The sequence below is a fragment of the Gopherus evgoodei genome, chromosome 22 (assembly GCF_007399415.2).
Source record: "Gopherus evgoodei ecotype Sinaloan lineage chromosome 22, rGopEvg1_v1.p, whole genome shotgun sequence".
Classification (NCBI taxonomy): Eukaryota; Metazoa; Chordata; order Testudines; family Testudinidae; genus Gopherus; species Gopherus evgoodei.
Window position 1 is genome coordinate 16,211,257 of NC_044343.1, and position 247,563 is coordinate 16,458,819.

The 247,563-nt window shown below is 50.9% G+C and overlaps 3 protein-coding genes across 9 annotated transcripts; 1 reads left to right on the top strand and 2 right to left on the bottom strand.

Moving 5' to 3' along the window:
- Positions 1-45,529: 45,529 nt before the first annotated feature.
- On the top strand, positions 45,530-49,333 carry RPL36 (ribosomal protein L36). Its single transcript, XM_030540734.1, has 4 exons — positions 45,530-45,627; positions 45,963-46,057; positions 47,851-47,985; positions 49,198-49,333. Exons 2-4 carry the CDS (start codon positions 45,965-45,967, stop codon positions 49,285-49,287), a joined length of 318 nt encoding a protein of 105 aa, XP_030396594.1. The 5' UTR covers positions 45,530-45,627; positions 45,963-45,964; the 3' UTR covers positions 49,288-49,333.
- A 1,150-nt stretch (positions 49,334-50,483) lies between these two features.
- LONP1 (lon peptidase 1, mitochondrial) lies at positions 50,484-95,996 on the bottom strand. Of its 2 annotated transcripts, none has more exons than XM_030540733.1 (18): positions 95,811-95,996; positions 87,978-88,066; positions 79,616-79,735; positions 78,302-78,536; positions 76,900-76,961; positions 75,934-76,063; positions 74,989-75,072; positions 73,821-74,041; positions 68,001-68,139; positions 65,520-65,698; positions 61,525-61,612; positions 60,399-60,521; positions 59,588-59,704; positions 59,137-59,277; positions 57,917-58,082; positions 56,959-57,167; positions 52,338-52,502; positions 50,484-50,866 (listed from the first exon to the last, which is right to left on the bottom strand). In XM_030540733.1, the coding sequence occupies exons 1-18, from the start codon at positions 95,913-95,915 to the stop codon at positions 50,702-50,704; spliced, it is 2,538 nt and encodes an 845-aa protein (XP_030396593.1). In that variant the 5' UTR covers positions 95,916-95,996; the 3' UTR covers positions 50,484-50,701. The 2 variants fall into 2 exon arrangements, with proteins under 2 accessions (XP_030396593.1, XP_030396592.1); XM_030540732.1 differs by lacking the exon at positions 95,811-95,996 and adding an exon at positions 86,638-87,307.
- Positions 95,997-120,087: 24,091 nt separating this feature from the next.
- Positions 120,088-237,161, bottom strand: LOC115638725 (excitatory amino acid transporter 1-like). Of its 6 annotated transcripts, none has more exons than XM_030540667.1 (12): positions 237,114-237,161; positions 204,996-205,167; positions 176,498-176,607; positions 167,852-168,112; positions 165,421-165,558; positions 162,738-162,942; positions 154,038-154,080; positions 152,308-152,651; positions 131,223-131,456; positions 128,622-128,816; positions 124,963-125,097; positions 120,088-121,593 (listed from the first exon to the last, which is right to left on the bottom strand). In XM_030540667.1, exons 4-12 carry the CDS (start codon positions 168,066-168,068, stop codon positions 121,398-121,400), a joined length of 1,707 nt encoding a protein of 568 aa, XP_030396527.1. In that variant the 5' UTR covers positions 168,069-168,112; positions 176,498-176,607; positions 204,996-205,167; positions 237,114-237,161; the 3' UTR covers positions 120,088-121,397. The 6 variants fall into 6 exon arrangements, with proteins under 6 accessions (XP_030396527.1, XP_030396528.1, XP_030396529.1 ...); XM_030540668.1 differs by lacking the exon at positions 237,114-237,161 and adding an exon at positions 220,979-221,251; XM_030540669.1 differs by lacking the exon at positions 237,114-237,161 and adding an exon at positions 210,576-210,754.
- Positions 237,162-247,563: the final 10,402 nt, after the last annotated feature.

The following is a 247,563-nucleotide window of genomic DNA, read 5'->3' on the forward strand; positions in this document are numbered from 1 at the left end:
AATTACAGGCCTTAAAACTGGAAGTCAAATTGGGCAAACTGCCTGTTACCCCAAGAAATCCAAGCCATGTGCTTTCACCCCAAATTATACATTGTTTTCCTTGTAAATCAAGTATACTGGGGTAATCTGTCTTTCACCCCAAAGTAGAAGTTGCATATTCTTTTGCCTTATGAGTCAGATCTACATCTTTACCTGTGTGGGTAACATCTCTTGTAAGTCCTAAATAATGTGAAATGCTGATGTACACTCAAAGAATGTGCCTTGTTGTAACCACTTGGTCATGGAACCTTATGCACAGCAGGGGTACAGGACATGGTGCTTACAAGGGGACCAGCAGCTGGGCCACCACTATTACGGAGGAGCCTGGAGCTGGACTGATATTAGATCAGTGGGACTCCTTAAAAAAAAGTTTTCTTAAGGCAGACGTACGTGTGTGTGTGTGTATGTGTGCATGTGTATGTACGTGTGTGTGAACCCGTGTGTGTGGGTAGGTATGGTTGTAGTTATTCATTCCATCACCCTAGTGTTGTGCTGGCAAATTGTGACGAAGTGGAGGGTTTTTTGAGGGAGGGGAACTCAGTATCCCTGGGTGTTACTGGTTTAACGAGGTGAGGGGAAAGGGAGTTTGTTGTTACAGAGGACTGGAGAGGGAACTCGGGACCCCGGTCGATGGCCTGGAGGATGGAGACCCCAGCTACTTGTGACCTGGTGACCCAGAGACCCAGCTCAGGAGACACAACCGGTTCTGGCCAGCGGAAGGACAATGGGCTGCGAAGAGAGGACCCCGGTGACCTGACCAGCCGGTTCCAGCCAGAGGAGGGCTGAGAGGAGAGGAGACCCAGGTCACCCTGTTTATGACCCTGTTTACCTGGAAAGGAGACAATGGACAGAGGCAGGGCTTGGGGGCCAGGGATATTGGAGGCCCAGTTGGGAAGCAGGGGGGGTCTGGGCTGGAGAGGGGGAGCAGGCAGAGCCCACCTGGCTGCAGGGAGACTGAGATATGCTGTGCTGAGGGAGGCCAGCCTGAGGCCCTGAGAGTTTCCTGTGCTGTGTTCAACTCTCAATAAACCCTCCTGTTTTATGCTGGCTGAGAGTCACTCCGGTCTAGAGAACAGGGTTGCCCACGGCGAGAAACAGGCGTGCTAAGGCTCAGAGAGGTGCGGCTCCAGGAGGTGGAGGGGCCTGACTCCAAGAGAGAGTGGACCCCCGAGAAGGGCTGTCACACTGAAAGGGGACCCCCCACAGACCACATGGGGCCACGAGTGAGCACGATCTGTGAGTCCGTGACACAAATACACAGCTCTGATCTACTTTATGTTGGCAGCTGCTGGGAGCACGGGGTGTGTGTCCAGGGCTCTTGTAGAGGATGTACTGGCTATGTGTGTACTTTGGATGCTCGGAGACAGACTTGTGGGGGAGATCTCTCAGAGGCTGTTTGGGAGGGGGGTGTCTCTGAGGTGTGTGTGGGATTTCTGAGGAGAGGGCATTCAGGGGGTCCTTCAGAAGGGGGATGGGGTCTGTGAGAGGAGCATGTGCGTGTGCTGGAGGATCTCTGAGGACTGGAGGTATAGCATCCATACAGGGCCGACGCTTCCATTTAGGTGACCTAGATGGTTGCCTAGGGCGCCAGGATTTGGGAGGGCGGCATTTTGTGGCCCTCGGCGGTGGCAGGGGGTCCTTCCGAGCTCCGGGTCTTCAGCGGCAATTCTGTGGCGGGTCCTTCACTCACTCCGGGACCCACCACTGAAGTGCCCCGAAGACCAGGAACGCAGAAGGACCCCCACCACCACCGAATTGCCGTCAACTGGGAGCATGGAAGGACTCTCGCCTAGGGCGCCAAAAACCCTGGCGCCACTCCTGCATCCATAATTCGGGTTACCATATTTCACGTTCCCAAAAAGAGGACACTGCTGGGAGCTGGAGTACAGTTGGGGGTGCAGGAGGGAATACTCATTGGAGATGGGGGCCACTGTCGCTCTCTGCTATGGTGGCAGGGCGGCTGGTGTAAGCTCAGGACCCAGCGATAGCTGTTAGCGCCTCCCTGTGGGACTTCCTCCTAGGGCTGGGAGTCAAGGCCTAGGTAGGCAGGATCTGCCAGCTGTGACTGCAGGGGAATGGACCAGTCAGCTGTGGATGCAGGAGAGGGACCAATCAGGAAGTGGACAAGTCAGGGCTCTTTCTGAGCTACAGCATCTGCTCTGCAATAACCCAGGACATTTCCTGTTTGAAAAATCTGCCAGGACAGAAGCTCAAAAAAGAGGTGATGTCCTGGAAAACCAGGATGTGTGGTAACCTGACAGAAGGCCAGATTTGTACTTATTGGTGCCCTGTCCCTTTAAGGATTGCAACTCTGCTGAAGAAATCAAAGCGGACACAGCTGGTAAGCAGGAGAGTTTGGGGTGCTTTGGAGAGACTCTGAAGGAGGGCTTGTGCAAGCAATACATGTGTTTATGGGGATACTATGTTTAATATGGCCCCAATTTTAAAACCTGCCCCGGTCCAGGAGTCAAGAGGCAGATCCAGAACTGAATCTCCATCTCTGCTGACCTGCCTCCCTCTAACCTGTGAGTGCAAAGCTTTAATGACCTCAGGCCCTACTTAGTTGTGAATTGATCACACTGTTTGTGCCTTCAAACCGCTAGTAAGACAAAGACAGCATATTATGTTTCAATAATATTCATTTTTTTTATACTGGCAGGGTCCATTGAAAGTAAACGAGGGCAGTGCTAATGAAAGGCTCAAGGCAACCTGGCTCTCTTTTCTGTTTGATTACACAGGGCAGGCAATAGTGCTCACTGTCCCTGAGTAGCAGTGGTGTAGTGGTAAAGAAAAGAAGTGGGTACACTAACCTAAACTAAACTCCATATTCCCCACACAAGACATGGGTAAACTCCATTTACCTGTGTTTACTGTCAACTGCACCACTTCTGAGTAGCCACAAAGCTGTGCCCCTCCCCTGTTCAATAACACCACCCCCTCTCCCATCTCACTCTGCACTTGGTCTCCTGACCCCGCGTCTGTGTTTCCTTTATGTTGTGTAGCAGTAGGGGGTATCCTGTTGTGGAATTCCTCCATAGCCCTTGTGGAGTTGCCCTGCCCTGATGGCCCCACATTGCAGCCCTTGGGATGCTCTTGGGAACCATCAGTGGATCACTATGGACTTTGAGTCCCTGCCAATGTGGAGAATGAAAGACCAGGACAAGGACTCCAACTGAGGGCAGGCATTTGGTCCATAGGCGGAAGGTTATATGGGCTCGAGGTACCCGGGCTCCAGGAATATTCAGGGTTGGGGGCCCTGCTCCAGCAATATTTGGAGCTGGGTCTCTTCCCCGGCCCTGCCTGGATCGGGTCCCAGCCCCGGCCCCTGCGGGTCTCCCCCCACCGCCCTGCCCCGCCACGTCCCTGCCTGGAGCGGGTCCCGGCCTCCGCATTCCACTCCTCCCCCTGCGTCCCCCCTTCACTGCTGCCTGCTCTTGCTGCCAGAGAAAGGCTCCGGGCAGAACTGCTGTCTCCTGCCCCAGGGTCCTAGCGCCGGCCGTACAAGAATGGCAAGGCAGGATGCCCTTACCCTGCCCTTCTGCCCTAGACCTGAGCCTCTTCAACTCCCCAAATCATCATCCTCAGCCCCAGCCAGAGCCCTCATCCCTCTGCACCCTGATCGTCATCCCCAGCCAGAGCCCTCATCCCCCTGCACCATGATCCTCATCCCCAACCAGAGCCCTCATCCCCCTGCACCATGATCCTCTGACCGAGCCAGAGCCCTGATCCTGCTGCACCCTGATCCTCATCCACAGCCAGAGACCTCATCCCCCTGCACCCTAATCCTCATCCCCAGCCACAGCCCTCATCCCTCTGAACCCTGATCCTTATCCCAGCCAGAATTCTCATCCCCCTGCACCCTGATCCTAATCCCCAGGAAGAGCCCTCATACCCCTGGCACCCTAATCATCTGCCCCAGCCAGAGCCCTCATCCCCCTGCACCCATTTCCTCTTCCCCAGCCAGAGCCATCATCCCCCTGCTCTCTAATCCTCATCCCCAGCCAGAGCCCTCATCCCCCTGCACCCTAATCCTTTGCCATAGCCAGAGCCCTCATCCCCTGCACCCTGATCCTCATCCCAGCCAGAGCCCTCATCCCCCTGCACCCTAAACCTCAGCCCCAGCCAGAACCCTCATCCCCCCGCACCCTAATCCTCATCCCAGCCAGAGCCCTCATCCCCCTGCACCCTGATCCTCATCCCCAGCCAGAGCCCTCATCCCCCTGCACCCTGATCCTCATCCCAAGCCAGAGCCCTCATCCCCCTGAACCCTGATCCTCATCCCCAGCCAGAGCCCTCATCCCCCTGCACCATGATCCTCATCCCCAACCAGAGCCCTCATCCCCCTGCACCATGATCCTCTGACCGAGCCAGAGCCCTCATCCCGCTGCACCCTGATCCTCATCCACAGCCAGAGACCTCATCCCCCTGCAGCCTAATCCTCATCCCCAGCCACAGCCCTCATCCCTCTGAACCCTGATCCTTATCCCAGCCAGAATTCTCATCCCCCTGCACCCTGATCCTCATCCCCAGGAAGAGCCCTCATACCCCTGGCACCCTAATCCTCTGCCCCAGCCAGAGCCCTCATCCCCCTGCACCCATTTCCTCTTCCCCAGCCAGAGCCATCATCCCCCTGCTCTCTAATCCTCATCCCCAGCCAGAGCCATCATCCCCCTGCACCCTAATCCTTTGCCATAGCCAGAGCCCTCATCCCCCTGCACCCTGATCCTCATCCCAGCCAGAGCCCTCATCCCTCTGCAACCTAATCCTAATCCCCAGCCAGAGCCCTCACCCCCCTGCACACTGATCCTCAGCCCCAGCCAGAGCCCTCATCCCCCCGCACCCCAATCCCCATCCCAGCCAGAGCCCTCATCCCTCTGCACCCTAATCCTCATCCCCAGACAGAGCACTCATCCCCTGGCACCCTGATCCTCATCCCCAGCAAGAGCCATCATCTCCCCGTACCCTGATCCTCAACCCCAGCCAGAGCCCTCATCCCTCTGCACCCTAATCCTCATCCCCAGCCAGAGCCCTCATCCCCCCGCACCTTGATCTTAATCCCCAGCCAGAACCCTCATCCCCCTGAACCCTGATCCACATCCCCAGCCAGGGCCCTCATGCCCCCGCACCCAGATCCTCATCCCCAGCCAGAGCCCTCATCCCCCTGCACCCTGATCCTCATGCCCAGCCAGAGCCCTCATCCCCCTGCACCCTGATACTCATCCCCAGCCAGAGCCCTCATACTCCTGCACCCTGATCCTCATCCCCAGCCACAGCCCTCATCCCCCCGCACCCTGGTCCTCATTCCCAGCCAGAACCCTCATCCCCCTGCACCCTGAGCCTCAGCCCCAACCATAGCCCCCACCCCCTGCACTCTAATCCTCATTACCAGCCAGAGCCCTTATCCCCCCGCACCCTAATCTTTATCCCCAGCCAGAGCCCTCATCCCCCTGTACCTGATGCTCATCCCCAGCCAGAGCCCTCATCCCCCGGCACCCCCATCCTCAACCAGAACCCTCATCCCCCAGCACCCTGATTCTCATCCCCAGCCGGACCCCTCATCCCCCTGCGCCCTGATCCTCATCTACAGCCAGAGCCCTCATCCCCCTGCACCCTAATCCTCATTCCAGCCGGAGCCCTCATCCTTCTGCACCCAGATCCTCTGCCCCAGCCGGAGCCCTCATCCCTCTGCACACTGATCCTCATCCCCAGCCAGAGCCCTCATCCCCCTGCACCCTAATCTTCATTCAAGCCAGAGCCCTCATCCCCAGCCAGAGCCCTCATCCCCCTGCACCCTAATTCTCATTCCAGCCGGAGCCCTCATCCTTCTGCACCCTGATCCTCTGCCCCAGCGGGAGCCCTCATCCCTCTGCACCCTGATCCTCATCCCCAGCCAGAGTCCTCATCCCTCTGCACCCTAATCCTCATCCCCAGGCAGAGCCCTCATCCCCCTGCACTCTGATCTGCTGCCCCAGCCAGAGCCCTCATCCCCCGGCACCCTGATCCTCATCCCCAGACAGAGCCCTCATCCCCCCGCACCATGATCCACTGCCCCAGCCAGAGCCCTCATCGCCCCGCACCCTGATCCTCAGCCCCAGCCAGAGCCCTCATCCCCCCGCACCCTGATCCTCAGCCCCAGCCAGAGCCCTCATCCCCCTACACCCTGATCCTCATCCCCAGCCAAAGCCCTCATCCCAATGCACCCTGATTCTCATCCCAGGCAGAACCCTCATCCCCCTGCACCCTGATCCTCATCCCCAACCAGAGCCCTCATCCCCCTGCACCCTAATACTCATTCCAGCTGGAGCCATCATCCCTCTGCACCCTGATCCTCATCCCCAGCCAGAGTCCTCATCCCTCATCTCCAGCCAGAGCCCTCATCCCCCCGCACCCTGATCCTCATCCCCAGCCAGAGCCCTCATCCTCCCGCACCCTGATCCTCTGCCCCAGCCAGAGCCCTCATCCCCCTGCACCCTGATCCTCATCACAGCCAGAGCCCTCATCTCCCTACACCTTGATCCTTTGCCCCAGCCAGAGCCCTCAACCCCTGCACCCTGATCCTCATCCCAGCCAGACCCTTCATCCCCCTGCACCCTGATCCTCAGCCCCAGCCAGTGCCCTCATCCCCCTGCACCCTGATCCTCAGCCCCAACCAGAGCCCCCACCCCCTGCACCCTAATCCTCATCCCCAGCCAGAGCCCTCATCCCCCCGCACCCTAATCTTTATCCCCAGCCATAGACCTCATGCCCATGTACCTGATACTCATCCCGAGCCAGAGCCCTCATCCCCCGGCACCCCCATCCTCAACCAGAACCCTCATCCCCCAGCACCCTGATCCTCATCCCCAGCCGTACCCCTCATCCCCCTGCACCCTGATCCTCATCTACAGCCAGAGCCCTCATCCCCCTGCACCCTAATCCTCATTCAAGCCAGAGCCTTCATCCCCCTGCACCCTGATCCTCATCCCCAGCCAGAGCCCTCATCCCCCTGCACCCTAATCCTCATTCCAGCCGGAGCCCTCATCCTTCTGCACCCTGATCCTCTGCCCCAGCTGGAGCCCTCATCCCTCTGCACCCTGATCCTCTGCCCCAGCCAGAGACCTCATCCCCCCGCACCCTGATCCTCATCCCCAGCTAGAGCCGTCATCCCCCCACACCCTGATCCTTATCCACAGCCAGAGCCCTCATCCCCCTGTACCCTGATCCTCATCCTCAGCCAGCGCCCTCATCCCCCAACACCCTGATCCTCATCCCCAGCCGGACCCCTCATCCCCCTGCGCCCTGATCCTCATCCACAGCCAGAGCCCTCATCCCCCCACACCCTGATCCTCATCCCAGTCAGAGCGCTCATTCCCCCACACCCTGATCCTCATCCCCGGCCAGAGCCTTCATCTCCCCGCACCCTGATCCTCATCCCTAGCCAGAGCCCTCATCCCCCCACACCCTGATCCTTATCCACAGCCAGAGCCCTCCTCCCCCCGCACCCTGATCCTCATCCCCAGCCACAGCCCTCATCCCCCCGCACCCTGATCCTCATCCCTAGCCAGAGCCCTCCTCCGCCCGCACCCTGATCCTCATTCCCAGCCTGAGCCCTCATCCCTCTGCACCCTGATCCTCATCCCCAACCAGAGCCCCCACCCCTGCTCCCTAATCCTCATCCCCAGCCAGAGCCCTCATCCCCCCGCACCCTAATTTTTATCCCCAGCCAGAGCTCTCATCCCCCTGTACCCTGATCCTCATCCCCAGCCAGGGCCCTCATCCCTCGGCACCCCCATACTCATCCCCAACCAGAGCCCTGACCCCCAGCACCCTGATCCTCATCCCCAGCCGGACCCCTCATCCCCCCGCACCCTGATCCTCTGCCCCAGCCAGAGCCCTCATCCCCCTGCACCCTGATCCTCATCACAGCCAGAGCCCTCATCTCCCTACACCTTGATCCTTTGCCCCAGCCAGAGCCCTCAACCCCCTGCACCCTGATCCTCATCCCCAGCCAGACCCTTCATCCCCCTGCACCCTGATCCTCAGCCCCAGCCAGTGCCCTCATCCCCCTGCACCCTGATCCTCAGCCCCAACAAGAGCCCCCACCCCCTGCACCCTAATCCTCATCCCCAGCCAGAGCCCTCATCCCCCCGCACCCTAATCTTTATCCCCAGCCATAGACCTCATCCCCATGTACCTGATACTCATCCCCAGCCAGAGCCCTCATCCCCGGACACCCCCATCCTCAACCAGAACCCTTATCCCCCAGCACCCTGATCCTCATCCCCAGCCGGACCCCTCATCCCCCTGCGCCCTGATCCTCATCTACAGCCAGAGCCCTCATCCCCCTGCACCCTAATCCTCATTCAAGCCAGAGCCTTCATCCCCCTGCACCCTGATCCTCATCCCCAGCCAGAGCCCTCATCCCCCTGCACCCTAATCCTCATTCCAGCCGGAGCCCTCATCCTTCTGCACCCTGATCCTCTGCCCCAGCCGGAGCCCTCATCCCTCTGCACCCTGATCCTCTGCCCCAGCCAGAGACCTCATCCCCCTGCACCCTGATCCTCATCCCCAGCCATAGTCCTCATCCCTCTGCACCCTAATCCTCATCCCCAGCCAGAGTCCTCATCCCCCCGCACCCTGAACCTCTGCCCCAGCCAGAGCCCTCATCCCCCTGCACCCTGATCCACATCACAGCCAGAGCCCTCATCTCACTACAACTTGATCCTTTGCCCCAGCCAGAGCCCTCAACCCCCTGTACCCTGATCCTCATCCTCAGCCAGAGCCCTCATCCCCCTGCACCCTGATCCTCATCCCCAGCCAGAGCCCTCATCCCCCGGCACCCTGATCCTCATCCCCAGCCAGAGCCCTCATCCCCCCTGCACCATGATCCTCATCCCGAGCCAGAGCCCTCATCCCCCTGCACCCTCATCCTCATCCCAGTCAGAGCCCTCATCCCCCTGCACCCTGATCCTCATCCCCAGCCTGAGCCCTCATCCGCCCGCACCATAAGCCTCATCCCAGCCAGAGCCCTCATCCACCTGCACCCTAATCCTCATCACCAGCCAGAGCCCTCATACCCCTTCACCATGATCCTTATCCCCAGCCAGAGCCCTCTCCCCCCCGCACCCTGATCCTCATTCTCAGCCAGAGCCCTCATCCCCCCGCACACTAATCCTCATCCCAGCCAGAGCCATCATCCCCCCACACCCTGATCCTCTTCCCCAGCGAAGCCCTCATCCCCCAGCACCCTGATCCTCATCCCCAGCCAGAGCCCTCATCCCCCCGCACCCGGATCTTCTGCCCCAGCCAGAGCCCTCAACCCCCTGAACCTGATCCTCATCCCCAGCCAGAGCCCTCATCCCACTGCACCGTAATCCTCATCCCAGCCAGAGCCCTCATCCCCCTACAACCTGATCCTTTGCCCAAGCCAGAGCCCTCAACCCCCTGAACCTGATCCTTATCCCCAGCCAGAGCCCTCATCCCCCCGCACTCTTATCCTCATCCCCAGCCAGAGCCCTCACCCCCCGCACCCTGATCCTCATCCCAAGCCAGAGCCCTCATCCCCCTGCACCCTGATCCTCATCAAAAGCCAGAGCCCTCATCCTCCCGCACCCTAATCTTCAGCCCCAGCCAGGGCCCTCATCCCCCTGAACCCTGATCCTCTGCCCCAGCCAGAGCCCTCATCCCCCTGCACCCTGATCCTCATCCCCAGCCAGAGCCCTCATCCCCCTGCACACTAATCCTCAGCCCCAGCCAGAGCCCTCTTCCCCTGGCACCCTGATCCTCATCCCCAGCAAGAGCCCTCATCTCCCAGCACCCTGATCCTCATCCCCAGCCAGAGCCCTCTCCCCCCCGCACCCTGATCCTCATTCTCAGCCAGAGCCCTCATCCCCCCGCACACTAATCCTCATCCCAGCCAGAGCCCTCATCCCCCCACACCCTGATCCTCTTCCCCAGCCAAGCCCTCATCCCCCTGCACCCTGATCCTCATCCCCAGCCAGAGCCCTCATCCCCCCGCACACTAATCCTCAGCCCCAGCCAGAGCCCTCTTCCCCTGGCACCCTGATCCTCATCCCCAGCAAGAGCCCTCATCTCCCAGCACCCTGATCCTCAACCCCACCCAGAGCCCTCATCCCTCTGCACCCTAATCCTCATCCCCAGCCAGAGCTCTCATCCCCTTGCATCCTAATCCTCATCCCAGCCGGAGCCCTCATCCCCCCGCACCTTGATCCTCAACCCCAGCCAGAGCCCTCATCCCCCCGAACCCTGATCCACATCCCCAGCCAGAGCCCTCATCCCCCCGCACCCTGATCCTCATCCCTAGCCAGAGCCATCACCCCCTGAACCCTGATCCTCATCCCCAGCCAGAGCCCTCATCCCCCCGCACCCTGATCCTCATCCCCAGCCAGAGCCGTCATCCCCCCACACCCTGATCCTTATCCACAGCCAGAGCCCTCATCCCCCTGTACCCTGATCCTCATCCTCAGCCAGGGCCCTCATCCCCCAGCACCCTGATCCTCATCCCCAGCCGGACCCCTCATCCCCCTGCGCCCTGATCCTCATCCACAGCCAGAGCCCTCATCCCCCCACACCCTGATCCTCATCCCAGTCAGAGCGCTCATCCCCCCGCACCCTGATCCTCATCCCTGGCCAGAGCCTTCATCTCCCCGCACCCTGATCCTCATCCCTAGCCAGAGCCCTCATCCCCCCACACCCTGATCCTTATCCACAGCCAGAGCCCTCATCCCCCTGAACCCTGATCCTCATCCCCAGCCACAGCCCTCATCCCCCCGCACCCTGATCCTCATCCCCAGACACAGCCCTCATCCCCCCGTACCCTGATCCTCATTCCCAGCCTGAGCCCTCATCCCTCTGCACCCTGATCTTCAGCCCCAGCCAGTGCCCTCATCCCCCTGAACCCTGATCCTCATCCCCAACCAGAGCCCCCACCCCCTGCTCCCTAATTCTCATCCCCAGCCAGAGCCCTCATCGCCCCGCACCCTAATTTTTATCCCCACCCAGAGCCCTCATCCCCCTGTACCCTGATCCTCATCCCCAGCCAGGGCCCTCATCCCTTGGCACCCCCATCCTCATCCCCAACCAGAGCCCTCATCCCCCAGCACCCTGATCCTCATCCCCAGCCGGACCCCTCATCCCCCTGCGCCCTGATCCTCATCCACAGCCAGAGCCCTCATCCCCCCACACCCTGATCCTCATCCCAGTCAGAGCCCTCATCCCCCCGTACCCTGATCCTCATCCCCGGCCAGAGCCTTCATCTCCCCGCACCCTGATCCTCATCCCTAGCCAGAGTCCTTTTCCCCCCGCACCCTGATTCTCAACCCCAGCCAGAGCCCTCATCCCCCTGCACCCTGATCCTCTGCCCCAGCCAGAGCCCTCATCCCCCTGCACCCGAATCCTTATCTCCAGCCAGAGCCCTTATCCCCCTGCACCCTAATCCTCTGCCCCAGCCCTGAGCCCTCATCCCCCTGCACCCTAATCCACATCCCCAGCCAGAGCCCTCATCCCCCCGCACCCTGATCCTCATCCCCAGCCAGAGCCCTCATCCCCCTGCACCCTGATCCTCATCCCCAGCCAGAGCCCTCATCCCCCCGCACCTTGATCCTCATCCCCTGCCAAAGCTCTCATCCCTCTGCACCCTAATCCTCATCCCCAGCCGTAGCCCTAATCCCCCTGCACCCTGATCCTCATCCCTAGCCAGAGCTCTCATCCCCCTGCACCCTGATCCTCATCCCAGTCAGAGCCCTCATCCCCCCGCAACCTAATCCTCACCCCCAGCCAGAGCCCTCATCCCCCCGCACCCTTACCCCCATCCCCAGCCACAGCCCTCATCCCTCTGCACCCTGACCCTTTGCCCCAGCCAGAGCCCTGATCCCTCTACACCATGATCCTCATCCCCAGTCAGAGCCCTCATCCCCCCACACCCTGATCCTCTGCCCCAGCCAGAACCCTCATCACCCCACACCCTGATCCTCATCCCCCGCCAGAGCCCTCATCCCCCCACACCCTGATCCTCTTACCTAGCCAGAGCCCTCATCCCCCCACACCCTGATCCTCTTACCTAGCCAGAGCCCTCATCCCCCCACACCCTGATCCTCATCCCCAGCCAGAGCCCTCATCCCTCCGTACCCTGATCCTCATCCCCCAGAACCCTCATCACTCTGCACCCTAAACCTCTGCTGCAGCCAAAGCCTTCATCCCCCCGCACCATAATCCTCATCCCCAGCCAGAGCCCTCATCCCCCCACACCCTGATCCTCATCCCCAGCCAGAGCCCTAATCCCCCCACACCCTGATCCTCTTCCCTAGCCAGAGCCCTCATCCCCCCGTACCCTGATTCTCACCCACATGCAGAGCCTTCATCCCCCCGCACCCTGATCCTCATCCCAGTCAGAGCCCTCATCCACCTGAACCCTGATCCTCATCCCCAGCCAGAGCCCCCATCCCCCCGCACCCTTATCCTCATCCCCAGCCAGAGCCCTCATTCCCCTGCACCCTGATCCTCATCCCCAGCCAGAGCCCTCATCCCCCCGTACCCTGATCCTCTTCCCTAGCCAGAGCCCTCATCCCCCCGCACCCTAACCCCCATCCCCAGCCACAGCCCTCATCCCTCTGCACCCTGACCCTTTGCCCCAGCCCTGAGCCCTCATCCCCCCACACCCTGATCCTCATCCCCAGCCAGAGCCCTCATCCCCCCGCACCCTGATCCTCTTCCCTAGCTAGAGCCCTCATCCCCAGCCAGAACCCTAATCACTCTGCACCCTAAGCCTCTGCTGCAGCCAAAGCCTTCATCCCCCCGCACCCTAATCCTCATCCCCAGCCAGAGCCCTCATCCCCCTGTACCCTGATTCTCACCCCCATGCAGAGCCTTCATCCCCCCGCACCCTGATCCTCCTACCAGTCAGAGCCCCCTGTGATGCAGTTGGGACTGTCTGTGTGGGGAGTGGGAGAGCAGGGGAGGACTTTAGGGGATGGACGATGCCAGGGCCTGTAACCTGAGCTAGGTAAGGGAGGGGAAAGGTCAACACCTTTGCCCGGGAAGGGGAACAAAGGAAGGGAGCAGCAGGAGGGAAGCAGATTGAGTTTGGGCTTGGGGCTGTGTGGGTGGAATTCAGGGTATCCTAGCTAGGATCCAAGCACCCTGAAAGCCCAGAAGGACTCGGTGGAGGGGTCCTGACTGTGCCTGCAAGCTCTGCTGTAACCTGTGTTCCTGTTGTCCAATAAACCTTCTGTTTTACTAGCTGGCTAAGAGTCACTGTGGGTCCCAGGAAGAGGGGTGCAGGGCCGGACTGCCCACACTCCGTGACACCCCCATCCCCCCGCACCCTTATCCTCATCCCCAGCCAGAGCCCTCATCCCCCCGAACCCTGATCCTCTTCCCTAGCCATAACCCTCATCCCCCCGCACCCTGATCCTCATCCCCAGCCAGAGCCCTCATCCCCCCGCACCCTGATCCTGATCCCCAGCCAGATCCCTCATCCCTCTGCACCCTAATCCTCTGCCCCAGCCAGAGCCCTCATCCCCCTACACCCTGATCATCATCCCTAGCCAGAGCCCTCATCCCCCTGCACCCTGATCCTCATCCCTAGGCAGAGACCTCATCCCCCTGCTCCCTGATCCTCATCCCCAGCCAGAGACCTCATCCCCCCTCACCCTGATCCTCTTCCCTAGCCATAGCCCTCATCCCCCCGCACCCTGATCCTCATCCCCAGCCAGAGCCCTCATCCCCCCGCACCCTGATCCTCATCCCAAGCCAGAGCCCTCATTCCCCTGCACCCTGATCCTCTGCCCCAGCGAGAGCCCTCTTTCCCGTACACCCTGATCCCTTGCCCCAGCGAGAGCCCTCATTCCCCTGCACCCTGATCCTAAACCCCAGCCAGAGCTCTCATCCCCCCGCACCCTGATCCTCATCCCCAGCCAGAGCCCTCATCCCCCCGCACCCTGATCCTCAACCCCAGCCAGAGCCCTCATCCCCCCACACCCTGATCCTCATCCCCAGCCAGAGCCCTCATCCCCCCACACCCTGATCCTCAGCCCCAGCCAGAGCCCTCATCCCCCCTCACCCTGATCCTCATCCCACTCTAACCCCTCATCCCCCTGCACCCTCATCCTCATCCCCAGCCAGAGCCCTCATCTCCCTGCACCGTGATCCTCAGCCCTAGCCAGAGCCCTCATCCCCCCGCACTGTGATCCCCATCCCTAGCCAGAGCCCTCATTCCTAGCCAGAGCCCTCATCCCCACACACCCTAATCCTCATCCCAGTCAGAGCCCTTATCCCCCCGCACCCTAATCCTCATCCCCAGCCAGGGCCCTCATCCCCCGCACCCTGATCCTCAACCCCAGCCAGAGCCCTCCTTCCCCTGCACCCTGATCCTCTGCCCCAACTAGAGCCCTCCTTCCCCTGCACCCTGATCCTCAACCCCAGCCAGAGCCCTCCTTCCCCCGCACCCTGATCCTCATCCCTAGCCAGAATCCTCATCCGCCTGCACCCTGATCCTCATCCCCAGCCAGAGCCCTCATCCCCCCTCATCCTGATCCTCATCCCTAGCCAGAGCCCTCATCCCCCTGCACCCTGATCCTCTGCCCCAGCCAGAGCCCTCATTCCCCTGCACCCTGATCCTCATCCCCAGCCAGAGCTCTCATCCCTCTGCACCCTAATCCTCATCCCCAGCCAGAGCTCTCATCCCTCTGCACCCTAATCCTCATCCCCAGCCGTAGCCCTCATCCCCCTGCACCCTGATCCTTATCCCTAGCCAGAGCCCTCATCCCCCTGCACCCTGATCCTCAATCTCAACCAGAGCCCTCATCCCCCCGCACCCTTATCCTCATCCCCAGCCAGAGTCCTCATCCCCCTGCACCGTGATCCTCATCCCTAGCCAGATCCCTCATCACCCCACACCGTGATCCTCATCCCTATCCAGAGCCCTCATCCCCCCACACCCTAATCCTCATCCCAGTCAGAGCCCTCATCCCCCCGCACCCTGATCCTCATCCCCAGCCAGAGCCCCCAACCCTCCGCACTCTAATCCTCATCCCCATCCAGAGCCCTCATCCCCCGCCCCCTGATCCTCATCCCCAGCCAGAGCCCTCCTTCCCCTGCACCCTAATCCTCAACCCCAGCCAGAGCCCTTATCCCCCTGCACCCTGATCCTCATCTCTAGCCAGAGCCCTCATCCCCCCGCAAGCTGATCCTCATCCCTAGCCAGAATCCTCATCCCCCTGCACCATGATCCTCTGCCCCAGCCAAAACCCTCACACCCTAATCCTCTTCCCCAGCCAGAGCCCTCATCCCCCCACACCCTGATCCTCATCCCCAGCCAGAGCAATCATCCCCCTGCACCCTGATCCTCTGCCCCAGCCAGAGCTCTCATCCCTCTAAACCCTAATCCTCATACCCAGCCATAGCCCTCACCCCCTGCACCCTGATCCTTATTCCTAGCCAGAGCCTTCATCCCCCCGCACCCTAATCCTCACCCCCAGCCAGAGCCCTCATCCCTCTGCACCCTAATCCTCTGCCCTAGCCTGAGGCCTGATCCCCCTGGCACCCTAATCCTCATCTCCAGTCAGAGCCCTCATCCCCCTGCACTCTGATCCTTATCGCAGGCAGAGCCCTCATCCCCCTGCACTCTGATCCTCATCCCCAGCCAGAGCCTTCATCCCCCCACACCCTGATCCTCATCCCCAGCCAGAGCCCTCATCCCCCGCCCACCCTAATCCTCATCCCAGTCAGAGCCCTCATCCCCCTGCACCCTGATCCTCATCCCAGCCAGAGCCCTCATCCCCCTGCACCCTGATCCTCTGCCCCAGCCAGAGCCCTCATTCCCCCGAACCCTAACCCTCATCCCCAGCCAGAGCCCTCATCCCTCTGCACCCTAACCCTCTGCCCCAGACAGAGCCCTCATCCCCCTTCCCCACTGATCCTCATCCCCAGCCAGAGCCCTAATCCCCCCACACCCTTATCCTCTGCCCCAGCCAGAGCCCTCTTCTCCCCGCACCCTGATCCTCATCCCTAGCCAGAGCCCTCATCCTCCCACACCCTGATCCTCTGCCCCAGCCAGAGCCCTCATCCCTTGTGACGAACTGGGAAAGTTCTTAATGTTTTCTCTGAATACTGTGTTGGTGCCTCAGTGTACCCTAGGCAGTTCTTAAGTATCTGGCAGAGCAAAGGGCCAGTGCCCCTAAATGCCTGACACTCTGTCTCCTAGCAACTGATGGCCTGGGCCCCTCCTCTGCAAAGGTGCCAGCTGAAGGTGTTGGAGACAAAGGGATCAGGTGACCTCCTGGCCCGGGAAAGGAGCTGAGCAGAGAGGAGGGGCTGGGAGGGGTTGTTAGTCTGGAGCTGGCTGGGGTCAAGTGTGGAGGGCAGACCTGGGGGTCTGGCTCACTGCCCCCCAGAATGGACCCAGACGAGGGGTCCGGTTCGCTGTACCTACAAGCTCTGTTTTAGACCTGTTCCTGTCATCGAATAAACCTCTGTTTTACTGGCTGGCTGAGAGTCACGTCTGACTGCAAAGTGGGGGTGCAGGACCCTCTGGCTTCCCCAGGACCCTATCTGGGTGGACTCACTGTGGGAAGCGCACGGAGGGGCAGAGGATGCTGAATGCTCCAAGGAGAGACCCAGGAGGTGAAGCTGTGTGAGCTTCTTGCCCTGAACAAGTCTGCTCCAAGGGTGAGGAGGCTCCCCAAAGTCCTGTCTGGCTTGGTGGGGAGCAGTTCCAGAGCATCGCCCGGGGACTCCATGACAACTGGTGGCAGCGGCGGGACGTACTGCACCCCGTGAATGGCACTGCTTGCAGTAAGTGACTGGGGAGCAGTAAAACAAAGGAGGGATAATGAGGGCCAGGCGTGCTGAAGGCTCAGAGTGGGACGGTTTCAGGGGGCAGTTAACCTCTGGGAGTGTGTGACCAGCGAGAAGGACTGTTGGAGTAACGGGGTCCCCCTGAGGACTGCAGCGAGCAGTCTCAGGGGCGGAGGAGCTTGCCGCTCGACCCTGGGAGAGAGAAGGATTTTTGCAGTAGCAGGGTTCCCCGGGGGATTGCAGGAGCAGTCCCAGGGGCGGAGGAGTCTGCAGCTCGACCCTGGCAAAGAGGTGGTGATCACGAGAAGGGCTGGCACACCAGGGGTTCTTCCTGGAAACCATGGGGGAGCCAAGAGCACACAGGCCTGTGAGTCCAGAGCCACTTGGGAACGGTGAAGTGATGGCCTATCACCATCTCCTTGAGAAGGACATTGTGATCCTGTGCACAAAGAGAGGGTTACGCATGGGGAAATTCACCAAGGCACAGTTAATCGTGCAGTTGAAGGAGAATTACGGCTCTGAGGAGCAGATTCCTTGCCCAGATGGGGCTGCAAGAGGCTCTGAGAGCAGCTGGAGCATCAGCCAGGCATTCCCGGGAGTCTGGTCCCCAATCAGACGAGGGTCTTCACGATTGGGTTCCCCATCAGGAGATTGGAGACGGATGGGATGGGAGCAGAGCCCAAGAGAGCGAGAGGACCGTGAGAGAGAGCAAGAGCCCAAGGAAAAGCTGCAGGAGAAGCAGCAGCAGCGTGGATTGGTGATGGTGGAGCAGAGAAACATAGGGGGCTGCCCAGGGGTCAGTGGGGAAACACGCCTGCAGGGGCGAGACCCTGGGACAGAGAGAACTGTGGTGGTGCAGCCCCAGATGCTGAGGGACTGTGGAACCTGGGTGAAGTTCCCTGGGGTGAAGCCCCTCGCCCTGCCTATGGCCCAGATCCCTGTGCAGACCCAGAAGGGGTCGGGCTGGCTGGTAGTTGGGGTTCTCCAGGATATCGGCTGGGAGGCCCTGCTGGGGGGTGACTGTCTCCACATGGGACTAGATCCAGGCCCCGCTCCTGTAACGGCCGAGGGTTTGAATTCAAATCCAGGGAACCAATTGGCTAGGATGGAAATGGTCAGTGAAAATGCAAATGACCTGGCTGGCAGGGGAGAGGGGCTGCTGGGCTCAGGATACCTGCCTACCTGTAACCAGCCCCCTGGGGCTGAGTGGGAGGGAGAGATGCTCCCCGCGTCCCTGCACACCGGAGACGGGGCTCACGCTGGCTCTGATACTGTGACCAGAGCAGGGAGCTCGCAGCCTGCCCCCACTGGGACAGCAAGGGCAGAGCTGAGCACAGGGGGAGCTGAGACCCCAGCTGAGTGCAGGGACACCCAGGCAGGGCAGGTCAGCTGCCAGCCAGGTTTGCCTGGTCCAGACGTGCTGCTGGGAAGTGATTACACAGCAGGAAGGGAGCTACCAGGGACCGGGCTCAGGGGGGCTGTGACCCCAGGTCCAGCCAGCGAGAGGGAGCAGGTCCCACTCCCTTCCCCAGCCGCTGAATCCCAGACTGAGCTGCAGAGGGATCCCTCCTTGGAGAAGCTGAGGGAACTTGCTGGCCACAGCACTGCAAACCCCCTTGGGGAAGGCTGCAGGGACAGAGTCCTGCAGGAGGAGGGATTCCTGTACCGGGAATGGGCTCCCCAAGGGGAAGTAGAACTGGGAGGAATCGGGAGGCAGCTGGTGGTGCCCCAGGAATCCACAGGGTTCTTCCCGTTCGAGCTGCTGGATGGGAGGAGAGTGAGGGGACCCCTGGACCTGAAGAGGGAGGATTGGATGGAGAAGGGGGAAGACCCCCTGGGGGATTTCTTCCCTGAGGTGGGAGACAATCTCCCCATCAGGTGTTCCCCCTTCAGAGTCACTGGGAAAGCAGCCCAGAACCTGGAGAGAGAGGTCAGGGACATGCTGGCTTTAGATGGGATCCAGCCATTTTACAGCCCATGGGCCTCACCCGTGGGGCTGATCCCCAAGCGAGACAGGATGATCTGGTTTTATGGGGGCTATCAGAAGCTTAAAGCCATCACAGTGTCCGATACCGACCCCATGCCTAGGCCTGGGGAGATTCTAGACAAGATGAGAGGGATGGAGAACTTGGCCCTGGCAGACACTGATAACATGTGCATCTTTAGCCAGACCTGGGAGGAACAGGTGTCCCTGGTGAAGAGGGGGCTGCGCTGCCTCAAGGAGGTGGGACTGACGGTAAAAGCTGGAAAGTGCAAGGGGGGACGGCAGAGGTGTTGTGTCTGGGCCACAAAGTGGGAAGCGGGTGCCCAAGCCCAGAGCTGGCAAAGGCCAAGATGGGGGCTCTTAACTAAGGGAGCCCGAATCACAGACCGGAGGGCTGGGAAAAGACCCAATCCCAGCTTGAAGCCCAGGGGTACTGGGGTGGCAAAGGGTGTGGGCTGCATAAACCTTCCCACATGCGGTCTGCAAGTGCCATCAAGCACACCCGACCTAAGGGAGGGCGTGAGACTGGACTGTCCTGGTGTAACTCACACCAAGAGATGGGAGAGATGCTGGGGCATCCATGGGAACCTTGGTGGGTTCGAACTTCCCCAGATCACTGGCTGGAGTGACCTCGCTCAGTTCGGTCTCGAAGGGGGGAGAGATGTGACGAACTGGGAAAGTTCTTAATGTTTTCTCTGAGTACTGTGTTGGTGCCTCAGTGTCCCCATGGCAGTTCTTAAGTATCTGGCAGAGCAAAGGGCCAGTGCACCTAAATGCCTGACCCTCTGTCTCCTAGCAACTGATGGCCTGGGCCCCTCCTCTGCAAAGGTGCCAGCTGAAGGTGTTGGAGACAAAGGGATCAGGTGACCTCCTGGCCCGGGAAAGGGGCTGAGCAGAGAGGAGGGGCTGGCAGGGGTTGTTAGTCTGGAGCTGGCTGGGGTCAAGGGTGGAGGGCAGACCTGGGGGTCTGGCTCACTGCCCCCCAGAATGGACCCAGCCGAGGGGTCCAGTTCGCTGTATCTACAAGCTCTGTTTTAGACCCTGTTCCTGTCATTGAATAAACCTCTGTTTTACTGGCTGGCTGAGAGTCACTCTGACTGCAAAGTGGGGGTGCAGAACCCGGTGGCTTCCCCAGGACCCCGTTGGGGGGACTCGCTGTGGGAAGCGCATGGAGGGGCAGAGGATGCTGAATGCTCCAAGGAGAGACCCAGGAGGTGAAGCTGTGTGAGCTTCTTGTCCCGAACAAGTCTGCTCCAAGGGAGAGGAGGCTCCCCAAAGTCCTGACTGGCTTGGTGGGGAGCAGTTCCAGAGCATCGCCCGGTGACTCTGTGACACCCCCATCGCTCCGCACCCTAATCCTTATCCCCACCCAGAGCCCTCATCCCCCGCACCCTGATCCTCATCCCCAGCCAGAGCCCTCATTCCCCTGCACCCTGAAACTCTGCCCCAACCAGAGCCCTCCTTCCCCTGCACCCTGATCCTCAACCCCAGCCAGAGCCCTCATCCCCCTGCACCATGATCCTCATCCCTAGCCAGAGCCCTCATCCCCCCGCACCCTGATCCTCTGACCCAGCCAAAGCCCTCATCTTCCTGCACCCTGATCCTCATCCCTAGCCAGAATCCTCATCCACCTGCACCCTGATCCTCTGACCCAGCCAAAGCCCTCATCTTCCTGCACTCTGATCCTCATCCCCAGACAGAGCCCTCATCCCCCTGCACCCTGATCCTCATCCCAGCCAGAGCCCTCATTCCCCTGAACCCTGATCCTCATCCCCAGCCAGAGCCCTCATTCCCCTACACCCCGATCCTCTGCCCCAGCCAGAGCCCTCATCCCCCCGCACCCTAACCCTCATCCCCAGCCACAGCCCTCATCCCTCTGCACCCTAACCCTCTACCCCAGCCAGAGCCCTCATCCCCCTGCACCCTGATCCTCATCCCCAGCCAGAGCCCTCATCCCCCCACACCCTGATCCTCATCCCCAGCCAGAGCCCTCATCCCCCCTCACCCTGATCCTCTGCCCCAGCCAGAGCCCTCATCCCCCCGCACCCTGATTCTCATCCCCAGCCAGAGCCCTCATCCCCCCGCACCCTGATCCTCATCCCAAGCCAGAGCCCTCATTCCCCTACACCCCGATCCTCTGCCCCAGCCAGAGCCCTCATCCCCCCGCACCCTAACCCTCATCCCCAGCCACAGCCCTCATCCCCCCGCACCCTGATCCTCATCCCCAGCCAGAGCCCTCATCCCCCTCACCCTAATCCTCATCCCAGTCAGAGCCCTCGTCCCCCCACACCCTGATCATCATCCCCAGCCAGAGCCCTCATCCCCCTGCACCCTGATCCTCATCCCAGTCAGAGCCCTCATCCCCCCGCACCCTAATCCTCACCTGCAGCCAGAGCCCTCATCCCTCTGCACCCTAATCCTCTGCCCCAGCCAGAGGCCTGATCCCCCTGGCACCCTAATCCTCATCTCCAGCCAGAGCCCTCATCCCCCTGCACCCTGATCCTCATCCCAGTCAGAGCCCTCATCCTCCCCCACCCTGATCCTCATCCCCAGCCAGAGCCTTCATCCCCCCGCACCCTGATCCTCATCCCCAGCCAGAGCCCTCATCCCCCTCACCCTGATCCTCATCCCAGTCAGAGCCTTCGTCCCCCCGCACCCTGATCCTCATCCCCAGCCAGAGCCCTCATCCCCCCACACCCTGATCCTCATCCCCAGCCAGAGCCCTCATCCCCCCACACCCTGATCCTCATCCCCAGCCAGAGCCCTCATCCCCCCGCACCCTGATCCTCTGCCCCAGCCAGAGCCTTCATTTCCCTGCACCCTGATCCTCATCCCCAGCCAGAGCTCTCATCCCTGTGCACCCTAATCCTCATCCCCAGCCGTAGCCCTCATCCCCCTGCACCCTGATCCTTATCCCTAGCCAGAGCCCTCATCCCCCTGCACCCTGATCCTCATCCCAGTCAGAGCCCTCATCCCCCCGCACCCTAATCCTCACCCCCAGCCAGAGTCCTCATCCCTCTGCACCCTAATCCTCTGCCCCAGCCAGAGGCCTGATCCCCCTGGCACCCTAATCCTCATCTTCAGCCAGAGCTCTCATCCCCCTGCACCCTGATCCTCATCCCAGTCAGAGCCCGCATCCCCCCCCACCCTGATCCTCATCCCCAGCCAGAGCCTTCATCCCCCCGCACCCTGATCCTCATCCCCAGCCAGAGCCCTCATCCCCCCCACCCTAATCCTCATCCCAGTCAGAGCCCTCATCCCCCTGCACCCTGATCCTCATCCCCAGCCAGAGCCCTCATCCCACCGCACCGTGATCCTCATCCCCAGCCAGAGCCTTCATCCCCCCACACCCTCATCCTCATGCCAGCCAGAGCCCTCATCCCCCCGCACCCTGATCCTCATCCCCAGCCAGAGCCCTCATCCCCCCACACCCTGATCCTCATCCCCAGCAGAGCCCTCATCCCCCTGCACCCTGATCCTCTGCCCCAGCCAGAGCCCTCATTCCCCTGCACCCTGATCCTCATCCCCAGCCAGAGCTCTCATCCCTCTGCACCCTAATCCTCATCCCCAGCCGTAGCCCTCATCCTCCTGCACCCTGATCCTTATCCCTAGCCAGAGCCCTCATCCCCCTGCACCCTGATCCTCATCCCAGTCAGAGCCCTCATCCCCCCGCACCCTAATACTCACCCCCAGCCAGAGCCCTTATCCCTCTGCACCCTAATCCTCTGCCCCAGCAGAGGCCTGATCCCCCTGGCACCCTAATCCTCATCTCCAGTCAGAGCCCTCATCCCCCTGCACTCTGATCCTCATCCCAGTCAGAGCCCTCATCCCCGCCCCACCCTGATCCTCATCCCCAGCCAGAGCCCTCATCCCCCTGCACCCTGATCCTCATCCCCAGCCAGAGCCCTCATCCCCCCGCACCGTGATCCTCATCCCCAGCCAGAGCCTTCATCCCCCCGCACCCTGATCCTCATCCCCATCCAGAGCCCTCATCCCCCCCCACCCTAATCCTCATCCCAGTCAGAGCCCTCATCCCCCTGCACCCTGATCCTCATCCCCAGCCAGAGCCCTCATCCCCCCGCACCGTGATCCTCATCCCCAGCCAGAGCCTTCATCCCCCCACACCATCATCCTCATGCCAGCCAGAGCCCTCATCCCCCCGCACCCTGACCCTCATCCCCAGCCAGAGCCCTCATCCCCCCACACCCTGATCCTCATCCCCAGCCAGAGCCCTCATCCCCCCACACCCTGATCCTCATCCCCAGCCAGAGCCCCCATCCCCCCGCACTCGAATCCTCTTCCCCAGCCAGAGCCCTCATCCCCCTGCACCCTGATCCTCTGCCCCAGCCAGAGCCCCCATTTCCCTGCACCCTGATCCTCATCCCCAGCCAGAGCTCTCATCCCTCTGCACCCTAATCCTCATCACCAGCCGTAGCCTCATCCCCCTGCACCCTGATCCTTATCCCTAGCCAGAGCACTCATCCCCCTGCACCCTGATCCTCATCCCAGTCAGAGCCCTCATCCCCCCGCACCCTAATCCTCACCCCCAGCCAGAGCCCTCATCCCTCTGCACCCTAATCCTCTGCCCTAGCCAGAGGTCTGATCCCCCTGGCACCCTAATCCTCATCTCCAGCCAGAGCCCTCATCCCCCTGCACCCTGATCCTCATCCCAGTCAGAGCCCTCATCCCCCCCCACCCTGATCCTCATCCCCAGCCAGAGCCTTCATCCCCCCGCACCCTGATCCTCATCCCCAGCCAGAGCCCTCATCCCCCCGCACCGTGATTTTCATCCCCAGCCAGAGCCTTCATCCCCCCACACCCTCATCCTCATGCCAGCCAGAGCCCTCATCCCCCCGCACCCTGATCCTCATCCCCAGCCACAACCCTCATCCCCCCACACCCTGATCCTCATCCCCAGCCAGAGCCCTCATCCCCCCACACCCTGATCCTCATTCCCAGCCAGAGCCCCCATCCCCCCGCACCCTGATCCTCATCCCCAGCCCGAGCTCTCATCCCCCTGCACCCTGATCCTCATCCCCAGCCAGAGCCCTCATCCCCCTGCACCCTGATCCTCTGACCCAGCCAGAACCCTCATTCCCCTGCACCCTGATTCTCTGCCCCAGCCAGAGCCCTCATCCCCCCGCACCCTAATCCTCATCCTCAGCCAGAGCCCTCATCCCCCGTGACAAATTGGGAAATTTCTTAATGTTTTCTCTGAATACTGTGTTGGTGCCTCAGTGTACCCTAGGTAGTTCTTAAGTATCTGGCAGAGCAAAGGGCCAATGCCCCTAAATGCCTGGCACTCTGTCTCCTAGCAACTGATGGCCTGGGCCCCTCCTCTGCAAAGGTGCCAGCTGAAGGTGTTGGAGACAAAGGGATCAGGTGACCTCCTGGCCCGGGAAAGGAGCTGAGCAGAGAGGAGGGGCTGGGAGCTGGCTGGGGCAGAGGATCAGGGTGGAGCTGGCTTGGGTCAAGGGTGGAGGGCAGACCTGGGGGTCTGGCTCACTGCCCCCCAGAATGGACCCAGACGAGGGGTCCGGTTCGCTGTACCTACAAGATCTGTTTTAGACCCTGTTCCTGTCATCGAATAAACCTCTGTTTTACTGGCTGGCTGAGAGTCACGTCTGACTGCAAAGTGGGGGTGCAGAACCCGGTGGCTTCCCCAGGACCCCGCTGGGGTAGACTCGCTGTGGGAAGCGCACGGAGGGGCAGAGGATGCTGAATGCTCCAAGGAGAGACCCAGGAGGTGAAGCTGTGTGAGCTTCTTGCCCTGAACAAGTCTGCTCCAAGGGAGAGGAGGCTCCCCAAAGTCCTGTCTGGCTTGGTGGGGAGCAGTTCCAGAGCATCGCCCGGTGACTCCATGACATCCCCGCACCCTGATCCTCATCCCCAGCCGGAGCCCTCCTTCCCCCGCACCCTGATCCTCATCCCTAGCCAGAGCCCTCATCCCCCCTCACCCTGATCCTCATCCCTAGCCAGAGCCCTCATCCCCCTGCACCCTGGTCCTCATCCCCAGCCAGAGCCCTCATCCCCCTGCACCCTGGTCCTCATCCCCAGCCAGAGCCCTCATCCCCCTGCACCCTGATCTTCATCCCCAGCCAGACCCTTCATCCCCCCGCACCCTGATCCTCATCCCAGTCAGAGCCCTCATCCCCCCGTACCCTGATCCTCATCCCCAGCCAGAGCCCTCATCCCCCCGCACCCTGATCCTCATCCCCAGCCAGAGCCCTCATTCCCCTGCACCTTGATCCTCTGCCCCAGCCAGATCCCTCATTCCCTTACACCCTGATCCTCAACCCCAGCCAGAGCCCTCATCCCCCTGCACCCTGATCCTCATCCCTAGTCAGAGCCCTCATCCCCCTGCACCCTGATCCTCATCCCTAGCCCCTCATTCCCCTACACCCTGGTCCTCATCCCCAGTCACAGCCCTCATCCCCCCACACCCTGGTCCTCATCTCAGTCAGAGCCCTCATCCCCCCGCACCCTGATCCTCATCCCCAGCCAGAGCCCTCATTCCCCTGCACCTTGATCCTCTGCCCCAGCCAGATCCCTCATTCCCTTACACCCTGATCCTCAACCCCAGCCAGAGCCCTCATCCCCCTGCACCCTGATCCTCATCCCTAGTCAGAGCCCTCATCCCCCTGCACCCTGATCCTCATCCCTAGCCCCTCATTCCCCTACACCCTGGTCCTCATCCCCAGTCACAGCCCTCATCCCCCCACACCCTGGTCCTCATCTCAGTCAGAGCCCTCATCCACCCACACCCTGATCCTTTGCCCCAGCCAGAGCCCTCATCTCCCTGCACCCTAATCCTCGTCCCCAGCCAGAGCCCTCATACCCCCGCACCCTGATCCTCATCCCCAGCCAGAGCCCTCATCCCCCTGCACCCTAATCCTCATCCTTAGCCAGAGCCCTTATCCCCCCGCACCCTGATCCTCATCCCCAGCCAGAGCCCTCATCCCCCTGCACCCTAATCCTCTGCCCCAGCCAGAGCACTTATCCCCACGCACCCGAATCCTCATCCCCAGCCAGAGCCCTCATCCCCCTGCACCCTAATCCTTTGCCCCAGCCCTGAGCCCTCATCTTCCTGCACCCTGATCCTCATCCCCAGCCAGAGCACTCATCCCCCCACACCCTGATCCTCATCCCCAGCCAGAGCCCTCATCCCCCTGTACTCTGATCCTCATCCCCAGCCAGAGCCCTCATCCCCCTGCACCCTGATCCTCATCCCAGCCAGAGCCCTCATTCCCCCGCAGCCTAATCCTCATCCCCAGCCAGAGCCCTCATCCACCCGCACCCTGATCCTCATCCCCAGCCAGAGCTCTCATCCCTCTGCACCCTAATCCTCATCCCCAGCCGTAGCCCTCATCCCCCTGCACCCTGATCCTTATCCCTAGCCAGAGCCCTCATCCCCCTGCACCATGATCCTCATCCCAGTCAGAGCCCTCATCCTCCCGCACCCTAATCCTCACCCCCAGCCAGAGGCCTGATCCCCCTGGCACCCTAATCCTCATCTCCAGCCAGAGCCCTCATCCCCCCCCACCCTAATCCTCATCCCAATCAGAGCCCTCATCCCCCTGCACCCTGATCCTCATCCCCAGCCAGAGCCTTCATCCCCCCACACCCTCATCCTCATGCCAGCCAGAGCCCTCATCCCCCCGCACTCTGATTCTCATCCCCAGCCAGAGCCCTCATCCCCCCACACCCTGATCCTCATCTCCAGCCAGAGCCCTCATCCCCCCACACCCTAATCTTCATCCCAGTCAGAGCCCTCATCCCCCTGCACTCTGATCCTCATCCCCAGCCAGAGCCCCCATCCCCTTGCACCCTAATCCTCTTCCCCAGCCAGAGCCCTCATCCCCCCGCACCCTTATCCTCATCCCCAGGCAGAGCCCTCATCCCCCTGCACCCTGATCCTCATCCCCAGCCAGAGCCCTCATCCCGCTGCACCCTGATCCTCATCCCCAGCCAAAGCCCTCATCCCCCTGCACTCTGATCCTCTGCCCCAGCCAGAGCCCTCATCCCCCTGCACCCTAATCCTCATCCCCAGCCAGAGCCCTCATCCCCCTGTACCCTGATTCTCATCCCCAGCCAGAGCCCTCATTCCCCTGCACCCTGATCCTCTGCCCCAACCAGAGCCCTCATCCCCTTGCACCCTGATCCTCATCCCCAGCCCGAGCTCTCATCCCCCTGCACCCTGATCCTCATCCCCAGCCAGAGCCCTCATCCCCCTGCACCCTGATCCTCTGCCCCAGCCAGAGCCCTCATTCCCCTGCACCCTGATCCTCTGCCCCAGCCAGAGCCCTCTTTCCCCTGCACCCTGATCCTCTTCCCCAGCCAGAGCCCTCATTCCCCTGCACCCTGATCCTCTGCCCCAGCCAGAGCCCTCATCCCCCTGCATCTGAATCCTCAGCCCCAGCCAGAGCCCTCATCCCCTTGCACCCTAATCCTCTGCCCCCGCCCTGAGCCCCCACCGCAGCACGAGCCCCTCATCCTCAGCGCCAACCCTCATTCCCCTGCAGCCTGATCCTCTGCCCCAGCGTGCACCACCTCCCCCTTCCTACACCCCTACCCCCAGCCGAACCTGCACCCAAACTCCGTCCCAAAGCCTGCACCCCTCACCCCCTCCGGCACACCCACCCCCTGCCCCAGGCCAGAGCCTGCACCCAGCACCCAAACTCCCTCCCTGAGCCTGCGCCCCTCCCTACACCTCCACCACCAGCCCAGAGCCTGCACCCAAACTCCGTCCCAAAGCCTGCATCCTTCACCCCCTCCTGTACACCCACTCCCTGCCCCAGCCCAGAGCCTGCACCCAGCACCCAAACTCCTTCCCAAAACCTGCACCCCTCCTGCACTCTAATCCCCAGCCCAGGACCTGCACCCCAGACCTCCCCCCTGAAACCCTGCCCAGAGCCTTAGGCAGGTGGAGGTGGAATTTGAGGGGGCAGAGTTGGCGGGGCGGGTTCTGGGCACCACCAAAATTTCTACAAACTTGCCTCCCATGATTTGGTCCTATGGGTCAGCACTACCTCTGTGCTAAGGGAAGTGTGGGAGACTTGCCCCATCACAGGGAGGGCTAAATGTGCTAATATGCCACTGGAAAAGCCAGGTCAGAGCAGGTGGATGTCACCCCTTTTCGGTGTGACGCAAGAAGCCATGTGATAAGCAGTGAGCCTTGTCCGGCAGGGTAATTCCAGGAAAACTGTTCTGCCCAGTTCAGCGGCCAAACATGGCTCCCAGCACTGTGGTAAGGCTGTTTAAATCATTCCCCTCCTTAGGGCTGCCCTGTAAGTGCCCTGCACCATGTGTCATCGTTTGCACAGATACTTGAGAATGCCCTTTCTGGGGCGTAGGACGAGCAATTCGTTCCTGTTTATGTTGTGAGGCTCAGCGACGACTACAACGCTGAATGTCGCAGACGTGCCCCTGAGGACATGAATTGTTCCATGCTGAATGCAGGCTTTGGGTGACAGCAGTAAATAAGTCAGGGGCCACACACTGAATGATGAGGACAAAGATGAATATTGAACAGCTGCTTCCTTTCCTGAGCACCGGCCATCCTTGTGCACTGTGGAAAATAGTCTGTGATTGTAAAATTAAAGAGTATATTAAAGTGGAGCCAAATTAAGGTAACACAGGCACCCGCAGGCTGGGCATTGCTCACTGTGGCTGCAATCTTTCTAACATTTCCTTCAACTTCTGTCTTCTGTATGGGATACTCCTCCTGATTGCCCTTCTGCAACAGAACTATTTACACTGAAATCCTGCCCTCTAGTGGAGAACAGGAGCATATGCGCTTGGCTGCTCGGCCATCAAAGGCCAGACATTGCAGGGCTGCCAGAATACAAAGAACCCAGACTACCTCCTTAGGGCACACAGGCCACCTCTGGATCCCAGGAGAGTGCTCCCGGGTGTTCACTTCCTAGTGCACAGTGCAGCTGGAAATGTACACAAACCCTCTGGCCCAACTGACAATTTTTAAAATTGTCACCCTGGGGAAGGTGTAAACTTCAGGATCTGGACAGGTATGGTCAGTGGCATGAGTGGTCAGTGAGGGCCCTGGGGATGGGTGTTCAGTTGAGGCCCAGGGGTGCATGGTCAATGAGGGCTCTGGAGCATGTGAGGGGAACAACCATGTAAAAATAGGGGGAGCCAAATACTAACAAACGACTGAGGAGGGAGGGATCCTTCCTCTGGAAACCCTTGAGATTACCGCTGCAGGTCCAGGCTTGAGGCACTTCAGAAGAAAGGCCAGTCTGCTCCACCTGGGGAGCTGAACGTTAGGCTCCTAGGGGGAGATTTTCAAAGACACAAATGGCAGATGAGGCCTAACTCCCTGTGCAAGTGAACTGGGCCTAGCTGCCATTTGTGCCATAGAAAATCTACCCTCAGGTCCATATTTAGCCACCTAACTGATTTGCGGTAGTGCTGAGCTCCCACAGTGTCACGGGAGGTCAGTGGCCGGAAGAGCTGAGGGTACATCACTCCCCTGAAAATGAAGCTTCTTATCTGGGTGCCTACTGGCTGTAGGTGGTGACTTGAGGTTCCTGAGTGTGAACACGCTGGCCAGAGATGTAGGCCTGGTTTCTAGATGTACCAAGCACTCTTGACTGTTGCTCCGTTCAGTGATGCTGTGGAAATCGGATGCATCACGTGCTGGAAGTCAGCATTTTCCTATGGGAGTCTCTGCTGGAAGAACTTGCCCAAAACAGGTTACAAGCTATTTGAACACCCAAACACCCCTCCTCCCACAGCTTCCTAAATCCGGGCCTTAAGAGTATCTCCCGTCAGCAACAAGGAGGAAGGATGGGCAAGGAAACGGAGGGGGCTGCCAGCTGAGTCACTGACAGAGGGGCAGAAGGAACAGGATAGGAAGTGAGAGTCCAAACACAGGCCAGGCAGAGGGAGTTGATTCACTAGCCAGAGGAGCCAGGGGAGGGAAGTGCTGTCATCTCAGGCCAAGGAGATAGCACAGACCTGCCAAGTGTCAGACCTCTTGCATGGCACTGATGCATCTGGGGCCTATCACACATCCCTGCACAACTTGTGAGGTGTCAGGACTTGGGAGAGAGACCAAGAGCTTCCCTCCCCTTGAACAATGTGTCACCTGAGGGGAAGGTGCACTGAGGGCGGTTGCTTAAGTGGGGGAGGTGTTTGGCATGGCCCTGCTAGGGAGGCCTCAATCAGCTCCTGCCACCCCAGCCCCAGTCAGAGAAAATGGATTGGGGCTGGGTAAATAGGCTAGGTTTGCCTAATGACTGACTGCAACTGCCAGCCTCATTAGGCAGGAGCTATTAGGCTGGGAGGAAGGGAGTGAAAAGAGGGGTGGAGACCAGGAGGGAAGGGAGGCCGAGGGACAGGTAGGAGCCTGCTACTCTGTTGCTGACAAGGCCTGTGTTAGGCCAAGCCATTGTAAATAGCCTGTATTTAGTAGGAAGCAGGCAGTGGGAAACAGACACAAATAAAGAGCAAAGGAGTTACATCTGCTTGAAGTGTCCCTGAGTCTGTGAGAAGCAGGGAATAGGGGCTGGATATTCACGGGTGCAATGGGCACCCTGTTACAGAGAGGCAACCTAGTGACAGATGATGTGGAAAAAGCTGAAGTACTCAATGCTTTTTTTGCCTCTGTCTTCACAAACAAGGTCAGCTCCTAGACTGCTGCATTTGGCAGCACAGTATAGGGAGGAGATGAGCAGCCCTCAGTGGTGAAAGAACAGGTTAAGGACTATTTAGAAAAGCTGGACATGCACAAATCCATGGGGCCGGTTGCACTGCATGCAAGGGTGCTGAGGGAGTTGGCTGATGTGACTGCAGAGCCCTTGGCCATTATCTTTGAAAACTCCTGGCAATCAGGGGAGGTCCGGGATGATTGGAAAAAGGCTAATGTAGTGCCCATCTTTAAAAGAGGGAAGAAGGAGAATCCAGGGAACTACAGACCGGTCAGCCTCACCTCAGTCCCTGGAAAAATCATGGAGCAGGTCCTCAAGGAATCAATTTTGAAGCACTTGGAGGAGGGGAAGGTGATCAGGAACAGTCAGCATGGATTCACCCAGGGGAAGTCATGCCTCATTGTAACAGAGCCCTTCTGACTCCTCCACAAAACTCAGTCGGAGACTACTCAAAGTGTATGCACGAGTGCTTTTTTATTTTTGTGTATATTTTGTATATATTTTCGGTCGCCCACCTAGCTGCTCACCATTTTTGTCCGGCAGGGGAGCCGGTGGGTCTGTGCCTTGCCCGGCTGCCTGGGGCCTCAGGTGTAGTTACCCGGCCCAGGGCGGTCTGACTGTCCCTGCCTGGAGGTTCCCCCTCCAGGCATTCCCTGGGCCCCTCCCACATCTCGTCCTCGGGTCTCTTTCCTTGGGGTTCTACAATGGGACGCTCCCTTGGTCCCTCACCCTCTCCTGCTTTCCCCTCTTCACTCTGGCTTTGTTGTCTAGAGATTTTCTCTGTTGTCCCCTGGGGACTTAGGTCCTTCCCCTCACTGGGGTTGGGGGGCGTAGGGGCTTCCCTTCCTTTCAGGGGGATCTCTGTCCTTTTTCTGCTGGTGCATCCCCTGCTATGGCCGATTTTCCCCTTTAGGAAGAGGCCCCAATCTGTTCCTAGTATCACCCCTACCCATTGCCAAGCAAACTGGCCCCCAGCCTCCAGGGGCACCTGAGCCACCAGGCAGGGCCTCCAATCCCCATGGATGCACTTAAGCATCATTCTTCCTCTGGGGATCAACCACTGAGGCTTCACCACCCTCCTTTGAATGAGGGAGTGGGCCGTGGCCGTGTCCACTAAGCCCTCTGGGGCTTCCTCCCAACCCGCACAGGGATGATGGCCAGTCCTTGCCCCTGCTTCCTCCCTCCACCATTCGTCCAGCCACAGAATTTGGCTAGCCCACACTCCATTTCTGCGCAATCTAGGCTTTTGTGTCCTGGCTGCCCACGTCACCAGCAGACCAATTGGCCCAAGCAACCAGGGGCTCCCTTAGCCTCCTCCTTCTTTTTCTCTAGGTTCCTTTCAGGGTGGGGGGGTCTCAGAATTTCTTCCCCGAGTCCAGGTCCCGGCCTGTCCACCCATCCCTTCGAGGAAAGTCCGCCCCGGCGTATTCGTCGGTCAGTTTAATCAAGGCCTCCACTGTACTCGGCTGGTGCTGCCGGACTCAGACTCACATGTTTTCCGGGAAGCCTTGCACAAATTGCTCCAGAATCTCCTGGTCCCTAATCTCTCCTATCGTCTGAGTGTCTGACCTTAACCACCGCGTGGCCCGGTCTGTAAATTTTTGGGCAAAAAGCTCGGGGCGAAACTTTTGCCTGTTCTTCTCCACAGACAGTCCTATCCAGTCAAGGACAGCTGCCTTCACCACCTTGTAATCTTCGGCCTGTTCATTACTCAGGGCCATGTAGGCTGCCTATGCCTCTCTGTCCGGATAGGGGACCAGTCTTAGGGCCCAGGTTGCCTTGTCTCATCTGGTGCCCATGGCTACCCATTCAAAAGTGCACAAGAAGGCATCGGGGTCGTCGTCGGGGCCCACTTTACAGAGTCCCAGCCCTGGCACGCGACTGCCAACACCTCCCGGGGGACTCACCCATCGGTGCAGGAGCTGCTGCTGTACACTGACCTGCTCCCGGATGAATTCCTGGAAGGTCTGTCTCTCCACCTGGTGGGACTGCTGGAAGGCCTGCAGGGTCTTCTGCAGCTCCTCCTACTGCTTAGCAAGCCACTGCACGGTGCCCTCCATTCTTGGGTTGCCACTCCCTGATGGTGGCTTCAGAACCTGGATGAGCTCCCACCAACAATCCACACAAAGATGGACTAAAAGCCATCAGGAACAGTATCCCCGATAATGTCACGGCACATCCGGTGGCTGAGCTTTGTGTCTTTGTCCTCGCCAACAACTATTTCAGATTTGGGGACAATTTATACCTTCAAGTCAATGGCACTGCTATGGGTACCCGCATGGCCCCATAGTATGCCAACATTTTTATGGCTGACTTAGAACAACACTTCTAAGGGGGGAGGAATAGCTCAGTGGTTTGAGCATTGGCCTGCTAAACCCAGGGTTGTGAGTTCAATCCTTGAGGGGGCCATTTAGGGAACTGGGGTAAAAATCTGTCTGGGGATTGGTCCTGCTTTAAGCAGCGGGTTGGACTAGATGATCTTCTGAGGTCCTTTCCAACCATAATCTTCTATGATTCCTCAGCTTTCATCCTCTAGCACCCCTACTCTACTTGCGCTACACTGATGACATCTTCATCATCTGGACTGATGGGAAGGAGGTTCTTGAGGAACTCTACCAGGATTTCAACAATTTCCACCCCACCATCAACCTCAGCCTGGACCAGTCCACATAAGAGATCCACTTCTTGGACACTACAGTACAAATAAGCGATGGTCATATAAACACCACCCTATATCAGAAACCTACTGACTGTTATACTTACCTACATGCTTCCAGCTTTCATCCAGGATACATCATATAATCCACTGACTACAGCCAAGCCTTAAGATACAACCGCATTTGCTCCAATCCCTCAGACAGAGACAAACACCTGCAGGATCTCTATCAAGCATTCTAAAACTACAATACTCTGTCCACATATCTAGTTAAGGGATACCATCATAGGCTCTAATCACATCAGCCACACCATCAGGGGCTCACTCACCTGCACATCTACCAATGAGATATGTGCCAGCAATGCCCTTCTCCCATGTATAGTGGCCAAACCAGACAGTATCTATGCAAAAGAATAAATGGACACAAATCAGAGCACTTCAGTCTCCCTGGACACTCAATAACAGACTTAAAAGTGGCCATTCTTCAACAAAAAAATCTTCAAAAACAGACTTAAATGAGAAACTGCAGAACTTTGCAAACTTGACACCATAAAATTAAGCCTGAATAAAGACTGGGAGTGGCTGGGTCACTACAAAAAATAGTATCAGAGGGGTAGCCGTGTTAGTGGATCCGACGAAGTGGGTATTCACCCACGAAAGCTCATGCTCCAATCGTCTGTTAGTCTATAAGGGGTGCCACAGGACACTGCTGATTTTACAAAAAATAGTTTTCCCTCTGTTGATACTCACACCTTCTTGTCAACTGTTGAGAATGGGCCACATCCACCCTAATTGAACTGGCCTCGTTAGCACCGAACTCCCCCTCCCTCCCCCACTTGCAGACATCGGCCTGGGCTGTCTCCAGTCAGACTCTGGGACAGGAACACAGGGAATTTCCCTTAACAAGCAGTGTTCCTTTCCCAGTTACATTGTGTAAGATTCTCCCAGCTACTCCAGTGAGTAGGACCAGCCTGCTCAGTTAGGGCTCAATCCTGTGAGACGCTAAGGTCGTCCAAACCGATTGTGAACAAAGAAAGTAGAGGAAATCGGCACCTTCCAGGATAAGGTCCATAGGAGCATTTGAACCTGTCAGGGCCTGGTCCTCTGCTCCAGCTCCTTGGGACACAAATGCCTAGGCTGGCTGCTGCCGTGTCTGCTTATTTTGGGATCTGGTTAGATGAAAGTTGACACACTCCTCCCTGATGGTCCCAACAGTTCTACTCCTTTCCCCACTGCCCCAGCAGTCTCATGGGGGAGGGGGGGCATCAGCAAGGAAGGCAGTGATCCCACTTGTCTGGTGCTCCCGGGGCTGGATATTCTCTGCGGCCTTGCAACAGTCAGGCTCCAGATGGCTCAAACTCCAGTGTTGCCAACAATGTTAAAAACACCAGGTTCTAGCTCCTCATTTCTCCCGAGCCAAGCATCTTTTGAGCCCAACTGAATGTTTGGCCTCTAGATGAAGTGACTGCAGTGGGAGAACTAGCAGGAATGTGTGTGTCCCACTCTGCCCAGCTGCCCAGGGTTCAGCTCCCTGTCTGTGGCTGGCCTTCAGGCAGGGAACTGAAAGCCATTCTAACATAAAAGCCTAGGGAACGTTCGAGTCCCAGTATTTCCTGTAGGTGTCGGCTCCTTGAGGGTATCCCCATAACTGAGGTCAATTCGGGCCCAGACCATCTGGCACAGATCATTGCAAGCCAGCCTCTTCCTAGCCACCTCAGCAGTGGTCAGACACCATCCCAGGGGAAAGCGGTGGAGGCAGGTCGAATGAGCGAAGCAGTTCAGCCATCTCAGCCTCATGAAGACTGTCTTAATGCCAGGTGTTCCCTGAGGTTCCCATGGGATATTGCAGGATGTGGGCACCCCAGGCCCATCATTGAGGCTGACCGGCCCTTGGGCGACGCCGGAAGTGCTTGTTGAAGCTGGCCAAGAAGCTCCCATGCTGGGATTGGAGGGACACAGTTTGGCTTTCCACACGGCTTTTCTCTGGGCACACAAGGGGCTGCTGCTGGCCCTGAGGCTAAGTTGGCATGAAGGAGGCTTTTCATCCTGATCCAGGCAATGAAAGGTTGCAGACTGGCTCCCTCAGATGGGGCAGGTCTTCATGAGCTGTGCCACCTAGTCACCCCAAAAGATCAGCTGTTGGTGCTGCTGCCCAGCTTCCCAGAGAGATTCTTGCTCTTGCACAGGGCCATCCTGTAGCGTTCCAGCTAACCGAGTGACTGATGCTGCCGACATAGCAGATAATGTGCTTTGTCTGCTTGTGCAGCTCCATGCCCATGAAGGACTTTCTCAGCCACCTCGAAAACACTGGACATGGGCCTGCTAGCTCCCACAGCTGGCCCTGAATCCTGAGGGGCATGCCTGCTAGGCCCATGTTGCCGGGTGTAGAGGGCAGGCTGTAGGGCTCAGGCTGTGGGTCTTGCAGGCCTGTGAAGCAGGGCGGGCCAGGGTGCTTCTGCTGCAAGCACTGCCATGCCCTGGGGCACAGGGGCTGCCACCGGCCCTGCTGCCAGTAGGCCACCTCCTCCCTGCAGGGCACCCACTGCTGTGTGGTCCCTGGGCTTCCTGCGGGCTGGCACAGGGACCCAGCCTCCCTGTTGGGCCTCTCCACAGCGGTTCCTGTAAGGCAGGAGTGGGCAGGGGCAACTTGGGGGAGGGGGGGCCTGCTGCCCAGGGGGCACAGGGAGATGCGGTCTGGCATGAAGCCAGCCATGGGCAGGGGACACCACTCACAAACTGGGCCTGGCCTCCTCTGGAGCCTGTTCTGCAGCTGCTCTGCCTCTTGAGGGCTCCACTCTTGGCTGCTCAATGCTGGTGGTCAGTAAGCTGGGCAGAATGCTGTGCTAGCTCTGCATGCTGTGTGGACACCGCAGGGTCCTGGACATGCCCCTGTGCTACATGGGGAGACCTTGTGTCCAGGCCAGGCAGCCCTTGGCAGCCCCAGGGGAGGGCAGGGCGAAGCTCACTCTGGGCCTGAGATGCACAGAGGAGCCTCCTGGCCCAGGATGAACAACTTGCTTTCCCAGGCTTCAGAGCCTGAGCACCCGCCCCAGCCCAGCATCAAACTCGCTAGCCAGCAGTTTGCACCAACTCCAGCAGAGAGTATGCCAGGGCTGCCACAGGCTGTGGTACCTCAGGCTGCTTCCCATGACTTCTGGCAATGAAGCAGGGCCTACCAAGGGCTTAGATCCCTAGGGAGTCTTGGCTTGCCAGAGCAGAGCGCTGCATGGGAGGTGCTGCAGCACCGGGAGTGGACAGGTGGAGCTCCCTCCAGCTCGGGGAGCAATCCTTCCCCTCTTCCCCTTCAGCCTTCCTCCTGCAGCAGGCTCTGGTGCCTCTCCTAGGTTGAAGCCCCCCAGCAGAGTCCTATTCCACCTGCTCCACCATAAACCTTTGGCTAAGTTGCATTAACCTAGGTGATGTTTCTTGTATCCATGAAGCACCCACAGTGCACAAGGCACAGGCCATGCTGGAAGACTCAGACCTGCCCTGAAGAGCTGAAGTGCACGCACTGATCCCAGTGCTAGTGTAGTAATGGCTTTGACTGTCCGCTGTTTGGAGCGGGGACTGGCTTTTATTACGTATATGTACAGCACCTCGTACAATGGGACCTCAACTGGAGGTGCTAGGTCCTACCGCAGTTCACGTCATAAATACATTTTCAACCCCAGGTGCTATGCTAATACAAATCCCAGTCTGACAGGCACACGCCTAACCTGAGAGACTGGGGGTCTTAGCTGAACCTATGTTCCTCTTCTTTCTCCAGTCTTTTTCTGCTCTTCATTACCTGCACCCATGATGCTATATCTAGACTGACGCCCTAAGAGGGCAATCAGAGCCATGTGAGACAGGGCCGGTGCAACCATTTAGGCGAACTAGGCGGTTGCCTAGGGCACCGAGATTTGGGGGCGCCAAATGGTTGACCGGCCGCTGCTGCTCGGACAGAGAGGGAGCCTGAGATGCCGGCGGCAGCCCGCAGCCCAGGGGGTCCCCCGGGTCAGTGCGCCATCGCGGCAGCCGGCAGCCCAGGGGATCCCCTGGCCCAGGGAAACCCCGGGCTGCTGGCTGCCACGGAGGCACACTGACCCTGGGTCAGTGCGCACCGCCGCGGCAGCCGGCAGGCCAGGGGCCCCTGGGTCAGGGTGCTGCCACGGCAGCTGGCAGCCCAGGGAGTCCTGCTGTTACTGCCCAGAGGTTCAGGCTGCCGTCGGCGCACTGACCCAGGGGAATCCCTGGGCTGCTAGCAGAGGCTCAGAAATCAGAATCCCCCTCCCTCCCAGAGCAGGGGCTCCAGCCTATGCAATTTTTCTCATGGGGGGGGCGGCGGCGGCGGGTAGAGCTGCGCAGCTCTGCTTAGAGCACGTGGCAGGAGCCCTGCGAGGGCAGCACGACACCAGGGCTTCTAGAGGAAAGCGGGGGCTGCCCCCTGGCTCAGCCTCCACATCAGCCCCAGCGAGGGGCAGGAGAAGAAAAGAGCCTCAGCGGTGGTCTGGTGGAGTGGAGGAAGAAAGAAGACCCTGACGCTCATGTGCTGGACAAGGTAAGCAAGTGCTTCCCCACAGCTCGGCCTCAGGCACCTGTGGTCCTGCCCCCTTGGTCCTTGGCTGGTCCCTGCTCCTGCTCCCCTTGTATGTGGGTGGCTCGAAAGAACAGCAGCCTGCAGAGCTGAGCTGCCCCAGTGCCCCCAGGCACCCCCCTGACCCCATCCCCCCCCACAGCCCTGACCCCCAGCTCCGAGTCCAGCCCCTTTGAGCTGGACACCACCCTGACCCCATCTCTCCACATCCCTGAGCCCAACCCCTGTGAACTGGGCACCCCTGAACCCAGAGCCCAGCTCCCCACCCAGCCCTGGGCAACAACAGCACCACCCCCAGACAGCGACAGCCCATTGGTACCAACCATCACAATCACCCATCATCTGCCCATTATGTAATTGCAAATGTATACAGACCATTGCAGCTTTGAATGTTTTTAAATAATGTATTTAGTGTATTTTCAAATTATTACAAGTTAATTTTTGATTGTATTTCACTAGTTATTTTTTACATTTCCTAATACATGTTACTATAGTATTGCAAATGTTTTATGGACGGGGCCCCCAATTTTGCTTTGCCCAAGGCCCCCGAATCCTCTGGACAGCCCTGTCTGAGTTTTAAGCCCTGCTGCTGTGTTTTGCCTGCAACAGGCAGGCCTAAGCCTGTGAGTGACCCCCATAGCAGCTGCCTGAAGAAGTGCTTGGGGGAATCATGCAGAAGGAGCGTGATATTTATTTGAGTTCTCTCCTCATGGAGGCTGTGCTCCACTTGGTGCAGGACAGCAGTCTCAGCAGGACTCTAGGCCCAGCACCTTGCCTCAGTTTGTGGACTTGTACTGCACCCATCACCGGGCTCAGTCTGGCACCGTTACCCCTCACCAGTGCCCAAGAAGCAGTCAAAAAAGTTGGATGGACTGGTTAGGTTAGTTGTCGTGCTGTTGCTTGGCCAGTGTAGAGATCACTGAATGCATAATATTCCTCTGTGATGTTCTGTCCTGAGCACAATTGGCATGTTATGAGGGAGTGCCTGTGAGGGACAGGTGTCTGTTTATGTCATCCAGCCATCATGTCTTAGGTCTTCTGGCGGGGGGAGCTTTTCCATCCTGCTTTCATTGGATCAAAGTCAAAGATTATTTTCACAGGGAAGTTAGTAGGCATTTAGAGCAGATGAACATACCACCACAGAGAGCACTTGGCAACCATTTGAGTGTGTGTGACCTATTTAGTTAGAAAATGGAATTTTTCATTCAAATTGAGTTTGTACCATTTGATGTTTTTAATCATTTGGAGGTGCATGGCTAGTTAGGCAGAATGGGTTCTGCAGCACTCCCAGTCAGATTTTGGTATGAAGGAAGGACGTATACGTGACTAAAAAACGTGTATTTCTGATTACAATCAACATTGCTTAATTTTAAGGGAAAGTCATCTTGATCTCTTAATCAATATTTACGTCAAACAGTTGATGAAATTCAAATAGTTAATTACAGTAAGTGACATGCATTCTCTATCCTTTACTTTTAATAGTGAACAAGAAAAAGGACTGATAGGAATAAAATTTCATTTTTTTCATTTACAGTTGATGCAGCCTCATGGCAGATAAAAAAAAAAAGGTCTGGGGCACAATTTCGTGACCGTGTATTGTGTATAATGTATGTGATTTTTTGGGGGCGGGGGCGCAAGACGGAAGTTTCGCCTAGGGCGCAAAATATCCTTGCACCGGCCCTGATGTGAGAAGATCCTGGGCCCAGGTCCATCTAACGCCCAAATTTAGGCTTTGCTGTGACCAGACTCCTGCTCAGCTGTCCCGCCCCCCCTCGTAAGCACTGAAACATTCAGGGTCAAGCACCCCCCGGGGACTCAGGAATTCAGTGCCTCTGCTCTCCTCACTTTGATGCAAGGGAAGACTGGGATAATGTGGCCCCCCCCAGGTGTGAGGGCTCCCTGCTGTTTGGTGTCTGTTTCAGTTGGGCCCCCCCCAGACATAAAAGGATATTTGAAAGGCTAAGTCTCTCCTAGAAAGCACCAACCTGCAGGGCTCTTTTGTGATTTCTTATTTTTTATAGCCTGTCTTCTACTGTCACCTAAAGGGGTGATGACCTCTGTCATGTTCCTGTACCATACATGAATGGGCTGCAGAACTTTCTCATACGCACCCGCTGCATTCATCATCAGCAAGGCTACAATTGTGTCACGGAGGTCACGGTGTCCCTAGCCTCTGTTTGTTAGAGAGTGGAGATGGATGGCAGGAGAGAGATCACTTGATCATTACCTGTTAGGTTCACTCCCTCTGGGGCACCTGGCACTGGCCACTGGCGGTAGACAGGATACTGGGCTGGATGGACCTTTGGTCTGACCTGGTATGGCCATTCTTATGTTCTTGTTCTTAATCCGTGACTTCCAGAGACCTCTGTGACATTTTCTGCCACAGGGCTGGGGCTCCCAGCCAGCTCCCGCACAGCGCCCAGCCCGACCCTGATGGAGGAACTCTGCAGCTCCCAGCTGCAGCAGGTGGCAGGGGACTCCCCTGCAACTGCCCAGCTACAGCAGGCAGTGGGTCCCTGCAGCTTTGAGATGCTACATTGGGTGAGGGGACCCTGTAGCAGCCGAGCTGCGACAGATGGCAGGGAACTTCCCAGAGCTGCTCAGCCACTGCACGGGGAGTTGGGGGCCAGCGCTCCCACTCACTGCAGCAGTGGGGGACCCTGGGGCCCTGGCAGCGCTGAACCCACCTCCCCATTTTGTCAGGGATATTTTTAGTGAAAGTCTGGGACAGGTGGGAGGAACTTCTGTGAATTTTTGTTTATTGCCTGTAACCTGTCCATGTTTTTACTAAAATTATCCATGACAAAAATCTTACCCCTAATCATCAGCTCCTTTAATGCTCTGACAGGTATAGCTGAGATTAGCTTAACTAAGGTACGTATCAAGTATCAGGGGGTAGCCGTGTTAGTCTGTAGCCACAAAAACAACAAGGAGTCCGGTGGCACCTTAAAGACTAACAGATTTATTTGGGCATAAGCTTTCGTGGGTAAAAAACACACTTCTTCAGATATGTATGTTACACACAGTGCCACCTACTGGCTGAACAGTACAATAAATTTAGCACTGCATTACGTCACCTATAAATCCTACGTTCCTACCACTTACAATATTTACACTATCACTATCTTTGAAATTCAATATGTAACAGTCTGTTGACTGTCTCTGAATCATACTGGTTTCTAATTACATGACCTGAACATGTAACAACTTGTTCATTTGGCTGTCTGTTAATTGCAACGACTGGCTGTAGCTGGTTTGGAATCCCTGAGTCATCTTCTTGTTCTGCACCTACTCTCTGTAGAGTTTGCTCTCTTGATTATTCTTTCTGAGGAAAACACTGTAAATGTCAATGGTTTCTGTTGAACTCTCCACTGTCAGCCTGTTACATATGATTTGGGTGCTGAATTCTTAGTCTTTAGGAGTTTATCCATTCTTTTTTACCATCCAATTTGACATGAACATGGTTTCCAAGTTCTAGACCTGGCAGTCGTCTGAGTCATGTCTGTTGTAAAAATGTTCATAAAATCTTTTTCCCTTTGTATCTGATTTAGCTACTCTCTTCATGTCTGGCCACCTTGGAGATAGATTTTTTTTCCAAAGTTGGAACAGTAGTTTTGCGTTGTCTCCCCAACAGGAGTTGTGCTGGACTGTATCTAGTCACTGCTACTGGTGTTGATCTGTAGCTCAGAAGAGCAAGGAATGGATCTTGCTGCTGTAGGGTTTTTTTGGCTGTCTGTACAGCTCTTTCAGCCTCTCTATCACTAGCGGATAATGGTGGCTCCTAGTGTCCCTCCCTGTAAGCAGAGTCAGGATGAGCTCTACCCTGACATCTGGTGGTGAATAATGGGAAGTGTGGAAAGAATTTCAGAAAGTGTGGAATCTCTGGTATTTGCATGGGCACGCCCAGCATAGCCAAGGCAGCCTGGGATGGTTATTTTGACAGCTCTGGGATCCCCAATTTCTTTGTTATTGGGGCAGGATAAATAAAGTGTTGCCGCCTGATTATGTGAATGAGGAACTACAAGACTGCTTTATGACAGGGATGTCTCAATATAAATTAAGTGACACTTGCTAGACAAGGGACATGGGTTCCAAAACCCAATGCAGGGAGAGAGGTTGGAGACTGGTATGTGTACCTGATTGTATAGGCCCCTTTTGAGGGCCTGCAACACCAATTGCACATTCTCCTCTCTCCACTGTTGAAGAGCAGAGCTAATTTTGATTCCATTAGGAGTCCATCAAAAGGCTGCTGAACTGAATTCATGTTGAACCAATGGTGCACCAGCCCCAGGGCTCCCCTACTATGAGCTGAACTTGTTAAGAGTTGAAATCACTAAAGAGCTGGAATTACTGAGCTGAGATCACGGAGTGCTGGCTAACTAGCGGGGGAGCCTGAAGACCTATCACTAAGCGGCTGGCTGAGTGGAGCAGTTTGCAGCATGTTGGAGCAGCCCATAGAACAGTGAGCGGAGCGGAGCAGTTTGCGGGGACGGCTGGAGTGGCTCACAGGTCTGCTGGAGGAGCGGCACAGCTGCTGAGGTGGAGCTGGTCATGGTGAAGGCTGCAGCAGAACTCCACGGAGAGGCGGAGCAGTTGGCCTTGGCCCACATAAGGTGCCCCTTAGCACCCTTGGTTGGCCCCCCCCATTTCCATCCAGGCTGGGAGGGGGGTAAAACTCTGTAGATAAGCTTTTGAACTCTGGGGTGGCACTGACCAGAGACTTTTGGGTTGTTGGACTTTGGGGTGATTGGACTTAAGACCCTAAGGGGGAAAGGACATTGCCAAACATACTTGGAGGTGAGTTTTTTGCTTATGGTTTGTGTTATAAACCTGTTTGTGGTGTTTCTCCAATGTGATGCTGCATTGTTTCCCTCCTTTATTAAAAGGATTTTGCTACACTCAGGGCTTGTCTACATCAGAAAGTTGCAGCGCTGGTGAGGGAGTTACAGCGCTGCAACTTTGAAGGTGTACACATCTGCAGGGCATCACCAGCGCTGCAACTCCCTGTTTGCAGCGCTGGCCGTACTCCCGTTTTGTCTCGGGTGTAGAGGATCCAGCGCTGGTGATCCAGCGCTGGTAATCCAATGTAGACACTTACCAGCGCTTTTCTTGACCTCCGTGGAAGGAGGAAGCCTCTGGTAATCAAGCTGGTCTCCTTTCCTGGTTTGCTCTCTCGTTCCCCGAACCGCCGAACAAGCAGGTCTCCTTCCCTGCGGTTTGCAGGGTGGCTCCGGGAACGCGAGAGCAAACCGCGGCGAAGCTGGTGTCCTTTCCCGGTTTGCTCTCTCGTTCCCCGAACCGCCGAGCAAGCGGTTCTCCTTCCCTGCGGTTTGCAGGGTGGCTCCGGGAACGGGAGAGCAAACCGCGGCGAAGCTGGTCTCCTTCCCCGGCTTGCTCTCTCGTTCCCGGAACCCCGAGCAAGCAGGTCCCCTTCCCTGCGGTTTGCAGGGTGGCTCCGGGAACGCGAGAGCAAACCGCGGCGAAGCTGGTCTCCTTTCCCGGTTTGCTCTCTCGTTCCCCGAACCGCCGAACAAGCAGGTCTCCTTCCCTGCGGTTTGCAGGGTGGCTCCGGGAACGCGAGAGCAAACCGCGGCGAAGCTGGTCTCCTTTCCCGGTTTGCTCTCTCGTTCCCCGAACCGCCGAGCAAGCGGTTCTCCTTCCCTGCGGTTTGCAGGGTGGCTCCGGGAAAGCGAGAGCAAACCGCGGCGAAGCTGGTGTCCTTTCCCGGTTTGCTCTCGCGTTCCCGGAACCCCCCTTGAAGCCGCCCAACAGCGCTGCAGTGTGGCCACATCTAACACCACTTGCAGCGCTGGTTGCTGTAAGTGTGGCCACTCTGCAGCGCTGGCCCTATACAGCTGTACTAATACAGCTGTAACAACCAGCGCTGCAAAATTTTAGATGTAGACATGGCCTACTCCGTGCTTGCGAGAGGGGAAGTATTACCTCCTAGAGGCGCCCAGGGGGGTGGTATGTAAGTGTCCCAGGTCACTGGGTGGGGGCTTGAGCCGGTTATGCATTATGTTATTGAAATGAAACCCCTGGATACTGAACCTGGCCCTTGTTGCTGCCAACTAAGAGGGGCAGAAGGGTTACATCCCTACGCCTCTGACTGTCAGATGCTGGGACTGGACAACAGGGAATGGATCACTTGATAATTGCCCTGTTCTGTTCATTCCCCCTGAACCATCTGGTACTAGTGCCTGTTGGAAGACAGGATATTGGACTTGGACCACCTAATATGGCCTGGTCTGACCTAATATGACCATTCTTATGTAATATGATCAAATCATATTTTGTTCAGAATGACTTAAATTCTCCTGCAGTGAATTGTGGTCTGTTGTCCCTCACTAATTATTCTGGAATAGAGAAGTGAGCAAAAGGGCATTCCAATTTACTCATAACATTGTGACATGTTATGTCTTTCAAGTATATTATTTCTGTGTGCCTGGAAAAATAGCTCACGATGACCAGGTAATGATGTCTTCTGAATCTGCATAAATCTGCAGCTAGTCTCTTCCAAGGTCGCTCTGGTAGGGGTGTTGGTAAACTGAATGGTTCAGCACTGTTCATCTTGAACACTGCATGCAGTTCTGGTTGGCCCATCTCAGAAAAGATGTATTAGAATTGGAAAAGGTAAAGGCAAAGAAAATGATTAGGGATATAGAACAGCTTCCTTATGAGGAGAGATTAAAAAGACCAGGTGTTGAGTTTAGAAAAGTGATGACTAAGGAGGGATATGAGAGAGGAGGGGGTGCTGTAGTTTTATGCAGAAGAATGCACTCACTGCAGGGGCAGCAGAAGCTTCCTAAAAGTGTGGGGGGGGCCTGCCCCCTGAGGCCCTGCCCCCACACCACCCCTTCCTTCGAGGCCTTGCCCCCGCATCACTGTTCTCCCCGAGGCCCCACCCCTACACTGTCCCTTCTCCCCGAGGCCCCACCCTCATGCTGCCCCTTCCCTGAGGCTCTGCTCCTGGACCATCTCTTCCCCATGAAACCCTACCCCCCCACTTGCTCTTCTTGGCCTCTCACCCGCTCACGGCTGACCTCCCCATTCTGGTGCCCCTAGCTCACTGGAGTGCTTGTTTGTACCCATAAATTGTTATTTAGAAAGACACGGATTTTCTTGAGGTTCAGTTCAGCTTCCTCCTTGCTAGAAGGCAGTTGTCTGTAGTTTTCCTGTTCCTGGTTAACACAAAGTAAAGGAGTTCATGGCTGCCACTGTCTAGGAGTGATTACACGTGTTCCGCACCACACAAATACAACTGCTGTGGAGAAGGGGACTAGGGAAGTGTTATTTACCCATTCACACAACACAAAAGCAAGTCCCCAGCTGACAGGCCTAGGCAGCCCAGCCTGGCTTCGTGCGGCAGGATCCCTGCTGGCGTGTTCCGAACTCAGGCCCTTCCCGGAGCTCCGCTCCATCCACGGCTCTTCGCCAAGGGCTGGGGGTCCCTGACCCGTGACTGCCCGACGCTGGCAGCGGCGCAGAGGAAGGGGAGGCTGTGGGCAGCCGGGCCATGGGTCAGCCCCGCGTGCTCCGGGGGGGGGGGCAAGGCCACCCCCCGGCCCTGGGCTGCAGGGCCGCTCCCGGGCTGACGGGGGGCGCAGGAACCTCTGCAAGGCAAAGACCCGAAATCGGGACATCTGCCCCCGCCCCCCCCGCCGGCCCCGTGAGCGCTGCGGCTGCGCGGACACAACCCGCCGCGCTGCCACCCGGGCGGCGCCTCCGGGCCGCTCGCAGCTCGACTCTATGGTCACCCAGCGAGGTAGAGAGCCCACTGGCAGCCCCGCCCCCCACGCTGTCTCCCTCTCCTCAGCACAGGAGGACCGGAAGGAGCGGTCGCTATCCCAGAGTTCCGCGCGGCCTCACTCCTTCTCCTTCCGGTGTGGCGCCGCTCGGCTCCGGGCAGGTGAAGTTGGTGCTGGGCGGCCGGGAGAATCCGCGTCCATCCTGTGCGGGGAGGCGCTGCGGGGTCCCTGGGTGGGAGGGTCGAGGGGTGGGGAGCTGGGGGTGCTGGCTGGGGCCGCGGAAAGGGGGGCGGCTCGGGGAGGGCTGGCGGGGAGGGGAGCTGGAGGGGGCTCGGGGGGGAGCTGGAGGGGGCGGCTCGGGGGAGGGGGGGCTCGGAGGGGGAAGTTGGAGGCAGGGCGGCGCTGGGGAAGTTGGGCCGGGGATCCGGAGATTGGCTGGGGGCGGGGAGCTGTGCCGGGTACGGCCAGGGCTGACTCTATGCCCCTCTCCCCGCAGACATGGCGATCCGCTACCCCATGGCCGTGGGGCTCAGTAAGGGCCACAAGGTGACGAAGAACGTGTCGAAGCCCCGGCAGTGCCGCCGCAGAGGGGTGAGTGAGTGGCGGGCGGGCGGCTTGGAGCCTGTGGCCTGACCTAGCACTACTGCGGCCGCGGACTGTCTGAGCTGCCTGGGATGCTGTGCCCACAGCTAGCCACATGCCTGACTGCTAGAGCTGAGCTGGGCAGTACTGAACCCTTTGGAGGTAGCTGGGCCAGGCTTCCAGGGGAGCAGTGGCTGGCTGGGACCATGGCCCGTGCGTGGGAAGTACAGGCTGGCCTTAGACTTTCTGCAGGCTGATGTTTGGTGGGGAGCTATGCCAGGGCCAGGAAACCCTAGACAGTGGCTTGAAGCTGTTGAGACAGGCAGGAACTTACTATTTGCTTTGAGCAGTTGCTGCACAGACCCATGCAGGTTTAATACATGAAAGGCCTGACTCAGTTGGCAATGCAGAGCTCTACTGGCTAAGTCCTGGTAAGTTCTGCTGATTACTGTCCTCGTAGCAGAGCCCCTACTGGTGCACGGCTTTAGAATGGGAGGGTTTCTGTGAATTCTGAAATGTATGGCGTGAAATGAGCATTTTAACAAGTCAGTGCACATTCTTTGCCATTCCATCGTGGGTTATTTGTCTGGTGTCTTTAAGGTATGCTAAGCACATGACAAAACAAATCGAGGCAAGATATCTGCCCTGCTCTTTTCCATAAAACAGTAGATGGGAGGAGAGCATAGTGAGATAGGATGTAATATAGAATCGTAGGACTGGAACGGTCTATAAAATCATGACTGGTGTGGAGAAAGTAAATAAGGAAGTGTTATTCCAGAAAGAACTAGATAAGTTCATGGAGGATAGGTCCATCAATGGCTATTAGCCAGGATGGGCAGGGATAGTGTCCCCAGCCTCTGTCTGCCAGAAGCTGGGTGGGCGACAGGATGGATCACTTGATGATTACCTGTTCTGTTCATTCCCTCTGAAGGATCTGGCACTGGCCACTGTCAGAAGACAGGATATTGGGCTAGATGTACCATTGGTCTGACTCAGTGTGGCCCTTTTTATGTTCTCGTGGGGCCTTAGCAGCCACCTCTGTCCTGCTTTTCTTAGCCAGGGGAAGGGGACATACACAATTTACACTTAAATCCAGAGTTTGTTAATCTGGGTTAACCTGTGATTTATTTTTTTTATTCTTGTCGCACGTACAATGCATGAGGCACTGTCCATGCAGGACTGCCTAGTTACACAGACCTTTGCTTACGTACATGACATCCTTCTCAAACCTTATGTTTTACTCTTGATTTGTTCCTACATCTGGCTCTGTTCTAGTTTGCCAGATGTATCTGAAATGTCATCTTGTTGCAGCTGTAACAAATGGGAAATGAACAATTTTCCAAGGAGATCCTGTTTTCCTTTAGAAGCTGGAGTATCCTAGCTTGAATGTGCAGTATCTGTGGAGGGAGGACTAGCCAGCTGGCTCTGTGTGCGGCAGATGACTGACATTCAAGTGGCAGTTTCTTGGGTTGGTAAAGTTCAGGTATTTACCATGTCAGGCAAGAATACACAGTGTAGAGCCCAGGGGCTTACAAGTGACATGGAAATTACAGAGTAAAACCTGGGCAGTCTCCTGGGGTCAGTTAAGTCCTTCTTTCCAAACTGAGTGCAAGTCTTGCTGGGTGTGTAAAGGATGCTTCAGGTGTGTCACCAATACCAGAATCACTGCAATTCTGGCTCTTCAACAGATTCCAGTTGCATGCAACATATGGCCCAACCACTAACTTAGCAAGGCTTTAGGCAAATAACATTTTCCCTAGCCTTTTACACACTGCTCATACTGAATCATTGTTTCTCTGCAGCGCCTGACCAAACACACTAAGTTTGTGCGAGACATGATCAGAGAGGTCTGTGGCTTTGCCCCCTATGAGAAACGTGCTATGGAATTGCTGAAAGTTTCCAAGGACAAACGTGCTCTGAAGTTCATAAAGAAAAGGGTAAGTGAATTTAACATCTTTGGGTGTCTACACTTAAGAGTTTTTGCGCTGTCAGTTTCACTGGTGAAAGTAAAGCACTGATCTGTGTACTCATTCAGTTCCTCAGGTGTCTGTGTTTACACTACCAGCACTTCACCCCTGAGAGTTGCGGTGTAGTGCAGCTCCCTTGATAGGTCTTGTGGGAGGGTGGGGTGAGCGGAAGGCATTCTGGGTCCCTGCACAGTGCCTCGTGCTGCCCTGCTTCATGTCTCAGGAGCCCCATTACTTCCTTTTTTCTTTTCTGGCATTTTTTTAAAACCCTCCTGTTGTCTGGCTGCTTTCCCTGCCACATCTACAAGCAAAGGGAGCTTCAAACTTCCTGGGGCTTACGGGGGAGGGGCGGATGTTCCTTTACTGGGTGTCAGAGCAGCGGAGATGCTGGCCAGAGTGGTTGCTTTTGGAAATGGGATATTCTACGGAGGCCAAAAGGTGTTTACGCTGGTAGAAAGTGTCTTCACTTTCAAAACAGCGCAAAAACAACAGTGCTAAGAGCTGTATGCCTCTTGTGAAGGTGGTTTTCTTTTTGCAGTGAAGCTGAGTTTCATTGCAAAAAGTCATTAACAAGTGTAGACGCTCCTGTGATTTTAATGAAAAAAGGGATCTTTGGGGCTTTAAGTGGTAAGTGTAGACATAGCCTTACTTCAGAGGGAGTCCAGCTTTGCTAGTTCCTCTCCCCCCTCCCCAGGTCAGAGGATCTCACCCTATAGCAGAGTTGGCTCTGCCCGTATTCAGTGCTTTGAGCAATCAGGAGCCTGGGAGGCATGGTATAGGAGAGCAGTAACAGCCATGCCTCCCCTAAGTTTAGCTCAGTGGTGGAGAGACCGTAGAGGCTCTCCCTTGAAGCAGAGGCCCTGAAGGGTGATCCAGAACTTGCTTTGCAAAGCTGATGGGAGTGAGACTGAGCTGGATTCATCCAGCTAATCCAGTGACTTGGACCAGCAGGAAGTAAAACTCAAAATTGCTCTGAGCATGCAACAGCTACTGGCATTTGGGTGGGGAGAGGAGCCGGCTGGGGTTGTTCCATCAAACAGAAGGAGCCCCTGTTCTTCAAGCTGTGAACATGCATTTGCTTTGTCTCCCAAAACAGCCTGGCCCATCTTAGGCAGAATAAGAGAGAGAGCATTTCATGCTGATGCTGTAACAGCTCACTGTGCTGTTTTCTTTCATACACAGGTTGGTACTCACATTCGGGCCAAGCGAAAACGTGAAGAGCTCAGCAATGTTCTGGCAGCCATGAGGAAGGCTGCTGCCAAGAAGGATTAAGCTGCAAAAACTCTTGTAACTCATTAAAGTGTGTTCAGAGAATCCAGCAGTGTGGTGGTGTTACTAGCAACTTGACAACTGGAGACCACTTACTGGGGGGAATGGACAATGCCAAAATACCTTCAGGAGTAACAAGGGGTTAAACTTGGCCTGTCTCTTGCTTTGGATTAATGTTAATTTTACATTTGAGAGACAAGGTGGGTGAGGTAACATCTTTTATTAGACTAATTTTTTGGATCTAGACCTGAAGAAGAGGTGTGAAGGCTTGTCTCTCACCGAGAGAAGTCGGTCCAATAAAATATTACCTCACACACCTTTTCTCTCTGCTGGGACCAACATGGCTAGAACAACAGTGTAAACTGTTACATTTGTCTGGTTGAAGAACCAGTGTCATTATCCTAAACAGGTGAGTGGGGTGCTAGAGTGAGGAAGGGGTAGTGAGGTTGTATGTTCAATGCTTCTCAACTTTGTAGGATTTAATGCTCCTTAATTAAAGGGGCAAGCTTGTCAAACTGACTTTAGGGGGAGGGCTGAATTACTCCTAACCCCCATGGCTCCCCTTGAAATATTAAGAGTTGTACTAGCAAGAGTCAGCTGTGAGTCCCATCCATCTGCTGCAGAACTCTTGAAGAAGTAGATGGATGTGAGCCACTTAACCAGGCTTGGAAAACAGCCCCAGAGACAGGAGTGCAGTGGCCTGTCCTCCTTCAAGACAAGGAAATCCTGCTGCATCCCAGCTGCCTTTGTGGAGGGCAAGCTGGGACCTATGTTCCCCAGCCCTTTAATTAAGAATGACAGCTGTAAGTCTCAGTAGGTTTTGGGGAGGGCTCTGCCCGTAGAAAGCAGGAGCTAAGGTTGGCTGCATTAAAGAATCACTTCGGCTCTAGGGCACAGGTGGTTAGCGTAAAGGACTCATCTGCATCAAGCTAAAAAAAGGGCTGCAGCTACCACCTAGAATGAAGTGAAAAGCCAAGCCAGGATCTAGCCCTGTTACTCTTTACAGAGCTTTCTTAAGCTGCCATAACCCCTTGACTATGTACATGCCTATTTCAGTGGGGAATAAACTGCTACCATTATTCCTAGCTTCACAGGGAAACTTGGGATTCAGACTGATGTATAAGTGATTAAAAACCATCTTCAGTAGATGAGGCAGGACAGGTTAGCTCCATGGCTAGTGCAATGAAAGTCCCAGACCCACATCTTACTAGAAATATTTTAATCAGGTCATAATTCAAATCTGTTTGTAAACATAAGTGGGAAATGCCTCACACTAACCAAGGCAGTACTAAATTAAGCCATAATTCATTTCAGTGGCTGCGCAGCAGCAATATTTATGCTCCAGACCATCTTGCTTTTGGGGTAACGTAGAGCAGTCAGGGACAGACCCCTTTTCAGTACAAACGGTTCACGTCAGTCATCCTCCTGGGGTATCAAGTTCTGGAAACACTATGTCAAATATTTTGTTGTAGTGCTCAACAAAATGCACTTCTAGTCCCTCTGTAATGAAGTCAGCAAGGTCATAGTAATCCTTCTTGTTCTCTGATGGGAGAATTATACAGGTAACACCAGCTCGCTTGGCCTAGGAAGGAAAGAACACAGTTATAGGAAGTGTATTTAGCAAAGGAAAATCTGTGTAACGTCTTTGGCTAGAAGAAGTCCCCTTAATTTCGCATAGTCCTGGATTTTACAGATTAAGTCCTCTATCTTAATCTTTGTCACTATCCAAAAATTTTCCTCCACATTGAGATGCCAGGGACAATTGAAATGGACAGTATCTAAGGCTGCCGTGTTTGGTCTTAGCCAGGAAACTCTTTAGCAGACCTGAAGTAAAAAAAAAAAAATTTTTTTTTTTTTTTGCTTGGGTAGTTTAAACAAGGTCTACCTAGTCTGCAGGATTTTAAAACCTTGCTCTAAACAAGGTCAGGTTGTACAGTTTAGAAACAATGCACTGGTTGGCAAAGGCTAAGCAGGCTACACTTTGCCCACTATCAGCAGAAGTTACCAATGCTTCCTTCAGAGATGCAAACCTACAATAGGCCCCTCAATCTTCCAGAAGCCATTCAAGCTAGATAATCTTCCATTACCAGCCTCCCTCTACCTTCCTATTCCTGGGCAAAACCCAAATGCTGCCACCATGCAAGATTGGGTGGGCAAACTACGGCCCATCGGATCACCACCCCCCACGGTGCCATGGGCCCCACGTCCCTTGTGGGTGGGAGCCGAGGGCTCTGTACTGCCCTTGCCTGCAGGCACCACCCCCCCCAACTCCCATTGGCTGGGAACGGAACCGCAGCCAATGCAAGCTTCGGGGAAGGTACCCACAGGCAAGGGAAGTGCACAGAGCCTTCTGCCCCTGTTCCCCAGGGGCACGGGGCCAGGGCAGGCAGAGAGCCTGCCGCATGCTGTTGCCATGTAAGCAGCTCTGGGCCAGAGCCTGCACCCTGAACCCCTGCCACACCCCCTCCTGCACCTCAACCTCCTGGCCATAGCCCCATCACACCCCCTTTCCTGAACCCGTTCCTGCACACCACACCCCCTCCCGCACCCTGCACTCTCTCCTGCACCCCAACCCTACATTCATGGCCCTGCACACAATTTCCCCACCCAGATGTGGCCATTGGGCCAAAATGTTTGCCCACCTCTGTGCTAGATAACAGCACAGGGACAGTGTTGGTGCCAATAAAAGCTGACCTTGTGGCCACAGGCAAGATCTCCGTGCTCACACTGCCTGTTTGCAGTGTTGTTGGAGCCATGATAGTCGCAGCCTATTAGAGAGACAAGGTGGGTGAGGGAATATCATTTACTGGGCCAACTTCTTTTGAGGAAAGAGACAGCCCTGAAGAAGAGCTCAGTGTAGCTCGAAAGCTTGTCTCTTTCCCCGACAGAAGTTAGTCCCATAAAAGGTTTTCCCTCCCCCACCTTGTCTCCACTGTTAACACCCAGGAGTAAGTGGTCCAGCACTACAGTTCCACCAATCATAGCAAGCACTCTCGGGCCATCCGCATTGTCATGCACCAGCAGATGATCATACACGAGGGGAAAGTGCTTACAGCAATAGTCTTCTCCTTGATTCCACCAACAGGAAGAATCTTTCCAGTTAATGACACCTCACCAGTCATGGCCATGTTTTGCCTCACTGGACGATTCATGGCCAATGACAGTAAGGCCGTTACTATGGTACATCCTGCACTTGGTCCATCCTTTGGAGTTGCTCCCTGGAGAGAGAAAAAGCCACATTGTGACAGTCATTCAAACCAAATCAGAGCTTGTGTGAAATACTGACTACCATCATGATGCTACACAGATCTGCAGCAGAGCCCACTCCCACACCTGTCATCGCCAGCTTAGTATGGCCAGGGGAATAGAAGCCCAGTTCCAGACTTCAGCAGGTCTCCAAATTTGCTGTCTGATGTTGCAACATTTGATTTATTGAAAGGATGTTTGGCTGAAATGTCACTGCTCGAATCTTGGATGCAGCCCTGCTCAAACATCACAACTGTCGACACAACTCTAATATCAGCTTCAGTTCTCTCAGCCTGTGCTTTTCTACCTGTGGTCAATGGACCCGAGGGGACATCTTAGATTTCCAAAGGGATCCCCAACCTCCATTTGAAATTTAGAGGTCCACAAATTAAAAAAGGTTGAAAACTTCTGTGCTAAACCATAGGACACTAGGATTAAAGATACCACAGATTCTGGGTGCACTTACAGGTGAAGAGTAATCTAGAAACTCAAAGAGATGTAGGATACAAGAAAGTGTTTCAGGAGGTGCTTACATGACATGCCTAAACACCTGTTTTCCCACTCACCCTGCTCAGGAGGTGGGGATAGGCCAGGTCAGGGGCTTTACAACCTGTGTGACTACTTACCAGAGAGGGAATAAAGATGAGCCTTGAGATTGCAAGGCTAGTCCTCAAGAACATTTAGCAGAGGTACAGTGCCAGGAGAGAGAAAGTTACTGTAACTCTGGTTCTTCCAAATGTGTATTCCAAGTAGGTGTGTGTGTGTATGCCAGTGACTTTTGCCTAGCAGTACCTGTAGAGGGGCAGCACTCGCACCTCATGTCTAGTCCCTCCTTTATGGAGTTGCCCCGACCCCCACATTCCTTCACACCAGGGAAGACTCCAGTGCAGAAGGGATGGAGGGTGGATTATGGAATACACATCTGCAACATCTCTCAAAGAACCACAGTTACAGTAAGTAACCGTTGCTGCTTTGAGGAAATGCAGACACATATTCCAAGTAGGTGAATCACGAGAAGTTCCCTTGTAGAGGTGGGGCTCGGTGTCTATCAGAGTAACGATCGCAGGACCACACTTCCACAGTAGCATCCTCTCTGGAAGATGCAGTGATAGCATACTGGTCCGTAAAACATACCTATGGATGACCATGTGGCTGCCCTGTAAATGTATATGGAAATATCATTAAGGAAGGCTACTGACGTTGCCTGTGCTCTCGTCGAATGGGCCCGTATCTGCTGAGGAGACGTTTCCAATGCTATCTCATACGCAGTCCTGATACAAGATGTTATCCCTCTAGAGAGATGGTCTGTGCAGAGAACACATATCCCTTCATGTGGTCTGCATAGGATATGCACAGGTGAGGTGAAGCATGAAACAGTTCAGTCCTGTTCAGATAAAAGGCTAGACACCATCTAACATATGGAGGCACAGCTCCGCTGTCGAGGAATGTGGCTTAGGGAAGAAAACAGGCAAATATACAGCCTCGTTCAGATGAAACTAGGAGACCACTTTGGGTGCGGCCAAAGCATCACCTTACCTCTGGAGAACTGTGTGTAAGGAGGCCACACCATAAGGGCCTGGCAAGGGTGGGCTATCAAGAATGTAGTTTTCTGAGATGAGAGTCAGGAGGCTCAAATGGAGACCCCATCAGAGCTGTTAAAATCATGTCCAGGCCCCACAAGGGGACAGGCTCTCGGACAAGAGGATGCAGGTGAAGAAATCCTTTCAGAAATTTCATTACCATAGCGTTGGAGAACACTGATTTCCCTTGGATAGGGGGATGAAACGCTGATATTGCTGCCAAGTTCCAACCCTGATTTCTGAAGGTGCAGCAGATACTTTAAGATGTCCTGGATGGAAGTCCCTATCGGACAGATTCTGCATCACACCAAAAACCTCTTCCACGTCACTAAATAGGCCGTCCTTGTGAAAGACTTCCTGCTGTTAAGTAGGACCTGTTGGATAGCCTCTGAACTATGCTCTTCCTCCTCGTTCAGCCACACCAGAAGGTGAATGGAGCTGATCACCAGATGTACCTGTGGTCTGTGTGAGGTCATCAGGATGGAGAGGAAGTGGGCAAGGAGATCTGAGAACCAGCACTGTCTCAGTCATGCCGGGACAACTGGGATGAGTCTGGCTTGATCTGCCTTAAGCTTGGCGATGACCTGGGGAATGTCTGGAACAGGAATACAGCATTCTACTGTCAACTACAGTGGAAGATGTTGGAGAGGGAGTCTGGGCTGAGTCCCAGCCCAAGAGCAGAACAGGCAACACTTCCAGTTTTCCCTTGCCGCAAATAGGTCTATTGTGGGGATGCCTCGCGCTGTGAAAATAATCGGAAGGATACAAACCTTCAGGGGTGATTTGTGGTTCAGGGAGAAGATCCTTCTGAGATGGTTCTGCACCCCTGGTAAGTGGACATCTATTGGGGTGATGTCCTCTTCAATGCAGAACTGCCACAGGTTGATTGCCTCTAGGCAGAGTGACCGGGAGTGGGCTCCCCTTGTTCACATAGTACACCATGGTGGTATTGTCAATGAGTATCTGAACCACTGAATGCCTGATATGGTCCTGGAAGGCACAACATATGCTGTGGATGGCCTGGAGCTCTAACACATTGATATGGAGTGAAGCTTCCTTTACCAGACACAGGCCCTGCACCCTGAACAAGTCCAAATGTGCCGCCAAACCCAGAAAGGAAGAGTTGGTAACCTCCAACTTGACTGGCACACTTGATTGGGACTCCTTGGCACACACTGGGTGGGTGGGGACTCCCACCAACGCAAGGACTCCAGAACTGGTGGAGGAAGGCGAATCTACCTTTACAGAGAATGCGGGGCAGAGGGGTAAACTGTTCTGAGTCACATCTGAAGAAGGAGAAAGGGCAAACTGGACCACCTGGGTGCAAGTGGACATGTGATCCAACAGGCTCAGACACACGTGGACTGTCATATGGAGGGCTGAGACTGCAGACTGAGGTACGCCTGTTGAATTGCCTGCAAGTGGTCAGTCGGCAGGTTGGGGATAGGGGGTGGGGCTGGGTTGCTTCAAGGCTAGAAGAAGGGGTTCGGGAAAGATTTCTCTCACGATGCAGTCCCCATCAAGTATGGGCTGTAACTGATGATATTCTGTATGGGTTCCAGTGGGAGTGGCAAGTGGTGTGCAGTCAGTGGGGTTTTTCCTGTACTGAAGCAAGTTCTCTTAGGTATTTGAGTGTCCTTGTGTGACACTCTCCTCCGAATAACCAGACCCATGAGCCACCGTGTTCTCTCTCTGACTTAGCAAGACAGCTTTACTGGAGCCTCGACCGTGAGACAGCTCCCAGCCACACCAGTCTGTCTGCCTCACCAGCCAGCTCCTCAAGACTGCCAGCACAAATCTTGCCTTGCACTCAGTGAACCGCAGTCCCCGAGTTCCCCAGACCCATCTCTCTGCAGTGTCTAGTCCCTCTCACTGGACACTCACAGGTGTTAAGTTCACTGCCTCCAAAGAGACAGTGCACACCTTGTCCCTGGGTTAAATCTGGCAGTTTGCAAGCAGAACTCAGGGTCTGAGGATAGCACAAGTATCTTCTCTCTCAAGCATGGTCCATTACCATAGTATCTGTGCGCCTCAGGCTATCTTCACAGCCTGCCTTGGAGGTAGAAAGTGCTCTTATCCCCACTGTGCAGACTGGGAGCGAGACACAGGGTAACACTAAGGGCACACTTACACAGCCTGTGGCCTGGGTCACCAGTCTCTGCCCAGGACGGCTTGTGCAAACACACTAAAACCAGCTGAGTAGAAGGCACTCTGAGGTTCTAGGTCAGGCTGGAGCTGGGGCTCTGCAGCCGATCCCCTTGTCTGCACTCTGGTCTGTGCTGCAACGTCTACACAGACAGTTCCAGGCCAGCTAGCATGAGTCCCGCAAGACTGAGTCCGTCACCCAGGCAGGGAGGCTCACTGCTACGGGAAGTGTACACATACCTGGTGTGAGGTAGAGGCCTGTGAAGATGGAAGTTTTACCAATGTGACCTTTCCCAGCTCACTTTCCCAGGGACTCTGATGGAGCAGGGAACTGAACCCAGGTCTTCTAGTTTTCAGGCTACCGCTTATTCAAAGGGCAAGTCATTTCACCTCTGTGCCTGGCTTTCCCCCATCTACCCAACGGGGCAATACTGCCCCCAAAAGTGATCCGGGCTAAAGAGCAGTGTGAATAGTATCACCTCACCATGTGCTTGCTGAGGAAAGGAGCTGACAGCAAAGCTCATGTGAATATCTTCAGGAGTTGCCAGGGAAAATGCCATCTTTTAATTTACTCAGGTATTGCTGCTGAAAGCAGGTTTTCTACACAGTGCATGCAACTGGGCTAAAAGAGGCTCTACCTCTACATGCCAGCTCTAGCTGTCTAGGTCCTTATACAGCCCCCATGGACCCAGGGTCTCCTTACCTCTGGCACGTGCAAATGGATGTGGGAGGTCACCAGAAAGTCAATGGTGGGTTCCTTCTGCATCAGGAAAGCTCGTGCAAATGTGTAAGCTATTTTGGCACTCTCTTTCATCACATCTCCCAGTTGTCCTGTTATTTCAAGGGACCCATCCTTGTTTTCCTTGTCTTTGGGTCGCCGCAGGGATGTTTCAATAAATAGAGTGGAACCTCCTATGAAAAATGAATACAGGAATCTTTAGAAGATCCAACAAGAACCAGACTAGAAGCAGCTTGTGCCAATCACTCCATATTAATTTTGGTGAATATTTTCCCCTGCACATAACCAAGCGCTCTGGGTTATCAGGAGCCCCCTCTGACAGAACACTGGTGTACAGCAGCAGTCTTTAGATGAGGCAAGAGGGCCACCCCATGCTTCTTGCACTCAAATAAGGAAGCAAGGTCTCTGGTGAGACACAGTCCATACGCCATAGTGCACAATGTTTGTGTACCTAGGTAGCACATCGTGCTGCTGGAAGATAACGGGTTCATGCATGCATGCTACAAAAATCTTTACATTCAGAATTAGTCCCTCCCACAATATGAAGCCTTGGAGAAGCAGCACACTGGCTTGAAGCCAAGAGGGGTCGGATATGAGGGAAGAAATGAGTATCAGCTTTCAGCAGAGAACAAGTCAGGAGCTAAAGTAGCCATAGGAGGAAGTTTCTGTAATGCTAATAAGGCTTCCCCACTGGACCAAGGGGGGACATATTACTTCCTCTCCTGCACAGCTGCTTTCAGAAAAAAGGCATGGAAACTTCAGAAGAGCAGTAATTCAGCTCCCCAGCTGCTGCTCACCATTCAGCACCAGTAACTCTGCCTGACTGGCAAAAAGGAAGTGAGTTTCTCCTGGAAGCATGACCACCCATGACAAATGCCCACCTTGCTAATCCCCCATTGACTCTGCTGCAGCTGCATCTTACCCATAGCTGTCCAGGCCAGGCCCATCACCACTCCAGGAGGAGTGAGGTCATACATCCGATCCACAGTGAAGATGGGCTTGCCAACAAAGTCCTGCAAGTTTTCAGGGGTTACCTCAACCGTTTCCGCTTCTCCACTGACAATCTTATAGGCAGATTTCCTTAATACCTGTTGTCATAAACAGATAAGTAAGAGTTAATAGAACAGAAGTACTTCATATCTCTTTTGCCTGTAAAGGGTTACCAAGATTAGTGAGTCGGGCTGTCACCTGACCAGAGGACCAATCAGGGGACAGGATACTTTCAAATCTTGAGGGAGGGAAGTTTGTGTGTGTGCTGTTAATGTTTGGTGGTTGTTCACTCTGGGGGCTCAGAGGGACCAGATGTGCAACCAGGTTTCTCTCCAATCTCTCTGATACAGGCTCTTATAAGTTCAAAAATAGTAAGTACTAGGTGATAAGGTGAGTTAGGCTTATGTTTGTTTTCTTTATTTGCAAATGTGTATTTGGCTGGAAGGATTTTAATTTGTACTTGTATACTTAGGCTGGGAGGGTATTCCCAGTGTCTATAGCTGAAAGACCCTGTAACATATTCCATCTTAAATTTACAAAGATAGTTTTTACTGTTTTTCTTCCTTTAATTAAAAGCTTTTCTTGTTTAAGAACCTGATTGTTTTTTTATTCTGGTGAGACCCCAGGGGACTGGGTCTGGATCCACCAGGGAATTGGTGGGGAGAAAGGAGGGAAGGGGGAGAGAAAGGTTAATTTTCTCTCTGTGTTAGGATTACTTTCTCTCTCAGGGAGAGGCTGGGAGGGGGGAAGGTGGATTTTCCTCTCTGTCTTAAGATTCAAGGAGTTTGAATCACAGTGATCTTCCAGGGTAACCCAGGGACGGGAAGCCTGGGAGAGGCAACGGTGAGGGAAAGGGTTTACTTTCCTTGTGTTAAGATCCAGAGGGTCTGGGTCTTGGGGGTCCCCGGGCAAGGTTTGGGGGAACCAAAGAGGGTACCAGGCACTGGAATTCCTGGTTGGTGGCAGCGCTACAAGTTCTAAGCTGGTAATTGAGCTTAGAGGAATTCATGCTGGTACCCCATCTGTTGGACGCTAAGGTTCAGAGTGGGGAATTATACCATGACACCTGTGCAAGAGAGTGATTAGTTACTGCAGAAAGCTGCCAAGGCAGAAAGCACACAGAGGACAACTTGACATTCACAGCACCCTCACCTTCTCCACCTGCTTCTGCAGGTTCCTCACTCCACTCTCCCTGCAGTACTGCTTGATGAGAACAGTCAGCACATCTGATGAGATCTTGGTCTTGTTTTCATCCAAACCACTCAGGACACGTGCTTGAGGGACCAAGTACCTCTGAAAGAAATCAACCACCACGTGTTCCTGTTAGTCCCCACAACTGAATGCTTGGTCATCCCATTTCACCCAACTTCATTCTGCTCAATGAATACTTTCTAGACATGCCTAAGACTTGTCTTGATTGGAAATCCAGTATTCTCCAGTTGGGAGTACAGGTCTGTTTTGGACCTGTTCTACATGGCAGTGTTCCCTTGAACACTGTACCCGAGGTGACTGGTTGTGCAGAGCAGACGCTCAGGTTTTTTGTCATTTGATGCAGTCTGTGCAGAGCAGCACCTAATGGTTCATTAATGAGATAGCTTCTCACCTCTGCAATTGCAAGTTTCTCTTGTGCGACATATCCTGACACATTGATCATTTCCATTCTGTCCCGCAGCGGCTCTGGGATGGTGTCTGTCACATTGGCAGTACAAATAAAGAGCACCTGGATATGACAAGATAAGCCTGGTTAGGTGTTTCTCATGGGCACGCTGCTTCACTTCACTCTATCCTTGAGTTCTAGCCCCCTACTGTTGGGAAGCCAGATTCCAGAGCAAGCTGTTCTCTGCCCCCAAGTCAATTAATCACACAGCATGCAGTGGGAAGTCAGAATGCTCTGACGAGAGCATGGGCAGGTGGCATTTGCCACTGTAACGAGAGAACAGGGACTCCGGCAGCAGCATGTGGAAGAAACCGAGATGAACATCCACTCTGAAAGTCTCCCTTGCAGCAGTTCGGAAAGCAATTATACAGGCAGGGCACTGGCATCCTGTCCCTGACAGCAAGCCCCGCTTTGGCCAGTTAGAAGTGGAAGAGGAGGCCCCGTGCTCACTAGCTGGCAGATGATGCTGTGACAGCAGTGTACAGCTGGCTCCCAGTCCAAGGCTCAGGCACCCACAGGACTGGGAGGTACCTAGTTAGATGGAACATTTTCAGTACAGTGTGTACAGGTTTGAACCCACAATCAACTCCAGTCAAAAAGACTTATGTGGAACCCCTGTGTCTCAATTACATCTCCCTTGGCCCAGAGAGTGTATTCTATCCTACCACCTTGTTCACTGAATCCTCAGCAGTTTTAATGGCTGGGGCATCTCAATATATGTGTAAACTTCCATTTTAAACATTCAATTGAATGATACCTTTGATAAATCTACAGGAACATCAAGGTAATGATCCAAGAAGTTAGAGTTCTGTTCTGGGTCCAGCAGCTCTAGAAGGGCTGAGGATGGGTCACCTTGAAAGCCTCGCCCAATTTTATCCACCTACAAGTGACAGAAGAACTTAAGAAAATGTAGTAGCATGAAAAGCTTCATACCATGATTCATTTTTACTGCAAAGATTTGAGTGCATTTGTTCATGACAAGCAGCTGTTCCAAACCCTTGCTCCACCAGACTGTGCTTCTTCACAAAGACCACCTTACTCAGGTGCACCCAGGTGGCAGCACCCTGTCCCCATGGCCTCTAGGAACTAGCATGCTTGGCAAGAAATGGGATGGTTGTTAGTACTCACAGGAAAAAAGTTGTACAGAAGTGACCCACGGGGACTTCTAAAATGTCAGGGGGAACAAAAGTGTGGTAGCAGCACATCAAGAGTGGCCACTTACAGTAGTCCCAATTCTTTCTTTGAAAGTGGTGTCTGCTCTGATGGACTAATGCAACATCACACTGCCAAATGCAAGACTTGTCATCAACTCCATTTGAAACTGCGTTAGGGTCTGTGATGGGTTTATCTTGACTTTATTATACTGCAACTTTATACACGGTTTGCCTTCTTGAAATATTTTCTCATGCTAGTGGAAAGTGTTCGCTTGACAACCAGGAGACCTATAACTGCCTGTGAATCAGGATCAGCACAGATGCTGACAAGGTAGGCTTCTTACCCCTCATGCCACTGCTTTAAATCCAACCTAGAAGAATTTCCTCCCCACCCCATAGGGCCAGAAGAAAAATTGGGGTTTTGTGCCCATTCACCCCCTTCACCACCTATGCTGAGTCTGCCATTGAGAGTGTGTGTATGTGGGTGCTGGCTGATTACACTGGGTGTTCAAGGGCTCAGAGAGCAGTAGCAAGCCAGACTTTGATCTGAGAGGCCTTAACACAGCAATCTTAATTGACATGTGTATGATAGGAGACTAAACATTTGGGTTAACTGTTTCAGTGCCTTAGGAGCCCAAACCCCACTGAAAGTCAATGGGACTTTGGAGATTTGGAAAAAAGTTACCCTGTAGCCTGGGGAAGAGCTAGGAGAAAGATCAGATACATCACCTCATCTATCAGGATCAGGGGGTTTTCTGTCTTGGTCTTTTTTAGGCACTGGATTATTTTCCCTGGCATTGCTCCAACATACGTCCTCCTGTTTTATGAGAGACCATATTCAGGGAAGAGAGATAGGGTCATGCACATATCAGACAACATATCATACAGTTGAGGGAATAATGTGCTTAAGAGGTAGCGCTTCATTTTTTTACCCCGTCAAGAATATTCTCAATGACTGCTCAATAGCATCCCCATCAAAAACCCATCTTGCCTAGTTCCAAAAGTGGTCACGGCTAGATACATGTTTGGAGAAATTGCCTGGACTGCAGTTTTACTTCTTCAGTTTGTTTTGTATTTTGGGACAACTGGTTTTCATTCCATTGTATTTTGTGGAGAATCTCAAGGCATTTTTTATACCTGGGGCAGAGAGGGCAGAGCAGTGGATTTCTTTATACCATGAGTTGGGGGATCAACCTACACCCCACACAGTGAGCTGGCCCTTTATGAGTGTTTGGGCTCAGTCTCACATGGCTCTAGTTTGCCTCCCAGAGAGCATGTGACCGAGAGACAGACTTGCTGGGCCTGTTCTCACTATGAACACTACTGTCTTGGGATGCTCTCCAGGGACCATGCTCTGGGGAAGGCAGGATCAGTGGAGGCTTCCTGGCTGCATGTATACACAGACAGGGAAGAAGAACACCATAAAAAGTGGCCCTGGGAAGCAGTGGACCAGAATGGTTTTGAGTTTGAGGATGGTGGCCCATGGTTGAGGTTAAGATTCTGTCACAGTTATTTTTAGTAAAAGTCAGGGACAGGTTGCAGGCAGTAAACACAAATTCACAGAAGCCCATGACCTGCTCCTGACTCTTACGAAAAATACCCGGGGGTGGAGGACGGGACGGGACACACTAACATCAGTGTGCTGCTAAGGGCTAACTGCCACTAGCTGCTCCAGCCTTGCTGCCACTTCTGTGGCAAGGGCTTACTGCCACTGTTCTAAACCCAGGGGGGCTGACCCAACCCCGACCACTCCTTCACCCTGGGGCCACTGCTTTGGTGGCCCTGGGGCTGACAGCAACTCCAGCCCTTCCACTGCCAAACAAGTCCCAGAAAATCCCAGAATCCATGACTTCTGTGACAGAATCATACCCTTACCCATGGTTGAGGGTCCAAAGCCAGAGGGCTCACAGTGGAGAGGGGGTTCCACTGAGAGAAGTGGGGCAGAAACCCCTGCAACAAAGGGAAGAAGAACTATTTAGAGCTAAGCAGTGCGCTCAGGTCCAGATGCAGCTAGAGTGCTCAGGAGGGGGCAAGAGATCATTTTGTTTAGCTGGGACTTTTGTTTTAATCCTCAAAGGACTGGATGTCTCAATCGGATTACAGGGCTAATTCACATTAGAATAACTGGCACTCTCAGCAAGACGGAGCTAGTATCCATGAAGAAGCAGAGGCTTCAAATGAGGGGTAACTGAGGCATCAGTGCTGGATGGAAGAAACCACTCATGCACAGCAGGATTAAGAACCTTTGAAATATGTTTACTTCTTTCTCCCTCTGTATCTTGTGGCAGGGAGTTTCACAAGTAAATTTTACTCTGCAGGAGTTGCCCTTTGTTTTGCTATTTTAAAAATGTTGCCCCCAGTTCCGTATTACAGGAGAAGGGGAACACATGCCAGGCTGGTGCACTCACTTATTGGGTTATTTGGAATCTTCTTGTTCTTGTCCTCCCCAAGCTGACTCGTCCTCATCTTAAAATCATTCCTTAGACAGGAGCCCTGAGCATACCAACACCAACACATCCGAATGGCATCACTCACCTCACCATCATTCAGTGGTGTCAGCAGTTAGGTTGGGGAGCTTTCTAGCTCCACTGCAAATAGGGCTGAGGTCTCTGAGGTTTCATTTTAGATGCATTTCTAAATAGGTTAGCATGTTTAAAAATTTAAATTCCTGGATTTGGATACACTTATGAAATGGAGATGGCTTTGTGTGGTATGTTCAAATATCACTTACTAATAAATAGTACTGAAGACACGTGCGTACGTTATTAATACTATATGGCTAGTGTCTAAGCACTGTTAGCCAATACACACGTTACGCACAGGTATTACTATATATTTTATATATTATAGGTTTTGGGGAGTTACATTATCTGAATGTTCCCACAATCCTGTTCACCCATGGCAAGTATCCCGTAACACTTTGCAAAGCTCAAGTCAGCTTTGGCATTGGAAGATAGGAAGCCTGTCAAAGCCAAGGTACATGGATGCTGCATCCTAGCACTGGTTGCACTGTATCTCTATACCCAACTGGATTGGAGTGTAGAGTCCAAAACCCAGATAAGAAAAGTACAGAACAAAACAATAAGTTAAGGAATTATTCGGAACTGGTGAGTTGGATGTTAGTGGCTGGTATAAATACTGCTAATTGAAATGTGTATCTATGAAGCAGGGTGGGGGAGGAAATATCTTACTGGTCCAACCTCTATTGGTGAGAGATACAAGGTTTCAGAAGTTGGTCCAATAAAAGATATTACCTCACCCGTAGATCCTTGAAGCACACCTTCTGTGGAAAAGTGAACACACTGCAAGAATTTGCTTCCCAAGAGAGGGTCTACGTGTCTCCATTTTGAATTGTTCTGCTTTGTCTTTACGCAATACATTTGGCTATGTTTCGTTACTTGGTCTTGAACATTTTTAAGAATGAACTGCAAAATGTAGTCAAACAATCGGCTACATCCTTTAATCAACAGCACCTTACATAGAGTAACTGGAAAAGTATTTGGGGCAAAGTTACAGAACAGCCAGAGAGGAGCAGACAGCATGTACTTTTTTAAAAGAAAAATCTTTTTTCATTGATGTTTGTTTATTTTAAAATCCTACCGAGGTCATCACTTTAATCACTTTCCAAAGACAAATCATCTGCTATATCCATAGGATCCCTCTCTTGACTATGGGCAGGGGTGGTGAGTTGTATGGGCCCGTGGTGTCTGTGCTCCAGCAATATTCAGGGCCCAGGGTCCTGGCTCCACGAATGTTCGGGGCCAGATCTCTCCCCTGGCCCCGCCGGCCACCCCTGCATGCCTCCCCCGAGCGTCCCTGCCTGTGCCCTGGGCAGTGGGCAGCTGCCCCCTGCAGCGTTCTGCTCTGCTGGCTCCCAGCATCAACTGCAGCCACAGGGTCCTAGCACTCTCCAACCATTAGTGCCAGGTCAGGCTGACCCTGACCCTGCCCTTCTGCCTTGGACAGATGGACCCTTCCCTCTTCTGGCGGTAACCTCCACCAACACAGGTCCCCCACCCACAGTCACTGTTCCTGCCCCATGCTGGGCAAGGGGCAGCTCCATCCCCCACCCCCAGTGAGGGGCAGCAGCAGGGGAGGAGGCGCACATATGATGGCAACCCTCCCGGCACCCACCACAAGGGAGGCGAAGGGGCTTCCTGGAGCTGAGAGGGGTCCTAGGAGCATGTACAGTGACAGTGGTGCGAGGTGAGTGTGCTGCTGGGGGAGAGAGGGGGGCCCCTTCCCTGGAGCTTGCTGCTGCCAGTGTGGGGAGGGCTGGAGGGAGTCCTCCTCTCTGGCCCCAGCCGGGGGCAGCCTGCACCTCAAACTCCTCATCCTTGGCCCCGCCCCATCCCAGAGCCTGCACCCCCAGCCAGTCCTCACCCCCCCGCACCCCAACCCTCTGCCCCAGCCCTGAGCCCACTCTTCCACCGTGAACCCTCATCGCCAGCCACACCCCCACAGCCTATCTCTCTGCCTGAGCCCCTCCTACACCCCACCCCAGAGCCCTCACATTTTTACGTTATTTTAAAAATAAATATTGGCTTACAAGGCAGGTGTGGGGAGGAGGGACTTGGACCCATTCTTGGCACCACCAAAAATTATACAAACCTGTTGCCCCTGACTATGGGAATTTAAATTACATGCACATTTCATCATCAACTAGGTCACTGTAAAGGTTGATAAAAACTCACTGGGGTGAGAAATTCTTGAGTTAAACTGACCTGTGCCCTTTGATTTCTGCCACATCAGTCATTCCTCCAACACTGAAGCGGAAATACTCTCGGTTTAAGGCTCTAGCGATGGAGCGGGCAATGCTGGTCTTGCCAACCCCTGGAGGGCCATAAAAACAAAGAATCTTCCCTTGGGTTGATCCTCGCAGTTGGCTGACTGCTATGAATTCCTGATGAACAGAAAATGCATTACAGGCAAGTACTGGGCAGCCCCACATTCAACCAGGACAAAAAGAACATCACAGTTACCGTTAGGAAGTTCTTCAGTAATGCGGGGCTGGAGGACTTTACCTGACACCATTTATGCCCAAGGAGATAGATAAGAAATAGCTCCTCAGATTAACCTTGAAGGAGAGGGCTGGTAAAGATCCTATGGCACATCCTCTCCTGGCTGGGGGCAAGGAGCTGACAGCTATATATGGAGCCCCGTCATTCCACTGTCTGCTGGGATGGAGCCGCTTATCCCCTACGACTTAGGGAGTGGGATTCTATGCCTCCCTCCTACCCTCACTGGTTCTTACCTGCCTCTCCCAGTCAGTTTGCACTCCGCTCCTACTGTTCAGTGTTCCTGAACTACTCCCCATTGTTAGAGAGAGAGAGAGAGAGAAAAATGTCTTGCCTCTGCTACAAAATGAAACTGGACCAATACTTGCACGTTTCACTCTGCAGTACATAGCTCTTTTCAGTTTCACTCAGTTGCAGAAGCATGGTTCTCTGGTTCTAGCAAGTTGCTGTAACAGATGGCGGCTGCACAGAGCGTGGGCCTGTGTGTCCACAACACACTGGAGCAGCATGCCTCCAAGTGGTTTGAGGTCGTCTGAGCATAGGGTACCCCAGATAGTTAAGGTATATACCATCCTTGCCCTACAATCTGAACTCTGTCCTCTGAATGAAACCTCAACTGCCCTGGCAGACATGGTAACATGAGGAGGAGCACTGTGAGGATGCAGTACAAGAAATGGTCAGACTGTGTCCTCACAAAGGCAAAAGTCTCATTTAGGGCAGGCTTAGAGAACACCAGCTGGCTGCTCCCTGCTTATGCCCAGCCACTTCAACCGGCTCTGCACAGCCCACCCCACAGTTACCCTTTGTCCCAGAGGGAGTCCTTAAGAAAAGTGTTCACCCGTACCCTTCAGTGCTGTGTCATGCATGTTACCAGTGTGCTACCATGGCAAATATAGCCACTGTGTTCCTCTGCTTGCACAACCCCAGAAACAATGTGTCTGCTGTGTCTGGGTGTGGATGCACCTATCCTCATATCACAGTGTGAGCTGTGGCTACCTGATGCAAGTGGCCCCTGTGCCAATCAATACAGCCACCCTAACACTGTGCAGTGCAGTTGGAGTGCATGCAGACGAATGACAATGCCATTCTGTGGGACACAGCACAACACAAAAAATTGTACGTTTACATAGTTTTCTCTCATGTCTGCTTATTATAGGGCAGCCTTGCAGCAACCTACTTGCAATATATCCACAGTAGCTTTTTCCAGCTACAGGAGGTAGCTAAGGTGGAAGGGCAGCCTGGTGTGCACCTTAAGCTCTGTTTCTCCTGGATTTTAGAGGGTTAAATATAGATGCACTCTACATTCTGGAGAGGTATGAGGCACGGCTGGTAAACCTGACCTCTGCATTAATGATGTTTCTGGGCAGTGAATAAATGTTAATCAGGAAACTATTTCCCTACAGTGTTTTCTCATTTGCTCAGCCCCACCCAGTGGCAAAATGGTACACAGCGGTTTGAAATCAGAACAACAATCTTTTAGGTCAGTGGTTCTCAATCTTTTCCAGTTGCCACCACCGCCGTTCCCCACCCCCCTTACCAGTAACGGAATCTGTCCACGCCCCCTTTCCATTACTGCACAGCCAAGGCTTCCTTAGCAGCGGAGCCTGGGCTGAAGGCTGAGCTGGGGATGTGGGAGGAGCTGGTCTGCGTGTGGAGAGAAGATGAGGGCAGAGCCGGAGTGAAGCTGCGACTGGGGTCGGAGCTGGTTTGGGGACGGAGACGAAGTGAGGGTGGAGTTGGGCCTGGAGATGGAGTAGGACTAGGGCCTGAATGAGGTTGGAAGCAGAGCTTGTCTGGGGGCACAGCAGGGCTGGAAGTGTGGCACTCCTTTCCCACTCCCTACGAGGACTGGCTCCGGCCTGGCCACATGCCCCCCTGAATATTCCTCTGCGCCCCTCCCCCCAAGGGAATGTGCCCCACACATTGAGAACCACTGTTTTAGATGTCAATGACAATTCAACAGAGGGGGAACAAAAATCTTGGGCTCTAGTTTGAGATCACTGAACAGTAATAAGCAAACTACCCTTGCTACCCTTATACAGACAGAGCCACTAAAATATGCCGCTACCCACCCTACACCAGCAAGGCTCATGCATCTCCCCCATTAGACACATGAGGAAACAAACTGTACAGAGAGCCATGAGCCAAGCTGCACAATGCCACCTAGAATGGCATACGCTGCCTTACCAGAATGCGCTTCTTGACGTCATCCATTCCATAGTGATCCTCCTCCAGAACTGCCTGAGCTCTGGTTAGCTCCAGGTTCTCCTCGCTGCATTTACCCCATGGGATGGACGTCAGCCAATCCAAGTAGTTCCGGGTAACACTGGCAGCAGCACACAATCAAAACAGTCAATATTGCAAAAACCCAACACACCAGTGAAAGAGAGAGTTTCATTAAGATGAGTGGGATATAAACTGTACTCATGGGGGGGCGTATAGGAAGTGTCTTCTCTTTGTCACTGGAAATTCTCTTCTGTTCAGTTTGGCTGAAACAAACTGTTAAAAACTGCCCCTCTCTTCTGTCTGCATCGTGCAGGGAGATTTTGGCAGCCTCCCCCAATAACGATGGCACATGAACATTCTGAGGTTGGGCCACTGGAGCAGCAGCAGATGGCACTGTACCAGCTGCCAAGGCAGATTCAGAGGGAATGGGGAAAAGTTTCCAGGCTGGGCTTCTCCTGACCAAGCACCCTTAGTTACTGGGGAGCAGAGAGAAAGTCACAGCACCTCCCCCCATTGCTCCCCTCACCCTGGCTCCTGTCTCCCATGGCCCACCTCACTCCCTCTGGGATAAGAGCCTCCTCCTGCTGTCCTGTAGCTCAAGTGGTAGCTGTCTGTGCTTCTGTATGGACTGACGATTTACAGTTCAAACATGGCTGACAATGCATGATGGGGGCTGAGAGCTGTTACAGTGGTAAGTAAGTTTGGGTTCTTCCCCCCCTACCCAAGAATACACACACAGAAAATTATAAAATATGTTTAAAAATACATTATTTAGATGGCAAAGGCAAGTTCTCAAAAGTTAGGAAACCAGATTTACTCTGGCCCCTGCAACATTAAATCTGAGCCCTTGTGATATGCCCCATACAGTTTAACTACATGGTCACATACTATTTTTTTTTCCATAGGACCCCTGCCTCATTCAGCAAGTCGGACAGAATCACAAGAGGCAGAATTAAAGTTGCACAAGCAAACGTGAGTCTGCCATTTCCTAATTTTAAGGTGCTTGATTCTGCAACCTGAAGAACATTCATTGAACAGTTGTAACAGTTTCTATATTAATGTTCCATATGTTTTCTTACAGGTGGGATGGGCAGCACCACCTATTAAGTTTGCCTGACCCTTCCCATTAAAAGACGCTTTACCCTTGCTTATAATGTTGCAAACCTTAACCTTTCAGACTGAAGTTTTACATGTTGGGTATCTGTCTCAGGCTGAATTTTTCCAACCAACAGGGTTCAGCCATTTCTGAGAACACACATTGTTTCATCTATGTGAAGAATTTTAGCGACCTCTTCTTTTAAAAGCTCTAGTACCCACATGCTTTGAAACAGGGACTTGAGGCAGACAAGATTGGATGAGGAGTTACGATTGGTGAGGGAGGACTGGGACTAGCTGGGCAAGGAGATTAGGACTGAACCAGCAAGGTGGGGAAAGGAAATGTGGTGGGGGTGGTAAGGGAGACAGATCTAATGAGGAACTGGAATACAAGGGTAGAACTGTAATTAGCTGGGCAAAGAGACTGTGAGAAAGATCTGGAAGGTTCAAGGGAGAAGAGATGAGACACTGAGTTTGGAGGAGGCACCTGAGACCGAGATTGGGAGCCAATGGGAAATAGGTGACTGGAGACCAGGGTGAGGGACAGAGATCGGCTGAGAAACTGATGGGGGATTGGGACTGGCTAGGCAAGGAGACAGAGTGGGAGTGAGAAGACTAGGTCTTGCTGGGCAAGGAAACTGGAACTACGATGAGAAGACAGGAGTGGGGAAGAGATAGGACTGGACAGAAGGGTTCACACTTTTGAGGGCAACTGGCAGCAGCAAAGTCTATGCCCACTAGGGTACACGCTACTCCAGAGCCTGGAATGGAATGCACGGTTTCTGAATCTTGTCATTCCTCTGCTGACAGCAAACATCTGTGAAACTAATGGTCAAAGTGCATCTCTTTCCCCTCTAGGGCTGGTCCACACAGAGGATACCACTTACTACTGCTATCAGTTGCTCCATCAGCACAAGTGGAAGAGGTCTGTGTGGCAGATCTGATGGTTCCAACCCTGCTGATGACCCATGTGGGTTATCAGTATAATGCCACAAGATGGAATTTGCTTTTTTAGTTTTACTTTTTTTAAAACTAGGAAACTGCACACAAACAGAACTACATGAAAAGAACATTATTAAGGTTGTAAAGTCAAGCACAGTGCTCACAGTCCAGATACCAAGATACTGGGGCTGGAAATCTAAGATGGGTTTCCAGCATGGCAAGGCAGAAAATTCTTTCCATGCCAGCAAAAATATTTAGTATATTTTAGATGCCAAGAGATGCTCTGGCATTCACTATGTGACAACTACACAAAATGCTGCTTTGCATTAATGCAGCCCTGGTCACAGTGAAATCCCAAAAGCTTGAGTACAGGTTGATCTATGCCAGTGTTTTCCAAATGATGGCTCCTGACTCTCCTAACTGGCCCCTGGATCCCTGCTGCACGTTGCCCCTACACTGAAACCTGAAATGGCACCCCAGGGAGCAGAGGAAGAGTGTATATTTGTGTGCGCGCACATGAACACACACTGTTTGTATAAAATGGTGAGTCTCCAAAAAGACCAAATGTAGTTGATGGGTTCCCTTTAGTAAAAAGTGTGGAATCACTGCTCTATGCTCCTGAAAGCCCACATCAATGAGTAACAGATTATGTTGCAAGAGTGATTCAGCCCTTTGCAATTCCCATCCTGCCCAAGCATTTTCAATCAATTAACAAAAGTTATGTTGCTGATCCACTGTCATGTGACAGATTAGCCTCTTGTTTCTCATGAAATCTAGAGCCCTCTTTTGAGAGCCAAAGCCGAGCTGCTTAGGGAGTGAGCATGAGAGCACTGTGTGAGCCTTGTACTGAGGACTAGGGGATGGGACTACATAACCCTTGCTCACCCCCATTAGGTTTTAAGAAATGGATTTCTAGAACTCCCAAAGAAAACAGTTGAAAGTAAATCGACACAGTGAAAACAGAAATCAACAGAACAATTATTTACAGGAACTACAGTAAGTCCATAGGGGAGAGCTAAGTTACCCTTTCATTTCTGGATACTGATTCTACACCAGGGGTCCACAACCTTTCAGAAGTGCTGTGCCGAGTCTTCATTTATTCACTCTGATTTAAGGTTTTGCGTGCCGGTAATACATTTTAACATTTTTAGAAGGTCTAAGTCTATAATATATAACTAAACTATTGTTGTATATAAAGTTAATAAGGTTTCAAAATGTTTACAAAGCTTCATTTAAAATTAAATTAAAATGCAGAGCCCTCTGGACCGGTAGCCAGGATCCGGGCAGTGGGAGTGCCACTGAAAATCCGCTCGCGTGCCGCCTTCAGCACCTGTGCCATAGGTTGCGTACCCCTGTTCTACACAATGCAAAGAGAACAATACTATGGAGCAAGGAGAGCAATCCCCACACTATAGGTCAGTGTTTCCCAAGCGAGGTGTCCTAACCAACCAAAGGATTGTGGGAAGGGTCTACTACTACCATCACGAGCCCATCTCAGACCCACACCACCCATACGAACATAAGAACAGCCATACTGGGTCAGACCAAAGATCCATCTTCCGACAGTGGCCAATACCAGGTGCCCCAGAGGGAATGAACAGATCATGTAATCATCAAGTGATCCATCCCGTCGCCCATTCCCAGCTTCTGGCAAACAGAGGCTAGGGGGACACCATCCCTGTCCATCCTGGCTAATAGTCATTGATGGACCTATCCTCCATGAACTTATCTAGTTCTTTTTTGAACCCTGTTATAGTCTTGGCCTTCACAACATCCTCTGGCAAACAGTTCCACAGGTTGACTGCGTTGTGTGAAAAAATACTTCCTTTTGTTTGTTTTAAATCTGCTGTCTACTAACTTCATTTGGTGACCCCTAGTTCTTGAGTTATGAGAAGGTGTAAATAACACTTCCTTATTTACTTTCTCTACACCAGTCATGATTTTATAGACCTCTATCACATCCTCCTTAGTCATCTCTTTTCCATTCTGAAAAGTCCCAGTCTTATTAATCTCTCCTCACATGGCAGCTGTTCCATACCCCTAATCATTTTTGTTGCCCTTTTCTGAACCTTTTCCAATTCCAATATATCTTTTTTGAGATGGCATGACTCCATCTGCATGCAGCATTCCAGATGTGGGCATACTATGGATTTATATAGAGGCAATATGATATTTTCTGTCATATTACCTATCCCTTTCTTAATGATTCCCAACATTCTGTTCACTTTTTTGACCGTCACTGCACATTGAGTGGATGTTTTCAGAGAGCAATCCACAGTGACTCCAAGATCTTTTCCTTGAGTGGTAACAGCTAATTTATACCCCATCTTTTATATGTATAGTTGGGATTACGTCTTCCAATGGGCATTACTTTGCATTTATCAACATTTAATTTCATCTGCCATATTGTTGCCCAGTCACCCAGTTTTGTGAGATCCTTTTATATTCTTAACTATCTTGAGTAATTTTGTATCATCTGCTAATTTTGCCACCTCATTGTTTAGCCCTTTTTCCAGATCATTTATGAATATATTGAATATGACTGGTCCCAGTACAGACCCCTGGGGGACACCACTATTTACCTCTCCCCATTCTGAAAACTGACCATTTATTCCTATCCTTTGTTTCTTATCTTTTAACCAGTTACCAGTCCGTAAGAGGATCTTCCCTATTATCCCATGACAGCTTACATTGTTTAAGAGCCTTTGGTGAAGGACCTTGTCAAAGGTTTTCTGAAAATCTAATTACACTATATCTACTGGGTCCCTCTTGTCCATGTGTGCATTTGACCCCCTCAAAGAATTCTAGTAGATTGGTGAGGCATGATTTCCCTTTACAAAAAACATGTTGACTCTTCCTCAACAAATTATGTTCATCTATATGTCTGACAAATTTTTCTTTGCTATAGTTTTCCTGCCCCACACATGCCCCAGAAATGATCTTGAGTACAGTGCTCTGAGTGGACCCCCCCCAGGGTGTTTCACAGAGCTCTGCCCTCACTGGGAAGCCCTGACTGGCCTGCAGTGCTCTCAGTCACCACAGCTCTGGGTTTAAGGGGGATTCTCCCATGCACCTGGGGCAGGGGTGCCAATCCAGGTGAGCAGGGCACCTGAAAGGGTTGAGGAATCCCTTCCATGTGCCACCACCCCTCTGCAGGCAGGAGCCATGGACAGCCACAGACCCCAGAAACAGCTGCTGATCAGCCAGTACCCGCTGGTGGCTGGGATGTCAAGAGGGGCAAGGGGAGTCAGGCCCCTTCATGACTCTGGAGGTAGCAGGGGGAAGCTCACTGAAACATGGAGCAGAGTGCGATTAGGGGAGGGGCAGCTGCCAGGTATGGTTGGGGGTGCCCGATGCTGCCAGGTGACGTGGGGTGAGTATAGGGCTGGGGGCACTACTGGATGGTATAGCAAATAATCACAACAAACGCTTCCAAAATGCATTTTTTGAAGGTTAAAATCTAAAAAGCTAAGAGCTGTCCGAAGTGGCTGCTGGACTCCCACTGAAAGGTGTCCCCTCCCCACCACCGAAATGGCATCCCTAGGAGCAGAGGAGAAGGAAGTGGGGGGAGAGGTGGACGCACACACACTCTGTTGGTGAGTCACAATAAGAGACAAAAAGCAGCTGGAGGATCCCTTTGTAAGAACGTTGGGAACCACTGCTCTAGGTGCCCTGTGGCACTGCACACATTTCGAACATAGTTCTAATTAATCCTCATTGCACAGAGCACTAGTGGGCACTCACTTGAATTCTGAAGAGTGATTGTCCAGCAAACCAAGTTTGTTCAGCTCTTCATCAATCACTTCCATGACATGTTTTGGCACTACCAGATCCTTGAGCCGCTCTCGGAATTTCTCCTCTATGGCATCTTTGTCCTCCTTCTCTAGGCCCAGCTCTTTCTTGATAATCTTCAGTTGCTCTTGGAGAAGATACTTGCGATGAGTCTGCTTGATCTTCTCCTCAACCTAGACACGAGTACAGTAACTTTAACCTGTTACAACTAACCCCCCTGCTCCCCGACCCAACACCATGTGCCTCCAACCACTTTCCAGAGAGATCTGAATGAACTGGGAATTCCTCAGCAAGAGAAGATGCAAATACCCCTTGGAAAGCACTTGCAGTGTAGCTCTACTCTAAGGCTCTAAGAAGTGACCAAGAGTAGCATTGTGGAGTCTCACATTTATTGCATTTCAATTATTTCTTTGTCATGTGCTCAAATTTACAAACAAAGGTGGCTCCAGCAACTTAACAAGGCATCATCTATTTCCCAGCTCTTGGAACTAGAACTGAGGCCCTTTCAAAGCTCCAATACCTAGATCACATCCCTTTCGTACCCTTCGTGCATGTTTTGTAAAAGTCAGTCACATATAACTCACTTTAACAGGAAATGGCACACATACTGGCTTTGTTGCTCAGGTATTAAATATAAGATTTTTTTTTTACAATAACTGGAGTCACACTGCTTTAATGTCATTTAATTTTAAAAAAAGAGCATTAGGAATCATTAGGATTCCTCCCTTGAGTGTATATTATTATAAAAAACAATGGTATTGTTTTCAGTGTGTGTACACAATTATTCATTGAAATTGAAGCCATAGAACATTTACATGTGCAATATGAGGTTTTTGTAAATTAAAAGTGACGTATACCTATCAAACGGATACATAAAGTACTACACTTCCTTCAATTTCTGTCCACTTTCTCCTAATCTACAACGCATACCCAAGTCATTAATGCAAATTAGTGAGGTTTCTACTTCACAAGACTAAATACAGAGGACATTGTTCAGCTGAGAAACATGAGATGCCACCACATAACTGCTCCTAACTTAGTGTTCATTTATATTGCAGCAATGAGTGCAGTATAAGAACTTGTAAGACAGGGTATGTGCCCTGTTCCTTTAGAGCCTCACCTCCCGGCCAAGACGCTGCTGGAGTTTACTCAGCTCATACTCTTTCTTCAGGAGAGAGAGGGCCTTATAAAGCCGTTTGGGAATCTGAAAAAAAACACAACCCAGCAACAAACTATGTCTTCAGATTTATCACAGGCCTGTCAGCACTTGGCAAGAAAGGCTACTGCGTAATGACAAAGGCACAAACAGAGGCTGATGAGCTGTCACAATGTTCTTCCATGAACCTACAACTCTCCAGTATCCACAGTTCTGCTGAGACTGGTGCAAAATAACTTCTCCACTCACAGGCTGAAGACAAGCATGTACAGAAGCACATCCAATAACTTCAACACATAAGAGATAACATAGCATGATCAGTCTGGACAGCCTACATCTAGCAATGTGGAACTGATGGGAAAACTCAGTTGTTTGCCATCAAACAAGCCATCTCTCACCAATTCTACTGTCATTCAAATGCAGGAAAGATGATAAAGATTTGGTTTAACTCTCAAAGGATAACTCAGGCTGATAACAAGGGATGCATTTTCAAAGAAGAGACAGAGCTAATGCCCTCCTGCAGTGCTCCACCCCTCCCGCAAGGATACAATGTGATAAAAAGGACTAGCTCCTTAACGCTTTAACACTTGGCAAAGGAGCTGCATTTTTGTGAGACCACTAGATTATTCCAGTCTACGATCCATTTTAAACAGATTTTGTTTCTTTTACCTAATACAATAAGTGTCATGAGATGCCCACTTACCATTACCATTTCAATTTAGCTCACAATGGAAATCATACACACACAGAGATTTAATTGTCCATTGAAATCAACCCATAACCAAATGCAGAGCTAATGTGGCCTCAGTATAGAGGACACTAGACAAGTCATGACAAGTAATGATGTATCTGCTTTGAAAGAGGCAGCTATATGAGGTGATTTATCAGTTAAAAGTTTCTTCATCTTACATTGGTTTCTTCCAGGATATCCTGCAGCTCGTGCGATTCTGCCCCTGTTAACGCTGCACCCATGTCACTCAGATAGATTGGATTATCTACCACTCGTTGCCCTGCTTGCATCATCTGAAGCACAGACTCTCTGAAAGGTCAATTAGAAACAAGAATCCAAATGTCTAATAAAAAGTAAATGGTTTCTTTGATTTAATATTCTAAGAATACAGTACTCTCCCATTTTCCCACATGGCCCAGGGAGCAGCTGAAACTTTTGGATAATTGGGCCTTTGGCTAACAGGCAAGCTATTTTAATGCTTCAGATGCAACACAGGGCTACATGGGGACACTATGGATTCAGATAACTAGGGTTTTCAGATAATTGAAATTATACCATATAAGAAATTCCTCAATACAGCCAACAAGACAGGTGGGACAAAACAGCAGTTCAGCATTTCAGAGTGAAATAACCTCATTTTTCAGTCCAGCTCAACCAGCGCTCAGGGGGTGACTAAAGCGAGGAATTATTGGCGGCTAACCCTAGCCTTAACGCAGGCAAGATCTATGGAAGTGTCCCCCACCCAGCTCTGTAGCACCTCTGCATCTCAGGAATCCTAAGCCTAGCTTGGCAGCTGTGGCAAGCTTTTGTTGTAACATGTCTTAGGTTAAGACCCATGTCAGGTGACTAAGCTACATTTGAACCCAGGTCACCAGTTAAGCTCAGTGTTTTTAGCCCATGCACTCGTGAGCCTACCCTCCTAGACATTGAAGTTTCGCATCATTCCCTTTATTACCATCTTGTTCCTTAAATCTACTTCCATCCTGAAGCTAAATCCTAGGTAGGAAACTCTCCAGTTACTGCTGTGTGCTGTAGCCTAATCAAAGGACAGACATTTACTGAGTCTAGAAAGAATGGCTTCAAAGTACTGAACATGCCTGAAAACTGCTGAAAGCCAGAGGCAGAACAGGGCAGGGTAAAAGTACCTGTAGAGAGGGTTCAAGGCAATGATGTCCCGGATTGTTTTGACAATTTCTGCAGTAAGCGCCTATTAAACAAAGCAACAGAGTCTGAAACCCACAAGTCTTGAGTGAAAATTCAAGCACAGAATTGCTTCTTCCTCCCATGTCAGGGCCCAGAAACACCAGTAAGATGGGCAAAAGACCCTGCTGCATGTGTCCATTTAACTCTGGTTGCTGTTAAGGAAGCTTGCCCTCCTCCATTTCCCACTGTTCTGGGAGGGAGGGAGGGCCTGGAGACTGGGCTCTTGCATGGCAGCTTGGCAGCTCTAGCTTGGCAGCTCTAGCAAGCTTTTGTTGTCACATGTCTTAGGCCAGTGGTCCCCAACGCGGTGCCTGCAGGCGCCATGGCACCCGCCGGGGCATTTATGTGCGCCCACCTAGTGCCCAGCAGGGGAGAGAAGCCGTGGCTCAGCACCTGCCAGGGAGAGAACACTCCAGGGCTGCAGGCTTCATTCTATGTTCAAGTAAGAATAATAAACGAACTGCTGGTCCAAATATATTTTACTTTTTTAAAATAAATAAGCTGAAAACTGTTTATGATATTTATTTTGTAAAAACTCCTTCATTTTTCTTACAGGTAGATAAAAAGAGCAAATGCACATGGTAAGATGAAAGAGTAATTGCCGAATAATTTAATTAATAACTTTTGCATGTAAAATTATCCTTTTTCTCTTATGGATTCATATATTATGTAATATTAAAGATGTTTTTCATATTATTTAATGTACAAATACAAAATAAGTCTTGAAAAATTGTTGGCGCCCGCCACACTCTTCTGAAAACATGAATGTGCTACTGGCCACAAAAAGGTTGGGGACCACTGTCCTAGGCTAAGACCCACGTCAGGTGACCAATCTACATTTGAACCCAGGTCACCAGTTAAGCTTAGTGTTTTTAGCCCATGCACTCGTAAGCCTACCCTCCTAGACATTTAAGTTTCACATCATGCCCTTTATTATCATCTTGTTCATTAAATCTACGCTCTCAAATTGGCCCTTCAGACATCACCCTTGAAAGAAATTACAATCATTCTTTAGCCAAGCTAGTTAAAATAAATGCCCAACAGGATACAAGCTATTACATGAGATGCATGCACAGCAAAATCCATTCTTACAGTGATGTTAATTAGGGGCCAGGCATCCTGAGCAATAGAGCTGTTGCACTGAGAAGGGTCATTGTAATGGGATTAACATGCAGACACGAATATTAGGACTATGAAAAGCAGGCACCTTCCATGGGGTGAGATTAAATGAATGGACAGTATAATAGACCTGTAAACAGCACGTGCAGGACATCCCCAATAGCTCAGGCACAGATCTGGATACACACACTTGCTGCACTAGGCTTGTGTGATTTCTTCACTTACTTTAACTTCTTCTGTGATCTGAAAATCTTCATGGACAATATTGTCCACTTCTACCATGAGCACTTCTTCTGGCGAGGCAGCCACAGGTTCTAGCACCAGCTCCACAGTTTGGTCCTTTGGTCCCTCCTCTTCTTCAGCCTCTCTCTTGGAGCGCTTCAGCTTCCTTCTTGCTTTCTGTTTGTTCTCAGACTCAGATTCCTCAGGCTCAACCTCTAGTTGCTTGTTTATACGAATTCTGAAGATCAAGAGAAGATAAGTGTAGCCAGCACTGCAAGTCTAACATTGGTGTATGTGACTACCCTACTAGAACAGGGAGGGGCAGAGTTACTTGTAGTCTCTGGATTAAATATTATGCTTAGGTGTCACCCTTTCTAAGGTCTCTATCAGGAACACTGAGGATTGATTTAGCATAACTAAGAATCAGGCAGCTGTAAACCCCCATGAGATTTGCAAACCAAATACTAAAAAGAATAAACTGAAGCATGAAAGAGATAAACTGGCTGCTGAGTTAGCTCCTTTGTATTTCTGCCCTACCTCAAAATGGAATTAGATTTTAACATTTTGTTTTGAAGAACCAACCCTTTAAAGAAAACACATGCTTTATCAGTAAGCAAAACAACTGAATTTGAATCTGTGACCCTTGGCTCCCTCATCACATCCTGGTCTAAGTATAAGGATGGACACACACAGACTGAAATCTTTTCATTTGAGGGACCATCTCTGCTATATGTCTTTGCAGAGCTCAGCACAATGGAGCGAGTGCCATCACAATGCAAATTAGTAAACAAGTAACTTTAGATCTGAAAGACCCAAAGGCTTTTCCAACCTGGTTGTCTATTTTACTAAGCTCTTCTGAGCAGGAGCTTGTCTAGCATTTATCTCAAGTGCCACACATACTTATAGCACTAAAACAATAACAGCTGTTATATGAGTGGGATTATCCCCTGGATTAGTCAGGCCATTACCCTTGCCAGAGATTATCACCCAGACTGTGCTTCCTCAGACACTAACCCTATCTGTTAGATCAGAAACTTCCAAACCCGGAGTGGGAGATCTTCTGGAGATGTGTACCCCCATTCTATCAGGAATAGAGTGGGGCAAAGTGCAGCACAGATTGTAAATACAAGATTTCAATTTTGAGCAAACACTTAGCTGACAATAGCAAGCTCCCCAAAGAGACCTCAGATAGCACCCCATAACCCTCTTTCCTCATTACAAGTACAGTAACATATGTGCAGTGGCAAGAGCTGAAGGATGTGCCTGCCCACCAAGAATGGCAGACACATGCCTGGGCTCTGTAGCAGATGCAGTTACCTTCGGTGCCCCATGACAATCATGCGCAGCTTGTCTCCAAGGTCCTGCATTTCATGGATCTGGACAAAAGTTCCTGTCTGGTAGATTTCATTCAGGTTTTCCACCACGTCAGATTCATTGCTGATAAAATTTAAAGGTAAACATTACATAAACATGAGACAGACAAGGTAGGTGAGGTCATATTTTTTGGACCGATTTCTGTTGGTGGTAGGTACAAGCTCTGGAGCTACAAAGAGCTCTTCAGGTGTGGGGAAGGAAGCAGTGTGCTGAGTTAAATACATGTTGGAACAGACAAGCTGAAAGGGTAACATGTTAGATTGTTAGGCATAAAGGGTTTGAGTGGGCAATTAAGGGTAACAGAGTGTGGCATGTTGCAAACAGCTGTAATGAGCCATAAAATCCTGTTAAACCCATGGCTTTTGGTTCTAGCAGAATTATGAATTTAGGTTCCCAGGCTCATCTTTTTTTTTTTTTTTTAAATAATAGGAGATATACCTATCTCCTAGAACTGGAAGGGACCTTGAAAGGGCATTGAGTCCAGCCCCCTCTAGTAGGACCAAGTACTGATTTTTGCCCCCTCAAGGATTGAACTCACAACCCTGGGTTTAGCAGGCCAATGCTTAAACCACTGAGCTATCCCTTCCCCCATCTTTTGGGGATGTTGCGCAGGTTTCCCTTGAGGACAAGTATTGAAAAATCAGATATGGGATGATTGCTTTGTGAACAGCATTTGTCCAAAGGTGATACGGTGTTTTTGACAACTCCCTCCCTGAACCCAGCCCCCAGCCCCTATGTATTCTGTGGGGGGGGGGGGGAAGAGGGGGTTGTTTTTTTTTTGGGGGGGGGTGTCCCCTAACCTAATGCATCAGAGATGGCCACATATGGAGATGGGACACTGGATGGGGAGGGCCAGGCCTTTGAGGTGGCACTGAGCATTCTCTCTCTCTCTCAGATGCTGGCTAGCTGGCTGATGCTCACATGCTCAGGTCTAACTGATTGCCATATGCCTCAGAACAGATAGGCAGTTTTTCACTTTCTTCTGAGGCATGGAGCACAGGCCACACTTGCTAGCATTATCTAGGTACATCTCACTTAAGCGCTGCCATTGCAGAGATCTTGGACTCTGGGGCACCTCGGTCCTGACTATTCTTGGCTAGTGGCATGCAACAGCTTAGTCTTCTGTGGGATGTAACATTTGCATCTAATTTTAGATACAGGTTTAGTGTGTGGGTGCTGGTGGCCTGTGAAATACATGAGGTCAGACAAGAGGATCCAGTAGTCCTTCCAGGCCTCAACCTCTACTGCTATCTTTACTCTGGTGCACACACTTGTGTATTTACCTATTCATATGCTCAGGCATGTATCCCCCTATGCTGTGCTGGACACAGGTAAAAGCTATGACACTGCACCCCACATTCTTCATAGTGATATTATGACATGATTGTAGCATAATTATTTCATGCAAGGTAAGTTATTGAGGTGTTATTGGACAAGTAATCTGCTGAATATGATTATCCTATTTGTTATGTATGTATCATTTTTGTATCTGAAGTTATAAATACTGACTATGTATCTGTACTTCAACTATAGTTATACCTTGGTAATACCCACTAGACAAGATGCTTTCAGTCTAGATAGTGGGTGGGAAAGAGCCTATTCAGGACAATGGGCCATTAGAAAGAACAGTAGGGCCTTAGGAGAAGCTTATCTCCCACCTGGTAAGCCTGAGAACGCTACAGATGTTTACGAGTGTTGGCTGCAATGACTCTACAAAGACATATGACCAGGCCACATGACTCTGCACTCTATTTCAGGGTGTCTATTTTTCCCCACACACTGGTCTAGGAATTGATTTTGGAACAAAGGGTTCCTGCCATACACTAAAGCTATATAAGGCAGGGAGTGACATCATCTAGGCTCCTTCACTCCCCACACACAAAGACTTCTGGAAACATCTGAGGAACAAAGACCAAACTGGAGATTTCTAGCCCGTGTATGAAACACCTGGGGATTCCAAGCCGTAAAGCAAGTGTAGCTTTTGCCTTAAGAATCTACATATGTGCCTGTACCATCAGTTAGGGTGAGAATCTGCTAATTCATATCCAGTCTATTTAGTATATTAAGCTTAGTTTGCATTTTTTATTTGCTAGGTAATCCACTTTGATCTGCTTACTATCACTTATAATCTATCTTTTGTAGTTAATAAACTTGTTTTTGTTTTAAACCAGTGAGCTTTGACTAGAGTGCTTGAGGAAAATATCTGCTTTGTTACCACAAGGGTGCATTGCTTTCTTCACATTCAGGGAGAGGTGGACCGGGTATTAAACCCATATACTAGCCAGATTTAATCAGAGCAGGACAGTACTACTCCGGGGTCCCAGGCTGGAAAGCTGATGGTTAGAGAACCTGCATGAAACTGCAGCTGGGTGTCCCTACCTGTGTGAATGCTGATGAAAGTGCAAGCTGGAGGGCTTTGCAGCTTGTCACAGACTGGTGGGCCAGGGGGCTCAGTGGTACCCCAGTTCCAGGTGACACCCTGGGGAGAACCTATCACACAAGCATACTTGCGTTCACTCTGCCACCTTTTTGCTACATACCTTTAGCATTAGAATTTCAGGAGTGGTAACCCAGAGTTATGTGCATCACAAGAAAACTCTCCCTGCAGTGTGTTATTGGTCCTGTCCGCTACTTTCACACATTTGTTGATGTCAGTGCCCACCTACCCTTTTCTCCTGGCCAACTCAGAAGAAGACATGGAGCAAGTGACTGACAATACATTTCTGCTCCTGCTCCTTTTTTCAGGACAAACATGTGCATTGCAGCATGCACCTGGTAAGAATCTTAAATGAATGTACTCGATCCTCTCACACATACCAAAGATAGGTGACCGGGAAGGTGACTGATGCACTGTCACCCTGTGAGGCAAAGAAGCAAGAAATTGCCAGTGTCGTGACTGTAAGTCCATGGGTGGACTACTGCCTCTGGACCAGAACCACCAGCGAAGTGTGGTGGGATCATATTGTCTTGAAAACTTGGGATCATGACCAGTGGCTGCAGAACTTCAGCATGAGGAAGCACATGTTCATGGAGCCATGTGAGAGCTGGCCCCAATCCTACAGTGGCAGAGCTCTTTGATCCAGAGAGCCATACTGAAGCAGAAGCAAGTGCCAGCTTCCAGAAAGCAATAGTCAATGCTGGATAGCTACCAGTCAAACACAAAACACTTCAGAGTAGGGAAGTCCACTGTCAGGCTTGTGGTAGTGCAGATTTGGGTAGCTATCAACACTCTCAAACCCATGGCCAGAAGTTATAGCTGGGGTCCAGAGAACGGGGTTTCTGAACAGCATGGAGGCCATTAATTGCACTCAAATCCCCAAACTTTGTCCACTGAAAGGAGTGAGAGATTGTCAGTTGAAAAGATTACTATTCCGGCATTCTTCAAGGCTTAGTAGATCAACAAGGCAGGTTCGTGAACACTAATGTCAGACATATAGGAGAGGTTCATGATGCCAAGGTGTTGAGGAGACTGGGACTGCACTTGAAGGGGTACGAAGAGACTTTACTTCCCAGAAATGACATGGGTCTATATAGTGTCTTCATGCCCAGAGTTATTTGGGGAACCCTGCATACTGCTTCTACACTGGCTAATGAAACCCTACCCTAACCAATCCAGTTGAATTCACCTTCAAACTAAGCAGCTACAGGATGATAGAGTGCACCTTTGGGTGGCTGAAGACTTCTTAGCTATACCTACACAACCAATTGGATACCAATGTTGCCAGTGCCATCTGCATTATGTGGCCAGCTGTGCGCTTCATAACATTTCTGAGAATAAAGGAGAGTACTTTAGGACAGAGTGCAAAGAACAGGACTGGTGTGCAAAGCCTTTACAGGCAGCATGATCCAGTGAATGTTCAGGCTGGTGCTGGATCACAGCAGGCCAGGGAAATCCAGGATGCAATTCATGCCTGTATCTTGGAACAGCAGGCAGACAGGGGGTGAGTCACCTCAGCCTGGTCCCAAACTAAGCACCAGGTGCAGTAAAAAAGGCAACAGGGAACATTCCCATTCACCCGTGTTTCAATTACCAGTTTAGTTCCCCTCCTGCTGATGGTCATTAGCCTGTCATTTAGATAACGACTTGTTATGGGTAGTTGGGCAGGGCACCTCCACAGTTATAAGAGCTGCTTTGTTACTGTTCTGTGATGGGGGTCTGCCAGTTAAACTGCATTCTTAGTATTTTCATTTTGTGTTAACGGTCACAACTGTTAGCCAAACCAGAGTTTTTTTGGTTTTAGTTTTTTGGTTGTTTTTTTTTTTGTGGGGTGGAGGGGTGGGGGAAGGATTACTCGATGCTTGTAGGACCTGGAGAATAGTTGAAAACAGCGTTGGGAGGGGCTTTTACAACTGGCATCTGTGAGGTGTGCAGGGATAAGGGCACTTACAGGCTGTTAATTAATCAGTAACCCCATGGTTCAGAGTGGTCACAGTTTTGGTGGGTGAGAGCTGACGGGTCATTTCAGCACTGTTCTGTAAGCAGTGGCAGTTACTCCACTTTGCTTTTCCTGTTCTGTTTTGTCAAACCCATAGGAAACTTTATCCACTCTTTCCTCCTCCTTCCCCAGTTAATAAAGTTACGTTATTTCTGTGCACATTGCACTTTCCAACTGTCTCTGGCTTATTACATTATAGTCTCATACCTGGATAGAGAGGAGGGGACAAGTCTGGAGGGAGAGAAAGGACCTGGCAGTTTTTTGCCCTGGGGAGTTATGTAACTCAAGGTACGAAATGGTAGGGCCCAAGCCAAAAGGGGGTGGAGGGAGACAAATGTTACCCTTCCATCACAGCCTGAATGAAGGGTCCACACATATGTAAAGGAAAACAACATTTATTGAAAACTAGTACATGTAGCATAACTCTGAACAGTTTTTCAAAAGGAACTATGAAAGACAGCAGAATGGATCAGACTCCCAAGAACATTAAACTTCAAAGCATATGATATGGTGTCTTTGGCTTTGATCTCCCCACTCCTGCAGACAAGCGGGACAAATAGGAACAACTCCTGCACAGGGTTTGAAAGCCAACATATGCTGGCCTTCAGGCACAGTCTTGGGCTTATAGTTTGCTTCCTGCATGGTCACAATGCTCCCCCGGGAAGGGTTTTGGTGCAGCATGCTGTCCCTGAAGTCCTTCAGCCTCCCCCTTGTCATTGGGGGGGAAAGGGGAGGCTGTTTGGATCCTCTGCCTGAGCAACACCCTGGCCTGCAGGAGAAGTAGCAGCTGGGAGATGAGAAGGAAGGGGCCAATTCCTGGACCCCGGCAGTGGCTATTGCGGTAGGTGGGACCTAAATCCTTTCCACAACATTTGTGCCAGGAACTGCAACAGGACATGCTCCTGGTCCCTTCAGGAAAGCTCCTGCTCCTGGTATTTCTGACTCTGGAAAAAGTGTTCCTGCTGCTCAACACCCTGTTCCTCCTTTTCCCTCAGTTAAACTGCTCCTGACTTCTTCTGTTGATGACAATGAGCAGTGTTCTTCATCTGCCCTACTGTTCCTGAGCTGCTGCTGCTCCTGGCCCCCAGGAGGAATGGGTTCATGCTCCTCAGCTGAAGGACCTGCCAAGTCAATCAAAAGACCAGCGTTCTACCATTTTCTTTCCTTTTGAAGTGTGAAATCCCCTTTACATAATACAACTTTGCTGTTGAAGGTCACAATATAGATACCGTTCAGCATTTCAGGAAGGATTGTTTCATTATTTTTCTTTCTCAGACAACTTCTACAGCCCCCTAGAAAAGAGCACCCACTGAAAGCGGTAGGTAGCATGAAATAGGAGTTTTTAAAAATTTACTGTCTTTAAATGTGTGATTGGGATGGTGGATACATTTATTTCAGAATGAATGTTAACCATTTCAAGGTCTTCTTTCAAGGCTGGTCATCATTTGGATGAAACAGGTTTGACTGAAACCAGACTGAAAAAGGGAGGTGCCTTTCCCAGTTCCATGATGGAGACCTAGCAATCTATGCCAGAGAGATGTTTGTGCTGCTTCTCACCTCTCTACGTGTCACTGAATGGAAGGGATGGTGAGCTGGAAAGGTCGACCAAGCACATTTGCGCTGCCACTGAGCTTTAAGAACCAGCCAGAGTTTCTGCCGCACCAGAAATGTGCAGATGTAAGCTTACAAGACTTGGAAGGAAATCAGAATGGAAACAGACTATATTCTATATTCTAAGATAGCTAATGGAGCCTGTGTGGAGGGGAAGAAGAAAACCACTGCAAATGCCTAGCCACCACCAACTGAGCCCCTGGGCCCCTTTGTTCAGCGAAGGGCAAAGACAGGAATAGGGAAAGGGGGGGGAAAAAAAAAAGAAGCCACCATAGCAACTGTACTTTGTTCCATGAACATTCCAGTCAAGACCACAAGTCACTCTCCTCCCCACTGCAAAGGGACACAGTATTGTGTCTTTGCAGCCACCACACTGGAACCACCTGATCCCCTTCCTCCGGCTTGCGAAGCCCGGCTCCAAGCAGGGAGACCCCAGACACCAGGACAGATTACCGTTGTCCCATTCCTCGGAGAAGCAATGGTTCCCCTTCCTTCTCCTTCTTGTACTTAACTCACCATCCCTGATACTAAACACCCTGCTCCACCCCCGGTATGGTTCCTGTTTGCAGAGGGAGGGATGTTACTCTAAGGGAAGTCTGAGATCTTGAAAGACAAAACAGTTGCAACTTTGAAGAACCTTTAATCTTGTACAAATGCCCTGTCCTCCACTTTGACCTTTTTACCCCCACCCTTGCTGTCAGCCAGTTGGCTGATGAACTCTTGGACCCAGGGGCAATCTGTTCAATAACTTTTGCCATAAACTTTATGGTGATTCATGGTAATTCAATAAAATGTTGAATGCCTTGGTCAGGGACCATTTGAGTAGGGGAAGGGAGGGAAGGGAGTAGTCTTCCAGTCCTGCATAGCCCTGGAGAAAGAGGGAGGGGATATTGGCGGAGTGGGTGGGATTTAACTTACCAGCCTTGGGTTCTGGTTCCTAGTGAGCCTTAGGGTCCTCCTCTGGCTCATCCAGATGGGCTTGCTCAGCTGGTTCCTCAGGCAGAGGTGCAGGATAAATTGCTCCTCTTCCTCTGGGTCTACTGAGGCTGCCACCTCCACAATCCTCATTGCCTCCTCACCCTGGGTTTAGATGCGGACACCCATGCACCTGTATCCAGTTGCCAGTGTAGACGTGGCTATCAGATGATGAGGCCCACAGGGTTGAGAGTCACCTCAGGCTCTGTACTGGGGCCCTGGAAAGCACTAGGTCCAACTCCTTGAAGATGGGGCATGTTGGAGAACTCCTTCCGGAGTGACTGCTAGAGTCTTTTGCCTTTCAGTTCCACAGCCTGACATATTTTACCTGTTCCTAGCACTGAGCCAGTTTGGTGAATACCCACCTGCACCAACCTCTCTGAACCTTCCTGGTAAAGATGGATGTTCTTGGTGCTGTGGGAGAAGCTGTGGACAGTGAATTCTGACCACACATTGAGTGGGTGTGCTCAGCTGACCATGTGGTAACTCTTAGAGCAGATTCCATGTTCGCTTATAGTGGTGAAAAAGAGTTCAGTGGAAAAAAAACTGTTCTGTAGTGGTCAGCACAGCTCACTACTGGTGATAAAGGTGGGGGATCAGGACCATTATAGATCTAGGTAAAGGTCAAGCAGGAAAGGGTCAGTGTATTGTGGGAATGGGAATGGAGGACTAGGATCCGGTACAAACCCCTTACCCATACAAATTGACATGGGTACTGGGCTGTGCCACAGCTCATGGTGTGCTCATACTCATCACGCTAGTATTCTTGCCCCATGCACACCTCAAAAGCCGTTTCTCTTTAGTTTAGATGTGGCTGGCAGGGGGTTCTGACACAACCATGCATATAAAGCCCTGTCCAGTCTAGGACATTCAGGATCTGACTCTGAGATATTCAGTCTGGAAAATGTGGTACTGGGGAACACTGACTCCTTAGACTCCTTGTCCCTAGAGTCTGATACTAATTGTTTTGTTCACGCCATTGTGCATATGGTCTCCACTCAAAGTTCTAATGAATACTTGGAACCTCTTACTGTTGATCAACGGTTAAGGCCTTTTCTACAGAAGGAAAGAGCCAAGACCCACAATTCTCTCCTAGCAGTAGCAACCGTGGAAGATGTAGCAGTGGTAAACAAAGGTAACAGACAAGGTTCAGCCCTTTTTACCACCATGCTACATCTTCCACCATAGTAACCACTGAGAGAATTAAGGGACTCTGCTTTCCTAGTGCGCTCTCAGCATAATCATCATTAGTATATTTACATATAGAAAGAGATAACACTTACTTGTCATCTTTCTTCAAAAAGACACCAGCATAAGGCTGGGCAAGGCGAACTTTTCTCCTCAGCAGCTCCACTAGCTTCTTATTTTTCACCTAGGATAGCAATGAGTTTTAAGGAAAAATTCAGAGTAGGCTTCCCAGAAGCTCTCAGCTCCTGTCACACAGGAAGGATGGGCTTGTGGTTACAGACCAGGACTGAGTTAGGAAATCTAATCTGGGCTACCTTCCCAACTCTGGTACAGACCTCCTGGGACTTTCAGCAAGCCACTCCAGTCCTTTCTGACCCACCAAAGGTCACACACACAGCTGTGAAACATGGCTGTTGGGTAACACTGCGGTGAACTAGTTTCTTGCCTGTACTGACATCCTAAACAAGCAAGAAAAGCATGTTAGAGAACCTTGGGAGGCTTCTAAACTAACACAGGGTTACAACATGGGTTCCGGTTTCCTGTAAAACAGGGAATCAAGAGTAAGAATAAGTGGTCAATATTCCCCATAGCTAACGATGAACAGTGGGTACTGCATAGCTCCATACTAGGTCCAGGCTTGTTTAACATCTACTGAAAATCTGGAAAACGGGATGAGCAGCAAGGCAGCAAAATTTGCAGATGCACAAAATTGTTGAAGTTAGAACATCAGAAAGACTTAACTAAGCTGGGTGACTGGGCAACACAACGGTAGCTGAAATGGCAAGTGCAAAGTAACTCACTAAGCTTTCTTAGGACCCAGTCCAAGGCTGTGGAACGAACTCCCTCAGAAACTATTGGCCATCAAAAACCTCTCCCAGTGCACTTCTTTGACCTGCCTTCTCTAACACATATACAGCAGCATGTACACATGCACATTTTAAAATCAAACATACTTCCTTCACACACTTCTCCCTCTGGGAAGAGGATGAGAACAAACACGTGACATGTTAATTACACTGCTTAACACATTACTGAATGGTGCTCCAATACTACACTGATAAGCACAGTAGAAGAACCTATAGAGAACAGAACAGACACCTTCAAGGCAAATTTGTTCAGTTGGCTATTTGGAACATATCTGCCTTTCTGTTTGCCTTCTCTATACAACACACAACTTTAATATTCACTGCAGAACAAGTGCTACTTTTAGGTATATCTCCATATATATCTCATAGAGCTGGAAAGGACCCTAAAAGGCTATTGAGTCCAGCCCCCTGCCTTCACTAGCAGGACCAAGTACTGATTTTGCCCCAGATCCCTAAGTGGCCCCCTCAAGGACTGAACTCACAACCCTGGGTTTAGCAGGCCAATGCTCAAGCCACTGAGCTATCCCTGCCCCTCAAATCTTGCCCTATAGTGCTCCTGAATTTGAAGTGTTGTGCAAATGCTACAATGAGCAATAAACTCTTGGTTATTTAATGCCGCCCCTGTTTTGACTTGATGCTGCTATTTCTGTTAATCACTTAGTATACTGTCCTGCTATTGATGCCAGTGTAGGAAGTCTGTGGGACTAAAGGGTTACAAAACCAACAAGAAAAATAAAAACCAGTCTTCAGAGAGCTTGAGTTTCAGAAAGATCAAGGCCAAAATCTCATCCTTGCCTGTAAAGGACATTGAGCTGTTGAAGTGAAATATAGCCATGGAAAGGGAAGTTTCAACCACCCTCCATGCTATTTCACTCCAGATTTGTTCAGAATGGAAAATGTATAGTTTACAGCAAGTGCAGTCAATAGGCAGGCCAAATCCAGACCAGACACTTTTTAATGGACCGCATGGACTGAAGGAGAGCAGAAGCAGGCAGAAAGAATGTTGCACAGGCAACCTAAATATTGGCATTTAACTTTTAAGTACTTGAATTTGCAATGTAAATAGCTTTCTTCTAACAGTTATGTTTAGGACTCCATGTCTGTCATAGATTGCGGAATTCACAGATTTCATGACTCTCTCTGACTTCTGCGGCAGGAGCAGCTGCAGCTTGGTGGCCCTCGCAGCAGCCTCAGCGGTGGCTGGATCAGCAACAGGGGGTCCAGAGTAGGTGCTGATCAGCGGCCCTTGATGGTGCTGCCCATCCCCAAGCAGCAGCCCCAGGGTTTCCCCCCACCGCAGCGACAGTGCTCCCCTGCTGGGGCAGTGGCTTCCCCCGCAACCTGAGCAGCAGTGCTCCCTCCAGGTTCCCCCCAGGAACGGCAGCTCCACCCTCCAGCTAAGATTTAGTCAGGGGTATTTATAGTACAAGTCATGGACAGGTCACGGGCCGTGAATTTTTATTTATTGCCCATGACCTGTCCATGACTTATTAAAAATATCCATATCTAAATTGTAGCCTTAATTATGACACTTTTGTTTTTTTGACAAGACCCCCTTATTCAGTGAAAAGATAGAACATGCCTTGGGAATTAAAATCAACTCTGTGTAATGACTGAGGCTGTTCATAGGATCTCAGTCTCATTTGCTCTAGAAGTTGAAAGGTTTAATACTAGGGCTGTTAATTAATTGGAGGTAACTCACGTGGTTATCACGATTAATTTTTTTTAGTTAATTGCACGGTTAAACAATAGAATACCAACTGAAATTTATTAAATATTTCTAATGTTTCTACATTTTCAAATATGTTGTGCTCTGTTGTACACTTTGATTTCTATTACAGTGCTCACTTTATATTATTTTTATTACAAATATTTGCACTGCAAACAAAAAAATTTTTTCAATTCACTTCATACAAGTACTGTAGTGCAATCTCTACCGTGAAAGTGTAATTTACAAATGTAGAATTTTTTGTTACATAATAGCACTCAATGTAAAACTTTACAGCCTAGGAGTCCATTCAGTCCTACTTCTTATTCAGTCAATTGCTAAGACAAAATAAGTTTGTTTACATTTATGGGAGATACTGCTGACTGGTTCTTATTTACAAAGTCACCTGAAAGTGAGAACACGCCTTTGCATGGCACTGTTGTAGCCAGCATGACAAGATATTTACGTGCTAGATATGCTAAACTTTCACGTGGCCCTTCATGCTTCGTCCACCATTCCGGAGGACATGATTCCGTGCTGATGATGCTCATTAAAAAAAAATGCATTAATTAAATTTGTGACTGAACTCTTTAAGGGAGAACTGTTCTGTTTTACCCACATTCTGCCATATAATTTTATGTTATAGCCGTCTTGGATAATGACCCAGCACATGTTCATTTTAAGAACACTTTCACAGCAGATTGACAAAATGCAAAGAAGGTACCAATGTGAGATTTAAGGAAACATACAGCACCAGACTCAAGGGTTAAGAATCTGAAGTGTCTTCCAAAATCTAAGAGATGAGGTGAGGAGCATGCTTTCAGATGTCCTGAGCGCGCAACACTCTGATGCATCAACTACAGAACCCAAACCACCAAAAGAGAAAAATCAACCTTCTGCTGGTGGCATCTGACCCAGATGATGAAAGTGAATATGCATCAGTCTGCTCTGGATCATGATCGAGCAGACATGGATGCATGTCTTCTGGAATGGCTGAAGCATGAAGGAACATATGAATCTTTAGCACATCTGGCATGTAAATATCTTGCTATGCTAGCCACAACAGTGCCATGCAAATGCGTGTTCTCACCTTCCGGTGACACTGTAACCAGGACATGGGCAGCATTATCTCCTGCAAATTGTAACCAAACTTGTTTGCCTGAGGGATTGGCTGAAGTAGGACTGAGTGGACTTATAGGCCCTAAAATTTTAGATTTTATTTTTGAATGCAGGTTTTTTTGTACCTAATTCTACATTTGTAAGATCAACTTTCATTATAAAGAGATTGCACTACTTGAAATATATGATTTTTTTTTATGGTGCAAATATTTGTAATAAAAAATATGAAGTGAGCACTGTACACTTTGTATTCTGTGTTGCAACTGAAATCAATACATTTGAAAATGTAGGAAACATCCAAAAATGTGAATAATATTCTATTATTGTTCAGTTGCATGATCAATTGCGCAATTGGTTTTTTTAGTAATTGCGCAATCAATCACGCAATTATTTTTTTTTAATCGCGTCACAGCTCTAGTTTATACAGAACAAAGCAAGGGACTACAAAAAGAGAAAGGATGGTCCAGCAGTTAAGCAGGTGAATGTCACACAAGAGAACTCAACTTTATCCCTGTCACAGAGTTCTTATGTGATGTGTTTAAGTCACTTAAGTCAAACTTTTCACTGGTCACTAACTGTGTTCTTCATTTTCTGGGTGCCCAACCGGTGACGCCAGGGGCCAGATTTGCAGAAGCACTGAGCACTCACAGTTGCAACAGAAGTTGTTCAGACCTGTGGCTGCTCAGTGCTTCTGACAGTAAGGTAGTGTGATCAGCAGGCCCCTATTCCAGCTATGTCACTGACATTGTGTGGTCTCAGGCATCTGTTGTAGTTTCCCAGCTGTAAAATGGGAATATAATACTAATATGTCTCCAGGGCCAAGTAAGAGTATTTGTAAGGCACCCAGCTACTACAGTGATGAGCACCTTAGAAGAGACAATGAGGAAATTAATTACATTTTCAGAGTAGGGTTCGACTTGTGGCAGTAAATAGTTTGAAGCTACACACTGAATGTTGAGATGAGAATAGAAGGAATACTTAACAGATGCCTCATCCCCAAAGCACCATCCATCCACTGCACTGAATGAATGAGGTGGGAGAATATGGAACCTAGTATAACATCATATAATAAAACTGTCAATACAGCACTACTAGGTGCTAAGAATAAATATTTACATGTTCCAAATGCTTAATAGCCACAAAATAAAGTCCATCCATCCTCCTGACTCAAACAGCATATTCAGTTTCAGATTTAGATGTGCTGTTAAATACCTGCAAATTGTGTGATAAGGGTTCCAAACCATACAGCTGTACAACAAAGCAGGACATATTCCAAAGTGAACATGGCCAGGCATATAACTAAAAAGGTCACTATCAAGGTCAGCATGCCCCAAAATGTGACACACACTGAGGTTTCTTTGGTGTTTTGACTGAAAGATGTAACCATAAAAAGTATGTAATAAACTATGGAAATAAGACTCATCACTGCCACTTTAAGGACATCAGGAAAACATCATGTTCACATACATCTGAACACAGGCAACCAAGGCTGAATCAAGGACACAATCACTATGGTAATAAAAACACTGACATTCAAGGGCAACCTAAATTTTACTTGGTAAGTCTAGCTGCAATGCAATCTCCGACTACCACAAGTTAGTTTTACATAGTGGTAAACAAGATGAACAGCTGGAACTGGGAAGAGATAAAAAACTCTTAACTATGCAAGGTCTCTGTGTCTGGGTCCAAGAGGCTAAGTGAAGCTCTCTCTGGACTCCTGTTTTTGTGCCATGCCTAGTCACATGGCCTCTGCATACCCCTCTCCTTCCTATCTACCAAGACAAAGGTGAGAGGTGATGTCAGTAAAACAACTGGCCTCCAGTAGTAATAATACTTTAACCTTCTTGTGACTTACTCAAGACCACATTATAGCTCTGCCACAGACTTGCTAACAGAATCCAAGAATCCTGGCTCCCTGTCCCTACTAACGCATCCAGCTTGGACTTGTCTACAGACAAAAGTTGTTCTGCTTTAACTATATATAGGATAGCAAATAAGCTATGCCAGCCTCTATGACGACCCATTACCCCAGTATAACTACAAACATACTAGGGGTTTGTACCAGTATAAGAATCACACCCCTGACAAAACAGCGAAGAGTCCTGTGGCACCTTATAGACTAATAGACATCTTGGAGCATGAGCTTTCGTGGATGAATACCCACTTCGTCGGATGCATGTAGTGGAAATTTCCAGGGGCAGGTATATATATGCAGGCAAGCTAGAGATAATGAGGTAGTTCAATCAGGGAGGATGAGGCCCTGTTCTAGCAGTTGAGGTGTGAAAACCAAGGGAGGAGAAACTGGTTCTGTAATTGGGAAGCCATTCACAGTCTTTGTTTAATCCTGAGGTCTGCTATAGTTAAAACTCAACAAAAACAGGAGTCCAGAGAGAGCTGGCATATGACGGCGTATATTACATTGGTGGACGTGCAGGTGAATGAACCGATGATGGTGTGGCTGATCTGGTTAGGTCCTGTGATGGTGTTGCTGGTGTAGATATGTGGGCAGAGTTGGCATCGAGGTTTGTTGCATGGATTGGTTCCTGAGCTAGAGTTACTATGGTGCGGTGTGCAGTTACTGGTGAGAATATGTTTCAGGTTGGCAGGTTGCCTGTGGGTGAGGACTGGCCTGCCACCCAAGGCCTGTGAAAGTGTGGGATCATTGTCCAGGATGGGTTGTAGGTCCCTGATGATGCGTTGGAGGGGTTTTAGCTGGGAACTGTATGTGATGGCCAGTATGTGTTGGTTTCTTTCTTGGGTTTGTCTTGCAGTAGGAGGCTTCTGGGTACGTCTGGCTCTGTTGATCTGTTTCCTTATTTCCTCATGTGGGTATTGTAGTTTTGAGAATGCTTGGTGGAGATTTTGTAGGTGTTGGTCGTATGGAGTGGAAATCCATCAACCTCATGAAGAAACCTCTCCAACGCACCATCACAGGACCTAACCAGATCAGCCACACCATCACTGGTTCATTCACCTGCACGTCCACCAATGTAATATACGCCATCATATGCCAACAATGCCCCTCTGCTATGTACATTGGCCAAACTGGACAGTTGCTATGGAAAAGGAAAAACGGACACAAATCAGATATTAGGAATGGCAATATACAAAAACCTGTAGGAGAACACTTCAACCTCCCTGGCCACACTATAGCAGACCTTAAGGTGGCCATCCTGCAGCAAAAAAACTTCAGGACCAGACTTCAAAGAGAAACTGCTGAGCTTCAGTTCATCTGCAAATTTGACACCATCAGCTCAGGATTAAACAAAGACTGTGAATGGCTTGTCAATTACAGAACCAGTTTCTCCTCCCTTGGTTTTCACACCTCAACTGCTAGAACAGGGCCTCATCCTCCCTGACTGAACTAACCTCATTATCTCTAGCTTGCTTGTATATAAATATATATATACACACCTGCCCCTGGAAATTTCCACTACATGCATCCGACGAAGTGGGTATTCACCCACGAAAGCTCATGCTCCAAAATGTCTGTTAGTCTATAAGGTGCCATAGGACTGTTTGCTGCTTTTACAGATCCAGGCTAACAGGGCTACGCCTCTGATACTTGACACCCCTGACAGTTACTCTACTACCAAATCTGTGCACAGATGAGGGCGCAGCATCGACTGCAATAGGTGGAACTCCTAGAGAGGCACGCTCATCTTCTGCATGACTGGATGCAGCTAGGGTTGGGTTTTAATATTACTTTGCCAGTCAACATCCCTCTCTTCTAGGCTGGCAGAGAGCTCCTCTCCCTCAGTGTGGGTCCAGAAGCTTTAGCTCAGGTTGCAGGGGCACAGGCTTCAGGGCCAGACAGTCTCTGTCCTCCCAGAGCTGGCAGGATGTAAAGGAAGTGGGAGGGTCTGTGCCCCCCGCAACACGACCCCTTTACCTCGATGCATTAGGCAAAGAGAGGAGCTAGGGCCGGCCCAGGGGGAGGGGGTTGTCTGTGTCTCCGCCGGGAAAGAGGAGCAGCGCCCGGCCCTAGGAAAGGAGAAAGGGTCGCGACTACTGTGATGAACTGGAGAACGGGGCTGCAGACGGTGAGCTCCCCGGCAGGGCACACGGGATGGCGTCCCGGCCCCAAGGCACGGAGTGGGCGCCCTGCGGGAGAAGCGGGTAGGGATAAGGGATGTGGGGAAGCCGGCCTGGCCAATGGGGGGGCGGCAGGGAGCGTGGCGGCTGCCGGCCCGGGGGGGGGAATCCCGGGCTGCCCGCGGCGCCTGGCCCGTTACCTCGAGGATCTTGATGAAGCGCGGGAAGACGGGGTTGCGCGTCACGGCAATGAGCGGCACGTTGGGGAAGCGCTCAGGGATGAGCAGCGGGGTCAGCGCCGTCATGGCCGGGGGGGCCCCGGCGGGATCGGCTCCACTAGCGCCCCCATCCTCGGCTCCGCCGCTCTCGAGCCCGTCCCCAGCGCCCAGGCTGCCCGGGCCGCGCAGGTGCCGCCGGGGGCCGGCCCTGAGACCGGCCAGGGGCGCTGGGGGTGGGGCCGGGCCCCGCGGAGCCCACAGCGCCCACGGGGAGGCGGAGGAGCAAGCCGCGTACAGCCGCCGACGAGCCGGACCGAGCGGGACGAGGCCCCCAGCCAGTCCCGGCCGCCAGCAGCGCCACAGCCGGAGGTAGCGGGCCGCCGCCATTCCGCCGGCCTGCGCTCCCTGCGACGCGCCCGGTGGTCGCACACATATGACGAATGTGCACAGCGACCACAGGGCATCTCTGCGCGTGCGCAGAAATGCCAACTCGGGTGACGGCGTCAATGCGCAAGCGCAGGGAGGTAGGCGGCGTGCGCGTGTGGTGCGATGGTCCCGTGCCCGTCACGTGATCTGTCCGCTGTCGCCCAGTCACAGCTATGGGCCAAGAGAGGGCGGGGCACCGCAGGGGCGTCAGTTCCTGGCGCGCTCTCAGGCCTCGGCCCAACGTCTTCGGGTGACGCCTCGGCCTGGCCCCGCCCCCTAGCAGCCCCGCCCCGCCCCGCAGGCTGGTAGAAGGTGGGGGTTGGAGGGGCCTAGTCCAGCGCCCTGCTCAGAGCAGGCCCAGGCCCGGCTCAGCCCGGGCTGCCCAGGCGTCCTGCCCGCCTCGGGGCAGTGCTGATGTTGGGGCTTTTTCTCCTAGAGGCGCCTGTCGCTCCCCACCCCCATCCTGATTGTTCACACTTGCTGGCTGGTCACCAGCTGACTCATCCCGGCCAGGGCTCTGTCCCGCCTGACCTGACCGTAACCCTGCAAGGGAGGAGATCCCACCACCTCCCTGGGGAACCCATCCCAGTGCTTCCCCACCCTGCTAGTGAAACGGTGTTTGCTAATCTCCACCCCAGAGCTCCCCCCTCCTCCGCTGAGCAGCCGCATCTCCTCTCCTCTGCCTGCCGCCCAGTGCTTCCCCACCCTGCTAGTGAAACGGTGTTTGCTAATCTCCACCCCAGAGCTCCCCCACCTCCGCTGAGCAGCCGCATCTCCTCTCCTCTGCCTGCTGCCCAGTGCTTCCCCACCCTGCTAGTGAAACGGTGTTTGCTAATCTCCAACCCAGAGTTCCCCCCTCCTCCGCTGAGCAGCCGCATCTCCTCTCCTCTGCCTGCCGCCCAGTGCTTCCCCACCCTGCTAGTGAAACGGTGTTTGCTAATCTCCACCCCAGAGCTCCCCCACCTCCTCCGCTGAGCAGCCACATCTCCTCTCCTCTGCCTGCCGCCCAGTGTTTCCCCACCCTGCTAGTGAAACGGTGTTTGCTAATCTCCACCCCAGAGCTCCCCCACCTCCTCCGCTGAGCAGCCGCATCTCCTCTCCTCTGCCTGCCGCCCAGTGCTTCCCCACCCACCCACCTAGTGAAACGGTGTTTGCTAATCTCCACCCCAGAGCTCCCCCCTCCTCTCCACTGAGCAGCCGCATCTCCTCTCCTCTGCCTGCTGCCCAGTGCTTCCCCACCCCGCTAGTGAAACGGTGTTTGCTAATCTCCACCCCAGAGCTCCCCCCTCCTCTCCGCTGAGCAGCCACATCTCCTCTCCTCTGCCTGCCGCCCAGTGCTTCCCCAACCTGCTAGTGAAACGGAGTTTGCTAATCTCCACCCCAGAGCTCCCCCATCCTCCGCTGAGCAGCCACATCTCCTCTCCTCTGCCTGCTGCCCAGTGCTTCCCCACCCTGCTAGTGAAACGGTGTTTGCTAATCTCCACCCCAGAGCTCCCCCCTCCTCCGCTGAGCAGCCACATCTCCTCTCCTCTGCCTGCCGCCCAGTGCTTCCCCAACCTGCTAGTGAAACGGAGTTTGCTAATCTCCAACCCAGAGCTCCCCCCTCCTCCGCTGAGCAGCCGCATCTCCTCTCCTCTGCCTGCTGCCCAGTGCTTCCCCAGCCTGCTAGTGAAACGGTGTTTGCTAATCTCCACCCCAGAGCTCCCCCACCTCCTCTCCTCTGCCTGCTGCCCAGTGCTTGCCGCTGCCAAAGAGCTGGAGCTGTTAAGGTTAGGCAGGGAGAGGGGAGGAGCGGGAACATGGTGTGCTCGGGGGAGGGGCAGGTGGGGATTTGGGGAAGGAGTTGGAATGGGGCCTAGTTGGGGCAGGACTTTGGGGAAGGGGTTGAATTGGGGGTGGGAAGGATGGGGCAGGGGTGGAGCCGGGGCAGGGCCAGGGACGGAGGGGGGTCGAGCACCCTCCAGTGCCAGTAGAAGTCAGCGCCTATGCTCTATGGAACTAGGAAGCTCTGTGAAGGCTGCTATCAAATTTCCCCTCACTCTTCTCTTCTGCAGGTTAAATAATCCAGTTCCCTCAGCCTCTCCTTGTAAATATGTGCCCCAGCCCCCTAATAATTTTTGTTCCCCTCCACTGGACTCTCTCCAATTTGTCCACATCCCTTTTCTAGTGTGTGGGGGGGTCCAAAACTGAACATAACACTCAAAATGTGGCCTCACCAGTGCCAAATAGCACCCTGAGGTCCTGCTCTACCCAGGCTCACCATCCATAGCACCTCAGGGACCCCCGAGGAAACCAGTTCTGACCTGCCCAGCAACCCCATAAGGCCCTTAGGCCCTGCTTTGCCAACACCCCCGCCCCATAGTGCCCTCAGGCACCTCCAAGCCCCACCTCCATAGTGCCCTTAGGCCCCTCCCAGTCCCACCACTATAGCACCCTCAGGCCATGCCCTGCTGAAACCCCCTATAGTGCCCTCAGGACCCTCCCAGACTCACCCCCATGGTGCTCTCAGGCCCCGCCTGACCCAGTTTTGCAATACCAACACTTACTCAAAAAGAACATGGAAATCAACATAAGTGGTCACCGGAGGAATGCTACTCTGCACTACCAATGTTGTTTTGCAGTGAAACAGAAGGCACTGGTTGCACGTGTGTTCACTGTACCTGCATCCTCTCTCTCTCTTCATTCAGCAGCTTCCCATCTCTCTGCATTTGGTGCAGCCTAGTCTTCCACTCTAAGGTGTGTGTGGGTTGGGGGGTTGAACTGGGGTGGGAAAGATAATGGGGGTTGGGGATGAGCCTGACATACACCTAAAGATAGATCACAGTCCCAACCTGTAGCCTCTTGCTGTTGAAGATGCACCACAGACTGGACTCCCAAGTCTCCTAGTATTAGCCCCCCCAGTCACTGCTCAGAAACTTCGTTTATACAGGATTGAATTTCCGTGGCAATGCCTCATGCCCTTCCAGAGTGTCACATGCACATATTTAAACCTCTACAAATAGGAAATAAAGAGATACGGTCAAACAAACTGGAAATCGGGAACTCCAGATCTAAGGTACACACCTTCTCTGCACCACAACCTGAACTGTGGCCATGGAGCTGTCAATAGCCTCTAAATATGGTTCAGTGAGAGCTGCTTCAAAATGAGCAAACATGAAGAATGACTGATAGCAGCTCTGCCTTCCAGCTGCCCGTACTGTGTTAGGGTAGCTCTGTTGACTGGTGTGTGGCTTACTTATGGCAGGTTGCCCCAGCTCACACTATGATATGAGAAGAGGAGAAGGAGGATTAGGAGGCCCTCATTTCTGCCCTGACCTATGTGAGTTGGTCAAGCAGAGAAGCAGGGGGGATTTGTAGCAGGCTGGCAGCAGACATAACAGTGCAAGGGATGTCCCAATTAGAATCCTTAGAGCAGTGATCTCCAACTTTTTTATGCTCAAGATCACTTTTTGAATTTAAGGGCAACCCAGGATCTACCCTGCCCCTTCCCGAGGCCCCGCCTCTTCTCCAAAACCCTGCCCCACTCTCTCCATCCCCACACCCCGTCACTCACTCACCTTCACCTCACTCACTTTCACCTGGCTGGGGTAGAGGGTTGGGGTTCGGGAGGAGGTGCAGGCTCTGGGAGGGGGCTCCAGGCTGGGTCAGGGGGTTGGGGTGGAAGAGGGGATATTGGGTGCTGGCTCTGGGAGGAGGCTCTGGGCTAGGGCAGAGTGTTGGGGTGCAGGAAGGTGTACAGCATGCTGGCTCTGATAGAGGGTCAGAGCTGGGGCAGGGGCTTGGGTGCAGGAGGGGATGAGGGGTGTCAGGACTGGGGTTGAGGTGCAGGAGGGGACTGGGGGTGCAGGAGGGGATATGGGGTGCTGGCTCCAGGAGGGAGCTCAGGGCTGGGGTGCAGGAGGAGGTTTGGGGTGCTGGCTCTGGGAAGGGGCTTAGTGCTGGGGTTTGGGATGTGGCCTCTCACCAGACAGCATTTACTGCTAAGGTAGGCTCCCTGCCTACCCCGACCCCAAGCCGCTCCTAGAAGGGAACAATGCGCCCCTGTGGCCTCTAGTGGTGGGATGGGCATCACGTGGCTCCATGCGCTGCCTGTATCTGCAAGTACCGCCCCCACAGCTCCCATTGGCCACAGCTCCCCGTTCCTGGCCAATGGGAGCTGAGGGGGTGGTGCTTGCAGGCAGGAGCAGCGCGCAGTGGGAAACCTCTGCCCCCCGCCCGTAGGGCTGTGCTGGCTGCTTCTGAGAACTGCGTGTGGGAGGGGCAGGCAGGGAGCCTATCTTAGCAGCAGCCCTGCTGTGCGACTGGAGATCATGATCAACCAGTTGGTGACCATTGCCTTAGAGCAACAGACAAGGGGTGGTAACATCTGGTCAGTGGGGGGGGGGATGCAGAGTAGTTGAAGTAGCTGAGTATAGGCGGGAGCAGCCAGCTGGTGTTCAGGAACCTGCCCTAAATGAAACTTTTGCCTTTGTGAGGACTCAGTCTCTTCCTGTGCCCATGTTCTGTGTCTGCAGTGTGGCGTCTCATCAGAAGGGTAGAGTGGCACAAAGTCGGGCAGGGGCAGTGAGTTCTATGGGCCCATGGTGCCTGGGCTCCAGCAATATTCAGGGCCCAGGGGTCTGGTTCCACCAATATTCTGGGCCAGGTCTCTCCCTCAGCCCTACCTGCCACCCATGCCTCCCCTGAGCGTCCCTGCCTGTGCCCTGCTGCTCTCTGCTTTGCCGGCTCCCAGCATCAACTGCTGCCGCAGGGTCCTAGCGCCCCCCAACCACTAGTGCCAGGGCAGGCTGACCCTGACCCTGCCCTTCTGCCTTGGACAGATGGACCCTTCCCTTTTCCAGCAGTACCCTCTGTGACGGTGCACCCCATAAGGCTTCATGGGATATGCTTATGCATGTATATATGATATAACTGGAATATGTTTTATGCTACATATGCCATGTAACATAGCTCTGTAAAGGTTATTATCTACTGAATCTATTAATCCTATCTGTATGCGTGTATCCTTTTTGTATTCAAAGTTATGAATATTGGCTGGGCACTGGCTTGATTTTTAATTAGCCTTTGTAAAGCATTTGGTCAGCTTCTTGGGGAAGGAATGTGCAAATTAAGTGCCCAATCAAGAAGCACTTAAGGCACAATGGATCTTGGGTGGCTCCAATCCACATAAGAAGTCTACATGAGGACAGTGGCAGGGCTAGGTAAACCCTTGGAATGCCCTGCTAAAATGTTGGCTAAGCCCTGCTTTCTGGTAGGGAAGCCAGGTGCAGGGGCCCGGGCAGCCAGCAGAGAGCCCAGCTGCAGGCCCTAACGAGGGTCAGCTCACAGCAATGACTTGAGCTAAGTAGAGACAGCTGGGCTGAGGAAGGGGAAGGCAATAAAAGCCCTGGACAAAGCTCAGTCAGGAGCTAGCCTGAGAGGGGGTAGGAGGCCTATATCTTTGTCTCCTCACCAAAGACACGACACGACACGACACGACCCGGCACCTCACAAGCCAGGAGACCCTGGGAAGGATTTGCCTGTGGCTAGCTGTTGTACTGTAAATAAAGACACAAGTGTGAAGCACTGAAGAAGGTGGGAGGACTCTTTATTTAACTAGCCAACACAGGGCAGAGACCTGGTGTGGATCTTGTGACAAGGATGTTCAAGGGAGCAGGTAAGCAATGGCTGCTGCCTGTAAAAACTGAGTCATGCGTGGACATGGGACTTGCCCATGTGACTCCAAAACTCCATCTTGGAGCTGAGTATTAGGGAGTAGCCATGTTAGTCTGTATCCACAAAAACAACAAGGAGTCTGGTGGCATCTTAAAGACTAACAGATTTATTTGGGCATAAGCTTTTATGGGTAAAAAAACCTCACTTCTTCTTCAGATGCATCTGGTTGTTTGTCCACAAAAGTTTATGCCCAAATAAATCTGTTAGTCTTTAAGGTGCATCTTGGAGCTGGATTTTGCATAGGAGAAAGAAAGAGAAAATCTACTTAAATCCCTGGAAGGCCTCTCCATTTTGTCTTCAGGATTCCTGAAAGAAACTGGAACAAAGGACAATAACTACTGGGGGGTGAGTGATTGCTGGACCCAGACTAGAAGGAGACTAGTCTGTAAAAGGAAGCTTACTGGAACTGGGTGGCTTTCTCTATATTCAGTTTTCTTAGTCAGAGACTGGAAATTCTATTTTATTTTACCTGATGATTCACTTTGTTCTGTCTGCTACTTCTTGGAACCACTTAAATCTTACTTTCTGTATTTAATAAGATCACTTTTTACTTATAAATTAACCTAGAGTATGTATTAATATTGGAGGTGGGGGAGAACAACTGTGCCTGTCCCTCCAGCAGTGTTATAGAAGGCGAACAATTTGAGTTTAAACCTTATACAGGGTAAAATGGATTTAATTTGGTTTAGACCCCATTGGGAGTTGGCCATCTCAGTGTTAAAGACCGGAACACTTCTGTAAGTTGCTTTCAGTTAAGCTTGCACCTTTGGGGCAGGTGGTTCAGAGCCTGGGACTGTGTTGGAGCAGCTGGGAGTGTCTGGCTCAACAAGACAGAGTGCTGGGATCCCAGGCTGGCGGGGAAAGCAGGGGTAGAAGTAGTCTTGGCACATCAGTTGGCAGTTCCCGAGGGGGTTTCTGTGATCCAACCCATCACACCCTCCACCAACACAGGGCCCCCCTCACCTGCAGTCACCACTCCTGCCCCACGCTGGGCAAGGGGCAGCCCCACCCCCACTGATGGGCAGCAGCAGGGGAGGAGGTGCACACATGATGGCAGTGCCCCCAGCACCCACCACAAGGGAGGCAAAGGGGCTTCCTGGACCTGAGGGGTTCTAGGCACACATGCAGTGACAGTGGTGCGAGGTGAATGTGCTGCTGGGGGTGAGGGGGGGGCTGAACAGAGTGGAATAATCACTTCCCTCGATCTGCTGGAAATGCTCCTACTAATGCGTTATGCTGTTGGTGTCCTTGGTGACAAAGGCACACTGGTGACTCATATCCAGCTTCTCATGCACTGTAATCCCCAGCTACTTTTCTGCAGAACTGCTGCTTAGCCCTTCGGTTCCCATCCTGTAGCAGTGCATGGGATTCTTCCTTCCTAAGTGCAGGGCTCTGCACTTGTCCTTGTTGAACCTCATCAGGTTTCTTTTGGCCCAATCCTCCAGTTTGTCTAGGTCACTCTGGACCCTATCCCTACCCTCCAGCATATCTACCTCTCCCTCAGCTTAGTGTCATCTGCAAACTTGCTGAGAGTGCAATGCATCCCATCATTCAGATCATTAATAAAGACGTTGAACAAAACCAGCCCCAGGACCAATGCCTGGGGCCCTCTGCTTGATACCAGCTGCCAACTAGACATGGAGCCGTTGATCTCTACCTGCTGAGCCCGACAATCTAGCCAGCTTTCTATCCACCTTATAGTCCATCCATCCAATCCATGCTTTTTTAACTTGTTGGTAAGAATACTGTGGAAGACAGTATCAAAATATTTGCTAAAGTCAAGGTATAGCACGTCCACTGCTTTCCCCATGTCCACAGAGCCAGTTATCTCATCATAGAAGGTAATTAGGTTAGTTGGGCACCTAACCTTGGTGAATCCATGCTGACTGTTCCTGATCATCTTCCTCTCCTCCAAGTGCTTCAAAATGGATTCCTTGAGGACCTGCTCCATGATTTTGCCGGGGACTGAGATGAGGCTGAGCAGTCTGCAGTTCCCTGGATTCTCCTCCTTCCCTTTTTTAAAGATGGGCACTATATTTGCCTTTTCCCAATCATCTGGGACCTCCCCCAATCACCACAAGTTTTCAAAGATAGTGGCCAATGGCTCTGCAATCACATCAGCCAACTCCCTCGGCACCCTCAGATGCATTAGATCTGGACCCATGGACTTGTGCATGTCCAGCTTTTCTAAATAGACCTTAACCTGTTCTTTCACCACAGATGGCTGCTCACCTCCTCACCATAGTGTATTGCCCAGTGCAGCAGTCTGGGAGCTGACCCTTGTCTGTAAAGACAAGGCAAAGAAAGCATTGCGTACTTTAGCTTTTTCCACATCATCTGTCACTAGTTTGCCTTCCCATTCAGTAAGGGTCCCACACTTTCCCTGACCACCTTCTTGTTGCTAACATACCTGTAGAAACCCTTCTTGTTACCCTTCACATCCCTTGCTGCTGCAACTCCAATTGTGCCTTGGCTTTCCTGATTACACCCCTGCATGCTCTAGCAATATTTTTATACTCCTCCCTAGTCATTTGTCCAAATTTCCACTTCTTGTAAGCTTCCTTTTTGAGTTTAAGCTCACTGAAGAGTTCAGCATTAAGCCAAGCTGGTCACCTGCCATACTTGCTATTCTTTCTGCACATTGGGATGGTTTGTTCCTGCGCCCTCAATAAGGCTTCCTTAAAATACAGCCAGCTTTCCTGGCCTCCTTGCCCCCTCATATTAGCCTCCCAGGGGATCCTGCCCATCAGTTCCCTAAGAGAGTCTGTCTGCTTTTCTGAAGTCCAGGGTCTGTATTTTGCTACTCTCCTTTCTTCCTTTTGTCAGTATCTTAAACTCAACTATCTCATGGTCACTGATGCCCAGGTTGCCACCCACTTCTACTGCCCCTACCAATTCGTCCCAGTTTGTAAGCAGCAGGTAAAGAGGAGCATGACCCCTGGTTGGTTCCTCCAGCACTTGTACCAGGAAGTTGTCCCCAACAATCTCCAAAAACTTCCTGGATTGTTTGTGCACTGCTGTATTCCTCTCCCAGCAGCTGTCAGGGTGATTTGAAGTCCCCATTAAACCAGAGCCTGTGAGCTAGAAACTTCAGTTACTTGTCCGAAGAAAGCCTCGTCTACCTCAGCCTTCTGGTCTGGTGGTCTATAGCACATGCTCACCACAACATCACTCGTTACTCTCACCTCTAAACTTAACCTAAAGACTCTCAATGGCTTTTCTCCAGTTTCATAGTGGAGCTCTGAGCAGTCATACTGCTCTCTTATATACAGTGCAACTCCTCCACCTTTCCTCCTTTGCCTGTCCTTCCTGAACAATTATACCCATCCATGACAGTGCGCCAGTCATGTGAACTGCCCCACCAAGTTTCTGTTGTTCCAATTACATCATAGTTCCTTGACTGTGCCAGGACTTCCAATTCTTCCTGCTTGTTTCCCAGGCTTCTTGCGTTTGTCTACAGGCACCTAAGATAACTAGCCAGTATGACTTAGGAGGCTTCCTGTCTTGTACCTTCCTCCCCATGCACAAGATGTTCTCTCACCATGTGCATAGGGAGACTAATTTGAATGTTAAAGGAAGCTATTTATTGGGAGGCTGTATCTAAGGAACTCCTTGACCAAACAACCTTAAACTTCTACCGCTAGTTCCTCCCTTGGCTCTGATGAGGTGTACAGTCAATCTGAGTATACATGTGGATGCCAGAACACTGAAATAACAGCTCTTAATGAAAATGTTCACACTACCCAGGGCAAAACTTCCCAAAGGAATAGTAGTGCACACAGCAGCAGGCATTCTCAGCAATCTGCCAAGGACAAGAATTGAACTCGCCATCCTTGAGTATAGCTCAAGGTCAAGGGGTTGAGCCTTTTGCCCTGAGTGCTCCAATAATGCTGAGAGCAATCAACCTCTGTGCACATTTTCCATTGCATGTGTGTAAATCACTCCCTGCTGCATGTTGGTCAGATGCTAGTTTGTAGTGCTAACTTTAAGTGTTTGTTTTATTGCTCCCTTAGAAGGGCAGCGGGCGCTAGGCATGAGCTCAGGTCAAATCCCATTGAGAGCAGTTTGGGGAGGCCAAGTACCAGAGCTAGAGAATGCAGGTATATGCAAGAAAACATTCTAAGAACTGGAGAATGTAATGGTCATATTTTAGGGGCACTTTATCTTTAAAATTGCTCATATGACCTCATCTTGGACCAGTAACTTCCCCCATGCCCTGCTGAGGCATGGTTGTCAATTGATGTGAGCATGTGGCTTTTATTGCACTGGAAAAGTCAGCTGTTAAACAGTAAGTTAGTCTCAGCCTGAGCTCTAGTAGTGCTACCGCCCAGTGATACTCAACACAAGGGATTGATGTTACACTACAAAATTAGGTTGATTTTCTAGAAATCGATTTTATACAGTCGATTGTGTATGTCTCCGCTAAGCGCATTAAGTCGGCAGAGTGCGTCCTCACTACTGTGGCTAGCAGTGACTCATGAAGCAGTGCACTGTGAGTAGCTATCTCACAGTTCCCGCAGTCTCCGCTGGAATTCTAGGTTAAGCTCCCAATGCCTGATGGAGCAAAAAGACTGTCGTGGGTGGTTTTGGGTACATGTTGTCACTCTCCCCTCCCTCCCTCCTCCGTGAAAGCAACTGCAGACAATCATTTCATGCCTTTTTTCCTGGGTTACCTGTGCAGACGCCATAGCACAGCAAGCATGGAGCCTGCTCAGCTCACCGCTGCTATTGCGAGCATTGTAAACACCTTGCGCATTATACTGCAGTATGTGCAGAACCTGGCTAAGAGACGGCAGCACGAGGTTGACTGTGATGAGGACATGGACACAGACGTTCCTGAAAGCACAGGCTGTGGCAATTGGGACATCATGGCGGCAGTGGGCCTGGTTGATACAGTGGAACACCGATTCTGGGCCCAGCAAACAAGCACAGACTGGTCAGACCACATAATATTGCAGGTATGGGATGATTCCTAGTGGCTGCAAAACTTTTGCATGCGTAAGACCGCTTTCCTGGAATTCTGTGAGTTGCTTTCCCCAACCCAGAAGCACAGGAATACCAAGATGAGAGCTGCCCTGACTGTTGAGAAGCGAGTTCCAATAGCCCTGTGGAAGCTTGCAGCACCTGACTGCTACTGGTCAGTGAGAAATCAGTTTGGAGTGGGCAAATCTACTGTGGCAACTGCTGTGATCCGAATAGCCAATGCAATCACTGATGTTCTGCTATCAAGGGTAGTGATTCTGGGAAATGTGCAGGTCATAGTGGATGGCTTTGCTGCAATGGGTTTCCCTAGTTGTGGTGGGATGATAGACGGAATGCATATCCCTATCTTGGCACCAGATCACCTTGCCAACCAGTACATAAACTGCTCGGGGTACTTCTCAATGGTGCTGCAAGCACTGGTGGATCACAAGGCACATTTCACTGACATCAATGTGGGATGGCCGGGAAAGGTGCATGATGCTCGCATCTTTAGGAACTCTGGGCTGTTTGAGCAGCTGCAAGAAGGGGCTTACTTCCCAGAACAGAAAATTACTGCTGGGGATGTTGAAATGCCTGTAGTTATCTTTGGAGACCCAGCCTACCCCTTGCTTCCATGGCTCATGAAGTCTTACACAGGCAGCCTGGACAGTAGTAAGGAGCAGTTCAACTATAGGCTGAGCAAGTGCAGAATGGTGGTAGAATGTGTCTTTGGATGTTTAAAAACACGCTGGTGCTGTTTGCTGACTAGGGTAGACCTCAGCGCAACCAATATTCCCATTGTTATTACTGCTTGCTGTGTGTTCCGTAATCTCTGTGAGAGTAAGGGGGAGACATTTATGGCGGGGTGGGAGGTTGAGGCAAATCTCCTGGCTGCCAATTTTGAGCAGTGGTAGCAACACAATTCACTGCATTCCCATCCCTATGCAGAGTTTGCCAAAATATGTTACGGTCCCCACAGATGCCTCTCAATGGTGCTCGCAGCTTAGAATGGGCTGGGTCAGGTAGGTTAGCGAGGTGGAACCCTTTCTTGCTGCTGGTGTCTTGTTCTGCAGAATCACAGCATTTGCTCTATCTCTATAGAAAGGCTCTAGCTGTCGCAGCTGCAAAGCAAACCTTCAGCACACGAACTGAATGTGGCATCTGCCTGAGTCTGCAAGGGAGCCTGCACCAGGAGATGTTATGAGGAACTGCCCCTGGCATTAGCTTAGATGCCCAACGATGATACTTTAGTCTTGGATTTTTCAAACAAACCTAAGGGAGTTAGATACTGAAGTGTCAATGGAAATTAGGTGCCTAACTCCTTTAGCCCTTTTGAAAATCCAACCCCTCCATGCCAGCATTGTTAATTGTTTTATTGCTGCTCAAAGCATTTCAGGAGAAGGCTGATCACAGATCAGTGCAATGGTTTGTAGTAAATTGTATTTATAGCTGCACAATGTCTGTTCAGATTGTCCTGTCAGGAATGCAGGGAAAGGAGCCCCGCAGCCCTGTTTATCCATTGGCAACCTGCTGTAGCTGTAAGCCTCCTGAGCTGGCTGTGTGATCTCTGCCAGCAGGCAGCAAGGATCAATAGTGCTGCTCATGCACAGTGAAGGTTGGCGGGAGGGCTGATTTGGTGTCCTGGCTGGTGCAGAGAGAAGGGCAGGTTTGATTAAGGAGAGGTGAGGTACTTCTGGATTCCCAGTGCCTGTTGCTGTCCCCACAAGGATAGCATGAAGGATGTGTGGCTGTGCTGTGTGGGAAATGTCACCTGAACTCTGCATTTCCTCGTTTGCTAATCTTTGTGTTTATTCTTTTCTTGTAATGCCAATATTCTTTTGGGGCCTGAACTACAAATTTCCTGGTGCTCCAACACTTGACTTTGGGGAATTAAACTCTCCCATTGTGGAAGGGCACGAGGAGCACAGCGCAATTATAATTCTTTATGAGGCCTCCCAAGAAATGATTGTGGCCAATAAGCAGGAGTTCCAGTGCCAACGACTGGAGAGGCCAGTAAGTGACAGTCAGAGTGACAACAGGGGAATTGACACTATACACCCCAGGGGAGTGCCCTGTAACCCCCATATTCCTCATTTGTATATCACTGTGATATTGCATATAAAGCAGGCCGTGTGAGGTATCAGGGGACAGGTTGTGATATGCCAAAAGTCATTTTTCTATCTAAATATGTATCTTATTAATGCATATGAAGTTATGAGACTGCGTTGTATGGTTGTCACTAAAGTATGCTGTGGGTTTGGGAAGCGCCCATATACTAGGTCCCCAAAGACAATAACCAGGGGGATAATCAATGCCTGGGCGGGTGTCAAAAAACCCTCAACAGCCATTGTCCAGCAAGGGAACTACAATGCAATGACTCACTTTCACAAGGCCACACCCAGTGAATTGCTCAGCCTGGTGGGTGACTCAGCAATGCCCACCAGACTTGTGCTCTCCAAGCCCATGGACTGAGAGTAAAAACAGAACACGGGCCCCATGCTTGGCCTTTTCTCCTCCCCGCACCTATGCTGCCAGCAACAAGGATGCTCAGAATACCGACGATTTCAATAGAGGAAACTGACTCAGGTTTAAAGGAGAAACCTGTATATTAAGGACTGTAAGCTCCAGTGGGGTGAGAACATTGCTTGATCTAAATACTGTTTAGATTCATAGACGGTTACGGTTTAGACTGTGAGCTTATATTTTATTTTATTAACCACTCTGACTTTTTGCCTATCACTTAAAATCTATCTGTTGTAATCAATAAACTTGTTTTACTGTTTAGCTTTACCAGTGAGTTTGCCCGAAGTGCTTGGTAGATCTGCTCAAGTTTACAAAGGCTGGTGTATATCCACTTTCCATTGATGAAGTGGTGAACTAATTAATAAACTTGCATTGCTCAAGAAAGGGTCTTGAGCAGTGCAAGGTGGTACATTCGTGAGGTACAAGGCTGGGAGCTGGGGGGTTTTGGCTGGTGCCTCTGTGTGATACTCGAGTGGCTCTGGGAGCATTCATGCATCTAGCTGGGTGTGGGGCTCCACATGTGGTTGTGCTGAGTGATAACAGTGCCAGTTTGCTGCTTCTTACTAGCAAAGCTTGTGAGAGACAGCCCAGGCTGGAGAGTTAAGGGGGCAAAGCAGCCCCACAGTCCCATGTCACAAGTCTAATAAGGGACTATTAGGAAAACAAGCAGGAAGGAAACAGAATGGCTCAAGATAAGCCATCTTTCAGCAAACATGGTGGGTTGTTAGGAGACAAGGGCATTATGGGAAAAGGCCTGGGAACCAGATCCAAAAGATGATAGTTTAAAAAGGGACTCTCAGGAGAGGGGTTAGCACTCCAGGGGCAGTTGCCTGAAGAAGCTAGGCCTGCCTAGCACACCATGAGGGGGATGCTGGGCTTCAGTAAGATAGAGATTTGTGTAGACCTTTTATTTAAAAAAAATTCTTTTTCTGGATTGAGTTCTTTCTGCTGTTAAAGTAACACTACTCCAGTCTAAGCAGGTTACCTGGTCACTATATACACCACTGGCCCCAGACGTCTGCGGGTGTCCAAACTGAGTCAGACCTGGTGGATAAGCACTGTTGATGCACAGGGTGCTGCAGCCCTAGGCCAGCTCAAAGAGTGGGGGAACGGTGGAATTCCACTCCGGGAGAGATGAGGGCCTGAGACCTGACACCAGGGTGTGGGTGCATTTGAAGGGACCAGTAAGTGGGCCTGTAACTGTGATGGGATCACATTAGTAAATTTTTCAGCAATCTGCTGACACACACAAAGGCAGCAGAGTTGCAAAGTCTACCCCCATGGTCCTCCTGAGCTGAGGAAACTAGGAATGTACAGGAGCATGTCATCTTACATTATCAAAGAAAAGGTAAGTTCCTAGTTCTTTTTCTTGCAAAGAGCCTTGAAAATGTAAACCTATGTACACCTATCGCTAGGGCTTGCAATTTTGGGCACCTGAGAGTCAAGGTTCCCAGTCTAAAGCTTTTCTCTGCAATCAGGAGGATTAGAAGCTTACTTTTTCTTTTAAATGAAAACTGAGATTCTGACAATCATATGGCTCCAGGAGCTGGGCCTTTAAGAAAAACACCAGCTATATCTCAAAACTTACAATTAAATTGTGAGAGTTTGCAATGCTGACTCTTGCAATAGGAGGCTGAGCCACACACACACACACACACACACTTTTCATGCAAAATGAGTCAGTTAAATTTGAGGCACAGGCCAACGAATTGTCTCCCTGACCTGCCTTGAAATCTGAATGATCAGGATGGACAGGAGTCTTTCAGGTTTTGAGGTGAACAGAGAGTTGAGCCATTGGTTCACAGGCCCACCTCAAAATGCGCTGACTGTATATTATGGTACTGGGACATGTCTTTTCATAGAGGAGGGTGGACACTAAACAGGTACTCCCTCCGAACACTTTCATCCTCCATCCAGTAAGTGGAGCTAAGCACAAGCTATTATTTCTTGGACAAGGTTTGTAGAGATGGAAAGAATATACTTGGCACCTGAGTGCAAGGAAGACAGTTTGTAATTACTTGTAATGAGGAATTTAGCAAGGTCTAGAGGTCAGGTGAAAGCTTCAGGGGAGAGGCTTGTTGGTGAGGATTTACATCTAGTGCAGGTCCCCACGACATGGACAAGTGAACACCATGAGCTGTAATGAATGATGCCAGAGGCATTGTCTCTAATTTCAGACACTGAAGCTTGTCAGATCATGCTTCCAAGGCAGGACTCATGGAAAATGTTTCCTTTTATTTTTCAAATACACAAAATCTCCACCATTAAAATCTCTGAAACTCAAAGCATGAAGAAGCAGCCCTCAAGCATAAACACAGCCAACTTGTGAGCACACTATGAACACACTATCAAGCAATGGTTTTCGGTTGTCAATTTCTTCCATCCCTATGTGCAGCCATGGACAGACAGGCCATTGTTCCAGAAGTAGATCCACTGGGCAAAATTTTGGCTCCTGGAACAAACTGCCCATTTTACACTTTTTGGCTCCTGTGTGTAAATTTGCTTTCACCACTTCAAAATGTTGCCTTTGTCCTGGAAATTCTGTGTTTCTCCATTTTAACAAAATGTGTTTTGGCTAAGCAGTTCTTTACATATTTAAAGCAATGAACAAACTCCTTGTTCAAGCCTACACATCGCACACCCAATAGTTAGAAACAAGACTGCACTGCAGTCACATGGATGCAGACACATGACTTGTTTAAAATACAAAAAACAATTGGAAGGTCCTTATAGGAAGAAGCGTCACTTAGTTAACAGAGACAGACCCTCAGGTACCTCTTGACAATAGAATTTTAAACACAAACACTTTCAATATCAAATTTTCAAGGACTGGGGGAAAGCTAAATCTTCGGGTTTGGAGGGTGTTCAAAATCCTATGGTTTGTTGGCTGGAGAGCCTTAGTCTATCCCACTCGGTGTAACAAAGACAAACACAACAGGAGTGTGGGATGTAACTGGGTATCCCTATTCCCAGTAAAGAATGTTCCACCCTCTCCATATGTTGCAAAATCCTAGAGATGCCACTCACTGACATGACATACAGAATATATGTACGGCGCTCCTTTCTAGCAAGCCTGGTCTTGGGCATCCAAGTGTCAATACGATCTCCAGAAGGTGTCTGTTTTTAAGGAGGGAGTTACTTGGTTAATTGAGTCGAGCACCAGATTGGAGTGTGCAGTCTTATAGAGAGGGAGCTCTGAATTTCCAGCCTAGAGTCATAAAGGTGCTTAGGTGCCTAAAAGCTGGATGTAGGTGCCTATATCCCAGTTTCAGGCACCACTGTGATTCACAAAACTCCCACTGAACTAACTCTGTAGATGCCTAAATTCACTCAGTGTCTAAGTTTTTGCAGTAAAAAGTTCCCCTGGTGCCTGTGTTTGTGCTTCAAGTCATGTGCACTGCTGCCTCCTTCTAGGTGCTGTGACAAAGTTCCTCCTCTACCTGGGTGGGTCCTGCACTTATTGGCAGATTTGCTCACCTCAGTGATCTTCCCCACAGTCGGGTCAACTCCTCCTGTGTCTGATTAGGAGTTGGGAGGTTTGGGGGGAACTCGGGCCCACCCTCTACTCCGGGTTCCAGCCCAGGGTCCTGTGGATTGCAGCTGTCTATAGTGCCTCCTGTAACAGCTGTGTGACAGCTACAACTCCCTGGGCTACTTCCCCATGGCCTCCTCCAAACACCTTCTTTATCCTCGCCACAGGACCTTCCTCCTGGTGTCTGATAACGCTTGTACTCCTTAGTCCTCCAGCAGCACAGCCTCTCACTCTCAGCTCCTTGTGCCTCTTGCTCCCAGCTCCTCACACACACTTCCTCTCCTCTGGCTCCTCCTCACCTGACTGGAGTGAGCTCCTTTTTAAACCCAGGTGCCCTGATTAGCCTGCCTTGACTGGCTGCAAGTGTTCTAATCAGCCTGTCTGCCTTAATTGGTTCTAGCAGGTTCCTGATTACTCTAGTACAGCCCCTGCTCTGGTCCCTCAGGGAACAGAAAACTACTCATCCAGTGACCAGGATATTTGCCCTCTACCAGACTCCTGTACCCCCCTGGCCTGGGTCTGTCACAGTGCCCAGGTACCTACCTACTGCCTAACCCTCCAAGTGATTCACAAACTAAGGCAGACCGGCATTCGCCCACCTAACTCACGTGGGGCCCAATCTGATCAGCATCACAACACATAAGTATCTTTGTAAATTTGCACCTCCCTTCATTCTGGAAGTAGCAGCAAAAAAATGTAAGCGAGCAAGTGAGAGAGAAAGATGTACACACCTTTCCGACAATCTTTTACCCTTTGGATAGTGTAAACATAAAGACCTACAATCTCAACCATGTAATTAGCTGGGAAGCTGAAGAAAAATGCCAGGGTTGGGGCAAAAAGGTATCAAGGTATAAAGATCTTTCTTCAGCTTGAGTTTTGAAATCTCCCCGGTGAGCCAGGTTTACACTAGCTGACTGCAGGCTCCCGCGCAGCTGCTGTTCCTTCCCGAGTCTCCTTCACAAAGGAGGCAACTGCAAGAGGCAAGGCTTTAGGCACACTGCTCTGTGGGAGCCTTGCCTGTCAGGCTGTATCAATGCAATGGGGTGCAGGTCTCACTCAGCACAAGACACATTTAAGTACCTGCTAACAACAACTGGGCATTTACTGCAGGTTCTGCCAGGAGGCCTGCCCTGTGGATGCCATCGTGGAGGGCCTCAACTTCGAGTTCTCCACCGAGACGCATGAGGAGCTGCTGTGCAACAAGGAGAAACTGCTCAACAACGGGGACAAGTGGGAGGCCGAGATGGCGGCCAACATCAAGGCCGACTACCTGTACTGGTGATGGCTGGGCCCCCTACGGTGCCCAGCCTGCTTCCTAGACCCTCCCCCCTGCAATAAAGGGCCTATATCCAGGTCAAAAAACAAAACAAACAAACAAAAAACAACAACAACAACTGGGCAGATGAGATCCATAGCAGGTTTCACCTTTTGCCTCTGAAGCAACACTATCTTTGGGAAAATGAGAAGAATTTACTTTTTTATATGCTCTGAATAAAAGGACCTTCTTATTAAGAAAGCACATGCAGTGCCTTGGTTACCCTCATCACCTCCTGGAAGCCATCCTCAGCAGAGTACATTACTCCCTGTACTACAGATGTGAGAAATATTAGGGGTAGGAAAAAGCTGCCTGGCCCCAACTTCCTGCCCGCTCAGAGCCGCATGGTAAGGGAGTGGGGCTGCGAGCTCCAGTGGGGCCTGAGCTCCCTCCACTCGGCCTGGGGCTCGCAGCCCCACCCCATTACCACCCGGCTCTGAGCGGGGAGGAGCGCAGGCCCCGCTGGAGCCACGCTGCAGCGAGGTTCTGGGACGCTCCTGGATGGCTGAGGCTCTGGGAGAGGGGCGGAGGTGGGGTCGGGAGCCTTAGCCATTCTTGAGGGGGCCCCTGCAGAGCCCGGGGCAAATTGCCCCACTTGCCCCCCCCCGGGCGGCCCTGGTTAAAAGTCCCATTGGCGGTGCTTTCCGGCTGAGATAGGCTAGTCTCTACCTGTTCTGACACTGCGCTGTGCTCCAGAGGCGGCCAGCCGGGCTGGGAGGGCACGGGGCTCTGTGCACTGCCTCCCCCCCAAGCATCGCCTCCAAACTCCCATTGGCCGGGAACCGACCAATGGGAACTGGGGGGGTGCCTGTGGGCGAGAGCTGTGCGGAGCTGCTTGCGCATTGGATCTGCTGCTGGCCACTTCTGGGGTGCTGTGCAGTCTGGGGTGCCAGGCCAGGCAGGAAGCCTCCCTTAGCACCCCCTCTGCGCTGCTGACCGGGAGCCGCCCAAGGTAAGCCTGTGCTCCAATCTCCTGCTCCAGCCTGAGCCCCCTCATACCTGAAGCCCCTTCCTGCACCCAACCCCCTCATCCCTGGCCCTACCCCAGAGCCTGCACCCCCGGCCTAGAGCCCAGAACCCTTCCCACACCCCAACTCCCTGTCCCAGCTGAGCCCCCTCCTGCACCCCAAACCCCTTGTCCTGGCCCCACCCCACAGCCCTCACCCTCACACTCCAACCCACTGCCCCAGCCTGAGCCCCTCTCACACCTCAAACCCCTCATCCCCAGTTCTGTTGGGTCATGGGCATGAACAATTTTCTTCAACTGGGTCGCCAGAAAAAAAGTTTGAAAACACTGACAACCCCCTGCACAAAGCAGGCCAACCCCAACTAAATCATCCCAGCCAGGGCTTTGTCAAGCCAGGCCATAAAAACCTCGAAGGAGTGTCATAACTATAAAGGGAAGGGTAACAACCCTCCTATATACAATTCTATAAAATCCCTCCTGGCACCAAAATCCTTTTACCTGTAAAGGGTTAAGAAGCTCAGGTAACCTGGCTGACACCTGACCCAAAGGACTAATAAGGGGACAAGAGACCTTTAAATCTTGGGGGGGGAGCAGAGGGAAGGCTTTTGTTGGGACTAAGAGGGACCAGACATCAATCCATGTTCTCCAAATCTTTCTGCACAAGTCTCTCATATTTCAACCTTGTTAGTAACAGCCAGGCAAGGCGTGTTAGTTTTAGCTTTGTTTTCTCAACTTGTAAATGTTCCTTTGCTAGAGGGAGGTTTATCCCTGTTTTGCTGTAACTTCGAAACTAAGGCTAGAGGGGGTTCCTCTGGGCTCTTCAAATCTGATTACCCTGTAAAGTTATTTCCATCCTGATTTTACAGAGATGAACTTTACCTTTTCTTTTAATAAAATTCTTCTTTTAAGAACCTAATTGATTTTTCATTGTTTTAAGATTCAAGGGTTTTGGATCTGTGTTCACCAGGACTAATTGGTGAGGGTATACTCTCAAGCCTGCCCAGGAAAAGGGGTGTAAGGACTTTGGGGGGGAGGAATTAGTCTCAAATCTGCCCAGGAAAGGGGGGGTTAGGGACTTGGGAAATATTTGGGGGAAGGCAGAGTTCCAAGTGGCTCTCCCCTAAGATTTGGACCACGCTTGGTGGTGGCAGCTTACAGTTAACCTAAGCTGGTAAATAAGCTTAGGGGGTCTTTCATGCAGGTCCCCACATCTGTACCCTAAAGTTCAGAGTGGGGAAGGAACCATGACTGATGGAGATTCCAATTCTGAGAGCTGTCTGCCTTTCCATAGTTAAGGCTGCAGCTAAGTTTCTGTGTGAAACTGAATTTTACTCCTCTCTAAAATGAGTGATTGTTACATAGCACTTTCTATCTGCACTTCTCAAGGGCTTTACCCAGGTGGGTCAAAATCAGAATCATTTTTCAAATGGGAAGGCTGAGACAAAGGGGAAGGTGACGTGTCCAAGGACAGGCAGCAGGTCAGCTGCAGATCTAGTTTGGTACTCTGTCCTCAACCCACATGCATGATCAATCTACCCTCTGGGTGGGGACATTATGAAGGGGATGTTACTGTAACTCCTACTTTCCTCATTCCCTGGGCTTGTCAGACTGTGGCTTTGTTAGAGCCTGGGGTGTGTTACGTTCTAGTTTCCTTAGCTTAGGTCTTTACTGTATTAAATGGCAGTTCCACTAGGAGATGGCTCAGCTAGGGGTGTTCACGCCACCACACTGTGTAAATAGTAAATGTGTGTAATGCACCGGATTCTCGGACACAGTTTTTCTGAGCTCTCCTTATTTAGGCACTGATTTAAAAGATGGAGAAGAAGCCTTATAGCCTGCACTGTACCAGTCTATCACTGTCACGAGGGACCGGTCTGCAGTGGGAATCCCTCCAGCAGGACATGAATCAAGTTACTGGCAATGGAGCAGCAGCCTGCTTTCAAATGATAGAATTGTGCAGATATTTCACTTACAAAAATAAATCAGAAAAATAAGACCCAACTGTCTGAAGCTGTCAATGCTTCCAAGCTTTGCCCAAGGTGCTGATTGCCCAGCTCCCATGAAAGGCAGTGTGCTGGTCTGCAGACCAGGGGGCTACAAATCCTGTCAGCCCCCTCCTCACCACACATCCCCTTACTCCTGGCCAGGTAAGGGGAAAGACCCTCAATCAGAAGTGGCCAGGCTTTGTTTAGGAGGGGGAGCTGCATGGCAGCAGGGAGCTGGAGAGAAGCCCAAGGAACTGTGGAATGCTGCGCGTGGAACAGGCTGTGACTGCCGGACGACACAGGTGGGTGCAGGTCTGTGTGGGACGTATGTGGGAGCGGCAGTGGCCGGGCAGGGAGCCAGCGTAGAGAGGCCTCAGTGAGAGACACTAACTGAGCCTGGCCTGGAAACCTGCAAGCTCCAGTTTGCTGGAGAAGAGATTGGACTGGAGAGAGCACCCTAAGCAGTGGGTGGCCAGGGACCCCAACAGGAACCTCTATTACACACCTTGAACTGTAACTGCTTAAGCCTTTGTACCTAGGGTATCTGCATCCCTAGTAAAACTACCCCTTCACTCAGCCATGTGTCTGAGTGGTTACTGGGACCCTCAGTCTGGAAGCAGGGCCTGCAGCTGACCCAGTCTCCGGCAATCTCATGAGTGCAGCTGGCCTGTAGTAGGCTGCCTGTCTGTCTACACCGCTGGATTGGTGGGAGAAGTCAGTAGACTGGCTCTTATGCCCAGCAGAAGCAGCAGCAGTTCAGCAGCTACTCAAAGCATTCGCCTACAGCTGCAACAGCTCTTGTGCCTGCTATTCCCAGCCTTGCTGCTGCCTTGGCCCCAGCCTTGTCTCGCGCCAGGTACTGAAGCTCTGACCCTGGGCTGCGATTCCCCCCTACCAACCATTAGGCCCTAATCCTGCTCCCATCACTAAGACCAACCACCCACGCTCTGGTCACTGACAGCCCAATATAAACAACAGGAGAATTAGAGCTGAGGCAGAGAGTGCAGAACCTACAATGGCCAATATCTCTCTAACAGAGCTAGCCAGAGTCCTACAGACCGTGCCGGCTCAGGGTGCTGCCCTGCGGGCGCAGAATGCAGTCCTTCAAGCTCCAGCCATGCTGCCTTCAGCTCTGACCCCTGTTCCCTGTGAGTCTAAGCTCCCCTATCTGATAAATTCAATGGCCATCACAATAAATTTCATGAGTTCCTTAATCAATGTTGGCTCCTATTTCTGATATGCTCAGAGATATGGGTTGGACTAGGTGACCTCCTGAGGTCTCTTCCAACCCTATGATTCTATGTACTCCACTGACCAACCTGGAGTGGGACAGATTATCAGCCTGTTTACTGGGGAGAACCTAGCTTGGCATTTCCAATCCTGAAGCCATTCTGGGACAACATAAGGACTTCATTCAAGCTATGGCAGTGATCTTCGAGTGTGCAGCTGAAACTGCACTTCAGGTGTTAGAAGGGATGCTAGAGTGCCAACGCTTGGCAGCAAACACTGAGTGGAATGAGGCTGACCAGAATTATCATTTCCAGCCTGGCCTAAAACAATGCTATTAAAGACGAACTGGCATGGGTGGGATCACCATCCCACCATGGGTTAGTCGACCTATGCATCAAGATCAACGGACTGCCTGACCAAATTCTGCCAAGGAAAAATATAGTCCTCCCAGTGTCCACCAACCCTGCTGGCTCCAGCCCCCTCCTCCAGTCCTTTCTCCAGTGCCCAAACCCACGCAAATTGATCAGGTCTGGCCCTGCCTCTCCAGTGTGGAGAACAACTGAGTTCCATAAGGACACAGTGGAATTCTTGGGATATATCGTCTCGCACGAGAGGCTCACCATGGACCCATGTCAGGTGGCAATAGCCAACTGGGCTGTGCCCAAGCAGGTAGCAGGATGCTGCAATTCCTCGGGTTCACCAGTTTCTACAGGCAATTTATTAAAGAATTCTCTAGCTTGGCGGCATGATTAATGGTGCTCATGTAAAAGGGAGCCCCGGTTTGCCTGGTGCAGAGGCTCAGTTGGCCTTTGATCCACAGAAGTTCACCTCAGCACTCATCCTGATTCACCCAGATTCCATTAAACCATTTACAATGGAGGCCTACACCTCAAACTTTGCCATAGGTCAACATGCCCCCCACCTCTATTCCACCCTTGTGCCTTTTATTCTCAGAAGCCAACCCTGGCAGAAAAAAGCTATGATAGTCAGGACAAGGAGCTACTGGCTATCAAGACAACTTTCAAGGAGTGGCACAACCTCCTAGAAGGAGCCTGATTTTCCATCCAAGTCCTGATGGGCCACAAGAACCAGGAGTACCTACAGACTGCTAGATGCTTTAACCAATGTCAATCAATTCTTTGTCTGTGTTCGTATGCCCACCTCTAGCAGCTTTTCAGATGAACAGAAGTCATTCAACCCCTTCCTGGTTCTGCCAGCCTGGCCCATATTCACAGGTAATGATATTTTGTCCCAAACTAAAGCAGAGCCACCCAGAGGATTCTGGGGGCCTGGAGTCTTCGGCGGCGGGGGGGCACCCGCTTCAGCGGTAATTCGGTGGCAGGGGGTCCTTCCACTCCGGGACCCTCCGCTGAACTGCCCCAAAGACCCGCAGCGGGAACCCCCGCCGCCGAATTACCGCCAAAGTGGGACCCGCCGCCAAAGTGCAGCCAGATCTTCGGCAGTAATTTGGCAGTGGGGCGCCCCCACAGCGGGTGTTCGGGGCACTTCGGCAGCAGGTCCCGGAATGGAAGGACCCCCCGCCGCCGAACTGCCACCGAAGACCCAGCTGCACTTTGGCAGTGAGTCTTACTTTGGCAGTAATTTGGTGGCGTGGGGTCCTTCCACCCCGGAGCGGAAGGACCCCCCACCGGTGAAGACCGGGAGCAGAAGACGCTCCGGAGGCCCGGGCCTGTAAAAGTTTTCCGGGGCCCTCAGAGTGAGTGAAGGACCCCGCTCCAAGGGCCCCGAAAAACTCTCGTGGGGGCCCCTGCGGGGCCCAGGGCCTGGGGCAAATTGCCCCACTTGCCCCCCCCAGGCGGCCCTGAACTAAAGAGTAAAAGAAAAGTCAGAATGTCCATAGTGTCCACAGTCTCCCAGCCCCGTGAAAGCCATGCAGCCCCGAGAGCTGCCTGTAACATAGTAGCCAGGATACTGCATGAGACAGGCCCTCAGGAACCCTAGGATGCTGTGATGTCACTGCTACTATTCTGATATAAATATAATTGCCTCTTGAGAAGTTGAGGAGTTCTTCTGGGGGCTCCTCACTGATTCCTTGTGTGCCCCTTGCTAACATAAACCGGGTTCCCAGTGGTGATCCTCAGACCCGTGGAGCCTGACCAGCTGTTTGACTCTGCATCTCTGCAAGAGGACAAGCCATTAAGAATTTTGTGACAATGCTTCTATGCAGCCAGAGTGACAATCAAATCACTAATCTAGCTCCAGTTACTGGTTGGGTAGTGCTTTAGCTGAGAACCAGGGAGTTGCTAGGCCAACTCTACCTTTGATTGTAACATACTCAGGTCCGATTCCTGGATCACACTAGAAACTAGAAAGCCAGGACTTCATAAGAAAAATGCTGCTGTATAGTGATAGGGACGTACCATGGAAGCAACCAGATCCTAGTTGGTTACTGCAAAATACCAACTAATTCTGGGAAGCAGTTGCTGCCTATTGTCTTGGTTCTTAACCCTTCACATGCCAAGCGTACAAAGAAAGGCAGATAAAAATGTGAAGAAAGACGCTAATGAAACACATGGTGCCTCAGACAATGTCTAGAAATGGGAGACAGAGGCTGCTCCAGCTTTCTGCCTCAACATGCAGAGGAGAAACAGTTACTAATCTAAATACTATCATCCTCCCACTCCTAGTCTAGTCCAGGGTGGGGCCACAAAGCCAGGATCTCTCAGTCCTGCTTCTCTAATTGGAGGGTCACAATGAACATCCAACTCTCTAGGTGAGGAAAGGGTTAAGTCTTTGTTTTCTCTGTAGCTTAGGTTTAAAAGAGGCTGCGTGGGGAAATGAGGGGGAGGAGAGTTTGCTTCTGCTTGGCTCTTTCTCCATCCCCCGCTGCTGAGAGGTTTGTCTTCCAGTCCTGACCTTTTTAAAGGCTCAGTATGAACCCTGCTCCCTGGCGTCACATGATTGTCTCACTGCTGCGGTGCTTGTGGGTGTTCGCCTGGTAGATCAGGTGGTAGGGCTTCTCATTCTCCTCAATCACAGAATTCCCAAGCTCACTGTCCTGTGCATCCAGCTCATGCCGAGACAGGTGCTCTACAATCCCGGCTCCCAGGGAGTCCCCTAGCACATTGGTGGTGGTTCTCAGACGGTCCCTGGAAAACAGCAGAGAAGAGTGACCAGGAAAAACAGAATGAGTCTTTCAGGGAAATGTCATCACTGTTTGGTACTAGAGCAGGCTGAAAAATCTCTGAATTTCAACAAAAAAAGGGACACATTTTCCACAAACATTTCCAGGGAAATGTTCCCGTTTTTTCAAGCAGCTCTAGTGCCTGGTGCTTTAGACAAAAGGATCAAAAAGAATTTTGTGCTGAAAATCTTCCTAAGGCAGATCTAGGCAACTGCGAAATGGCCCCCTTGACTTGGGATACCTGACATTCAGTTTGACTCAGAGAAGTGATTTTAAACTGATTCCTTCTTATTCAACTGATCCGCTCCCTCCTCTCACTTACGCCCGACACTTCCCTGGAATGTCAATAGGACCAGTATAGTTCCACTGGTTTCAAAGGAATTGCTCTCAGTTTACAACTGGTGAGAGACGAAAATCAGGCTCTGTGTATCGCTCTCAGTTTTGCTGCCTTTAGCGTCTCAAATAAATTGTTTTCATTTGGCAGAGCCAGCTGGGCTGAGACAGAGTGAACTCTATTCTGGCATTGACAGGACTTCCCATCACTTCACACTTGTGCAACCCTGCTCCCAGCTGTGGGGCTGCACAGCTCTCCTGGAGGGGTAATTTGGCCTGCAGAACCTTTTCTGCTGGTGATGGTGCATTGGAGCCTGACTCACAGGGCCCAGGGCTGGCAACTGGCTTTGGATTTGGACTCACTGAAAGACAAACAAGGACACCCCCTAGCCACGCTGTTTCTGAGCAGAACTGTGCCTTAAAATGAGCCTGAACAAAACCAACCAAACAAACTGCCCCCACCAAGAGTTTGACATAATCTTATTAAAAATCATTTCCCATCAAATGGCTCTGGTTTCTTTGCTGGGCGCTGTTATGTCATCATTCTACTACTTATTCACACACACAAAAAGGTCATTGTGAAATAGTCAAGGTGACCACACATAAAACTCACCTGACATAAAACCACGGAGTGAGGAATGAAGCCGCTGACCGGTGCACTCCCTCTACACCCACTGGCAGACCTATGACTGCCACATCTACCCAGAATCTTAATGCTGCCCTCAGGGACAGCAACCGCCTACCCCACGTGCACTGTTGCCAGTAGGCCCTGTTTCTTCACTTTGAGCTTCCACAGCTCACCAGAGTATACAAAGGTTTACTCCTCCAGCTCGGCTGACTGTGGGAGGCACATCTAGGCAGAAGTCACTTGTCCTTGAAATTGGTCTGCTCACTTGTAATTCTTATGACCCCAAACAAACCCCCTTCTTGGCCTCTGTGTTGGTGACGATCAGATTGTCCCTGCTAATGCTGGCGGGTACCACTGTGTGCGCTACACGGTTACACATTACGTATAATGCCCAGCTATCCTAGCATCAGTTCGGGAATGAAAGGGATGAAAACTGACAAGCAGAGGCCCAGCTGGCAGATCAAGCCTGTGTCATGTTCTGACTTGACTACACTTTGCTATAGAGACGACGCTCTGTATGTTACACATGTTGAAAAATGTGGGGGTAGAAGGCTGGAATCTTTTTGAGGACATTTAAGGCTGCGCCATGTGGCGTATGGTAATTATGGTAGTGAAAAGGTGTGTGTCTGTGGATGGAGTAGAGGGCACATACTGCTAGGTGCTTTAACTTTTCATTTCCTTGCCTTTGTGGTTTATCAGGTAACTTGCATGTGTGGCAGGTGGAACTGCTTCCCAACAGAGGGGTTTGTGTACAAATTGCCTCGGATTTGGAATGTTTAAGCATCTGCATGACATGAGTGGGCCCAGCACTGTGTCAGGGCAGGGGTTTAGAGGGGACAGGGAAGGGTGCTGGGCCTGTGCATATAGGAAGGGGGGATGGAGCTTTGCTGGGAGATGACCCCCGAACTATGCTATCACAGCTCTGAGTGCCCGCTACAGACACCCTAGCACCAGCGTACACCCTCTCTTGCTCTAACCCATCCCTGTGAAGCCGTGAGCAGAAAACACTGTAGTATCAGTTAACTGACGAAGTTACTAAAGGGCCCTAAGGAAAGGAACAGATGCTGGCTGCTGCAGCATGACCTCTGGCCAGGAGGGGGTGCTCACACACGGTGCAATCATTTAAATACAAAAGCCAACATCATTTCACCAGCTCCCTATTTTCCTTCGCCTTCCTCAGCCAACTCCAGGCCTGAGACCCTTAGCCAGCCTCCATCCCCTGCTCTGTGTTGCAGCGGTGCACTTTCTGGCACTCACCCACTGTCATCTGCCTGCAGCCCTGGTCAATTTCCTTCTTACCAACACAGTCTTAGACTTGGTAGCTGCTTGTTCAGTCTATTCATTTGTTAATTTTTAATGCTCACAGTTGTCTATATCACAATGAATGCAGAATCCACAAATATTGCTGCTGTCTGCCATGGCCATACTCCAGCCCCGGCCGAACCTTCCCAAAAGTGGGGGAGCAGGAGCCCTGCTCCTACCATGGTCCTGCTCCAGGCCAAGCCAGAACTCAGAGCAGGCCAGGAGTTGCAGATCCTCCACCCTGCCCAGGGTGAGGGGGCCAAGAACAGCCTCTGGCCCATGTTCCTGCCTTGTGGGCCTCCGCCCAGAGCAAGTGGAGGGTTTGTGGCTCCTCACTGCTGCCCGCACAGCTCTTACCCTGACCCGGCTCCTGCCACGGGCTGGGGCCTCGGAGCTGCAGCCCAGCCATTGGCCAAGCAGCTATGAGGAGCTGCGGACCCTCCACCTGCCCTGGGCAGGGGGCCCAGGAACGGGGACACGGGCCTGGGGCTTCTCTTGGCTCCCCCCACCCTGGGTTCCAGCTGCCAGCCTGGCCCGGGAGAGGGAGGCCCTCGGGGGGGAAGAACAGGGGCAGGGTTGGAGGCGAGGGTGGGGTAACCTGTCCACTTTCAAAAAGTGGGAGGGCCATGGCCCCCTGGTCCTCCCTATTCCGACACCACAATCCTGTCTCTGAGGGGCCCTTTGCCTCCTTGAGACACAATGCCTCCCCATGCTCCCTGGGTGCAGTACTGCTCCAACGCAGGCCTGTGCCTTTTGGGGACAACCTGGCCCTGAAGCTCTAGGAAGTCTTTAGGACTTGGCCAGTTTAGAGCAAGTGGAGCCTACTCTGCTCAGTGACCTGGCTGCTCTGAGCGTGGTCACTGGTGCCTGGAGTCTCTGGGATATGTGCTGAGGAGCCCTGGCTGGACCTCACATGTACAGGAATAGACTGTAAGCCTAGTGATACAGGTGGTCCTAGAGACTTCACTGTGCTGCTTGGAACAAGGGCTGAGTACAGCAAACTCCCGTGCGCAGCAGGGAGGAACAGGCTCTGCAGCTGGAGCAGTGCTTGCCACTGTGCAGGGAACTTACAGAAACCAGTCCACCGCAATGATTAGTGTGATGTCCTCGGTTGGCAGCCCCACCGATGTCAGCACAATCATCATGGTCACCAGGCCTGCCTGGGGGATGCCTGCCGCTCCAATGCTGGCTGCAGTGGCAGTGATGCTGGGGAGACAGGAAAGCACAGTGATCAACAGGAGAAAGAAAAGTGGAGGCCACGCCCTGCAAAGGGGCAGGTCTGCATTTAATCAGTGCCCACTTCTGCTCCCACTGAAGCCACCGAGATCTTTGTCTGTGGCATCAATGGAGCAGGTTCAAGCCCCAGATTTGGTTCCACACTTATTTTCCTTTTATTCTATTTTTTAATTGCACACACACAAAAAAACTATATTAAAATGTTAAGGTTGCAAAGTCATACACTGCAAAGGTAGGAAATGGCAGATCTTTGGTGGCCTGCGCAAGCCTAGCGCTGCCCTCTTGTGTCTAGGCATTATGGTACATTCCTTAATTCCATAACCACACACTACGTTTCCACAGGATTGCACCTCATTCAGTGCAAAGGATGGACAATGCTCAGTGAAGGAGGCAGCTTGTTCAGTACTCCTTAGTCAGTGTGTAGCCCCTGCCTTATTTACTGCCACCATCCACACCCTGCACTGCATGTGTGGTGAGGAGTCTGTAAGTACTTCTGTGGGAAGAAAATATATAATACTAGAGGGCTCTTCAACCTAGTGGACAAAGGCAGAAAATAATCCAGTGGCTGGAAGTTGCAGCTAGATACATTCAAACTGGAAATAAGGAACAATTTTTAATAATGAGAACAACTTACCAAGGAACAACTTACTTACCAAGGAACATAGTGGATTAGCTGTTACTTGCAGTCTTTAATCCAGACTGGATATCTTTCTAAATTAAAAGATCTGCTCTAGTTCTCCCAGAAGCTATGGCGAGAGTTATGGAGGAGGTCAGAACTGATGATCAGAATGGACCCCTCTGACTTTCTGTCTGTGAATCTATAAGATTAACGAGCTCTCGGCTATCAGAAATCCTCTCACCGGGTATGAACACACAGGCCATGTCTACATCTAAAATTTTGCAGCGCTGGTAGTTACAGCTGTATTAGTACAGCTGTATAGGGCCAGCGCTGCAGAGTGGCCACACTTACAGCAACCAGCGCTGCAAGTGGTGTTAGATGTGGCCACACTGCAGCGCTGTTGGGCGGCTTCAAGGGGGGGTTCGGGGAACGGGAGAGCAAACCGGGAAAGGAGACCAGCTTCGCCGCGGTTTGCTCTCGCGTTCCCGAACCCCCCTGCAAACCGCAGGGAAGGAGACCAGCTTGCTCGGGGTTCGGGGAACGCGAGAGCAAACCGGGAAAGGAGACCCGCTTCGCCGCGGTTTGCTCTCGCGTTCCCGAACCCCCTGCAAACCGCAGGGAAGGAGACCTGCTTGCTCGGGGAACGGGAGAGCAAACCGCCGCGAAGCTGGTCTCCTTTCCCGGTTTGCTCTCGCGTTCCCGGAGCCACCCAGCAAACCGCAGGGAAGGAGACCTGCTTGCTCGGGGTTCCGGGAACGAGAGAGCAAACCGGGAAAGGAGACCCGCTTCGCTGCGGTTTGCTCTCGTGTTCCCGAACCCCCTGCAAACCGCAGGGAAGGAGACCTGCTTGCTCGGGGAACGGGAGAGCAAACCGCGGCGAAGCTGGTCTCCTTTCCCGGTTTGCTCTCTCGTTCCCCGAACCGCCGAGCAAGCGGTTCTCCTTCCCTGCGGTTTGCAGGGTGGCTCCGGGAATGAGAGAGCAAACCGCGGCAAAGCTGGTCTCCTTTCCCGGTTTGCTCTCTCGTTCCCGGAACCCCGAGCAAGCAGGTAAGGAGAACCGCTTGCTCGGCGGTTCGGGGAACGAGAGAGCAAACCGGGAAAGGAGACCAGCTTCGCCGCGGTTTGCTCTCTCGTTCCCGGAACCCCGAGCAAGCAGGTCTCCTTCCCTGCGGTTTGCAGGGTGGCTCCGGGAACGCGAGAGCAAACCGCGGCAAAGCTCGTCTCCTTTCCCGGTTTGCTCTCTCGTTCCCCGAACCGCCGAGCAAGCAGTTCTCCTTACCTGCTTGCTCGGGGTTCCGGGAACGAGAGAGCAAACCGGGAAAGGAGATCAGCTTGATTACCAGAGGCTTCCTCCTTCCACGGAGGTCAAGAAAAGCGCTGGTAAGTGTTTACATTGGATTACCAGCGCTGGATCACCAGCGCTGGATCCTCTACACCCGAGACAAAACGGGAGTACGGCCAGCGCTGCAAACAGGGAGTTGCAGCGCTGGTGATGCCCTGCAGATGTGTACACCTTCAAAGTTGCAGCGCTGTAACTCCCTCACCAGCGCTGCAACTTTCTGATGTAGACAAGCCCACAGACTGTGATCAAGCCACCTCAATAAGCTAAGTATATTGAGCTTCTTCATGCTCTCACTGCAAGGCAGGTTCTCCAGACCTTGAATCATTCTTGTGACTCTGCTCTGAGCCCTCTCCAATTTTTCAACATCCTTTTTGAGGCATGGAGGCCAGAACTGGACACGGTATCTAGTAAAGGTTTCATTCAGAACATAAGAACGGCCGTACTGGGTCAGACCTAAAGTAGGGTGGATGACGCACAAGGGTGCCCAGCCCCAGAGTGCTAGGAGGGCAGGTGGGCAGCCCCCCAGCCCTGGCTGGAGCACAGGGGGACTGGAGGAGCCGCACACTGCGCGGCAGTGAACAGGAGAGGAGAGGGCCTGGGGAGGGCGGAGCATCGGCAGGTCCACGCCTGGCTGTTTGGGGAGGCACAGCCTCCCCAGCCTATGGGGTGCATGGGCTGGATGAAATTAAGCAACGGGCCGGATCCGGCCCACAGGCCATAGGTTCCCCACCCGTTCTATGGCATGAGGCAACCACATGGTACAGAGTTCAAACTCCACGAAGTGCAGGACTGTTCAGATCCTGGTGCTATTTCATCCCTTTCTACAAACAAGAGCCATAGCACAATCCACCCCAGTCCCTGGCGTGGGGTAAAGAACCCTCCTGTAAACTTTGAGAGAGGCAGGAGTTCTCCTATGCGCCGATCTAGTCCAGCGCCGGTTCACAGAGCCAGAGTCACCCAAAGAGGCAGGTAGTGCGAGTAATAAATTTAGTGTATCACAAAGGTGCTCAAATCCCATCAGCCGCAGTTTCAACAGCTCTCTCGCCTTGATCACCAAGCAGGTGCCTGCCATCCCCATGGGCAGTGACTGGTCAGGCATGCAGCACAGTGCACACTTGCAGTGGCCATGAACCTAGGCTGCTTCCTGCATCCATACTCTGGTCTACTGTGTCCCAGCAGCAGCATGTACCCTCCCCTGCACTCATCCATTTCAAAGGGAGATTTCAGGGCTCTGAGGGATGGGGCAGCAAGCTCCTCCCCTCTGCTCATCTCCAGACAATCAGGGCACTTCACTACTATAGGGACTGCATTAGGAACATGGTGAAGATGGACAGAATGGGGAAAGAGATGAGGTGGGTGGGGTCTCTGTGGTGGGGCCCTCTCTAGACTGAATTTGCTGTTTCCCCCTTGTCTCAGTTCCTTTTGGAAGCAGAACAGGTGCCTGATCCCTTTGGGGTCAGCCGTCAAGCCCTGCCCGGGAGTCCCCCAGTGCCAGACTCCCTCTCAGCAGCACAGGTTCTCGGGTCCAGTCACCTGATTGTGATGATTTGCCCGAAGTCAAGCTCGTAGTTGTTCACTTGTGCGATGAAGATGGCTGCCAGGGCCTCGTATAGAGCTGTACCATCCATGTTAATGGTCGCGCCTACGGGCAGAACGAACCTGGTGATGCGTCTGTCCACCCCGTTGTTTTCTTCCAAGCACCTGAATGTAATGGGGAGCGTGGCCGAGCTGAAAGGAAACCCCAAACACCATGAAAGAGCCACACCAAACCTCTGCACTAGGGAGTGGGCCCTGGCTGGAGGCGTTTTGTGACCCCCACTCCCTCAGGAATAGGCCCTGAAGGCTACTGGAGCCTATGCTGGGGGAAGGACCAAGGACTTGGCCCTGGTATGGTGCCTCCAAGAACCTCTGTATTGTAGAGTGAGACACAAAAGTAGAAAGGGACTTGTCCAAGGTGACATGCAGAGTTAAGCTCAGAGCCAAGAGCAGAACCCAGACTTCTTGACTCCGAGCTCTAACCACTAAACCATGCTGCCTTCCTCTAGGAAATAGCAAAGGCCATGCACTCCAGCATGCTTGGTCCTTCCTTGGTTTGTTATTATCCCAGAGCCCTGCTTTCTTGCCCTGTAAGGTGTAGAGGAGGAGGTCAGAAGTGGCTGCTGGGATGGGGTGCAGGCTGAGTGGGTCTCTTGATGGACTTTGCAGCTGCCTGAAAGTGCACTTTGCAGCTGCCTGAAAGTGTCAGGACTCCCAGCCCTGCTGCTGGCTGGGAGTGACAGTGTCAGGCCAGGAGCAGGCCTAGTAGCAGGTTCCACAGAAAGCTGTTTGTTCTGCAGGAGGGTGGCACCATCCTGAGCTTCTGTGCACCAGTCTTAGACAATGGTCTTGAGGACCTTCTCTCCAATCACTGAGAAAGACTAGACAGCCTTGTCTGAGTGTATATATGTGAGGGTGTGAGAGCACGTGTGAGACCGTGTGCGTGAGTGTGTGTATGAGAGCATGTGTGAGTGCATGAGTGTGTGTGAATGTATGAGTGTGTATGCGTGAGAACACATGCGAGTGTGTGAGAGTGAGAACATGTGTGAGTGCATGTGTATGTAAGAGCATGTGTGAACGCATGTGTGAGTGAATGCATGTGTGAGTGCGTATGAGTATGTATGAGTGTGAGTGCATGCATGTGAGCATGTGTGTGAGAGCGTGAGTGCACGTGTGATTGTGTGAAAGCGAGTGAGAGTGCGTGAGCATGTGTGTGAGTGCATGTGTGTGACAGCATGTACGTGAGGCCACGTGTATGTGAGCGTCTGTGTGTTACAGCGTGTCTGTGTGTGTGTGAGCACATGTAAGTGTGTGCCCGAGTGTGTGTGTGTGAGTGGCATGCTGAGCAGTCTCCCCTAGGCCAGGCCAGTGCTATGTGAGTTTGGGCCCAGAGCTCAGGTGTGCAGTCCAGGGCCAGCAGCTAAGTCGCCACCACTCTCCTTCCCAGACAGGTACGTAAGCCCCCTTAGAGGGCTGGGACATTCACTAATGCACGTAGATGGAGGCAGCCTGCTCTCATGATCACAGCCCCAATCCAAGGCCCAAGGAAGGTCATGGGACTTTGCTGGGCTTGGGACTGGGTTCTAGGGCAAGAAGCTGGGACTCCCACACCATGGCCTGGTGGTGGCAAGAGTTCAGCACCCACTGAGAATAATGGGAGCTTCTGAGCATGTGTCCCATGAGGTCTAATGAGCTCCCCAGCCCTCCCTCATGGGTAGGGTTGCCAACTTTCTAATTGCACAAAACCGAACACTCTTGCCATGCGCCTGCCCTGCCCCTCCCCCGAGGGCCTGCCCATTCTGAGGCACTGCCCCCCACTCAATCCAGCCCCCCTTCCTCCATTGCTCACTCTCCCCCACCCTCACTCACTTTCACTGGGCTGGGGCAAGGAGTTGGACTGTGGGAGGAGGTATGGGCTCTGGGCTGGGGGTGTGGGCTCCAGGGTGGGGCCAGAAATGATGGGCCCAGGGTGTGGGAGGGGGCTCTGGGCTGGGTAGGGGGTTGGGGTGCAGGAGGGGGTGTGGGGTGCAGACTCCAGGAGGGAGGGAGGGAGGGAGGGTGTGGGAGAGGGTTCCGAGCTGGGGCAGAGGGTTCGGGCTCCAGCTGGGCAGCACTTACTTCAGAGGGCTCCCAGTCAGTGGCGCAGTGGGGCTAAGGCAGGCTCCCTGCCTGCCATGGCTCCATGCTGCTCCCAGAAGTGGCCGGCATATCTGGCCCCTACATGGAAATGAAGCCAGGCGGCTCTGCACAGTATGCGCTGCCCGCATCCACAGGTGCTGCCCCTGCAGCTCCCATCGGTGTGGTTCCTGGCCAACAGGAGCTGCGGAGCTGGTGCAAGGGAAGTGCACGGAGCTTCCCGTATCACCCCTGTGCCTAGGGCGTGCAGGGACATGCCGGCTGCTTCCGGGAGCTGCGTGGAGCCTGCCTTAGCCCCGCTGTGCCATTGACCAGAGTTTTAACAGCCCAGGCTGCAATGCTGACCGGAGTCACCAGGGTCCCTTTTCGACCAGGAATTCCGGTTGAAAACTGGATGCCTGGCAACCCTACCACGGGCTACAGTGCCCCTGCCCAGCACAGTCTGCCTGGGAAGCAGCATACCTTGAGGAGGTGCCCAGTGCTGTGATGAGGGCCTGCAGAAGACCTGCGATGAACACCCATGGGTTCTTGTGGGTGACGATGAAGTACAGCAGCGGCAGGACACACAGGGAGTGTATGAGCAGCCCCACGATGACGGTGAGCGTGTACATTCCCAGCTGGCCCCCCATCACTGCTAAGTCGTCCATCTCCAGAATCTTGCCAGCGATTAAGAATAGGATCCCGACTGGGGCATACCTGTCACAGGACACAGGGACTAGGGCTTAGAACTCCAGACTCGCACATAATTGCTTCAGCTCCCCCGCACTGGACAGAGTTACAGGAGGTTGGGGCATCCAAAGACACAGGCCACTCATGGAGTTGCCAGATAGGGCTATGGCTGCCCCCTCCTCGAAGCTGCAGGGAGAGCAGAGAGTTGCCTGTGGATCCAAATGACCAAGCAATGTCTGTTTATCAGTGGCCTCAGTTCCCTGCAGACTCCACAGGCTGGGGCACTGGGTGGGATTGCTGCCCCACTGAAATCCAGCCCTCCCTGATGGCATGGGCCTCTGTATGACAGGCTCCTCAAATCCTTTTCTGTCCTCTCCCAGCCAGGCCCCTCCACCCTGAAGGTAGCATTAACTCGGGGGGGAGGTGCAGGCAGGCACATCATGGAAACACTGGCTATGCAGATATTTTCATGTAAACACTTCTTGAAATATCAGTGGGACTTAGAGAAGCAAATGTTGCTAGCGATGCTGAACTCGGGTCCAAGCAGAGAAGTAAAAGGAGGGACTGGTCAGGAAACATTTTGTCTGCATTATGTTTGCATCAGTCTTTACGTCCTCTCCTGTGTTGGGACCTGCCCTCTCTACTCCTCCATTCCCGTCTCACCCCACAGTGCTTCCTAGCTAGGGCTCCCAGCCCCGATCCCATCCCACGAGCACAGAGCTCCTAGGTCTCATCCCATTCTGGCAGCGCAGGGCTCCCATCTTATGAGCGCAGGTCTCCTGGCTCCCATCCCATCCCGCGAGCACTGGGCTCCCGGATCCAATCCTGTGAGCGCAGGACGCCCAGCTCCCATCCCATCCCGTGGGCACAGGGCTTCTGGCTCCGATCCCATCCCACAAACGCAGGGCTCCCAGCTCTGATCCCATTCCATGAGCGCAGGGCTCCCAGTTCCCATCCCATCCCACAGGAGCAGGATTCGACTCCCATCTGAACCCTTGAGCACGGGGCTCCTGGCTCCCATCCCTTGGGTGCGGGGCTCCCGGTTTCCATCCCATCCCGTGGGTGCAGGATTCCTGACTCCCATCTGAACCCTTGAGCATGGGGCTCCTGGCTCCCATCCCACAGGTGCGGGGCTCCCGGTTCCCATCCCGTGGGTGCAGGATTCCTGACTCCCATCTGAACCCTTGAGCACGGGGCTCCCGGCTCCCATCCTGTGGGTGCAGGACTCCTGGCTCTGATGCATCCTGTGAATGCAGGACTGCCTGCCAGCAGGAGGCGCCCTAGTCCTGAGATGGAGGAGATCACAGGAAGGTGAAATTAGGGAAAGATATTAGACAAAAGAGAACCATGGTTCTATTGACACACCCTTCACGTTCTCAGGGTCCCTCTCAGGACTCCTGGCTCCCACTCAGAGCTCAGACTGTGGCTTTCAGGCTTACACTTATGACTCACACTCATGGCTCAGGGCTTACCCCAGGGACTCCCATTCAAGCGTTTACATTCAGGAGGCTCAGGGCTCACACTCAGCCATGTGGGAAGTTTGTAAAAGTTCAGGCATCTTGCTTTCCTCTGCCTCTCTGGCATCAGCGTGAAAGCACCTTCCTAGCAGGAGGCAGCAGTTAGGACTCCCTGGAGGAAGCCTGTCCTTGGGAGATTTTGACCTGATTTGGATTATGTGCCATAGTGTTAGGGGCTTGCCTGCCCCAATGCCCCTTGGCAGCTCCCTTCGCCATAGCTCTCCCCAGCTCACCCTGGCCCTTGCGTAGTAGAAATCTCCTGCAACTCAGGTTGCAGTCATTGAATGTGCCCTTTCTTTCAGCTGGGCACGCGTGAAAGCAAAGCATTTCGAAGCCAAATTACTCTGCTGTCCATGATCAGAGGAGGGAGTTATTGGCTCTAGCCCTGCGTGAGACAGGAACAGGAAGAATGGGCTCCTCACAAGTTGCATGCACTAGCCTGACTCGGTCCACTTCCTGTTTAAGGAGGTGGCTCAGTTTGCAGGTGCTGCAAGCAGCCTTCCCTTCTGAATCACTGTGATGGTCCCAATGCAGTGGACAAGTGGCCATTTCCCAGCAAACACCATCACACAAAATAGTCTCAGCAGAGAGACCAGGCCTGCCAGTCCAGCACATTCCATTAATCCATGGGAAAGGGAAAACCCCACAACCCACCTGTGAAAGGAAACACTGTGCTCTTAATGCTTCCATGCAAAGCCGTCACAGCACTGAACAGATGGTCAAACTGAGCCACACAGAGGTTATGTGATTTGCCCAGCATCACAGAGTGACCTGGTTGCTGAGAGGAAGATAAGAACCAGTTCTGACTCCAGAGCTGGCTTATAGCAACGTTTTTGGTGGGTCCATGAGTTTGGGGTCCTGAATTTTGTAGAACAGTCCTGTCTCCTTCAATCTCCATTCTTCAACAGTCTTAGGGTCCCTTCCCCACAAAATACCCACCAGCCGAGGTGCCCTGAGCTAGGAGCCAGGAATGCCAGGAGTTCAAGGCTCAGAATCTCCAGTCAATGCTGTCACCTATTCATAGCTTCCAAGGCCAGAAGAGACCATTGTGATCATCTAGTCTGATTTCCTGTAGAGCACAGGCCAGAGAACAGCCCCAGGAGAACTCCTAGAGCAGACCCCTTAGAAAAAACCCAATCTTGATTTTAAAATTGTTTATGATAGAGAATCCACCACGCCCCATAGTAAATTGTTCCAATGGTTAACTACTCTCACCATTAAAAATGTGTGCCCTATTTTCAATCTGAATGGGGATATCTTCAATGTTCAGCCATTGGATAGTGTTAGACCTTCTGTGCTCAACTAACCATTATCAAATATTTGTTCCCTGTGTAGGTATTTAGAGTGTAATCAAGTTGCCCCGTAACCTTTTCTTTGTTATAATAGACTGAGCTCTTTGAGTCTATCACTACAAGGCAGGTTTTCTTATCCATTAATCATTCTAATGACACGGGATTCCAGCAGCAGTCACACCTGGGCCAATACAGAGGTAAAATAACCTCTCTATTCCTACTCAAGATTTCCTTTGCTTATGCACCTAAGGATTGCATTAGATCTTTGGAGCACAGTGTCACACTGGGAGCTCATGTTCAGCTGACTGTCTACCTCTACCATGACCCCCAACCCTTGTTCAGAGTCACTGCTTCCCAGGATAGTGTTCTCCATCCTGGAAGAATGGCCTCCATTCTTTGTTTCCAGATGTACACATACACATTTTGCTGTATTAAAAGTATATTTTGCTTGCATCCAGCTTCCCAAGCAATCCAGATCTGACCTCTTCAGCATTTACCACTCCCCAAATTTTTGCGTCATTTGCAAACTTTATCATCGATGATTTTATATCTTCTTTCAGGTTATTGATAAGAATGTTAAGTAGCGTAGGGCCAAGAACTGATCCCTGTGGACCCCCACTAGAAATGCACCTAATCGATGATTCCCCATTTACAATGACATTTTGAGACCCATCAGTTTTTAATCCATTTAATGTGTACTGTGTTCATTTTACAACTATCTCCATTTTTAATAAAAATGTCCTTTGTTAACCAATATGGCCTCTTCCTTGATTGGGGGATTGTGGCTTTTGGGGCAACTAGGGCTATGTTTACACTAGCACTTTTGTCAGTAAAACTTTGAGTCGGGGTATGAAAAAACACCCCCTGACAGACATACGTTTCACAGACAAAAGCGCCAGTGTGGGCAGTGCTATGTTGGCGGGAGACATTCTCCTGCTGACAGAGCTACTGCTGTTCGTTGGGGTGGTTTAATTATGCCGGTGGGAGAGCAGCCACATGGGAGACCTTACAGCGGTGCTGCTGCAGTGTTAGGGCTCTGCCCCGTAAGGTCTGTAGTATAGACATAGCCTGGTAAAGTGGTCTTAATTCACAGACATTCACTTTGTTCTGATTCAATTCTTCCTCCCATCTGACTTGGCTCATAATTGTTTTCAGCTTTGTGAAACTGGCCCTTTTAAAGCACCAACTATTGATATCACTGGTCTGAACTCCATTCTGTTTGCACATTATAAATGTAGTAAGTCATGATCACTTGTGCCTAAGCTTCCATTCATTTTTAGTTTTGTGCTCAGTTCCTCTTTAGCTGTCAAAACAAAGTCTAATATAGACTTCCCCCATGTTGGATGCATCACTTTTTGAGTTCACAGCCCTTTTCACTGAGCAAGGCTTCAGACCCTTGCCTTAGGGAGACCAGTATCATCCCCCGATTTTACAGCTAACAGGACTCCTGGCAATTAGGAACAGATGCCAGATGTCTAATATCCAGATCCCAGATTCAGTTACTCATCCTTTCCATTAGAGTCTGCTGAACCTATGCACTTGGCTCTCTTGGCTGTAACAACTGCTCTAACCACTCCTGTTCCAGGCTCAGAAACAGAACCCAGGAGTCCTGATACCCAACATTCTACTGCTGTGTGGCAAGCAATGTATTTTCCACTGATAAAACGTGTGTCACACACCCCTCTATTGGCTGATCCATGCAGAGGATAACTGCCTACTACTGCTACCAGCAACACTTTTAGCTCAAGGGGCGAATATACATTAAGTGCTCCAGAACTTCACTAATGCAGAGTTAAAGTTGCCCAGTGATGCTTCCTGCCCTTCCAGAATGTGAACAGTGGCTAAACCTAAACCTCTGAAAATCAGAAAATACAAAGTTAAGATACATGCCAACCCTGCAAATGCAACCTTAACTGTGGCCACTGCTAGAGCTGGTAACAGTCACTGGGAATGGGTTAAAGGTTAACAAACTACCAAGGGAAGTGGTGGACTCTTCACCTCTTGATCTCCTCAAATCCAGACTGGACACCGTTCTGGAGGGTGCCATAGTCAATCACAAATTATTAGTCTCAGTACAGGAGTATCTGGATAAAAAGGCCATGGCATTGACATGGGGTGATCTAGATTGCTTGGGAAGCTGGGCACAGGCAAACAATACACATTTTTTAAGTACCTACACGGGAACAGAAATTTGATACCAGAGGGCTCTGCACTCTAGCAGAGAAAGGTCTAACATGACCCAATGGCTGGAAGCTGAAGCCAGATAAATTCAGACTAGCAATAAGGCACACATCTTTAATAGTGAGGGTAATTAACTGTTGGAACAAATTAACGAGGGTTGTGGCATGTATCTTAACTTTGTATTTCCTAGTTTTCAGAGGTTTCTGTTTAGTCTCTCTCCACCATCTAGAAGGACATAGGGCACTGCTGGCCAATGGTAACACTGCATTAAGGTTTTTGAGCATTTAATTTCTTTGCTTTTAAAAAAAGGTTACTCACCTTTGTAGCCGTTGTTCTTCGAGATGTGTTGCTCATATCCATTCCAGTTAGGTGTGTGTGCGCCATGTGCACGTTCATTGGAAGATTTTTACCCTAGCAACACTTGGTGATTCGGCTGAGCTGCCCCCTGGAGTGGCGCCGCCATGGCACCAGATATATGCTCCTGCCAACCCATCGCCCCCTCAGTTCCTTCTTGTCGGCTACTCCGACAGAGGGGAAGGAGGGCGGGTTTGGAATGGATATGAGCAACACATCTCGAAGAACAACAGTTACAAAGGTGAGGAACCGTCTTTTCTTCTTCAACTGCTTGCTCATATCGATTCCAATTAGGTGATTCCCAAGCCTTACCTAGGCGGTGGGGTCAGAGTGAGATGTCGCGGAGTGAAGGATCGCTGAACCAAATGCTGCATCCTCTCTGGACTGCTGTACTAATGCATAGTGGGAAGCAAAGGTGTGCATGGATGACCAAGTCGTTGCTCTACAGATCTCCTGGATGGGTACATGGGCCAGAAAGGCGGCGGACGAAGCTTGAGCCCAAGTGGAATAGGCAGTGAGATGGCTAGTGGAAACGTGAGCCAAGTCATAGCATCCATGGATGCATGACGTGACCCAAGATGAAATTCGCTGCAAGGAGACCGGTAGGCCCTTCATCCAGTCTGCCACTGCTATGAACAGCTGGAGCATATTTCTAAAAGGTTTGTTCGCTCGATGTAAAAGGTGAGAGCCCTACGAACATCTAGAGAACGCAGCTGCTGCTCTCGTCACGAAGTGTGCAGCTTTGGAAAGAAGACTGGGAGGAAGATGTCCTGGTTGACGTGAAAGGCAGATACCACCTTAGGAAGGAAGGTGGGGTGTGGTCGCAGCTGTACCTTATCCTTACAAAATACCGTATACGGTGAGTCCACTGTGAGGGCCCGAAGTTCCGACACACGCCTCGTCAATGTAATAGCGATGAGCAAAGCTGTCTTCCAGGAGAGGTACAGAAGTGAGCAGGTAGCCATCGGCAAAGGGGGCACCCATGAGCCTGGATAGGACCAGACTGAGGTCTCATGTAGGGACCGGATGACGAACTTGCAGGTACAAACGCTCCAAACCCTTGAAGAACCTGCTGACCATAGAATTAGCGAAGACTGAGCACCCGTTCTCGCCGGGGTGGAAGGCTGAAATTGCTGCTAGGTGTACCTTGATGGATGAGACCACTAGGCCGTGCTGCTTCAGGGACCAGAGATATTCTAGGATGGTAGGAACTGGCACCTGCAGGGGGACAGCATAATTCTGGGCACATCAGCAGGAAAAGTGCTTCCATTTGGCCTGGTATGTGGATCTAGTGGAGGGCTTCCTGCTACCCAAGAGTACTTGCTGCATTGAGCAGAAGCAATGCAGCTCGGACCAAGTTAACCATGCCGCATCCATGCTGTGAGATGGAAGGACTGCAGGTCTGGATGGCGTAGTCTGCCGTGTTCCTGAGTTATCAGGTCTGGCCACAGTGGTAGAGGTATTGGTTTGGTCACCGACAGGTCGAGGAGTGTGGTGTACCAGTGCTGTCTGGGCCACGCTGGAGCAATCAGGATTAAGCGGGCTTTGTCCCTGCGTAGCTTGAGAAGGACCTTGTGGACCAGTAGGAACGGAGGAAAGGCATAGAGCAATTGGTCTTTCCAAGTTATCAGGATTGTGTCCAACAGGGAGCCCGGGCAGCGTCCCTGGAGAGGGCAGAACACCTGGCACTTCTGATTGTCACGAGAGGTGAAGAGATCTATGTGGGGAAACCCCCACTTCTGGAAAACAGAATGGGAAACATCCGGGTGAATCAACCACTCGTAAGCTAGGAAGGACCTGCAGAGGTGATCTGCCAAGGTGTTCTGGACTCCTGGGAGGAACGACGCCACTAGATCGATTGGGTGGGTTATGCAAAATTCCCAGAGATGTATGGCTTCCTGACAAAGGAGGGAGAACTGCGATCCACCTTGCTTGTTGATGTAAAACATGGTCGTTGTGTTGTCTATAAAGACTGTGACACAATGGCCCTGCAGGTGTTCACGGAATACCTGACACGTGAGCCATACTGCTCTCAGTTCTCTTATGTTGATGTGTAGGGTTATATCCTGTGCAGATCAAAGACCTTGTGTGCGAAGTCCTGCAAGGTGAGCATCCCAGCCCAGAGATGACACGTCCGTGGTCAGGGCTAGCGAAGTCTGTGGGGCATGGAATGGCATCCCCCCGCACACCAGGGTGGGGTTCAGCCACCAACCCAGAGAGGCTAAGACCTCCATTGGCACACTGAGAATTGTGTCCAAGCTGTCTCGGCCAGGACGGTACACTGACAAGAGCCAGGTCTGAAGTGGATGAAGGCGTAGTCTGGCATGTCTGGTCATGAAAGTGCATGAGGCCACGTGGTCCAGAAGACCAAGGCACGTGCGTGCAGTCGAGGTCGGGAAGCTTCTGAGGCCCTGAATAATGGCCATCCTGGCCTGAAAGTGGGCCTGCAGTACACACGCCCTGGCGAGACTGAAGTCTATTCTCTGTGTAGGTTCCAGAGTGGACATTTCGGTGTTGAGCAGCAGGCCGAGTTGTTCGAAATATCCCATGACGAAACGAACATGAGACTGCACCTGTGTCTTGGAGGAACCTCAAATGAGCCAGTCGTCAAGGTATGGAAAGACTTCTATCTGATGTCGGCGAAGTGAGGCCGCTACAACAGTCATACATTTTGTGAAGACTCTTGGCGCTGTGGACAGGCCAAAGGGAAGAACAGTAAATTGGAAATGATGCTGGCTGACCACAAAGCGAAGGAATCGCCTGTGTGACAGGTAAATCACTATGTGGAAGTACGCGTCCTTCATATCGAGGGCGGCGTACCAGTCTCCCGGATCCAGGAAGGGATAATGGTTCCCAGGGATACCATGCAGAACTTCAACTTTACCATGAATTTGTTGAGCCTGCGCAGGTCCAGGATGGATCGTAGACCCCCCTTTGCCTTGGGGATTAGGAAGTAACGGGAGTAAAATCCCCTGCCCCTCAGGTCCCTTGGGACCTCTTCTATCGCTCCGATGGCCAGGAGCGCCTGTACCTCCTGTAAGAGGATTTGCTCATGAGAGGGGTCCCTGAAGAGGGACGGGGAGGGAGGGTGGGGAGGAGGGTTTAAACAAACTGAAGATGGTATCCAGTTTCCACCATGTGTAGGACCCAAGGATCTGAGGTTATGCAGGACTACGCAGGGAGGAAATAAGAGAGACGGTTGCAGAAAGGCAGGAAAGGATCCGGCAAGGAGACTGGTGCGCCATCCTTGAGCGCACCTTCAATAGTTTTGTTTGGACTCCGCTGATGGCTTTGGGGCTTTGATTCTGGTCTGCTTGAGGACCAGACTGTCTCCTGCTATTACCTTGGCCACACCTTCTGGTGAAGCCTTGCCATGGCCAAGGGTTAGGGTAGGTGCACTGAGGCTGGAGCCAGAAGGGTCTGCGTTGCATCACTGGGGTATGCATGCCCAGTGTGCGCATGATGGCCTGGTTGTCCTTCAGGCTCTGAAGCCTGGGGTCCATTTTTTCAGAGAACAGCCCTTGGCCAACAAAGGGCAGGTCTTGGATAGTCTGTTGCAGCTCCAGTGGAAGGCCAGATACTTGCAGCCATGAGATGCGGCGCATGGCCATGCACGAGGCTAGAGTTCTAGCTGCCGAGTCCACTGCATCTAAAGACGCCTGCAGGGATGCCCTCGCCACTTTCTTCCCTTCCTCGAGCAAGGCCGCAAACTCTTGCCTGGACTCCTGGGGGACCAACTCTTTAAATTTTCCCATCGAGGTCCAGGTGTTATAGTTATAACAGCTCAGGAGAGCTTGCTGGTTAGCTATCCTGAGCTGTAGACCACCAGCTGAATAAACCTTGTGCCGAATAAATCCATGCGCCTAGCGTCCTTGGACTTAGGAGCAGGCGCTTGCTGGCCATGTCACTCTCTCTCGTTCACCGACTGCACCATAAGGGAGCAAGGGTGAGGGTGAACATAGAGATATTCGTAGCCCTTGGAGGGCACCATAGATTTCCTCTCCACCCTGTCCTAATGAAAGGCAGGGCGATCACGTGTGGGTGCATCTGCCAATAAAATGTCAACCACTGGATCTTCCACTTCCATCACCTCCTCCACCTGCAGGTTCATGTTTTGTGCCACCCTGCGCAGGAGATCTTGGTGAGCCTGAAGATCTATAGGCGGTGGCCCAGAAGAGGACATGACCGCCACTGCTTCATCAAGCGAGGAGGAAGAGGAAACCCCGAGGACCAGTGGATCCTGGGGAAGTTCTGGTTGTGGAGAGTCCTGGTGTCCGAGGTCCACTAAAGTGATGGCCTGGGCTTGGTCTAGCGGAATAACAGCAGCATCCGAGTCTACTGGGGGAGGGCAGCTTACAGTGGCCTCAGGCATCCGATGGTCCGAATGAGCTGACTGAGAGGCGTCTGAGGTGGTGCCTTGAGCCTGGTGGTATGCCCAAGGCATCCAGAAGGACCATTGTGATGGTCCCTGATCAGGGTCTTGACCTTCATATTAGCCTTGACTAGTACCCTTGGAGTCATGGCCCTGGGTGTGTAGCCACTCCCCGCCTGGGGGGAGGACGAATTCGGTTGTGAAGGCTAAGGAGTGGCCAAACGCCCATGCGACATTGCACCGTCCCGCTCTGTCAGTTCACACCTTGGAGCTGGAGACAGGAGCCAGGATCTTCGGTGGTACCGCAATCAGGGTCGGGACCGACGGTCATAACAGTACCAGGAGGCTAATCCAGATCTCGATGAGGATCTACGGTGTCGGGATCAGCTGCGAGGCGACCAGCGCCGGGACTGGTGCCTGGACCCGGATCGGTACCGAGCATACCGGGAGGGAGACCTGAGTGAAGTGGAGCAGCCCCACAAGTACAACCGGCGCCAAGATGGAGATCGGTGCCAGGACTGCAAGTGGTGCCGGGTCCCGGACCGTCGGCGGGATTGGGACCGCGACCTGGACCAGGACCGAGATCAGTGCTTGGCTGTCACACTCAGTGAGGAAGGTTGCGTCAAGGCAGGTTTCCCTATAGTTTGGATAGCCCGCACCAGCGGTGCCGGGGGCTGAGGCGGTCTGAGCGCCATCAGCACGCTCAGGTCCCGAGCAGTGAAGAAGGTCTTCGGCGTGGGCAGTAGGCAGAGCGCAATCATGGTGTGCACCGAGGAGCTTGTGTGCACCGGACTCAACAGCCCTTGTGAAGCCGGAATCGACGGTGCCAAAGTTGGCAGTGCTGGAGCTGGAGTCTTAGTGGGATGGTCCGGTCTGGGCTGTTACTCCAATGGTGGCACAGGCAGTGCCGGAGCAGCAGGTAGTTTGTGCTGCTTCTTAAGCCGCGGAGACAGCGAACGATGCCGCGACTGCACCAGTTGGTGGAGACTGCCGGCGCCGAGATTCTTTGCCGGTGCCGGGTCATTCCGGTGCCGAAGGAGCACTTCGGACTGATGGTGTCTGTTCTGTGCACAGTACCAAAGGCACCGGGCTAAGTGCCGCTTCCATTAGGAGCTGTTTAAAACGAAAGTCCCACTCTTTCATTGTTCGAGGCTTGAAAGCCTTACAGATGTGACACTTGTCTGGTTGATGGGATTCTCCCAGGCACTTCAAGCAGGAGCCACAGGGGTCTCCCGTTGGCGTTGGCTTGAGGCACGGGCTCTGGTACCAGGGAGGAGGGAAGGGGATGAACCCTGCTCCCTCCAAGTACTATCTACAATATATATACAACTTACTATTAACTAAACTATAACTGCTAAAACTATTAAAACTATTAACAACTACTATCTACAGAACAACGAGTAAAGCTAGGGAGGTGGAGATCAGCTATGCTGCGCTCCGCAGTTCCAAGGACTGTCACAGGCGGTAAGAAGGAACTGAAGGGGCACTGGGTCGGCAGGGGCCTATTTCCGGCACCATGGCGGTGCCACTCCAGGGGGAGCCTCAGCCAACCCTCCAAGTGTTGCTAGGGTAAAAATCTTCCGACGAATGTGCGCACGGCACACACACACCTAATTGGAATCAATATGAGCAAGCACTCGAAGAATATTCTCTCTGCACCCCATATACTCCCACCCTCTTCACTGTCTCTGGCTCCTTGGCAATGATTATCCTGGCCACTGAATACGCTGCTCCATATTAGTCCCTTCACGGCCCCTGTATCACCTCCTGTCTCTGCCTCTCCAGCACACCCTGCTTTGCCCTCCTTCGCATAGAGAGGCAGGTGTCAGCACAGGACCCACATTGAGGAGCTGTGGGTGCAGGAGTGAGAATGCAGCAGCTGTGCAGGGACTAGCATGGAGTCAGTGTGGACTTTTTTTGAAGAGGTGGATAAATTTGGGGGGGAATGGACGAGACAGTTTTGGGAGACTGACAAAACCTACCCAGCATCCCTTTCTGCACAGCTCTGACTCCCTCCTTTTCTCCCCACTCTGCCACGCACTGTTCTAATACCCTGACAACTCCAAAACCCCACATTCCCTGCAATTGTTCAGACTCCCCCGCACTGCTCTGATGTCGCTCCATATCCAACATTCTCTGCACTATGCCCATTGCAATCTGACATCCCCTGCTGCTCTGAGCCCACCCACTGCTCCGGACACTACACACCAGCGCCACTCTCCTTCTCACCACTTCATGTCCTGGTAAGCTTGGAGGGCCTATGAGAAAGGAGGAAAGAAGCTGGGGGGGGGGGGGTAGGGGTGGTTTAGAGGAGTGCATGAACCAGCTGGAGGCAGAAGATTGGAGATGCAGAGTCCCTGCCCCAAATCTGATCCTAGTGCTTGGGGAAGAGGCTCAGCACATCAATCTGCAGCACAGGTGGCTGAGAGGCGTGAAGGGGCCCATTCATCCAAAGAAATGTTCTTGGAGACTAGCTGGAGCAGTCAGGAGGACATTAAGCTAGCAACACAAGAGGAGGATACTAAGAAGGCAAATGTGGTACAAACTCAAATGCAGTACGCTGGGAATAAATTGAACTGATGTGCCAAAGAATGAGAAGACAAGAAATTTTTCAGTTGTTTTAATGCCAAAGCTAAGAGTCTGGGTACCAAGCAAGAGGAACTGAAAATTCTCATTGATAGAGAAGAAATTTGATATGATTGGTATTATTGAAACTTGGTGGGACAATTCACATGACTGGAATGTTAAAATCACTGCTTATAACCTGTTTAGGAAGATCTCAGTGGGCAGAAGATGCCATTACCCGTGTTAGAGGTATCGACAGCTCAGACCCAAGGATCTTGTATGCCTATGGATCAAAGTGCTATTAGCAAAGCCCAGACCACTGAATCAGAGAACAGCATGAGTTACTTCTGTCCGTAATGCGTGTTCAGAAAAATTCTGTTGTTATGAGAGACTTCAATCTTGGAGACATACACTGGAGGTTGCATTCAGCCAGCAGTAAAACATTGTTAGAGTTCTAAAAAATATAGATAATTTTCTAACACAAAAGGTATTGCATCAAACATGAAGGAATGCTATACTGGATACAGATTAATTAATCACAGGGCTGGGAGCTGGTGATTGTCTAATGACCAGTGATCATGACCCGGTTACATTCAATACAGGTAAACGGAGGACAGGCCCAGCCAGTAATATACATACTTCAAAGAGCCTAATTCCCCAACACTGAGGAAAATGTCTGAGCAAAATTGACTGTGAGGAAAAATGTAGACAGAACAATGTGGATTACAATGGTGAGTTCTCCAAGAAGTGTTAATTAGATGCCCCAAAGCCACAAGTCCACACGAAAGAGGACAACTTTGGCCAAAAGGCCCAGGGCCGCCCAGAGGATTCAGGGAACCTGGGGTCTTCGGTGGCAGGGGGACCCTGCTTCAGCGGTAATTAGTCGGTGGGAGGACCTTCCGCTCCAGGACCCGCCGCAAAAGTGCCCCGAAGACCCGCAGCGGAGGCCCCCGGCACCGAAATGCCGCTGAAGACCCAGCACTTTGGCAGCAGGTCCTGGGGTGGAAGGACCCCCCGCCAACGGTCTTCGGGGCACTTCAGCGGTGGGTCCCGGGGTAGAAGGACCCCCCGCAAAGGGTCTTTGGGGCACTTTGGTGGCAGGTCCCAGGGTGGAAGGACCCCCTACCACGGGTCTTCGGGGCACTTAGGCGGCGGGTCCCGGGGCGGAAGGACCCCCGCCGCCAAATTGCCGCCGAAGAAGCTCCCGGGGTCTGGGCCCCACGAGAGTTTTCCGGGGACCCCGAAGAGAGTGAAGGATCCCACTCCGGGAGCCCCAAAAACTCTTGTGGGGGCCCCTGCGGGGTCTCGGGCAAATTGCCCCACTTGCCCTCCCCCCGGACGGCCCTGAAAAGGCCATCCATGGTTCAGTGGGGAAGTGAAGACAGCAATTAGAAACAGAAAAGCATAATAGAACAACTGGAAAAAAGGAGAATAGATAAATACAACAAAGAGTACAAAATTAATAATGTAGCGAGGAGCCCTGGCTCGCCGCTGCACCTGAGAAGGATGAGTCAGAACAGGCGCCGAGGTGGGCGGAGCCACTGCTGCCAGTCCCCGCCCCTGGAAGTTAAGAGGCGGGACAGGAAGTATAAAGGCCCGGCCCCAGCGCTCAGTTAGGCGCAGGCCGCCAGAGGGGACAGACGCTGGTGCTCGAGCTCCCACCGGGCCCAGCCTGCCCCAAGCTCGGTATCCAGAAGAGCGCTGGCCAAAGCCTCCCTGTACCCAGTATCCAGAAGAGCGCTGGCCGGAGCTTCCCCGTGCCTGGTATCCAGAAGAGCGCTGGCCTGAGCTTCCCCGTGCCCGGTATCCAGAGGAGCTGCCTGAGCTTCCCCGTACCCGGTATCCAGAGGAGCTGCCTGAGCTCCCCTACGCCCGGTATCCAGAGGAGCTGCCTGAGCTCCCCTACGCCCGGTATCCAGAGGAGCTGCCTGAGCTTCCCTACGCCCGGTATCCAGAGGAACTGCCTGAGCTTCCCTACGCCCGGTACCCAGAGGAGCTGCCTGAGCTTCCCTACGCCTGGTACCCAGAGGAGCTGCCTGAGCTTCCCTAGGCCCGGTATCCAGAGGAGCTGCCTGAGCTCCCCTACGCCCGGTATCCAGAGGAGCTGCCTGAGCTCCCCTACGCCCGGTATCCAGAGGAGCTGCCTGAGCTCCCCTACGCCCGGTATCCAGAGGAGCTGCCTGAGCTTCCCTACGCCCGGTATCCAGAGGAGCTGCCTGAGCTTCCCTACGCCCGGTATCCAGAGGAGCTGCCTGAGCTTCCCTACGCCCGGTATCCAGAGGAGCTGCCTGAGCTTCCCTACGCCCGGTACCCAGAGGAGCTGCCTGAGCTTCCCTATGCCCGGTATCCAGAGGAGCTGCCTGAGCTTCCCTATGCCCGGTATCCAGAGGAGCTGCCTGAGCTTCCCTACGCCCGGTATCCAGAGGAGCTCCCTGAGCTTCCCTACGCCCGGTATCCAGAGGAGCTCCCTGAGCTTCCCCGAGCCCGGTATCATGAGGAGCTGCCTGAGCTCCCCTACGCCCGGTATCCTGAGGAGTTGCCTGAGCTCCCCCGAGCCTGGTATCCTGAGGAACTGCCTGAGCTTCCCTACGCCCGGTACCCAGAGGAGCTGCCTGAGCTTCCCTAGGCCCGGTACCCAGAGGAGCTGGCCTGAGCTTCCCCGTGCCCGGTATCCAGAGGAGCTGCCTGAGCTCCCCTACGCCCGGTATCCAGAGGAGCTGCCTGAGCTCCCCTACGCCCGGTATCCAGAGGAGCTGCCTGAGCTCCCCTACGCCCGGTATCCAGAGGAGCTGCCTGAGCTTCCCTACGCCCGGTACCCAGAGGAGCTGCCTGAGCTTCCCTACGCCCGGTACCCAGAGGAGCTCCCTGAGCTTCCCTACGCCCGGTATCCAGAGGAGCTGCCTGAGCTTCCCTACGCCCGGTATCCAGAGGAACTGCCTGAGCTTCCCTACGCCCGGTACCCAGAGGAGCTGCCTGAGCTTCCCTATGCCCGGTATCCAGAGGAGCTGCCTGAGCTTCCCTATGCCCGGTATCCAGAGGAGCTGCCTGAGCTTCCCTATGCCCGGTATCCAGAGGAGCTGCCTGAGCTTCCCTACGCCCGGTATCCAGAGGAGCTCCCTGAGCTTCCCTACGCCCGGTATCCAGAGGAGCTCCCTGAGCTTCCCTACGCCCGGTATCCAGAGAAGCTCCCTGAGCTTCCCTACGCCCGGTATCCAGAGGAGCTCCCTGAGCTTCCCCGAGCCCGGTATCCAGAGAAGCTCCCTGAGCTTCCCTACGCCCGGTATCCAGAGGAGCTCCCTGAGCTTCCCCGAGCCCGGTATCATGAGGAGCTGCCTGAGCTCCCCTATGCCCGGTATCCTGAGGAGTTGCCTGAGCTCCCCCGAGCCCGGTACCCAGAGGAGCTGCCTGAGCTTCCCTATGCCCGGTACCCAGAGGAGCTGCCTGAGCTTCCCTATGCCCGGTATCCAGAGGAGCTGCCTGAGCTTCCCTATGCCCGGTATCCAGAGGAGCTGCCTGAGCTTCCCTATGCCCGGTATCCAGAGGAGCTGCCTGAGCTTCCCTATGCCCGGTATCCAGAGGAGCTGCCTGAGCTTCCCTACGCCCGGTACACAGAGGAGCTGCCTGAGCTTCCCTATGCCGGTACCCAGAGGAGCTGCCTGAGCTTCCCTACGCCCGGTACACAGAGGAGCTGCCTGAGCTTCCCTACGCCCGGTACCCAGAGGAGCTGCCTGAGCTTCCCTACGCCCGGTATCATGAGGAGCTGCCTGAGCTTCCCTACGCCCGGTATCCAGAGGAGCTGCCTGAGCTTCCCTACGCTCGGTATCCAGAGGAGTCGCCTGAGCTCCCCTATGGCCGGTATCCTGAGGAACCCATGGACTGGGACCCACCAGACGAACCTGGCGAGAGACAGGTACCTAGAGACGGGGAGAGTGGAAGTGGCCCGGGGGTAGCCGACCCCAGTCTGGCTCCAGGGACCCTGAACCCATGTCAGTGTGTTGCGGCCAGGATCCCCACTGACTGCAGCGAATCTTGGCCGCTGCCAGGGCCCCGGGCCAGGACGCAGTGGAGTGGGAGGGCCTGCGTCTCCCCTGCCACCCTTCCAAGTGTGGCAGACTCCCCCTCCCCCTGGCCTGAGGAAGCCTTCTGTACTGTTTATCTCGCTGTTCAGCCCCTGCCTGAGGGTCTGACTCTTACCGATGTTTGTTGCCCCACCCTGCTCCAGGACCGGGCTTAGAGACTCTGTATTTGCTCAGCCCTGCTGAAAGGCCTGAGCCTGAACTGTTTGTTGCCCTGCCCTGCTTCAGGGCCGGGCTTACGGACTCTGTGTCCGCCCAGCCCCTGTTGAAGGGCCGGGACTCTGACTTGCTTAGAGACTGTTTGTTTGCTCAGCCCCGCTGAAGAGTCTGAGCCCTGGACAGATTGCTGCTGTGTAGCGAGGCGCCCTGGCTCCCCGCCGCGCCTGAGAGGGACGAGCCCCAGCACCAGACCCTTACAGGAAAGTAAAGACATCAGGATAAAATCCATGGCTGGCAGGGCTAAGGACAATCACTGGGGCCACTGGACAATCGAGGTGCTAAAGGAGCACTGAAGAAAGATAAGGCCATTGCAGAGACGCTAAATGAATTCTTTGTATCGGTCTTCACTGTGAAGATGGTAGGGAGATTCCCACACCTGAGCCATTCTTATTAGGTGACATATCTGAGGAACTGCGGCAGATTGCGGTGTCAGTAGAGAAGGTTTTGGATCAAATTGTTAAATTAACCAGTAATAAGTTATCAGGTCCAGATGGTATTCACCCAAGAGTTCTGAAGGAACTCAAATGTGAAATTGCAGAACTCTAGTATGTAATCTATTGCTTAAATCAGTCTGGAGGGTAGCTAATGTGACGCATTTTTTGAAAAGGCTCCAGAGGTGCTCCTGACAAATACAGACTGGTAAACCTAACTTCAGTACCAGGCAAATTAGTTGAAACTACAGTAAAGAACGGAATTATCAGACACATAAAGTAACACAATTTGTTGAGCAAGAGTCAACATGGAACCAACAAGGAACCAATTCCTGTAACAAACCTCGTTGCCTACTCTGTCCCCATATCCACTCTAGCAACACCATCAAAGGACCCAACCACATCAGCCACACCATCAAGGGCTCATTCACCTACACGTCTACTAATGTTATATAGGCCATCATATGCCAGCAATGCCCTTCTACCATGTACATTGGCCAAAACGGACAGTCTCTATGTAAAAGAATAAATCAACACAAATTGGACATCAGGAATGGTAACACAGAAAATCCAGTAGGAGAACACTTCAATCTCCCTGGACATTCTATAACAGATTTAAAAGTAGCTATACTTGAACAAAAACACTTCAGAAACAGACTTCAAAGAGAAACTGAAGAACTACAATTCATTTGCAAATTTAACACCATTAATTTGGGCTTGAATAGGGACTGGTAGTGGCTGGCTCATTACAAAAGCAGCTTTGCCTCTCCTGGAATTGACACGTCCTCATCTATTATTGCGAGTGGGCTACATCCACCCTGATCGAATTGGCCTTGTAAAAACTGGTTCTCCACTTGTGAGGTAACTCCTTTCTCTTCATGTGTCATTATATAATGTCTGCATCTGTAATCTTCATTCTATGCATCTGAAGAAGTGAGGTTTTTTACCCACCAAAGCTTATGCCCAAATAAATCTGTTAGTCTTTAAGGTGCCACCGAACTCCTTGTTGTTTTTGTGGATACAGCCTAACACAGCTACCCCCAATACTTGACAACATGGTTTTTGTAAAGGAAATTGTGCCTCATCAGTCTATGAGAATTGTTTGAGGGAGTCAACAAGCATGTGGACAAGGGTGATCCAGTGCACAGAGTGCACTTTGACTTTCAGAAAGCCTTTGACAAGGTCCCTCCTCAAAGTTCTTAAACAGAGTAAGCTGTCATGGAGTAAGAAGGAAGGTTCTCTCATGGATCAATAACTGGTTAAAAGATAGGAAACAAAGGATAGGAATATATGATTTTCAGAACGAAGAGGTAAATAGCAGTGTGCCCCAGGAATCTGTACTGGGACCAGAGTTGTTCAACATATTCATAATTGATCTGGAAAAGGGGGTAAACAGGTAAGTGGCAAAATTTGCAGACAATACAAAATTACTCAAAATAGTTAAGCCCAAAGGTGACTGTGAAGCGTTACAAAGGGATCTCACAAAACTGGGTGACTGGGTAACAAAATGGCAGATAAAATCAATGTTGATAAATGCAAAGTGATGCACACTGGAAAATCTAATCCCAACTATACATATAAAATTATGGGGTCTAAATTAGCTGTTACCACTCAAGAAAGAGATCTTGGAGTCATTGTGGATAGTTCTCTGAAAACATTCACTCAATATGCAGTGGCAGTCAAAAAATCTAACAGAATGTTAGGAACTACTAGGAAAGGGATAGATAAAAAAGTCTGTAAAATATCACATTGCCACTACACAAATCCATGATAGGCCATCACCTTGAATGCAGTTCTGTTTGCCCCATTTCAAAAAAGATATATTGGAATTGGAAAAGATACACAGAAGGGCAACAAAAATGATTAAAGGCTGGAACAACTTCCATATGAGGAGGGATTAAAATTACTGGAACTGTTCAGCTTGGAAATGAGACCACTAAGGAGGGATACAGTAGTCTAAAAAATCATGACTGGTGTAGTGAAAGTGGATAAGGAAGCTTTATTTACCCCTTCACATAACACAAGAACCTCATGCTCTGAGTGTCCCTAAGCCTCTGACTGCCAGAAGCTGGGACTGGACAACAGGGGATGGATCACTCAATAAGTCCCTCTTCTGTTCCTTCCCTTTGAAGCATCTGGCATTGGCCACAGTCAGAAGACGAGATCCAGGGCTAGATGGACTATTGGTCTGACTCAGTATTGCTGTTCTTATGTTAAGAAGAAATTTAAATATATTAGGTAAAAAATCACTCCAAGTAATGGTATAGGCCCATTACTTGATGGACATGGTAAACATGTTAATAATGATACACAAAGGCAGAAGGATTCAGTACGGAAGCTTGCTGTGAATGGGCCTGCAGCAGATGGATAGTAGGGGGAGCGAGATTGAGCTACTGATAATTGGTGGGGGGATGGATGAGAGAGGGGCAGCTGGCAACAGGCTGGGAAAGGGTGTCCCAGCAGTTCCTACTGGCATTACTACAACAGTTCCTTGGCAGCTGGTGCCCAGTGCCCTGTGCTCCTCCCATCTCTCACCCTACTCTGACAGCTGGCACATATGTTCCTGCCCCTCTCTGGGCCAAGTGTCCCCACCAGGACCCACAGTGGCTGGAAGGCAGGCACAGGACTGGTGTTCCTACCTGCTCCTCGTGGCTGATCTGATCTCATAGGATGTTCCAGCCCCTCCTCCCAATCCCACTGTCATTTCCATGAGATATTGTGGGGGAAAACACTGGAAGGGACATACATACATACATACATAAGCCCTTCCCCCAGAATATTTCCCTTGAGGGAGCTCTAGTCCCCTATACCCATTGCTCTGCTGCTCCGGTTCAATAAGTATTTCTATTCTGTATTTGGAAAGAGGCAGGATGATGTACTCATATCACATAGGGATGATGAAGTGCTTTCAACCTGATTAGTAAATTAGGAGGATGTTAATATCTACCAGAGATAAATATTTTTAAATTAGCAGGCTCAGTTAACTTGAACCCAAGAGTGCTTAAGGAGCTGGCTGAGGATATTTCTGGCCTGCTGATGTTAATGATGGAAGAGTGCTAATGCTATGCCAATATTCAAAAAAGGCAAGTGGGATGACCTGGGTAACTACAGGCCAGTTAGCCTTACATGAAGGCAAAATAATGGAAAAACTGATAAAGGATTCAATCAACAAAGAATCCAAGAATAGGAATACAATTAATTCCAGTCAACATAGTTTTCTGGAAAATACATCTTGTCAAATAAAACTGATTTCATTCTCTGAAGTGATTACAAGGTTGGCTGATAAAAATAACTGCATAGATATAATATACTTAAACTTTGGTAAGACATTTGAGTTAGTATCACGATATTCTAATTAAAAATTAGCACTATACAATCTTAACAGAGCACATGTTCAATTGATTAAAAACTGGTTAATGGACAGATCTCAAAAAGTAATTGTCAGTGGGGATTCACTGAATGGGGATGTTTCTAGTGGGGTTCCACAGGGTTTGGTACTTGGCCCAATACCATTCAACATTAATTAAAGCTCCTGGAAAACAGCTGGGAGGAAATCTCTGTGTGTGCCACACTCGCAGCCTGGCCCTTTAGGTAATGGCTTAGTGACCCCCCACTCCAGCTCTCTAGTCCTCCAAGGAGCCCTCAAGCAGCATTAAGGAGGTCATGTCCTGGCCTCCCTGATATATCTATGATAAAAACAACAAACAAAATCCAACACACGCTTGTGAATGAAAATCCCATCCAGGCTTCTCCCTCCAGCACTAAGGAGCAAAATGGGGCCCATACACATTTGTTTTCCTCATGCATGTCACCTTTAAAATTACCCTCATCTCTCATCAGGTCTCCTTGCCCCACCCACCCTGCTCCTCACCAGATGATAATGGCCACCAGTCTCATGATGGCTTCGTTGAGGCAGTTGAAGAACTCCTGCAGGGCCCGTCCCTTCTGCTTCATGCTGCCAATCACCAAGCCAAAACACACGGAGAACACCACCAGGCCCAGCGCATTCACCCCGTTCGCTGAGCCGGGGATGGGGATGGTTTCCTCAAAGCTCAGCACTTCCTGCAGGCTCCTAAGGGTGCGTGTGACGTTCTCCAGGGTGCCGGTGACATTCTCGGGCATGGAAGCCTGTGAGTTGGCAGTGGTCCCTGCTGTGACATTGCTGCTGTGGAGGATGGTTCTGGTGAAGACCCTGGTGCTGTACTGCGTCTTGTACTGAAATGATACACTATTATCAGCTGTGCCCACAAGCCTCTGTACGATAACCCTGCACTTCTCCACAGCTGCTGAGCAGCATAAAGGGCCTGAGCCTGAACTCCCAGTGACTTGGCTGACAACTGTTTGGGCCTGTCTAATTACCTAGCTCGATGCAAGGATTCATAGACGTTTAGATCATAGAGTGTAAGGCTATAAGGGACTATTAGATCATCAGGTCTGACTTCCTGTATAGCACAGGTCCTTACATTTCACTCAGTTTCCCCTGTTGAGCCCAATAACTCGGGTTTAGCCAATGCAAAGTTTCCAGAAAGATTCTGGTCTGGATCTGAAGACATCAAGAGATGAGAATCCACCTTTTCTCTGGGTAGCTGAAGGAACTCTTTAAGTCTCTCACTGTCAGGCATTTTCTCCAAGCCTCAAATGATTTGCGAGGATTTTTTCTGCATCCTCTCAATTTTTAAAACATCCTTTCAAAAATGTGGATCCCAGACCTGGACACAGCATTCCAGGGCCAGTCTCACCACTGCTGTTTACACAGGTAGAAACATCTCCCAATTCCTATTCACTGCACCCCTCTTTATCCATACAAGGGTCGCATTAGCTCTTCCTGCCACAGCATTACACTGGGAGCTTGTGTTCCATGGCTTGTCCACTATGACCCCTAGACCCTTTCCAGAGTCACTGGATACAAGATCCGGCTCCCCATTCTGTAGGCATGGCCTGCAGTCCTTGTTCCTAGATGTCTGACTTTGCATTTGGCTGTATTAAAACATATACTGTTTGAATGGGACCAGCTTACCAAATGACCCAGATGCTGTGCTACCTGCGCTCAGGGAAAGAAGTTTCTTCTACAGCTCAGCAGGGGATGGTGCAATGGCTAGGACTGTGAGTGGGGAATCTCATTTGGTTTCATTTTACATCCAACTGACACCGTTGGGCCAGATATCCGGGCTCCTGTTATGGGCCTTTTATACTGCTCCTGAATGCACAGGTACTATAAAGCCCTGAGGGACCTCCCCTTGTTCACAGACAGTATAGGGCTGGCATATAAGGCCCCACACTGCTCCCTGGCAGGTCCCTGAGAGGAGCAAGCCAAGAGCAGGAAGGGTGGTGGCCAGATCAGTCTGTGCTCCAGCAATTCCGGCTGCTGACCAATCTATAGACGACTGGGCAAGGATGCCTGGGAGCTGCTCTAATTTATACTGGGGGCTGCAGTGCTTGTTGGAGCAGTGCACTCTGGGAGGTGCAAAGGTGGCCTAAACCCATCCCTGGGGCTGCATTCCAGAAAGGGGCAGTTCAGAGTGCAGACTGTTCTGCACAGGCATAAAGGACAATCAGAGTGGTGGGCAGAAAGAAGCAGGCATGGGGAACCAGTGTCCGTACCTGTTTGAAGCAGGCTTCTACTAGGTTCGGCGGGAACATGTTCCTGCAGCAAATAAAAACAGGAGGTTATGCTGCCATCTGGCTGAGAGCCAGGTGAGCAGGCCTATTGCCTTATACTCATGGTTAAGCGCTGTCTCTAGTTGGGATAGTCAAGGTTAGTAAGAGCTCAATGCCAATAGCACTGAGTCTTCTTTCAGGTTATTCTGCGCCCTTCCAGATGATGCCAAGCAAGAAAGCGCTCTAGTCCCAAAAAATAAAACAATGTACAACTTTAGAGCCTACAAGTCCACTCAGTCCTACTTCCTGAAACATTTAAACGTGGCTGTGCTCCCAAGTGGCAGCTCGTGGCCCTGGGACGCTGGTCTGTGTGAGCTAGGTTTTATGCAGCTATGGATAGGGTCCTAGGATCATCAAAGTTAGAGAAGGAAAAGACCAAACCATCCTCTCCCTCTCCATTCTCTGGCATAATCCAATTTTAAGTGTCCCAAGCTGTGCAGCTTCCATTGCTTCCTGCAAGATGAGTTCCCCTGCTTGATACATCTCACTGTCCCACCCCCAATATTCAGCCCAAATGGTGCCTTTCTCTATCTCGTCAATCACTTACAAGCTCCTTGCTTCTCAGTGGCTCCCACTCCCCCCTGGCAGGCAGACAGAGCTACAGGCAGTTCAGGGAGTCTCATCAATTTTGTTTAGAAAAAGTTGACACAGAATGTCATTTCCATTTTTTTAAACGAAAATTCTGGACTCCTCCTGCTCCATGGAAAATGTCAGAATTGTGAGTTTTCATTCTAATGTGGAACAATTTTTTTAAAAATTTTGAATTTCCTGTGGAATTGGAATTTGGGGGTTCCAACCAGCCCACCTGAACTTCCTCCATTTCATCACTGCCTTTCTGACAGCAGGATGCACCAAAGTGAAGGCAACATTCCAGGCGCATCACACCAGAGTCATCGAGAAAGGCACTACAATTTCCATGCACAGAGACATGATGCCATTGTATCATACAGCATCAAATTGCACTGGGCTTTTTGTAGCCATGTCTTAGTGCAAATTCATGTCTAATTCACTGTCAGCTCTAAGCCTATTAGCTAGTTTCTTGTGTGTCTGTGCCTTGTATAACCATTTACACCAGGGCAAAGTGAGTGTGAAGTGCGTGTAAATTGCTACCACATCAGAATAGTAGGACTTCACTGCTGCTACAAATTGTTCTGCTTAGCTTCTGAGACTAGGGCAGGAAGCAATGGGTTTAAACTGCAGCAAGGGCGGTTTAGGTTGGACATTAGGAAAATCTTCCTGTCAGGGTGGTTAAGCACTGGAATAAATTGCCTAGGGAGGTTGTGGAATCTCCATCATTGGAGATTTTTAAGAGCAGGTTGGACAACACCTGTCAGGGATGGTCTAGATCAGTGGTTCTCAAAACTTTTGTACTGGTGACCCCTTTCACATAGCAAACCTCTGAGTGCGACCCCCCCTAGAAATTAAAAACACTTTTTAATATATTTAACACCATTATAAATGCTGGATGCAAAGCTGGGGTTGAGGTGCAGGCTGACAGCTCACGACCCCCATATAATAACCTCGCGTCCCCGAGGGGTGCCAACTCCCAGTTTGAGAACCCCTGGTCTAGATAATACTCAGTCCTGCCATGAGTGCAGGGGACTGGACTAGAAGACCTCTTGGGGTCCTTTCCAGTCCTACGTTTCTACCTTGCATTGGTGTAAAGACTGCACAAGTTACAGGGCAGGGGAGAGTAAGGCCCTAGTTTTTCTCAGCAGCTCCTGCTTCCCAAGTGTCCCTGTGTCTGTGGCAGAAAAGGGGCTGCCTCAGATTATTTTTCCCCAGGCATATTTCAGAGAGATCTAGTTGCTGACCCTATTTTCAATCTCCCCTTTGCATTGTTTCTCTCACCTCTACTATTTGCAGCTCCTCCCGGTGAGGATTTCATAGCCTCAGGGTATTTTGTGAGAAGCTCCTTATTCTCTTCCCAAGCATGATTAAAGAGATTCAGAATGACTGGACGAGGAGAACGAGGGACATATCTATATTATTTTTATGAATACAATATGCACCTCAGTTTACCTGCTTGATATTATTCTATCTGCTTACACAGCATTAAATCAAAGGCTGTTGCAAGGGTAGGTTCCTGGGTTAGTGTTTCTGTGGTGTGGTGTGTGGTTGCTGGTGAGTATTTGCTTCAGGTTGGGGGGCTATCTGTAAGCAAGGACAGGTCTGTCTCCCAAGACCTGTGAGGAACCTATCCTTGCAACAAAGCCCAATGCCAACTCTGTCCGCATATCTATTCAAATGACATCATTAAAAGGACCTAATCCCATCAGCCATGCCATCAGGGGCTTGTTCCCCTGCACGTCTGCCAAGTACGTTGGCCAAACCGGACAGTCTCTACGCAAAAGAATAAACAGACACAAATCTGACAACAGGAATCATAGTATTTAAAAACCAATAGGAGAACACTTCAACCTCTCTGGCCACTCAGTAACAGACATAAAGGTGGCAATTTTGCAACAGAAAAGCTTCAAAAACAGACTCCAATGAGAAACTGCTGAACTTGAATTAATATGCAAATTAGACACTATCAACTTAGGCATGAATAGAGACTGAGAAAGGCTGAGCCATTACACACATTGACTCTATTTTCCCATTTTAAGTATTCTCACATCTCTTGTCAAACTGTCTGTAATGGGACATCTCGATTATCACTACAAATGTTTTTTTCTCTTAATTAATTAGCTTCTTAGAGTTGGTAGGACAACTCCCACCTTTTCATGTTCTCTGTATTGCATATATATATATGTTCCATTCTATGCATCCGATGAAGTGGGCTGTAGCCCATGAAAGCTTATGCTCAAATAAATTTGTTAGTCTCTAAGTTGCCGTAAGTACTCCTGTTCTTTTTGCGGATACAGGCTAACATGGCTGCTACTCTGAAACCTAGGAAAAGACAGGTAATATAATGGGGGATTAAATTATTAGAAATATAAGCAGTTGGGTTTGTGATGAGCAGGAGAACCGCCTGGGGAATTGCCTCAAGGGTGTGAAAGCTGCAGATCTCTCGACACCTAGACAGACTTATGTGCAGTGCTGGGGAGATGCCAGTGGTCGCTGTACATGTAGGTACCATTGACATAGAGAAAGGCAGGAGAGAGGTCCTGGAGGCCAAATTTAAGCTGCTAGGTAAGAGACTGAAGTCCAGGACCTCCATGGGAGCATTCTCTGAAATGCTTCCAGTTCCACATACAGGGCCAGCTAGACGGACAGAATTTCAAAGTCTCAATGTGTGGATCAGATGATGGTGTTGAAAGAATGGATTTAGTTTTATTAGGAACTAGGGGGAAAGGCAGAGCCTATTCAGGAAAGATGGGTTCCACCTAAACAAATTAAAAAGGTCATAAATAGTTTCTAAACTAAGGACTGGGGAAAGCTGACAGGCGAGGTGGCCACAATTCAGACAGGCACATCCCTTAGGGAAGGATTTATTAAAGGGGATACTTCATAACCTAGTAAAGAGGAGAGGACAGAAGTTGATAAAGTCAGGTAGGAACCAAAGAGAAACAGTCAAATGAAATAGAAGATATCAGAGGGGTAGCTATGTTAGTCTGGATCTGTAAAAAGTGACAAAGAGTCCTGTGGCACCTTATAGACTAACAGATGTTAGTATAAGCTTTCTTGCATCACATGAAGGCAAACAACTAAATATTGTCAGATTTTATAAGGGTTTGCAAATGCAAAAGTCTAAATAGTAAGATGGGTGAACTAGAGTGCCTGGTATTAAAAGAGGATATTGACATGATAGGTATCACAGAAACTTGGTGGAATGATAATCAATGGGACATGTTAATACCAGGGTACAGAATATATAGGAGTGATAGAGTAGGTTCCACTGGTAGGGGAGTGGCACCATATGTGAAAGAAAGCATAGAGTCAAATAGAATAAAAATCTTAAATGACTCCAAATGTACCATAGAATTTCTCTGGATAGAAATTCTGTGCCTCAGTAGTAAGAGTATTGCAGTAGGAATATACTATCAACCACCTGACCAGGATGGTGACAGTGCCTGTGAACACTTAGGGGGCTTAGAGAGGCTACAAAAACAGAAAACACAATAATAATGGGGAATATCAACTATCCCCATATTGACTGGGAACATGTCACCTCAGGCTGGGATGCAGAAATAACATTTCCAGACATTATTAATGACTGCTTCTTGGAGAGGCTTGTTGTGGAACCCACAAGGGGAGAAGCAATTCTTGATTTAGTCCTAAGTGGAGCACAGGATCTGGTCCAAAAGGTGATTATTACTGAACCACTCAGTAATAGCAATCAAAATGTAATCAAATTTAACATCTTAGTAGGGGGGAAAACACCAAAGAAACATGCCACAGTAGCATTTAACCTCAAAAAGGGGAACTACATAAAAATGAGGAGGCTAGTTAAATGGAAATTAAAAGAAACAGTCACAACAGTGAAATACCTGCAAGCTGCATGGAAACTTTTTAAAAATATCATAATAGAGGCTCAAACTAAATGTATACCCTCAAATTAAAAAAAAAAAAAAGTAAGAAGACCAAAAAAATGCCAACACAGACAAACAACAGAGCAAAAGAAGTGGTTAGAGACAAACAGACATCTTTTAAAATAAATGGTGAGTTTTTCCCAGTGGAGAGTCTGTATTGGAACTAATCCTGCTCAACATATTCATAAATGGTCTGAAAAAAGAGGTAAACAGTAAGATGGCAAAGTTTGCCAACAATACAAAATTATAATACAAAACTGACTGCAAAGCATTACAAAGGGATCTCACTAAACTGGTGACTGTGCAACAAAATGGCAGCTGAAATTCAATGTGGATAAATGCAAAGTGATGCACATTGGAAAACATAATCTTAACTATACATATAAAATAGAGCTGTCAAGTGATTAAAAAAATGAATCATGATTAATTGCGTGATTAATCACACTGTTAATAATAGAATACCATTTATTTAAATATTTTTGGATGTTTTCTACATTTTCAAATATATTGATTTCAATTACAACACAGAATACAAAGTGTACAGTGCTCCCTTTATATTTATTTTTTATTACAAATATTTGTGCTGTAAAAAACAAAAGAAATAGTATTTTTCAATTCACCTCATACTGTACTGTGGTGCAATCTATTTATCATGAAAGTTGAATTTACAAAGGTAGAATTATGCACAAAAAATAACTGCATTCAAAAATAAAAGAATGCAAAACTTCAGCAGCTACAAGTCCACTCAGTCTTACTTCTTGTTCAGCCAGTCACTCAGACAAACAAATTTGTTTACATTTTCAGGAGATAATGCTGCCTGCTTCTTGTTTACAATGTTACCCAAAAGTGAGATCAGGCCTTCTCATGGCACTGTTGTAGACAGCGTTGCAAGATATTTACGTGCCAGATGAGCTAAAGATTCATATGTCCCGATGCTGCAACTACCATTCCAGAGGACATGTATCCATGCTGATGATGGGTTCTGCTCGATAACAATCCAAAGCAGAGCAGACCGACACATGTTCATTTTCATCCTCTGACTCAGATGCCACCTCAGAAAGTTGATTTTCTTTTTTGGTGGTTCATGTTTTGTAGTTCCTGCATCAGAGCGTTGCTCTTTTAAGACTTCTGAAAACATGCTCCACACCTCGTCCCTCTCAGATTTTGGACGGCACTTCAGATTCTTAAACCTTGGGTCAAATGCTATAGCTATCTTTAGAAATCTCACATTGGTACCTTCTTTGTGTTGTGTCAAATCTGCAGTGAAAGTGGTTTTTAAAATGAACAACGTGCTGGGTCATCATCCAAGACTGCTATAATATTAAATATATGGCAGAATGCGGGTAAAACAGAGCAGGAGACATACTATTCTCCCCCAAGGAGTTCAGTAAAAATTTAATTAACGCATTATTTTTTAAACGAGCATCATCAGCACGGAAACATGTCCTCTGTCATGGTTGCTGAAGCATGAAGGGGCACATGAATGTTTAGCATATCTGGCACGTAAATACCTTGCAATGCCGGCTACAAAAGTGCCATGCAAATGCCTGTTCTCACTTTCAGGTAACATTGTAAATAACAAGCTGGCAGCATTATCTCCCATAAATGTAAACAAACTTGTTTGACTTAGTGATTGGCTGAATAAGAAGTAGGACTGAGTGGACTTGTTGGGGATTGGTCCTGCTTTGAGCAGGGGGTTGGACTAGATGACCTCCTGAGGTCCCTTCCAGCCCTAATATTCTATTATTCTGATTCTATGACTTGTAGGCTCTAAAGTTTTATATTGTTTTGTTTCTGAGTGCAGTTACGTAACAAAAATAATCTACATTTGTAAGTTGCGCTTTCACAATAAAGAGATTGCATTATGGTACTTGTATGAGGTGAATTGAAAAATACTATTTCTTTTGTTTATCATTTTTACTGAGCAAATATTTGTAATAAAAATTATAATATAATGTAAACACTGTACACTTTGCATTTTGTATTATAATTTAAATCAAGATATTTGAAAATGTAGAAAAACATCCAAAAATAGTTAATAAATTTCAATTGGTATTCTATTGTTTAACAGTGCAATTAAAACTGCAATTAATCATGATTAATTTTTTAAATCACAATTAATTTTTTGAGCTAATCGCGTGAGTGAACTGCAATTAATCGACAACCCTATTATAAAATGATGGGGTCTAAATTAACTATTACCACACAAGAAAGAGATCTTGGAGTCACTGTGGATAGTTCTCTGAAAACATCTGCTCAGTATGCACTGGCAGTCAAAATATCTAATAGAATGTTAGGAACCACTATATACAAAATTACAGGGTCTAAATTAGCTGTTACCTCTCAAGAAAGAGATCTTGGAGTCACTGTGGATAGTTCTCTGAACACATCTGTTCAAGGTACATAATATTAGGAACCATTAAGAAAGAGAGAGGATAAGATAGAAAATATCACAATGCCACTACATAAATCCATGGTATTTGAATATTGCATGCAGTCTTGGTGGTCCCACCTCAAAAAAGATATATTAGAATTGGAAAAAGTTCAGAGAAGAGCAACTAAAATGATTGGGGGAACGGAATGGCTTAAATAGATTTAAAAGACTTGAATTGTTCGGCTTAGAAAAGAAACAACTAACGGGGGATATGATAGAGGTCTATAAAATAACACAACAGACAATCTGTGGGACTCGTTGGGGATGTTGTGAAGGTTAAATGTATAACTTGGTTCAAAAAGGAATTCATAAGGATAGGTCCATTAATGGCTGTTAGTTAAGATGGCCAAGAATGCAACCCCATGCTCTGGGTGCCCCCATATATCTGACTCCAGAAGCTGGCACTGGACAACAGGGATGGATCACTTGATAAATTGCCCTGTTCTGTTCATTCCCTCTGAAGCATCTGGCACCAGCCACTGCTGGAAGACAGAAGTCTGGGCTAGATGAACCATTGGTCTGACTCAGTGTGGCCGTTCTTATGTTCTTACTGTATGTGAGCTGTAGCCTATGGGTATAGGTATTGCTAAGGCTACGTCTACACTACACAGCTTCTAATGACATGGCTGTGCTGCTAAAAGGCGTGCTGTGTAGACGCTGTTCTCTCCTGCCAACAAAAAACTTCCTCCCCCAAGGAGCGGTTAACCAAACTTTTGTCTTTCAGGAGGGTGCTTTTTAACACCTCTGGATGACAAAAGTTTGTCTTTCACTTGCCAGTGTAGACAAAGTTTAGGTAAGGCATGGGCATAAATTAAGGCAGTAATCCAATGACCCTACAAGCCTCAAGGCCTACAAGACAATAGTTTAGCTAAACTAATCAAGAGATAAGGTCCCAAAAGCCTTAACATAAACAGCTGACCAGCAGTAACCCTAGATCATGAGATATCACACCATAGAATGCTGTAATGACCCAACTGCTGATAGATGACCACATGATGCCTGTTGATATCAGTTTTAGATATTTTTAAGTTAGGAACATCAGCAGATGTCTGACCACCGGAAGGTCATGGTAACTAATTGATGTATATGTTAATGAACTTGAGGTAAAAGGCCTATTAACTTATGGGAGAAGGGCACCTCAGCATTACTAGGTGAGGAAATACCGATAAGAAAAGGGGCTGAAACCGCTACTGAACATGCATTAGGCATAGGGGCATCAGCATAACCCATTATAAAAATTGTATCTCAGCCTGCCTGCCTTGGGAGATGCCAAGATGATGGCCACTGGTGATGATGCTGGTGAGTATGAGGAGGAGGAGGAAGACTAACACTTCAGGTTTTTCTGCAACGGATGGTGTGAATATATTGTTGTTCAGATGCTTGTTTTATGTTATCCACTGGTGATCAGCTGTTCAGCAGGGTGCAGGAGGAGCTGGGGGGAAGGGGAGGAGCAGAGCAGAAAGAGGCAAGGGCAGAGGCGCAGAATGGGGTGGGAAGAGGCAGGGTGGGAGGCAGAATGGGACGGGTGGGGTAGAGTGGGGGCAGGGCTTGGGGTGGAGCAGAGGAGGTTGAGCACCCCTAGGGAACTCTGAAAGACAGCGCCTTGGTCTCCTTTCAGAGGTTATTCAGAGAATATTCTCCAAGGGCAGTGCAGGGGTTTGAATGGCTTTCAGTGCAGGATGGCAACCTTATCACAGGGGCATGTTCTTACTGCACACCAACTTGTTTACTCACCTGACCAGGTCCATGAAGGCATCAGTTGTTTGCACCTGCTCAATCTTGCCCTCCCGGTGCAGTTTGTCTTTGGACCCTTTGCCTGGATGGATGATGATCACCATGAGGATGCCGATGAAGACCGCTATGATGGTTGTCATCATGTAGTAGACTACGGCCCGCAGTCCCATCTTCCCAGAGGCTTTGCCATCCAGTGAGGCCATGCCTGGGCAGCCACACACAGAACAAGGCAAGAACATCTACTTCTTCAATCAGTGGTGGGGCTGGAGGGAGACTTTGGGGGTGCAGGGGACTGTGGGGTGCAGGAAGTAGACTTTGGGGGCTCTAAGGCAATGTGGGGTGTGGAAGAAGGCTGTGGGAGTGCAAGGGAATATGGATTGAAGAAGGGAATAGCACACTGAAAAGGAATCAGGGAGATGTGGGGTTGAGAGGCAGGGTTTGGGGTGCAGGGGGATGTGGGGGTGGGAGGCAGGTTTGGGGTGCAGGGAGATGTGGGAGTGGAAGGCGGGGTTACAAGGAGATATGGGGGGGTCAGAGGCAGGGTTTGGGGTGCAGGGAGATGTGTGGGTGGAAGGCAGGGTTGCAGGGAGATGTAGGCAAGTTGGGGGCAGGGTTTGGGGTGCAGGAAGATGTGCGAGTGGGAGGCAGGGTTTGGGGTGCAGGAGGATGTGGGGGTGGGAGGCAGGTTTGGGGTGCAGGGATATGTGGGGGTGGAAGGCAGGGTTGCAGGGAGATGTAGGCGGGTTGGGGGCAGGGTTTGGGGTGCAGGAAGATGTGCGAGTGGGAGGCAGGGTTTGGGGTGCAGGAGGATGTGGGGGTGGGAGGCAGGTTTGGGGTGCAGGGATATGTGGGGGTGGAAGGCAGAGTTCTGCACTTACAACGGAAGAATCCCATTCACTGTTACAGACTAGGGACCGAATGGCTAGGCAGCAGTTCTGCAGAAAAGAACCTTGGAGTTACAGTGGACGAGAAGCTGGATATGAGTCGACAGTGTGCCCTTGTTGCCAAGAAGGCTAACAGCAATTTGGGCTGTATAAGTAGGGGCATTGCCAGCAGATCGAGGGATGTGATCATTCCCTTCTATTCAGCATTGGTGAGGTCTCATCTGGAGTACTGTGTCCAGTTTTGGGCCCCACACTACAAGGAGGATGTGGAAAAATTCGAAAGAGTCCAGTGGAGGGCAATAAAAATCATTAGGGGGCTGGAGCACATGACTTCTGAGGAGAGGCTGAGGGAACTGGGATTGTTTAGTCTGCAGAAGAGAAGAATGAGGGGGGATTTGATAGCTGTTTTCAACTACCTGAAAGGGGATTCCAAAGAGGATGGATCTAGACTATTTTCAATGGTCCCTGATGACAGAACAAGAAGTAAAGGTCTCAAGTTGCAGCGGGGGAGGTTTAGGTTGGATATTAGGAAAAACTTTCTCACTAGCAGGGTGGTGAAGCAGTGGAATGGGTTCCCTAGGGAGGTGGTGGAATCTCCTTCCTTAGAGATTTTTAAGGTCAGGCTTGACAAAGCCCTGGCTGGGATGATTTAGTTGGGAATTGATCCTGCTTTGAGCAGGGGGTTGGACTAGATGACCTCCTGAGGTCTCTTCCAACCCTGATATTCTATGATTCTATGATTCTATAAGGCAGGGTTGCATGGAGATATGGGGGTCAGAGGCAGTGTTTGGGGTGGGAGGCAGGTTTGGGGTGCAGGGAGATGTGAGGGTGGAAGGCAGGGTTTGGAGTGCAGGGATTGTGGGGACAGGCAGAAGGGTTTAGTGTGCAGGAAGATGTGGGTGCAAAAGGGCAAGGAGACTGAGTGGGAGGAGGGAATGTGAGTTGCAGGAGACAGACTTTGTTGGGTGCAGGAGGTGTGAGAGGCAGATTTTGGAGGCTGCAGAGGAACATGGGGTGTGGGAGGCAGGCTTTGGGTATGTAGGGAAATGTGGGGGCAGAAAACAAACTTTGTGGGGCATACGAGGCAGAGTGAAGAGAAGCATGAGGAGACTGTAGGGAGTGCAAAGAAATGGGGTGACAGAGAGAAAAGGAGGAGGTAGGGTAAAGGAGAAGGGAGTGAAAGATGGGGGCTGGTCAAGGTGGGAGGGGGTCTGGAGACAGGAGCCTTTGAGAGCCCTTGAGGGGATGTGAATTATGAAGCAGAGCGGGTGGGCAGGGAGGATAGGGAACCAGGACAGTGATGGGGAGCGGGCTGGAGGGTGCTGGAATGGCTGCTGTGTTAGCGAAGGGGAAAGGGAGCCCCCTCCAAGCAGCCATTGGGCAACCTACAGTTTTGCCTGGCTATCTCAGGTGCACTGTGACCCTGCAATGCTCACACATGCTTTGGGGGTGGGCACTTCCTCCTAACGTCCGAAGGCAAACGAATACCTCCAGCCCCTCCCCGCCCCCCAGTGCATCTTTAAGTCTCAGGATTGCAGCACTGGGGGCTGGCAGGACCATCATGCTTCCCCCTCACCCTTCCCAGACAGGCAAAAGACTTCCTGCTCCCCTGACCTCCACACCAAGGCAGCCAGGGGACAGATGAGTCAATCCCACTTGCCATAATCCCAGACAAGGCCTGGACAAGGTCAGTCAGGGACCTGCAGCGCGAGCTGGGTCACTGGCTGGCAGTGCTTTTGCAGGGTGCTGCAAGGCCTGTAGGATGCAGACAGCTGCAAGCACCAGGAAAGGTCCCTCACCTGTGACCAGGCTGGAGACAATGAGGGGAAGAACCAGCATCTGGAGCATCCGCATCAGCAGCTCTCCTGGGAAGGAGAAATACTTGATCTGGCGATAGGTCATCTTGTAGGGTCGGAGGGCAAAGGCCAAAATGATCCCTGAGAAATAAGGGATAAGAAGGGAAACAGGATGGTGTCTGCCCCAGCAGCATCTCCAAATCCTGCTAGAGCGACAGCACCTGCAGTGTGGGCCCTGGGTCCTGTCCTGCTGCCTTCCTCATGCACACCAGCCCAACGGCGGGCCCTGCTGCCCCCTGGACCCCAGGCCTTTGGCAGGCACTGGGCCCTCCCCTGCTGCCCTAGGACTGCCAATTTTGATTGGACATATTCCTGGAGGTTTCATTACGTGATCTAATCTTTAATTAAAGATTGATCCTTAATTCCTGGACATGCCAGGACAATTCCAGAGTGTTGGCTGGCATCCCTGTGCTCCCTGCCCCTGCAGAAATGCAATGTGCACAGGGCCTATGGCGGGCACTGGGCCCTCCCCTCTTAACCCCTGTCCCCCCCCCCCACTTCCAGTGTGCACAAGGCAGGCTATGGGTCCTCCCTCCTAGACTCATCCCCCACCATGCACATAGGGCCTATGGTGGGCTCTGGGCCCTCTTCCACTGTCCTTCCCCTCCTGCAATGGGCACAGGGCCAATTGGTCCCTCAGACATCCCGGCTTTTGCAGAGATGCCGAAATACTGTTAGTACCACGAGCGGTGTAAGCCCTTTGGAGACATGACGGTGGAACCGGGTCCCTAGGAACAATGAGCATGGCAGCCTGATGCTGCTATGGTGCCAAACCTGGTGATTCTTCCCCAGGAGAGTTACAAACAAATAACAGAATGTCCCATCCCTGTGGGAGCTGAGCCCTCCAAACTGCTTCTCAGGCTTGAAGGGTTCCCCCCAGTTTCCTCCCCATTTCCTCAGCTGAGCTGCCTTTGAGTGCAGCTCCTTACAGCAGCCAGAGGGGTCGCGCTACAGCTGTAAGAGGCGCCTGCTCCTCTGCTCTCTATAGTTTGCTAGCCCCATCGTTGGCCCAGCTCCTCCTGTGCAGCGGGCACTGAGAGCTCAGAGCCACCTCGCTGGGTTCAGATCTCTGGGATGCCACCACGTCTAAATTAAAGGCTGAGGTGAGATGCTGACTTGGGAGGGAATGAATCTGTGCAATCAAAGGGTTAAACACAGCCCCCTGTGAGAGGCCTCTCCTTTAGCCATTGCCTCAGTGAGCACGAATGTGCCAGGCATGGAGAATGGCCCTTTCCCCGGGATAACGATTCCTGAGACTCTCTTATTACAGAGGATCTTGCTCATGTAAACGGTGAGCTCCCCGTCTGGTAAACAGGAGCCACACCATGAGAGTACACCAGCCAGCCAGCCAGCCTTCAGCAAGAGGGGGAACAGCACTGCTCTAAACTTCTCTGCTGCACTCCTGGGTTGTATTTCTAGCCATGCAGCTCACCCATGCAAACACTTCAAGGCTAGAAGAGTCCATCTGACTGCCTGCATTGCACAGGCCAGAGACTTCACCCCATGATTCTGCAGCGAGCCAATTGAAATGGCTGAGCTAGAGTGGATCTTTTAGAAAAAGACGTCCAGCTTTGATTTAAAGAATCCAAGTGATGGAGATTCTACCATTCCTTTGGCTGGTCTAAAGCGAGTTACAGGACGGCTCCCTGCCTCAGTTTCCCCTCTGGGCAGTGGGGATAAGGAAACTCACCCTGTTGGGTCTGGGAGGCTTCCTGAGGGACTGACTGTCTGTAAAGCTCTCAGAGAACCTTGTGCAGCAGAGGTTTAGTGTCACTTTCTGCAGTTCTCTTCTGAGGCTGGCTGTTATGAGCCACCGCGTGCTGGAACCATGCTGCTTTGCACACAGGCAGTGCCTTGTGCCTGAGGCTCTCATATCATCCTCACTTTCCCAGGTGCAGCAAACCCTCTTAGTGGAGGCACAGCTTATAGCAGCAGAGGGCTTTTAGCTAGTAAAGCTATACAGTGCCCCAAGGCAAATGAGCTAAAGACGACCTTTTTCTGGAATAACTGCAACTACATGAGCAGTTTCTGCCTCTATAAACTGTTGTAAAGAATCGCCCCTGCACAACACCCTTACACCAGCAAACATTCCTAGTGCAGAGCCAGCCAGCTCTGTGAGGCGAAGCCTGGCTCTGCGTTCCAGGTGGGAACAGTGGACAGTACAATAAGGCCCTGATCCTTCACAGGCATCTGTAGATGCTCTTGCAATGCAATGCCTGATAATGGAGGCACTGAGAGATGAAGGGACTTGCCCAAGGGCACAGAGTGTGTTTGTGGCAGAACCCTGACCCCGGCACGCTTTTTTAATCACCCTTTGTGTTAACTTAATGAATCTCCTCAGGCAGCACAGCACTGCCCTGCACAGGCTCCCTACCCAGTAGGACAGCAGTGATGGTGAAGAGGACAAAGGCATTTCTCCTGAGGAAGTCCTTGGCACTGTCTTTGGTGATGCTGTGCATCCGCTTCTTGGCCCGTGCTGCCCGCTCCTGCACTGCTTGTTGGAAGCGCTGCACCCGGCTGTTGGACCTGAGACGCTTGGCTGACTCCTCATTCAGGAAGAGGCTGTTCACATGGCCCCGCTGGTCACTCATAATCAGATCGAGCCCCTGGTCCAGAAAACACAGTTCTTGGGAAACTAGAAGGGGAGAAGCAGAGTGGAGAAAGAGTCAGAAGGCAGCATGAAATCTCCCTAATCTTGACAGTGCCCCCCGGCCCTCGAGATATAACTACTCAGGCTGTTTGGGAGGCTGTTCTGGAAAGCCCCTCAGAGCAGAATCAGAAACAGGACATTGCATTTGGGGAGCTGCCAGGGGTCTGAATTACTTCGATTCCGACTCTAGTTTAAAAGCTACAATGCTATCGTTTCGCCCAAGCAGCAGGGGAACAGGAGCCGCTCTGCAGGGAATGCAGGCACTGGCTTGGGCATGGCTGAGACCAGATGGACATTCTCACTCCTTTTCAAGAGAATTTGTGGGCTGGACAATGATGAGAGTTCTCCTTCTCCATCCAGATGATATTTTTTTAAAATATACAAATGATTCCATAGAAGCCCAAGGAGCAAACCAAACTTCCCAAACTGGTGCTGCAAAAACAATGTTGCATAAGGGAAAATAGCCCCTATGTTTTTCATGGACACAGAGGAAAGAAACAAAAGCCCTCTGTAGCTTTCACCGAGTGGGAAAGTTGTGATTTTTTTCTCTGTTATTTGTAAATTTTATTTCAATTGCACAGCTTTCAAACAGCACGTCTGAAACATCTTCACTGCTTCTTCCTCCCCCAAAACAAGCTGAAAGAATTCTTCCTGGTTTATTTTCACTGGCACACCTGGAGTCCTTTCTTGTGTTTACAGATCTGAAGGTCAAAAGCACCTCTTTCTCTACAGAGAGGCAAATAATGGGTCTAATTCTACTCTCAGTTACACCAGCGAAAATGTGGAGCAAATCCAGAACAGTCAATGGAGTAAACTTTGATTTACACCAGTGTGACTGAGAGTGCAAGCTCATCCTTTGACTTTATAAAGTTGCATGATTCCCTGAAGGCAACAGTGCGTGAGTTAGTGAGAGTTTGTGTGTTGTGGGACTGGGAATGAGTGTGTGCTTTTTTAATTTAAATTTGTATTGTTTTGTGAGTATGTGTCTGTGTGTGAATTTGTGTTTGACAGCGTGTGTGTGTGAATATGTGTATATGAGTATGTGTGATTGCAAAGTGTGTATGTGTGAGTGTGCACACACAATTACACTATTATCCCTGAAAAGAGTCTGATGGCTCATAGAATCATAGAATATCAGGGTGGGAAGGGACCTCAGGAGATAATCTAATCCAACCCTCTGCTCAAAGCAGGACCAATCCCCAGACAGATTTTTACACCTGTTCCCTAAATGGTCCCCTCAAGGATTGAACTCACAACCCTGGGTTTAGATGGAAAAGGTGAAATTTTATCTACGCCCATAATGGCAAATTCACCTCAAATGAGAGAATTTCTGTTATCATGTGGGTCAGTTGCTGGCCTCTTCCACAACCCAGCCTCTCATTCCCCCTCATCGGTGCTGCTGTTGTGTGAGGTTACTTGGGAAAATTGGACCAATTGCACTTTTTAATTAGTCCTCAGTCAGAGTCATTTTAAAGCTCTTCTGGCTCCCCAAATGCAAGCTCCTTCTTGTAATGCTGGGAAGCGCTGAGTCCCAGATCAGATGTTATAGGCAAGGCTACAGTTGCTCAACATTCCCCATTATAAGACTCTGTTTTCAGTTGCATATACCTTTGTCAAACTTGAATCATTTGCACCTCAGGCTGAATTTTTGGGAAAATGTCAGCCAAAACACTGCCACCATTTCAAAGAACAAGGTTAATGAAAATATGTTGTTTTCTCCATGTTAAAAAATTCTGGAGACCTTTTCTTTAAGAAGTCTAAGGTCTCAATGCTTTGGAGAATAGATAGATAATAAGACAGAAAATATCATATTGCTTCTATATAAATGGTACACCCACATCTTTTGAATACTGCGTGCAGCTGTGGTCGCTCCATCTCAAAAGAGATATATTGGAATTGGAAAAGGTTCAGAAAAGGGCAACAAAAATGAGGGGGGATATGGAACGGCTGCCATATGAGGACAGATTAATAAGACTGGGACTTTTCAGCTGGGAAAAAAGACGACTAAGGGGGGGGATATGATAGAGGTCTATGAAATCATGACTGGTAAATAAGTAAATAAATAAGGAAGTGTTATTTACTCCTTCTCATAACACAAGAACTAGGGGTCACCAAATGAAATTAATAGGCAGCAGGTTTAAAACAAACAAGAGGAAATATTTCTTCACACAACACAGAGCCAACCTGTGGAACTCCTTGCCAGGGGATGCTGTGAAGTCCAAGACTATAACGATTCAAAAAAGAACTAGATAAGTTTTTGGAGGATAGGTCCATCAATGGCTATTAGCCAGGATAGGCTGGGATGGTGTCCCTAGCCTCTGTTTGCCAGAAGCTGGGAATGGGTGACAGGGGACATTCCCTCTGGGGCACCTGGCATTGGCCACTGTCAGAAGACAGGATACTGGGCTGGATGGACCTTTGGTCTGACCCAGTACAGTCGTTCTTACGGAGTAGGGACTTAACATTTGGCACAAGGATGCCATTGTGTCAGGAACGTGCCTTTTGCCATCCCCATGAAAATCTGTCAAAAATTTTGCCAAGTTACAAGCCTTTGAAAAATTTCAGTTCAAACATGCTCAGTAGAGGCTGGCTAGAGCTTTGCAGTTAAATCCCCTGAAGATTTCATCCACACAGAACATGCTCCAGACTGAGGCTGAATGGGACTTTTCCTGCAATTGCAGCTCTTGGTTGCTGTGGGCTGGGGCTGGTTCCTGATCTGTGCACAGGAATTGAAAGCAGGGAACCTATTTCTCCTTTGCTCTCAATGATCCCCTTGCTGGGCCCAGGCAACATGGATGAGGAAGCTACCTGATTCAAATGCAGCGGGGATAAGAGCTGGACCTTTGGGGCAAGGGATAGTGGAGGTGGTGGGTTGAGGAAAAGAGCTTGTGGGTGGGGGGAAAGTGGGACTGCAGGCTGCTGGAGAGGAGAGGAAAATTAGGACTGAGAGTTGGGGGGAGACTGGGACTACGAACCAGTGGGAGCAGAAGCAGGGGGAGGCGAGACAGATCTGATGAAGAATCAGGGTGCGAGGGGAGAACTGCGTCCAGCTGGGCAAAGAGATGGGGACAAAAAGTTGGGGTGGGGGACGAAACTGAGATTGGACAGGTAGCTCAGAGAGGGAGACTGGAACTGGGAGCCACTGGGGATGGGAAATGTAGACAGGATGGGGAGTGACTACAGGCCAGGAGACAGAAAAAGACAGATCAGAGGAAGAGCTGAGAGGCAGAAACTGGGACTGTATGGGAAAGGAAATTGGGACTGGGATGAGAAGCCTGAGGAGTGGAGAGTGGGGACTGGAATGGGACCGAGATGAGCAGCCAGGGTGGGAAAGTGAGAGAACTAGGACAAGGACAGGTCAGAGGGAATGGGGCAGAAGGGGTCAAGCTTAGAGGGGAAGGGGCAAAAGAGTCTGTGCCCACAAAAGCACATGTCCCTCCAGAGCCTGGAATGGAACCCAAGATCCCTGAGTCTCACTGTCCTCCACTGCCAGCAAATCGCTGTGAAACCCACTGGCAAAGGGTCCCATCCCCCTCGAGTGCTGGGCCATATAGAGGATGACAACCTACCACTGCTACCAGTTACTCATTTAGCTCAAGTCACAGAGGTCTGTGTGTGGATCTAAAGGTTCAAACCCTGCTAATGACCCATGTGGTCATAAGACTATAGCCCACTCTACCTTGAATGATCCCTTACAATATGTGCTAACTACTTTGCTACACAATCTGTTCCACATTGCATTTTGCTGTGACTCTGGGTGTAACTTTCCTAGACCTGAAGAAGAGCTCTTGGTGGCTTGAAAGCTTGTCCAGAAGCTGGTCCAATAAAAGATATTAGTTCACTCACCTTGTCTCACTAGTATTCTGGGACTGCCACAGCTACATCTACACTGCATATAACTTCACTATACTAGATCCAAGCAAAATTTCTCACCACATGTTTCAGCAGATTATGAACCAAACTCTCAGGTCAGAACCCCTCCCACAGAGTCCAACAAATGCTTCCTTTGTCTCATCAGGGTGAATACGATGGGCAGTGAAAAAGAGGGAGGTGGCGTGGGGTGTTTGTCCCTCCTTTTTATAGTTTCCTCTCCTGAAAGACATTTCCAGATGGGCACTAGGAGGCAAAGGTCTGGTCTACACCAGTGTTTTTCAATCCGTGGGTTGTGACCCAGTACTGGGTTGTGGCATGTCAGGCACTGGGTCACCTTGCTCTGGTCAGCAAGGCCGACCAGGCCATTAAAAGTCCCGTTGGCGGTGCTGCTCAGCTAATGCAGGCTAGTGTCTACCTGTTCCAACTCCACGCTGTGTCCCGGAAGTGGCCAGCAGTGGGTCCGGCTTCTAGGCAGGGGGGCCATGGGGATCCGCATGTTGCCCCCACCCCAAGCACTGCCTCCGCATTCCCATTGGCCAGGAACCAGCCAACGGGAGCTAGAGGGTGATGCCTACAGGTGAGAGGTGTGTGCCTCCACCTAGGAGTGGGACCTGCTGCTGGCTGCTTCCGGCACACAGCTTGGTCTGTGGTACCAGGACAGGCGGAAAGCCTGCCTCTGTACTCTAGCTGCGATGCTGACCGGGAGCCACCAGAGATAAGCCTACACCCCAACCTCACACCCGAAACCCCTTCCCCAGCCTCAGTGCCTACAAATCCGGAACCCTTTCCTGCACCTCAAACCTCTCATCCCCAGCACTACCCCAGAGCCTACACCCCCAGCCCAGAACCCTGATCTCCTCCTGCACCCCAATCCACTGCCCCAGCCCTGAGCCCCCTCAACCCCTCAATGCAGAACCTCTTCCTGCCCCTCAAATCCCTCATCCCTAGCCCCACTCCTGCACCCCAACCCTCTGCCCCAGTACTGAGCCCCTCCCACATCCCAAATCCCTCATCCTCAGCTCCGTTGGGTCATGGGCATCAATAATTTTCGTCAACTGGGTTTCCAGAAAAAAAGTTTGAAAACCACTGATCTACACAGCACGGTTAGGCCAGCACACAGCAGCTTACCTGAACCTAGCTCTGGAATTGGTTTCACTTAAATTTGGCTCCCGCTGACGTAAGTGCCTCACTACGCTTACTTAATAACACCACCTCCTCAAGCAGCGTAAAGTCAGGGTCAATGTAATTAGTTAATGCAGTGTCAATGTAGACACTGCGTTAGTGCGTTACTGACATCGAGTGTTACTGGTTTCCAGGAGCTGTCCCTCAATTCCCCACGTGACCACTCTGGTCACCGCTGTGAACTCTGCTGCCCAGGGGTCAGGTGGACAGGAAGCCGTCCCTCCCCTCTAAAGCTCTGTGAATTTTTGAAGTTTTTTTTTCCTGGTTGCCTGGCTTGGTGAGCACACCTAGCAGCACTCCATTGTTGAGTGTAATTGCCCAGCTGACCATGCCAACTGCACACTCCTGCCCAGAGTGCACAGGATCTCCTGGGGCAGTGGGGAGAAGAGGCTGTGCAGGCACAGCTCCAATCTTGCCATAGAAATATGAATATCTATAAGCAGATTGCTCAGGGCATGCAGGAGAAGGGCTACCACAGGACCAGCAGAAGAGCCATGGGAAAGCCAAGTAGCTGCGGCGGACGTACTGGGCAGCCAGGGAGGCCAACAATCGCTCTGGCAGCTCTCCCTAGAAGCCTTCAGGAGAGGATTGCAAAGAGTCTACCTCTGTTTGTTGTGCAACTACCTCATCTCATATGAGTCAACCAATGAAAAGTTGACACCGTCATTTCAGTAGCTTGGGGATGGGCCGAGTGCCATCTTTAAACCAGAGCTATTGTTGCACTCCCTTGCCTTGTAGCATCGCTGGCGAAGACTGCTGCTGCTCCTTGTCATACATATCCTTTTGTCTGTCACCCCTGCACAAGCTACTCACAGATGTCCATATTTCTATGGCTGGTCTGTATCAGTGCTTGCGCAGTTGCTTCTCCCACAGGCCTGAGAGATCCAATACTTCTTGTCTACTGCAGGCAGAAACATGTCTAGCACGTGGAGCCAGCATAGTTGGTTGGGCAGTTGCACACAACAAGGATGAGCTGCTAGGTGAGTTTGCCAAGGTGGGCAATCAGGAAAAGGCATTTCAAAATACACAAGAGGGTTTTAAAAGAGTGGGGTGGGGTGGAGGTGGCTTCCAGATTCTGTGAGCTCTGGGCAGTGGAGTTTACTATTGTGACCACAGTGGTCACTGATGTAGGGAGTGGGACAGCTGCTGGAGGACTGTTAGGGTCAACCCAGGTCAAGCAATGTCTACACTTGCATTGCATCAACCTCAGTAAGTCAGGCATGGCTCATCGCTGCTCAGGAAGGTGGTTTTAACTGCGTGGCAGTATGTGACGTTATTGACATGAACTGGCACTGTATAGATCATTGTCTGGTAGTGGCACCTAATCTTGTATAAAGGGGATCAAATAGGATGTCTAAGACAAGGTTACGGTTGGCTAGTTATGGTTATGCTCTCTGTATGTGTGTATCATTTTTGTAGTTGAAGTTATAAATATTGGCTCTACACTGTCTGTATTTCAAATTTATGCTATGCTTCTGGGTGACACCCCAGACAAGTTGGTGTCAGCTCCGCCTAGCCGGCTTGATGGCCCATTAAGGACCATCAGCTATACAACTGATACGCCTTGTAATTCAGCAAAATATGCAGGGACTTGCCCATGTGACTCCAGACTCCATTTTGCTGTAATTTTCCACAGTAAGGACAAAGAGGTTCTTACACCTGGAAAAGACTATAAAAGGCTGATGCCTCATCTCCATCTGGTCTTCAATCCTGCTTCTTACCTCCGGAGAGACTTTGTTACAAACGGATGCTCTACACAAAGGACTGATGACCCATCCCAGCTGTGGATGTTCTCCAGAGACTTAATTTGAACCTGCAGTTTACTCTATCTCTGCTACAAGCCTGAACCAAGAACTGTGCCATTACTGTATGTAACTGATTCCATTTAACCAATTCTAGCTCTCATCTATATTTTTTTCCTTTCATGAATAAACCTTTAGATTTTAGATTCTAAAGGATTGGCAACAGTGTGATGTGTGGGTAAAATCTGATTTGTAGATTGACCTGGGTCTGGGGCTTGGTCCTCTGGGATCGAGAAGACCTCTTTTCTTTAACTGGGGTATTGGTTTTCATAACCATTTGTCCCCATAACGAGTGGCACTGGTGATACTGGGAAACTGGAGTGTCTAAGGGAATTGCTTGTGTGACTTATGGTTAGCCAGTGGGGTAAAACCAAAGTTTTCTCTGTTTGGCTGGTTTGGTTTGCCTTGGTGTGTGTAGAAACCCCAGCCTTGGGCTGTAACTGCCCTGCTTTAAGCAATTTGTCCTGAATTGGCACTCTCAGTTGCATCCTGTCAGAACCAGCATCGTTACACTGTAACAGGGCGCTTATTTTAGCCAGAGACAAATCTGAGCATTGACCCATGCACACAAGATAGTTCTTGTGCCATTTGATTGAACTCCCAATCAGGGTAAATTTGTAGGCCTAATTATTATACCACCACCCTTGCAGAAACTTTCAACCCCAGGGAAGCCAGCCATAAAAGGATCACTCCCCCCTTTCACTCCCACCCACAGCCAGAATCCCAACTGTTCACACCTCTTCATAGCAAGCAGAACAGATTGTGGAGACTGATGAATCAGCTCCCACCAGTTCTACGTTCAGGTTGATTAGTGCTGAGTGCTGCCTGCCAAGAGGCTGGGCAGTGCTGGTAGCCAAGAGAATTGATTGACATTTGGGGCTGTGCTTTGGGTGAGCTGTTCCCACTTGCATTAGGGATGAAAGAGAGTGTCTGAGTCCCTGCCTGATTAAAGAACACTGATATTCTGTACAGTTGGCCCTGCTCTTTTGCCTCTGGGTTTGCTCCAGGGGAAGCCCATCACATACCATAGGCCATTGCTGGACTGTATAATAAAAGCATAGCTGAATGAGACTTGGCTGATGCAAGCCCTGACCATTTACCTCTCTGGTCTGAGCAGAGAGGTGGTATATTGATACAGATAGGATTATTTAGGTCACCAGCTCCTTGAGCAGTGTGGACAGATCCTGGTGTCACAGCTCAGGGCAATGGCACCAGAAATCCCCCTCTACTGTCCAGCAAGGCCACTCAGTCATTGGCTCTCCTGTCTTCATCTCTCTCTCTTCTGACCAGGGTATTTCCAGCATGCACAGTCCCCTGACCATGCTGTGAAAGACAGGCAGTCTAGGCAAGCTTCTTTTGCCTTCTCTTTAAAGACAGTATGCAGTGTAATTACCACAGGACAAAGGTACTACCCAGCTCTTCCTAAGCAAACATATTTTATTTTCAAGGTAAAAGCATCACAGAAAATGTATAAAAACAGTAAAAGAACTGACACACATGCTAATAAACTTACCAGAGATCCCCACCCCTCAGCTTCAGCCTGGGCTCTGGCTGGTAAAAGTCCTTCCAGCCCCACCTAGAGGTATTCCTGTTGTTTCAAGTTCCTATTTCACCCCTTTGGCCCTGAAAAGGAACACCCATGAGTAAGAGAGTCACTCATTACTCCGGCTGGCTCTTTGACAAGCGTGAATAGATAATCAACCAGTCTTTGTTCAAAGTGCAGTTTTAAAAGGATGAATTTGAGGTGGATCATTTGCATACCCCTCACCCCCAAGCATTGTCTGGGAAATCCACTTCCCACATACTGTTCCAAAACATCCTTTGAAGTTCCTAATATCTCCTAGAGAGTGCATCAATCCTGCCTTCCCCTTAAAGTAGTTCTATACACTCCCACAAGAGTAAACAAACATTTGCATTTCAATACAATGGACTCCCACAATACTTAAACTTAATTCCAAAAGGTTTAGCCAGGATATTGTCATCTCTCTCACACCTGGGTCATAGAACAATAGCTCATTTACTGTAATAAGTATTACAATGTAACAGAATGGCTAGTGTCTTTATACCCCCTGTAGGTTGGGACCAGACCTGCTCACCTGTGCACTATAGGCCCTATGCTGCTCACAGCTAGCAGAGATTCTCTCTTAGCTGAAGTGGCAGGGGGCTGAGCTTTTGGAACAGAAGGGCCTAGGTTTTATCTGCACTGTCACCATGTGGTGTCCCATAGCTGCTGTGTTTAGAACAGCCATGATACAAAATCTGTGCTAACTCCATTTTGTAATAGTTATTTGAACCACCACCACTGGAGGGCATTTGGGGCACACATGAAGCTACACTGCAACCTCCTAAGGATTCTGGCTCGGACCTGCCTCCAGCCTTTGCTTTGGGCCTTACAGAGGCAGAATATTTTGCAGTAACTTTGTCTTTATCTAAACCTACAATGCAAAATTCATCCTCAGGGTAACTCTGCTGACCTCTAGCCATCAGGAAAGGCCTAGTGTATGTAACAGTGAAGAAATCAGATGCTATAGAAAGTACTCCTAAAATCCTATTGCCTGTAGGCTTTCAGCACCATCGCAGAGGATGCCTAGGGGAGGCACATAATTCTCTGGTTCTGTAGGCAGGTGTTACAGTGTGACTGGCTCCCTTAAGAGGGAGTAGGGTCCAGTGCACCTGGGACTGATTAACTTCCTGGTTCCCAATAGGAACAGGGCTTAAGACAGGGCACCTGGGCCTTATAGTTGGTGATGTGACAGATTTCTGTTACCAATCTGCCTGAGGCACCACGTGATCAGGCTGAGGCCACAGGATCGGCAGGGGAGGGGATGAAGGAGCATACCAAGTTTTAAAGCTTTATTAATAAAATAACAGCAGTGAGTATCGGGACTGCTCTCACATTACTCAAAGGAAGCAAGAAAGCATTAGTATCCCAGCCCTAACCCACTTTCATATTCACACGCCCGACCCAAGGCTGGCCAAGCCTGGGTGTAATGTAAGAAGAGGGGGAGGGGTGGACAGGAATTCTTGCCTCGTGCACGGGTTGTCCAGGGTCCGCTGCAATCTCCGCCTTGCTTTGGCTCTTGGGAGGGTTTTAAGTCCTGGGTTCCTTAGGGGATGTTTTTGTCTAGGGCCTTCTGTTCCTGGTGCTCTTTGTACCAGTCCAAACCGGCTCGCTGTGGTCTCCTCAGCTTCCCAAAACACCCCAGCTCCAGAGGCTTCGTTTTCCCTCCTGTTGGCCTTCACCATTTCATTCGCTCTCACTGCTATCTCTGCAGCCCTGCTCAACTTCATTGTCTTCTCACAGCTAGGCAGCTGCAGATTTTTCTGCAGACCGGAGCCAGCATCTTATCTTCACACGAAGCTAGCTGAAGTGTTGAGTTAACCCTTTCTCTGCTCTTTTTCTCCTTCCACCTCTTGGCCTCTCATTCCCTGCAAAGGAATCTTCCATTCCACCTTTGACCTCCCTCCCTCCCCCACTCCACCCCACCAAATGCCTTGCAGTGCTTACAACCGCGTTAGCAACATACAATGCTGATCTGCCTCTCCATGGAAACCCCTGAGGGAGGAAGTCCTTGGGCCTGTGACAGTGAGAGAGGGAGACAGTGGCTGAGTCAGTAGGGGAAAGGGATAGAGCAGAGCTGCCTGAGAAGGCAAAATTCAGAAGAGGGAGCAATAGGAGCAGCAGAAGGTAGCTGGCACCATTGGGAAAAACAAAAACTGAAGAAAAGCGTTGGTGAAGCCTGGACAGAGCTGGGGAACCCTGCTGAATTGTAGGAGCTTATGCAGGGGCCCCTAGGACCCAGAGGAAGAACCTGCCTGGTTCAAGGCAGCTGAGCCTGAGGAAAAAGGGTTGATGCTAGCAGGTGGATCCAGAAGCAGGGATAGGACTTTTGGGCAGGGAGCCTAACGGAGTGGAACATCACAAGAAGCCCCCTTGCAGTAAGGGCTGCAGGCAGCTTAGCCCAGAACCAGGAGCTGGTCTTGGAGGGATGCTCCTACTCAGGGGCAGAGAGGCCTTGGGTGTGGAATGCTGTGGGGAAGCTCTCTTACAGGAGACCAGACTTGGGTTGAGGGAAGGGAGCCTGTTCATGTGGCTACCCAGGGAGGCTTGTGCTGTCAACTGCAGGAACCTGTGGTGTCAGTGGGAAAGGGGCCTGGAAGGTCAGGGCTGTGGGAATGGATCAGTCTCTGTCCAGCAGGTGTGTGGGGAGAAGGGCTCCATTGCACCTGCCACTGCTCACCCCTGGGTGCTTGAGCAGGTTAACTCCAAACAAGAAATTCTCAGTGATGTGTCAGAGAATCAGGTACAGTCATGGGGAGATGATTCAGACCTCCTTTCATAGAGTGTCTGTGTCAAAAGCTGTTACTCCAGCTGTCAGTGACCCTCCTCCTCCTCCTCGTAATCAGGCATAGACTCACTCAGTGGTGCCCCCTGCTGGTCGTCTCAGCAATTAGCTCACCAGTCAGAGCGCCCTCTGCAGGCCAAGTATACCACCTGTTGCTGGCCCCCACATGCCTCCCAGATCCCGATGCCCTTGTCTTGGTACTGCTCCCCTGGCAGTACCCCACTCTCTGGGTTTCCCCACTCAGGGGAACTCCCACCCCCTATCCCCACATCACCTCAGTCGTGGCTACTGCCAGTCACTGTCTAGCCCCTACGCTCTGGGGCGGGCTGCAGTCTATCAGTCAATCATCACAGGCAACAAAGGGTTTGGACTGGTTGCCTTTATCCACCCTCAGGCTGCCCCTCTTCAACCCCAATACCTATGTGGGCCTACGACTAGGCCCTACAGCCTGGGGAGTTGCTAGCCGAGGGCTTCCCAGCCCCGCCTCACTCTAGGTCCCCATGTGAGTTCCCCAGCAGCCAGGCCTGTCTCTCCAGTCAGAGTGAGACTGCTCAGCTCCTGGCTGCCCTAGCCTTCTTATAAGGCCTAGTTCCTCAGTTTGGGGCATGGTTTGGCTCCCTGCCACCGCCCCAGCCCTCTGCAGGGCTTTTCGAACCCCTTCAGGCCTGGAGCGGGTGTTCACCCCACTACACCCATTCTAGGGAAGAGCCAGGGAGGAAATACCGTAACTCTGCTCCAAAGGCTGGAGACTGAATCCTGCTCACTGCATGCACTCCAAAGGAACCAAACTAAAGGGACCCAACTGCTCTTTCCCCTGGTCTCAGCACAGCCACAGGCTGACTTTGATACTGCAGAAATAACTTCACCACTGCTCCATTTCGACACTACCTATTGTCCCTTTCCAAGATGCAACCACTTCATTGTCCTGGCATTTATTGTAAGTCCAAGTGAACTACACCAGTGTTCCAAGGTAGCAAAGAATATCATCATTAATTCAAATGTATCTACACATCATATGATGTCTTCTGCATAACCTAAATCACCAGCAACCCACCTGTTCAACAGTGCTAAAAGTTCTCTAAACCATGGGAAAAACCACAGAGGATGTTTTTCAAAGTGCTATAAAATGCACATGTATAATCAAATTATCTTGAAAGTTGATATGCCTCACTGGGGTGTGGGGAAGGGTTAGTGCTGCAAATTTGGGATTACTGGGTCAAGATATTCTTGAGATACAGCACCTAGGATCAGTAAAATTTGCTGATGTTTGTAACTTTTTGTGCACATCTCCATGGCTCAAACTATGGCATTGCACCAGCCTAAGATTATCCAATCAGATTTGAAATCAGCTTGTGTCTGGCACCCAGGTCCACAGCAGAGAAGCAATATTGGAAAAAGTTATTAGCAAGTCTGTCCACCTCAGTAAATTGGCAAGCATCTCAGAAAGGGACCTATGTCTGTGTCACAAGTCAGGCTGTGTGTGCTGTGGTCACAACTGTGTACAGGCAGGTCAGAATGCGCTATTATCCCTTGGCAGCTTAGGGAGCAGGCAGTAGACCTCAACTTGAGCCTTCAGGGAGTGAGAGTTCAAGTCCTCCCGCTTGCAGATTCCTGAGAATGTCAGGTGTATACTGTACTATTCTCTACTACGGCTCAGTTGAGAACTTTGCCCCAAATGCAGGCAGTGTTATGGAGAAGTGTATGACTTCCATAGTTCAGGGAGAGTGGAGCTCGCTGTTGAACAGCTGATTTTTCCATGTACTGTAAAAGCCATGTGCAGTTAGAGCTTGTCCTGAAAATAGGTGTAACAAGGTTGGGACTCACCACCCAGCACCTCCTGCTGGTTGTCTCCAGGAATTAGCTCAGTCCAGTGGAGTGCCCTCTCCAGGTGGTGTCCTGCCTGTCATCTTGCCCTTGGTTGGCATCTGAGCCCGTGTCGCTCTCTAGCTCATGGCATCCTTTTCCGGTCAACTGCCCTCCGGCAGTGCCCCTCAGTCCATCCACACCCACTTCCAGGGGGCGGAGGGGGGTGATCAGCAGTCCTTCTACACCCCAGCCACCATATCCAACCTCATCCCCAAAGTCTAATCCTTCTTGACAGGGAACTGGCATACTCTGTGATGGCCGCTCCCTACAGCCGATGGCTGGGTGTACTGCAGGGGAAGAGGGAAGGAAGGGGGGAACCCAGGCCTGCCCTCTACTCTAGGTCCCAGCCCAGCGACCCTCTGGCAGCAGCCTCACTGTTCTCCTTCTCTCCCCTCATCTGTCCACTTCCCTAGGCCGCTTCGCCTACAGCCCCTTGCACCCGCTTCCCTTCAGGTCCTGCAGGCTATGGGCTAGAGCTCCCTTCTGCTATCCACAGTGCTAGTTTCCCAGCTCTGGAGACTAATCTTCCCCTATCAAATGGCAGGGACAGATTAACTGCTCCCTTCCTGGGCAGCCTTTATATAGGGCCAAGCTGAGCCCTTACTGGCTGTCTCCAATCTTGGCTCCTAATAAGCCCTTCTCTAATTGGCTGCCTGTCTCCACAGACACACTGGCCTGCTGCAGCCCACACTCTCAGGGAGTGGGGTAGTAGCCCCACTACAATAGGTATACAACAGGAGTAATGATAAATATTCTCATACACATGTGAGGTCATTTGAAGCAGGGATTCCTGGGAAACATCCCCCCCCCCCACTCCAAAAAACAGCTGCTTTTAAAATTTTTGGTGTCATAACTTTTTTTAAGCATAACTACAGAAATATAATAAAATACTAAATAAGGCCTCCCTGCTTGTAAAGTGTCTGTCACTGCCCTGCCCCGAGCTCATCTATTTAGCAGCACAAAGAAGCAATTTAGAAATATTTCCAAAGTTATAACACAGCAAGAGCTTTTACAGGCAGTTTTCATCTCTAGAAGCTCTTGTTTTTTCAGAAAATCCTCAGTAAGTGACACAACTTGAGTAACATACTCACTTGGTGGCTTAGGGGAATAAATGTTGCCCGGTGGCTCATGAGTCTGAGAATTATGGGTTTTATGTTAACCTGGGAGAAACTTTTTCAGCAAATAGAGAATTCACTGAAACATACATTTGACATGAACTGACTACTGTGACAAGGCACTTTCTCGGTCTTCCCAGCCTCTGCTGCTTTTAGCCCTGGTGAGACAGGCTTGGGTAATGTGGCCTCCTTGGGACACAGAGGAAGTCTGTTCCTTTTCTCCACCAGTACTAGAGTATTTTTCTCCCTTGTGGGAGAGAATATTGCCTCTCCTCCTGGTGAGGCTTACTGTCTTGCTGCTCCTAACCTCCTGGCAGCAGGAGAGGAGAGGAGTGGAGTTGAGTTGAGCTGAGCTCTTCTCTTCTCTTCTCCCAGGGGAGGGTTTAAAAAGGTCTCAGGTACCCTTAGTTGGGATCAGCCGATCCTAATTAACCTCAGGTAGCTCCCTCTCAGCTGATTCTAACTGATACCTTGTAACCCCTTCTCAGCTGAACCTGATTGACCCATAGTTCCCCCCCAGCTGATAGGGAGGAGGGCATTTTAACCCTCTGAGACTGATTTCTACCCCTCCCTTGCAGCTGTCTGTCCTGAGTTTATCACACTACACGTCACCCAAAATATTTTGTGCGACTGAGCTGGTTAGAAGAGGAGGTGCCTTCCTTTTATCCTAGTGGTTAGGGCACTCACGTGCATTCAATTCCCTCTCTCCCACTCCTACTGTGGAGATAGAATTTGAACACAGACCTGCTCCACCCCTCAGATGTATGTCACAGATGAGTGCCCAAATAATTGGGCTAGGGGATATTCTGCAGCACCCTCTCAATCTCTCCTGTGGAAGCTGTTCCACTGTGTATAAATAATTAAATTGTCCTTGGAGAAGGATCCTGAGTCATCCACAGCCTCAGTGAGTGGGCCACCACCAGGCTATAGCATTATTCTAACTTGCTGTCTCTCAAGCCCAATGACTATTCCTTGTCATTCACAGTGGTCATTCATAATGACTGTTCACTCCATGAAGTGCCACTACGTATGATAACGAATAGGCATTCAGCTGGAGAGACCAAGCATATGTCTAAGGCCTTGTCTACACTACAGACTTTTGTCGACGCAAGTTACGCTGACACCCAACTACTGCTGTAATTAAACCACCATTACATGCCCACACTATGTTCCTTGTGTCAGTGGAGTGCATCCACAATAGCACCTGCTAGGGTGACCAGATGAGAGATGTGAAATATCGGGACATGGGGCAGGGGTGTGTGTGTGCTGGCAGAGCAACAACAAAAACAAAAAACAAAAACAAAAGACAGCGGCGAAGGAAAAAACAAAAGCAAAAACAACGAAGAGCTGCCGGCACATAGGAAAAATTGGTGGGGGCTGAGCACCCCCCCGCACCAGCTCGCCTTTGCTCTGCCTCCACCTCCCCTGAGCTGGCTGCCACGTCCTGCTTCTCCCTCCAGCACTTGCGCTGCCATACAGCTGATTAGCACAAGCCTGGGAGGGAGGGGTGAGGAGGAGGAATGCGGTGTGCTTAGGGAAGAGGCGGGGCCAGGGCAGGGATTTGAGGAGGGATCCAATCGGGCACTGAGGGGGCAGGGATTTCGCGAGGGATCCAAGGGGGAGGGAGGGGCAGAGTCAGGGTGGGGCCGGGGAGGAGTTGGGGTGGCGGGGCGCAAGCCCCCTCTGCCTGTGCAGAGGGCAAAATATCGGGACAATTCGACATCGGTGGGGACGCGGGACAAACAAGTAAATATCGGGACAGTCCAGATAAAATCGGGACATCTGGTCACCCTACCTATTGCATTGATACAGAGAGCTGTGCACTGTGGGTAGCTACCCCACTGTGCAACTGGCCACAGGATGCTTTGAGAAGGGTTTGCAATGCCACTTGGGGGCAGGTACAGTGTCATATAATGAAGGTTTCTCAATTCCATCATTCCATGGGAATCCTACTAGATTGTCAGCTGGTTTTCAACTGCCCTGGTAACCTGCAAGCCAGCCAGCTCTGTCCAAAAGCATGGATCCTGCACTGCTGTTCAGCATTGTGCTGTGCATTATGAACACAAAGCTATAAGAGGAGCCCAACGGGAGGCTATTCGGCTGAGGGATCCCTTGAAGGAACATATTAACATTGAGCCACAGTAATGTGTGTTGCTGTAGCGTGCTGAGCTTGGCATTGTTTGTTTGCACCATGCTAGGAACCGTGTAATGATTGCTGTTTGTGCCCAAAAAGTAACACATTGTAAATCACGTTTTAAAGTAGCACTCAGTAATATGACCAACTGATATTGCTGAACACTAACACAAGAAGCCTACAGAAGTGTGTGTGTGGCGGGGGAAGTGTGTGATAGTGTGTGTGTGTGCGTGCGTCAGCATGCTGTCTCTAAGTTCAGACAGCAGCCGGAAGCAACCAATCCTGAGACAGAAGCTGGTGCACAGACAGTGGGTGTCCACCTGTCCTCCCACTCCAGCTCAGCAGAGACAAGTACACCGGTGGGGGGAGGCGGACAGCTCAACATCATCCCCCGCCCTCCCTCACTCTGCACAGCACCAATCTCTTCCCCCAGCAGCAGCCCGCATTGCCTGCCTGCCGCTGTGATGGTAGTGCAGGGAGGGCAGGATTCCATATTAATGTGATGATTTTGTGGTTCCCTCCAAGTTCTCCCACAGCCTCCTCTCCCCATAGACCAAGGAGATCCACCCTCTCCCATGCAGTCCAGGCAGGAGTGTGTTTGCTGCTCTAGCCGGCATGCTCAGCTTGACAATAGCCATGTGAGCGCACGTCTGTGTAGCTGGATGCAGGGCAGCAGAGTTCAAACCAGCGAGCTGAGTGGTCACAGTGGGCATTGTGGGATACCTCCTAGAGGCCAGTTATGGTGATGTAATGAATGCAGTGTCTACACTGATGCTTTGGCTATCTAACTTTGCCACAAAAAGCTCTACGTCTCTCATTGTGGTAGTTTTGTCAGCATAGCAGGGGAGTTAAATTGGCGGGAGGAGCATGGTAGTGTGTACACCTCCACTGTTCTGTCATTGAAAGCTGCCTTTTGCTGACAAAACTGTGTAGTGTAGACAAGGCCTAAGGCTAGGTCGACGAAAGGCAGCTTATGTCGACCTGTATCACTATCTACACTACAGTCTTGCTCCCACCGATGTAAGTGCCCTGCTACACCAACATAACTCCACTTTCATGAGAGGCTTAGACCTTATGTCAGTGTAGTTAGGGAAACAGTGTCTGCGTAGACAGTGTCCCTTACATTGGCCGTTATTCTTGTCAATTTCACAGCTTCTGCGGTGCTTATAAGTCCACCAAACATAGGTTGACTTAAGACTGTAGTGTAGACATTCCCTAAGAATGACTAAGCCAGATGGTTAGGAGACTCGTCTATGATTCTGGAGACAAGTTCAAGTCCTGCTCTGATGACTAGTTAATTAGTTATAAAGAGTGGAATAGCTTCAACAGGAGAGATTGAGAGCTGCTGCTCCTCCCACTCCCATCATCATCATCGTCATGTTTCCATCATGCCTTTGGTGTTTAGAGCAGCAATGAAGCTCCTCCACTTCTGTCTGTTTCTAGCAAGTCTTTCAATGGTTCCCCAGCGGTGCCCCGGGTTTTTCAGCTTGGCTTCTACAGCTCTTTGCCCTGTTATTTTTGGGTGGCCTCATTCTCGCTTGCCTTCAGGTGTCCATCTTATTGCTATTCTGGTGATGGAATTAGTTTCCATCAGAAGCACATGGTCAATCCCTCTCCAACGCCTTCTGGCAATGATGGTGCTCATATCCTCTTGGCTCCATTGTGTCAATAGATCTTGGTTTGAGATTGTTCTGGGCCAAAAGATACAGAGGATTTTTCTGAGGCAGGTTGTATGGAATGAAGACAGTTTGGACATGTCATACTTCCTCATTCCCCAGCATTCTGCACTATAAGGTAATGTTGAAAGTAGGCAGCTCTGATAAATCTTGAGTTTGGGTTTGGTGATGTATTTTGATGCTTTCTAGACTGTATTTAAGCTTCTTAAGATTGATTTTGTTCCGGATGTCCTGGTTTGTTCCACCATCCTGGCTGGTGCTGCTGCCCAAGTATATGAATGTTTCTACACTGGTGAGAACATAATCCTCTATCCGTGCTGGTGATGGGGAGGCAATATTAAATGTCATGATATTGGTCTTATTGCGGTTGATTTTCAGTCCAGTTTGCTGGCTCAATGTGTTGAGTCGAGTTGTTTTTTCCTGTATATGGTGTTGGGTATGTGATAGGAGAGCGAGATCATCTGTGAAGTCCAGGTCTTCAAGGGATAAGAAGAGTGTCCATTTAATGCCTCCTGGCATATCTTCTGTTGTATGCTGCATTACCCAGTCGATGGCAATGTTGAAGAGGACTGCAGACATGACACATCCCTGACATACTCCTGTTTTGACTTCAAAACTGAGCTCACTAAGATCAACGCTGCATGTAAAGTTGGAATGGAAGCTTTTGATTATGTTGATTACATGGAGAGGGATTCCATGTGCCCGCAGAATGTGCTATACGCTGGTCCTGTGAATGCTATCAAAAACCTTCTCAAAATCTATTAAGTTTATTGAGAGGTGCCGTTGCCATTCTAAGCACTGTTTTATTATCTTTCGTAGAGTGAAGATGTGATCTGTGCTTCCAAGCCCTTTCTGAAAACCAGCTTCCTCTTTTCTGAGAACGTTATCAACTGCCTCTGAAATACACTGGACTATGATCTTACACAATATACCTCTACCTCGATATAATGCTGTCCTTGGGAGCCAAAAAAAATCTTACCACGTTATAGGTGAAACGGCGTTATACTGAACTTGCTTTAATCCACCAGAGTGCGCAACTCTGTCCCCTGGAGCACTGCTTTACCACGTTATATCCGAATTTGTGTTACATCAGGTCGTGTTATATCAGGGTAGAGGAGTACGTTGCTTGGCACAGAAAAAAGTGTGATACCACGCCAGTTATTACAAACATGGAGAGTTCCTTTCTTTGGTATCTTCACTACAACACCGTCGGTCCTCAGCTTTTCCCTTTCCCAGACTGATGTAAATAGAAACAGAATTGAACCTGGCAGGTTCAATAGAGGGGCCAGAATAGATGCTGCTAACTCAGGATTTAGCTTGAACAATTCCACATTCAAGTTATCCTTGCAGGAGCTTTCCCATTTTTAAAGGATTTGATGGCTTGAATGATTTCTTCCTCAGTTGGCGTGTCTGTGTTGATATTAAGATCTTCTTTTGTCTCCTGGATGTTTGCTTTCTCTTTAGATGGCTTCCTGTCCTCTGGTGTCCCTGCCTTGTCAGGGCAGGACAGCTTGCTGGCTCTATCCCAGAGTCTGTATTGGTGGCGGCTTTTTGCTCCTGACAGGTTCAATCATACCGGATTGGTCTTTTGTGGAGCATTAAAGATGGTCTCTTTCACCAACAGAAGTTAATACAATAAAAAATATGACCCCATCCTCCTTATCTGTCATATCCTGGGGCCAACATGGTTACAACTAACCTGAAAACAACTTAGAACTGAAAAATCAGTTACTTGCTCAGCTCTGGTCCTGTGTACACTTGTGCTCTCAACCAGCCTTTTTCTTGGTGTCTCCTTCTGTGAGTGAGTTCTGGGTGACATTTTAAGGGGAGGTCAGCACCCTACAAACATACCCCAAAGTCTCTCCGCATCTATTTGAGTCCCACCTGGAATGGCTTGGTGGCAACACTGCATGTGGAATATGAAGCCTGGATGGTGCCAGCTTCCTGAACTCCTGCCAGGCATCACTAGCAGGACAGAGCAGGTTTGCACTGAGAATTGGAAACAGGTATGCTCAGTGTACACTACAGATGCACCGTGCTGAGTTTAGGGTTGGGAGCGGAGAATGGACATGTTCAGTGTATGCCACAGGCTCTGAGACCAGAGACAGTGACTAAACAGGCTCTGTGTATGCTATAGGCATGAGATCAAGACGGTGGGAGGAGCATATTCATTGAGGTGTTGTGACAGGCTGTACTGATCTCCATGGGGTGTTCTCATTCAGGTGCGAACATCCCATTGAGATGAATGGGACACCTCCCACCTCTGCAATCTTCCAGTGTTGCAGAGGGTTGTGCAGAGCCCCTTCTGCTTACACTAGCCCCAAAGGAAGAGTGAGGTCTGGGGTCTCCCTGCCCCTTACCACTCCCAACTGGTGGATGTGCTCCTCAAAGCCCATCAATTACCACCTTCCTTCCCCCCTGCCCTGCTGGGCGCAGGAAGGGGCTAGGACAGCAAAGCTGTCAGTGGGTGAGGTGTGCACAGGAACACACCTTTCATTCCCCACCACAGCTGCCTCTCATGCCACATCACTAACAGTGCTTCACAAAAAAGCAAAGGAAACTCACCAACAAAAGCCATTGTTAACACAGAATTCAGCTTGCCTAGTACTGCCTTGAACTCTTCCACAATGCAGGGAGCTAAACTTAACCCTATGGAAACCAGGCAAAAGATTCTCCCACACTTTGCCCCCACACAACCTTAACTCTGTCCTCTTTGGCTGATGCCCCTACTTGTCCCTGTCAGAGATCATAGCCCCAGGGCCATAAGCAGGGCAGCAGCCCAGGGTGCAAAGCCGCTCAAAGTGCAAAGCTACAGGGGCAGAAAAATGGGGCGCAGAAGGGCTCATTGGGGTCAGCCAGGGGTGATGATTGGAGGGCATGCAGGGGCATTGCCCCTATCTGTATACGGGTCCCAGCCTCCAGAGCCTGCCAGAGTCACTCCTCCCTCAGCAGCAATGCACACACAATCTGATATCCATAGCCAAGTCCACTCAGTGCACAGTGGAAGGGGAGGGCAGCCAGGTCTCCAGAGGCTCTCTCCCCGCCATCTCGGCACTCCTGTTCCCCTGCATGCCTGCGCACCATGGAGTGGGGCCAGGTGAACTCCTGGGTAGCTGGGGTGGGGCGGGGGAGAGGGGGTGGTGCATCCAAAGGCGAGTGAAACTTCCCCACAAGGACTTGGTGGCTAGAAACTCCCTGGGAACTCCGGCAGCTCACAGGGGAGCAGCTGCTGCAGCCAGGGGCCAGGAGCAAGGGGAAAGCCCAGCCCCATGCTGCCCTGGAAACTCCAGGCAGAACACCAGGGGCTCACAGCAGAGCTGCAGCACCAGGAGCAAGGGAAAAGCCTGGCCCCAAACTGTCCTGAGCCAGGTACCAGCTCCAGGAGCCATGTGGCTGTCCTGAGCGGGCAGACCATTGCCCAGAAGCTGAAGGGGAAGCCCCTGGCTGATAAGATGTGGCTGGACACTTTTGGGGACTACATAGGGCAATACTGGGTACTGTTCACCTGCATGCCCACGCACCATGGAACAGCCCCTGCTGCCATACCAGCTGGGGGCTCACAAAATTTCCTCCATCCTCTGGGGCCCCTTGAGTTTTTGTTTCTGTTTAGATGTTCTGTTTAGAAATTTAGCTAGATTTAACAAAACAAAACAAAACAATACCAAATACCCAAACCTGAAATGAAATTGTTTTGGTTCTGGTCACTAACCCCCTAAAATCACTTATTTGTCCATGTCTACTGCTACAGAACTTCGTTGATATTTGACAATGATAGTTAAACATTTTCTGTTTTCCCCTAAATTTTCCATTTTTGTGTTCCTCTGAGTTCCAGGCTGTGGCTGGAACCATAACCAAAATAACAAAATGATAGTGGGAAACAGACTGTTCTAGTATTTCTGACCAGGCAGGAAGCACCACAAATCTCATTGTTATGACACTTCTAGTATGATTCTGCAGAACAAAGAGATTTGAATTAATCTCTGAACTGAACTAGCTAAGGTTTGTCCCTCACAAAGTGTTTCCAGCAGTGGTTTTCCAGCTCTTTTGTTAGGTGGATAACTTCAGACAAAACAGACCCCCTCCTCTCCTAAATGTTCAATCCCCCCAGGATGTGCTTCCTCAAATGCTTCATTCTGAGGTTCAGCAGAAAAAGGGCAGTGGATCAGATTTGAGACTGGCTGGTTTAGGGTAATGCTAGCAGACTACAGTTAAGAGTTATCATAGAATCATAGATGATTAGGGTTGGAAGAGACCTCAGGAGGTATCTAGTCCAATCCCCTGCTCAAAGCAGGACCAACCCCAACTAAATCATCCCAGCCAGGGCCTTGATAACCTCTAAGAATGGAGATTTCACCACCTTCCTAGGTAACCCATTCCAGTGCTTCACCACCCTCCTAGTGAAATAGTTTTTCCAAATATCCAACCTAGACCTCCCCCACAGCAACTTGAGACCATTGCTCCTTGTTCTGTCATCTGCCACCACTGAGAACAACTGAGCTCCATCCTCTTTGGAACTCCCCTTCAGGTAGCTGAAGGCTGCTATCAAATCCCCCCTCACTCGTCTTGTCTACAGACTAAATAAGCCCAGTTCCCTCAGCCTCTCCTCATAAGTCATGTGCCCCAGCCCCCTGCTCATTTTCATTGCCCTCCGCTGGATTCTCTCCAATTTGTCCACATCCTTTCTGTAGCGGGGGGAGGACCAAAACTAGGCACAGTAAAGATGTAGCCTCACCAGTGTCAAACAGAGGGGAATAATCACTTCCCTCAATCTGCTGGCAATGCTCCTACTAATGCAGCCCACTATGCCGTTAGCCTTCTTGGCAACAAGGGCACACTGCTGAGTCATATCCAGCTTTTCATCCACCATAATCCCCAGGTCCTTTTCTGTAGGACTGCTGCTTAGCTCGTCAGTCCCCAGCCTATAGCGGTGCATGGGATTCTTCCTTCCTAAGTGCAGGACTCTGCACTGTCTTTGTTGAACCTCATCAGACTTCTTTTGGCCCAAACCTCCCATCTGTCTAGGTCACTCTGGACCCTCTCCCTACCCTCCAGCGTATCTACCTCTCCCCGCAGCTTAGTGTCATTCATGAACTTGCTGAGGGTGAAATCTATTCCATCATCCAGCTCATTCATGAAGATGTTGAACAAAACCGGCCCCAAGACCAACCCTGGTCCTGTTTGATGCCGCTTGCCAACTAGACATTGAGCCATTGGTCACTACTCGTTCTAGCAAACTTTCTATCCCCTTATAGTCCATTCATCCAATCCAGACTTCTTTAACTTGCTGACAAGAATACTGTGGGAGACCGCATCAAAAGCTTTGCTAAAGTCAAGGTATATCACGTCCACCATTTTCCCCATATCCACAGAGCCAGTTATCTCATCACAGAAGGGAATTAGGTTGGCTAGGCATGACTTGCCCTTGATGAATCCATGTTGAATGTTCCTGATCACCTTCCTCTCCGCCAAGTGCTTCAAAATGGATTCCTTAAGGACCTGCCCCATGATTTTTCCAGGGACTGAGGTGAGGCTGACTGGTGAAACTGAAAGCTAAGGAAAATTTGGGGTGAATGGAGAGGCCTATTACAATCCTGAATAGTATTCAAAAAGGCAGTGAGAAGAGTCCTGCCTCACATGAAACTGGATTAGACACAGTACACAAGAATGCACTGGAACCAAAGGTGAAAGTACAGCGTACCGGTAAGGAGTGGCTGCTGGTACCGGCCCATACACAACTGCCATTAAATTGCTGCCATGGCAGCACTTTAACATCACTGACCCTTTTGTCACCAACCAAGGCCGCTGATGGGGTGGAGAGGGGGGCAAAAGGGGCAGCTGCCCCAGGGCCCAGTGATTTAAAAGAGCCTGGCTCCACTGCTGCTACCACAACAGAGGCTGGGCCCTTTAAATCACCGCCAGAGCTCCAGGGGACACGGGCTGGGCAGTGTGGAAGGGCTGGTTGGGGGAGGCTGACCCCCAGCCCTGTCCCTTCCACCCGAGGCTCTGCCCCTTCCAGGGACATGGAGCCAGGCCCCCATACCGGTAAATCTTTTACATTACTTTCAGTGACTGGACCAAGGAACTTTGGGTGAGTCAGCATGTTCACACGCCTGACTTCAGGACCAGGATATTTCTCTCTAACTGGCTCTAAGCCCTCTCTACTGGGGGGAGGGTGGAGCCAGAATTTGGCATCCAACCAATTTCAAAAAATGGTAGTTCCATTATTGTAGTGCCCCCTGCAGCACAGGTTTTGAGGTTGCCAGGCACAGACACACCCTGTGGTTCTGCCTTGCTCCTGGCTTGTGCTACCACCTCCACTGTCCACGGCGTTTCCTGAACTCCTGGGCTTGTCTGCACAGTCACAGGAGGGCTGCTGGCTATGCTGGACTTCAGACCTGCCAGCATGTAACACTAGTACTGAGAACCTGGACCAAAGGCCTCAAATGGGCCTTTCAGGTGAGAACATCCCATTTACAAACCCACCTGTCCCTGTCACCCCATAACTGATAGATCCTAACTAATATTTGTCTCACTGTGCGAATTAAACCCAATTAAAAAAAAAGGAACTGGAAAACCCAGTTCTACCATACAGGCCCCCTAGTCATGAGAACGGAGTGAAGCCTGAGTTTTCAGATTACAGCATAAACCTCTATCACTTCAGTGACATGGGTAACAGCTTCCCGGGCCTATTGCCTTATGATCAGGCACTGGAGGGGAACCTGAAAGACATTCTGACAGTGGGTGACATAGTAAATACTGGAGAGCGGTGCTCCTGGGTTCTATCACGGGGGCTGGGAGCGGAATGTAGTGCAGTGGTTAGAGCCAGACTAACTAGACATACATGTGGCATACCCAATGGGAAAGGCAGAGCAGCCAAGTAGCTAAAACTTAGCCTGGTCTTAATGGAGACCTGGATTCTGTTCCCAGGCACATTTCAGTAACAATGTCCAGTTAACTGTGTGAATCTATTTGTAAAGTGGGGAAGGATAAGTTGGATAAGCGAAGGGGTACATACTGCACTGGGCCTAAAAGGGCTCAAGGACAATACTGGGCCAATCCCCACCTTCCTAGGCCTGCAGAGTACACTCTGGCTGGAGGAGCAGCTTAAAGACCCCAGAAGCTCAGGTTAAAGGGGAGGCAAATGGGCTGGAGGAAAGATAAGCCCTTCCCTAGAACAAAACCAGATGGAAAGTTGAGCCTGAGATGGACCCCCAGGGCTGGGGACGCCAACTGGCAGTGCCTTCCACAGCACCCTTTGGAGATCCTGGCTCAGTTTTGAACTCTGTGAAGTTCCTGATTGTTTCGACTGCAGGGGACTGCACCCCAAACTGAAGGCGAGAACAGTAGGAAGTGGCCCAGGGTAGCAGACTAGGAGTTTTGTTGCAGAGGACTCTGCTGGTAGAGCTCCCCAATAGGACCTGGCCTGGGATCAGGTGGAGAGAGAGGCTGCAGGTCCCCTCACCACAGCTGGTTGAGACCAAGGCCCCAAAACAGACGGAGGCTATGGTTCCCGCAGCCTAGGGGCAGGAGCCAGACGTTTCTGCCTCCTTTCATCTGGAAGAAAAAAAACTGGGTGCACTAAGCACTAGGCCACGTAGCCCTTTGAGGACTCTACTCCAGGGTATGAGATTCTGGTCAATAATAAGGGCGAGGAAGAGCGTGGAAACACAAAGAGCAGTCAGTAGAGGTGAGGCCTGAACACACAGCCTCCTGATTCCCAGCTCTGCACTTTCCTTAGTCTACAGAGTATTTGAGGGAGCAGCCTCTCCTTGCAGCCTGTGGAACAGAACTGGATTCTGTTAAAATGTGGAACCTCTTGCAAAAGCTGGTTCACTTGAGAGGTGGGCTGCAGTCATACCCCTTAAAAATGCAATTAAATAGTTGTGAGAGCTTCTATCCCCAGAGGGTAGGTAAAATGCACATGCTCTCCCCTGTCTACGCATACTAAACTAGGCTCTGCTATTCCTGATAATCTCCTCCCACATAATAGCAGTACTCCCAGACTCAGTGATTTTGGAACTGAAAGACCCATTTGTGTAAGCAAAACCAGGAGGGAGGCCACCAGAATGCAAGTTCTCAGTTTGGAGCATGAGTTCTAAGCATTGCTTGGTTTTGGTTTATTGCTGTTGGTCCGGGAAGCAGAATAGATTCCTAGTTTCCAAGACCAAAAGGGACCACTGTGATCATCTAGCCTGCACCCCTGCATAAGCAGGCTTGGCAGGATTGGATTTTAATTGACAGATGTCAGTAAACATCTATTTCTGCTGACACACTGAAATCGACAAAAAATATATTGCTCAGTAACAGTCAACAGGAGTGCAGCCTCCCCCCACACCTTGGGTCTGCAGGGATCCCATGTCCCCGGCACCACAGCTGCAGCCCCATTGTCACAGACCCGCTCCCTCGCTCTGACCTCTGGGGATGCAGAGGGCTCCCTTTGCTGCTGCAGGGCCAGTGACACCTGATCCCTGCAGCTCCATGGTCCAGAGACGGCTGCAGTCCTGGCCCAGCAGAGCAGAGACTCCGGGCCAGGACTGGGAGGAGAAGGAAGAGCTCCCACACTGCTGAATGGCTCTGTCTCAGGCAGCAGCCATTCAGCAGCAAGCGGCCTCCCCCACCGCAGGGACGACTCCTCCTCATGCCCACAGCTGCAGGGTCTCTGCTCTGTCCTGCCAGGACTACAGCCTTCCCTACACCCTTGCGACTGCAGGGATCCAGTGTCACTGGCCCCGTGGCCAGGCACACAGCCCTTTGCAGCTCCGCTGGTCATGACCCTGTTCACTTACCAGTCAGAGGTGTGGAAGCCATCCCCAAGCAGGAGCTGTTCAGCAGCAGGATGGCTTCCCCTGTGAACAAGCCCATCTGGGGGCTCTGCTCTGCAGTCTCCTCTGCACCTTGCGCCCAAGTGTCTTGGGCCCCTGCCCTATCAGGGAGCCCCCTGCAGCGCTGCTCTTAGTGCTGGGAACCCCCTGCAGTCCTGCTGTCAGCACTGCCCTAAACCCAACCCAACCTCCTTAATTTCCAGCCACTGTACAAATAAAAATAGTTAAACATTGTTATTTTTTAAAAGTTTTTCAATCCATATTAATTGCCAAACTCAGAAACAACTGGAACTCTCCCTAGCCCACATGTAACACAAGCCCGAAAACTTCCCCAGGCTCATTCAGAGAGTAGATCTTTTTGGGAAAAAAACAACGATAATGACTTTGAGGCACAAATTCCAAGTGTCTGCACAGCAAGGAAATCTCCGAAGTTTCACACCTCCTCAGATGGTGCCAGGTTCTGCCAACCCCACTGGAGAGGAACCTGTTCTGGAGCTACACAGCCCAGGGCTCCCTAGCACAAGAAATTCCCTGAGAAGTCAGTGAAGACTCAGAAATAAGTCCATTTGCAAACACTGAAATGCCTGGCAAGACTCTAACATACCTGCTGTTACGTGAGGGTCCAGCAATTCCTCTCTCACCCAAAATTCTGGTTGCAATGAGCAGGCTTTGGAGTGGCCTGGGTCTCCCACAGATCAGGGGTGGGAGCTGAGCCACGATGCAAGGATAACACTATAAATACCATGAGAGGCATGAACACATTCACAGGCCTGGAAAGGTCTGAAGGGCCAAGTGCTTTAGAGATGATGCAAGGGACCAGGCCTGTTATGTAACCCATTTCACAAACTGGGGTTTCGTTTCACTGAGCTGGCCTATTTCCCATCATCTCAAAATGACTCCAGCTGTAACACATGACTGACTAAAGACATCTCGGAGTGAAGCCTACAGTGCCTACACTTGTGCATTCTATGAGTTCTATGGTAAAAGATAAAAAAACAAAATCTCTCTGGGCAGCCCCGTGTAAGATCCTTCAGCTTTTGGGGCAGTTGGTGTTAACCTCAGGAACCGGATTTTCATAGGTGAGTTTACAGGGACCTGATTCTTTAAAAAAGGACCAAACAAGTTTCTCCACTGGCTGGAGTGCAGAGTTGTTGGGGACCCTGTGCACTCTGCTCCTTGAGAGAGATGGTCAGCAGGGTTTGCACAATCCAAACTCAGAACTTGACATTCCGTTTTAAAATGCCTTGGCAGAGCAAATCAGGTATTGCTGACGCAGTGCAAGGTGGGAGGGTCACTGCTGGAGAAGCAAGGGTGCTTTTGAGGATAAGGCACTGGATACAAGTTAGGAGAACTGGATTCAATTTGCAGCTCTGCTAGGCTTCCTGCACTACCTTGGGCAAATCACTAGCCATAATGATAATCCCCTGTGCCTTAGTCTCTGATCTGTAAAATGGGATTATCAAAGCTTCCTTTAGCTGTCTCTTCAGGGCGAGGACTGTCTCTTCCCCTGTGTTGGTACCATGCTCAGCACAGCGGAACCGTGATCTTCGCTGGGGACTCTCTGCACTGTCATGATACAGAGAAAGAAAGATGGATTCTGAGCAGAGCTCAGCATGGCTGGAAGAAGAGAGATTTTAGCCAAACCTGTGCAATCTGTTTTGTGCACTGCTGCCCAAATCCACACTCACTGTCCAGCTTCTAGCTATAAATGTGCAGTGAGGATTCCTCCTCCCTGCCTGGGGAAGATGATCATGGAGACCAGTCCGCCAAGAGAGGGGGATTGGTGGAGAAGGTGAGAAAGAAGCAGAGTTTAGATTGATACATGAAACAGTTTGGCTAAAAGATGATGCCCCTTCCCTAGGTGATCAGATGTCCTGTTTTTAAAGGGACAGTCCTGTATTAAGGCCTCCTGCAGATATCCTGACTTTTTCTTAAAAAAGGGCAAATTGTCCCATATTTTCTGTCTCCACCCCATCAGTACTGGCAGGTCCTGCTGCTGGCTGGATCCCTGCTTCTCAGCCGCCCTGCCACCAGCAGTGAGTGGGGGGGTCCGGTGGCCAACGATGAGGGTGGGTATACAAAGCTGGTGGCAGGGCGAAGAGGCAGCACGTAGGGCGAGCCGCTCCCACTGCTGGTCTGTCAGTGCAGCCTCCGCTGCATGCTGGCTCTTGGCCAGCACGCCCCCCATTCCATTTCCAGCTGGCACTGGCTGCGAGCTGTGGTGGTTGGTGAGTGCAGGCAGGCCCCAGGTGTTGGCTGGTTATGTGTCGCCTCTGCTGTTCACGTGTCACCCCTGCTGCCCACCCATCAGCCCTTTACATGCTTCCCCTCTCACTGTCCTCTCCCTGCTTTGTCCCTTCGCCCTCCCCAGCCATGCTGCTCTTCCATATCCCCACCGGTGGGGCGAATTCCACTGCAATGCTGTGCAGAGAACCAGCCCCTGGTCGGAGCACTCAGCTCACCAATAGCCTGGCCAGCAGGCTCCTTCTTTCCCCCACTGTCTCTGGCTGGGCCTCTTGGAAAGCCCAAGACCCTCCAGCTTGAGGTGCTGGCCAGGAAGAGCCAAGCCCTGCACGTGCCAAAGCCCCGCACAGCACTGACTTGGGGAAACTTCTCTGCCTCTCAGCTAAGCTCCAGAGTGGCAGAGGATGGGGGGGAGCAATTTCCAGCCTGTTCATGCTCCGAACAGGGCAGGGGCTTAGCATCCTCTTCCCCCCTCAAAACACACACCCCCCCCAGGTCCTGCTCCAGGGAGCATGGGGCTGCTCTGGGCCCTAGGCACCCTCCCTTGCTGAGCCACCTCTCTGGCCAGGTTTGCTGAAGCCCCTGCAGTCAGGTTCCCTGGGCCCTGGTGCACAATGCATCCTTAGGGCTTGACCCCTTCCTGCCTGCACTGTAGCTGGAGACAGCTGGTTATGTGGGTGGCTAATGGCAGCCTGGAGGTGTTAACAACCTTTTGACACTGTGCGGGCAGGAAGGGACAAGCTGCTTCCAGCCACACAGGAGCGGTGGGGTGAGGGTGGGGAAGAAATGAGCTCTGCAAAGACACAGGCCAACTCATCCCTTCCCTCTCCCCTACTCCCCTGCAGCTGGAAGCAGCTCCCATCCCCTCCCTCCCCCAAAGTACCGAAAGGCTGCTGCTGGCCACATCCTGGTGTGAACCCTGGCAGAAATCTGGGGAGGGGAGCATGTGACCCTGCATGCCCCCTCTGTGTTGCCTCAAGAAGACGCGGTGCCAGGTATCAGGAGAGGCAGGTCTGTCCCAACCAGGCATGCAGGGTGGAAAGCAGGAAAAATCAGGTCAGTCATCACCCCCTCAGGTGAGAGAGGTGTACGGGAATGTGTGTGTGTGTGTGTGTGTGTGTGTGTGTGTGTGTGTGTGTGTGTGTGTGTGTGTGTGTGTGTGTGTGTGTGTGATCCCACCCCCTGTGTGGGGTCAGGGAGGCTGTTACCCCTCCCCCTGTGAACGCTAAAGTCTTAAAGATACAAAGGTAAATAAAAAGTATTTCTTTTTAACAGGGGCTCAGTGAACTTGATGTTAATTTGAACATTTGTATGATTGATTGCATTGAACTTCTTTGAATACAAGTAATTTTACCAGGTGTCCCGTATTCAGCATAGGGAAATATGGTTGCCCTACCCTTCCCCAGCCCTCAAACCTTGGCCCAACTTTCAAGCCAAACTTTGTGAGAATTCGTGTTCCCAGCTTGTATGCATGGTCTGCAGTCACCTTGCAGAGGCACTATGGGACAGCTGTCCAGATTTTCCCAGCATGCTCTGATACACACACAGTTAGCAGGGTGGTAGGTTCAGGTGCACAAATACAATGACACATGGCTGTGTTGTGGTCCATGCTCCTTTTCTCTCCTGCTCTTTAATTTTGTGCAGCACTTAGATACCGCAGTGATGGGCAAGCAGAGAAAAAAAACAGTTGCTATGTGCACACATCTGTTGTCCTGGGACAGAAGAGAAAGTGCCTCAGCCTGATTACTCCACAGCTGTCCTAGTGGCAATGGGGCAGCCAGCAAAGAAAATCCCCAGTGGCCCAAGCTACGTCACCTTAAAAAGAGAGGTTGCTCACGGGTGAGCAAAATCCTAGACCAACCAACACAACTGCCCTCTGACAAAGGGTTCACTGCCTGTAATATAACTGTTGCCAGGCCTGACAAACTCATTACACGTAACACATTGCTGTCATAATATTTACCCAAATAGTATCTTGCAAGGTATTATATAAAAACTGGGAACATGCTGTTTATGAATATCATTGCATAATATATGTACAGGTTGTGTATAAAGAATTATTTATGTATGAGGAAAATAAGTTACTGAAATGTGTTTAGACCAAGCAGAATCCAAGTAGAACTGATGAACAAGTCTGTCCTAGACGAAGGAATATTCTTTTGTTGTTTGCCTCTGTCTCTGTTATAAATTAAGCAAGGTGTTACCAAGGAGAATGAAAGTAAATTTACACCTATGGTAAACAAAGCGACTAAAGCAATTGAAAAAGCAGATTGTCCAGAGGGTGAAGACAACAGCATGGCATCAGCTTCTTGGAGCACAAGCAGCAGGGGAAAATATCCTTATCTGAGGATACACTTCAAAAGAATCTATTTGAAAAGTTTACTGAACTATAAAAAGAAGGGGAGAGAACCCCTTAGTCATCCATCACCCAAGGGACAAAAGAGGCCAGCGCTCTTGGAATCTGTGAAAGGCAGATCCTTCACCATGTGGGCTGAAGACGCTGAGAACAGACTACAGGCAAGAAACTGTCTGCGACCGGGATTGTAATCTTAAATTTTAGACTCTACAAAGCGTTTGTACTTCTGTTTTATCTGTATTCATTTTTCTCTCTATTACTCTATCTTAGTGTTACTTAAATCCATGCTCTTTTTTAATAAACGTATTCTTACTTTGACTCTAAACCATCTCAGTGCTTTACATCAAAGTGAGGTGTGCGTCCTCAGCTAAGCTAACAGGCTGGAGTGCACACTGTCCCTTTGGAGGCAGCGCTACTTAAACTGGACACTAGGAATTTTAGACTTGAAATTAGATGAAGGTTTCTAACCGTTAGAGGAGTGAAGTTCTGGAACAGCCTTCCAAGGGGAGTAGTGGGGGCAAAAGACATATCTGGCTTTAAGACTAAGCTTGATAAGTTTATGGAAGGGATGGTATGATGGGAGAGCTTAATTTTGGCAACTGATCTTTGATTATCGGCAGATAAGTATGCCCAGTGGTTGGTGATTGGATGTTGGATGGGATGGGATCTGAGTTACTGCAGAGAATTCTTTCCTGAGTGCTGGCTGGTGAGTCTTGCCCACATGCTCAGGGTTTAGCTGATCGCCATATTTGGGGTCGGGAAGGAATTTTCCTCCGGGGCAGATTGGCAGAGGCCCTGGAGGTTTTTCGCCTTCCTCTGCAGCATGGGGCATGGGTCACTTGCTGGTGGATTCTCTGCAGCTTGAGGTCTTCAAACCACAATTTGAAGACTTCAATAACTCAGACATAGGTTAGGGGTTTGTTACAGAAGTGGATGGGTAGGGTTCTGTGGCCTGCTTTGTGCAGGGGGTCGGACTAGATGATCATATTCTGACCCTTAAAGTCTATGAGTCTACTTGGTATTTCCTGTGAGTGTCCAGGGAGAGGGACTGGACACTGCACAGAGACGTCCTATGGCACTGAATGTTACTTGCAAGGGAAGGAGTTTGCTGGTGATGCAGACAGATGGGTGTGACAGGGAGCGGACACATACTGTAAGCTCTGGCAAAGCTCTCTTGCTGATGCAGAGAGGTAATACAGTAGCTTACGGTTCTGGGTGCCCTTAGGAGAGCATCACAATCCCGGGGGGCTTTTCCCCCTTTTAAGGCTCTGTGAGAGATGAAATTTGAATGTGAGGGATCAGTTTCTCCCTGTGATGAGCTCATAGGGGTGACTCAGTGAATGCCACACTCCATTTCTCCATGTGTGTAACTCACCAGTGGGGTACTTGCTGGAGGAGGCTTTGTGTTGCACAATCACCAATACCAAACACAGCAGCAATACTTTATGTGCCAAGCCCCAAGCAAGGCTGTGGCACAAGGACAAAGAGGTCCCAGGCAGAGAGGGGATCAGCTACCAAGCAACATAAGCAAAAGGAGGCAGCAATTCAATCAATCAATAAAAACCTTTGGAGCCTCAGCCAATAAATCCCTGTCCATGGCCTTGTCCAAATGGAAGCAGAGGACAGGCACACAACTGGCCCAGTTGATCATTCTTGCCAGGCAGGGACACAATTCAAGAGTGGATTGCTGAGTGCTTTGCCCTACGTGTTACATATTGAACTAAGAGCTTGTATTGCATCTTTTGGCATATCATATGCCAGAGAAAAGCCCAGAGACTTTCCCCTCACCGACACCCTGGAATAAGAGAGAAGGGCTTGTTGCACTCATTATAATGAAACCATGAATGATTATGATACAGAGCTGGTTGACAACACTTTGCATTTACATCTCAAAGCACTTTCCAAGGGCTGGTGAGTATCACTATTTCCATTGTACAGGGGGAAAAGGAGGCATCAAGAGAGGAAGTGTCTCGAGCAAGGTCAGCCAGGGAGTCGACAGTAATGCCAGAATCAGAACCCAGGAATCCTGGCCTTCCAGTGCTTTGGGCAGCATGGGCACTCCAGACTTTGTCAAATTCTCCCACCAATGCTTGAGCACTGGGGTGGGAGCACTAGGGCAAAGCAGATCACCTCTCATTGCTTTGAGCAGGTCTATACAATGGTTAAAAGCCTGGTGGCTAATGTACCCTCATCCTCCCATTATTACTCACACCAATAGGGATGCACCTGAACTAGAGCAACAGGGGAAGAATCCTGAGCATAGACAGGGCATTACTCGAATTAGCAGACCACCCAGCCTCTTCCCAAGACTTGCCAAAGCCAGTCCAATTTGAAATACCCATTGCAAAAGCTCATTCAAGATATTCAGAGCAGGTTGGATTCAATGAAAGAAACAGCTCAGCATCCTGAAGCAGCAATCCTTTAATCTAACGTGTGTAGCTCTAGCAGGGAAACCTGTGCTCTCATGCCTGCTGGAAGGAACTCCCCTCTGCACCACCCTGCCTCATTTGCCACCAAAGAGCTCAGCCCTCGGAACAGGTCCCAGAGCCAAGTGAGTCCACTGAGCCCACCTCAGCGACACACAGCCCTTCCCAGACTCCTCTCCTCTCCGCTCCCTCTGCCTCAGCTTTCCTTGGAGCTAGGAAGTAGCCAGAGACCTTGGGAATAATCAGCACATTTGAGACCACTTCTCTCATCTCCAGAAAACGTTGCTATTGTGTTCCACACAAAACCTGCATATTCTGTGGGGGCAGCCATGAAACCCCTCCCAAGCAGCAGCAATGAGGCACCCTAAAGGAGGGGGAGCACAGGACCCCAGGAGACTAGTGGGGTTAGCATACATTAGGCAGATAATGACTGACAAGGGAAAGGGAGATACTCCCCAGCATGGAGCAGGGGGTTACAGAGAGAATGTGTTTTGGCTGCTTCCCTGGGGAGGGAATTTAACTCCTCTGGGGACATGGGAGATCTCCAGAACCGAGGGCACAAGGCAGAATAGAAGAGAGTTCTCCAGCGCCAGGGGCAGAAGGAAGAGGAGTTCTCCAGTGCCAGGGGCAGAGGACAGAAGGGAGGAGAGGTCTCCAGTGCCAGGGGCAGAGGACAGAAGGGAGGAGAGGTCTCCAGCACCGGGAGGCCGGGGGCAGAAAGGAGGAGAGGTCTCCAGTGCCAGGGGCAGAGGACAGAAAGGAGGAGAGGTCTCCAGCACTGGGAGGTAGGAGGCAGAAGGGAGGGGAGGTCTCCAGTGCCAGGGGCAGAAGACAGAAGGGAGGAGAGGTCTCCAGCGCCAGGGGCAGAGGACAGAAGGGAGGAGAGATCTCCAGTGCCAGGGGCAGAGGACAGAAGAGAGGAGAGGTCTCCAGCACCGGGAGGCTGGGGGCAGAAGAGAGGAGAGGTCTCCAGCGCCGAGAGGCAGGGGGAAGAAAGGAGGAGAGGTCTCCAGCGCCAGGGGCAGAGGACAGAAGGGAGGAGAGATCTCCAGCACTGGGAGGCAGGGGGCAGAAGGCAGGGGAGGTCTCCAGCGCCAGGGGCAGAGGACAGAAGGGAGGAGAGGTCTCCAGTGCCAGGGGCAGAGGACAGAAGGGAAGAGAGGTCTCCAGTGCCAGGGGCAGAGGACAGAAGGGAGGAGAGGTCTCCAGTGCCAGGGGCAGAGGACAGAAGAGAGGAGAGGTCTCCAGCACCGGGAGGCCGGGGGCAGAAGGGAGGAGAGGTCTCCAGCCCCAGGGGCAGAGGACAGAAGGGAGGAGAGGTCTCCAGCACTGGGAGGCAGGGGGCAGAAGGGAGGAGAGGTCTCCAACGCCAGGGGCAGAGGACAGAAGGGAGGAGAGGTCTCCAGCACTGGGAGGCAGGGGGCAGAAGGCAGGGGAGGTCTCCAGTGCCAGGGGCAGAGGACAGAAGGGAGGAGAGGTCTCCAGCGCTAGGGGCAGAGGACAGAAGGGCGGAGAGGTCTCCAGCACTGCGAGGCAGGGGACAGAAGGGAGGGGAGGTCTCCAGCGCCAGGGGCAGAGGACAGAAGGGAGGAGAGGTGTCCAGCACTGGGAGGCAGGGGGCAGAAGGGAGGGGAGGTCTCCAGTGCCAGGGGCAGAGGACAGAAGGGAGGAGAGGTCTCCAGCACTGGGAGGCAGGGGGCAGAAGGGAGGGGAGGTCTCCAGTGCCAGGGGCAGAGGACAGAAGGGAGGACAGGTCTCCAGCACTGGGAGGCAGGGGGCAGAAGGGAGGGGAGGTCTCCAGTGCCAGGGGCAGAGGACAGAAGGGAGGAGAGGTCTCCAGCGCTAGGGGCAGAGGACAGAAGGGAGGAGAGGTCTCCAGCACTGCGAGACAGGGGGCAGAAGGGAGGGGAGGTCTCCAGCGTCAGGGGCAGAGGACAGAAGGGAGGAGAGGTCTCCAGCACTGGGAGGCAGGGGGCAGAAGGGAGGAGAGGTCTCCAGTGCCACAAGGAGAAGGCAGAAGGAAGGAAGGGGCAAAGGCAACTGGCCTAGCTAGATAGTTACCCTTGGAGCTCTGATAAGTTGCTTGGGAACTGGTGTGAGCAGCAAATGATTCCTGCAGTTTGGCACTAACTCAGCCCTTCTTGGGAGTCTCAGGACAGAGACTGAGGGGTTCTGCTGCACTGTGCCTGAGCCACTGCCCACCCACTCTTGCCCTGAGGGGCTCCGTGGGGCCAGGTTTGAGGCTCACAGGGAAGAGCACTGCCTCTGCTGTGTGATATTTGGAGCAGCCCCTTTCTGAAGTACAATGATGGGGGAGCTCAGCTGCCTCTGAGCTGGGCATGAACCTACTCAGCAGGGGTGTCCTGTCTGTGAAGGTCTAGGAAATGCCTCCTTTCCTTTGTTTGCATTTTCTTCTCCACACCAAACAAAATCGCCTCTTCTGATTGCCTCTAAGAGAGTTCTGTGCAGCCATCCCCACCTAGGCCTCCCACAACACTTATGGCATGGGCAGCAATGGTTACCCCATAAGCAGGGGAGCTGGGGCACAGAGAGGGTCACTCAGTCAGGCAGTGGCAGAGCTGGGAAGAGAACCCACAGGGAACTGAATGGATCATGGAGCTAAGTTCCAATCCAGACCACTTTGTAATGACTGAACATTGGTCCGCTCTGATCCAGGGTCTGAGTCCAGTTGCCTGAAGGCAGGCATCTACAAAGAAAATAATCTCCCACCTCAGACTGACACCCCCTAATGGAATCTGCTTCACCCCAGTCTCTAGTCCCACAAAATACAACCCAGTAACATAAGTCCTCCACAGAGCCAGGGCAGAGTGCTTTCCCAGGCACTCCCTTCAGGTTAGCCCCCCTCTACAAAGCACACAGAGTGAAATTCCCTCACACACACACACCTGGAAAAACCCTCGCCTGCTATTACTGCATCCCCACATCCCCACGGTATCTGCCAGGCCCCTGCAGCTTTCCCCTGGCACATGGGGAAAATCACAGCTTTCACGGGCAAAACAACTCACCTGAAGCAGGTATCAGAAGGGCAGCAGGACTCTGGTCTGAAAACGTGCCTGTGCTCTTGGGAGTTATTGCAAGTCCATTTATTCTTTTCTTCTTCCTCCAGCACAAAGGAAGAAGGCAAAATGTTCTTCTTTGGAAGGTCCAGCGCTAGCACAGAACTCTCAGCAGCCTCCTCTGAAAGCAGAAAGAATGACTGTATTATTCCTAAGATACATGGGGAGGGGGGGATAACAGGGAGGAGGAGACTGCACGGATATGAACTGATTGTGAGGGAGCTGGGGACTCATGGCACCTGTCACCAAGATGCTGCATGGATTCCACACTGCAATTAACACTGCCAATGCTGGAGTGAATTCCTCTGCCTCCACACACAAACTGCAGAAAAGAGTTAGTGACAGTGAAGGTAGCGGGGCAAGAACAGTGCAAGGCATTCCCAGGAGGCACCAGCTTCCATCCCACCACCCCATTTCTTCATTCTGCTGCTTTCTAGTAGGCTGCCTGGCATTCAGAAATCGAATCCAAAAGTTGGCAAGTTACCAGAACAGGATCCCAGATTTTCTTTTCTCATCAGCCTGATCTATGCAAACAGGACCTCCAAAGGCCAGATCCACCTGCACAGCTTAGCCCAAAGACTGTAAATATGCATTTTCTGCACTTGTCCTAACATATAGGATCTACAGAAGTGTGTGTATCAGATGTCAAGTATCAGAGGGGTAGCCATGTTAGTCTGGATCTGTAAAAGCAGCAAAGAATCCTGTGGCACCTTATAGACTAACAGATGTTTTGGAGCATGAGCTTTCATGGGTGAATACCCACTTCGTCAGATGCATGTAGTGGAAATTTCCAGGGGCAGGTATATATATGCAGGCAAGCTAGAGATAATGAGGTAGTTCAATCAGCGAGGATGAGGCCCTGTTCTAGCAGTTGAGGTGTGAAAACCAAGGGAGGAGAAACTGGTTCTGTAATTGGCAAGCCATTCACGGTCTTTGTTTAATCCTGAGCTGATGGCGTCAAATTTGCAGATGAACTGAAGCTCAGCAGTTTCTCTTTGAAGTCTGGTCCTGAAGTTTTTTTGCTGCAGGATGGCCACCTTAAGGTCTGCTATAGTGTGGCCAGGGAGGCTGAAGTGTTCTCCTACAAGTTTTTGTATATTGCCATTCCTAATATCTGATTTGTGTCCGTTTATCCTTTTCCGTAGCGACTGTCCAGTTTGGCCGATGTACATAGCAGAGGGGCATTGTTGGCATATGATGGCGTATATTACATTGGTGGACGTGCAGGTGAATGAACCGGTGATGGTGTGGCTGATCTGGTTAGGTCCTGTGATGGTGTTGCTGGTGTAGATACGTGGGCAGAGTTGGCATCGAGGTTTGTTGCATGGATTGGTTCCTGGGCTAGAGTTACTATGGTGCGGTGTGCAGTTACTGGTGAGAATATGTTTCAGGTTGGCAGGTTGCCTGTGGGTGAGGACTGGCCTGCCACCCAAGGCCTGTGAAAGTGTGGGATCATTGTCTAGGATGGGTTGTAGATCCCTGATGATGCGTTGGAGAGGTTTTAGCTGTATGTGATGGCCAGTGGAGTCCTGTTGGTTTCTTTCTTGGGTTTGTCTTGCAGTAGGCGGCTTCTGGGTACACGTCTGGCTCTGCTGATCGGTTTCCTTATTTCCTCGTGTGGGTATTGTAGTTTTGAGAATGCTTGGTGGAGATTTTGTAGGTGTTGGTCTCTGTCTGAGGGGTTAGAGCAGATGCGGTTGTATCAGCTGTGTCACTAGCCAGATGCCATTCATTTTTGTGCAAAGGAAATATATTATCAATACATTTTAGCTGTGGGCCAAACTCTGCCTTTAGGGAAATGGGCACAGCTCCGGCTGGCTTTCATCACTGCTTTCTTAAACAGAGATTCCTAGAGCTCCCTTTCCCATGGCAGCTGGGTACTCTAAACACTGAGATAAAAGCACTACCTCAACCATACAGTTTAGGGAACAAAAGAAAGCACTTCCCAGCCAATCACAGCTCCTGCGAAGGGGCACAGGGAGAGCCGTATCTCCTAGACACCAGTTTCAGGGCTTCATGTCTGCAGTGTGCTGCAGGAGTGCATGTGATCACATGTCCCCCTAGAAGCTGGCCCAAGTGGAGATAAGAGCCTGAATGCTGGTGGAGTTCTCCTGTAGTTCAGGGGCTTGTGCTGAATGCTCTGGGTTCAACAACCAGCTAAGTAGTTACAAAAGCACATCCTAGGTGGGAGATGAACTCCAGTGGATGATTTTACTCGTCTGGCTGGGAGGAGATAAAACACTAGCTTAGTGTGTGTGTCCATGGCCTAGCCTCCCACCATTTGCCTGCCAGCAAGCACCAACTCAGCCTCACACAAGCTGAGACCGCGCCAGGTCCAAGTGATCTCCCCGAGTTACTAAGACTCTAATCTGTCTTCAGTGGGAAGGAGAAAGCTGAGCTGACCAGCAACACTGCAGCAGCAGACACCACCCAGCCCCCCTGCAGCTTTGTGTAAACACTGAGCAGGAGGAGAGCCCCTCAGAGACACCTCCTGGGATGCCTCCAGAAAGCCTGAGCAATTGTCCAGCACTGCCCGCTCAGAGGCTTGAGTCTCACTGACAAAGCTCCTTTGATCTCTCTGCGATCTTGAAGTGGAGGTACTGACGGACTCATTCTGTCATCCTTCTTCCTCTCTCCCTGTGCCACGGACACAGCTCCCTGCTCCAGACATGCCGCCCAAATTACACTTCACATTGCCTCCCAACAGAGGCATCTGGTCTCACACAATGAAAATAAACCTGCTGCTGGCTCTCGAGCTCCCAGAGCTGCCAACATCACCTGAATCAGGCACATGGGAGTGGCAGGCAGCACCACAACCAATCTGCTCCTATGGGTGGGAGCAATTCTGCTGGACACAGCAACACTGGGTGCAAGCCCAGGTCCTTCAGATCTGAATAACTCTTAAAGCCATCTCTCTACAGAGCAATCCATCATGTTACTGGCCCAGCACAATGTCCAGAACATACGTTAACCTGTATAAAACCTTGGACATTTCCAAGCTCTAAGAGCTCCCCAGAACTGCCGCCCCACTCTTAATCTCTGAATTTTCTAACTTCCCTCTAGGTGAGGAAGCCAGCTTTGTTCCCTGGTGCCTTTATAAGGCTCTCTGGAAGCTCAGGAATCATCCTATTGTCTACACTGGCTGCCATAGAGCTAAAGTTCCTGGAAGCTGTTAGGAACAAAAGAGCTTTACAGCTGTTTACAGTCTGCTCCCAACACTTGCAGCTCCACATTATGACAGTGACTATAATCAAATCTCATGCTTCAAGAATACCCCAGTGCACAACTGGCCAAATGTATTCCAGGCTTTTTTTCCCACTTTCCTCTGAAGCATCAGCTGGAGACAAGACAGTATGGGGTGGTGCCAGGCTCTCAGGTGGTACAAAGAATCTTCTTGCTAGGTGCGAGCTTGTCTGTCTTGCTCACGTGCTCAGGGTCAGACTGACTGCCACTCATGGAGTAGAAAAGGAATTCTCCCCCAGGTCACACAGGCAAAAAAAACCCAGAGTCCCTGCCATTCTCTGCAGCTTGGGACACGGACACCTGCTGGGATCGTGTGGCCATGTCTCACCTAGACACTTGGGCAATGGTGACACATCAGTCTTCGGACTGAGATGTTTTGTTTTACTAAAATCACTGGCCACAATATGTGATGTCTATGAAACTCCTGGACTTGTTGACAAAGGAATAATGGACACAGCAGAACCTAAATTGCCACCAGGCTTCTGCTGGCATCTCAGTACCTGGGAGAGCTGCCTAGGGCCTAGATGGATGCTGCAGAGTAGAGGTGGGATTGAGATCTGAAAGGCCTGGCTGCACTTCTGTAAACCCTCCAGTTTCCTTTTCTCTCCTAAGGCCTGTTCTTGTTACTGAATGAATTGCTGTACCTGTGGTGAATAGCTAGAGGGGAGGAGTTTCCCCTCCATGCTGCCAGTCCCCTCCACTGAGCAAAAGCAGCAAGATCTGGCATCAAACAAAAAAAGTGCCATGCGATCGAGTAGCTTGCAACCTGGACAGGCTGCTCTCCAGCGCTATGTAACCAGGCTGAACAGCTAGCATGTGGCGGCTGAGGCTGCTTTCGCCCATCTGAAACAGACCAGGTGCCCAGAAAACATACACTCCTGGTGAGAAGCAGGGCAGACCAACTTTCAGTCTGTATTGCGCTTCCTGAGCATGTGTTGAGATACATGGATGGGACTGAGCAATCGTTCTTGCTGAGGGACGAGAGAGCAGGCGGAAGGAAGCGTGCCTGGAGCCAACTAGCCCGCTCCTTGGCTCTTAGAGGAGCCTGCACACCCACCTCCTGAGGGCAACAGGGGAAAGGGGGGGGACAAACAAAACACAGAAGCTTAGTAGAAAGGAGATCAGACAAGCAGTCCAGGGGCTGGGAGGTCACTTTTTGCATAGCAGTTTATGTTTCTTTTCTCTGTTACTTCTGCTGCAATCAGTGCTCTAGCCCAGTGGTTCTCAACCAGGGGTACACATACCCTTAGGGGTATGCGGAGGTCTTCCAGTGGGTACATCAACTCATCTAGAGATTTGCCTAGTTTTACAACAGCACTAGCGAAGTCAGTACAAACTAAAATATCATACAATGACTTGTTTATACTGCTCTTTATACTATACATTGAAAAGTAAGTACAAGATTTATATTCCAATTTATGTATTTTATAATTATATGGTAACAATGAGAAAGTAAGCAAATTTTCAGTAATAGTGTGCTGTGACACTTCTGAATTTTTATGTCTGATTTTGTAAGCAAGTTTTTAAATGAGGTGAAACTTGGGGAAGGCAAGACAAATCAGACTCCTGAAAGGGGCACAGTAATCTGGAAAGGTTGAGAGCCACTTGTCTAGCTCACAGGGCTGACTCCTTGCTTCAGCAGCTGGCTTGGGAATAAATAATTCAGAAGCCAAGAAAGCAAAAAACCCTCATGAGGGGACATAACTGATCTTCTGTAGCTGTTATGCCTCAAAGGTCCCATGACTCACAGTGGAGCAGTTCTGACTCTATCCAGCAGGGGGCAGAGGGAACATGTACACTAGGCAGTACCTGACAGCGTATACTTGACTGGATATGTATATTATTAGTAATTAAACATTTAACTAACATAGGATAATTGTCTTTTGCCACCATCCATCACTCAATCTAAATTTAAATCTCAGTTTAGCCCTTTACAACCTACTCTATTTCCCCCCTTCACACTAAAAATACTGGCTGGTGTCTGTCTCTCACCTGCCTAGTGATCGACATTTGACAAATTTCACTTACAGCGCCCTTCCTCACACCAGCCTTGCCCTGTGATACCCAGACTCAGATATTACTGAGGCTTGTGCCTGGGTCTATCTCAAGACACCTTCAAGTTACAAAATAGGTGCCTGGTCTCTTTAAACTGAATCCAAGCTGCTAGTGATAATAGCAGGCCTGGATTGTGTAGTTCACTGGGTGCCAGCTGTGTGGTGCCTTCCCACAGTGAATAGCAGGTCTGCTTTTGTCACTTCCCATCTGGGCTACAGTAACCTCAGGTACCTGGAATGCAACCACAAGCCCTCAGGAAACTCCACTTCGTGTAGAATTGGCAGTGTCTCTCCTCAGCAACACAAGGTATCGTGAACACATCAGATCTGATCTCCACTCTCCAGGCTGGCTCCCCTTTGGACACCATGTCAAATTCAAGGCCTTGCGACTCATGTGGAAGGCACTCAACAGGGGAGTTGGCTGGGAATTTTTCAGGGAATTTTTTGTTGTTGAAAAATGCTGATTTGTCTGAAACTCTTCCAGGAAATGTATCAGTTTTGGCAAAACAGGTGCCAGGAAGGTTTCTCAGAGGTCCAGGATAGAATTTCTGGAGGGAGGTGGAGAAGAGAAAGACAGACACACCATCAGCCAACAACTTTTTGGTATCACATGGGTGGGCAAATTCACATCTTTTTTTTGAAAGGTCCATGCATACACATTACAAAAATATGTGGTGGACCTTTATGCATTGTAGGAAAACCATACACGTGAAGGTAGGTCATGGGTTAAAAATGGGTATGGACCATACTTTGACTAAAAATCTTCACCCAATTTTAGGTAATTTCTTTCTCATTAAAAGTGACATTTTAATGAAATTAAACAGCCACATTTGCATAACTGTTGCCATGACAACCAACAATGGGGAGGGTCATGCTTCACGTGAAAAAATATTTTGATTCTGCAGGCATTAACATAATTATTTTCAACTTCAAAGCAACTGTTAGGTTGTTGTTGTATACAATAAAGTACTGTGACCTAAGATTTATTTTTTTCCTCAGTTTGCTTCAGATTTGACTGGGATGCAGTTGTGATTCCTGAATGAACAATAGAATCCAGTTCAGAGGTTCCCAAAAAAGCATCCACGAACAGAACAAAGGTCTAAAAACACGTGTGGTATGTAATGTGGAGGCTCCTTACACAGACTCGACCAAACCAAGAGACCTAGAAAGAAAGAATCTTCTAAGAGCCACAGAGATCAAAAAATGTGCTGCCACTATGCAATATAAAGACACCAATGAAATACCTAACATATTTTAATCACCTAAATTGTAGAAAGATCTTCACACACAAGAAAACATGGTGGTAGCTTAAAAAACAAGCAGAATCTTCTAGCTGTAATAAAGAAATGGCCATGAATCATGCAAATCAATAAGCAGCAAAGAATCCTGTTGATCCACAAACCCGGAAATCCTGGACGCCTCATCATCTCGGGCCCGCATTGGTACTCTCACTGAAGGACTGTCTGGATATGTGGACTCTCTACTCAGACCCTATGCCACCAGCACTCCCAGTTATCACCATGACACCACTGATTTCCTGAGGAAACTACAATGCATTGGTGACCTTCCAGAAAACACCATCCTAGCCACCATGGATGTAGAGGCTCTCTACACGAACATCCCACACACAGATGGAGTACAAGCTGTCAGGAACAGTATCCCTGATGATGCCACAGCACAACTGCCTGCTGAGCTCTGTGCCTTTATCCTCACACACAACTATTTCAAATTTGAGGACAATATATATCTCCAGATCAGTGGCACTGCTATGGGCACCCGCATGGCCCCACAATATGCCAATATTTTTATGGCTGACCTGGAACAACGCTTCCTCAGCTCTCGTCCACTCATGCCCCTTCTCTATCTACGCTACATTGATGACATCTTCATCATCTGGAATCATGGGAAGGAGTCTCTGGAAAAATTCCACCATGATTTCAACAGCTTCCACCCCACCATCAACCTCAGCCTGGACCAATCTACATGGGAGGTCCACTTCCTAGACACCACGGTGCAAATAAGTGATCGTCACATTACCACCACCCTATACCAAAAACCTACCAACCGCTATGCCTACCTTCATGCCTCCAGCTTCCATCCCGGGCACATCACACGATCCACTGTCTACAGCCAAGCACTGAGGTACAAACGCATCTGCTCTAACCCCTCAGACAGAGACCAACACCTACAAAATCTCCACCACGCATTCTCAAAACTACAATACCCACACAAGGAAATAAGGAAACAGATCAACAGAGCCAGACGTGTACCCAGAAGCCTCCTACTGCAAGACAAACCCAAGAAAGAAACCAACAGGACTCCACTGGCCATCACATACAGTCCCCAGCTAAAACCTCTCCAACGCATCATCAGGGATCTACAACCCATCCTAGACAATGATCCCACACTTTCACAGGCCTTGGGTGGCAGGCCAGTTCTCACCCACAGACAACCTGCCAACCTGAAACATATTCTCACCAGTAACTGCACACCGCACCATAGGAACTCTAGCTCAGGAACCAGTCCATGCAACAAACCTCGATGCCAACTCTGCCCACATATCTACACCAGCAACACCATCACAGGACCTAACCAGATCAGCCACATCATCACCGGTTCATTCACCTGCACGTCCACCAATGTAATATATGCCATCATATGCCAGCAATGCCCCTCTGCTATGTACATCGGCCAAACTGGACAGTCGCTACGGAAAAGGATAAACGGACACAAATCAGATATTAGGAATGGCAATATACAAAAACCTGTAGAAGAACACTTCAACCTCCCAGGCCACACTATAGCAGACCTTAAGGTGGCCATCCTGCAGCAAAAAAACTTCAGGACCAGACTTCAAAGAGAAACTGCTGAGCTTCAGTTCATCTGCAAAGTTGACACCATCAGCTCAGGATTAAACAAAGACCGTGAATGGCTTGCCAATTACAGAACCAGTTTCTCCTCCCTTGGTTTTCACACCTCAACTGCTAGAACAGGGCCTCATCCTCGCTGATTGAACTACCTCATTATCTCTAGCTTGCCTGCATATATATACCTGCCCCTGGAAATTTCCACTACATGCATCTGACGAAGTGGGTATTCACCCACGAAAGCTCATGCTCCAAAACATCTGTTAGTCTATAAGGTGCCACAGGATTCTTTGCTGCTTTTACAGATCCAGACTAACACGGCTACCCCTCTGATGCAAATCAATAAGGAGAATAAGAGCATCATCCACCAGAGTGTATGAAAAAGTCCATATACTTTGTGACAAAGTATCCAAATATGTGAAAGAGACCAAGTCCTGAGGGCCATTGTGTCAAGCAGCAGATCTCAGATCAGATAGGAATGTACAGAAAAGAGCAGAAGAGAAGATGGACAGCAAGATATTAACTGTTAGACCAATGGAGCTAGTAACAGCAGAGACACAGATCTTGTTATCGAGCCTACACAAGACCAACAGAAAAGCACAAGTGTCACTGAGGTGATGGCAATAGCATATGATAGGCTATTCAGTTATATCTGCACTGATTTGTTTTCAAAGCTTCCTGTTGTAGCAATGGTGAATATCACACAGGCACTGGTGGCCAATATGAGCTCTCTTGATATTGAAAAAAATCAAGCCATAAAGAAAAACATTTGGAAAAAACTGGAAGCAGAATTCAAAAGTGTTGTTTACCCCTTCACATACCACAAGAACCAGGGGTCACCCAATGAAATTAATAGGCAGCAGGTTTAAAACAAACACAAGGAAGTACTTCTCCACACAATGCACAGTCTGCCTGTGGAATTCACTGTCAGTGGATGTTGTGAAGGCCAGAAGTGTAACTGGGTTAAAAAAGAATTAGATAAGGTTGTGGAGGATATGTCCATCAATGGCTATTAGCCAAACTGGTCGGGGCACAACCCCATGCTTTGGGTGGTCCTAAACCTCTGACTGTCAGGTGCTTTGACTGGACAACAGGGGATGCATCACACAATAATTGCCCTGTTCTGTTCATTCCCTCTCAAGCATCTGGCACTGGCCACTGTCAGAAGACAGGATATTCGGCTAGATGGATCTTTGGTCTGCCCCAAAATGGCCATTCTTAAAATAGCACTTCCGTTATCCAAATAACCAGTTAGCCAAAAGTTTTATGTCTCACAGGCCATTTGGATAAACAGGAGTGCACTCTTACTGTAAGAATATCATATATGACTTGATCAGAGAGGTAAGATTACTGCATAGTTGTATTTGGCTATTAGACTTTCCCGAATGAATTTGTCTCGCCAGTAGGGAAAACAAAGCAGAAACGCAATTCAGTGGCCCTAGATAAGCAACCTCTCAACACACACGTGGGGGCAAATCCAAGACAATAGCACAGCTATTAGCCATGAAAACAACAAGGAGTCCGGTGGCACCTTAAAGACTAACAGATTTATTTGGGCGTAAGCTTTCGTGGGTAAAAAACCTCACTTCTTCAGATGGTTTTTTACCCACAAAAGCTTATATATAAATCTGTTAGTCTTTAAGGTGCCACCGGATTCCTTGTTGTTTTTGTGGATACAGACTAACACGTCTATCCCTTGATACTATTAGCCATGAAGATGCTATTCCAGGGCTCCAGCCATTAGTCATACAGCTGTTTGCCAAGGCTGGGAACCTAGAGAGCAAAGGGACACAAGCCTGCTAAAAGGACTCTTGAGGTGGAGTGTGAGTGAGAACAGACTGAGATATGGAGACGAGACAGTTTGCAGGAGCATCTGACAGCAGCTGGGGCCTCCCCAGCAACCAGGGAATGGGAAACCTCAGGGACAGACAGGCATATGGATAGGCTAGTCGCAGTATTAAGATCTGTTCTCTCTGAAATACTTTGATTCTAAGTAAAACAATATTCTGCTTAAGGAGGCTGTCTGGTCACTGCCTACCATTGTCATTGCTCAAGAGGAACTGAAATATAAGGGCTGAACCTAGGCCTGATGAGGAAATCATGGTTAGCAGCGGAGAAGAACTGCGTGATCTCACCGCCAGACAAGTGCTGGCTTGAGGCCAGAGACCTGAAAGATGGGTGCCTTTGAAAAGACAAGGAAGGGTCAGCGATGACAGGTTCATCCATCTTGGCTAGGTTTTTCACACTCAAAGTCTCATTAGCCACCTGATCTCAGCACAACTGGGATTTCCATGGCACATGTACCAAACCACAGATCTGCTCCCCTTTCCTCATGCACCTCCAGGAATCAGTCCCACTCCATGCCATGCATCTGTGTCCTCTTCCATTAGCTCTTCCACCTTGGCAGGAGTCAGTGGGCTGGAGATGGGACACTAGGAATATGAGTATCAGAGGGGTAGCGGTGTTAGTCCGGATCTGTAAAAGCAGCAAAGAGTCTTGTGGCACCTTATAGACTAACAGACTTTTTGGAACATGAGCTTTCGTGGGTGAATACCCACTTCGTCAGATGCATGCATCCGACGAAGTGGGTATTCACCCACGAAAGCTCATGCTCCAAAACGTCTGTTAGTCTATAAGGTGCCACAAGACTCTTTGCTGCTTTTAGGAGTATGAGAAGTCTCAGACCCAGTTCTGCCCTGAGTCTAAGTGCTGGGGGAGTCTCCATGTCTGAAACCTGGAATTCGAGACATTAGCATCATCCTGGTGTTCACCCATTGCAGTTTGTGTACCCTGCATGCCCCGGGACTCACCCCCATAACCATCCAAGTGCTGAGTGGAGATAGACAGGCTGGGGGAGCTTTAACTCTTCATGCACTTTGTGAATGGCCAATTTAAATGAAACTTGGCAGCCTTCCACACACTGGGGCTGGGCAACTCCACCTGACATGGCTGCTCCTCCGTGCCTTGCGGTGGTGGCTGCTTCCACATTAACATCTTCTTCACTGTCACTTGGCTGCTCTCTTCTCGGGGATGGGATGTGAGAGCTCATTGGTCTGGACGAAGACACAGAATCCAGCTCCAATCCATCCCATGTTCGGGATCAGTGCTGCCATTGGGGAGCTCTTTGGGGACCAATTTGAAATGAGTTAGTGGGTCTCAGTCCAGTTCCTAGTGAGACAGGTGTCAACTCACAAACACCTCCTCAATAGAAAGGGCAAGGACCAAATGAGCTATGGAGCCTGAATACCCCTGCTCACTCTAGTGAGTCACTGGAGGGCCGGATGGCAGGGGAACTGGACAGTGGAGGGAAAGTTAGCACTGTTAGCAGAGGACTCCTTTCTCTGTATCAGTCTATCCCAAAGGGAGACAGGCTGCATGGTTGGGAGAGAAGGTCAGTGGGCACATCTGACACAATTTACAGGGCTGAGGCAGCGCGGGGTACCAGCCTGGGCTGTTCTCAAGGTCCCCTTCCCAAATGTTTCCAGCCCAATGCAAGCTCACTCTGAGAAAAGCAGTGCAATTTTCCAGCTGGCTGGGCAGATTCTGAGTCTGACACACACCTGGCTCCCTAGCATGGCTGCTTACTGGTGCTCTGAGAGCTCCAGGGCATAAGCTGTGAGATTCCTATGGGGTTGCTTCTAACTTCTTCTAGGTCAGGAGCAATCACTGAAAGTAGATCAGAGAGCTCACAGCGGAGGTGGCCTGATAGCACTAGTACTGCGAACAGACCTCCCCTTTGGCTCAGTTTCTCTAATGAACTAGGAGCCAGTTTGAGCTGCTCCTCTTGACAGCACACAGCCATCATCATTCGGAGCTGCTCTAAGTCCATGTGACTGTTCAGAGCCTCGTGGGCAAGCCTGGGCTCAGCATGTCCTCCTCTGCCCCAACGGGACCAGAGGGACTAGAATCTAGAGTCTAGGCATTTGGGGTACAACAGATCAGAAGCCAGCTTTGTCATCTTCCATCCCCCTACTAGGGAAACTGTTCCTGAAGCTCCAGATTTGCCAAGAAAGATTCAGGCTTCATCGTATCCGACCCATCAAGGTTTGGGGTTTCATTTGGGTCAAAGGTTCTGGGCTTGGGCATGTCCTGAGGTCTGATCTACGCTACCAGGCAAGCCAGATTGTAACACACTCATCTCACCAGTAACAACAAACACAATAGAGTTATGACCACACAGCAGCTTTTTTCACCACCTGGCCATGTGTGAACCACAAAGCAATGTTTGTGCAGCTACCACATTGCCTGAGTGTATCAGTGTCAACTGGGCAAACCCAGGCAGCTATCCCACAGTGCCTGGGCGGGGAGAACAACACCCAAAATGCCTCCACAGAGCAGCACCACTACTATGTGCTCTAGGATGTCTTCATCGTCCTGCTGTGGAGAGACTGAGGACAGACCAAACGGGTGACACAGACACGGGTGGGGGGGGGGGTCTGATTTATACAGACGTGCCCGGGAAATAGGGTACAATTAGCAGTGGAAAAGACCAAACAATCCCAGAAAATCACTGAAACCAAGACTGCTTGTTTGTCCCTTTTGTGCCCGCAATTGTCTGCTGGCCTTAGCATGGGGAACATTAACCCACAGCCAGACTTTGGCAGCCCTTCTATTCTTGTGGGAGATGCTGGTTTTCAATCTGGGCAATGTACCAGGGCCAGCACATATTTTTCTGGTGAGCTGCCAGATCTCAATGATTTTGACTTTGCTCCTGACCTGGCACAGCATGAGAAGCCGGACCATTATCCATGGATACAGACACAGTCAGAGTTGCTTGCTGGTGAAGTCCAGCCACAGTTAATCGGCTGTTGGGTAACGAGAGGTGACAGCTGCTGCAGGCAATGGGAATTGCTCTGCAGGACAGTAGCAGAAAGGACTGCTAAGGTGGCTGGCATGGAGGAGTGGATGGCAACATCAAACTGCTGATAGTGCCAAAGGGGAAGAAAGAGACTATCCCAGGCAGCAAAGTAACAGCAACTGATATTTCTACAGCTAGAGAGTAATTATATAAGGTTTGCAGAGTGATGCAGAGAGTGGAAGTGCCCTACAAGTGTCTGAGATCCAAATATGTAAGGATTTGACTTATTTACTCTTTAAGAAATTTGCCATTTGCCTTTTGCTGTGTGCTACAGGCCATGGTGGGCACCTCTGTGCACAGGAGGAAAATGGCCAAGGTACAAACAGATCATAAAACTTTGGAAGTCACATTACACACACCATTGTGCAATGCTTAGACTTCAGAAAATGATCATGGGACTGCAAAAGCACTCATTAAGTGTGAAACAGATCCCCAGTAGGGAGCCTCTTCTGGCAGAGCTCCTACAACTAGTGAAGTGGAGGCACTGCAGAAAGACGAGTCTGAAGTAAATATGACAAGTACTACCCACGACTGAAGCAAATTTTCACAAATTCACACCAGAAAAACAAACTAACTCACCTTTACAGTAGTTTGAGTGCGTAATTCTAAGTGAATGGCCAATGAAAAAAGGCCAGGGACTTCCAAGGGTAAAAACTGCTGCACATAATGGGACTCTGCACAAACGGCATTGTGTCAAAGTCACACAGCATGAGGCTGGAAATGCTAATCATAATGCACAATGCACTTCTGGGTACAAACACCGACATGTTCTATTCCAGCCAAGCATGGATTGAAAATCTGCAATAAATACAGGAAGCAGAATGCAAGAGGATCAAGGAAACCTCATGTGAGTCTTGACACTGGAACAAGGTTTGTGCAGATCAATTTGACACTATAACCGAATTCTGTGTCCAGGTCTAGTGTTTGCAATTCAAAGAGGACAATGAAAAATTGGTGAAGATTCAGAGTACAGCGTCAACAACTATTCAAGGATTGGAAAACATGCCTTACAGAGAGGCTTAGTCTATTCAGTTTATTGAAGAATAGAATAGAGGTGACTTGATCACAATCTATAAGTACCTACGTGGGGAGAAGATTTCTGATAGTAGAGCTCTATAATCTTGTAAAAGCAAAACAAGAATTGGTGGAAGTCAGTTGAAGCTAAATAAATTCAAACCAGAAATAAGGTACAAAATTTTAACAGTGAGGATAACTAACCATTGGTACAACCTACCGAAGAATGAGATTAATTCTCTGTAACTTGAAATCTTTAAATCCAGTTTGGATGTCTCTTTCTAAAAGATATCCTCCAGTTCAACACAAGTTATTGGGCTTGATGCAAGAATCAGTGGGTGCAATTTTATTGTCTGCATTATGCAGGAGGCCAGACAAGATGTCACAAAGGTTACTTCCGTCCCTAAAATTTATGAATGAAATAGGAAAGAGTACCTCTGATTATTTGATTTCTACTCAATTTAAAAACAAAATTCTGCTGTTACATAACACATCAAGTAGCAACACACAAACACATTGCAACCTTTGCTCACCATGGGACTCCAGATTAGTTAGTAACAGATATAGTCCACAATTCATGAGAGGCCCACTTCAGCAATTCCCTTTGAATCTGGCCATGCGTGAATGATGCCATCAAGATAACATATCCAATTAGATCATGTCAATGAGTTGGCAGAAAAGTCAGAACAAGCAGCAAAGAACTTGATTTTCCTTGGATAAATTAAGTTATCCTTACCTAGGATTATCAGAATATTCAAACACACTTCAAAATCCTTTATTCATAGATTCATAGACTTAAGGTCAGAAGGGACCATTATGGTCATCTAGTCTGACCTCCTGCACAATGCAGGCCACAGAATCTCACCCACCCAGTCCTGTAACAAACCCCTAACCTATGTCTGAGTTACTGAAGTCCTCAAATTGTGGTTTGAAGACCTCAAGCTGCAGAGAATCCTCCAGCAAGTGACCCGTGCCCCATGCTGCAGAGGAAGGCGAGAAACCTCCAGGGCCTCTGCCAATCTGCCCTGGAGGAAAATTCCTTCCCAGCCCCTTAGAAAAAAACAAACAACAACAAGGAGTCCTTGTGGCACCTTAGAGACTAACAAACTTATTTGGGCATAAGCTTTTGTGGGCTAGAACCCACTTCATCAGCATTTTTAGAGGTGATCCTGTCAATTACAGGTGGGTAAGGCTAACTTCAGTACCAGGCAAACTGATTGAAATAGTAAAGGACAGATTTATCAGATATATAAAGAGATCTGATATGTTAGGGGGAAGTGTCAACATAGCCTTTATAAAGGGAAATCATCCTTCACCAGTGTATTATGAGGAGAGGCTGAGGGAACTGAGATTGTTTAGTCTGCAGAAGAGAAAGGTGGTTGGCCTCAGAGTTCTCCCAGGCCCGGGACAAACTAGACAAGGTCCCCGTGGTACCGACATGGGTGATTGCCACACTTCAGTGGTGGTCCTGCCTGGACAATATGCTCCAGGGAATTCCCGTCTGGGACCCCACTCCATCATGAGACCTAGTATCCGATGCGTCAGACCTGGGATGGGGAGCCCACTTAGGGAACTCTCAGGCCCAAAGGATGTGGTTGGCTGAGGAACTGTCCCTTCACATAAACGTCAGGGAGCTCTGGGCGATACGATTAGCATGAGCGGCGTTCAGCTCGCAGCTGCGCAGTAAGGTGATCAGAGTACTCACAGACAACACCGCCATGATGTTTTACATTGGCCCTCTGCCTGGAAGCCCTCGACCTCTGGGAATTTTGTATTGCCCACGACAGCTCCCGGAAGGCCTTCCACCTGCTGGGCATCAACCACACACAGGCCGATGGCCTGAGCAGGGTTTTCTCCTCCCAACACAAGTGGATGCTTCATTCGGAGGTCACTCACCAGCTCTTCTGAGCGTGGGGCTCTACCCAAGTAGACTTGTTTGCGACCAGGCAGAACCACCGTTGCCACAGGTTCTGTTCCGGGGGGGAGTGGGGAAGAACGTGATCTCCGACACCTTCCTCCTGTCATGGTCGGGTCAACTTCTTTACGCTTTTCCCCTGTTTCCCGTCATTGCCAAGGTCCTGGAGAAAGTAAAAACGGACAAAACACATGTCCTCCTAATCGCTCCAGCTTGATCCCGGCAGCATTGGTACGGGACCCTCTTAGGCTTACTCGTGGCCCCTCCCCAGCTGTTGCCACTCTGCCAGGCCCTCCTCTCCCAGGACCAGGGCCGCCTCCTCCACCTCAATCTGGATACTCTCCATCTGAGAGCCTGGCTGATCAATGGCTAAATGCGGAGGAGAGAGAGTGTTCAGAGTGGGTCAGGTGTGTTGTCCTCGAAAGCAGGAAGCCATCCACGCGCCGGACCTACCTGGCAAAATGGTCCAGGTTCTCCAGGTGGGCGGGCAAGCGGGGTGTTTCCTTGAGTACCTTCTTTCCCTTAGAACTCAAGGCCTGGCTCCTTCCTCTGGCAGCTATTTCGGTGTTCCATCCACTGGTCCAGGGCTGCTTGATTTTCTCCCATGCCATCACTGGGCGTTTCCTCAAAGGACCAGGGCCGCCTCCTCCACCTCAATCTGGATACTCTCCATCTGAGAGCCTGGCTGATCAATGGCTAAATGCGGAGGAGAGAGAGTGTTCAGAGTGGGTCAGGTGCATTGTCCTCGAAAGTAGGAAGCCATCCACGCGCCGGACCTACCTGGCAAAATGGTCCAGGTTCTCCAGGTGGGCGGGCAAGCGGGGTGTTTCCTTGAGTACCTTCTTTCCCTTAGAACTCAAGGCCTGGCTCCTTCCTCTGGCAGCTATTTCGGTGTTCCATCCACTGGTCCAGGGCTGCTTGATTTTCTCCCATGCCATCACTGGGCGTTTCCTCAAAGGACCAGGGCCGCCTCCTCCACCTCAATCTGGATACTCTCCATCTGAGAGCCTGGCTGATCAATGGCTAAATGCGGAGGAGAGAGAGTGTTCAGAGTGGGTCAGGTGCATTGTCCTCGAAAGTAGGAAGCCATCCACGCGCCGGACCTACCTGGCAAAATGGTCCAGGTTCTCCAGGTGGGCGGGCAAGCGGGGTGTTTCCTTGAGTACCTTCTTTCCCTTAGAACTCAAGGCCTGGCTCCTTCCTCTGGCAGCTATTTCGGTCTTCCATCCACTGGTCCAGGGCTGCTTGATTTTCTCCCATGCCATCACTGGTCCTTTCCTTATGCTAGAACGCCTGGCTCTCAATGGGATCTAAATTTGATGCTGTCCCAACTCATGGGGACCCCGTTCGAACCCCTGGCCACATGCTTGTGTTCCCACCTTTCCTGGAAGGTAGCTTTACTTGTGACCATCACGTCAGGGTCTTGGACCTTAGGGTCCTGACCTGCGACCCCCCCTTTTACAATCTTTCACAAAGATAAGGTTCAGTTCCACTCACACTCTGCATTCGTTCCCAAAGTGGTCTCCGCCTTTCACATAAACCAGGATATCTTCTACCTGTCCTCTGCCCTCAGCCACACGCTTCTAACGAAGAGCGCCACCTCCATACTCTCGATGTGTGCAGGACGCTTGCCTTTTATCTGGAGTGGACTAAGCCGTTCCGTAGGTCTGCGCAACTCTTTGTTGCCTTGGCAGAGCGCATGAAGGGCCAACTGATCTCCACCCAGAGACTGTCTCAGTGGATCACATTGTGCATCTGGACATTCAACGACCTACCAGGGGGTTCTTGCACCACTTATCGTAAGGGCTCACTCAACAAGGGCTCAGGTCTTGTCGGCTGCCTTTCTGGCCCACGTCCCTATCCAGGACATCTGTAGGGCCGCTACCTGGTCCTCAGTACACATGTTCACGTTGCACTATGCGATCGTCTCCCACGCCAGGGATGACACTGTTTTTGATAGGGCTGTGCTCCAGCCAGGGGATCCATAAATCCTAGTCACCTCCATCACACATAGCTTGTAATCACTTACTGTAGAATACACATGAGCAAGCACTCGAAGAAGACAAGACAGTTACCTGTTCTGTAACTGGGCATTCCTCGAGATGTGTTGCTCATGTCTATCCACATCCCACCTTCCTTCCCCACTGTCAGAGTTGGTCTGGCAAGAAGGAACTGAGGGTGGGGGGAGCGCGTGTCTTCTCTTATAGCGCTGTAGTGGCTCCACTCCAAGGGTTGCAACAGCGCTCCCCCTACAGGTACTGCTGAGGGAAAAACTTCTGTCACCGATGTATGTGGCGAGCATGCACACCTACTGTGGAATAGACGTGAGCAACACATCTCGAAGAACGCCAGTTACGGAACAGGTAACTGTCCTTTTTCAAGATGAGACTGGATAGTCATCTGTCTTGGATGGTTTAGAAACAATCAATCCTGCATCTTGGCAGGGGGTTAGACTAGATGATCCTTGCAGTCTCTTCTAACCTTGTGATTCTATTATCCTTTTTAGGAGTTGGATTAGGACTTATTGACTAAACCAATCGTAAATGCACGCATTGTAAAGCAGTGTCAAAAATGCTGGAAGTCCCTGGTTTCTCTTGATTATTTGTGCCATTATGGCCATCAGAATATCTATACTTGGTCAGGCAAATGGTCCATCTAGCTCAGTATCCTGTCAAAATACAACATGGTTTTACAAAAGGTAGATTGTGCCAAACCAAAGGACAAAGGAAACGCAGTGGATCTAATTTACCTTGATTTCAGTAAGGCATTTGACACAGTTCCACATGGGAAATTATTAGTTAAATTGGAAAAGATGGAGATGAATATGAAAATTGGAAGGTGAAAAAGGAACTGGTTAAAGGGGAGACTACAACGGGTCATACTGGAAGGTGAACTGTCAGGCTAGAAGGACGTTACTAGTGGAGTTCCTCAGGGATCAGTTTTGGGACCAATCTTATTTAATCTTTTTATTACTGACCTTGGCACAAAAAGCGGGAATGTGCTAATAAAGTTTGCAGATGACTCAAATCTGGGGGGTATTGCTAACACAGAGAAGGACCGGGATATCATATAGGAAGATCTGGATGACCTTGTAAACTGGAGTAATGGTGATAGGATGAAATTTAATAGTGGAAAGTGAAGATCATGCATTTAAGGATTAATAACAAGAATTTTAGTTATAAATTGGGGACGCACCAGTTGGAAGTAACAGAGGAGGTGAAGGACCTCTGAGTATTAGTTGATCACAGGATGACTATGAGCCGCCAACGTGATATGGCCGTTAAAAAAGCTAATGCGGTTTTAGGATGCATCAAGTGAGGTATTTCCAGCAAAGATAAGGTGTTAGTACCGTTATATAAGGCACTGGTAAAACCTCATCTGGAATACCGTGTGCAGTTCTGGTCTCCCATGTTTAAGAAGGATGAATTCAAACTGGAACAGGTACAGAGATGGGCTACTAGGATGATCCGAGGAAAGGAAAACCTGTCTTATGAAAGGAGACTCAAAGAGCTTGGCTTGTTTAGCCTAACCAAAAGAAAATTGAGGGGGGATATGATTGCTCTTTATAAATATATCAGAGGGATTAATATTAGGGAGAGAGAGGAATTATTTAAGCTTAGTACCAATGTGGACACAAGAACAAATGGATATAAACTGGACACTAGGAAGTTTAGACCTGAAATTAGACGAAGGTTTCTAACCATTAGAGGAGTGAAGTTCTGGAACAGCCTTCCAAGGGGAGTAGTGGGGGCAAAAGACATATCTGGCTTTAAGACTAAGCTTGATAAGTTTATGGAGGGGATGGTATGATGGGATAGCCTGATTTTGGCAATTAATTTGGCAATTGATCTTTGATTATCAGCAGGTGAGTATGCCCAGTGGTCTGTGATGGAATGTTAGATAGGTTGGGATCTCAGTTACTACAGAGAATTCTTTCCAGGGTGCTGGCTGGTGAGTCTTGCCCACATGCTCAGGGTTTAGCTGACTGCCATATTTGGGGTCGGAAAGGAATTTTCCTCCGGGGCAGATTGGCAGAGGCTATGGAGGTTTCTCGCCTTCTTCTGCAGCATGGGGCACGGGTCACTTGCTGGTGGATTCTCTGCAGCTTGAGGTCTTCAAACCACAATTTGAGGACTTCAATAACTCAGACGTAGGTCGGGGGTTGTTACAGGAGTGGATGGGTGAGATTCTGTGGCCTGCATTGTGCAGGAGGTCAGACTAGATGATCATAATGGTGCCCTCTGACCTTAAAGTCTATAAGAGTCACAAGAATGGTTAAAGGATTAGAACACATGCCTCGTAGTGATAGTCTCAGAGAGCTCAATCTATTTAGCTTAACAAAAAGAAGATTAAGGGGTGACTTGATTACAGTCTTTGAGTACTTAGATTGGGAACAAACATTTGATAATGGGTCTTCAATCTAGCAGAGAAAGGTCGAACAAAGTAGTTTTCAACGTGTTGTCTGCAAACCCCTAGGGGTCCACAGACTGTCTAAGATTTCCAAAGGAGTTCTCACCTCCATTTGAAATTTTTTTAGGGGCCCCACAATGAAAAAAAAGGTTGAAAACCACTAGTCTAACAAAATCCAATGGCTGGAAGTTAAAGGTAGACAAATTCAGACTGGAAATAAGACATACATTTTTTAACAGTGAGTAATTTACCAAGGATCATGGTGGATTCTCCATCAACACTGAATGTTTTCACAGATTATTCTGGGGCAGTTCTCTGGCCTGTGTTATACAGGTCAGACTAGATGACTACAATGGTCCCTTCTGGTTTTGGAATCTATAATACCCAGTGCCAACAGCACTGACTCAGTAATACACCGTAGGGACCACAGCATTGCTTCAAAAGCCAAGCAGTTTTCATGCGTCTTCACAATAAGATACAGCATTATCTAATTTTTGAAGATGGTACTGGGGCTGACAACAGCTGGGCTCTGCCACTGACTCACTGTGTATCCTTTACCCTGTCACCTTACCGCTCTGTGCTTCCATTTCCCCTCTTGTACAGTGGGGGTAACTTTGCAAGCCAAATCCCAGGGTGCAGCGGGCATGTTAGGTGGTGACTGTGGCAGCCAGCCCCACGGGGCATGGTAAGATTTAATGAAGGAATTACTTTGAAATCCATGCTGAGAGGTGTTTGAGACAGGGAGAGAGTTTGTATTAGCAGAGAGACCTCTGGGATTTGTGTGGGTGGGGGCTTCAGCAGTGAGTGCTCAACAAGCTTCTTTGTGCTGCCTGTATCAAAGGGTCTGTCCCCCTAGAATTCCATGTGCTCAAAGGGAGTTTGTCCTGGGTAAGGACAGCAGGGCCAGCCCCTCTGCACCCTGCTGTTCCCATGCTCTGAGATGGCTCTGTGTGGGCTAACTGCAGCTGCCTCTCTCTTGTGGGGTCTTTAACAGGGAATGGAAAGCCTCTTTAGCTGCCAAAGCCAGCGTCTAGGACTCTCCTTCCTTGCCACCTCATGACAACACAAGCACCTAGGCAAGGAGGGAATCTGCACCAACACTGCAGGACTGCTCCTCCTATGCCAGCAGTTCTCAACCAGGGACCTGCCGTCCCCTGGGGATCCGAGAGCTGCTTTCAGGAGGTTTGCAAAGCAGCACTGGTGTTAGATGTCCTTGCAGCCTGCTGCTTCCCGCAACTCCCATTGGCCGGGAACAGCGAACCGTGGTCACTGGGAACTGCAAGGGGCCACGCATGCGGACAGTCAACATCAGCAAAATGTCTTGCGGCTTGCAATCAGATTACCCTGACGTGCTGCATATGGCACGGGGGCTGCAGGTTGCCCACCACTGATATAGGATGATTGGCTGGAAAGAGGGGGCTGCAGGACTGGGGGGAGAGAGCAGCCAGAGCCCACCTGGATGCAGGAGAGACCTAGATGTACTGTGCTGAGGGATGCTAGGTCTGAGGGCCTGGAGAGCTTCCTGTGCTGGGTTCAGATGCTCAATAAACACTTCTGTTTTACACTGGCTGAGAGTCACTCCAGTCTAGAGATCAGGGTTGCATCATTACCTCTGGGAGTGGAGACCCCGGGGGTCCAGAGCGAGTGAACTCCCTGAGGAGGCCCATGGCGAGAGATAGGCGTGCTGAGGGCTCAGAGAGGTGCAGTTCCAGGAGGCAGAGGGGCCTACGGCTTAACACCTGAGAGAGTGGACCCCCAAAAAGGGCTGTCGCACTGAAGGGGGTTTCTGCCAGGGACCGTACGGAGCCGGTAGAGAACATGAGTCCTGTGAGTCCGTGACAACATGGTAGCAGAGCATGGTTGGTGGATGCACCCTGTAGACCAGAGGTGGCCAACCTGTGGCTCAGATACTGCTCCCTGTACAGGCACTGACTTCAGGGCTGGTGCTACAGGCTCCAACTTTCCAATGTGCCAGGGGGTGCTTGCTGCTCAACCCCTGTCCCCACTCCATCCAGTGCCCTCGCTCCCCACCCCCCAAGCCCCCTGCATATCACAAAACAGCTGATCAGAAGGTGCTGATCGGAGAGGCGGGAAGGTGCTGATCTGAGGGGCTGTCAGTGGGTGGGAGAGCTGATGGGGGGCTGCTGACATATTACTGTGGCTCTTTGGCAATGTACATTGATAAATTCTGGCTCCTTCTTAGGCTGGCCACCCCTGCTGTAGACGGTTGGATGCGAGTGAAGGCACTTGGCAGTGACTGGCTGCCAGCGATAAAATAAGGGAATTGAAGGAACCAGTGAGGAAATGGCCTAGAACCAGCTCCCTAAAAGTGACCATGCACGTCTGTGCAGGGAGAGAGAGCTAAGAGTTAGAAGGCTCACCCAGGAGCTGCCGATTGTGTGGCTGGTAGAGAGTGACCAATTCGAGGAGCAAGTTCCAGATCCCGGGGGGGCGAGATGCCTGGAAAGCCTGGGAGTAGCAGGGGGACAGTTGGGGTAGTGGCAGAGGGTCCACCGGACTGACCCAGTTCCCCAGCCAGGAGGGGGCTTCCCAACCTGCATTCCCCATAGTGGATGTGAAGAGATGGGAACTGGTGCTGAGAGTGAAGGAGCTGGAGCCGGGGGAGTGGAGGCTAGCTGACTGCTCAGAACAGTGAAAACATGAGCTGGAGTTGGAGGAGAGCTGGACCAAGAGGACCTGCTGTGGGGTAAGTGGGGAAGGACCCCAAGATTCCAATTTGGCAGGAAGCCTAGATTCCAAAGTGTGCCCCAGTGTAATGGGGGAGGGATATGGATGCCAACCTCACTGCCTGGGAGAAGGCTGGTGATTTGAACCAGGTTGACCCCGCGGACAGGCACAGCTGTCTCACCCTGCTGCTTTGTCCCAAGGCTATAGGGGTGTTCAGCCAAATGGACAGTGCAGAGACTAGGGCCTATGAACATTCAAACAGGCTTTGCCGCTCAAGTTTGAATGAACCCCTGAAGCAGATAGGAAAAGATTCCAGGGTGTACGAGAAACCCTGGGCATCACATACAAGAAGGTCACCACCTTGCTGAGTGAATCTCACCTGCCCTCAGAAGCCCAAAGCCTTGCAATCTTGAGGTTATGGACCTAGATAGGGTGGAGGAGAGAGACCCACATTGGGGACTCGGAAGGGGAGTCACCTAGCGACCTCTCAGAGTGAGACTTGGTGCATCTGTGTGTGCGGGCAGGGGAAGGAAAAGAAGAAAGTGAATCTCTCTCCTAAACCAGGAGTCGACCTCCTGCTGGAATAACTTCTCCTCTCTGACCAGCTAACCCCTGCCTGCCAGCTGAGATCAGAGGGGCTGCGTTCGTACCCGCAGCTGGGCACCAGCCAGCCTGGGCTCACTAATCTAGCTCTCCCTGGGGGGGAGGGAAGGAGTTAACTTTTTACAATCACTGAGAAAACAGTCTGGGCTCTGGAAGAGAGGTCGGTGATATGTTGATGTTAGGGGTGATCCAGCCTCCCCAAATAAAATGAGTTGATCAAACTCACTATTGGAAGCTCAATGTCTGCCCCATGCCCAGGACTGACAAAATCCTAGATAAGGTGTGGGGGGGGGGGTTACCTCACTACTGTTAATCTCACCAGGGGCTAGGTTGAAATCTGGACCCAGTTGCCAGGTTGAAATCTGCTCCCATCAGCCCTATAGGGCTCTGAATTCCTGGTCCTACCTTTCAGCCTCAAGGGGGCACCTGCCACCCCCAGTGCCTGGGGGAACATTTAATGAGAGGGGTGGAGGACTGTGCCTGGCTACATTCATAATATCTGTGTCTTCAGCCTGACCTAGGAGAACCATGTGTCCCAGTGAAGAGAGGGCTGGGATGCCTCCAGGATGCAGGACAGATGATAGAGGCCAGAAAGGGTAAGATGAGGATGGCAGAGGTGTCGTGCCTGGGCCACAAGGTGGAATGCGCCAGCCTAAAGCCAGAGCCAGCCAAGAGTGAAGGTAACCAGAGATTGGTCCATTCCTCAAACCAAGAAACAGACCCAAGCCTCTAATGGGATGGCAGGCTACTGCTGAAGGTTTGTACCCTACTTTAGCTCCCATTACGAAGATTGGTAAGTTGGACAAACCACACAAGATGGTCTGGATCGAGCAGTGCCAGGGGGGCGCGCTGCACACTGAAGGAGGCTCTAACCCAGGGGCTGGTAAACTCAGACTTGGACAAACCCTTCATGGTGTTCACCGAGGCCTCAGACACAGGGCTGGGTGCAGCACTGATGCAGGCCAATGCAAAGGGGGAAGAGACACTCCATCGTGTACCTGAGCAGGAAGCTGCTCCTCCAGGAGCAGAACTACACAGCCATAGACAAGGAATGCCTGGCTCTGTTATGGGCTCTTAAAAAGCTGCAGCTGTATCTATTTGAGCAGCACTTTATGGTATACACTGACCACTCGCCCTAACGTGGCTGCACCGGATTAAAGGGACTAATGCCAAACCCCTAAGGCGGAGTCTGATCCACCAGGATTATCATATGGGCGTGGTCCATGATAAGAGGACCACAAATGTTATAGCTGATGCTCTGTCACAGAGAGAGGGTCCCAAACTTCCCCAGGTCACTGGTTGGAGTGACCGTGCTCAGTTCAGACTAAAAGGGGGGAGAGATGTGAAAAAGTTGAGGATTTTTGTAGTGTTTTACATGAAGTGTGTGCGCGCCTCAGTTTCCCTGTGTGCCACATGTTTAACAAGGTGGTGGGAGAGGGGCTGTTGTTGCAGAGGACCAGGTGTGACCTCGCCTAGCAGCTGGGACCCCCAGACAACAACCTGGAGATGGGGAACCCTAACAACTGGTGACCCGATGACTAAGAAGCCCACCCCAGCTTGGCAGCCAGCTGGTTCAGGCCAGTGGGAGGAAAAAGGGCTGAGGAGAGAGGATCCCGGTGACCTGACCAACCAGTTCCAGCCAGTGAGAAGAAAGGACAGAGGGCCCCAGTGACTTGTTTACCTGGGACAGAAGACAAAGGACAGGGAAGGAGCTGCTGGGGAAGATGATATCGGAAGATCGGCTGGAAGAAGGGGGCTGCTGGACTGAGGGGAGAGAACAGCCAGTGCTCACCTGGATGCAGAAGAAACCTAGATGTACTGTGTTGAAGGATGCTAGGCCTGAGAGCCCGGAGAGCTTCCTGTGCTGGGTTCAGATGCTCAATAAACACTTCGAAGTGACTCTCAGCCAGTGTAAAATAGGTCTAGAGATCAGGGTTGCATTATTCTCTCTAGGAGTGGAGGCCCCGGGGGTCCAGAGCGAGTGAACTCCTCCCCACGGCGAGGGACAGGAGTTCTGAGGGCTCAGACAGATGCCATTCCAGGAGGCAGAGGGGCCTACGACTTAACCCTGAGAGAGAGTAGACCCCCGAGAAGGGCTGTCACACTGAAGGGGTTTCCTCTCAAGGACTATGAGTAGCTGAGAGAGAGCACAAGTCCTATGAGTCCACGACAGGTGGGGCAGGCGCTCAGAAAGAAAAAGGTTGAGAACCCATGCTCTAGACTGATAATGGGGGAGAAAGAGTGGGTGCATGCAGACTGGGAAGTGCAGCCTCCCACCCCCACCTCAACTCAGAGCCTGTGAACTCCACATGGATGGAGCTTCACAGATAAGGGAGTATGGGGGCAGCCATTCTCCATGGGACTGGGCAGATTTCCAGTGGGGCATCTCCAGGGCAATTAATGCTGCAAGAAGCAATGCTAACTCCCTCCACAACCATGAGGAAGGAAGCACTGCACAGCCTCAGGGCTCCTGAGAGATGGAACTGGGGGAGCAACATTCAAAGCAGGGCAGGGGAACACCACCCAGCAGTGAGCTCTCCCTGGATGAACACCTTGGAGGAAAGGCTGCAGTAAAACCCTATGGGGGTTTTCCCCACTCTTGGGCTTTGGCACCAAAAGGAAATCAGGGGCCTAAGCATGGTGACAGGTTTCAGAGGTGTTGGTCTGTATCAGCAAGAACAATGAGGAGTTCTTGTGGCACCTTAGAGACTAACAAATGTATTTGGGCAGAACTCTGAGCTCAGGTCTTAGCAGGTATGTAAAGGAGGAAGTGAATTTCAAACACAGAGTCTAACAATGTGCTTATATGTCCTGCAGCTCTGCTGACTCTAGAAATGTGCCAGGTGGTTTCAACTACCAGCCCACAGCTTCAGCAGGGCTTGGATAGTGAAGCTGGGTTCTCCTTCTCACTCATCTTCAGCAATGAAGATCTGGAAAGCAAGTTCTTCATTTCTTTGCTACCTCACTGCCCGCTGATCTAATCCTTCTTTATAGCCTCCCTTTCTACTTGCTGGTAGCACCGCTGGTACAGTAACCCCCACTGCACCCTGGCAGGATGCAGAGTCAGTGAGGGTGGGATTTGGCCAGCACTTAGGCTATGTCTACAGTATAGCTTATGTGGGCATAATTTACATTGCTCAGGGGTGTGAATAAACCATGCCACTGAGCAACATAAGTTACACTGACCTAAGCACTGGTGTGGGCGGTGCTATGTCTGTCAGAGAACTCTCTGGCAGAGGTGCCTTTATTAGACCAACGGGAGCGCTCTCTCCCGTCAGCATAGTGTGTCTTCATCAGAAGCACTGGAGCACTGCCATGGTAGCACTTCTAGTAAATACAAGCCCTTATGGTTCATCTACACCTGAAATGAAGGTATAATTTCCAGCTCAGGTAGATGTACATGTCTCTGATCAAGCAAAAGAACTAAAAATAGCAGAGTAGCCATGGCAGTGGGCTAGGCTAGCTGCACAAGTACATATGTAGGGTCTTGGATGGGACTGTAGGCAAGCAACTAGCTGGAAATTACGCCTCCCATTGCAAGATAGATATACCTTTAGTTACTGATCATGAATCGAGAGCAGGCAAGAACCTAGCTTGACTGCTAGAGCCCAGGCTGAACTTGCAGCTCAAGAAAGCATCTTTTTATTTATAAATCAAGTAGCCATGGTTACTGAGACACAACGGACATGATGCCCACAACACCATTTTGCTCAGTAGAACTGCACATAATCCCACCTACGCATATAAAACGATAGGGTCCAAATGAGTTGTTACCACTCAAGAAAGAGATCTTGGAGTCATTATGGATAGTTCTCTGAAAACATCCACTGAATGTGCAGCGGCAATCAAAAGAGCTAAAAGAATGTTGGGAATTATTAAGAAAGGATAGATAATATAACAGAAAATATCATATTGCCTCTAGATAAATCCATGTGTCATAAATAGATGGTTAAGGGTTAATGTCTCTTTTACCTGTAAAGGGTTAAGAAGCTCAGTGAACCTGGCTGACTCCTGACCAGAGGACCAATAGGGGGACAAGATACTTTCAAATCTTGGTGGAGGGAAGTCTTTGTTTGTGCTTTTTGTTTGGTTCGTTGTTCGCTCTCGGGACTGAGAGGAACAGGACATCATTCAAGTTCTCCAATCTTTCTGAATCAGTCTTTCATGTTTCAAAATTGTAAGTAATAGCCAGGCAAGGCGGATTAGTCTTATGTTTGTTTTCTCAACTGGTAAATGTGTCTTTTTGCTGGAAGGATTTTTACCTCTGTTTGCTGTAACTTTGAATCTCAGGCTGGGGGGTGGAGGGAGTCCTGATTTTACAGAGATAATTTTTACCTTTTCTTTCTTTAATTAAAAGCCTTCTTTTTAAGAACCTGATTGATTTTTCCTTGTTTTAGAATTCAAGGGATTGAGTCTAAGCTTACCAGGGATTGGTGGGGGGAAAAAGAGGGGGGATGGTTAATTCCTCTTTGTTTTAAGATCCAAGGAGTTTGGATCTGTGTAAGCCTCTCAAGGCAACCCAGGGAGGGGAGAGTCTGGGGGGGAAAGGTGGGGGATGGTTAATTTCTCCTTGTTTTAAGACCCAAGGGGTTTGGGTCTTGGGTTCCCCAGGGAAGGTTTTGGGGGAACAGAAGTGTACCAGACACAGACTTCTGGCTGGTGGCAGCGTACCAGATTTAAGCTAGTAATTAAGCTTAAAAGTGTTCAGGCAGGTCCCCACTTTTTGTACCCTAAAGTTCAAAGTGGGGGAAGAAACCTTGACACCATGGTACACCCACATCTTGAATACCGCATGCAGATGTGATTGCCCCATCTCAAAAAAAATACAGGAATTGGAAAAGGTTCAGGAAAGGGCATTGAACAGCTTCTACATGAGAAGAGATTAATAAAACTGGGATTTTTCACCTTGGAAAAGAGACAACTAAGGGGGGAATATGATAGAAGTCTATGAAATCATGATTGGTGTGGAGAAAGTAAATAAGGCAGTGTTATTTACTCCTTCTCATAACACAAGAACTAGGGGTCACCCAATGAAATTAATAGGCAGCAGGTTTAAAACAAACAAAAGGAAGTATTTCTTCACACAATGCACAGTCAACCTGTGGAACTCTTTGCCAGAGGACACTGTAAAGGCCAAGACTATAACAAGGTTCTAAAAAGAACTAGGTAAGTTCATGGAGGATAGGTCATCAATGGCTATTAGCCAGGATGGGCAGGGATGGTGTCCCCCGCCTCTGTTTGCCAGAAGCTGGGAATGGGTGACAGGATGGATCACTTGATGATTCCCTGTTCTGTTCATTCCCTCTGAAGCACTTGGCATTGGCCACTGTCGGAGGACAGGATACTGGGCTAAATGGACCTTTGGACGTTCTTATGCACTTTGGGACTGATGCTCCATTACCCTGCACCTTCAGGTGTGGATTTATCTAAACTGGACCTTTTCACCTAAGCAGAGCCCTAGGGTAAAGCAACTATTTTTAGCCTGGAACAATGGTGGTGTCCACACCACCATTCACAATTGTGCTTGCTACTGGCATTAATTGGCAATCCAGGAAGTTGAGGTAAAAAGGCTAGCATAGTCATGCTCTCATTTACTTCAGTGCAAAGTGGGAGGAAATGCTGCCATTCTGATTTAGCAGCACTTTGTCACGATCCTGCACTCACTTTTTGCTGGTGTCAATGACAACCTACAGAGCATGGCAATGGGGAATCAGGTTCCTGAATTTTGTTAGTGATTTTACAGTGAATGCCCATGAATTCTGATTATTTGCAATAGGTAGTGTAGCGAAGCGGTGTGGCTCCCCTCCTCCCCAGGGAGGGTTGAGCCCCGTCAATCACCCCCCAGGGCGGAACCGCTGGGAAGAAATCCCGCCCCTCAAAGGGTCAGGCGGCGACCCAGAAGGATAAAAGCCGGGCCTCAGCACTCAGTTAGGGCCCGGCTGCTGGAAAGGAGCAGATGTGCCTGCTGACCCTCCTCACCAGGAAGCCGCTGAGGCCTGAGGCCAGTGGGAGCTGCCCCGCAGTTGGTATGTCGAGGAGCTGCCGGAGCTGTCCTGCAGTCGGTGTCGAGGAGCCGCCGGAACTCCCCCGTCCCCACTACGGCCCCGAGGAACCGCCAGACCAGACCTGGTCTGCCGTTCCGGAGGTATTCCCGGACCTACTGCCCTGCCTGGACTGGGAGGAGCCCATGGTACTGGATGCCCCAACAGACCAGATAGGAACCAGGGGGGAGGCTGGAAGTAGCCCGGGGGCAGCTGACTATAGTTCGGCTGCAGAAGGCCTTGCGCCTATGTCAGTGTGTTTTGGTCAGGACCCCCTCCCCACTGACTGCCACTAGCAGCATCAGCCGCTATTAGGGCCCCGGGCTGGAATGCAGAGGAGTGGGTGGGCTTGCGTTTCCCCTGCCACCCGCTTACTGGTGGCAGACTCCTCCCCCCCCCGTTGCCACTGCTTTGCCCTGCTCCAAAGGCCAGAGCTAACTGTTACTGTATTTGGTGCCCCACCCGAACCAAGGGCTGGGCCCCTAGTATTTAACTGTGTAGCTGTTTGGTCCCGCACACAGGGTCCGAACCGCCGGAGCGGACTGCAATCCGGAGGGCAGAGGCCCTCGGACGACGAGACGAGGCCGGTGTGGCTCCCCTCCTCCCCAGGGAGGGTTGAGCCCCGGCACCCCCTTGCCCACAGTAGGGAGAACTACTGGATAGAACACTGGACTGGGATTTAAGAGACCAGTGTTCTGTTCCTGGCTTTGGGCTACTGGATGACCTTGGCTGTTAGTTCACTGCTCCGTGCCTCAGTTTCCCCATCTGTACAAGGGGATAACACTGATCTCTTTTGCATAGCATTTTGAGGTCTACTGATGAAAAACACTACAGAAGAGCTAGTGATTATGATTATTTCAGATCTTAACTGGATTTTATAAATCACTGTTGTTTTAAAAGGCTCCAATTCACATGTAACGGTGACTAGTCAGAGCAGGTATCAGAGGGGTAGCCGTGTTAGTCTGGATCTGTAAAAGCAGCAAAGAATCCTGTGGCACCTTATAGACTAACAGATGTTTTGGAGCATGAGCTTTCGTCGGTGAATACCCACTTTGTCGCATGCGTCAGAGAGCAGGGAGGAATTCCTTTTCCCTTTTGTGCTTCTTTATAATTAATAAAAGCCTGAAAACTTTGTCAAAAACAAAAAATATACCTGCTTATTGTTTACATGAGGAATTCAGGTCTTGTCCACCCTGAAATTCTGCCTGGCTCCTGGAGAATGAGGGAACTGGCAATTGCAACTGAAATAATTACATCAGTGCAATACATATTGTTAGCAATCTGGGTGCAAACCTGTATGACTACACTTTACTGTGGATTAAGCACTCCTATTTTTATTTACCATGAGCCTGTAAAAAACTGACAAGTTACATTGAAATGGGATCTGAAATAAGCCTGTCCACACAGACTTACACCAAATGTCAGTTACAGGTTGTGCAATAAGCAGCCCCAATAAAAGTTGTGCAACTGAGAGGGAAGAAGTGAGGTTTTTTTACCCACAAAAGCTTATGCCCAAATAAATCTGTTAGTCTTTAAGGTGCCACCGGACTTCTTGTTGTTTTCGTGGATATAGACTAACAAAGCCCCTGACACTTGAGAGGGAAGGGAGTTTTTGTCAGACACCTTGGTTTTGACTGGGTTTGTTAACACCTATTTAACTCCAGTGCCTACTAGGAAACTTCAGTTATAAGGGTCAGCCCCTCTGTTAGAATGCGAGAGCTGAGGACAAAAGCCCTGGAGGCCCCCAAAGAGAGCCGGTTTCCTCCATTTCTGGTCCGCTGCAGGCGGAGCTCCCTGTGACCAGCCGGGATCCCCACCCGCGGCCCCCCAGGACCTTTCCTTACAGGAGGAGCTTTCCGGGGCTCGCACACCCTGACGCCAGCTTTGCAGCTGTTCAAAGGTTTATTTTGGGCTGACGCCTCCAGCCACGGGCTAGGTCGGGCACAGGTGCGGCCGCCGCTAGTTCACGGCACGGCGCGAGCCTTTGCCTGACCCGCTCCGAGCACCCGCCGAGCCCGAGGGCAGCAGAGCCAGTAGCCCGAGGCGGGCTCCGCTCTGCGGGAGATGCCGGCCCCGAGCTGTAGCTGTGCAGAGCCGGGATCCAGCCCGTCAGGCGCCGCGCCCGGGCTGCAGCTGGAGCACGGGGGGGCCGCGGGCTTCAGCCCCTATCCGACTCCCCGGCAGCACCGCGCTGCTGCGCGACGGCGCCCAGCGTTTTGGCGGGAAGGGAGGCGCCGGCCCGGAGCCTGTTCCCGGCCCGCCCCCACCGCCCGCTTCCCCGGGCCCGGCCGCCGTCTGCTCCGCTCCAGCGGCCGCGGAGCTCTGGTCGGCCCCGCCAACCAACCCGGCCCGGCCCAGCGGCCGCGGTACTTACGGAGCGCGGGTCCCGCCGGCCCCGGGAAGCAGCGAGCGCGGAACCAGCCCCCCGCCCCGCGCTGCCATTGGCCAGGCCCCGCTGCCCGCAGGCTCTTAACCCTTGCGCGGCCGGAGTGGCGTGGCCCGGGCAAGGGCGCGCGGGCGGGAGGCTCCCGGCAGGGCCAGGGGCTGAAGCCTGCGCACCCTGCAGCTGCTTCGCTTGTGAGCCGTGCCCAGGGACCAACTGTACACACTGGTGTGCCACACACTGCATTTCCTCCCCCGCTCGCCCACCAACCCCCAGTGACAGGCCTCTTCACTGCCTGTGGAGGGGGAGGCGCCCCGGTGGGCCAGCCTCTCTTCCCCCTGGGTCTCACTGCCCACTGGGGACCTGGGTGGATGAGCACGGCTGTGTATCTGGCATGGTTCGCCCCCGTACCCAGGCCTGCCCCTTCTGCGGTGTGACGGGGAACCTGGCACACGCCTATCTCACGCGTGCCAGGCTGCAGCCCCTATTCCGGCTCCTCCAGAACCTCTTGTTGAGGTTGTGGCTGCACTTTTCCCCACACCTGTTCATTTTTGCACACCCTATCCGTGGCCCCACGAAGTCACGAGACCTCATCAACCTCCTCCTGGCTCTGGCCAAAACTACCATCTATAATAGCAGGAGGAGGATGTTGAGGGGGGTGCTCTGCGACTGCGCAGCCTATTTCCGTTCCTCCCTGGTCTCACATCTCCGGGCAGAGTTCTACTGGGCGGTGTCCACTGGCTCCCTTGACACCTTTGAGGAGCAGTGGGTGCTGTCCGGGGTTCTCTGCTCAGTGTCCCCATCCGGTACCCTTATTTTGAACCTTTGACCATCACTCTACTCCCTGTTTTCTCATTAGTTGTCCCACGCAATCAGTTGGTTCCGGAGTCCAGTGGTCCCTCCTGCTAGGCTTGCGCCTGCCCACCTCCCATGTTTCTAATAAGGGCAGTGGTGGCCAGGCTGAGAAGCAGAGTCTAGGAGTGGCAGAGCTCTGTGCTCCCGGGTCAGGCGTGCCCTGCTAGTTCTTTCACCACCTCGGCAGCTAGAAAGAGCCGTGCAGGGAGACAAGGGGCTGTGGTTAGGAGGGGAACCAGGCCTGGCTGGAGAGACTCAACCTAGCACAGGGGTTGGCAACCTTTCAGCAGTGGTGTGCCAAGTCTTCATTTATTCACTCTAATTTAAGGTTTTGTGTGCCAGTAATACATTTTAAGAAGGTCTCTTTCTATAAGTCTATAATATATAACTAAACCATAGTTGTATGTAAAGTAAATAATGTTTTAAAATGTTTAAGAAACTTAATTTAAAATTAAATTAAAATGCAGAGCTCCCAGACTGGTGGCCAGGACCCGGGCAGTGTGAGCGCTGCTGAAAATCTGCTCGCATGCCACCTTCGGCACATATGCCATAGGTTGCCTACCCCTGCCCTAGCGTGTCCCTGCATTGGTGTCCCCATTAGGGTGAAATAAAAACTGCCTGACCTTTACCTTGAAACTCCAGTAGCCTTCATGCTCCAAGCCCTTCCTTTGACACTGGAGGAAGTTTGGGGCCATTATTTTTGTTTCTTGCACATCCTGGATTTGTCTTCAAGTGAAAATACCAAAACACCATAGGAGCCTCCTTTCCTACAGCATAGGGGGCCCAAGATCAACCAGCAGGAGCAGGAATAGCAAGAGAAAGTGATATGTTCCATCTCCATACGTCCCTTCACACTGGCAATCAGGCATGACCCTTCAGCATTCAGTCCAGAGGAAGGATCATTTCCGGACCCACCACAGAGCCTGCACCCCCAGCCAGAGTCCTCACCCCCTCCTGCACCCAACCCCTAATTTTGTGAGCATTCATGGCACGCCATACAACTTTCATACCCAGATGTGGCCCTTGGGCCAAAAAGTTTGCCCACCCCTACCCTAAGGGTATGTATACACTGTAATTAGACACAAGCCTCAGGTTCACAGCACTTGGGCTAAGGAGCTGTTTTACCACAGTGTAGAATTTCAGGCTTGGGCTGTAGCCTGAGCCATAGATGCCAACTTCCTCTCTGTCCCATGGGTGCTTGACCCCCACCCCTGCCCTATCCTTGTCCTGCCCCGATTCCACCCCCTTCCCCCAAGACCCCACTCCTGCCCCATCTCTTTACCACCTCCTCTCCAGAGCACACCACATCACCACTCCTCCCCCTCTCTCCCAGAAAGTCCTAAGCACCACCAAACAACTGTTAGGCAGCGGCTGGGAAGCACTGGGAGGAGGAGAAGCAGGGACACGGTGTGCTCAGGGGAAGAGGAAGTGGGGTGGGGGTGGGGGAGCTTGGCTGCTGGTGGATGTGGAGCACCCACTAATTTTTCCCTATGGGTGCTCCAGCCCTGCAGCACCCATAGATTCAGTGCCTATGGCCTGAGCTCTGGGACCCTCCTACCTTACAGGGTCCTAGAGCCCAGATTGTAGCCTGAGCCTGAATTTCTACGCTGCAATTAAACAACCCCTTAGCCTGAGTCAGCAAGCACAGGCCAGCCGCAGGTTTTTAATTGCTGTGTAGGCATACCCTTAGAGGTAAGGTTCAGTTACTCTTTGTAGTAGAGGCACCACTATCATGTTCCAGAGACAGTGCATGGAGAGTGTGATGAACCCCTGCCCAGCTGCTCTGCCAAATCTCTCTTCCTGGGAGTGGCTGGGGTTTCCTGCTGGAGATAGGTGCCACAGTGGTTCACATTTCTTTTAATCATGCACCAGATGGGCCTGAGCTGCAAGATTTGAATCTAGGTTCCAGTCCAGATTACTGCACCTCTCTGCCCCTAGGAATGTCTGGATTTGGTTTTCAAGCTTAGGCCCATAACTAATGGTAGCATCTGCTCCAAAGGCTAGTTGGCTGCAGCTCCCTAGTCCAGCAAGGCTTGGGGGACCTATTGGCATGGAATTTCTTTTTCCCCTGGGCAAAACCCCCTGGGGATACTTGAGGTTGATAGTGTTCCAGCAAAGCTGTGAGTCAATCCTCAGGTGCTGCTCTTTTTAACCATTCACCCACTTTTATAAATGTGCATCTACAGAGCAAGGTCACTGTACTTCTACAGCTCAGCTAAAATGCCGTCCTGCACTGGCTGTAGAATTGCCATTGATGCCATTAGATAATATGCAAATAGGTTTGAGTGTGAGCTAACATGCTTTGCTTCTGACACACGATCAAACCCTACAGCAGCACTTTTGGGATAAGGGCATAATAAGCCTGCAGTGCATCCTGCATAGCATTTCCTGGTCCAGCAAACACTACACAGTCCCACATGTCAGTAGAAGTTAAGTCCAGGTGTAGTCTCTAGCCTAGTGAATTGTGACAGCGTCCTTAGGAAACATCTGTCTAGGGCTAGCTGACTAGAACATCACAGGTGACGCACCCGCAACCCAGTACAACAAAGGAACACCACATCCCAAAGACAAGCCCCAGAGGCTGCTCCTGGTGTAGCACCAGAGAAGAGAAGGAAAGGAATGTAGCAGAGTGGCCACATGCCTTCAGGTATATTGTGAGGCACAAGGCTTTGGACCCAGGGATGACACCTACCAGCGGAGTCCTCCACAGCCTCCATTTGCAGAGCGGATTTTGGCTTGCCTGAGATCTCAGCTTTCCTCTTATCCACCTATTTTATTGAACTGGTGCATGAGTGTGTGCCCCACTATCCTTTGCTAGTTGGAGTCAGAATGGTAAGATGGTAAACTGCTTTTCAGAGGCTATTTGCAAAAAACTTACATTTTAGCCCTGCTTTGTGGAGCTGGTACATTCAGAGTAGTAGGGCATCAGTGCTGGCAGTGTGACAGTGATGGCAATCTGAATGGCCATAGCCAAGTGACTATGGATTTGTTATGGATTCATAGATTCCAGCAACAGAAGGAAGTCTTCTTCTAACAACAGAAGGGACCATCCTAACCTCCGGCGTAACAGAGCCGAGAAATTCTCTAAAATTATTTTTAAAATCTCCAATCTTGACTTAAAAATTGTCAGTGGTGGAGAATCCACCACAACTCTTGGTAAGTTGTTCCAGTGGTTAAATTACCATCACCATTAAAAATGTACATCTTATTTCAAGTCGGAGTTTGTCTAGGTTCAATTTTCAGCCATTGGATCATGTTAGATCTTCCTTTGCTAGAGTGAAGAGCCCATTATTAAATATTTGTTCCTCATGTAGGTACTTATAGACTAATCAAGTCACCGCTTAACATTCTCTTTGTTAAGCTGAATAGATCACTATAAGGCATATTTTCTAATGCTTAATGGCAGTTCTCTGACCCCTCTCTAATTTATCAACATCCTTCTTGAATTGTTAACACCAGATCTAGAAACCATCAGGGCCGGCTCAAGGTTTTTTGCCACCCCAATCAAAAATTTTTTGGCTGCCCCGTCTCAGCCCTGGGCTCTCCTCCCCTCCCCCCTGCTGTCCCAGTGCTGGGCCTCCCCATTCTCTCCCCCCCCCCCGGTGCCCCCCACACATGCCTCCTGCCACCCCAGCCCTGGGCTCTTCCACACACACACACACCCCTTCACTCTCCTTCCGCTGCAGCCCTGGGTCACTAGTAACTCGCTCCCAGGGCAGGTCATTCAGCAGGAATTTTGGATGTGCACAAAACACAAACAGGATTAGTTCCCATATGGTTACAGAGCTGAAATAAAGTGGAACAATTTTCAGCTTGTGTGACTGGAGGCAGGGCCGTCCTTAGGCATAGGCAGAATAGGCAGCCGCGTTGGGCCTCACACTGCCTGGGGGCACCACTCAGCAGGCAGCCAGACAGTGTAGAAGCAGGGCTGCTGGGTCCTAGAGAGAGCCGGATGCAGCACAGTCTGAGGAATGGGATTGGCTGCTGAGGTCTCTGGGAAGGGGCGGGGGTGGGGGTTGGGAAAGGAGCTCACCTCTTTCCCCCAGCTGAGGTCAGGTGAGGCAGGCTCTGTGGCTCTGGAACCAGTATCCTTTGTTGTCCCCCATAACATCCATTCTTCTCCCCCCCTGCCCCATGGAGCACCCCCTCCTTTCTCCCTCCTCCCCAGGAGCACCCCTCTCTCTCTCCTCCCTCCCCTCCGTCAGGGCTGGGTTGGGTGAGGTGCTGCAGGGGAGGGGAGGCTGGCTGCCTGCTCAGGAATGAAAGTGAAAGTAACTCACTTCCTGGGCAGGCAGGCAGGATTGGAATGTCACACAGGGCTGGGTTGGGGTTAGCCAGATGTGTGAAAAATCAGGACAAGGGGTTGGGGTAGGGTGAGCAGATATCCCTATTTTATAGGGACAGTCCTGATATTTGTGGTCTTTTTCTTATATAGGCTCCTTTACCCCCCCCCCCCCCCGCCCCCACTGCCTGTCCTGATTTTTCACACTTGCTGTCTGGTCACTCTAGGTGGGGGTAATTGGTGCCTATATAAGACAAAGCTCCAAATATCAGGACTGGCCCTATAAAGTCTGGACATCTGGATCTGGCCACCCTAGCTGGGGAGCGCCTCTCCCCAGGCTGGCAGCTGCCAGCGATCCGTCTCATCCGGGGGGAGCTGCACAGGGCAAGATGAGCTGCTGTGGCTCCATGGGTGACCTGTCTGAGATCAGATGCTGTGCTAACTTCACCATGGTCCGTAAGGCTGGTGGTGGTGCCCATTGGCATGTGATTGCACCTGAAGGTTTGCTACTGCTGTTGCTACTCTGCACCCCAAGAGGTGGATTTTGGGGTCTATTGCAGCTGTTGGACCAGCAGGCTGGGGGGTGAGCCAAGCATGAAAGCAGTACTGTGTTGCCATTTAGACTGTCATTTAACAACTTTGTTTGCCAAAAATTCTTGCTAACAATCCTGAATCCAATTTCAATATATATATATATTTTTTTTAAATCAATATCTTAGCCAAAAACAGAAAATTAAGTTGTTGACAATTATTAGTGACAGGTTTGGTTTGAGGCAGGGAGTGGGCCAGTTTTCATCAGAGAAAGAAAAAATGTTGACTGACTTTCCTATAGCCTGTTACTCCTGGTAAGAACCCTCCAACAACTGTAATATGCTCATCTCCTTACTAGTGTATAAAGCAGGGGTCGGCAACCTACGGCACACGTGTCAAAGGTGGCAGGTGAGCTGATTTTTGATGGTATGCAGCAGCAGGCTGAGCGGCTCAGCCCATCACTGCTCTGGGGTTCTGGCTGCTGCCCTATTGCCAGCTGGGATACCAGCCATCGGCCCCACTCAGCACCTGCTGCTGGCCTGGGGACCCCCAAGGAACCCCAGGCTGGCAGTAGACTGAGCAGGCTGGCTGAACCACTCAACCTGCTGTCTGCCTGGGGTTCCATTCACTCAGCCGGCAGCGGGCTGAGTGGGCTGGTGGCGGGCTGAGCGGGCTGGTGGCGGGCTGAGCAGGGCCGGTGGGGGGTTGAGTGGCTCAGTCTGCTGCCAGTCTGGGGTGCCAGCAGCACTCAGCCTATTGCTACTCCAGGGTTCTGGCTGCCGGCCCCTTGCCAGTCAGGAGTTCAGCTGCCAGCCCCACTCTGCCTCCTGCCAGCCTGGGTGAGCAGAATCCCAGGCTGGTAGCGGGCTGAGGGAGGTTGGCGGCCGGGATCCTGGCTGGCAGGAGTTGGTGGTCAGAACCCCAGACCAGCAGCGGGCTGAGCAGGGCCTGGGATCCTTGTCTAGGGTTCCAGCCACCAGCCCGCTGCCGGTTTGGGGTTTCATTTACTCAGCTGGCAGTGGCCTGAGCAGGACCGGTGGCTAAGACCTCAGATCATAACAATAGTTTATTTATATAATATAGACATAGAAAGAAACCTTCTACAAACATTAAAATGTATTACTGGCACGAGAAACCTTAAATTACAGTGAACTTGGCACACCACTTCTGAAAGGTTGCCGACTCCTGGTATAGAGTGACCATATGTTGTACTAAGAGTCTCCTGCTTTTTTTTTTCCCCTGTGAGTCAGTATAACTTTTGCCAGCTCAGAAGTTGGACAGCCAATGTTTTACGTTTTCGCAATGTTTTCTCCAACTTTCATAAAGTAAATACATAGTTAATATGAGTTTAAAAGGCCAGGGACACTTCTTTGTGAAGAATCTGTACAGCAGATCATGCCCATAGACGATCCAGAAAAGAAATTTGAGGTTGAATTTTTTAATGTTGTGATGGATAAAGCAGTATCTGCTGTTGATGAAAGGTTTAATACCTTGCAAGTACACCATGAACAGTTTGGATTCTTGTATGACATAACTAAATTCAACGAAATAGGAAAACAAGAGCAACTAATGACAAAGTGCAAGAACCTAGAGAGCCTCGTGAAGCACGGTGATAGTTTTGATTTAAATGGACTTGAACTGTACGAAGAATTGAGTACACTGTCATCAATGTTGCCACATGCAAGATCGGTGATGGACATTGTACAGTTTATTCATACCCGCAAACTTGTTGACATATATCCTAATGTGTACATTGCCACTCCTATTCTACTGACAATTCCTGTAACAGTAGCATCAGGAGAATGGAGTTTCTTAAAACTAAAGCTCATTTAAAACTATCTTCACTCTACAATGAGTCAGGAACGCTTAACTGGTCTTGCTATTCTTACAGTCGAACAAGACATCACTTTGTCTTTGTCATACAATGACGTTATTACTGATTTTGCAGCCAAAAAAGCCAGAAAGATTGCTTTTAATTAAAAACAAATCTTTGTTTCAATACCTCTTCATATAAATTTCCAATAAAATTTTGATAAATTAAAAAATATATATTATTTGCATCATTCTGTCATATCAGAATTTTTTCTATAGTGCTGCTTCTTTAGTGCTAGTCCATCAGCATTACAGTGTGCTTAATTAAGTTAAACTGGTTTTAATAACGTGAATGTGGCAAGTTTTCCAATACTGTAAGCTTATGTTTGTGTTGCTAAGAGCAGATCAGGCACAGGGGCACCAGTTTAATAATCTCGCCTAGGGCACCATAAATCATAAGGCCGGCCCTGACTGGAGGATATCTGGATGCATATTATAAGACTGTCCTCCATAAATGAGGAAAAGCTGAGGTGCCTTTATTATTCTTTTGTTCCACTCTTTCTTTCTATGGGGAATTTGCCAATGCAATTTCACTGTCTTCCTTTTAAACAAACAAACAAGGCAATGGCTGTTGAAAATAGCAATTCCAGTTCTAATAACCACTGGGGAGCATTTCTTGCTCAATTTTATCCTACTTTTTTCTACAGCAAGTTACAGTGGATCAGTATATTTGATTTGGGAGAAATGAAGTAACAGTTGCCCAAACTGAGCTTGAGTACTCCTGAATTTTGAGGTGTTCAAATCTGGAAGGCAGGTGCTGTGGGGGGGCAGGGAGGAGGGGGCCTGTGGGCTCCGCGGGGGAGCACAGCAGCATGTATGTAGCAGCGTGTCTGGAGCTGCATGGAGCCAGACACGCTGGTCTGAGTGGTACGGTAAGGGGGCTGGGAGGTTGGAGAAGGGGTAGGGGTTCCAGGGGGGCAGTCAAGGGACAGGGAGGGTTGGATGGGGCAGACGTTCAGGGGGCAGGGAGAAGGGGGGGTTGGATGGGGCGGAGGTTCATGGGGGGGGCAGTCAGGATAGGCAGCGGTTGGATAGGCATGTGAGTCCCAGGGGTTTGTCAGGGGACAGGTAGGGGGTGGAGTCTTGGGGGAAAGTTGGGGGCAGTTGGGGACAAGGAGAAGGGAGGCTTGATAGGGGGTGCGGTCCTAGGGGGCAGTTAGGGGCAGGGGTCCCAGGAGGGGATGATCAGGGGACAGAGGGGCAGTTGGATGGAGTGGATGGTGGCGGGGGGGGGGCTTCCCTCCCTCTGCAGTGTCCTGTTTTTGAATGTTACAATATGGTCTCCCTACCATTCACACCACGCTGCCGCATGAGGTCCTCCTCCTTCCTTTCCAGTTGGTAGTGGACAAGGGAATGCTGGGAAATGTAGTTCTTTACCTGCTCCAGGGCTGGCTTTATAGGCAGGGAGCTAACCAAGGAACTACAGCTCCCAGAGCCCCCTGTTGGTTCTCAGCTCCCATGCCGCCCCTGCAAATGGGCTGCCCCAAGCAGGTGCTTGTTTTGCTGGTGCCTAAAGCCACCCCTGGAGACCATATTCCAGCAGTGGTTACACCAGTGCCAAATACAGAGATAAAATAATCTCCCTACTCCTATTCAAGATTCCCCTGCTAATGCATTTAAGGATCACATTAATCCTTTTGACCACAACATCACACCAGGAGGTTATCCAGCACAATTCCCAAATCTTTCAGAGTTACTGCTTCTCAGAATATAGTACCCCATCCTGTAAGTATGCCCTACATTCTTTGTTCCTAGATGTATACATTTAGCCATATTAAAATGCATATTGTTTGCTTGAGCCTAGTTTAACCAAGTGATCCAGATTGCTCTTGATAAGTGAGCTGTCTTCTTAATTATTTACCATTTCTCCAATTGTTGTGGTATCTGCAAACTGTCAGTGATGATTTTTGGTTTTTTTCCAGGTGATTGAAAAAAAAAAGTTAAATAGCAAAGTCCCAAGAAATGATCCCTGTGGGACCCCACTGGAAACACACCCACTTGATGACTATTCCCATTTACAATTGCATTTTGAGACCTCTCAGCCAATTTTTAATCCATTTAATATGTGGCATGTTAATTTTATATCATTCTAGTTGTTTAATCAAAATATTGTGCAGTAGCAAGGAAAATGCCTTGCAGGAGTCAAAATATACTACATCAACACTATTACCTTTTATGCCACTAGATAATTCTAAAATCTTGTAGGAATTGAATGCTGTGTTGACTTTGACTTTGCAGAACACTGCCAGTCACTAATGGGCAAGGCAATTCCCTCAAAACAGTGGGGCTGGAGCTGACAGTTTGTTTGAACCTACAGGACTGCTCTAAGACCCAGTTTTCAATCTCTCATCACTTCCTAAAGCTTTTTCCTTTTGGGCAGAAGTTTTATAATAATAATAATTAATGGAGATATCCTATCTCCTAGAACTGGAAGGGACCTTGAAAGGTCATTAAGTCCAGCTCCCTGCCTTCACTAGCAGGACCAAGTACTGATTTTTGCCCTAGATCCCTATGTGGCTCTCTCAAGGACTGAACTCACAAGCCTGGGTTTAGCAGGCTAATGCCCAAACCACTGAGCTATCCCTCCCCCACAGCCTTGATCTGTGTCTGTCATAAACAGATAGTTAAGGGTTAATGTCTCTTTTACCTGTAAAGGGTTAACAAACAGGGACCCAAACACCTGACCAGAGGACCAATCAGGAAACAAGATACTTTCAAATCTAGGTGGAGGGAAGCCTTTGTTTGTGGGTTTTGGGTTTGTGCGTTGTTCTCTCTGGGCCCTGGACGGGACTAGAGGTGCAACCAGGTTTCTGCCAATTTCCCTGCTACAGTCTCTTATCTGTTCAGAATAGTGAGTAAGTACAAAGGCGGTTATAGTCTTTTAACTTGTTTTTCTTTATT

What these genes read in the sequence shown, in the direction of transcription:
- LOC115638725 (XM_030540671.1), bottom strand. Translation starts at nt 168,068, where the DNA reads ATGAGTGACCAGCGGGGCCATGTGAACAGCCTCTTCCTGAATGAGGAG. An exon ending in GCCTTCATGGACCTGGTCAG is followed by an intron (nt 154,081 to 162,737) that starts GTGAGTAAACAA and finishes TATTTGCTGCAG; the next exon opens with GAACATGTTCCCGCCGAACC. An exon ending in CTGGTGGCCATTATCATCTG is followed by an intron (nt 131,457 to 152,307) that starts GTGAGGAGCAGG and finishes GTCCTGTGACAG; the next exon opens with GTATGCCCCAGTCGGGATCC.
- LONP1 (XM_030540733.1), bottom strand. Translation starts at nt 95,915, where the DNA reads ATGACGGCGCTGACCCCGCTGCTCATCCCTGAGCGCTTCCCCAACGTG. An exon ending in ATATCCTGGAAGAAACCAAT is followed by an intron (nt 75,073 to 75,933) that starts GTAAGATGAAGA and finishes GTTTTTTTTCAG; the next exon opens with ATTCCCAAACGGCTTTATAA. An exon ending in TCAAGGAGAAGACTATTGCT is followed by an intron (nt 50,867 to 52,337) that starts GTAAGCACTTTC and finishes TTTCCTTCCTAG; the next exon opens with GCCAAGCGAGCTGGTGTTAC.
- RPL36 (XM_030540734.1), top strand. Translation starts at nt 45,965, where the DNA reads ATGGCGATCCGCTACCCCATGGCCGTGGGGCTCAGTAAGGGCCACAAG. An exon ending in GGCAGTGCCGCCGCAGAGGG is followed by an intron (nt 46,058 to 47,850) that starts GTGAGTGAGTGG and finishes GTTTCTCTGCAG; the next exon opens with CGCCTGACCAAACACACTAA. An exon ending in TGAAGTTCATAAAGAAAAGG is followed by an intron (nt 47,986 to 49,197) that starts GTAAGTGAATTT and finishes TTTCATACACAG; the next exon opens with GTTGGTACTCACATTCGGGC.